The 281,499-nt window shown below is 43.2% G+C and overlaps 5 protein-coding genes, 1 long non-coding RNA gene and 1 pseudogene across 7 annotated transcripts; 3 read left to right on the forward strand and 4 right to left on the reverse strand.

Annotated features, from left to right (window-relative positions):
- Nucleotides 1-2,675: 2,675 nt before the first annotated feature.
- Nucleotides 2,676-11,407, reverse strand: LOC129831565 (matrix metalloproteinase-14-like; annotated as a pseudogene).
- A 32,867-nt stretch (nucleotides 11,408-44,274) lies between these two features.
- LOC129831889 (patatin-like phospholipase domain-containing protein 2) lies at nucleotides 44,275-62,503 on the forward strand. Its single transcript, XM_055895444.1, has 8 exons — nucleotides 44,275-45,206; nucleotides 46,902-46,967; nucleotides 47,242-47,454; nucleotides 59,513-59,573; nucleotides 60,423-60,788; nucleotides 60,924-61,038; nucleotides 61,306-61,407; nucleotides 61,930-62,503. Exons 1-8 carry the CDS (start codon nucleotides 44,898-44,900, stop codon nucleotides 61,946-61,948), a joined length of 1,251 nt encoding a protein of 416 aa, XP_055751419.1. The 5' UTR covers nucleotides 44,275-44,897; the 3' UTR covers nucleotides 61,949-62,503.
- A 23,181-nt stretch (nucleotides 62,504-85,684) lies between these two features.
- LOC129831890 (collagenase 3-like) lies at nucleotides 85,685-89,695 on the forward strand. Its single transcript, XM_055895445.1, has 10 exons — nucleotides 85,685-86,315; nucleotides 86,676-86,920; nucleotides 87,132-87,280; nucleotides 87,540-87,665; nucleotides 87,753-87,908; nucleotides 88,026-88,143; nucleotides 88,242-88,375; nucleotides 88,540-88,699; nucleotides 88,919-89,022; nucleotides 89,135-89,695. Exons 1-10 carry the CDS (start codon nucleotides 86,217-86,219, stop codon nucleotides 89,233-89,235), a joined length of 1,392 nt encoding a protein of 463 aa, XP_055751420.1. The 5' UTR covers nucleotides 85,685-86,216; the 3' UTR covers nucleotides 89,236-89,695.
- A 26,025-nt stretch (nucleotides 89,696-115,720) lies between these two features.
- LOC129831891 (tsukushi-like) lies at nucleotides 115,721-136,500 on the reverse strand. The gene is made up of 2 exons (XM_055895446.1): nucleotides 136,256-136,500; nucleotides 115,721-118,874 (listed from the first exon to the last, which is right to left on the reverse strand). The coding sequence occupies exons 1-2, from the start codon at nucleotides 136,262-136,264 to the stop codon at nucleotides 117,816-117,818; spliced, it is 1,068 nt and encodes a 355-aa protein (XP_055751421.1). The 5' UTR covers nucleotides 136,265-136,500; the 3' UTR covers nucleotides 115,721-117,815.
- A 2,149-nt stretch (nucleotides 136,501-138,649) lies between these two features.
- On the reverse strand, nucleotides 138,650-223,669 carry LOC129831892 (serine/threonine-protein kinase ULK2-like). Of its 2 annotated transcripts, XM_055895448.1 has the most exons (26): nucleotides 222,323-223,668; nucleotides 206,470-206,562; nucleotides 206,226-206,267; nucleotides 171,394-171,426; nucleotides 169,443-169,479; nucleotides 161,526-161,699; nucleotides 160,961-161,034; nucleotides 160,708-160,809; nucleotides 160,355-160,413; nucleotides 160,168-160,250; nucleotides 160,002-160,052; nucleotides 159,772-159,860; nucleotides 159,106-159,274; nucleotides 157,950-158,004; nucleotides 151,935-152,081; nucleotides 149,965-150,113; nucleotides 149,746-149,829; nucleotides 148,804-149,075; nucleotides 148,493-148,674; nucleotides 144,166-144,275; nucleotides 143,693-143,836; nucleotides 143,034-143,248; nucleotides 142,674-142,852; nucleotides 142,328-142,446; nucleotides 141,839-142,132; nucleotides 138,650-141,400 (listed from the first exon to the last, which is right to left on the reverse strand). In XM_055895448.1, exons 1-26 carry the CDS (start codon nucleotides 222,410-222,412, stop codon nucleotides 141,336-141,338), a joined length of 3,111 nt encoding a protein of 1,036 aa, XP_055751423.1. In that variant the 5' UTR covers nucleotides 222,413-223,668; the 3' UTR covers nucleotides 138,650-141,335. The 2 variants fall into 2 exon arrangements, with proteins under 2 accessions (XP_055751423.1, XP_055751424.1); XM_055895449.1 differs by lacking the exon at nucleotides 143,693-143,836 and having other exon boundaries at nucleotides 222,323-223,669.
- Nucleotides 223,670-229,615: 5,946 nt separating this feature from the next.
- LOC129831893 (uncharacterized) lies at nucleotides 229,616-231,718 on the reverse strand. Its single transcript, XR_008755829.1, has 2 exons — nucleotides 231,437-231,718; nucleotides 229,616-231,060 (listed from the first exon to the last, which is right to left on the reverse strand). It is a non-coding gene; the product is annotated as an uncharacterized LOC129831893 (long non-coding RNA).
- A 39,460-nt stretch (nucleotides 231,719-271,178) lies between these two features.
- Nucleotides 271,179-275,616, forward strand: LOC129831894 (E3 ubiquitin-protein ligase TRIM39-like). Its single transcript, XM_055895450.1, has 2 exons — nucleotides 271,179-271,279; nucleotides 273,114-275,616. The coding sequence occupies exon 2, from the start codon at nucleotides 273,116-273,118 to the stop codon at nucleotides 274,796-274,798; it is 1,683 nt and encodes a 560-aa protein (XP_055751425.1). The 5' UTR covers nucleotides 271,179-271,279; nucleotides 273,114-273,115; the 3' UTR covers nucleotides 274,799-275,616.
- Nucleotides 275,617-281,499: the final 5,883 nt, after the last annotated feature.

Raw genomic sequence — 281,499 nt, forward strand, 5'->3', positions numbered from 1 at the left:
CCTTTGTATAATTGCTGTTTAGCGCTACAGAGCTTTACGTTCGTTTGTATTTTGTTGTTTTGTCTGTGTTTCAGTATTAAATATCATGAACACTTTCCACGCTGCGCTTTGGTCTCATTCAATTGAAGACGGACGTAACAGGTTAGTGTGATTGGATGTTAATTATTTGACTAGGCTACCTGTATTTGACATTTTGTTGTTATTTCGCTGAACACTAGATGGTTAAATTTTATTTTTGGCACTGAAACGAGGCTACTCAGGCGAGAAAAAAAGATCACCCAAATGCATTGACCCGTTGGAAAATATAAATGGACTGTTTGAAAATGTGAAGAATTTTGTATTTAAAAGAAAATTATAACCCGGCAGTTATCTATTATATCCAACAGTTATTTGAACATAATTTGTTATAAACCAAGGACAGCAATTACTTACAAATCAAAGACAGTAATCACTTATTTACTGTCACGTTCCTGACCTGTTTTCTGTTGTTTTGTATGTGTTTAGTTGGTCAGGATGTGAGCTGGGTGGGAATTCTATGTTGTGTGTCTAGTTTGTCTGTTTCTATTTTAGCCTAGTGTGGGTTCTCAATCAGAGACAGATGGTAGTCGTTGTCTCTGATTGAGACTCATATATAGGAGGCTTGTTTTGTGTTGGGATTTTGTGGGTGTTTGTTACCTATCTCTGTGTTTGTGTTCTGCACCAGATAGGTCTGTATCGGTTTTGCACATTTGATATTTTGTATGTTGTTTGTAGTGTTTCACTTGTTCTTGTATTAAACATGTTGAACACTAGCCGCGCTGCACTTTGGTCCTCTCCTTCACCCCTGGAAGAAAACCTTTACATTTACAGTATTTAACTATTATTGAGTTGTGCTGAGACCAAGGTCTATTTTAGAGATGAGCTCATACACATCAATATATTACTATTTTTTTATATATATATTAATATTTGGAGACATACTGTCACGCTGGCATGCATGATTCGGGAGACAGGCGCAATATTTTTTTTAATTAAACCCCAAATTACGGCGCGCCATGTAAGGGCCCGGGGACGAAGACCAAACAAACACGTAACAAAAACACAGGGTTGAATCCCAAAACGAAGAGTGAGGAGTACCTCGTATAAATACCCATGCACACAATGATTAACGCATGGGACGAGACCCGTAATGATCTGCGCAATCCACAAGGGCATGAAGGCCCAAAACACACAGCACAGGTACTCACACGCACCAATGGACATTGTAACAATAATGGACAGCACCATGGTGAACAAAGGGCACATATATACAAATACTAATCAGTGGGAATAGGGGACAGGTGTGCGTGATGAAAGGTCCGGAGGGATCCGTGACACATACACACACTCTATAACCGCTTTATCTTCGTTTGTAGTGATAGACAAGCAAGAAACACAGTAGTAGGACTACAACAGTTCCGAAATTTTTTACAGAGATAGAAAATTTGCGAAATACTGCAGTTTGTAATTTTTTTGTGGGAACATATAGAACTAAATCGTATTATCAATGTGCAGCTGGTAGCCTATTGGTTAGAGCGTTGCGCCAGTATCCGAAAGGTTGCTAGATTGAATCCTTGAGCTGACAAGCTAAAAATCTGTAGTTCTGCCCCTGAACAAGGAAGTTAACCCACAATTCCTAGGCTGTCATTGTAAATAAGTATTTGTTCTTAACTGACTTGCTTAATTAAATAGTAGTAGTATCTTAGCAGCAATCCAGCCAGCCGTAGTTCAGGAGAACATGTATGACCCAATAGTACTCACTCTGCCTTGGACCATCTGAGAAGTAAAGGTTTCCTATAGGAAAATAAAATGGCTTTATCAGTAAAAAAAGTTGTGCTGAATGCTTTATAAACTCATGTATGTAATAAAAATGAATATTTTTTTACAGTATATATTGGGTTTTTTTGTTTTTTTAAATGTGAATCACAAGCTTATTTGGCTTACCCCAGACGGCATTGAGCTACCGCTGGTGGTAAGCGTACCCCAGGTTGGGAATACCTGCTCCAAGCTCATCATTAAGCTTGAGGCCCTGGGTCTCAACCCTGCCTTGTGCAATTCGGTCCTCGACTTTCTGACGGGCCACTCCCAGGTGGTGAAGGTAGGAAACAACATCTCCACGTAGCTGATCCTCAACACTGGGGCACCACAAGGGTGCGTGCTCAGCCCCCTCCTGTACTCCCTGTTCACCCATGACTGCGTGGCCATGCACGCCTCCAATTCAATAGTCAGGAAAACAACCTCTCAGTCAACGTCAACAAAACAAAGGAGATGATCGTGGACTTCAGGAAACAGCAGAGGGAGCACCCCCCTATCCAAATCAACAGTAAAGTAGTGGAGAACTTGGGAAGTTAAGTTCCTCGGCATACACACATCACAGACAAACTGAAATGGTCCACCCACACAGACAGTGTGGTGAAGAAGGTAACAGCGCCTCTTCAACCTCAGGAGGCTGAAAAGTTTGGCTTGTCATGTAAAACCATGACAAACTTTTATAGATGCACAATTGAGACATCCTTTCGGGCTGTATCACCACCTGGTACTTCAACTGCACCGCCCTCAACCGCAAGGCTCTCCAGAGGGTCACCTAAAGGATAAAAAATTGGATTCATCAGTAAAAAAAGTTGTGCTGAATGCTTTATTAACTCATGTATGTAATACTAATAAATATAGTTTTACAGTAAATTATCATCAAAGTTCTGAAAGACAGCGTCCACTTTGGAGTCAATGCCTGGAAAATCCTGAGTTATGGATTGGGGATATCAATAGTGCATTTGGCATCTTTCCTTGTCAAAGCTGAAACATAATATCAATCAAATTATAATTTTTTAAATAAATCTAAAGATGCATATTATCATACAGAAAAATGCATGACATATCAATTATTGGCGTCTAATTAAACCATGTTCCAAACACCTCCAGTATTTGTTGCCCACAAATAAGGTTTTCCCTTAGTCACTGATGAGTGGAAGCCCAAGTTGGAGATTGACTTTGGATAGCCAGGGAGGATTGTCTTTGCATAAGTCCTTATTCCCCAGTATTTGTCACCTGTGGAAATATGAGGCAAAGTAAATACTGTTTGTACGAGAGAGAGGTTGAGAGTGGGAGTGCACAAATCATTAGCTGTTATGTTTTGTGCTTTTGACGTTCCTGACATTGCTGTACCTTAAAACAGATACACAACATCTTTAGCTGAGAGTTCATAGGCAGCATCGACATAGTTCATCTGAGCCCATCTCGAGCTCACTTGTCAGTCTAATTCATTGGACAGCCGTGCTCTTCTGCCAATAGTACCTATAATGACAGAGAATCAGTTCTTACAAAATAATGATCAAAAGGCTCCAACTCACCCACAGGTCCTCACTGATGGAGGAGGCTGCGTCAAACACCAGGTCCCGGTTGCACTGCTTGTCTTCTGCGTTGGGTCTGGGGTCTCGCATGGGATCCGGTTTGGGATCCAACTTGGGGTTCTCTGTTGGCTCCTCGTGTTCTGGTTTGGGTTCTGGCTTGGGTGTAGCTTGGGATCAGGTGTACAGATACCTTTAAGATAACACACATCGCATAAACATATCAATTGGATTCCATAAAGATGGTAATAAAAAACACATACAGTGAACAGAATTATTCTATAGAAATGCTGTCAATGTGTTTGATGACCATTTAGGGCTTGGACCCCATGTCTGTCATCATCAGGCAGTGTGTATCCATTGGTGTTGACATATTGATAGGTGGGGAACATCAGAGCTCTCCGGTCCCTGGAGTGGTTCAGCCCCAGAGGATGACCAAACTCATGGGCCGCCACCAACAGCAGATTCACTCCTGAGGACAACAATACATGTGAGTGTGTTGAATCAGTGAATCGGGCTACACTATATCTTAAATAGTGTTGTGTGTTCAGATGGTCACCCCTCTGGATCAGTGTCCAGGTTTCATCGTCATCAGAGTGTGTGTCCCCACCTTGGTTCTGTCCAGGGGAGTTGGAATGGGCTAAGACAGCATTTGGCCCATCAAAAGGATAGAAGTCTGTATGATCTGTGTTTAGACAAGCCAGATTTAAGACGTTCATCAGTAGTGTATGGTGATGGTATTGAGTCAATACCATTGTCATAGTCCATACTCACATCCACCTTTGAAGAGGATCATGATGTAGGCAGTGTCAGTGTAGATCTGTTTGAAGTCCAGAGGGATTACATCACCGTAGATCTATAAGTCCTGGGCTATAGTTGCATCTACGTACATCATTGCCTCGGGTCTGGTGTGTACTGAGTGATTTTGTCAAACACAAGTCATTCAGCACTCACTCATTGACATTACCTGACAAGTAAAAGGGACCCATTTTACTCCTGCAGTGTAGGCATTGCACAATGACCCAGGCTGGGCAACAACGGATTTGACATTGTTAGCAGATGATCAACAATGAACCATGAATACCATATTATTTTCCTTGATTATAGCTGTCAAACTTAATGCATTTCAAAAGCAGTCAAAGTGCTCGTCTACATTCAGAGCTTTCACTATACCTGTAGGTAACAGTGTTCTTCTCCCATTTTGGTTTCCTGTGGAGTGTCCATATCTGCTGATGTCAGACACTCCACACCTGGACTCCTTCATCACCTCCAGAGTGTTTTTGTCCAGAACCCCAGTGACCTCCAGGCCAAAAAGTGCCTGCATGGCCTCCAGGCTCTTGTTGAAGTCAAGCTTGATAATACTTTGGGAAGTTGAGTTTGTCAACCCCACATCTGTGTAGTATTGAGACAGATAGTCCTGGTGTTGGAGGAGGATTAGAGACAACATTTTAAACACGCTGTTTTCTCATCCCTATTAGGAATCTCATGCGAAACAGTACAAGCATAACAAGTAGGCTAACAAGTATTTTCCCACCGTATTCTGAGATACGATACGGGTAGCAACATACTGAGCCATGTGATGCAATTATTCAGATAAATTACCCCAGTGACTGTCTTGTCGTCCTCTGGTGATGTTTGGAGCTCTGGAGCGCTGGCGGGGGCAGCCTGACAGACCCAAACAGGCCAGAAACAGGACTGCGGAACACGTATAAAGACAATTTACAAACCTGTGGCAATGCAGAGGGGAGACTCCCTCTCTTTCTCTATCACTCTGCCCTGTCCACATTCTCTTTTGAATGATCCCTAACAGTCTTGGGGTGTACATGGTTCCATTCAGAACATAAGTAAGATGCCAAGGTAAGCTTTGTGCTCTTGAATATTCCTGTAAACTTTTGGACAAACTCCTATCCTCAAGGAAGAGGGATCGTTCTCCTGATAACATTGTTGGAGGTGGTGTGTAGAGTTTTGGGTGATTGTTAGAGTGAGGTTTAGGCATACTGTAGGTACACATAAGTTAACATTGTAAGGATAAAACGGTGGTTAGTTTGAATATCTTTGATCAATCAATGTAAGCACATTTATTAAAACTTATTTTGCCTGCAGGGCCAGTATTGAGTAGCTTGGAAGAAAAGGTGCCCAGAGGTGGCCAGAGTAGACTGCCTGCTCATCAGTCCCAGTTGCTAATATATGCATATTATTAGTAGTATTGGATAGAAAACACTCAGAAGTTTCTAAAACTGTTTGAATGATGTCTGTGAGTATAACAGAACTCATATGGCAGGCAAAAACCTGAGAAACAAATCCAACCAGGAAGTGGGAAATCTGAGTTTTGTAGGTTTTCAACTCATCGCCTATCGAATACACAGTGGGATATGGGTCAGTTTGCACTTGCTACGGCTTCCACTAGATGTCAACAGTCTTTAGAACTTTGTCGGATGCTTCACCTGTGAAGTGGGGCAGAATGAGAGTAGAATGAGTAAGGTCTGCCATGAGCTGACCATGCTCTGACCATGCGCTTTTTTTATGTGCTTTTGCCATAAAGCTTTTTTTTCATGTGAGAGCGAGCTCTGTTCTATCGCATTTCTGAAGACAAAGGAATTCTCCGGTTGGAACATTATTGAAGATTTATGTTAAAAACATCCTAAAGATTGATTCAATACATCGTTTGACATCTTTCTACTGACTGTTACGGAACTTTTTGACATTTCGTCTGCTTTTAGTGAACGCGCTTCGTGACTTTGGACTTGTTTACCAAACGCGCTAACAAAAGGAGCTATTTGGACATAAATTATGGACAATACTGAACAAAACGAACATTTCTTATGGAAGTGGGAGTCCTGGGAGTGCATTCCGACAAAGATCAGCAAAGGTAAGTGAAGAATGATAATGCTATTTATGACTTTTGCTGACTCCACAATTTAGCGGGTAACTGTATGGCTTGCTTTTGTGGCTGAATGCTGTTCTCAGATTATTGAATATTGTGGTTTTGCCGTAAAGCTTTTCTGAAATCTGACACAGCGCTTGCATTAAGAACAAGTTTATCTATGTAAAACATGTATCTTTCTTCAAAGTTTATGATGAGTATTTCTGTTATTTGATGTGGCTCTCTGCAATTTCTCCGGATATTCTGAAGGTATTTCTGAACATGGCGCCAATGTAAATGGAGGTTTTTGGATATAAATATGAACTTTATCGAACAAAACATATATGTATTGTGTAACATGAAGTCCTATGAGTGTCATCTGATGAAGATCATCAAAGGTTAGTGATTCATTTTATCTCTATTTCTGCTTTTTGTGACTCATGTCTTTGGCTTGAAAAATGGCTTTGTTTTTCTGTGATTTGGTGGTGACCTAACATAATCGTTTGTGGTGCTTTCGCTGTAAAGCTTTTTTGAAATCGGACACTGTGGTGGGATTAACAAGAAGTGTATCTTTAAAATGATGTGAAATTCTTGTATGCTTAATGAATTTTAATTATGAGATTTCTGTTTGAATTTGGAGCCCTGCACTTTCACTGGCTGTTGTCATATCGATCCCGTTAACGGGATTGCAGCCCTAAGAAGGGATTGCAGCCCTAAGAAGTTTTAACAATCAAACTTCAAAATATTGTTTTATTACAATACATTTCAAAGCATAACATGTTACTACATTATAATACAATTAATCCATTTGTATTTTATGTTCTGTACCCATACAGTAAGATACCACAAAGATTTAAGTGAAATGGCCTTGAAGATGGTTGCTTGATGATGCAATTTCACTTCTTGCAACACTGTTATCAACATTCAGCTGGTGAGTCATCTTGGTTCATGCTAGGTGAGGTAGCCCTGAGGTACTTATATACTGCACATTAATCTTACTCAATACAAGATTCAATTAATCCGATTTAAAAAATCTAATAAATAAACTACTTTGAACAGCAATTCTTGATATTTGCATCAAAGCTACAAAAGACGTGTTTGTGCAGGGACAATAAACCGATTGCTACGTATAAAATCTGGCATACTCATATGCCTAAGGTATACTTCAGGATATGTTCAATTGATTGAGCAGGTACACTCTTGTCAGATGTTCTTTCAAAGTTGGGCTAGGTCGGTAACAAGCTTTGTAACAGAGACAGGTAGCCTAGCGGTTAGAGCGTTAGGCCAGATACCAAAAGGTCGCTGGTTCATAGCCCCGACCCAAATTGGTGAAACAGATCTGTCGATGTGCCCTTGAGCAATGTACTTAAATCAAATTGCTTATGTAAGTTGCTCTGTATAAGAGTGTCTGTAGGTAGGGTCACATCTAGTGTCTTTGACAGATATGTTAGCAGCCCAGCCATGCATTGGCTAGGATTCGATTCAGCACCCGGTTCTGTCTGTAGTCATAGTTATATGCCTTTGATCCACTGAAGAGATATATAGTACCTGTTGATGAGAAAATATGATCATGTTTTGTTAAAGTGGGCATGGTAATCAAGATAACACAAACGTGTCATGATATTAAAATGTATGCAATTTAAGGCAAGGTGACATGGTGAAGTGTTTTATAGGCTACCTTGAAACTCAAATGCAGCATCAACCCTCCTCCCAATACCTGGCCAGTCTGTTTGGATGTTTCTTGGAAATCCTGGATCCATCCTACGTCTGTGTTCATCGTATCTGTACAATAGATAACAAATAAACATTGAACTTACAAATAAATGACGGATAGCTTATGAGCAGTTCCTTTCTGACAAATGTCTCATTGTTAAACACTAGATGGCAGGCTTTGCCTCTCAGGAGCTGGAATGCCTATTCATCAAAACATTGATACAGTGAAAACATACTGCTCTTACCTAAACAGTGGACTTGGGAACAGTATATTTTCTGCAACAGTATATTGTATTATACTGTAATAACCGTTCACTTTATGTTTATCATTTACCAAAAAACATTTTGTTTGAGGCTGTTTACCTGTAGTAATCGTGTCCTATGAAGAAGAAGGTTTTTCCATATTCACTGATATGAACAGCAGCGTCAATGTTCCTTACTCTGGCTGGGAATCCATAGTCATATATGGAGCCAAAGTGGCTTTTCATCTTAAGCTGTCGAACCACCCAGTACTTAGGACCTGAAACACAGAGCACCGCCACTGCCTTTGGAACCCTATGAAAACATACAACAAGAACTGCCAGATGCCAATGAGCTTTGTGAGTTTCTTGCATACAGTGCGACAATTTTGACGCAGGGCTATAATTTAGGTCCAGTGGTTCTAAATTATAGCGTTCTGTTTCAAATCTAGCCCTGTCATGCTGCGAAGCCTAAGTGAGGCCTTTGAGACGATCAGACTGCACATTACCAGTGAAGACATATGCCACGCCTTTGGCAGGGATGTCATAGGCCGCGTCCACAGCAGAGTAGATGCTGGGGAGGTATGTGCTGCTGGGGCCCTCGCTCAGACGGTTCCAGTATGTCGTCCATGTTGTCCTCAACCACATGTACCTGGAGGGAAACAAACCACTGTGTTGGGGCAAATAAGAACCTATACTGTAAAAATTATATTGCATAATTCAAAATTCCTTTACCTGTTTTTAAAGAACACAATTTCCTTCCCGAACACTGCCACTGCATCAACAGAGAAGTTGGGATCACACTTCTTAGGAAGGTTTAGTGGATCCTGTTTTCTGACTGGCTTGCCTTGGAAATAAAAGCAAAGTCTCCAATGTTCAGATGGAAATCCACCCAAAAATGTACCTTGTGATAATTATGTTATTGCGGATTTCTACTTACCATACAGCGTCTGGATTCCCAGTGCGTCATCTCGTGGCAGTGTGTACTGTGCTCCATTGTAATAATTGTAGTTGGGGTACATGAGAGATGAGGGGTCTTTGGAATGGGAGAGGCCCAGGGAGTGGCCTAACTCATGGGCCGCAACAGTGAACAGGCTGTAACCTAAAACAGCATCCCATAAGAAAATGTTTGTCTACAACCATATTTTGAATCCTAATTCTTTTTGTTTTATAAAATAAATTCTGATCATGTTATGCTTGTAACAGTGGCCCTACCTAGCTTGGAATGCCCCATCGTCCAGATTTCGTCCTCGTCAAAGTGCACATCTCCCCCCATGTCCTCCCCTGGCGCAAAGGCGTGGGCCAGAACACCCTTGGGGCCGTCAAAGGGAAAGAAGTCTCCGTGAGCTGTGATGGATGGATGGAGAGAGATGGATTATCAGTCATGTACCTGGAAACTGGCTCCAGTAAGTATATAATTATAGCACAGTTAAAACCTCACATGCAGCCAAATACATTCTCTACCATCTCTATTAGAATATACGCAGAACTGAACGGAGAATGATTCAGGGTCAGAATACTTTTTTTTGCGAAAGAGAGGATGATGTCTGCCTTGTCGTGGTTGACCTTGATGAACTTCAGTGGGGCCGCGTCACTCCAGATCTTCAGGGCCAAACGGAATGAGGTATCCACCTCCTCCTGTGTAAGGTCAGGGGTGTACTGATCAATCCTGCAGGTCATTGGCACACAGACAACACAGAAAAACATGAAGCAGCCTGAAAGAAAGCATTAAAAACAGGGCTAGTTATATCCAGTGAGCTGGTAATCTATTGGCAGATGTCTGGTTTTAAAAGGGAAAGGGAAAGGGGGATACCTAGTCAGTTGAACAACTGAATGCATTCAACTGAAATGTGTCTTCCACATTTAACCCCTCTAAATCATAGAGATGCAGGGGGCAGCCATAATCGACATCGACGTCTTCGGCGCCTGGGGAACAGTGGGTTAACTGCCTTGCTCAGGGGCAGAACGACAGATTTTTACCTTGCCAGCTCGGGGATTCGATCCAGCAACCTTTTGGTTACTGGCCCAACGCTTGAACCACTATACAATTCAGTGATGAAACAAAACTGTGAGGTTATGATGAAAACATGGTTAATTTTGGGGATTATGTCATTCCTTTTATACACAGTGTACAAAACAGGAATACCTTCCTAATATTGAGTTGTACCCCATTTTCCCTCAGAACAGCCTCAAATCATTGGGGTGTGGACTCTACAAGGTGTCGAAAGCGTTTTTCCAGGGATGCTGGCCCATGTTGACTCCAAATTTTCCCACAGTTGTGTCAAGTTGGCTGGATGTCCTTTGGGTGGTGGACCATTCTTGATACACATGGGAAACTGTTGAGCATAATCCAGAAGCGTTGCAGTTCTTGAAACACTCAAACTGGTGCGCGTGGCACCTACACATTTCTTTTTTCTAGAACAAATTGTTATTTACAATGACGGCCTGGCTAGATGCAAAAGGCATCCTGTGTGGCAGGGGATAAAAAAATGGTACAACAAGATGGATAACACAGATGGAAGACATTTGTGACCGACAACCGATACTAGACAGATAACAGATAATAATATGCACCTGTATGTGATGGTGTGATTCTTCCACTTGATCTGGTCAGGGTAAAAGCTGTAGTTTTCCACGTCAGGCACTCCACACCTATGCTTCCTCATCACAGAGAGTGTCTGTAGATCCAGTCTGCCAGTCTGCTTCAGACTAAAGAAACCCTGCATCTCCCTGATCTTTTCCCCCAGGGCTGAGGTGGCTGTGGCCCTCCTATTACGGGGCCGGGGGCCACTGCTGGGGCTCATGTGGTAGAACCTCCTCAGGTAACCCTATCATACAGCTGGTTACTAACCAAACTTCCACTGATAGCAGGTCACTTCTCTTATAAGGACAAATAAGTCTTATTTGTCCTAAAGTAGGCACAACTTTAAGTTGTTCTAAAGTGCACCTAATAAATGTACTCAACATTTACCATTGAAAAACAGACAATAACTAGAATTGCAATACCTGGGCAAATAGTCAAAACACAATCAATGTATTCCAATACAGTTTTTTTTTCTAGAGATAGGATCTTCCACAACATTTTCTAAATAGTGGATGAAGACACAAACCTCAGCCAGTTCCATGTCCTCAAGGCTTGGCCATTGTTCCTTAGAGATGGGTAAAGTCCACAACAGGTCTGTGAGCACTAGAAAGCACAGCACTTGGATCCAGGGCCAGAGCCACTCCATCGTTAAATGAACAAGCTCTTTACAGCTCATGGCTTTATAGATAAGAGCATGCTTGAGGTCTGTGGTGAATCACATGTTTTCCAAGCCCTCAATCCTGCAGTTGCAGCAGTTCTACCTGCAGCTATTACCATGAGGTGTGTGGTAAGAATAATTACTCTATGGAAACCCTGAACTATATCTTGTTTACCCCAATCCAGGTCTTAAGACTGTGAAACAAGATAAAGGGATGTCCTATAGCCCTACCTGTCAACACTGGGCTTGTTCCTTTGGTTACCAAGTATATTGTTTCCTGCACGCAGGCTAGACTTTTGCACGTCAATCGTCTTTCTAATATTTCCGAAATGTCCAAATGACATATGGCCTTATTTTGGCCATGATTTTTAAACAACAATTGGATTAGACTAGAGTTATTTGGACTAACTGTACTGGAGTTATTTGGCTGACCTGTTGAATTGCACGTGTCAAATAGGCAGTGTTGTCCTCGCTTAGTCGTAATGTGTCAATTGGCACACAGCTCCAATAACATAGATACTCTCGGTCTGGTTTGATATCTTCATTACAATCTCAACCGTACTTGTAGATGTCCGAACTGAAATATGTGATTTAGGAAATGTTTATGAAATTAGCCATAGAAACTCACCCACTAATTTCTGCCTGATGTGCTGGGAGCATGTTGGTATTATGTAACACATTCCTTTCTCCCGGTATTGATTCATGAACCTTCAAATATTTCCAAAATGTTTTCCTTACAGGCAACCCAATACATTGGACTGAACTCAACATGTTAGAATTATGCAAACAGTTTTATACAGCTTTGCATAGCCTTTATTGCATTTTGGACACGAACATTTCATTTCCCATTAAATGTTTTTGGTCACTTCATATCAAAATCCTTCAGCATCCGAGCTAGGTATTTGCTTTCTCAGTTCCAACAACTTGTTTCTGGGTATAATCGTACTTATAAACTTGTGGTCCAACAAAGAAGTAGATGAAGTCTAGGATAAACAAAAATGTAACAATTAAAAGGAGTTTAACGAAATTAAATGTTCAAATTGAGCTGGCCTTTGTTGGTCTTTGTTGTTGTGATATAATAGTAGCTTACCATCTTTGTAGACAGCTGCATCGATAGTAGTATTGTCACGTCCTGACCATAGAGAGTCCTTATTTTCTATGGTAGAGTAGGTCAGGCCGTGACTGAGGGGTTAGTCTAGTTTATTATTTCTATGTGGGGTTGTCACGCCCTGACCATAGAGAGCCTTGTTATTCTCTCTTTTGGTTAGGTCAGCGTGTGACTAGGGAAGGTGTTCCTATCTAGGTTAATATTTTCTATGTTGGCCTGGTATGGTGTTGCGGTACAAGTTGTGCCGGTTCGACGCACCAGGTCTCCAGTGCGCCTCCACAGCCCAGTACATCCTGTGCCTCCTCCTCGCACTCTCCCTGAAGTGCGTGTCCCCAGTCCGTTACGTCCTGTGCCTGCTCGTCGCACTCTCCCTCAAGTGCGCCTTCCCAGTTAGGTACGTCATGTGCCTGCTCCCCGCACTTGCCCTGAAGTGCGTGTTACCAGTCCGGTGTCACCTGTGCCGGCCCCACGCATCAGGCCTCCAGTGCGCCTCCCCAGTCCAGAGCTTCAGGCAACGGTCCCCAGTCCAGAGCTTCAGGCGACGGTCCCCAGTCCAGAGCTTCAGGCGACGGTCCCCAGTCCAGAGCTTCACGCGACGGTCTAGACGTTCCCCAGTATAGAGCTTCAGGCGACGAGTCCCAGTCCAGAGCTTCCGTCGACGGTCCCCAGTCCAGAGCTTCAGGCGACGGTCCCCAGTCTAGAGCTTCAGGCGACGAGTCCGAGTCCAGAGCTTCCGGCGACAGTCCCCAGTCTAGAGCTTCAGGCGACGGTCCCCAATCTAGAGCTTCAGGCGACGGTCCCCAGTCTAGAGATTCAGGCGACGAGTCCCAGTCCAGAGCTTCCGGCGACGGTCCCCAGTCTACATTTACATTTAAGTAATTTAGCAGACGCTCTTATCCAGAGCGACTTACAAATTGGTGCATTCACCTTATGACCTCCAGTGGAACAGCCACTTTACAATAGTGCATCTAAATCTTTCTAAGGGGGGGGGGGGGGTGTCAGAAGGATTGCTTTATCCTATCCTAGGTATTCCTTAAAGAGGTGGGGTTTCAGGTGTCTCCGGAAGGTGGTGATTGACTCCGCTGTCCTGGCGTCGTGAGGGAGTTTGTTCCACCATTGGGGTGCCAGAGCAGCGAACAGTTTTGACTGGGCTGAGCGGGAACTGTACCTCCTCAGTGGTAGGGAGGCGAGCAGGCCAGAGGTGGATGAACGCAGTGCCCTTGTTTGGGTGTAGGGCCTGATCAGAGCCTGAAGGTACTGAGGTGCCGTTCCCCTCACAGCTCCGTAGGCGAGCACCATGGTCTTGTAGCGGATGCGAGCTTCAACTGGAAGCCAGTGGAGAGAGCGGAGGAGCGGGGTGACGTGAGAGAACTTGGGAAGGTTGAACACCAGACGGGCTGCGGCGTTCTGGATGAGTTGTAGGGGTTTAATGGCACAGGCAGGGAGCCCAGCCAACAGCGAGTTGCAGTAATCCAGACGGGAGATGACAAGTGCCTGGATTAGGACCTGCGCCGCTTCCTGTGTGAGGCAGGGTCGTACTCTGCGGATGTTGTAGAGCATGAACCTACAGGAACGGGCCACCGCCTTGATGTTAGTTGAGAACGACAGGGTGTTGTCCAGGATCACGCCAAGGTTCTTAGCGCTCTGGGAGGAGGACACAATGGAGTTGTCAACCGTGATGGCGAGATCATGGAACGGGCAGTCCTTCCCCGGGAGGAAGAGCAGCTCCGTCTTGCCGAGGTTCAGCTTGAGGTGGTGATCCGTCATCCACACTGATATGTCTGCCAGACATGCAGAGATGCGATTCGCCACCTGGTCATCAGAAGGGGGAAAGGAGAAGATTAATTGTGTGTCGTCTGCATAACAATGATAGGAGAGACCATGTGAGGTTATGACAGAGCCAAGTGACTTGGTGTATAGCGAGAATAGGAGAGGGCCTAGAACAGAGCTCTGGGGGACACCAGTGGTGAGAGCGCGTGGTGAGGAGACAGATTCTCGCCACGCCACCTGGTAGGAGCGACCTGTCAGGTAGGACGCAATCCAAGCGTGGGCCGCGCCGGAGATGCCCAACTCGGAGAGGGTGGAGAGGAGGATCTGATGGTTCACAGTATCGAAGGCAGCCGATAGGTCTAGAAGGATGAGAGCAGAGGAGAGAGAGTTGGCTTTAGCAGTGCGGAGCGACTCCGTGATACAGAGAAGAGCAGTCTCAGTTGAATGACTAGTCTTGAAACCTGACTGATTTGGATCAAGAAGGTCATTCTGAGAGAGATAGCAGGAGAGCTGGCCAAGGACGGCACGTTCAAGAGTTTTGGAGAGAAAAGAAAGAAGGGATACTGGTCTGTAGTTGTTGACATCGGAGGGATCGAGTGTAGGTTTTTTCAGAAGGGGTGCAACTCTCGCTGTCTTGAAGACGGAAGGGACGTAGCCAGCGGTCAAGGATGAGTTGATGAGCGAGGTGAGGTAAGGGAGAAGGTCTCCGGAAATGGTCTGGAGAAGAGAGGAGGGGATAGGGTCAAGCGGGCAGGTTGTTGGGCGGCTGGCCGTCACAAGACGCAAGATTTCATCTGGAGAGAGAGGGGAGAAAGAGGTCAGAGCACAGGGTAGGGCAGTGTGAGCAGAACCAGCGGTGTCGTTTGACCTTCTTTTCGAAATGGTTGACGAAGTCGTCTGCAGAGAGGGAGGAGGGGGGGGGGGGGATTCAGGAGGGAGGAGAAGATGGCAAAGAGCTTCCTAGGGTTAGAGGCAGATGCTTGGAATTAAGAGTGGTAGAAAGTAGCTTTAGCAGCAGAGACAGAAGAGGAAAATGTAGAGAGGAGGGAGTGAAAGGATGCCAGGTCCGCAGGGAGGCGAGTTTTCCTCCATTTCCGCTCGGCTGCCCGGAGCCCTGTTCTGTGAGCTCGCAATGAGTCGTCGAGCCACGGAGCGGGAGGGGAGGACCGAGCCGGCCTGGAGGATAGGGGACATAGAGAGTCAAAGGATGCAGAAAGGGAGGAGAGGAGGGTTGAGGAGGCAGAATCAGGAGATAGGTTGGAGAAGGTTTGAGCAGAGGGAAGAGATGATAGGATGGAAGAGGAGAGAGTAGCGGGGGAGAGAGAGCGAAGGTTGGGACGGCGCGATACCATCCGAGTAGGGGCAGTGTGGGAAGTGTTGGATGAGAGCGAGAGGGAAAAGGATACAAGGTTGTGGTTGGAGACTTGGAGGGGAGTTGCAATGAGGTTAGTGGAAGAACAGCATCTAGTAAAGATGAGGTCAAGCGTATTGCCTGCCTTGTGAGTAGGGGGGGAAGGTGAGAGGGTGAGGTCAAAAGAGGAGAGGAGTGGAAAGAAGGAGGCAGAGAGGAATGAGTCAAAGGTAGACGTGGGGAGGTTAAAGTCACCCAGAACTGTGAGGTGAGCCGTCCTCAGGAAAGGAGCTTATCAAGGCATCAAGCTCATTGATGAACTCTCCGAGGGAACCTGGAGGGCGATAAATGATAAGGATGTTAAGCTTGAAAGGGCTGGTAACTGTGACAGCATGGAATTCAAAGGAGGCGATAGACAGATGGGTCAGGGGAGAAAGAGAGAATGTCCACTTGGGAGAGATGAGGATCCCAGTGCCACCACCCCGCTGACCAGAAGCTCTCGGGGTGTGCGAGAACACGTGGGCAGACGAAGAGAGAGCAGTAGGAGTAGCAGTGTTATCTGTGGTGAGCCATGTTTCCGTCAGTGCCAAGAAGTCGAGGGACTGGAGGGAAGCATAGGCTGAGATGAACTCTGCCTTGTTGGCCGCAGATCGGCAGTTCCAGAGGCTACCGGAGACCTGGAACTCCACGTGGGTCGTGCGGGCTGGGACCACCAGGTTAGGGTGGCCGCGGGCGTGACAGTCTAGAGCTTCAGGCGACGGTCCCCAGTCTAGAGCTTCAGGCAACGGTCCCCAGTCTAGAGCTTCAGGCGACGGTCCCCAGTCCAGAGCTTCAGGCGACGGTCCCCAGTCCAGAGCTTCAGGCGACGGTCTCCAGTCCAGAGCTTCAGGCGACGGTCTCCAGTCCAGAGCTTCAGGCGACGGTCCCCAGTCCAGAGCTTCAGGCGACAAACCTCCTGAGACGGTCCACGGTCCCGAACCTCCTGAGACGGTCCACGGTCCCGAACCTCCTGAGACGGTCCACGGTCCCGAACCTCCTGAGACGGTCCACGGTCCCGAACCTCCTGAGACGGTCCACGGTCCCGAACCTCCTGAGACGGTCCACGGTCCCGAACCTCCTGAGACGGTCCACGGACCGGAACCTCCTGAGACGGTCCACGGTCCGGAACCTCCTGAGACGGTCCACGGTCCGGAACCTCCTGAGACGGTCCACGGTCCGGAACCTCCTGCGACGGTCCACGGTCCGGAACCTCCTGCGACGGTCCACGGTCCAGAACCTCCAGCTCCAGGGCAGGAATCTTCCTCTGCGCCGATGCCCAGTCCGAGCATGGCGTCCAGTCCAGCTCCATGGCAGGAGCCTTCATCTGCGCCGATGTCCAGTCCAGGCATGGCGTCAAGTCCCACTCCATGGCAGGAGCCTTCCTCTGCGCCGGTGCCCAGTCCGGGTGCCGGCGTACCTCCCAGCTCCATCGCCGGACCCGTGGTCTGGGCGGGGGCAAAGACCCGCACCGGAGCTGCCACTGACAGTTGGTTTCAGGTTTTGCGGCCGGAGTCCGCACCTTTGGGGGGGTACTGTCACGCCCTGACCATAGAGAGCCTTGTTATTCTCTCTTCAGGTTAGGTCGGGTTGTAACTAGGGGGGGGTGTCCCTATCTAGGTTAATATTTTCTATGTTGGCCTGGTATGGTTCCCAATCAGAGGCAGCTGTTTATCATTGTCTCTGATTGGGGATCATATTTAGGCAGCCATTTCACCACTGGTTTTTGTGGGATCTTGTTTCTGTGTAGTTGCCTGTGAGCATGCTTGAGCTTCACGTATCGTTTATTCTTCTTTGTTGTTTTTGTGAGTTTCATTTTAATAAACATGTGGAACTCTATGTACGCTGCGCCTTGGTCCGAGTATATGTCCAACGACAATCATGACAGGGGTTCTAGGTTTGTTTTTCTATGTTGGTGATTGTGTATGATTAACAATTAGAGGCAGCTGGTTATCGTTGTCTCTAATTGGGGATCATATTTAGGTAGCATTTTTCCAGCTGTGTTTATGGGATATTGTTTTGAGTTAGTGCACGTAGCATCTCTGTAGTCACGGTTCGTTGTTCGTTTGTTTGTTTGTTTTTGTCTTTGCTAAGTTTCACTTTAATAATTAAATTATGTGGAACTCAACATAGGCTGTGCCTTGGTCCGATATTTATTCTAACGAACGTGACAAGTATTGTGCCATCAGTCATCACTGATGTACCGTGGGTATCCAGCATCCATAACTCTTCCTTTTCCATTATAACTGAAAATAAAGATATATAAATACAGTACTATATAAATACAATATATACACCTACTCATTCCAGGGTTTTTATATATTTTGACTATATTCTACGTTGTACAATAATAGTGAAGACATCGAAACTATGAAATAACACATATGGAATCATGTAGTAAGCAAAAATGTGTTAAACAAATCAAAATATATTTATATTTGAGATTCTTCAAAGTAGCCACCCTTTGCCTTAAGCCTAAAGAAAGACCAAACTCATGGGCTGCCACTAGATATAACTTGAACCCTGAAATCATATAAACAGGAACATGCATGAACAGTTTATTTGGTAATATTCTATTGTTTAAAAACAAAAACAAAATACTGATCAATAAATATATTTTAAAAATCTAATGATTCTGTAAAATTAAAATGGATACCTTTTGACCCTGCAATCCAAGTTTCATCATCGTCAAAGTGGGCATCCCCTCCAATTCCCTCTCCAGGGCCCAAAGCATGTTCCAGCGGTTAACTCGGTTGTTGTGACTGTAGAGACCCCACAGCGAGGGGTCCTCATCACCTCCAGGGTCTCAGAGTCCAGACTACCTGTGGTGTCGAGGCCAAAGAAGCTCTGCATGTCCTTCACCTTGGAGGTGAACGAGGGCAGGTACCTCTTGCTCCGACCCAAAGGTTGCTCTTTCTTCAGGTTGTAATAATGCCGGAGGTACTCCTGAGAACAGATGAAAGCTTCTGTAGTGTCTCACTATCATATAATGTAACATCATAAATCAATATTATGCTGACTGAGCAATGACTCAATCACTTTGTTACAACTTCTTTTTGGAAACACTAGACAGGTGGATACTCTGTATAAATTATTAATTTGATAGGAAATTGGAGGCAAAGGGTTCATAACATTTTGCCCATTCTAACTTCTTTCTAGTGTCTGTGATTCCATCACAACTGGTGCTCACAGAGACATAAGAGTGTGAGACTTGGCATACCAGAACCATTCATGTTCAAGCATAATTTACATCTGTGGTTCACAAATAATGCATTGTTTGCTCAAATTCACAAATAATTATAAGGTGTGTTCAGACGCAACATTGAAATAATCACAATTATCCTACAGCATGGTCCAAAAGTGCATATCACATTTACAGCCCAAATGTTTAAAATATTTTTAGGAGCCTTGCCTTGACATAAACTTGGAACATATACTGTATTTGATTGTGAGGGAACATACATTCTGAGGTAATTGTGTTTACCTCCAACCCCTGCCCACGACGATAAAAAGAGATGAACTCAATATCTCACACAGTGCAGTTACAGTACACAGCTTGATAGCAAGCACCCTTTTTTGATTACTCTACGTTGTTTCGCATCCGCAGTCATTAGTTCAGAAAAACGTAACATGTTATTTAAAATGAGCATTTTTATGTACTGTAAACAATGTAACATGCAGTCACTGTCAATTGTCTATACTTTTGTAATTGAACTAATTCAGTACACTTACAGTGGCCAGTTTCAGATCATTGTTGGTCGGTCTTGTGAGGAATGCAGTAACCTCTTCTTCAGGAATAGCTGTAGGAGCTGTAGAACATGGAGCAGTTAGAACCAAGACCAGAACACAGGTCCAACAAAACAGAAGATGTATTTCTAATACTAACCATACAGGGTTGAAGTGGGGCTAGGTTGCATAGTCCTGGTTAATGGGAAAGCTGGTTAATAAACTGGTTATTTTTAGTTGGAGTAAAGGGAGAAAAAAAAAGCATAAAAAATTAAGGCAAATGCAATATTTCATTGAAATATGTATATTATATAATCATAAGTTATATTTTCCCCTTGGGCCTTTGAAATTGATATAAATGGGAGTGTTTTTCATTAACTTTGACCACATGATTGGGCCTTGAGGAAAATCTCTGTCATGACTGTGCTGAAGTTGTGATGTGGATAAGTCCCTATGACCAACATTTATGTCAACAGTTTGTGAAATAAATTGCTAACCCAGAGATAACCCCAGAGAAATTATGAAACTGCTGCATTAGTGAACAAAACAGATGTTTTCACAATAAGCCTATGATCTGCTGAATGTATTTGCCAGTAGACAGAAAATGAAATTCTTCCACAATCAAATTATGAACCTTCATAGCTGTACTATAATAGCTGTACTGTCCACCAACGAAGTCCAGTGTCTCCTGAAACACATATTAAAGTGAATTGTTGTCCTGATTTAGCAAATCTATGTAACTCTTTTCCATGAAAGAGCATCTAAAAAGGAATTAAAACTGCCTGTAATTGTAACTGTTGCAGCTGTTGCAGCCTACCAGAATGCCTGCAGTAGGTTGAGTGGTGCCATGGCAAATTCAGGCTACAATTAGGCTTGATTGGGTCCATCTGAGCTGAGCTTTATAGCATCAGCAACACTCCACTGCTAGGCAACATCCTCGTTCTACCTACATGGATTTTTCTTTGCCCTCTGTGGCCAACCTGATCTCAAAGCATTTTGCATTATTCTGTATGTAAATCTGAGACACTCCATTTAGTATGATATGTTATGTTTCGTATAGTATGTATTAATTTGTGGACGTCCATCACCCATTTCGTATTATATGTTACGAAATTTGCAAAATGTACAATATGTTAAGATTTTGCAAAAAGTACAATAAGTTAAACATTTGCAACGTATGATATGTTACGGATTATAGCTAGGTGGCTAAAGATAGCTAGCTGGCTAACGTTAGCTATGCTAGGGGTTAGGGTTAGGGGTTAGGATTAAGTTTAGGAGTTAGATTACAGGTTTATGGTTAGAGTTAGGAGAAGGCTTAGCTAAAAGGGTTAAGGTTAGGGTTAGGGGAAGGGTTAGCTAACATGCTAAGTAACTGCAAAGTAGCCAAAATGTATTAAGTAGTTGAAATGTTGCTAATTAGCTAAAATCCTAAAGTTGTCTGTGATGAGATTTGAACTCGCAGCCTTTGGGTTGACAGACACTCACATTATACGCCCACCCACCCTACTTTTAATCATCTGTCTTATGTAAACATACCAAACGAATTGCCATTTACTATGTTACGTCTGGTCTATGTGACCAGGCTGCCATGGCAGGACTGCAGAATGCATAAGTGCATGATTTCTGTATTGATTGGGTTGTATATTTAAAAAACATACACTTTAAAATAACTACATGACCAAAAGTATGTGGACACCTACTCATCAAACATCTAATTCCAAAAATCATGGGCATTAATATAGAGTTGGTCCCCCATTGCACCTACTGTAGAACACGGCTACTGAGTGGCGCAGCGGTGTAAGGCACTACATCTCAGTGCTAGAGGTGTCACTACAAACACCCTGGTTCGAAACAAGGCTGGTTCGAAACCAGGCTGTGAGTGGGGGTCCCATAGTGCGGCGCACAATTGGCCCTGCGTGGTCCGTGTTTGGCCGGTGTAGGCTGTCATTGCAAATACGAATTTGTTCTTTAACTGACTTGCCTAGTTAAATAAAGGTTAAATGAAATAACAGCTTCCACTCTTCTGGGAAGGCTTTCCTCTAGATGTTGGAACATTGCTGCGAAGACTTGCTTACTTTCAGCCACAAGAGCATTAGTGAGGTTGGGCGACTATACCTGGCTCACAGTTGGAGTAATAATTCATCCAAAAGTGTTCAATGGGGTTGAGGTCAAGGCTATGTTCAGGCCAGTTAAGCCATTCCACACCAATCTCGACAAGCCATTTCTTTATGGACCTCGATTTGTGCACGGGGCATTGTCATGCTGAAACAGCAAAGGGCTTTCCCCAAAGTTGGAACCACAGAATCATCTACAATGCCATTGTATGCTGTAGCATTAAAACTTCCCTACACTGGAACTAATGGGCCTAGCCCGAACCATGAAAAACAGCCCCAGACCATTATTCCTCTTCAACCAAACTTTACAGTTAGCACTATGCATTCGGGCAGATAGCGTTGTCCTGGCATCCGCCAAACCAAGATTCGTCCGCCGGACTGCCAGATGGTGAAGTGTGATTCATCATTCCAAAGAACGCATTTCCACTGTTCCAGAGTCCAATGGTGGTGTACACCACTCCAGCCATCGTTTGGCATTGAGAATGGTGATCTTAGGCTTGTGTGCGGCTGCTTGGCCATGAAAACCCATTTCATGAAGCTTCCGATGAACAGTTTTTGTGCTGACATTACTTCCAGAGGCAGGTTGGACCTCGGAAGTGTGTTGCAAACGAGGACAGACAATTTTTACGCGCTCCACGCTTCAGCTCTCGGTGGTCCCGTTCTGTGAGCTTGTGTTGCCTACCACTTCGCAGTTGAGCCGTTGTTGCTCCTAGATGTTTCCATTTCACAGCACTTACAGTTGACCGTGGCAGCTCTAGCAGGGCAGCAAGTTTACGAAATGACTTGTTGGAAGGTGGCATCCTACGACGGTGCCACGTTGAATGTTGAAAGTCACTGAGCTCTTCATTAAGACCATTCTACTGCCAATATCTGTCTACGGAGATTGCATGGCTGTGTGCTCGATTTTATATACCTGTCAGCAATGGGTGATGCTGAAATAGCCGAATCCACTAATTTGAAGGGTTGTCCACATACCTTTGTATATATAGTGTGTGTATATATATCTTTTTTTGTTATGGTAATGTGAGGCGTTACAGGTTAGTCAATGTAATTTGTAAAGTGACTATGCATAGATAATACACAGCGAGTAGCAGCAGTGTAAATTGTCCGGGTGGTCATTTGATTAATTGTTCAGCAGAATTATGGCTTGTTGGTAGAAGCTGTTAAGAAACCTTTTGTTCCAAGACTTGGCACCCCAGTACCATTTGCCGTGTGGTAGGAGAGAGAACAGTCTATGACTTGGGTGACTGGAGTCATTGACAATTTTTTGGGCCTTCCTCTGACACCGCCAAGTATATACAGTACCAGTCAAAAGTTTGGACACACATTCTCATTCAATTTTTCTTTATTTTGACTATTTCCTATATTGTAGAATAATAGTGAAGACATCAAAACTATGAAATAACATATATGGAATAATTTAGTAAACAAAAACGTGTTAAACAAATCAAAATGTATTTTCTATTTGAGATTCTTGAAAGTAGCCACCCTTTGCCTTGATGACAGCTTTGCACACCCTTGGCATTCTCTCAACCAGCTTCATGAGCTAGTCACCTGGAATTACTTTCAATTAATAGGTGTGCCTTGTGGAATTCATATCAATCTTAATGCGTTTGAGCCAATCAGTTGTGTTGTGACAAGGTAGGTGTGGTATACAGAAGATAGCCCTATTTGTTAAAATACCAAGTCCATATTAATGGCAAGAACAACTCAAATAAGCAAAGAGAAATGACAGTCCATCATTACTTTAAGACATGAAGGTCAGTCAATCTGGAACATTTCAAGAACTTTGAAAGTTTCTTCAAGTGCAGTTGCAAAAACCATCAAGCGCTATGATGAAACTATCTCTCTTGAGGACCGCCACAGGAAAGGAGACCCAGAGTTACCTCTGCTGCAGAGGATAAGTTCATTAGAGTTACCAGCCTCAGAAATTGCAGCCCAAATAAATGATTCACAGAGTTCAAGTATCAAACACATCTCAACATCAACTGTTCAGAGGAGAATGCGTGAATTAAACCTTCATGGTCGAACTGCTGCAAAGAAACCACTACTAAAGGACACCAATAAGAAGAAGATACTTGCTTGGGCCAAGAAACAGGAGTAATGGACATTAGACCGGTGGAAATCTGTCTGATGAGTCTACATTTTAGATTTTTGGATCAAACCACCGTGTCTTTGTGAGACGCAGAATAGGTGAACGGATGAAGCTTGGAGGACGAGGTGTGATGGTGCCAGGTCTCTGACCTCCTCCCTATAAGCTGTCTCATCGTTGTCGGTGATCAGGCCTACCACTGTTGTGTTGACTGCAAACTTAATGACGGTGTTGGAGTCGTGCTTGGCCACGCAGTCATGGGTGAACAGGAAGTACAGGATGGGACTAATCACGCCCCCCTGAGTGGCCCCAGTGTTGAGGGTCAGCGTGGCAGATGTGTTGTTGCCTACCCTTACCACCTGGGGGTAGCTTGTCAGAAAGTCCAGGATTCAGTTGCAGAGGAAGGTGTTTCGTCCCAGTGTCCTTAGCTTAGTGATGAGCTTTGTGGGCACTATGGTGTTGAAAGCTAAGCTATAATCAATGAACAACATTCTCACATAGGTGTTCCTTTTGTCCAGGTGGGAAAGGGCATTGTGGAGTGCGATTGAGATTGCGTCATCCGTGGATATGTTGGGGGGGGGTATGTGAATATCAATGGGTCTAGCATTTCCGGCATGATGGTGTTGATGTGAGCCATGGCCAGCTTTTCAAAGCACTTCATGGCTACCGACGTGAAGTTTAAAATGTCAGTGAAGACACTTGCCAGTTAGTCCGCGCATGCTTTGAGTACACGTCCTGGCAATCCATCTGGCCCCGCGGCTTCGTGAATTTTGACCTGTTTAAAGGGCTTGCTCACATTGGCTACGGAGAGCGTGATCTCACAGTCGTCCGGATCAACTGGTGCTCTCATGCATGCTTCAGTGTTGCTTGCCTCGAAGCGAGCATACATGGTTGGTAGGCTCGCGTCACTGGGCAGCTCGAAGTTGGGTTTCCCTTTGTAGTCCATACTATTTTTCAAGCCCTGCTACATCCGACGAGCATCAGAGTAGTAGGATTCAATCTTAGTCCTGTATTGACGGTTTTCCTGTTTGATATTTTGTCTGAGGGTATAGCGGGCTTCTTATAAGCGTCCGGATAGGTTTCTGGCTCCTTGAAAGCGACAGCTCTAGCTTTTAGCTCTGTGCGGATATTGCCTGTAATCCATGGCTTCTGTTTGGGAAATGTATGTACGGTCACTGTGGGGACAACGTCATCGATGCACTTATTGATGAAGCCGGTGACTGAGGTGGTATACTCCTCAATGCCATTGGATGAATCCCAGAACATATTCCAGTCTGTATCATTGCAAAACAGTCCTGTAGCGTAGCATTCGTGTCATCTGACCACTTCCGTATTGAGCGAGTCACTGGTACTTCCTAGTTTAGTTTTTGCTTGTAAGCAGGAATCAGGAGGATAGATTTATGGTCAGATTTGCCAAGTGGAGTGCGAGGGAGAACTTTGTATGTGTCCCTGTGTGTGGTGTAAAGGTGATCTGGGGTTTTTTATCCTCTGGTTGCACATGTGACAATATGGATTATTAAAATCCACGGCCACTAGGAGCCCCGCTTCTGGATTAGCATTTTCTTGTTTGCTTATGGCCTTATACAGCTCGTTGAGTGCCTTAGTGCCAGCATCGGTTTGTGGTGGTAAATAGATGGCTACGAATGATATATACGAGAACTCTCTTTGTAGATAGTGTTGTCTATAGCTTATCATTAAGTTTTCTACCTCAGTCAAGTAATACTTTGAGACTTCTTTAATATTAGACATTGCGCACCAGCAGTTATTGACAAATAGACACACACCCCCGCCCCTCTTCTTAGCAAACGTAGCTGCTCTGTCCTGCAGATGCACAGAGAAGCCAGCCAGCTCTTTATTATCTGTGTCGTCGTTCAGCCACGTCTCGGAGATTTGTAAGATATTACAGTCTTTAATGCCCCATTGCTAGGATAGTCTCAATCGTAGATCGTCCAGTTTGTTTTCCAATGATTGTATGTTGGCCAATAATACGGAGGGTAGTGGTGGTTTATCTACTTGTCTGCAAATTCTTACAAGGCAACCCGCACTCCTCCCACTTTTCCTCCATCTTTTATTCACGCTGTTGACTGCGATTTGGGCCTTGTAGTCACACCAGCCTTTGCTTTGAATCCCCCTCGTGTCCATCTCAGGCGTTCAGCGTCGCCGGCCTTCTAGCTGCTGCTGCACCTGCTGCTGGCAAACTCCCTTCAATCATCAACCCCGGACTTGTCTCGTCTTCATTACACACACCTGGTTCCAATCCCCACTCTATCACTGTATATATATATATATTCCCTCTGTCATTTGTCTTTGTAAATGTTGCTAGTTTTCCTGAGAGGAATCTCTCCTACAATTTTCCTGAGTACTTTATTGTTATTATTTTGCACTTTGGGTTTTGTCCCACTTTTTATTTATATATATATATATCCTATATATATCCTATATCCGGACTCATTTAAAGAAAAAATCGTTGTCCAGTTTTAGGTGATTAATCTCTGTTCTGATGTCCAATAGCTCTTTTCAGTCATAAGAGACGTTAGCAGCAACATTATGTGCACAATTTGTTATAAACAATGCGAAAAATCAAGCAAAATAGCACAGTTGGTTAAGAGCCAATAAAACGTTAGCCATCCCCTCCGGTGCCTGTATTGAATCCTGGTTCTTAGCGAAGTTGAGTCCTCTTAGGTAGGAAATCTATTCCTAGGGGTAGAAGTTCTCTCATGGTCTGTCAGAGGTGGCGGATATAAAATTACTGTGTTTATACATTCAGTTTCATAGGCGTTTCATTGACCTTAAACTGTAGTGCACGTGTAGTGCTTATGTGTAATAACTAAGAACAAAGCCCACAGTCGTGCCTCTGATGTCTTCACAATCAGAATGTTTTCTGCCACTAAGGGCTTTCACAATCCAGGGCCTAAAGCAGATGAGCCAGAGTGTGTATGCAAACACCCTAAGCACACAGCTTACATTGCACAAACCAAATTCACAGGAGCTTGCTTTTAACCACTTGCCACCTAAATAAAAATGTCAACACATTAAACTACACCACTGGAACAAAATGTCACCACTTTATCAAAATACTATTAACTAACAAACCATTCTCAGTAGCTTCATAGCCACATCCATAGCAGATATACAATGTTTACTGTTGGGGATTTTAATCTGACATCTTAAAACCACATGATACATATCGTGTGCAACCTGGTCTTGGTCCACTGTGTTTTATGTCTAATCCAAATAAAACCTGATCATGACTGATATTTCATATGATGTTCTGTGACACAAAAAACATGTGACTCACCTGTCACCTCACAAATTCTGTTTATGCACAGGATCAGGAACATGGCTCAGACAGTGTTGCCATTATTCTGCAAAGCTGCCCTTTGCTGGTGCCTCTCTATCTCTCTGCGTCCTGTTCCTGCCTCCAATGGGAAGGCCTACTGGTACATCAGAATACTGTTATGTTGTGTGCTCAGCTGCTCCATTGAAATTAGAAGATTGTGTTAAAGAACATCATCATCACCTGCTTCAAATACAGGTAAATGCCACCAAAAAGTTGTATATTATTATATGCGTTTTTGTGTGTTGTTTGTGTTCATGTTAATTGGCTACTTTAGCATGATATTGGCCTACAGTAGTTAGTAGATCACCGGGGAACCTCTTCACAATGTTTAATAATCTAAGCAGCAGGTGTATCAGTGATTGTCACGCCCTGACCTTAAAGATCCTTTTAATTCTCTATATGGTTAGGTCAGGGTGTGACTAGGGTGGGCAATCTATGTTTTCTATTTCTTTGTTGGCCTGGTATGGTTCCCAATCAGAGGCAGCTGTCTATCGTTGTCTCTGATTGGGGATCATATTTAGGCAGCCTTTTCCCACCTGTTGTTTGTGGGATCTTGTTTTTGGTACTGTGCAGTTTAGCCCTACTAGACGTTACGGTTCGTATTTGTTGTTTTTTCGGTGTTCATTTAATAAATACAAATGTACGCCTACCACGCTGCACCTTGGTCCACTCATTCCACCAACGAGCGTAACAGTGATGCAGGATGTCTGTGTCAACTTAATTGGGGAGCACAGGCTCATGGTAATGGCTGGTGTGGAATGGTATCAAATACTTCAAACACATGGTTTCCAGGTGTTTGATGCCATTACATGTGCTCCTTTCCAGACATTATTATGAGCTGTGCTCCCCTCAGCAGCCTCCACTTGTGTAGTTTACAGTAAATGTGATAATCAAGCCTATACTCTATGGTCTGATTTCCATACTGTCACGATCTTGTGGAGGATTTACGGACCAAAATGCAGCAGTTGGAAAATAAGCCATCTTCTTTTATTAAACAACACGAAGATGAACACGACACAAAACACTTTAACAAAACAACAAAACGACCGTGAAGCTACAAACATTGTGCACATACATAAAGGCTACAAACGTTCTACATAGACAATTACCCACAATCAATGAGAGCCTATGGCTATCCTAAATAAGGCTCTCATTGATTGTGGGTAATTGTCTATGTAGAACGTTTGTAGCCTTTATGTATGTGCACAACGTTTGTAGCTTCACGGTCGTTTTGTTGTTTTGTTAAAGTGTTTTGTGTCGTGTTCATCTTCGTGTTGTTTAATAAAAGAAGATGGCTTATTTTCCAACTGCTGCATTTTGGTCCGTAAATCCTCCACAAGATCGTGACAGAATTACCCACCATAGGACCAAGCAGCATGACCAGCGGCAACAGGAGCAATACAAGGATTTATGGACATGGGAGGAAATTTTAGACCGGGAGGTACCAGGAGAATATAACCGCCCCAAAGCTGAGCTGGAGGCAGCGAAAGCAGAGAGGCGGCGATATGAGGAGCTAGCTCGGAGGCAGGAAAAGGAACCTACAAAGGATCTGGGTTACACTACGTGGGAGGAGATCGACAGGTGGGCGATCAACCCAGGGAGAGTGCCGGAGCCCGCCTGGGATTCTCTGGCGCAGTGCGAGGAGGGATACCGGCGAATGGAGGCAGCACGACGAAGCGGTAGGAAGCCTGTGGGAAAACCCAAAAAATTTCTTTGGGGGGGGCTTAAAGGGAGAGTGGCGAAGTCAGGTAGGAAACCTGCGCCTACTCCCTGTAATTACCGTGGAGAGCGAGAGTACGGGCAGACACCGTGTTACGCAGTAGAGCGCACGGTGTCTCCTGTACGTGTGCATAGCCCGGTGCGGGTTATTCCACCTCCCCGCACTGGCAGGGCTAGATTGAGTATTGAGCCGGATGTCATGAAGCCGGCCCTACATATCTGGCCACCAGTGCGTCTCCTCGGGCCGGTTTACATGGCACCAGCCTTACGCATGGTGTCCCCGGTTCGCCTACATAGCCCGGTGCGGGTTATTCCACCTCCCCGCACTGGTCGGGCAACGGGGAGCATTCAACCAGGTAAGGTTGGTCAGGCTCAATGCTCAAGGGAGCCAATAAGCCTGCACGGTCCGGTATTTCCGGCGCCACCTCCCCGCCCCAGTTCAGTGCCACCAGTGCCTACACCACGTAACAGGCTTCCAGTGTGTCTCCAGAGCCCTGTTCCTCCTCCACGCACTCGTCCTATGGTGCGTGTCTCCAGCCCGGTATCACCAATTCCGGCACCACGCACTAAGCCTTTTGTGCGTCTCCAGAGTCCTGTGCATCCTGTTGCTGCTCCCCGCATTAGCCCTGAGATGCGTGTCCCCAGTCCGGTACCACCAGTTCCGGCCCCACGCACTAGGCCTAATGTGCGTCCCCAGGGTCCAGTATGCCCTGTTCCTGCTCCCCGCACTAGCCCTGAGATGCGTGTCCCCAGCCCGGTGCCACCAGTCCCGGCACCACGCACCAGGCCTACAGTGCGCCTCAGCCGGCAGGAGTCTGCCGTCTGCACAGCAATGACTGAACTGCCCGTCTCCCCAGCGCCATCTGAGCCATCCGTCTCCCCAGCGCCATCTGAGCCATCCGTCTCCCCAGCGCCATCTGAGCCATCCGTCTGCAATGAGCCTGCAAAGCCGCCCGTCTGCCATGAGCCTGCAAAGCCGCCCGTCTGCCATGAGCCCACTGAGCCGTCCGCCAGACAGGAGCCGCTAGAGCCGCCAGCCAGACAGGAGCCGCTAGAGCCGTCCGTCAGACAGGATCTGCCAGAGCCGCCAACCAGACAGGATCTGCCAGAGCCGCCAACCAGACAGGATCTGCCAGAGCCGCCAACCAGACAGGAGCAGCCAGATCAGTCAGCCAGCCATGAGCAGCCAGATCCGTCAGCTAGCCATGAGCAGCCAGATCCGTCAGCCAGCCATGAGCAGCCAGATCCGTCAGCCAGCCATGAGCAGCCAGATCCGTCAGCTAGCCATGAGCAGCCAGATCCGTCAGCTAGCCATGAGCAGCCAGATCCGTCAGCTAGCCATGAGCAGCCAGATCCGTCAGCTAGCCATGAGCAGCCAGATCCGTCAGCTAGCCATGAGCAGCCAGATCCGTCAGCCAGCCATGGGCCATCCCTCAGTCCGGAGCTGCAGTCCTTCAGTCCGGAGCTGCAGTCCCTCAGTCCGGAGCTGCCATTCTTCAGTCCGGAGCTGCCCCTTACCCTGGTGCTGCCCCTTACCCTGGTGCTGCCCCTTACCCTGGTACTGCCCCTGATCCTGGTACTGCCCCTTACCCTGGTACTGGACCTTAGTCCGGAGCTGTCCCTTAGTCCGGAACTGCCCCTTAATACAATGGGGTTAATGTGGAGGGGGGTCGTTTGGAGGAGGCCTAGGAGGTGGTTAGGTACTGTGGTGACGTGGGGACTACGACCAGAGCCGGAGCCGCCACCGTGGAGGGGAGCCCACCCAGACCCTCCCCTAGACTGTGTATGGTGCGCCCGGAGTTCGCGCCTCAAGGGGGGGGTTATGTCACGCCCTGGCCTTATTATTCTTTGTTTTCTTTATTATTTTAGTTAGGTCAGGGTGTGACATGGGGAATGTTTATGTTTTGTTGGTTTTGGGTGTTTATTTGGTAAAGGGGTTATGGGGTGTAGTAGATGGTTTTGTGTTGAGTGTATATGTCTAGAGTTGTCTATGTAGAACGTTTGTAGCCTTTATGTATGTGCACAACGTTTGTAGCTTCACGGTCGTTTTGTTGTTTTGTTAAAGTGTTTTGTGTCGTGTTCATCTTCGTGTTGTTTAATAAAAGAAGATGGCTTATTTTCCAACTGCTGCATTTTGGTCCGTAAATCCTCCACACGATCGTGACACATACAGTGAATAAGCCTAGTCCTGGACTAAGAATCTACCTCCATTAAAAGTGCATTTTAGTACAGGACTAGGCTTAATCTGGGGCCGGGAAACTGGCCCAACATATGATACAGTGCCTTACAAAAGTATTCATCCCCCGTGGCAATTTTCAGATTTTGTTGCATTGCAACCTGTAATTTAAATGGATTTTTATTTGGATTTCATGAAATGGACATACACAAAATAGTTAAATGAAAAAATAACTTGTTTCAAAGAATTAAAAAAAAATGTAATGGAAAAGTGGTGGGTGCATGTGCTATGAAGCCCCTAAATAAGATCTGGTGCAACCAATAACCTTCAGAGCTCACATAATATATATATATATACAGTGGGGCAAAAAAGTATTTAGTCAGCCACCAATTGTGCAAGTTCTCCCACTTAAAAAGATGAGAGAGGCCTGTAATTTTCATCATAGGTACACTTCAACTATGACAGACAAAATGAGGAAAACAAAATCCAGAAAATCACATTGTAGGATTTTTTATGAATTTATTTGCAAATTATGGTTTAAAATAAGTATTTTCAGAGGAAGAGAAAAAGGAGAAGAATAAGAAGGAGTCTGATGAAGACAAAGGTTTTGGTATCTTTGATAAGTTTTCTTTCTGATCTTTGTTAAAAAGAAAATCTACCTATATAGCTTTTCTACCTTTGTTTTTTTAACTAAACAAGGCAGTTAAGAACAAATTCTTCTTATTTACAATGACTGCCTACAACAGCCAAAACCAGACGACACTGGGCAAATTCTGCAGCACCCTATGGGACTCCCAATCACGGCTGGTTGTGATACAGCCTGGACTTGAACCAGGGTGTCTGTAGTGATGCCTCTAGCACTGAGATGTAATGCTTTAGACTGCTGCACCACTGGGGAGTTAGCTAGTGAATACAAACAAACCTTGTCCTTTATGCCATTATTAAGGAGTAAATCAAATTCAGTTTCTTAAATAAAGCTCCTGTGTCCTGTCTGCTGGACAATTTCAGAAAGTGTATTAAAGGGGTAATCGATTATTGGTACATCCACATTTCTCCAGCCCCATCCCTCAGCTGTTTACCAAAAAAAGTGGCAGGGTGTCCAGTTTGTTGTTTTTGAATCCCAGATTATCCTTTAATGCTTCAATTCAAATGTTTTGTTCTCAAATGATTTCATCTGTGATGTTCCTGAACCGGTGGTTGTGTATGACTGTAGTGTGTGTATGACTGTAGTCCATGACACTCTGTTATATCACTGAACTGAACAAGCAACACATGCAGTTGATGCAGAGTTGATCATTAAACCACACAATACACAGACTCCAGTCTTTGAGACCCTATGGGGGTGGGCACCCTTATCAGTGGTGTATGTATTAGTCAGACACTGTAGCAAAACATTTAAAAATGGATACGGTTTGTTTACTCCTAACGAAAGAAAAATTGCAATGAAATGTTTCTATTGGACGAATGAAGGTAGATCCTGCCCAGTTTCGTTCTGTTTGCTTCTGTTTGGTTTCTAGTGAATACACCCTTCTTATGCAGCAAGGCACCCTGGTTCAAGTTGTGAGGCAGTGAGGAAATCACATCAGTCTCAGTGGGGAGCTGAAACAGCATCAGATTGATGCTTTAGAACATCACATGGAGCCATGTTCACAAAGTGTCTCAGAGTAGGGGTGCTGATGTAGGATCACTTTTGCCTTTTAGATTATAATGAATAAAAGATCCTGATCCTAGATCAGCAGTAACTATCAGAGACGCTTTGTGAATAGGGCCCTGGGCTCTGATTACCATGGCTACATAGATCAGCTTCCTGTTCGTACAGTACAGAGAGACAGCAGAGCAGACTATTCATTCACAAAACAGCAGACAGACACATGCACACACTGGGATAGAAGAGACCTCCAACTGATTGTGTTTAATCTAATTTGATTGATAGTCTATGATGTGTAAAATTGAGGACGGCACATCTTTCACCTAGAGAGCCAGGGGCTGCTAATCACTGTCATCAGACTGAACTAGTGTGGACTGATACACTTACTATCTACTGGACTACTTAAAGAGCAACTCAAGTGGAGTATTTCGGTTCTACTCACTCTGTTCCACCTCCTTGTTTGGATTTACAGAACCTCAAACAAGTCTAGATAGACATTGATGTGAAGTTTGGAAAAGAACCACGCTAACGCTCTGCCTGCTAAAAGCTCAGATATTTTCCTGGTGAGAAGAAGACTGATACCCATAGAGGTTGAGAAGAAGACTAGCCAGACATCCTCTTCTCTCCTCTCCTCTCCTCGGACACCAAATACAGTCCGGTTGTTATTCCTGCAGCGTAAACATGTCTCCAGCAAAGTCCAGTGGTCAGTCTGATGCTGTTCAGTCTTTATCTAGTGGGAAGTCTGTTGCTAGTCAGTTCATTGCTAGTCAGTCTATGGAACCACTTCCCATGGGGCAGTCTGTGTCTGGTCATTCTGTGGATGGTCAGTCTCTCTCCACTGGGCAGTCTATGGAATCTCTCTCTACCGTTCAACAGGATTCGTCTGTTCCTTCTCTGTCCAGTCTGCTTATGGCTGGTCAGTCTGAGCCTGCTCCTCTGTCCATCTCCTTCTCTGCATCAGGGTTCCAAGCCACTTACCAGTTGGGTGTGGCCCAGAGCATGTTGGACCTGGCCCCGTTGGTGCTACAAGCAGCCCCTAAGGTAATGGGGGCCTCGGCCGGGTCCCTGGTAGCTGCTGCTTTGGTCTGTGGATCCAGCCTAGGTGAGAAGGTTTATTTGGTACATTACATTGTTCATGTTTTATTGTTGGCTGAAGGTACATGTAATAATACATTGGACTAATAGAGTGATTTTCAAGGACCCAAAGTCGCTTTACAATAAAACATTTTTTTTTTTTTAAGTATACAAAAATATCAGGAGTCAAAACAAAACATCAGACTAAACAAAACCTTATTTAAGAGAGGGGTGGGCTCCAAGAAGGGAAAGATTGAGATTGTGAAAGAGAAAGAGAGAGAAAGAGTGAGAAAGATTGTGATGTATGGGGAGGGTAGTGTTGGGTTGTGATTTGGATACAAACACGGTTTAGGGTAAGGCACGGCATTGGGGTTAGGAGACGAATCCGGTTTAGGGTAAGGCACGGCATTGGGGTTAGGATACGAATCCGGTTTAGGGTAAGGCACGGCATTGGGGTTAGGAGATGAATCCGGTTTAGGGTAAGGCACGGCATTGGGGTTAGGAGACGAATCCGGTTTAGGGTAAGGCACGGCATTGGGGTTAGGATACGAATCCGGTTTAGGGTAAGGCACGGCATTGGGGTTAGGAGATGAATCCGGTTTAGGGTAAGGCACGGCATTGGGGTTAGGAGACGAATCCGGTTTAGGGTAAGGCACGGCATTGGGGTTAGGATACGAATCTGGTTTAGGGTAAGGCACGGCATTGGGGTTAGGAGACGAATCCGGTTTAGGGTAAGGCACGGCATTGGGGTTAGGAGACGAATCCGGTTTAGGGTGAGGCACGGCATTGGGGTTAGGATACGAATCCGGTTTAGGGTAAGGCACGGCATTGGGGTTAGGATACGAATCCGGTTTAGGGTAAGGCACGGCATTGGGGTTAGGATACGAATCCGGTTTAGGGTAAGGCACGGCATTGGGGTTAGGATACGAATCCGGTTTAGGGTGAGGCACGGCATTGGGGTTAGGATACGAATCCGGTTTAGGGTAAGGCACGGCATTGGGGTTAGGATACGAATCCGGTTTAGGGTGAGGCACGGCATTGGGGTTAGGATACGAATCCGGTTTAGGGTAAGGCACGGCATTGGGATTAGGATACGAATCCGGTTTAGGGTAAGGCACGGCATTGGGGTTAGGATACGAATCCGGTTTAGGGTAAGGCACGGCATTGGGGTTAGGATACGAACCTGGTTTAGGGTAAGGCACGGCATTGGGGTTAGGAGACGAATCCGGTTTAGGGTAAGGCACGGCATTGGGGTTAGGATACGAATCCGGTTTAGGGTGAGGCACGGCATTGGGGTTAGGATACGAATCCGGTTTAGGGTGAGGCACGGCATTGGGGTTAGGATACGAATCCGGTTTAGGTTGAGGCACGGCATTGGGGTTAGGATACGAATCCGGTTTAGGGTAAGGCACGGCATTGGGGTTAGGATACGAATCCTGTTTAGGGTGAGGCACGGCATTGGGGTTAGGATACGAATCCGGTTTAGGGTAAGGCACGGCATTGGGTTTAGGATACAAATCCGGTTTATGGTAAGGCACGGCATTGGGGTTAGGATACGAATCCGGTTTAGGGTGAGGCACGGCATTGGGGTTAGGATACGAATCCGGTTTAGGGTAAGGCACGGCATTGGGGTTAGGATACGAATCCCGTTTAGGGTAAGGCACGGCATTGGGGTTAGGATACGAATCCGGTTTAGGGTGAGGCACGGCATTGGGGTTAGGATACGAATCCGGTTTAGGGTAAGGCACGGCATTGGGGTTAGGATACGAATCCGGTTTAGGTTGAGGCACGGCATTGGGGTTAGGATACGAATCCGGTTTAGGGTAAGGCACGGCATTGGGGTTAGGATACGAATCCGGTTTAGGGTGAGGCACGGCATTGGGGTTAGGATACGAATCCGGTTTAGGGTGAGGCACGGCATTGGGGTTAGGAAACGAATCCGGTTTAGGGTGAGGCACGGCATTGGGGTTAGGAGACGAATCCGGTTTAGGGTAAGGCACGGCATTGGGGTTAGGAGACGAATCCGGTTTAGGGTAAGGCACGGCATTGGGGTTAGGATACGAATCCGGTTTAGGGTAAGGCACGGCATTGGGGTTAGGAGACGAATCCGGTTTAGGGTGAGGCACGGCATTGGGGTTAGGATACGAATCCGGTTTAGGGTAAGGCACGGCATTGGGGTTAGGAGACTAATCCGGTTTAGGGTAAGGCACGGCATTGGGGTTAGGATACGAATCCGGTTTAGGGTAAGGCACGGCATTGGGGTTAGGATACGAATCCGGTTTAGGGTAAGGCACGGCATTGGGGTTAGGATACGAATCCGGTTTAGGGTAAGGCACGGCATTGGGGTTAGGATACGAATCCGGTTTAGGGTAAGGCACGGCATTGGGGTTAGGATACGAATCCGGTTTAGGGTAAGGCACGGCATTGGGGTTAGGATACGAATCCTGTTTAGGGTGAGGCACGGCATTGGGGTTAGGATACGAATCCGGTTTAGGGTAAGGCACGGCATTGGGTTTAGGATACAAATCCGGTTTATGGTAAGGCACGGCATTGGGGTTAGGATACGAATCCGGTTTAGGGTGAGGCACGGCATTGGGGTTAGGATACGAATCCGGTTTAGGGTAAGGCACGGCATTGGGGTTAGGATACGAATCCCGTTTAGGGTAAGGCACGGCATTGGGGTTAGGATACGAATCCGGTTTAGGGTGAGGCACGGCATTGGGGTTAGGATACGAATCCGGTTTAGGGTAAGGCACGGCATTGGGGTTAGGATACGAATCCGGTTTAGGTTGAGGCACGGCATTGGGGTTAGGATACGAATCCGGTTTAGGGTAAGGCACGGCATTGGGGTTAGGATACGAATCCGGTTTAGGGTGAGGCACGGCATTGGGGTTAGGATACGAATCCGGTTTAGGGTGAGGCACGGCATTGGGGTTAGGAAACGAATCCGGTTTAGGGTGAGGCACGGCATTGGGGTTAGGAGACGAATCCGGTTTAGGGTAAGGCACGGCATTGGGGTTAGGAGACGAATCCGGTTTAGGGTAAGGCACGGCATTGGGGTTAGGATACGAATCCGGTTTAGGGTAAGGCACGGCATTGGGGTTAGGAGACGAATCCGGTTTAGGGTGAGGCACGGCATTGGGGTTAGGATACGAATCCGGTTTAGGGTAAGGCACGGCATTGGGGTTAGGAGACTAATCCGGTTTAGGGTAAGGCACGGCATTGGGGTTAGGATACGAATCCGGTTTAGGGTAAGGCACGGCATTGGGGTTAGGATACGAATCCGGTTTAGGGTAAGGCACGGCATTGGGGTTAGGATACGAATCCGGTTTAGGGTAAGGCACGGCATTGGGGTTAGGATACGAATCCGGTTTAGGGTAAGGCACGGCATTGGGGTTAGGATACGAATCCGGTTTAGGGTGATGGGTATGGTAAGGGTTAGGTTTAGGTGCTGCTCAGTATGGTGAAAAGAGGAGTGTTTTTAGGTGGGGCTTTAGGATGGACTGAAAGATAGTGATGGCTGAAGGGAGGGAGTTTCAGGGAGCCAGCAGGAAAGAGGTGATGTGCTGCCAGGCTGTAGAGTTTTGAACCATTTCAAATCAAATGAAATGTATCAATAAAGCCCTTTTTACATCACCCAATGTCACAAAGTGCTATACAGATACCCAGCCTAAAACCCCAAACAGCAAGCAATGCAGATGTAGAAGCACACTGGCTAGGAAAAACTCCCTAGAAAGGCAGGAACCTAGGAAGAAACCTAGAGAGCAACCAAGGCAGTACATGGCCAAGATGTTCAAACGTTCATAGATGACCAGCAGGGTCAAATAATAATAATCACAGTGGTTGTAGATGGTGCAACATGTCAGCACCTCAGGAGTAAATGTCAGTTGGCTTTTCATAGCCGATCATTCAGAGTTAGAGACAGCAGGTGCGGTAGAGAGAGAGTCAAAAACAGCAGGTCCGAGACAAGGTAGCACGTCCAGTGAACAGGTCAGGGTTCCATAGCCGCACGAAGAACAGTTGAAACTGGAGCAGCAGCACGACCAGGTGGACTGAGGACAGCAAGGAGCTTATGGAGAAAGATTGAGTACCCGGAGAGTAGTGGGTTACAGTAGTCAAGATGGAGGAGATGAATACATGTATGGGGGGAGAGGGAGGACCAGACTTTGGCATTGTTGCGGAGGTCGAAGAATGAGGGTGGAGTCCAGGATTTGATTTGATTTATTAGGATCCCCATTAGCCAACGCCAATGGCAACAGCTAGTCTTACCGGGGACTGACACATAATGAAGAATACATTATAAACAAAAGACTCAACAATTTACATGACATTTAAAAACACTAACACATAGTGGTGTGTGTGTGTGTGTGTGTGTGTGTGTGTGTGTGTGTGTGTGTGTGTGTGTGTGTGTGTGTGTGTTAATGTGTGTGTGTGTGTGTGTTAATGTGTGTGTGTTAATGTGTGTGTGTTAATGTGTGTGTGTGTGTGCATTATTAGTTACACATACATGTCAGTACATTCACACAACAAGTAGGTCACATGGGGCAGAGGCATTATGCTGTGAGGTGTTACGTTATTAGTTTTTTTAAACCAGGTTTGCTATTCACTATAAGATAGAAGGGAGTTCCATGCACTCATGGCTGTTTCCTTGAATTTGTCCTGGACCTATGGACTGTGAAAAGACCCTGGTGGCATGTATGATGGGGTAAGTGTGTGTGTCAGTGCTGTGTGTAAATTGACTTTGCAAATCATTTGGAATCTCCAACACATTGTCTCTTATAGAAATAAGAAGTGATGCTTTCAGTCTTTCCTAAATTCTTAGCCAAGAGAGACTGGCATGCATAGTATTAATATTAGCCCTCTGATTACAATGAAGAGCAAGACCTGACGCTCTGTTCTGGGCCAGCTGCAGCTTAACTTGGTCTTTCCTTGTGGAGTGTGGTGTCAAAAAAGCAGAGAATCTCTTTATTACAGACAAACCTCTCCCAATCTTTACAACTATTGAATCTATAGGTTTTGACCATGATATTTTACAATCCAAGGTAACACCAAGTAATTTAGTATCCTTATTAACTTCTCTAGGGTATGTGGGACAGTAGTGTCCCACCTCTTCAACAGCCAGTGAAACTGCAGGGCGCCAAATTCAAAACAACAGAAATCCCATAAGTTAAATTCCTCAAACATACAAGTATTTTACGCCATTTTAAAGCTACACTTGTTGTAAATCCAGCCAAAGTGTCCGATTTCAAAAAGGTTTTACGACGAAAGCACACCAAACGATTATGTTAGGTATGAGCCAACTCACAGAAAAAGACAGCCATTTTTTCCAGCCAAAGAGAGCAGTAACAAAAAGCAGAAATAGAGATAAAATGAATCACTAACCTTTGATGATCTTCATCAGATGACACTCATAGGACATCATGTTACACAATACATGTATGTTTTGTTCGGTAAAGTTCATATTTATATTTAAAAAATCTGAGTTTAGACGGGACGCTACTGTCTCGCTTGGCAAAAAGCCAGAGAAATAGCAGAGCGCCAAATTAAAATTAATTACTATGAAAATTACTATAAAATCAAACTTTCATTAAATCACACATGAAAGATACCAAATTAAAGCTACACTGGTTGTGAATCGAGCCAACATGTCAATTCAAATAGGCTTTTCAGCGAAAGCATACGATGCTATTATCTGAGCATAGCACCATAGTAAACAAAAGAGAGAACACATTTCAACCCTGCAGGCGCGACACAAAATGCAGAAATAAAAATATAATTCATGCCTTACCTTTGACGAGCTTCTGTTGTTGGCACTCCAATATGTCCCATAAACATCACAAATGGTCCTTTTGTTTGATTATTTCCATCGATATATATCCAAATGTCCATTTATTTGGCGCGTTTGATCCAGAAAAACACAGGTTCAAACTTGCTCAAACGTGACGAGAAAATATCTCAAAGGTTACCTGTAAATTTTGCCAAAAATGTCAAACTACTTTTGTAATACAACTTTATGTATTTTTTAACGTTAATAATCGATAAAATTGAAGACAGGATGATCTGTGTTCAATACCGGAGGAAAACAATGTGTATGCATGCTTTCTGGTCTCACGCCTCTAACAAACAGGACACGTCGAGTGACTCTCGTTCAAGATGGCCGTACTTCTTCATTACACAAAGGAATAACCTCAACCAATTTCTCAGGACTGTTGACATCCAGTTGAAGCCGTAAGAACTGCAAGCAGGTCGCTTAGAAATCTGGTTTCTCTATGAAAATTCTTTGAAAAGAGAGTGACCTCAAAAAAATAATGTGGCCACACCGTCTCCCATGAGCTTCCCCAAGTTGTAACAAACGGACCAGTTCGTAGCTGGATTCTTCACCGATCTTTTATACTTTCTCCGGAACATGAAATTTGTTCGTACCTCAAGTTCTGTGAGGTGGAAGAAATTCCCTTGTTCTCTATGAAGATTTACTCTGCCTCTTATACTGTGTGGCCATGTGGCAGGGTCTTCTCCTCAGGAATTTACGACCTCTCTCTGACCACAGCAGCGTAGTTGTAGGGGACAGGGAGAGGCAGGGAGAGGCAGGGAGAGGGGGATGTGCCTTGCTGTACCCAAATAGGGCAACGTCATGACAACAACCATTCATTACCAGATTCAGTCTAGAACTTACTGTAGGGAATGATTTGTACCAAATACAATGCTCTTAGTTTGACAGATGTTCAGGATAAGTTTATTACTGGCCGACATTCCAAACCTCACTCTAACTTGTTGTTAAGGATTTCAGTGACTTCATTAGCTGTGGTTGCTGATGCGTATATGGTTGAATCATCAGCATACACGGACACACGTGCTTTGTTTCAAATCCAATCAAATGTTATTGGTCACATGCACATATTTAGCAGATGTTATTGCAGGTGTAGCGAAATGCTTGTGTTTCCTAGCACCAAAAGTGCAGTAGTGTCTAACAATTCACAACAATACACACAAATCTAAAAGAATGGAATTAAGAAATATATAAATATTAGTACTGTCACGACTCCCGCCGAAGTTGGTGCCTTTCCTTGATCGGGCGGCGCTCGGCGTCGCCGGTCTACTAGCCATCGCCGATCCACTTTTCTTTTTCCTTTGGTTTTGTCTTTGTTTTCACACACCTGTTTTCCATTTCACAATTATTTGTTCCTGTATTTAACTTCTCTAGGGTAGGGGGCAGCATTTTCACGTTTGGATGAAAAACATACCCATATTCAACTGCCAGTTACTCATCGCCAGGAGGTAAGATATGCGTATTATTAGTATATTTGGATAGAAAACACTCTGAAGTTTCTAAAACTGTTTGAATCATGTCTGTGGGTATAACAGAACTTATTTAGCAGGCGACACACCAGAATTCTAAGCAACTTGCTTGCAGTTCCTACGGCTTCCACTGGATGTCAACAGTCGTGAGAAATAGGTTGAGGTTATTCCTTTGTGTAATGAAGAAATACGGCCATCTTAAATTCGAGGCACTTCTGGTGTCCTAGACATGCGTTTCAATCAAACAGAAGGCATGCTACATATCGTTTTAATCCTGTATTGAACACATATCATCCCGTCGTCAATTTTATTGATTATTAACATTAAAAAATACCTAAAGTTGTATTACATAAGTATGTTGAAATTTTTTGGCAAAATTTACAGGTAACCTTTGAGATATTTTGTCGTTATGTTTGAGCAATTTGAAACCGGTGTTTTTCTGGATCAAACGCGCCAAATAAATGGACATTTTGGACATATATCGACGGAATTAATCGAACAAAAGGACCATTTGTGATGTTTATGGGACATATTGGAGTGCCAACAACAGAAGCTCGTCAAAGGTAAGGCATGAATTATATTTTTATTCTGCGTTTTGTGTCGCTCCTGCAGGGTTGAAATGTTTTCTCTCTTTTGTTTACAATGGTGCTATGCTCAGATAATAGCATCGTATGCTTTCGCTGAAAAGCCTATTTGAATTCTGACATGTTGGCTGGATTCACAACCAGTGTAGCTTTAATTTGATATCTTTCATGTGTGATTTAATGAAAGTTTGATTTTATAGTAATTTTCATAGTCATTCATTTTAATGTGGCGCTATGCATTTTCTCAGGCTTTTTGCCAAGTGATACAGTAGCATCTTGCCTAAACTCAGATTTTTTTATAGAAATATGAACTTTACCGAACATAAAATACATGTATTGTGTAACATGAAGTCCTATGAGTGTCATCTGATGAAGATTATCAAAGGTTAGTGATTAATTTTATCTCTATTTATGCTTTTTGTTAACCTGTCTAGGATGAGGGTGCCGCTAGCGGCACTCCCCCCCCACCCCCACTGAAAAGGCAGAGCCGCGAAATTCAAAAAAAAATTTTTTTTTAAATATTTAACTTTCACACATTAATTATCCTGTTGAGGCTGGGGGCGCTGTTGTCACTATTTATGCTAATCGTGTAATTTTTGAAACGGCTTCCCACAAAATTCTTGATCGTACAATATGCATATTATTATTATTGGATAGAAAACAGTCTATAGTTTCTATAGGAGTTGAAATTTTGTCTCTAAGTGGAACAGAACCCATTCTACAGCAATTTCCCTGACATGGAGTCAGATTTCAGAAATGTTGGCCCCTGATCTGGAGTCAGTTAAAAGGCCACAGTTATTGCTATGAGTATACGGACACTGCTTACTGCTTACTGCTTACTTACTACACTGCTTATTCACAAGATCTGTGTCTTTCATTAGCTGTATTGGACTTTAACCTGTCTAGGATCAGCGTGCCGCTAGCGGCACACCCCCCCCCCCCCCCCCCCCCACTGAAAAACCAGTGCCGCGAAATTCCAAAAAAATATTTTTTTTAAATATTTAACTTTCACACATTAAAGTCCAATACAGCTAATGAAAGACACAGATCTTGTGAATCCAGTCAACATGTCCGATTTTTAAAATGTTTTACAGGGAAGACACAATATGTAAAGATGTACATCTATTACCTAAAAACACATTAGCATAATCCACCATCTTTTATTTGTCCACCAACACCAGTAGCCATCACCAATTCGGCTAAACTAAGATATTTATAGCCCCTAACCAACAAAAAAACTCATCCGATGACAGTCTGATAACATATTTATGGTATGGGATAGGTTTTGTTAGAAAAAAGTGCATATTTCAGGTAGATGGCATAGGTTACAATTGCACCCACCGTCACAAATGGACTAGAAAAACTACATTGAGCAACGTGTTTACCTACTTACTAATCATCAAACATTTCGTAAAAATACACAGCATACACGAATCGAAAGACACAGATCCTGTGAATACAGACAATATTTCAGATTTTCTAAGTGTCTTACAGCGAAAACACAATAAATCGTTATATTAGCATAGCACATAGCACATAGCAGCCCAGCATTGATTCTAGCCAAAGTGAGCGATAACGTCAACATCGCCAAAAATATATTAATTTTTTCACTAACCTTCTCAGAATTCTTCAGATGACACTCCTGTAACATCATATTACACAATCCATATAGAGTTTGATCGAAAATGTTTATATTTAGCCACCAAAATCATGGTTAGACAATGTGAAATGTAGCTCAGCTGGTCAGAAAATGTCCTTGCGCCACTTAGACAGTGATCTACTCTTATACATAAATACTCATAAACGTGACTAAAAAATATAGGGTGGACAGGGATTGATAGACAATTTAATTCTTAATACAATTGCGGAATTACATTTTTTAATTTATCCTTACTTTTCAATACAGTTTGCGCCAAGCGAAGCTACGTCAAAAAACATGGCGTCCTAAGCCACTAAAATGTTTCGACAGAAACACGATTTATCATAATAAAAATGCCCTACTTTGAGCTGTTCTTCCATCAGTATCTTGGGCAAAGGATCCTTTCTTGGGAGTAATCGTCTTTTGGTGGAAAGCTGTCCTCTTGCCATGTGGAAATGCCAACTGCGTTCGGGATGAACTGAAAGCGTACCTAGCTATTCACAGCGTTAAAGAAATAAATGTCCCAAAATCGCACTAAACGGATATAAATTGCTATAAAACGCTTTAAATTAACTACCTTATGATGTTTTTAACTCCCATAACGAGTAGAAACATGACCCGAGTAATATTACCCCCTTCACTAATGCTTGGAACAGGTGCGGGCCGGTGTCCTCTAGGCGCATGACGCAGCTCCAAAAGAATGACTAGCCTCAGGGTTTTTTCATTTGTAGTGCCTGTGAACGCGCAATCGACCCCATTGAAATCGTCATCACGTAAAGGCATCCAGGGGAAGACGTAAGCAGTGTCTGTATAGTCATAGCAATAACAGTGCCCTTTTAACTGACTTCAGAACAGTGGCCAACATTTCTGAAATCTGACTCCATGTCAGGGAAATTGCTGTAGAATGGGCTCTGTTCCACTTAGAGACAAAATTTCAACTCCTATAGAAACTATAGACTGTTTTCTATCCAATAATAATAATAATATGCATATTGTACGATCAAGGATTTTGTGGGAAGCCGTTTCAAAAATTACCCAATTAGCATAAATAGTCTCAACAGCGCCCCCATCCTCAACAGGATAACTTCTTATGGCTGAGATCCCGTTAACGGGATCGACTTGACAACAGCCAGTGAAAGTGCAGGACGCCAAATTCAAACAACAGAAATCTCATAATAAACATTGATAAAATGTTAAGACATCATTCAAACAGTTTTCAGAGTGTTTTCTATCCAAATCTACCAATACTACGCATATCTTAGCTTCTGGGACTGAGTAGCAGGCAGTTTCCTCCATAAGATGTTTAAAAAGGATTTGTCAGAAGATTGTCGGCTTGATTCATGATGATGACTGCTAGATCAAATTTTGAAAGCATGATGTTGACATGATCACTACAATCAAAGCTACTGTAGATATAACGTGATTTGATGTCATTTTATCTGTGGCCAATGACCTTGAGCCTTCTTGGATGAGCACTTCTAATGTAACGCTATGGCAGCACCCAAGGGGCTTGAATATTCAAGCTCTACCCTAGACTTGGCGGTAACGTGGTGTCCCCATGGGTGACAGAACACTGAGCCAATCACGGCGAAACTAGAGAACATTACCAACTCCTGGCTGACCCACCACCACAGAAAGCACTGAGCTAAGCTGAAATACCTGAATTGGAATTTTGTGGGTCCCAGTATGTGAGGTATGATTGTAGCCAAGAGAGTGCATTGCCCTCAACACCCAGACCCTGATGGAATGTGAGATGCATTGATTCATGGTTTAATCACACTGCAAGTGTAGCTTACATCTGTGCCATGCAGACTGTATGTCATGCTGACTGTCTATGCCTGTCTCTCTGTGCCTCTGTCTGTGTGTGTGCTGTGTTGACTGTGTGTCATGCAGACATGATGCGTGATGAGATGCTGAGGTTTGCGCTGCAGAGGAGGGGGCCACTGCAACCGGCGGGGAACGTGTTTGTGTGGATAGAAGGTCTGTTGCGCCGCTCGCTACCAGACGACGCCCACATCCGGGCCAGTGGACGCCTCGCCGTCGTCATGACGCGCATCCCAGATGGACAGAATACTGTGGTGTCAGAGTTCACATCCCGAGAGGACGTTGTGCAGGTGTTTGGGCGGGGGTTAAGTGCGTGTGCTTTGCTATAGACTATGACATTAACCTCTCTAGGGTACGTGAGACGGTAGCGTTCCACCTCTTCAACAGCCAGTGAAACTGCAGGGCGCCAAATTCAAAACAACAGAAATCCCATAATTAAAATTCCTCAAACATACATGTATTTTACACCATTTTAAAGATACACTTGTTGTAAATCCAGACACAGTGTCCGATTTCAAAAAGGCTTTACGACGAAAGCACACCAAACGATTATGTTAGGTGAGTGCCTATTCACAGAATAACACAGCCATTTTTCCAGCCAAAGAGAGGATTCACAAAAAGCAGAAATATAGATAAAATGAATCACTAACCTTTGATGATCTTCATCAGATGACACTCATAGGACTTCATGTTACACAATACATGTATGTTTTGTTCGGTAAAGTTCATATTTATGTCCAAAAATCTGAGTTTACATTGGTGCCTTATGTTCAGAAGTTCCAAAATGTTCTTTGATTTTGTAGAGAGCCACATCAATTTTCAGGAATACTCATAATAAACATTGCTAAAAGATACTCATAATAAACATTGCTAAAAGATACAACTGTTATGCATGGCATTTTAGATGCACTTCTCCTTAATGCAACCGCTGTGTGAGATTTCAAAAAAGCTTTACGAAAAAAGCTAACCATGCAATAAACTGAGTCGGCGCTCAGAGCCCAAGCTCAAGCTCAAGACACAAATATAGCCGCCATATTATGCAGTCAACAGAAGTCAGAAGTAACATTATAAACATTCACTTACCTTTGATGATCTTCATCAGAATGCACTCCCAGGAATCCCAGTTACACAATAAATGTTTGTTTTGTTTGATAATGTCCGTCATTTATGTCCAAATTCCTTCTTGTTGTTCTAGCGTTCAGTACACTTTCCAAACTCACGAAGCGCGGGCAGTTCCAGCGGAAAGTACGGACGAAAACTTTAAAAAGTTGTATTACAGTCCATAAAAACATGACAAACGTATTGAAGTATTGAATCAATCTTTAGGATGTTTTTAACATAATTCTTCAATAATGTTCCAACCGGAGTATTCCATTGTCTTCAGAATTGCGATGGAACAGAGCTCGCTCTCACGTGAACGCGCATGGTCAGAGCATGGTCACCTCATGGCAGACCTGACTCATTCCTCTCTCCTTCGGCCCCACTAAACAGTAGAGGCATCAGACAAGGTTCTAACAACTGTTGACATCTAGTGGAAGCCTTAGGAAGTGCAACATTACCAATATCCCACTGTATCTTCAATAGGAGCTGAGTTGAAAATCGACCAACCTCAGATTTCCCACTTCCTGGTTGGATTTTCTCAGGTTTTTGCCTGCCTGATGAGTTCTGGTTTACTCACAGACATCATTCAAACAGTTTTAGAAACTTCAGAGTGTTTTCTATCCAAATATACTAATACTATGCATATTCTAGCTTTTATGGCTTTATAGCAGGCCATTTACTCTGGGCATGCTTTTCATCCGGACGTGAAAATACTGCCCCCTACCCCAAAGAAGTTAAGAAAGCTAATATTTTGTGTAAATCTCAGTTGACCCTTGTTCACCCTAAAGCATTTGATAGAAGAATCAACATGTGAAGAACTTGGTCATACTGTCTGTATATTAGGCAGTGATGTTTAACTGCATTCCTATTTTCCCTACATGGAGGCTCTGTTGTGCAGCTGCTTTATCCCTGGGTACCATGGTATACAGCCACCGTCTTACAAAGGAGTGGTGAGTGCTCACACTGCTCACTGTCTGTAGGCTAATAATAATCCTAATATACTTTCACTTAATGCACACCCTCAAACACTTTTACACCTGCATGCAAGACATACACACTCCAGTCAGGCTATCAACAAATGTTTTACAATTTTGTTGTAGCCCTGAACTAGCACATCTGATTCAAGTAGTCAAGGGATTGATGATTAGTTGAGAGGTTGAATCAGGTATGCTATCTCTGGAATAGAAAAATAATGCTAAAAAAGCTGTATGTGTTGTCTCACAGCATTATGTGGACGGTGGTTTGTCCAGTATCCAGCCAACTCACTCCTCTCCCTATGCACACACCCTCACTGTGTCACCATTCGCTGGAGAGGCGGACATCTGTCCACCAGACCCTGGCTCCATGTATGTCATCGTCATGAGCGGCATGCCCCTCAACTGCAGTGTGGCCAACGTTTACCGGATCCTTGAAGCCCTCTACCCCTACAACTGGGAGGTTGGACCCCAAAACAACTCTTACTCTCTCTACCCAGCCCTCTACCTCTCCACCCAGCCCTCTACCTCTCTACCCAGCCCTCTACCTCTCTACCCAGCCCTCTACCTCTATACCCAGGCCTCTACCTCTCCACCCAGGCCTCTACCTCTCTACCCAGCCCTCTACCTCTCCACCCAGGCCTCTACCTCTCTACCCAGCCCTCTACCTCTCTACCCAGGCCTCTACCTCTCTACCCAGCCCTCTACCTCTCTACCCAGCCCTCTACCTCTCTACCCAGGCCTCTACCTCTCCACCCAGGCCTCTACCTCTCTACCCAGCCCTCTACCTCTCCACCCAGGCCTCTACCTCTCCAGCAAGCCCTCTAACACTCCACCCAGCCCTCTACCTCTCCACCCAGCCCTCTACCTCTCCACCCAGGCCTCTATCTCTCCAGCAAGCCTTCTACCCCTCCACCAAGCCCTCTACCACTCCACCCAGCCCTTTACCTCTCCACCCAGCCCTCTACCCATTCACCCAGCACTCCACCGAGCCTTTTGCCCCTCCACCCAGGCCTCTACCTCTCCAGCAAGCCCTCTACCCCTCCACCAAGCCCTCTAACACTCCACCCAGCCCTCTACCACTCCACCCAGCCCTTTACCTCTCCACCCAGCCCTCTACCCATTCACCCAGACCTCCACCGAGCCTTCTGCCCCTCCACCCAGCCCTCTACCTCTCCACCCAGGCCTCTACCTCTCCAGCAAGCCCTCTACCCCTCCACCAAGCCATCTAACACTCCGCCCAGCCCTCTACCACTCCACCCAGCCCTTTACCTCTCCACCCAGCCCTCTACCCATTCACCCAGCCCTCCACGAGGCTTCTGCCCCTCCACCCAGCCCTCTACCTTTCCAACCAGCCCTCTACTCCTTCCCCTAGACCCCAAAACAACCTTGATACCGCTCCACCTAGCCCTCTACCTCGCCACCTAGCCTTCTACCTCTCCAACGAGCCTTCTACCTCTCCACCCAGCCCTCTACTCCTTCCCCTAGACCCCAAAACAACCCCTAACCTCCTTCCCCTAGACCCCAAAACAACCTCGATACCTCTAGACCCAGCCCTCTACTCTTACCCCCTTCCCCTAGACATGACAACAACCCCCTTCCCATAGACCTGACAACAACCCCCTTCCCATAGACATGAAAACAACACCCTTCCCCTAGACCTGACAACACCCCCCTTCCCGTAGACCTGACAACAACCCCCTTCCCATAGACCTGACAACAACCCCCTTCCCCTAGACCTGACAACAACCCCATTCCCATAGACCTGACATGAAAACAACCCCCTTCCCCTAGACCTGACAACAACCCCCTTCCCCTAGACCTGACAACAGCTCCCTTCCCATAAACCTGATAACAACCCCCTTCCCATAGACCTGACAACAACCCCCTTCCCATAGACCTGACAACAACCCCCTTCCCATGGACATGAAAACAACCCCCTTCCCCTAGACCTGACAACAACCCCCTTCCCGTAGACCTGACAACAACCCCCTTCCCATAGACCTGACAACAACCCCCTTCCCATGGACATGAAAACAACCCCCTTCCCCTAGACCTGACAACAACCCCCTTCCCCTAGACCTGACAACAACCCCCTTCCCAAAGACCTGAAAACGATCCCCTTCCCCTAGACATGACAACAACCCCGTTCCCATAGACCTGACAACAATCCCCTTCCCCTAGACCTGACATCAACTCCCTTCCCCTAGACCTGACAACAACCCCCTTCCCCTAGACCTGACAACAACCCCCTTCCCCTAGACCTGACAACAACCCCCTTCCCCTAGACCTGAAAACAACCCCCATCCCATAGACCTGACAACAACCCCCTTCCCCTAGACCTGAAAACAACCCCCTTCCCCTAGACCTGACAACAACCCCCATCCCATAGATCTGACAACAATCCCCTTCCTATAGACCTGACAATAACCCCCTTCGCCTAGACCTGACAACAACCCCCTTCCCATAGACCTGACAACAACCCCCTTCCCATGGACATGAAAACACCCCCCTTCCCCTAGACCTGAAAACAAACCCCATCCCATAGACCTGACAACAACCCCCTTCCCCTAGAACTGACAACAACCCCCTTCCCCTAGACCTGACAACAACCCCCTTCCCCTAGACCTGACAACAACCCCCTTCCCCTAGACCTGACAACAACCCCCTTCCCATAGACCTGACAACAACCCCCTTCCCCTAGAACTGACAACAACCCCCTTCCCCTAGACCTGACAACAACCCCCTTCCCCTAGACCTGACAACAATCCCCTTCCCCTAGACCTGAAAACAACCCCCTTCCCCTAGACCTGACAACAACCCCCTTCCCATAGACCTGACAACAACCCCCTTCCCCTAGACCTGACAACAGCCCCCTTCCCATAGACCTGACAACAACCCCCTTCCCCTAGACCTGACAACAACCCCCTTCCCATGGACATGAAAACAACCCCCTTCCCCTAGACCTGACAACAACCCCCTTCCCCTAGACCTGAAAACAACCCCCTTCCCATAGACCTGACAACAACCCCCTTCCCATGGACATGAAAACAACCCCCTTCCCCTAGACCTGACAACAACCCCCTTCCCGTAGACCTGACAACAACCCCCTTCCCAAAGACCTGAAAACGATCCCCTTCCCATAGACATGACAACAACCCCCTTCCCATAGACCTGACAACAATCCCCTTCCCCTAGACCTGACATCAACTCCCTTCCCCTAGACCTGACAACAACCCCCTTCCCCTAGACCTGACAACAACCCCCTTCCCCTAGACCTGACAACAACCCCCTTCCCCTAGACCTGACAACAACCCCCTTCCCCTAGACCTGACAACAACCCCCTTCCCCTAGACCTGAAAACAACCCCCATCCCATAGACCTGACAACAACCCCCTTCCCCTAGACCTGAAAACAACCCCCTTCCCCTAGACCTGACAACAACCCCCATCCCATAGATCTGACAACAATCCCCTTCCCATAGACCTGACAATAACCCCCTTCCCCTAGACCTGACAACAACCCCCTTCCCATAGACCTGACAACAACCCCCTTCCCATGGACATGAAAACACCCCCCTTCCCCTAGACCTGAAAACAAACCCCATCCCATAGACCTGACAACAACCCCCTTCCCATAGACCTGACAACAACCCCCTTCCCATAGACCTGACAACAACCCCCTTCCCCTAGAACTGACAACAACCCCCTTCCCCTAGACCTGACAACAACCCCCTTCCCCTAGACCTGACAACAACCTTGATACCGCTCCACCTAGCCCTCTACCTCGCCACCTAGCCTTCTACCTCTCCAACGAGCCTTCTACCTCTCCACCCAGCCCTCTACTCCTTCCCCTAGACCCCAAAACAACCCCTAACCTCCTTCCCCTAGACCCCAAAACAACCTCGATACCTCTAGACCCAGCCCTCTACTCTTACCCCCTTCCCCTAGACATGACAACAACCCCCTTCCCATAGACCTGACAACAACCCCCTTCCCATAGACATGAAAACAACACCCTTCCCCTAGACCTGACAACACCCCCCTTCCCGTAGACCTGACAACAACCCCCTTCCCATAGACCTGACAACAACCCCCTTCCCCTAGACCTGACAACAACCCCATTCCCATAGACCTGACATGAAAACAACCCCCTTCCCCTAGACCTGACAACAACCCCCTTCCCCTAGACCTGACAACAGCTCCCTTCCCATAAACCTGATAACAACCCCCTTCCCATAGACCTGACAACAACCCCCTTCCCATAGACCTGACAACAACCCCCTTCCCATGGACATGAAAACAACCCCCTTCCCCTAGACCTGACAACAACCCCCTTCCCGTAGACCTGACAACAACCCCCTTCCCATAGACCTGACAACAACCCCCTTCCCATGGACATGAAAACAACCCCCTTCCCCTAGACCTGACAACAACCCCCTTCCCCTAGACCTGACAACAACCCCCTTCCCAAAGACCTGAAAACGATCCCCTTCCCCTAGACATGACAACAACCCCCTTCCCATAGACCTGACAACAATCCCCTTCCCCTAGACCTGACATCAACTCCCTTCCCCTAGACCTGACAACAACCCCCTTCCCCTAGACCTGACAACAACCCCCTTCCCCTAGACCTGACAACAACCCCCTTCCCCTAGACCTGAAAACAACCCCCATCCCATAGACCTGACAACAACCCCCTTCCCCTAGACCTGAAAACAACCCCCTTCCCCTAGACCTGACAACAACCCCCATCCCATAGATCTGACAACAATCCCCTTCCCATAGACCTGAAAATAACCCCCTTCGCCTAGACCTGACAACAACCCCCTTCCCATAGACCTGACAACAACCCCCTTCCCATGGACATGAAAACACCCCCCTTCCCCTAGACCTGAAAACAAACCCCATCCCATAGACCTGACAACAACCCCCTTCCCCTAGAACTGACAACAACCCCCTTCCCCTAGACCTGACAACAACCCCCTTCCCCTAGACCTGACAACAACCCCCTTCCCCTAGACCTGACAACAACCCCCTTCCCATAGACCTGACAACAACCCCCTTCCCCTAGAACTGACAACAACCCCCTTCCCCTAGACCTGACAACAACCCCCTTCCCCTAGACCTGACAACAATCCCCTTCCCCTAGACCTAAAAACAACCCCCTTCCCCTAGACCTGACAACAACCCCCTTCCATAGACCTGACAACAACCCCCTTCCCCTAGACCTGACAACAACCCCCTTCCCATAGACCTGACAACAACCCCCTTCCCCTAGACCTGACAACAGCCCCCTTCCCATAGACCTGACAACAACCCCCTTCCCCTAGACCTGACAACAACCCCCTTCCCATGGACATGAAAACAACCCCCTTCCCCTAGACCTGACAACAACCCCCTTCCCGTAGACCTGACAACAACCCCCTTCCCATAGACCTGACAACAACCCCCTTCCCATGGACATGAAAACAACCCCCTTCCCCTAGACCTGACAACAACCCCCTTCCCGTAGACCTGACAACAACCCCCTTCCCAAAGACCTGAAAACGATCCCCTTCCCATAGACATGACAACAACCCCCTTCCCATAGACCTGACAACAATCCCCTTCCCCTAGACCTGACATCAACTCCCTTCCCCTAGACCTGACAACAACCCCCTTCCCCTAGACCTGACAACAACCCCCTTCCCCTAGACCTGACAACAACCCCCTTCCCCTAGACCTGACAACAACCCCCTTCCCCTAGACCTGACAACAACCCCCTTCCCCTAGACCTGAAAACAACCCCCATCCCATAGACCTGACAACAACCCCCTTCCCCTAGACCTGAAAACAACCCCCTTTCCCTAGACCTGACAACAACCCCCATCCCATAGATCTGACAACAATCCCCTTCCCATAGACCTGACAATAACCCCCTTCCCCTAGACCTGACAACAACCCCCTTCCCATAGACCTGACAACAACCCCCTTCCCATGGACATGAAAACACCCCCCTTCCCCTAGACCTGAAAACAAACCCCATCCCATAGACCTGACAACAACCCCCTTCCCATAGACCTGACAACAACCCCCTTCCCATAGACCTGAGAACCACCCCCTTCCCCTAGAACTGACAACAACCCCCTTCCCCTAGACCTGACAACAACCCCCTTCCCCTAGACCTGACAACAACCCCCATTCCCCTAGACCTGACAACAACCCCCTTCCCATAGACCTGACAACAAATCCCTTCCCCTAGAACTGACAACAACCCCCTTCCCCTAGACCTGACAACAACCCCCTTCCCATAGACCTGACAACAACCCCCTTCCCCTAGAACTGACAACAACCCCCTTCCCCTAGACCTGACAACAACCCCCTTCCCCTAGAACTGACAACAACCCCCTTCCCCTAGAACTGACAACAACCCCCTTCCCCTAGACCTGACAACAACCCCCTTCCCCTAGACCTGACAACAACCCCCTTCCCATAGACCTGACAACAACCCCCTTCCCCTAGACCTGACAACAATCCCCTTCCCCTAGACCTGAAAACAACCCCCTTCCCCTAGACCTGACAACAACCCCCTTCCATAGACCTGACAACAACCCCCTTCCCCTAGACCTGACAACAACCCCCTTCCCCTAACCCCGACAACAACCCCCTTCCCCTAGACCTGACAACAACCCCCTTCCCCTAGACCTGACAACAACCCCCTTCCCCTAAACCTGACAACAACCCCCTTCCCCTAGACCTGACAACAACCCCCTTCCCCTAGACCTGACAACAACCCCCTTCCCCTAGACCTGACAACAACCCCCTTCCCCTAGACCTGACAACAACCCCCTTCCCCTAGACCTGACAACAACCCCCTTCCCCTAGACCTGACAACAACCCCCTTCCCCTAGACCTGACAACAACCCCCATCCCATAGATCTGACAACAATCCCCTTCCCATAGACCTGACAATAACCCCCTTCCCCTAGACCTGACAACAACCCCCTTCCCATAGACCTGACAACAACCCCCTTCCCATGGACATGAAAACACCCCCCTTCCCCTAGACCTGAAAACAAACCCCATCCCATAGACCTGACAACAACCCCCTTCCCATAGACCTGACAACAACCCCCTTCCCATAGACCTGACAACAACCCCCTTCCCCTAGAACTGACAACAACCCCCTTCCCCTAGACCTGACAACAACCCCCTTCCCCTAGACCTGACAACAACCCCCTTCCCATAGACCTGACAACAACCCCCTTCCCCTAGAACTGACAACAACCCCCTTCCCCTAGACCTGACAACAACCCCCTTCCCATAGACCTGACAACAACCCCCTTCCCCTAGAACTGACAACAACCCCCTTCCCCTAGACCTGACAACAACCCCCTTCCCCTAGAACTGACAACAACCCCCTTCCCCTAGAACTGACAACAACCCCCTTCCCCTAGACCTGACAACAACCCCCTTCCCCTAGACCTGACAACAACCCCCTTCCCATAGACCTGACAACAACCCCCTTCCCCTAGACCTGACAACAATCCCCTTCCCCTAGACCTGAAAACAACCCCCTTCCCCTAGACCTGACAACAACCCCCTTCCATAGACCTGACAACAACCCCCTTCCCCTAGACCTGACAACAACCCCCTTCCCCTAACCCCGACAACAACCCCCTTCCCCTAGACCTGACAACAACCCCCTTCCCCTAGACCTGACAACAACCCCCTTCCCCTAAACCTGACAACAACCCCCTTCCCCTAGACCTGACAACAACCCCCTTCCCCTAGACCTGACAACAACCCCCTTCCCCTAGACCTGACAACAACCCCCTTCCCCTAGACCTGACAACAACCCCCTTCCCCTAGACCTGACAACAACCCCCTTCCCCTAGACCTGACAACAACCCCCTTCCCCTAGACCTGAAAACAACCCCCTTCCCCTAGACCTGACAACAACCCCCTTCCCCTAGACCTGACAACAACCCCCTTCCCCTAGACCTGACAACAACCCCCTTCCATAGACCTGACAACAACCCCCTTCCCCTAGACCTGACAACAACCCCCTTCCCCTAACCCCGACAACAACCCCCTTCCCCTAGACCTGACAACAACCCCCTTCCCCTAGACCTGACAACAACCCCCTTCCCCTAACCCTGACAACAACCCCCTTCCCCTAGACCTGACAACAACCCCCTTCCCCTAGACCTGACAACAACCCCCTTCCCCTAGACCTGACAACAACCCCCTTCCCCTAACCCTGACAACAACCCCCTTCCCCTAGACCTGACAACAACCCCCTTCCCCTAGACCTGACAACAACCCCCTTCCCCTAGACCTGACAACAACCCCCTTCCCATAGACCTGACAACAACCCCCTTCCCCTAGACCTGACAACAACCCCCTTCCCATAGACCTGACAACAACCCCCTTCCCCTAGACCTGACAACAACCCCCTTCCCATAGACCTGACAACAACCCCCTTCCCCTAGACCTGACAACAAACATGCAAACAATATATCTGCGCTGTGTCTTAGCTAGCCAGACAGTTTTAGAGGAATGATTCCATACATGTTTCAAGTTAACTACCAATATGCCAACATTTCATTCAAACAATGTAATCAATCCACAGCCATACACTGACTCAAATCAGTATATGATAGGACTTAGACAAGTTTTAAATTCAACAAGTTTCATATAATAGCGCTCACTGCTTTCCAAGAAAAGAAAAATCTGAGACATTTATGGTCTGTTTACATCTATTTTTGAGACTAAACTGGGTAAAAAAGGGTCCATATCAGGGGACAATACATTTTTTATATTCCGGAGTATACAGACCATTTCCAATGAATGTTTTGAGTTTCGTGGATATGAACCATATACTGACAAATTCTGAATCCCGATGTGTCTTTTCAACATACTGTGTATGATATTGGGATTACTCCTAATATCACACATGGACAATTCCTGTGGCTGCATATGTGTCATCCTATTTTCTCTCTTCATGTTGACAAATACTGACTGTATGCATCAGATATCTGTGTTTTCCCTGCAAATTCAAGATATGAAGCTTCTCTTAGCTGAGGTCCATATCCTGATCTTGATATGTTTTTTGATATGTTGAAAATAAGTAGTGTTGTAGTGCTACTTTTTTTTAGGTGAGGGAGCGCAAATGTCTTTTAAATGACGTTATCATTTCCTCAATCAAAGTTTGTACTGACAGATGTAGCCTATTGAATAGCCTTTCATTACAGGGCTCTCCAACCCTATTCCAACCCTATACCATCCTGTAAGGTTTCACTCAAACCCCAGTTGTAACTAACCTGATTCATCTTATAAACCAGCTAATTGTGAGCTATTAGGGTTGGAATGAAAACTTAAAGGATGATAGCTCTCCATGAACAAGGTTGTAGAGCCCTGTTAAAGAATACGCATAAAATGCATTCTCCAATTGCAACGTCTGCCTATGCTCACCAATAGCGGTGTGTGGTTAAATCATTGGAGAAGCCAATCCCTCCAAAAAGCCATATTACAACCTATGTGTTGTGATAAATTAGTTGTTTGCTCTATAACATGCCAGTTCATATGCCTTGCAATCGAGATTCTAGGCCTAAAGGCTCAGACAATAAATTCAACCACACCTTTGTTTCATCACAAAACCGGAGAGCAACCTCTTTCAGCTGTAGCCCACAAAGCATATGGCATGTAACCAACAGTTACATAACCTACAGCATGGTCAAGTAAATTAATGTTTCCGACATTTTCAGAATACTAAACAACTATTGATTTAGAACGACGGAGAGTTACCGAATGCACAGAGGTACTGTGACGAGATCCTTAGGTTCATCCGCTGCCATCAACTCATGTTTCAGCATGATAATGCACAGACCAATGTCGCAAGGGTCTGTACACAATTCCTGGAAGCTGAAAATGTCCCCGTTCTTCCATGGCCTGCATACTCACCAGACATATCATCCATGTTTTGGATGCTCTGGATCGAAGTGTATGACAGTGTGTTCCAGTTCCCACCAGTATCCAGCTACTTCGCACAGCCATTGAAAATGAGTGGGACAACATTCCACAGATCACAATCAACAGCCTGATCAACTCTATGCAAAGGAGATGTGTCAAGCTGCATGAGGCAATTGGTGAACTCACAAGATACTGACTGACTGGTTTTCTGATCCATACCCCTACCTTTTTTTGTGACCAACAGATGCATATCTATATTCAAAGTCATGTGTAATCCATAGATTAGGGCCTAATGAATTCATTTCAATTGACTGATATCCTTAAATGAACTGTAACTTAGTAAAATCTTTGAAATTGTTGTGTTTATATTTTTGTTCTGCATAATTTGGAGGACCTGCTCAATAATTTGACAAATATTAAATCCATATCATTATTTTAGACACTAGCTATAATTGTGTATTAACTCTTCATAAAGGTGGGCACAAACCACAAGTTAAAAGTGCTAACTGGTAGCCTAGCAACAAGAATCATATATTTTCTTCTGTGGAGTTACAAATGTCATTTTTCAATTTCTGATGCATCTCATGACTTTTATTTTCCTGCATAAGAAAAAGCAGGAAATGCATCACCTTCACCTCTACTGATATTCATTCCAATTAGAATAGTTTTGGATTAATCCCTGACCAAGATGGCTGCTATTTTCACCCCAAAATTGAACTTTGAGGATTTATGACATGGCCCCTCTAGAAATGTAATGGGATCTCTATGGGTGGAAGCTCATAAGCCTATCAGAAGGATAGGAGGAATGTAGAGCCATCCCTTGCAGTACAGTAAATGTCATAATGCTATATTTGTATTAACTTTTATTACAGTTTTTCCCAATTGTTAACACACGTTTGCTGAAGCTACATCTCAGGTACTCAACTCAAAGCACAAAACAGTGAGCCAATTTCCCCAAACCCCACAGACATCGTGCAAAAAGAAACACAGCAATCAACATAATGTACTCCCTGCTCAAAATGAAACTCATCATACAAATGAGACACACACATCAAATGAATCTAACTTAGTGACAACCCAGATCACACTGACATATTCAAAACACTACTATCAGAACTTATTTCAGTGTAAAGATTAAGATTTTTTGCGAAACTGTATATTGTTTACTCAAACTAGAAAGGACCACAAATGCAAAAAAGTAGGCTACCTGCACAGTTTGATGCACCATAATAATTCCATAATAATTGACTTTGCTGACACTCTGCATTGGACGGTATAGCCTACTGGCTTGGGCTACATTCATCCCTAATTTAGATCAGTTTCTGCTAATAATTTCCGACATTTGGTAGGCCATATTATAATTTCTGACTTTTGGTAGAACATTTGTCATCTATGGTTAGATACATGCAGATCCTCTCCTGTCATCCTGTCCTTCTAGTTCCTCTAGAAGACTAAATAAAGTAGTGCTCACCAGAATAATGTCTTACTTAGATAGAATGAATGCATTATAATCTAGCTAACGCCGGTAAAGTTACCTGGTTTGTTTAGGGACTGGGGAGAAAATGCAACAACTCAAACAGTGGAAAGATTCCTGTGCAAAATGTCTAAATGTCATCAGTTTGACAGGTTTTAAGGAAATAAAAAGCTGATAAAACTATAAAACATTTTTCTGATAAGACTTCAGTTCTTCTTAGGTGCGTATTTTATGTGGTTGAAATACTGTCTGCTCGCATAAGTGTAAAAGATGATACTTAAACACACATTCACATTTTATCAAGAGACGCTGAAAAAAAAATCATATTCCTCCACTCCTGTTCCAAAAAGATAAACTACAAGACAGCTATAAAAACATTACTTCAGATTATTACAACAAGTGATAATAAGTAACTGAGACAATGTCACACTTCAGTGAACTTATTTAACAAGTGTTTTAAACTGCCCTATCGGCAGCAAGGAAAGCAGGTGTAATTTGTTTTGTAAGGTATTCCATATATGTGGTTCATATCTTGCCAGCAGCATACCACCCTGTGTCCCTCTGCTGGCTTGCTTCTGATGCTAAGCAGAGTTGATCCTGGTCAGAGCCTGGATGGGAGACCAGATGCTGCTGTAAGTGGTGTTGGAGGGCCAGTATGAGGCACGAATTACCCTGTGTAGGGGTATGTTAAACAGGTCTCCTGCCTCACTAAAAGATCACATGGCACGTATTGTAAGAGTAGGGGTGTTAACCCTGGTGTCCTGGCTAAATTCCCAATCTTGCTCTCATACTGTTGTAGTCACCTAATCATCCCCAGCTCACAATTGGCTCATTCATCCCCTGTAACTGTTCCCTAGGTTGTTGCTCTAAATGAGAATGTGTCCTCAGTCAACTTACCTGGTAAGAGAAAAATTTACTTAAGGTGGATTTACCAATCATTGTGGAGATGAGTGGGACCTCGAGAGTTAACAACCTTGTGAATGGGTTTGGTATCTCATATTTTTCTATTTCAACAGGGAAATGAGGAATGTTGGATGTGGAGCAATGATTTTCCAGAGTGTTGTTTCTATGACCTTTATCCCTCTCCTCAGGCTTTGGACAAGGCCTACCACAGTGGATACAGCGATGGCCTTCACTTTCTACACACCAGTGGTGGGTCATGTCATGTGTTCTCTGTATAGATGAGTCTTTATGATGGTACAAGAAGATATTATATGACATATAGCTAGTGAGTCATAATCCAATTGTCTGTATCTTTCTATCCTTCACTCTCACTCTGTCTCTCTCTTTCTCTGTCTCTCTCCTCTTCACTGCTATTCTGCCTCTCTCTTTGTCTCTCTGTCTTACTTTCTCTTCACTTCTCCCGGCTTATATCTCTGCCTCTCTCTTTCTCTTCTATTATCTTATCTTCTGCCTCTCTCTCTCTTTCTAAATTGTTGTTGTTGGGGGGATGGGGTTGTATTAGGAATGGATATCAGTAAGAACACGAATCAAGGGTGGGGGGATGGGGTTGTATTAGGAATGGATATCAGTAAGAAAATAAGTAAATAACACAAAGAAATGTGCAGGTTGGTTTGTCTGTCAGACACTGTCCCTCATTTGATGGCAGGCAACAATGTAGCACAGTGACTGCATAGCCTTTATGCTATAGGGAGCCAGGTTTTCCTGTGTCTACCCTTCTCAATGGCAAGGCTGTGCTCACTGGCTGTCCTTTGTCAAGGTTTTGATCAGTAATCATGGTCAAATGGTTTGCCATGGTGTACTGTCAATTTCGGGCCAGATAGCAATGCATTTTGCTTTGTTTCCCAATAGGTGATCTAGTTTTGTGTGTGTCTCTCTCTCTCTCAATTCAATTCAAATCTATTCAAAGGGCTTTGTTGGCATGGGAAACATATATTTACATTGCCAAAGCAAATGAAAGATAATAATAATAATAATCTCTCCTCGCTCTCTCTCTCTCCTCGATCTCTCTCCTCGCACTCTCTCTCCTGTCGCTACCAGACCTGGTCCCATGTCTGCCTCTTCTGAACACTCCATCAGAGCATCAGTCCTCTCCTCCTGACGGTTGGACAGATCTGGAAACAGACTGGGAGGAGGCGAAGGATGTGGAAGAAGAGAAGGAACAAATAGAGACGAGGCAGGAAAAGATTAAGAGAGAGGAGAAAACGAAGGAGGAGAAGGAGGAAGAGGAGGAGGAAGGGGAAGATGAGGAGGAGGAAGAAGAGGAGGAGGAAGAGGAGTGGTCCTCCCTGACAGAGACCAGAGGTGATCAGAGAAATTACTCTCTTGAAGGGGGAGATCTACCCTGGAATCTGACAACCCCAGAGCTGGCCATGTATCTAGCCTTGCCCACCTGGATACACACAGGTACGGTACACACGCACACCGAGTGACATCATGCTAAATAAGTGATAATTCTTTTTTTTTCAGAATACTTGACAGACTGTTATTTTCATCTTAATAAATAAGTGTCATGTTACAAGGCTGTGATTGGTGTTTCAGCGTTGATATGCAACATCATGGGGTTGCTGTGGACCCACACCCCAATGCGTGGGATGTCATACATGCTCCTCCCCTTCACCCTGCCACTCAGCTTCATCCTTGGAAACGTGCATAGGTAACACGCACGCACACACAAACACACAAAGATCGGAAGCTCCCATTTTCTGACCTGATTCCTCTCTCTCGCTCTCTGTCTCTCACTCTCTCTGTGTCTCTCTTTCTCTCTCTCTCTGTCTCTCTCTCTGTCTCTCAATTTAATTCATTTCAAGGGGCTATGTTATGGAAACATATGTTAAGAAGTGCCTATTATTCTCATTGTCTGACCTGATTCCTCTCTCTCTCTGTCTCTCTCTCTCTGTGTGTCTGTGTTTGTGTGTGTCAGGCTGGTTGTACTAGGGTTCTGGATGTGGCAGGACCTACGACAGATCACCTTCTTTATCATCAACACCCTGGTCTCCAGCCTCCACAGAAACCTAGAAGACAGGTACACAGATAGACAGATACACACAGACAAATCAGATATTCATGTTTGTGTGTATCACAAACCGGTGTGCCTGGCGCCTACTACGATACCTTGTTCAAAGGCACTTAAATATTTTGTCTTGCCCATTCACCATCTTAATGGCACACACACAATCCATGTCTCAGTTATCTCAAGGATGAAAAATAGTTATTCATCTACACTGACTGAAGTAGATTTAACAAGTGACTAATGGATCATAGCTTTTACCTGGTCAGTCTATGTCATAATGTTCTGTACACTCAGTGTACATGCATACAGTATGTACTGTCTATATCTGGTGTGTGTGTCATCACCTTGTGTGTCATCACCTTGTATGTTATCACCTTGTGTGTCATCATTTGTGTGTCATCACCTTGTGTGTCATCACTTTGTATGTCATCACCTTGTATGTCATCACCTTATGTGTCAACAACTTGTGTCATCACCTTGTATGTCATCACCTTGTATGTTATCAGCTTGTATGTCATTAACATGCCTCCACAGAAACCTACAAGACAGATAGACAGACAGACCTGGACTACAGGAAAGGTGAGAGCTGGGCTGCGATCTACACAAAACAGTCTGTTCTACACAGTACATTTCTATCAGCATTTTCTTTGTGTTTCTGTGTGTCAGAACCACATGTATATGTTTATATGAAGTGTGTTTTCCTGTGTGTGTGATGTGTGAATGTTCTCAGGGTACTTCCTCCTCTCCTCCTCTGGCTCCTGCTGCTGTTGCTGATGATGATGATGATGATTGTCACACCCTGATCAGTTTCACCAGTCCTTGTTATTGTCTCCACCCCCCTCCAGGCGTCTCTTGTTTTCCCAGTGTATTTATCCCTGTGTTTCCTGTCTCTCTGGGCCAGTTCGTCTTGTATGTCCAATTCAACCAGTGTTTTTTCCCGTTCTCCTATTCTCCTTTGTCTAGTCCTCCCAGTTTTGACCCTTGCCTGTTTCTGGACTCTGTTCCTGCCTTTCCATACTGCCTACCACTCTGTACCTCCTGGACTCTGAACTGGTTTTGACCTTTTGCCTGTCCACGACCATTCTCTTGCCTACTTCTTTTTGGGTTATTAAACATCTAAGACTCCAACCATCTGCCTCCTGTGTCTGCATCTGGGTATCGCCTTGCGTTATGATAAATGTTGATGATGCGGGTGGAGAACGAGGGTCTGGGATAGACCCCAAGGACAGGAGTTCCACCCTCCGCTTCCACCTACACTCCATCTCCTCATCATCCCTCTCTCTTACCTCCTCACAGGACTCCAACCAGTACACGATCTTGCTCCGCTTGGATCTGGAGTGAAGGGATATAGAGAAGGTGGTGGTAAATGGGGGGGATGGAGGCAGAGAAGGATTGGAGACTATCCCCACTGTACCTCTCTGCCCTGGGCTGAAGGAGTGGATGAAGAAAAAGATCTTGGTTGACCCCCTCCCCCCCCCTCATAATAACAACCTTACTGTTGTACTTGTCCTTCATACACTAACACTCACACTTGTCTTGCAATGATTTTGATGACAGCAGCTTTTTTGAGGAAAGTCTATTACTTTTTATATATATATACAGTTGAAGTCGGAAGTTTACATACACCTTAGCCAAATACATTTAATCTCAGTTTTTCACAATTCCTGACATATAATCCTAGTAAAAATTCCCTGTCTTAGGTCAGTTAGGATCACCTCTTTATTTTAAGAATGTGAAATGTCAGAATAATAGTAGAGAGAATGATTTATTTCATCTTTTATTTCTATCATCACTTTCCCAGTGGGTTAGAAGTTTACATACAATCAATTAGTATTTGGTAGCATTGCCTTTATATTGTTTAACTTGGGTCAAACGTTTCAGGAAGCCTTCCACAATAAGTTGATTGAATTTTGGCCCATTCCTCCTGACAGAGCTGGTGTAACAGAGTCAAGTTTGTAGGACTTGTTGCTTCTACATGCTTTTTCAGTTTTGCCCACACATTTTATATGGGATTGAGGTTAGGGATTTGTTTTTAACCTTCATTTAACTAGGCAAGTCAGTTAAAACTTATCTTGGGTAGGGGGCAGCATTCGGAATTTTGGATGAAAAGCATGCCCAAATTAAACTACCAGCTACTCATCCCCAGAAGATAAGATATGCATATTATTAGTATTTGGATTTAGAAAGAAAACACTCAGAAGTTTCTAAAACTGTTTGAATGATGTCTGTGAGTATAACAGAACTTATTTAGCAGGCGAAACCCAGAGGACAAACCATTCCGATTTTTTTTTGTTTTGAGGTCACTCTCTTTTCAATGAGGTTTCATTGGGAAACCAGATTTCTAAGGGACCTTCTTGCAGTTCCTACCACTTCCACTGGATGTCAACAGTCTTTAGAAATTGGTTGAGGTTATTCCGTTGTGCAATGAAGAAGTACGGCCATCTTGAAGGAGGATCACTCGAAGTGTCCTGTTTGTTAGAAGAGCATGACCAGAAAGCTAGCTACAGTTGGATTTAATCCTGTATTGAACACAGATCATCCCGTCTTCAATTTGATCGATTATTTACACAAAAAAATACCTAAAGTTGTATTACAAAAGTAGTTTGAAATGTTTTGGCAAAGTTTACAGGTAACCTTTGAGATATTTTGTAGTCACGTTTCACAATTTGGAACCGGTGTTTTTCTGGATCAAATGCGCCAAATAAATGGACATTTTGGATATATATCGACATAATTAATCCGAACAAAAGGACCATTTGTGATGTTTATGGGACATATTGGAGTGCCAACAACAGAAGCTCGTCAAGGTAAGGCATGAATTATATTTTTATTTCTGCGTTTTGTGTCGCGCCTGCAAGGTTGAAATATGCTTCTCTCTCTTTGTTTACAATGGTGCTAACTCAGATAATAGCATTGTTTGCTTTTGCCGAAAAGCCTATTTGAATTCTGACATGTTGGCTGGATTCACAACCAGTGTAGCTTTAATTTGTTATCTTTCATGTGTGATTTAATGAAAGTTAGATTTTTATAGTAATATTTATAGTAATTAATTTGAATTTGGCGCTCTGTATTTTCTCTGTCTTTTTGCCAAGTGAGACAGTAGCGTTCCGCCTAAACTCAGATTTTTGGATATAAATATGAACTTTACCGAACAAAACATACATGTATTGTGTAACATGAAGCCCTATGAGTGTCATCTGATGAAGATCATCAAAGGTTAGTGATTAATTTTATCTCTATTTCTGCTTTTTGTTACTCCTCTCTTTGGCTGGAAAAATGACTGTCTTTTTCTGTGACTTGTCTCTAACCTAACATAATCGTTTGGTGTGCTTTCGTAGTAAAACCTTTTTGAAATCGGACACTTTGGCTGGATTTACAACAAGTGTATCTTTAAAATGGTGTAAAATTCTTGTATGTTTGAGGAATTTAAATTATGGGATTTCTGTTGTTTTGAATTTGGCACCCTGCAGTTTCACGGGCTGTTGACAAGGTGGGGCGCTACCGTCCCACATACCCTAGTGAGGTTAAGAACAAATTAATATTTTCAATGACAGCCTAGGAACAGTGGGTTTACTGCCTTGATCAGGGGCAGATTGACAGATTTTATACTTTCTCCGCTTGGGGATTTGAACTTGCAATCCTTCGGTTACTAGTTCAACACTCTAACCACTAGGGTACCTGCTGCTCCTTTGTGAAGGCAATGCCAATACATTGACTTTGTTGTCCTCCTCACAATGCCATCTATTTTGTGAAGTGCACCAGTCCCTCCTGCAGCAAAGCACCCCCATAACATGATGCTGCCACCCCCGTGCTTCACGGTTGGGATGGTGTTCTTCGGCTTGTAAGCTTCCCCCTTTTTCCTCCAAACATAAAGATAGCCAAACAGTTCTAATTTTGTTTCATCAGACCAGAGGACATTTCTCCAAACAGTACGATCTTTGTCCCCATGTGCAGTTGAAAACCGTAGTCTAGCTTTTTTATGGCAGTTTTGGAGCAGTGGCTTCTTCCTTGCTGAGCGGCCTTTCAGGTTGTCGATATAAGACTCGTTTTACTGTGGATATAGATACTTTTGTACCTGTTTCCTCCAGCATCTTCACAAGGTCCTTTGCTGTTGTTCTGGAATTGATTTGCACTTTTCGCACCAAAGTACATTCATCTCTAGGAGACAGAACGCATCTCCTTCCTGAGTGGTATGACGGCTGCGTGGTCCCATGGTGTTTACACTTGGTGACTGTTGTTTTTACAGATGAACAAGGTACCTTCAGGCATTTGGAAATTGCTCCCAAGGATGAACCAGACTTGTTGAGGTCTTGGCTGATTTCTTTTGATTTTCCCATGATGTCAAGCAAAGAGGCACTGTGTTTGAAGGTAGGCATTGAAATACATCCACAGGTACATAATTTTCTGGAATTTTCGAAACTGTTTAAAGGCACAGTCAACTTAGTGTATCTAAACTTCTGACCCACTGGAATTGTTATACAGTGAATTATAAGTGAAATATTCTGTCTGTAAACAATTGTTGGAAAAATGACTTGTGTCATGCACAAAGTAGATGTCCTAACTGATATGTATATGCACAGTGCCTTGCAAAAGTATTCACCCCCCTTGGGGTTTTTCCTATTTTGTTGCATTACAACCTGTAATTTAAATGGAGTTTTATTTGGATTTCATGTAATGGACATACACAAAATAGTCCAAATTGGTGAAGTGAAAAAAAAAAAAAAAAAGGAAACTGAAAAGTGGTGGGTGCACATGTATTCATCCCCATTGCACTTAAGAATAAGAATACCTTCAGAATTCACATAATTAGTTAAATAAAGTCCACCTGTGTGCAATCTAAGTGTCACATGATCTGTCACACTTTTTATCACACTTCTCGCTTGACCCGGATGTCAACCACACCAATGTTTAGGTAGAAACACCGTTAGACTGACGACCAGACTCAGCTTTCAGGCACCTGGCCCTGTCACAAGTAGTCACTAGAGCATGATGAGCCGAGGAAAGACACACCGGCCAAACCCTTCCCTGGGTTTGCAGTTTGCGCTGTCCTGTGGGGATCCCGGTCACAGCCGGTTGTGACACAGTCTAGTTTCAAACCTCAGGACTATTGTGCATTTGACCACTGAGCCACCCAGGAATGTTTACTTCTAATGACTAATTTGTGGTGGTTTTACCTACCTTATTGGAATGCATTGACTGGCTTTGTTTACACAGGCAGTCCAATACTGATATTTTTTCCCAATAATTGGTCTTTTGACAAGTAACAGATCTTTTCACATCTATTTCACTGCTGAGCTGATTGGTCAAAAGATCAATTAGTGGAAAAAATATCAGAATTGGGCTGCCTCTATAAACGCAGCCATTGTCACTGGATAAGAGTGTCTGCTAAATGATATAGAGGGGTAAGCTGGAAAACTGTGACATAATTGTGACATAATGCACATTTTTCTAACAAAACCTATCCTATACCATAAATATGTTATCAGACTGTCATCTGTTGAGGTTTTTTCTTGGTTAGTGGCTATCAATATCTTAGTTTAGCCGAATTGGTGATAGCTACTGGTGTTGAGAGAAAATGGTGGACAAGAAAAATGTTGATTTTTGCTAACGTGTTTAGCTAATAGATTTACATATTGTGTCTTCCCTGTAAAACATTTTAAAAATCTGAAATGGTGACTTTATTCACAAGATCTGTATCTTTCATTAGGTGTCTTGGACTTGTGATTTAATGATATTTAGATGCTACTATTTAATTGTGACGCTATGCTAGCGATGCTAATCAGTGTGGGGGGGGGTGCTCCCGGATCCGGGGTAGATACTCGTGAAAGGTTAATACAATCGCGGAATTACATTTTTTAAATTATCCTTACTTTTCAATACAGGTTGCGCCAAGCGAAGCTATAGCAAACAAAATGGCAGCATAAGCGTGTAACATATTTCGACAGAAACACGATTTATCATCATAAATTGTTCTTACTATGAGCTGTTCTCCCATCAGAATCTTGGGCAATGAATCCTTTCTTGGGTCTAATCTTCTTTTGGTCGAAAGATGTCCACTTGTCCGTCGAAATGCCCACTAACGTACGACCGGGACCCCGAAACGTGCCCGGAGCTTCAAAGTCGATTACAAAGCAATGCCTCAAAATCGCACTAAACGGATATAAATTGCTATAAAACGGTTTAAATTAACTACATTATGATGTTTCTAACACCTATAACGAGTAAAAACATGGCCGACGCTATATTACTGGCTAAACCAAGACTTGGAAAAAGGCCAGTCAGATATCCTTCTTGCGTTGAGCGCAGACTCCAAAGGAATCCTACTTCCGGTCTTTGGTCATTTATAGAGCCAATGATTGCGCAATCGACTCCATTCAAATTGTCACCACTTACTGACATCTAGTGGAAGGCGTGGGCAGTGTTTGTATCTCATAGGATTAACAGAGACTTTAAAAACTGATCTGGAACCAGAGGCCAAGATGTCTAAATCTCACACACTGGGAGGAAAAGTGCTGTAGAATGAGTTCTGTTCCACTCAGAGACATAATTCAAACGGTTATAGAAACTAGAGAGTGTTTTCTATCCAATAATAACAATAATATGCATATTGTACGAGCAAGAATTGAGTACTAGGCAGTTTAATCTGTAGAGTTAATTATGCTAATGCGAAATAGCACCCCCTATAGTTGCAAGAAGTTAATTTCTCTACCATAAGCTGCTGCTGGGTATTTCTTGTTTGTAATAAAGCCCTTATGTGGTGAAAAACTCATTCTGATTGGCCGGGCCTGGCTCCCCGGTGGGTGGGCCTGGCTCACAAGTAGGTGGGCCCTCCCAGTCCAACCCATGGCTGCGCCCCTTGCCCAGTCATGTGAAATGCATAGATTAGAGCCTAATTCATTCATTTAAATTGACTGATTTCCTTCTATGAACTGTACCTCAGTAAAATCTTTGAAATTGTTGCATGTTGCGTTTATATTTTTATTCAGTGTATATATATAGTTTTATGAAAGAAGTGTCCTTGCTGCTTATTAAACTATCTCTAATGATAGTGTGACTGATGTGTTCTAACTGATTAAATCAATGTTGTTTCCCTTTAGTTATACCCTGTGAGTCACAGAAAAGCATTTATTAAGACTTTTCTTATATTTTTAACCACAAATCATAGAAACGCAACTTTTTTACATGTGTAGACTCTGGTATAGTGTTGGAGAAAATTAATGTGAGGTTTAAAAGTGGCAGAATTGCCCTTAAATGTGACCTGGCCCAGAACCCAGTATGACCCAGTATAGATTATTATTACACTGGACCTTTTATTGTCCTGTCTCTCCTCCAACATTGATAACCATTCTGATCCTGTGGTACTGTGGTGCTGTGTGGCTCAGTTGGTAGAGCATGCTGTTTGCAATGGCAATTTTAGCATGTAAATCTTGGTGGGGCAAACTCAACAATTTGTATTTATTTTATGCATGCCAGCAAAGCCAATACACAACACAACACTAATCAATACATGAATTGCACTATTATAGTGACAAACGGTGCCCACAAACTGTTAGGGCCTACATAAAGCTGTCTCAGCAGCTTTCTTTCACCATGAAGTGAATCCTTACCACTACTACGCCTGGCTATCAGCGAAACAGTTCATTTAGCCTTATTTACTGCCTTTTTCTAACCTGTTTGGGCTGCAAGCCCGAAATCGGAACGAAAATGACAACAGCTGCAGGGCGCGAAATTCAAAATCTATTTTTTTTAAATATTTAACTTTTACACATTAACAAGTCCAATACAGCATTTGAAAGATAAACATCTTGTCAATCCAGCCAACATGTCCGATTTTTTAATGTTTTACAGAGAAAACACCACATATATTTATGTTAGCTCACCACCAAATACAAAAGTGGACAGACACGTATGGATATGATTATGATGTATGAATTATGATTCAAGTAGCATGCACAAGCCAACCGAAATAAACTAAAACCAACCTAAAGAACCCAGAAAAAACTACCTCAGATGACAGTCATATAACCTGTTACACAATAAATCTATGTTTTGTTCATAAAAAGTGCATATTTTAGCTATAAATCAGTTTTACATTGATGCTACCATAAATGCTAACACATAGCTAGAGTCTGAATCCAGACGGGAGTAGCCAGAGAAAATACATACACCAACGTCGGCTACTAATTACACCTCATAAAACATTTCAGAAAAACATATGGTGGATAGCTAATGAAAGACAGATATCGTGTGAATAAAGCCAACATTTCCGATTTTTGAAGTGTTTTACAGCGAAAACACAATATATCGTTATATTAGCTAACAACATAAGCTAGCATAAGGCAGCACTAGCATTGGTCAAGCGCTAGCTTAGCACAGTTAGCCCAGTTAGCACAGCACAGTTCGACAGATATATGAAAAAGCATCCCAAATTGGGTCCTTATCTTTGTTGATATTCCATCAGAATGTTGTAACGGGGTCCAATGTCCAGTAGAGTCTTTAGTTGGGTTCCAGAACGAATTATTTCCCTCTTTGGTTAGCAAGCACAATAGCATTGCGGCGCTACTCTGCCTTTCTTCAAAAAATTCTTCCGTCGTATCACATCTAAAGTCCAGAATAAATTGCAATAATATAATCAAAGTATATTGAAAAAACATACTTTAGGATGATTTTGTGACATGTATGAAATAATATCGTAGTCAGAGATCATATTCACCGTTATCGACCTTCTTCCAGAAGCCGAGACCAAATTATGCTTCGCGCCCGGAATTTTTTTTTAACTGCGCAGGTCTTACAAGAAGGTGTGTTATTCAGTCCATGGACGAGATATTCGACTGCTTTCAATTCTCACTTCCGCATTACAGCCTGATGAAGGCGTGTGACGTGTTTCTATGGTCCTAAGTCTAATGGCCTTTTATAGACAAGGTCTTAAAGAGACACATCGCATTTTGGAAATCTCAATTCGGCTGGGAAAATGGCTATAAAAATATTTCTGTTCGACTTAGAGAAACAATTCAAACCTTTTTAGAAACTATAGACTGTTATCTATCCAACAGTAGTAAATATATGCATATTGTAAAATAAAAAGTTTCTTAGGAGGCCGTTTGAAAATGTGCACATATTTTCCAGTTTTTTCAATATTCAGCTTGCAGCCCAAACAGTTAAACATGGCTGATATGGCTGACTTGCTAAAACACATTTTGTAGACTACTGACAATTGAGATGTACCAACTATGCCAAAAGGGAGTGCTGAGCGGATAAGAGGCAATTTGTAAATGATCGAGCTTAGACGGACCAAGTCAATATAACAATTTGTTCAGCACTTTTGAAATGTACAGCGACATAATTCAGAACATGGGCGGTTCTACAGTATTCTCCCTATCCACCAAGTCAGAACCATACGATAAATAAAGGGGGCATATAAGCAGACAAAGAAAGCTCTTATAACATTCAATGATGACATTTCACTAAAACAGGCTATGGGCTACATGTGTACCAGCAAGTCAAAACAGTAGGCGAAATTAAGAGGGGAAAATAGACAAAAAAAAAAAAATTATTAGTGTCACGTTCTGACCCTAGTTATTGTGTTAATCCTTTGTTTTGTTGGTCAGGACGTGAGCTGGGTGGGCATTTCTATGTGTTGTGATTCTATGTTGGTTTAAAGGGTTGCCTGGTATGGCTCTCAATTAGAGGCAGGTGTTTGGCATTTCCTCTGATTGAGAGTCATATTAAGGTAGGTTGTTCTCACTGTTTGTTTGTGGGTGATTGTCTCCTGTGTTTTTCGTGTCTGTGTATGTGCACCACACGGGACTGTTTTGGCTGTTCATTCGTTTGATGTAGTCTGTTCCTGTCCGTGAGTTCTACGTGTAGTTATGTAAGTTCATGTTCAGGTTTCGTCTACGTCGTTTTCTTATTTTGTAATTTTCCAAGTGTTTTCGTATTCGTCTTTGTATTTCAAATAAAGTAATTTATGTCTACTTACCTCGCTGCGTATTGGTCCACCGATCCTTCTCTCCTCTCCTCGTCCGAGGAAGAGGAAGACGACAGCCGTTACAATTAGGGTGAAGACCATGGGTGTCACACCAGCCTTCACTTTGACTCCCCCTCCTGCCCAACTCGGGCGTTCTGCGTCGCCAGCATTTATAGCTGCTGCCGAACCTACTGCTGGCAAACGTCCTACACTCATCAACCCCGGACTTGTCTCGTCATCATTACACACACCTGGTTCCAATGCCCACTCAATCACTGTATATATACTCCCTCTGCCATTTGACTTTGTCGTTCATTTAAAATGTTACTTGTTTTCTTGAGAGAAATCTGTCCTACTATTTCTTGAGGACTTTATATTTTGCACTTTGCGTTCGCCCTGTGCCTTTTTGTTCATGAAGATATATTTTGAGCACAACAGTGTTTGGGTTTCACCCAGCTTTGATCTATGGTGCTTAAATAACTTCAGTAGTTCTAAACCTGTGACTGCCTCCTGCATACTCCTCTCTACACCAGTGACAGAATGACTTACCCAAGAAAACCGGAAGCAGCAGGACATCCTGATCTCTCCCCTGCCTGGAGCACCTCGGGACTGCCATGGACGAGATGCTGTGGTCGTAGGCCAACTGCAGGCTACACCACCACCTTCCCAGCTCCCCGCAGTCATTCCAGCCACCCCACCACCATTTACATTACCTGGTCCGATCAACAACGTACACCTGCTCCTCCCGGGAGCAGTTTGGCGGCACCCCCGCTCATTGTAGGGGGGTTCTTCTGCAGTGTGACCCTAACCTGGCCTGTCATGCTGGGACTGCCTCCAAGAGGGACAATGTGGCCTTGGTGATCTCCGTGCTGACAGGCCGGGCTCTGGAGTGGGCGCATGCCGTCTGGGAGTGGGACGGACCAGAAATGCAGTCCTATGAGCCCATTACGCAACTTGTCTGCGCCATCTTCGACCACCCTACAGAGAGCCGAGAGGAGGTGAGCGTCTCCTCCGTCTACGCCAGGGGTCCAGGACAGAGTCGGAGTATGCTATGGATTTCCAGATGGTGGCTGCGATCACTGGCTGGAATGACCAGGCCCTGTTGACGGTTTTCCACAGCGGGCTACAGGCGAATGTCCAGACCAAGCTGGCCTGTCGCGATGAGGACCTCACGCTGGACCAGCTCATTGCCATGGCCATCCACCTGGAAAATCTCCTGTGTGCCCGTCGTTGCCCATCCCGGTGGTTCGGGACTCTCCCAGGAACTTCCAGTGAGACTGAGCCCATGGAGGAGGGCACAACACCCCTTCCCACTGAGGAACGTCATCTCCGACGTCAACAGGGTCTCTGCTCCTACTGCTGGGAGTCGGACCACCCCTGGAACCCCTGTATCGATTACCGGACACTGAATAAGGCTACTGTTAAATTCAGTTATCCCTGCCTCTCATACCCACTGTGATCAAACAGATACACTGTGCTAAGTACTTTACTAAATTGAATTTACGCAGTGCCTACAACCTGGTGCGCATTAGAGAGGGATGAAAAGAAGACCACCTTCAGCACCAGCACCGGGCACTACGAATACAGGGTAATGCCTGACAAATGCACCCTCAGTGTTTCAATCCTTCATTAACGAGGTGTTTAGAGACATGTTGGGTCGCTGTGTAGTGGTGTACATAGATAACATCTTGGTGTACTCCACTACACGCGAGCAACATGTCTCTCATGTCAGGTCCGTTTTGGAGAGGCTGATGGGGCGTCACCTGTACGCCAAGGCTGAGAAGTGCCTTATCTTTCAGTAAGCGGTCTTCTTCCAGAGCTATCAGATGTCCACCGTGGGAGGGGAGATGGAAGAGCAGAGGGTCAGTGCAGTACGGTCTATCCAACATCAAGACGGTGCAGCGCTTCTTTGGTTTTGCCAACTATTTCAGGTGCGTCATTACGGGTTTACGCGCAGTGGTGGCCCCTCTCACCTCCCTCCAGAAGAGAGGTCCTCAACAGGGTGGACAGCGATTGATAGACAATTTAATTCTTAATACAATCGCTGAATTACATTTTTTAAATTATCCTTACTTTTCAATACAGGTTGCGCCAAGCGAAGCTATACCAAACAAAATGGCGGCATAAGCGTTTAACATTTTTCGACAGAAACACGATTTATTATCATAAATTGTTCTTACTATGAGCTGTTCTTCCATCAGAATCTTGGGCAATGAATCCTTTCTTGGGTCTAATCGTCTTTTGGTCGAAAGCTGTCCTCTTGCCATGTGGAAATGACCACTAACGTTCGGCATGAACTGGAAACGTGCCCAGCGGTTCAAAGTGTCTCAGAAAGAAGTGCCTCAAAATCGCACTAAACGGATATAAATTGCTATAAAACGGTTTAAATTAACTACCTTATGGTGTATTTAACACCTATAACGAGTAAAAACATGACCGGAGAAATATTACTGGCTAAACAACAGGTTGGAAGGAGGCGAGTCCGACGTCCTTTGTGCGTCAGGCGCAGGCAGCAAAAGGAAGCTACTTCCTGGTATTTGTTGTTTTATACAGGCACTGATTGCGCAATCGACTCCATTCAAAGCGTCACCACGTACTGACACCCAGGGGAAGACGTAAGCAGTGTCTGTTTCTCCATTGCATTTACAGGGACCTTTAACCTGTCTAGGATCAGCGGCACACCCCCCCCCCCCCACTGAAAAACCAGTGCCGCGAAATTCAAAAAAAATATATTTTTTAAATATTTAACTTTCACACATTAAAGTCCAATACAGCTAATGAAAGACACAGATCTTGTGAATCCAGTCAACATGTCCGATTTTTAAAATGTTTTACAGGGAAGACACAATATGTAAAGATGTACATATATTACCAAAAACACATTAGCATAATCCACCATCTTTTATTTGTCCACCAACACCAGTAGCCATCACCAATTCGGCTAAACTAAGATATTTATAGCCCCTAACCAACAAAAAAACTCATTAGATGACAGTCTGATAACATATTTATGGTATGGGATAGGTTTTGTTAGAAAAAAGTGCATATTTCAGGTAGATGGCATAGGTTACAATTGCACCCACCGTCACAAATGGAATAGAAAAACTACTTAGAGCAACGTGTTTACCTACTTACTAATCATCAAACATTTCGTAAAAATACACAGCATACACGAATCGAAAGACACAGATCCTGTGAATACAGACAATATTTCAGATTTTCTAAGTGTCTTACAGCGAAAACACAATAAATCGTTATATTAGCATAGCACATAGCACATAGCAGCCCAGCATTGATTCTAGCCAAAGTGAGCTATAAAAGTCAACATCGCCAAAAGATATTAATTTTTTCACTAACCTTCTCAGAATTCTTCCGATGACACTCCTGTAACATCATATTACACAATCCATATAGAGTTTGATCGCAAATGTGCATATTTAGCCACCAAAATCATGGTTAGACAATGTGAAATGTAGACAAGCTGGTCAGAAAAATGTCCTTGCGCCACTTAGACAGTGATCTACTCTTATACATAAATACTCATAAACGTGACTAAAAAATATAGGGTGGACAGGGATTGATAGACAATTTAATTCTTAATACAATTGCGGAATTACATTTTTTAATTTATCCTTACTTTTCAATACAGTTTGCGCCAAGCGAAGCTACGTCAAAAAACATGGCGTCCTAAGCCACTAAAATGTTTCGACAGAAACACGATTTATCATAATAAAAATGTCCTACCTTGAGCTGTTCTTCCATCAGTATCTTGGGCAAAGGATCCTTTCTTGGGAGTAATCGTCTTTTGGTGGAAAGCTGTCCTCTTGCCATGTGGAAATGCCAACTGCGTTCGGGATGAACTGAAAAGCGTGCCCGGCTATTCACATCGTTTCAAAAATAAATGTCCCAAAATCGCACTAAACGGATATAAATTGCTATAAAACGCTTTAAATTAACTACCTTATGATGTTTTTAACTCCTATAACGAGTGAAAAGATGACCGGAGAAATATAACAGGCTAAACTAATGCTTGGAACAGGAGCGGGTCGGTGTCCAGCACGCGCGTTACGCACCAAGGAAAGACTTGCTAGCTACAGGGTTTTTTAATTTATAGGGCCTGTGAACGCGCAATCGACCCCATTGGAATCGTCATCATGTAAAGGCATCCAGGGGAAGACGTAAGAAGTGTCCGTATAGTCATAGCAATAACAGTGCCCTTTTAACTGACTTCAGAACAGTGGCCAACATTTCTCAAATCTGACTCCATGTCAGGGAAATTGCTGTAGAATGGGCTCTGTTCCACTTAGAGACAAAATTTCAACTCCTATAGAAACTATAGACTGTTTTCTATCCAATAATAATAATAATATGCATATTGTACGATCAAGGATTTTGTGGGAAGCCGTTTCAAAAATTACCCAATTAGCATAAATAGTCTAAACAGCGCCCCCATCCCCAACAGGTTAAACCGACCTCAGATCAGGGGCCAAGATGTCTGAAATCTGACTCCCTGTCACGAAAAGTGCTGTAGAAGGAGTTCTGTTTCACTCAGAGACAAAATTCCAACGGCTATAGAAACTAGAGAGTGTTTTCTATCCAATAATAACAATAATATGCATATTGTACGAGCAAGAATTGAGTACTAGGCAGTTTAATCTGTAGAGCAAATTATGCTAATGCGAAACAGCACCCCCTATATTGACAAGATTAAAGCTACGGTAGATATAACATGATTTGATGTGATTTTATCTGTGGCCCATGACCTTGAGCCTTCTTGGATCGGCACTTCTAATGTAAATCTAGGGCAGCACCCAAGGGGGCTTGAACATTCTAACTCTCCCTGTAGATTTTGGGGTGATGTAGTATCCCCATGAGTGACAGCACAATGAGCCAATCACGGCGCAACAAGAAAACATTACCAACTGCTACGCTCAGGATTTTCCGCTGGCTGACCATCCACCACAGAAAACACTGAGCTAGGCTGAAACGCCTACATTTTGGAGCTGCCTTAAGAAAGCAAAAAATAGACTGTTTGTACAGTATGTGACTTTATTAATAAATCAAAACATATTTTTTTACATTGTTTGCAAACTGATATGTGACAAGTATTAATGCCAAAAAATAACACACAAAACAGCAACAAAAAACAGGTGGGGCTCAAAACAGAAGGACCTCTGCCCCACCTGCCCTGAATGAAGAGTCGCCACTGGCCATTTGTAACACCAAGCATCCTGGGTTTGCTTCCTGCTGAGGCCACCCAGATAAAACATTTACGTATGCATGGCTGTGAGTTTCTTTGGATAAAAGCACATGCTAAATGGAATGTAGGCCTATATCACAAAATCTCATGTCTTATTGCTTTACTAGTCTAGAATGCAATACAACATTTCTCCAAATACCACAAATCCTAATTCCATAATTTGAGTGTCTTTTGTAGTTTCCCATAACAATTTCACATGAAGATAGCACTTGATTTACTCATGATGCATACTCTATATATACAAAAGTATGTGGACACCCCTTCAAATGAGTGGATTTGGCTATTTCAGAAACACCTGTTGCTGACATGGGTATAAAATCGAGCACATAGCCATGTAATCTCATCCCGTTCCCGCCCTCACCTGCAGATTTTCATATCCACCCGCCTGCTCCAGCTGACTTTCTGTCCAACTTCCACCCTCTCCCACAAGAACTGTTCCCCAAACCCAACCGCAGTCCTTTCAATGTTACTTTTTTTATACAAGGACATGCTGAACTTGGGTAATATGGATTTTTATTTTGTACACTAACGCAGTACAACTTTTCACAGCATTGCAACAACATTTGAAAAAATGTATGGATAATTTGACGTATTTTAATATTGTAGTTATAATTTATACCAGCATTTCTTCTGAAAGTTTGCACAAATACTGGTATGTTGAAAACTATTGTGTAGGCTATATTTAAAGAAATACACTTTTAATGAATACAAATATATGTTATTGGAATTGAGACTGCAAATATGAAGTTGGTCTGTTGTACTGGGCAACGGGTTAATATGCAGACTGCTGGTGACTACTTACTCCACCCACTCCATTCCCTGCAATGCAATTCACTAAACATGGGATGTTTTCTGCGTTGTAGAGCGAAAACATTTCTTCATGTCTCATATGAACTGGGTGGGAAATATTTGGGTATCTGCTAACTAGTTATCGAGGGCGACTGTGTTGCATGCCCTTCTGCTGACTTTTCACTCTGCCCCTCCCCCAATGCAATAAACTGTAATAGACTGAACATGGGATACATATTGACTTATAGAGAAAACGTTTCTACCTGCCTCAGCTGAAGTGGGATGGAAGATAGTCAGTAAGGTCTCTACTAACCAAATGTTCCGTTTTGGAGGGGGACTGTGTCATGCATATGCAGCAGCATTTTGTTCTCCAACCCCCCATAGCCCCCAATGCAATACACTGTATGGTAGGAATGTGGTAGGAAAGGGTTCAATAGGAAGCTCCCATGATGATACTCCACTGGACTACAAGATGGTCTTCATCAACATCAGCACAACCAACCACACAATGACAGGTACTGACCACAATAATCACCACATACTGCATCCTTCAGTGGCTTCCTACTCGTCCCTAGGGACCGATTCTGGAAATTATGCCTTTCTTACGCATGCCTTTACTACGCACTTCTCAGTAAGACTTCAGATGACATTGAAGGACTCCAAAGACCAGACCATTAGCAAGGCTGCACCTCCCCTACAAACTGGACGGAAATGGACATCATCCAAGGCTGTGCAGCAAGCAACATCAGCCCTGAGACACCAAGACATTGTGGGGAATATCCAGCATGGAAGAGGAGGCTTTAGCCTGGCAGCAAGCAAACCAACGTTCCATAAGGCAACAACATCTGAACGCAGGAAGCTGGTGGTCGAGGAGGTGCGCAGACAGGAGGAGACTGCAAGAAGTGCAAAGGCTGTCTCTCTTGCTAAACAAAGGCAATGGACGCGTTGGGAAAGCTTGGAGAGGAGAAAGATCAACTGGAGTGAGCTTTGGCAAATGGAGGCAAGCAACATCAGCTTCATCATAAGAGCTGTAAATGATGTGCTTCCATCACCAAAAAACCTACATCAATTGTATGGCTAGGACCCGTCCTGCCCCCTCTGCCCAGCTCCAGCGACTCTCAGGCATATAATGACAGGTTGCAAGACCAGCCTCTCACAAGGCCGCTACACCTGGAGGCACAATCAGGTCCTCAAGAGCCTGGCTGCAGCACTTGAGACCAAGAGGAGGGCAACCAATTCATTACCTCCAAAAACAAGCAATCCTGTCAAAACAACAACATTCATCCGGGAGGGACAGAAAAGGCCCAAGCATCCTCCTACAAAACCAGAAACTGGACACCTAGGCATGCCCGAGACTGGAAGATGCTTGTCGATATTGGCCAGCAACTCATTTTTCCACCTGAGATTGCTTCTACCAACCTTAGGCCAGACATGGTACTCTGGTCCCCTTCACGAAAGGCTGTGTACATCATAGAGCTCACAGTCCCATGGGAAAACTCTGTTGAAGAGGCCTACGAGCGTAAGAAACTGCGTTACACAGAGTTGGCAGCAGACGCAACTCAGCGTGGCTGGAATGCAAAAGTCTGGCCAGTTGAAGTGGGATGCAGAGGATTCGTGGCTTCTTCCACCATCAGGTTGCTGAAAGAACTTGGAATCCATGGACAGGCTCTGCGGCAGACCGTCAGAGCAGTTTCTCAAGCAGCTGAAAGAGGCAGCCAGTGGATCTGGATCAAACGGAAGGACCCTTGCTGGGCTATAACTTCTTGACCCCCCCACCCCCACCTGAGAACCCAATTCAGATCCCTCCAACTTGAGGAGGGCATATGAGGTATGCGGTCAGCTGTAGGGCTGGCTCAGGGAAGAGGACGCCCCTGCCTTGCATAGTCCCGTGGGAAATCTTAATTGGGCATGGGACACAAGCTAAAGCTTGATCACCCTTTAGCTGGCCACCTTTGATGAGGGTGTTTAGTGATTAAAGGCCGAAACACCCACTGATTCGAAGGCACACTACTGAGGATGTGTCCCAAAATTGACATCTTAACCCAGTCTAAGAAATAAACCTCCCATGCCACTCTGTCAACATCACGGCAAATCTCATGTGAGTGCATACCATCTATTGGCACAATGGACAGTTTTAACATCTCGTCCCGTGTTTTTTTGATTCAGTAGTTGTTATTCAGACTTACCTCATGAAGGTGCGTAACGTCTTTGCAGGCGTGGTTACCGTGTGCATGCTGAATAAATCAGGAATTCTGCAGGGTAGCTGTTTTGGCTTCTTGCTTTTTTCAATTTTTACTAACGACATGCCACTGACTTTGAGTAAAGCCAGAGTTTCTATGTATGCGGATGACTCAACACTATACACGTCAGCTACTACAGCAACTGAAATGACTGTAACACTCAACAAAGAGCTGCAGTTAGTTTCAGAGTGGGTGGCAAGAATTAAGTTAGACATAAATATTTCTAAAACTAAAAGCATTGTATTTGGAACAAAACAGTCACTAAACCCTAAACCTCAACTAAATCTTGTAATAAATAATGTGGCAATTGAGTAAGTTGAGATGACTAAACTGCTTGGAGTAACACTAGATTGTAAACTGTCATGGTCAAAACATATTGATGCAGTAGTAGCTAAGATGGGGAGAACTCTGTCTATAATAAAGCAATGCGCTGCCTTCTTAACAACACTATCAACAAGGCAGGTCCTACAGGCCCTGGTTTTGTCGCACCTTGACTACTGTTCAGTCGTGTGGTCAGGTGCCACAAAAAGGACTTAGGAAAATTGCAATTGGCTCAGAACAGGGCAGCACGGCTGGCCCTTGGATTTACCCAGAGAGCTTATATTAATAATATGCATGTCAATCTCTCCTGGTTGAAAGTGGAGGAGAGATTGACTTCATCACTACTTTTAGTTATTAGAGGTATTGACATGTTGAATACACCGAGCTGTCTGTCTAAACTACTGGCATACAGCTCGGACACCCATTCATACCCCACAAGACATGCCACAAGAGGTCTCTTCACAGTCCCCAAGTCCAGAACAGACTATGGAAGGCACACAGTACTACATAGAACTCTATTTCACATCAAGTAACTGACACAAGCAGTAAAATTAGATTTAAAAAACAGACAAAAAAACACCTTATGGAACAGAGAGGACTGTGAAGCAACACAAACATTGGCACAGACACACAGACACACACACACACACACACACACACACACACACACACACACACACACACACACACACACACACACACACACACACACACACACACACACACACACACACACACACACACACACACACACACACACACACACACACACACACATGATAACAGAAGCACTATACATACACATGGATTTAGTAATGTAGATATGTGGTAGTGGTGGTGTAGGGGCCTGGGGGCACACAGTGTGTTGTTAAATCTGTGAATGTATTGTAATGTTTTAAAATTGTATAAACTGCCTTCATTTTGCTGCCAAAGCAGCAGATACTCTTCCTGTAGTCCAGCAAAATTAAAGGGATCTAATGGGGATCCATAATAAATGCAAATACAAATACAAATGTAATTCAACTGCTGAACACCCTCCCACTTGCTGGAAGAAAAATACTTTCTCGTGGAGTTTTTATTCAATGGGATTTTCAGTACATTTATCTTAAGCCATCCCTTTAAATATGGTGTACCTTTTAGTATGAATTTTGTTAACAGGTGCAAAAGAATATAGAGAAAGAACAGGTTCAGATTATAAGGGATGAATTAACGAAAGCTATATAAATATAAGCATATTTGTCTCTGTTTCAGCACCAATTGATAGATTCCAAAACACTATGAATTATAAAAAACTGGTTTGAAGAGCCTTTACACATGAAAGAAATAAAATGGTGGTTCGACTAATTCTGAAAATTGCCACATTCAGTTCTTTAACCCATGGTAATGTTTTTGGAAGATTATTGTACATTCAATTACAACAGTAGGCTATGCCCTCATCTATTGACTGCACTAATCTTGAAACTGTGTGATGACACAACCAAATATTGCGTAATGCATCTGGTTCGAGCTTTTACGGTTTGGTCTGCTCTCTGCTCCATAACGATGTAATTAGCCTATATGTCTTTTTCAATTAGCCAAAAAAAAAATATTAGCTGTTACTTATGATCCTGAGCAACAACCACAAGGCAGTGACACGTTTACAGAGGGAGCAAATGAAGGTAACGAAACAATGTAATTAAATATAATGATAATATGGGCTAAACCAACAAAAGAGAACTAACAGTAAATTGGCAGTTGAATATGTATTGTTATTAGGCCTACTGATGCTCTATTCTGATGGTTACTAAAATTTAACATGATAGAAATAGGAAACAGAGAAAGTTGGGTAGCCTATAATTAATGCATTCAAGAGTGCCCATCCCTGCATGTCAAAAGGCCATACAATTTTATTTCTGCATAATGGCACAGCATTTTATAAACTTTACTGGGGGAAAGTTCATATGTTGGTATGTTTCAGTTTGCTGTCATATGACTGGTTTCACATTTGTCTCCAGTGATTACAAGGTAAATATATATAGTATCAGTCAAAAGTTTGGACACATCTACTCATTCAAGGGTTTTTCTTTATCTTTACTATTTTCTACTTTGTAGAATAATACTGAAGACATTAAAACTATGAAATAACACATATGGAATCATGTAGTAACCAAAAAAGTGTTTAACAAATCAAAATATATTTTGGATTTGAGATTCTTCATGGAAGCTCTTGGCATTCTCTCAACCAGCTTCATGAGGTAGTCACCTGGAATGCATTTCAATTAACAGGTGTAACTTGTTAAAAGTTCATTTGTAGAATTTCTTTCCTTCTTAATGTGTTTGAGCCAATCAGTTGTGTTGTGACATGGTAGGGATGGTATACAGAAGATAGCCCTATTTGGTAAAAGACCAAGTCCATATTATTGCAAGAACAACTCAAATAAGCAAAGAAAAACGACAGTCCATAATTACTTGAAGACATGAAGGTCAGTCAATACGGAATACTTCAAGAACTTTGACGTGTATTCAAGTGCAGTCGCAAAAATGATCAAGCACTATGATGAAATTGGCTCTCATGAGGACCGCCACAGGAAATTAAAACCCAGAGTTACCTCTGCTGCAGAGGACAAGTTCATTTGAGTTACCAGCCTCAGAAATTGCAGCCCAAAAAATGCTTCACAGAGTTCAATTAACAGACACATCTCAATGTCAACTGTTCAGAGGAGACTGCGTGAATCAGGCCTTCATGGTTGAAATGCAGCAAAGAAACCACTACTAAAGGAGACCAATAATAAGAAGAGGCTTGCTTGGGCCAAGAAACATGAGCAATAGACATTAGACGGGTGGAAATCTGTCCTTTGGTCTGAATAGTCCAAATTGGAGATTTTTGGTTCCAACCACCTTGTCTTTGTGAGATGCAGAGTAGGTGAACAGATTATCTCTCCATGTGTGGTTCCCACCGTGAAGCATGGAGGAGGAGGAGGTGTGATGGTGCTTTGCTGGTGACACTGCTGGTGATTTATTTAGAAATCAAGGCACACTTAACCAGCATGGTTACCACAGCATTCTGCAGCAATATGCCATCCCATCTGGTTTGCGTTTGGGGGACTTTCATTTGTTTTTCAACAGGACAATGACCCAAAGCACAACTCCAGACTGTGTAAGGGCTATCTGACCAAGAAGGAGAGTGATGCAGTGCTGCATCAGATAACCTGGATTACAATCACCCGACCTCAACCCAATTGAAATGGTTTGGGATGAGTTGGACCGCAGAGTGAAGGAAAAGCAGCCAACGAGTGCTCAGCATATGTGGAAACTCCAAGACTGTCGGAAAAACATTCCAGGTGAAGCTGGTTGAGAGAATGAAAAGGTGTCATCAAGGCAAAGGGTGGCTACTTTCAAGAATCTCAAATAGAAAATATAATTTTATGTTTAACACTTTCTTGGTTACTATAATATTCTATATGTGTGATTGTATTGTTTTGATGTCTTCACTATTTTTCTACAATTTAGAAAATAGTAAGAATAAAGAAAACCCTTGAATGACTTGGTTTGTCTTTTGACTGGTACCCTATATATAAAATAAGTGTAACGGACTTCGTCTGGAGAAGGAGAGGAGGACCAAGGTGCAGCGTGGTAAGGGTTCATTATTTTAATAAAACAACTGAACACTGAACAAAACAACAAACAAACAGTCCTGTAAGGTGACAAAAAACACTAAACAGAAAATAATCACCCACAACTCAAAGTGGGAAAACAGGCTACCTAAATATGGTTCTCAATCAGAGACAACGATAGACAGCTGCCTCTGATTGAGAACCACACACGGCCAAACACGAAGAAATAGACAACATAGAATACCAGACATAGAATGCACACCCACATCACACCCTGACCAAACAAAAAATAGAAACATACAAAGCAATCTATGGTCAGGGCGTGACAATAAGTGTCATTTATATTTACAATTCCCTTATTCAAATGGATTACTCATTTACCTAGCTCTTATCAATAGCTCGTATCAAGTTGTAAATTACATTGTTATTTAAAGACCCCAATGTTCCCCTCTAACCAATAAATAAGCATTTTTAAAGGCAAATATCTTATGTATCATTCTACCATCAGTGATATAAACGTATTATTGGATACGTTAATGTTTTAATTGGATGTATTATTTATGTTCTAGTTAGTTGTGTTTGTGAATGTGGGTGACCATCTTAGTTAGTTGCAAAAATCCCCCAGCCAACTTCCCCTCAATATGACTCAGCTCAGTGGTTCTGTTGCCACAGTCTAAAACAGTTTGGCTAATGCTCTCTCAACATAGCCATATGTATCTGTGATAAAACAGTGATATGGGTATAATAGCATTAGCCAATGTTCATAAATACCAATATTAGACTTTAACAGCATCTCCAAGAGGTGCACTGTGTATGTTTGGCAAGCTTTTAACCCCAATGAACTCTGTCACAAACGTAGGGTTAATTGCAGTTAAGGTTGTTCTTTACATGCCGGTTGTAAGGCTGCTTAATTGTCATGTTATTTGTGAATTGCCATAAAATACCCCTCTTGGCTCAGAGTCTGGATTCAGGAATTCCTTCGTTACAGCAGACATACAAGTGACAGGGCATACGGCATGCCTTAACCTGCCCTGCCCCAGTACTTGAACTCTGCTTCTACAAAACACAGGCTAGCCTTATCCAATATAATCTAATATATAAAGTAATATCAGTGACCAAATGTGAAATACGTATCCTGTTCTAGGTACGTACATTCTGTCCTGCCAAGTTAGCAGCAAGTGGAAAATTAGGTTGGGTTGTATTTCGAGTAGATTATCCCTTTAACTGATTTCTCTATCATTTACATTACATTAAAGTCATTTAGCAGACGCTCTTATCCAGAGCGACTTACAAATTGGTGCATTCACCTTATGATATCCAGTGGAACAACCACTTTACAATAGTGCATCTAAATCTTTTAAGGGGGGGGGGGGTTAGAAGGATTACTTTATCCTATCCTAGGTATTCCTTAAAGAGGTGGGGTTTCAGGTGTCTCCGGAAGGTGGTGATTGACTCCGCTGACCTGGCGTCATGAGGGAGTTTGTTCCACCATTGGGGTGCCAGAGCAGCGAACAGTTTTGACTGGGCTTAGCGGGAACTGTACTTCCTCAGAGGTAGGGAGGCGAGCAGGCCAGAGGTGGATGAACGCAGTGCCCTTGTTTGGGTGTAGGGCCTGATCAGAGCCTGAAGGTACGGAGGTGCCGTTCCCCTCACAGCTCCGTTGGCAAGCACCATGGTCTTGTAGCGGAAGCGAGCTTCACCTGGAAGCCAGTGGAGAGAGCGGAGGAGCGGGGTGACGTGAGAGAACTTGGGAAGGTTGAACACCAGACGGGCTGCGGCGTTCTGGATGAGTTGTAGGGGTTTAATGGCACAGGCAGGGAGCCCAGCCAACAGCGAGTTGCAGTAATAGAGACGGAAGATGACAAGTGCCTGGATTAGGACCTGCGCCGCTTCCTGTGTGAGGCAGGGTCGTACTCTGCGGATGTTGTAGAGCATGAACCTACAGGAACGGGCCACCGCCTTGATGTTAGTTGAGAACGACAGGGTGTTGTCCAGGATCATGCCAAGGTTCTTAGCGCTCTGGGAGGAGGACACAATGAAGTTGTCAACCGTGATGGCGAGATCATGAAACGGGCAGTCCTTCCCCGGGAGGAAGAGCAGCTCCGTCTTGCCGAGGTTCAGCTTCTATCGCCACCAACTGTCATCCTCTGTCTTGCTCAAAATAACATGGAAGTGTATCACAGTCATGGGTGTCTGAAAGTTGAATGTGTACTCATCAAGATGTATGTACTTTACCAATTAAGATCAAATATTTCATTCACTTTCTTCTGTAAGGCCAAATATACTTTTTTTAGTTATACAGACATTTAGAAGTATTTCTCTTTTGAAGAACATAAAATAGTATCACAAAAGTTACGAGACTGGTAACTTGCCGTATGTTATCATGACAAAAATAAATTGTCATGAACATTTGGCAAAAAAATGTGACATCACTGCATATTCAGGTGTGTTCAAAGCAGTTTACTAAACCACAAGCACCCAATTTTCTGACCTACCAGCAGTTTCAGACAGTCTTTGAGGAGGAAGTGGCTAGGTACTTTTACATGAATCACACACACTTAGAAAAAACACTCAAACACACAGTATAAATACAGTCTTGGCTCCTGGACCCCAGTCAGTCACTGAGCTGGACGCCACCAAGACAAGACAAGATGGAAATCACAGGTTTACTGCTCCTTGTGGTGGTTGCTCAGTCATTTGCTATGCCTCTGTCATCGCTGGAGGAGACTGATAAGAGGCTATTAGCCGAGGTAAGAAAATTAAAGCTGTGGGTCTGATGTCCTTTTGTTTATCAATATCTGTTTGGTTCACTGAATATGGATGTTTTTATTATTGATTTAACAGTTATCCTTATACTCTAAGTAAGGATGAATGCAATCATTTATAGTATAAATTATCATTGCTTTATTTAAACAAAATTGTTAATTGCAGACAATGCCAGAAGATGTTGAAATACTATAACCTCTCAAATTGAATACTTTTAACCTGTTTCATTTGTGAATTTGCTCCATACATTGCCACTTGTTTTTATTACATCCATTCCATATGACTATGCTTAAACAGCTACATATCATGAAGGTGTTAACTTATGCTATTGCTTTCCTCTTCAGAAATACCTCCGCAGGTTCTACAACCTTCAAGCTGGACTTCAGGGAACAAAGACCCACAGGTCTTCAGACGCCATGCAGGCTAAGATCAGGGAGATGCAGTCCTTCTTCAACCTCCAGGTGACGGGGAGCCTGGACGCTAACACCCTGGAGCTGATGAGCATGGCCAGGTGTGGTGTCCCTGATGTGGGGGAATACAATCACTTCCCCCGACACCTCAAATGGCAGAACACCAATGTGACCTTCAGGTGAGGCTTCTCAAACACTCTGAGTTATATAGTGTCTCATAACCCTAATTTGTTCATTATTTATGGTATTGGTGTAATAATGTTAATGTAATCCACATACACCACATGACCTTGGATTCAATGGATATGATCAGCTTTCATTTCTTTAAATAAAACTTGTCAAGTCTCTTTTGAATTAAGATATGGTTCCTCTCATTGAATGGTCAATCAGAATAGTGAATTATACTCCTGATCTGAAGAAGGCTGATGTGGACAGAGCCATCCGTAACGCCTTCAACATCTGGGCTGACGTCACTCCTCTGACCTTCAAGAAACTGCATGAGGGGAAGGCTGACATCATGATTTCATTTGGGACAAAAGGTAGACCCATTTCTTTATTCTGGCCTACAGTTGATACATTTTTGTCAGTAAGACTATACATACAGAATATATGGAGAATATCTTGATTAGTTTGATCATCTTACTGTATTTTTGTTAAACATTCAGTGATCCTTGTTTAGAGTTGTGCAAGACCTCGTCATAGAAGAAAATAACTGAATGCTGGCATGCTGGGAACACTTGAACTGAACTGAAACCATCCTCAAACATAATTTTCTCCCTGCCCTTTCCTTGTCTTTAGAACATGGAGACTTCAACCCCTTTGACGGCCCTGACGGTCTCTTAGCCCATGCCTATCCCCCTGGCAGAGACATTGGAGGAGACACACACTTTGATGAAGATGAACATTGGTCAAAAGACTCAGACGGTAAATATGTTGTACATTTATGTGGGGATCAAGTAAATGTATGACATGTAATCACTGATTATTTAATAACATATTGCCCACCTGTAGCCTACAACCTTTTCCTGGTGGCCACCCATGAGTTTGGCCATGCCCTTGGCTTGTCCCATTCTACTGATCCTGGGGCTCTGATGTACCCAGTCTACTCCTACAGCCAGGGTTACCCACTGTCTGAAGATGATATCACTGGCATTCAAGCTCTTTATGGTCAGTGTTCCAGTTATTAACCCAAACAGAAGTAGAGACAGAAAATGAAATAATTAATATAATTCCATACACTTGTGTCATATTGTAAAATGTTCATTGTGTCGTTCAATCCTATAGGCCCGAACCCCACCAGGAAAGTGAAGCCCAAGCCAGATGCCCCAAACAAATGTGACCCCATGTTGAGTTTTGATGCTGTTACTGAGCTCAGAGGAGAAACAATCATCTTCAAAGACAGGTAGGGAGTGTGTCCATTCATGAAAAAACATTCTGCAAAAACTATTAGCTTATAATGGACAAAATGAATGTGTGTTGATGTATTCTATTTGATGGCAGGTTCTACTGGCGTCTCCATCCTCAGTTTGCAGAGCCTGAGCAAACCCTGATCAAATCCACCTGGCCCTCCCTCCCCAACAAAGTGGATGCTGCCTATGAGTACCCTGAGAAAGACATGGTCTTCATATTCAGTGGTAAATTGAAAGCTGGCAACACTGTTCTAACATAGTCCTCTGTCATCCTGAATATACAACTACAATTCTGCTTTGCTCATTTATGTCATGTATACAGTAGATATCTAATAAAGTTGATGTCGGTATAGAGGCATAGGTTAATATTGTTGTTCATATTTTTCCAGGTATTAGAATGTGGGCCCTGAATGGCTATAACCTGGTGGAGGGCTACCCCAAATACATCCATAAACTAGGACTCCCCAGGACCGTGCGGACGGTGGATGCTGCTGTGTACATCCCAGACACCGGCAAGACCCTTCTGTTCTCTGAGGAGCATTACTGGAGGTAGGACGGTATGGTCTACTCTGGACTGGTCTAGGATGGGTCTAGTCTGGTCTGGACTGGTCCTGCTTGGTCTAGTCTGTTCTGGACTGGACTGGTCTAGCTTGGTCTGGACTGGTCTGGTCTTGTCTGGTCTGGTCTAGCCTGATCTGGTTGAGAGATGTTATCTGCAAACATAACTGTTCATTACAGGTTATAGTCTTGGTTGTGTCTTATTGACAGTTATGATGAGAAGACTAACACAATGGACAGCGGCTTCCCAAGATCCATTGAGATGGATTTCCCTGGAATGGCAGAGGAGGTGGATGCTGCCGTATATCAATATGGTATATCAAAATCATACATTTTAATATTAGTTGTATTATGTGGTTTCAATTGCATTTGCTTTGAATATATAATAAATAGCTCTAACAAATTCACCCTTCTCTCTCCTTGCAGGATATTTGCATTTCTTCCATGAGCATACACAGTTTGAATACAGTTACAGTGCAAGGAAGGTCATTCAGATTGTTAGGACAAACTCTTTTCTCAACTGCTGATCCACTGGTGGAGAACTACTGTTATTTTATGGGAAACGTAGCCCATAGGTCATTTGTGCTGGACACCTGCTTGTCATTGTTATTTCTAACTCATCTCAAAGGATGCTGGAAAATGTTATGTAAAATGGTTAGCTTATGCATCGAACGAATGCAGAAACCATTATACAGGGTCTTGATTTATGGTAGCACAATATTCACATCATTTGTTGTAATATTGAAATAGAAATCACTCTGTTATACTGTATAATACTGTAATTGCATCTCTCTCTAGATATAAATGATACTTGGGGAGGTTACAGTAATATTGATTCCAGCAAATTAAATTGGATTGTTGTGTTGCAGATCCACCAACAGGTGGCAGTCAAGGAAACAAAATCTCGAGTAAGAGCTAATGTATTTTATAGACAATGTTTTTACTACTTAATTTAATGACACATTTTCATTAATAAAATAATGAGTACAAATGGTATTGTCTGAGTTTTTGTGATTTACAAACATTGTAAGATTTATGCGTAGGGCTACATCATGCTCAAAATAAGATTTTTCTGTAACAAGACAAAATACAGCTGTTGATATTTCCCAGTTTGGAAAAAAAATGGTGAGAGAGGTGGGAAGCGATGGTAAATTTGGTAAGAGATGGAGGGAAATGGAGACAGGGATGGGAAGAGATGGCGGTTTTGGGACCACATTCTACACTGGGTGCTTATTTTGGCAGGCATGGTCATGCTACCACAGAGTATGTTGATCTTGGATCATCTAAGGTCATTGTGTTCAGGAAGTCAACAAGATATATAGAGCAGACCACATAAAAGACTGCTTACGAATCACAAGTACACACAAACCACCTACACAGCACCAGCCACAGCCGCCAAAGTGCTACAAAATAGTCCCTCTTTGTCATCAATACTGTAACAGGGATGACTTGGCAGCTTAATTAGCATAGCTCTGCCATTCTGGTGTATGTTATGACTTTCTGTGCCCTTCCTGCTTGTTTTTACATGGATAGATCCTTGTATTGTCGTTGGCCAGACAGCAGCTCTATGTTTACACCACAAGAGGGCGGTACGTCAACGCGGTTTATGTGAGCTCAGTCTAAATGGTGGTTTACTGTGAGCTCAGTCTGAATCAGAGGAGGCTCGTGGGAGGAGTTATAGGAGGACGGGCTCATTCCAGCCATTACAATGAGCCTGTCCTCCTATAACTCCTCCCACCAGCCTCCTCTGGTCTGAATGGTGGTTTACTGTGAGCTCAGTCTCAATGGTGGTTTACTTAGAGCTCCGTCCCCCAGACAATAATGGGATACTCTGAGTAACATGTGTCACTCATTAAATGCTGTGATTCTTACAAGAAAAGCTCTGTGTTGAGACCCACATTCTATGCCTCTTACCTCAACTATGGGGATATAGACAACCCTATCAGTGCCATACTTTAGCAGCCTATGTTGCTCACCTGTTGTAGTTACTTCTGTCAAGCCATCCATAGCCTACACCTATAGTAAAAAGTATAATATCAAGTCTATTGATACAAATATATATGTTAGAGTGAGCAAAGAGTGATTCAATCGAGTAGGTATATTCTTAGTACATGTTCTTGAGCTGAACTGATCAGAAGGGATTCTTTACATAATGGGTATCTGTGATGCATCAGTGAATCAGCATGAGGCTTCTGAGGCCCAGACAGGCTCCAAGACTTGAAACAAAAATAGTAATGAAGCTCATGAGCTTAAAAAGCTTAATCTTTGGGCTCGACCATGTGGATGCAATTACAGAGAAGGCCCCTTGTCTTCTCATTTCCTCGTTAGCTGCGTCATTGATTTCTCTGAGACAGGCGCTGTTGTTGGCCGGTGGAACCTCCCTCTGCGGAGTCATTACAGGTCTCATAACCATAGCTCAGAAGATATAGGAAAACATCCACAAGGCCTCAGATACAAAACTAGTCCGGTCATGTTTCATATTGTTGCCTTCCTGATTCTGACTGGTATCGGCCATTTGCTGTCTGTCAGTGAACCCAATGTACTGTGGAATTGGAAATGTAACATGTAGCGCAATAACACAATGAAACACCTAAAGAAAATTACTTTAAAATGCTAATGAGAGAATGAGTTGTGTTAAGAAAACACTTCAGGCAGAGTAACGACCAAGCAACGACCAGGGTTGACTGCATGAAGGTGCTCTATTGTGTCTTGCTGGAAGTAGCTCCAGTCTTGGCACCTCTGATGGAAACCAGATGTGAGGAAAAGAGAGAGAGAGGCAATACAATCTCAGGATATGTCCCTTTTCCTGAGAGTGTCACAAGCCCTTTAAAGTCCAGGCCTTCCAAACAGCACAGTTAGTGGATCTGATTATTTTGAGAGTGAATACGCATCAGGCCTGCTGGATTAGATAGGGTTTGGAAAGAGGGTTTGGCTAAGTGTGAGGAATTCCTATATGACAAACCAACTTAACAAACACATAATAACATAACTCTCTTGTGTAATCAGTTTGTCTGAACTATTAAATTACCCCCTCTTAACAAAAACATGTTTTGTTCATGTTTCTGTCTTTTATGTAGTTAAACGTTTTGTATGTACCAATCTGTCACCACACATCACGTTCCCTATCAGGAAATAAAATATACTGAACAAAAACTATAAATTTGAAATGTAAAGTGTTGGTCCCATGTTTCATGAGCTGAAATAAAAGATTCCCAAATTTTTCCATATGCACAAAAAGCTTATTTTTCTCAAATGTTGTGCACGAATTTGTTTCCATCCCTTTTAGTGAGCATTTCTCCTCTGCCAAGATAATCCATCCACCTAACAGGTGTGGCATATCAAAAAACAGATTAATCAGCATAATCATTACACAGGTGCACCTTGTGCTGGGGACAATAAAATGGCACTTTAAAACGTGCAGTTATGTCACACAACACAATGCCACAGATGTGTCAAGTTTTGAGGGAGCGTGCAATTGGCATGGTGACTGCAGGAATGTCCCCCCGAGCAGTTGCGATAAAATTGAATGTTCATTTCTGTACCTTAAGCCGTTTTATGGAATTTGGCAGTACGTCCAACTGGCCTCACAACCGCAGAACACCTCCACATCCGTCTTTTTCTCCTGTGGGATCGTCTGAGACCAGTCACCCAGAAAGCTGATGAAACTGAGGAGTATTTCTCTCTGTAATAAAGCCCTTTTAAGCTGAAAAACAAATCTTGCTTGGCTGGGCCTGGCTTCCCAGTGGGCAGTGGCGCAGCCATGGGTGGGCCTGGGAGGGCATAGGCCCATCCACTTAGGAGCCAGTCCCACCCATGGCTGCGCCACTGCCCAGTCATGTGAAATCCATAGATTAGGGCCTAATTAATTTATTTCAATTGGCTGTTTTCTTTATATGAAAAGGAAAATGTTTGAAATTATTGCATGCTACGTTTATATTTTTGTTCAGTATAGATTTGAATAAAGATGGCTGGATTAGAAGTACAAACATTTATGCATGCATTACTTTAAATTGCTCTGGATAAGAGCATCTGCTGGATTACTAAAATGTAAATGTAAATGTAAATTGAATGAGATTATAATCTGATGTATTCTCCAATACACATACCTGCTGGTGAACTGAATAAAATGCCATTCTAAAAAAGTATTATTTTACACATAGTTCATTCTAATATGATGCTGACAGAGCCAATAGCTCTCTTTCCCATCAGGCCCAGCCCAGCCAGCTGGACAGGTCATGGTCTCTGAGTCAGACGGAAAGTTGGAGGGAAATTCTAACCACAATTTGAAACGCTGTGCCTGAATAAGACCCATAGAGAAGTGCCAGAAAAGAGACATTGTGAGTACATTACATTTCTTTCCCAAAAATAGGGCTTTGACTTTTGACTTGAACTGAAGAGGGTGTTACAGACGTCTCAGTCACAGAGGCAAAGCGGATTACCTTATAACATTAGCATTATCAGTTCTGCTTTGTCATGCACAAATACATTATTCTTTGATCACAGGCAGTAATGAGTCACTTGTGTAACAAACTCAGAGAGTCATGAGGAACATTGCCTATGTTCAAAGTCCTAATACTACTGACATTGTCATGCAAATGATAATATCCTGCAGAACACGTTCGTCACCATACCCAAACAGTCTACAGACAATACTTTTTGTGCATCCCCGTTTGAAGGCTACAGCTTGGTTCAGTCTACTGATGTGACTGCTGTTGATAAAGAAAACCTTCAGTGAAGGGAGAATTGCTGGCATAAAACTCACAGACACATTCTTCGACGTTCTTTGCATGTTCGCCGCAGACACATCAATCAGAGAATATCCTGAACAGACGGTTAACAAAGTGGTGAGTCTCATTGGCTCAGTTCCTCAAACCAGAGGGATATTCATAGGCTATTGAACAATAGTTATTGTAGCACTTTTACTACAATGGCAAATTGAGTTTAAACTATACAAAGGAAGTACCTTGCATGGGGATATGTGGTTGAAATCCCTGTGAACTGCTCTTCAGCCTTCAGCTAAGAATTTGGAAGGCAAATTCTCATCCGCATACAGGTGCAGAGTTAAGAGCCCAACGAAGAAGATTTAGGTCTCAGTTTTTATAAGAAAAAGTACAACCCCCCTTTTGGGTGGACAGAATAATAGCCGTGAGGAAACACTGGTTGATTTTGAATTTTTATTTTTCGAACAAAACATTTATTGATTGATTTATTGTATAACATGTTATAAGACTGTCATCTGATGAAGTTGTTTCTTGGTTAGTTTGGTTGGTTCTTGGTTAGTTAGGTTGGCTTTGTGCATGCTACCTGTGCTGTGAAAAATGTCTGTCCTTTTTTGTATTTGGTGGTGAGCTAACATAAATATACGTGCTGTTTTCGCTGTAAAACATTTTAAAAAATCGGACATGTTGGCTGGATTCACAAGATGTGTACCTTTCATATGCTGTATTGGACTTGTTAATGTGTGAAAGTTAAATATTTTTAAAAAACTATCTTTTGAATTTCGCGCCCTGCACTTGAGCTGGCTGTGGTCATAAGTGTACCGACACCGGGCTGCAGCCATAAGAAGTTAATGAAATCGCCGTGTTAGAATTCTAAAAATAACTTCATTACGACATCCAGCTTAGGTATAGCGAGAGAGTACCCAAAATCTGGGCGCAAACGGCTATTTCACATGTTCGACAGATATATGAAATAGCATCATAAAATGGGTCCCACTTTTGATGATCTTTCATCAGAATGTTGTACAAGGGGTCCTTTGTCAGGAACAATCGTTGTTTGGATTTAGAATGTCCTCTTCTCCAGTCAATTAGCACGGAAAGCTAGCAAAGTGGTGCGAAGCTCTCCTTCCTGAACAAAGGCACACAACGCAACACGCCTAACGTCCCGAAAAAAATGTAATAATCTAATAAAACTATATTGAAAAAACATACTTTACGATGATATTGTCACATGTATCAAATAAAATCAAAGCCGGAGATATTAGTCGTCTATAATGACAGCTTATCAGAAGGCAAAACCAGGTCCCTTCACGCGCTCTCCAGAAAACAGGAAACTGGTGACACGTCATGCCGAGAGCTTTTATTCGACCCCAGATCAAGTTATACACTCAATTTCTTCTCTCACTGCCTGTCGACATCTAGTGGAAGACGTATGAAGTGCATGTATTCTAATAAATATCAAGGACATTTATAGGCAGGCCCTAGAACAGAGCATCGATTTCAGATTTTCCACTTCCTGTCAGGAAGTTTGCTGCAAAATGAGTTCTGTTTTACTCACAGATATAAGTCAACCGGTTTAAGAAACTTGAGAGTGTTTTCTATCCAATAGTAATAATAATATGCATATTGTACGAGCAAGAATTGAGTATGAGGCCGTTTGAAATGGGCACCTTTTATCCAAGCTACTCAATACTGCCCCTGCAGCCATAAGAAGTTAAATGATGTAAGATACATGTATTTACAAGACTGTTTAATACAACGAATGGTGTATTTAAAATGTTAGCTCTCTGCAGTTTCACCGGATGTTGGCCTGGTGGGATGTTAGCATCTCACCTACCCTAGTGAAGTTTTTTTTTTTTTTTTTTTTTTTTTTTCCCCTTTTTTCCCCAATTTTCGTGGTATCCAATCGCTAGTAATTACTATCTTGTCTCATCACTACAACTCCCGTACGGGCTCGGGAGAGACGAAGGTCGAAAGCCATGCGTCCTCCGAGGCACAACCCAACCAAGCCGCACTGCTTCTTTAACACAGCGCGCCTCCAACCCGGAAGCCAGCCGCACCAATGTGTCGGAGGAAACACCGTGCACCTGGCCCCCTTGGTTAGCGCGCACTGCGCCCAGCCCGCCACAGGAGTCGCTGGAGCGCGATGAGACAAGGAATTCCCTACCGGCCAAACCCTCCCTAACCCGGACGACGCTAGCCCAATTGTGCGTCGCCCCACGGACCTCCCGGTCGCGGCCGGCTGCGACAGAGCCTGGGGGCGAACCCAGAGACTCTGGTGGCGCAGTTAGCACTGCGATGCAGTGCCCTAGACCACTGCGCCACCCGGGAGGCCCTACCCTAGAGAAGTTAACGTAAATAATCAATAAAATTGAAGACGGGATGATCTGTGTTCACTACAGGATTAAAACAAACTGTAGCTAGCTTTATGATCACGCTTCTCTAACAAACAGGACACTTACATTTACATTTTAGTCATTTAGCAGACGCTCTTATCCAGAGTGCATACATTTTTATTACATTTTACATACTGAGACAAGGATATCCCTACCGGCCAAACCCTCCCTAACCCGGACGACGCTATGCCAATTGTGCGTCGCCCCACGGACCTCCCGGTTGCGCAGCTAGCAGCTAGCACTGCGTGGCGCAGCTAGTGGTGGCGCAGCTAGCACTGCGATGCAGTGCCCTAGACCACTGCGCCACCCGGGAGGTCACTTCAAGTTACCCTCATTCAAGATGTCCGTACTTCTTCATTACACAAAGGAAAAAACCTCAACCAATTTCTAAAGACTGTAGACATCCAGTGGAAGCGGTAGGAGCTGCAAGAAGGTCCCTTAGAAATCTGGATTCCGAATGAAAACCCATTGAAAGAGAGTGACCTCAAAAAGAAAATCTGAATGGTTTGTCCTCGGGGTTTTGCCTGCTAAATAAGTTCTGTTATACTCACAGACATGATTCAAACAGCTTTAGAAACTTCAGAGTGTTTTCTATCCAGATCTACTAAAAATATGCATATCTTATCTTCTGAGGATGAGTAGCTGGCAGTTTCATTTGGGCATGCTTTTCATCCAAAATTCCGAATGCTGCCCCCTACCCTAGAGAAGTTAATGCAACCGCTGTGTCAGATTTCAAAAAAGCTTTACGGAAAAAGCACACCATGCAATAAGTACAGCGCTCAGACACAAAAATAAGCCATACAGATACCCGCCATGTTGTGGAGTCAACAGAAGTCAGAAATAGCATTATAAATATTCACTTACCTTTGATGATCTTCATCAGAATGCACTACCAGGAATCCCAGTTCCACAATAAATGTTTGTTTTGTTCGATAAAGTCCATAATTTATGTCCAAATACCTCCTTTTTGTTTGCACGTTTAGTTCACAAATCCAAATTCACACGGCGCAGGCACTTAGTTCAAACGACAGTTCCATTACAGTTCGTAGAAACATGCCAAACGATGTATAGAATCAATCTTTATGTTTTTATCATAAATCTTCAATAATATTCCAACCGGACAATTCCTTTGTCTTTAGAAAGAAAAGGAACGCAGCTAACTCTCACAGGCGCGCACCTGACTGAGCTCATGGCATTCTTCCAGACACCTGACTCAATCAGCTCTTATTCTCTCCCCCTTCACAGTAGAAGCCTGAAACAAGGTTCTAAAGACTGTTGACATCTAGTGGAAGCCTTAGGAAGTGCAATTGGACCAAATGGTTCACCGTATATTGTATAGGCAAAGACTTGAAAACCTACAAACCTCAGATTTCCCACTTTCTGGTTGGATTTTTCTCAGGTTTTTGCCTGCCATATGAGTTCTGTTATACTCACAAATATCATTCAATCAGTTTTAGAAACTTCAGAGTGTTTTGTATCCAAATCTACTAATAATATGCATATCTTAGCTTCTGGGCATGAGTAGCAGGCAGTTTACTCTGGGCACCTTATTCATCCAAGCTACTCAATACTGCCCCCCAGCCATAAGAAGGTAATAATTGTTTAAGATTCTCACGTGCTTTCAAACGCTCTGGTGTTCACCGTATCTTGTCATTCATTGTCATCTTGTGGTCATGAATGAGATCACAGAGTGGTTGAGTGATTTCAGCACAATCAGGTAGCCAGGCTCTGGAAAGCTTGCCATTCCTAAAGTGACAACATGTCTTCAACAGTTCATCATTATGCAATCATTAATTCACAATCATTCTGTTATTGTGTTTCCACACATTAATTCATGGGGTACCCTTTCCTTATTTGCTTAGTTCTTTAACGGTATGTACATTTCTTAACGGTAGTCAACTCTCAAATCAATCAGTTAACTATTGCCTATTTTAAATAAAATTTGGTTCACTTAAATTCAATTCCAAAGATCAGTCACCTCAATTCTTACTATTTATCAAATCAAATCAAATTGTATTGGTCACATACACATGGCTAGCAGATGTCAATGCGATTGTAGCGAAATGCTTGTGCTTCTAGTTCCGACCGTGCAGTAATATCTAACAAGTAATCTAACAATTTCACAACAACTACCTTATACACACAAGTGTAAAGAAATTAATAAGAGTATGTACATATAAATATATGGATGAGCGTTGGCCATGCTGTCAGGATTTGGCCAGGATTGTTCAGGTTTTGGTCACTAGATGCCCCCATTGCGCCTTTTTTTTAACCTTTTGTTTTTTCCTTGTTCTAATTATTATTTGCACCTGTGTGTCATTTCCTTGTAGATATTTAAACCCTGTGTGTTCCTCAGTTCTTTGCTCAGTGTTTGTATGTTAGCACCCAGCCCCAGCCTTGCTGTGAACATATATTTCTCTTGTTGGATTTTCCAGAGGTTCTCTGGTTTTGTTCTTGTTTATTTTTTATTAGTCTTTTGAGGTTTGTTTTCCCTGCTGTTCTTACCACTTTGTGGATTTTCTTTGTATTTTGGAGGATATCAATTTTTCCTCTTGGCTTTATTTTTGACGTTGTGGATTTATATTTTTTGCCTGAAGATATTTTTATTTTATTAAACCACCATCTCTAGTACTGCTGTGTCTGCCTCATCTTCTGGGTTCTGCTGACTATTAGTGACTGTTTCTCACACCGGGTCCTGACACATGCGGCATAGGCAAGATGCAGTAGATGGTATAGAGTACAGTATATACATATGAGATGAGTAATGTAGGGTATGTAAACATTATATAGAGTGGCATTGTTTAAAGTGAGTAGTGATACATTTATTACATCCATTTTTTTATTATTAAGTGGCTAGAGATTTGAGTCAGTTTGTTGGCAGCAGCCACTCAATGTTAGTGATGGCTGTTTACCAGTCTGATGGCCTTGAGATATAAGCTGTTTTTCAATCTCTCGTTCCCAATTTTTAGGGCCTTACTCTGACACTGCCTGGTGTAGAGGTCCTGGATGGCAGGCAGCTTAGCCCCAGTGATGTACTGGGCCGTACGCACTACCCTCTATAGTGCATTGCGGTCAGAGGCCGAGCAATTGCCGTACCAGGCAGTGATGCAACCAGTCAGGATGCTCTCGATGTTGCAGCTATAGAACCTTTTGAGGATCTCAGGACCCATGCCAAATCTTTTTAGTTTCCTGAGGGGGAATAGGCTTTGTCATGCCCTCTTCATGACTGTCTTGGTGTGTTTGGACCATTCTAGTTTGTTGTTGATGTGGACACCAAGGAACTTGAAGCTCTCAACCTGCTCCACTACATCCCCGTCGATGAGAATGGGAGCGTGCTCGGTCCTCCTTTTCCTGTAGTCCACAAGGAAAAGGAGGACATGCAACAGAATAGCCCAAATAATGATATCTTAGGCAAATCCATACTGTCTTCATTATTTTCTCGTTCCGTGCGTTCCACCCTCAGAGTCGTTTTAGATTTCTTTAAGGCGCAATGTATGTCAGTACTTGATACTTTTAGAATCTCCTTAAACCAAATTCCACGTACCATCAATGTCATTCTTTTTGTCCAGTAGTCTTCAGGCTTCGTGTTCTAGGAGTTCAGTTATCCTTCCCCTTTCCTTACAGACATTATTTTAGTATATTTCTACAACTGAAAAGTTGGCGTCTTTTCTTGTCTAACTTACTACGACGTTCTTCCATTCTTACTCAGTTCCTTTACAATCATTCCATTTATTAAATTTTTTGAACAATTTTGTTCAAACCTATTTTAACGTCTTACTTAAATCCTATCTACTTTCTTCTATGAAACAAAATACTCCACTCAGTCACCAGCCTATCTCATTTTACACATAATTATCACATTTATTTACTGACTGCACCTTTTGAGTGATTGTCAACCGCTCCATAATTGCAATTCTTATAATAAAATAAGTTATTTTGAAGAATCTAGTCTCTTCCTTTCTGATTAGAAATTCCACAACAAATCTTCAAGACGAGGGATGGCTAAATCCGTTTGTTGATTATTCCCAGGGACACCAAGTTTAAATGCACGCAGGGGCTGCATTTGATGTGGCTTGGGGAGCCCACACTCCGCCTGAGTGGAGCAGAAGGGACCCGCCTCGGACCCGCCACGGAGCGTCAGTGGACAGATACGCCATTCCGAACAATAAAATTAAGGGTGAGACTGACTTTCCTTAGGTCAACCAAAGTGCACATTCAAATATAGATATTTTCCTAGTGACAGAATTTTGGTGGTCAATGTGTCATGAACAATGGAGAAGAAGAGTACAGTCCCTTGCAAAAGTATCCACCCCCTTTGGCGGTTTTCCTATTTTGTTGCATTACAACCTGTAATTTAAATTGATTTTTATTTGGATTTCATGTAATGGACATGCACAATATAGTCCAAATTTGTGAGGTGAAATTAAAAAAATTAAAAACTGAAAAGTGGTGCGTGCATATGTATTCACCCCAAGTGGCACCACCAAGCAAGCGGCACTATGAAGACTAAGGAGCTCTCCAAACAGGTCAGAAACAAAGTTGTGGAAAAGTACAGTTCGGGGTTGGGTTATAAAAAAATATCCGAAACTTTGAACATCCCACGGAGCAACATTAAATCACTTTTTAAAAAATGGAAAGAATATGGCACCACAACAAATCTGCCAAGAGAGGGCAGCCCACCAAGACTCACGCACCAGGCAAGGAGGGCATTAATCAGAGAGGCAACAAAGAGACCAAAGATAACCCTGAAGGAGCTGCAAAGCTCCCCAGCGGAGATTGGAGTATCTGTCCATAGGACCACTTTAAGCCGTACGCTCCACAGAGCTGGGCTTTATGGAAGAGTGTCCAGAAAAAAAGCCATTGCTTAAAGAAAAAAAGAAGCAAACACGTTTGGTGTTCGCCAAAAGCATGTGGGAGACTCCCCAAACATAGGGAAGAAGGTACTCTGGTCAGATGAGACTAAAATTGAGCTTTTTGGCCATCAAGGAAAACACTACGTCTGGCTCAAACCCAACACCTCTCATCACCCCGAGAATACCATCCACACAGTGAAACATGGTGGTGGCAGCATCATGCTGTGGGGATGTTTTTCATCGTCAGGGACTGGGAAACTGGTCAGAATTGAAGGAATGATGGATGGCGCTAAATACAGGGAAATTCTTGAGGGAAACCTGTTTCAGTCTTCCAGAGATTTGAGACTGGGACGGAGGTTCACCTTCCAGCAGGACAATGACCCTAAGCATACTGCTAAAGCAACACTCAAGTGGTTTATGGGGAAATATTTAAATGTCTTAGAATGGCCTAGTCAAAGCCCAGACCTCAATCGAATTGAGAATCTGTGGTATGACTTAAAGATTGCTGTACACCAGAATGGGCAGAAATCTCCATGGCAAGATGTGGCAAGCTTATAGAGTTATACCCCAAGAGACTTGCAGCTGTAATTGCTGCAAAAGGTGTCTCTACAAAGTATTGACTTTGGGGGGGTGAATAGTTATGCACTCTCAAGTTCAGTTTTTTTGTGTAATTTCTGGGTTTCTTTCACAAGAAAAAATATTTTGCATCTTCAGGGCATGTTGTGTAAATCAAATGATACAAACCCCCCAAAAATCAATTTCATTTCCAGGTTGTAAGGCAACAAAAGAGGGAAAATGCCAAGGGGGGTGAATACTTTTGCAAGCCACTGTAGTGGGCTATTTAAAAAATAAAACATTTCACCTTTATTTAACCAGGTAGGCCAGTTGAGTACAAGTTCTCATTTACAATTGCGACCTGGACAAGATAAAGAAAAGCAGTGCAACAAAAAACAACAACACAGAGTTACATGTGGAAAAAACAAAAGTACAGTCAGTAACACAATAGAAAAATCGACCGTTGAAGTCGGAAGTTAACATGCACTTAGGTTGCAGTCATTAAAATTCGTTTATCAACCACTCCACAAATTTTTTTGTGAACAAACTATAGTTTTGGCAAGTCGGTTAGGACATCTACTTTGTGCATGACACAAAGCCACTCCTTGGGCAACAATACCTATTTTGCCAATTGGCCTGGACCCCTTTTATTGCTGATACGGAGCCCTTCCCATCCTTCACGACTGGACTCCCGACGTAATCTGCTCAAGGTTTTTTTTCAACTGGCTCCCCCATCGCGACGTCCCCTGAATGCCCATCTGCTAGCCTGCTAGCCGCGGCCCAGTAGTTGTCTAAAGCACACCGGACTGTTAGCTGAAGATGTCAATCACCCAATTTTTGGGGGGTACTATACCTATTTTGCCAATTTACTACACGGAGCCCTGCTGATCCATCATTACTGATCTGCCGACGTAACCGCACGAAGGGGCTACAACTGACGTCTTCTAAAGCCCTTCTGCTAGCCTGCTAGCCCCGGCCCAATAGCTGTCTGAATCACTGTGTCTCCAGCTCGCACAGCTACTCACTGGACCCAATGATCACTCGGCTATACATGCCTCTCCCTAATGTCAATATGCCTAGTCCATTGCTGTTTTGGTTAGTAAATTATTGCCTTATTTCATTGTAGAGCCTCTAGCCCTGCTCAATACGCCTTAGCTAACCCTTTAGTTCCACCTCCCAGACATGCGGTGACCTCACCTGGTTTAAGTGATGTTTCTAGAGACAATACATCTCTCATTGTCACTCAATGCATAGGTTTACCTCCACTGTATTCACATCCTACCATACCTTTGTCTGTACATTATGCCTTGCATCTATTCTACCGTGCCCAGAAACCTGCTCCTTTTACTCTCTGTTCTGAATGTACTAGATGACCAGTTCTTATAGCCTTTAGCCGTACCCTTATCCTACTCCTCCTCTGTTCCTCTGGTGATAGGCCCTGCAGTGCCTAGCTCCACTCCCATTCCCCAGGCGCTCTCATTTGTTGACTTCTGTAACCGTAAAAGCCTTGATTTCATTCATGTTAACATTAGAAGCCTCCTCCCTAAGTTTGTTTTATTCACTGCTTTAGCACACTCTGCCAACCCGGATGTCCTAGCCATGTCTGAATCCTGGCTTAGGAAGACCACCAAAAATCCTTACATTTCCATCCCTACCTATAACATTTTTCTGACAAGATAGAACTGCCAAAGGGGGCGCAGTTGCAATCTACAGCAGAGATAGCCTGCGGAGTTCTATCTTACTTTACAGGTCTGTGCCCAAACAATTTGAGCTACTACTTTTAAAAATCCACCTTTCCAGAAACAAGTCTATCTTTGTTGCTGCTTGCTATAGACCACCTTCTGCCCCCAGCTGTGACCCTCATCACTGTCAAACGCTCCCTAAAACACTTCAGCGAGCAGGCCTTTCTAATCGACCTGGCCCGGGTATCCTGGAAGTATATTGACCTCATTCCGACAGTAGAGGATGCCTAGTTATTCTTTAAAAGTGCTTTCCTCACCATCTTAACCTGTTTGGGCTGCAGGGGCAGTATTGAGTAGCCGGATAAAAGGTGCCCATTTCAAACGGCCTCGTACTCAATTCTTGCTCGTACAATATGCATATTATTATTACTATTGGATAGGAAACACTCTCTAGTTTCTAAAACCGTTTGAATTATATCTGTGACTAAAACAGAACTCATTTTGCAGCAAACTTCCTGACAGGAAGTGGAAAATCTGAAATCGATGCTCTGTTCTAGGGCCTGCCTATAAAGGTCCTTGATAATTATTAGAATACATGCACTTCATACGTCTTCCGCGTGAAAGTCGTAGGGACCTGGTTTTGCCTTCTGATAAGCTGTCGTTATAGACGACAAATATCTCCGGCTTTGATTTTATTTGATACATGTGACAATATCTTCGTAAAGTATGTTTTTTAAATATAGTTTTATTAGATTATTGAAATTTTTTCGGGACGTTAGGCGTGTTGCGTTGTCTACGTTTGTTCACGAAGGAGAGCTTAGCGCCACTTTGCTAGCTTTCCGTGCTAATTGACTGGAGAAGAGGACATTCTAAATCCAAACAACGATTGTTCCCGACAAAGGACCCCTTGTCCAACATTCTGATGAAAGATCATCAAAAGTAGGACCCATTTTATGATGTTATTTCATATATCTGTCGAACATGTTGTACTAGTAGGTTGCGGCCAGGTTTTGGGCACGCTCTCGCCATAACGTAAACTGCATATCGTAATGAAGTTATTTTTAGAATTCTAACACGGCGATTGCATTAAGAACTCGTGTATCTATCATTTCCTATACAACATGTATTTTTTAGTTATGTTTATGAATAGTTATTTTGTCAGAATATGTGAGTGCCAGAAAAATATCCGGACGTTGTGGGAAAAAGATGCTACGTTAGCACAATGTATAACCACTGATTTCAGCTCTAAATATGCACATTTTCGAACAAAACATAAGTGTATGTATAACCTGATGTTATAGGACTGTCATCTGATGAAGCTTATTAAGGTTAGTCAAAAATTATATATCTTTTGCTGGTTTGTTACGATCGCTAACTTTTGCTTCTGGGGAATGGCTTGTGTTTCTGGCTATTGTGGTAAGCTAATATAATGCTATATTGTGTTTTCGCTGTAAAACACTTAAGAAATCGGAAATATTGGCTGGAATCACAAGATGCCTGTCTTTCATTTGCTGTACACCATGTATTTTTCAGAAATGTTTTATGATGAGTATTTAAGTATTTGACGTTGGTGTCTGTAATTACTCTGGCTGCTTCGGTGCCATTTCTGACGGTAGCTGTGATGGTAGCTGCAATGTAAAACTGATTTATAGCTCAAATATGCAAATTTTTTGAACAAAACATAGATTTATTGAATAACATGTTATAAGACTGTCATCTGATGAAGTTGTTTCTTGGTTAGTTTGGTTGGTTCTTGGTTAGTTAGGTTGGCTTTGTGCATGCTACCTGTGCTGTGAAAAATGTCTGTCCTTATTTGTATTTGGTGGTGAGCTAACATAAATATACGTGGTGTTTTCGCTGTAAAACATTTTAAACATCGGACATGTTGGCTGGATTCACAAGATGTTTATGTTTCAAATGCTGTATTGGACTTGTTAAAACCTCTTTGGGCTCAAGGGGCAGTATTGAGTAGCCAGATAAAAGGTGCCCATTTCAAAAAGACCTCGTACTCAATTCTTGCTCGTACAATATGCATATTATTATTACTATTGGATAGAAAACACTCTCTAGTTTCTAAAACCGTTTGAATTATATCTGTGGGTGAAACAGAACTGGACTTAGAGCAATCTTCCTATGTGTATGTCAGAATGCAGAATTTTGCTGGCTGTTCTGAGACCTGTGTATTAATTTGCCTGTCCTCTATTGGTTGAGATGCACTGCATACGCCTTCCACTGGGTGTCAGCGAATAGGGAGAGCTGAAATGGAGTTTCTACGTAGGTCCCAAAGGTTATAAATTGCTTGGAACCGAAGTGTCCCATCTTTCCACTCTTCGCTCTGACGCAGGGAGGGTCTTGGCATGTCATTTTAGAAGCTCCCGTATTAGCTCCTAGATATATCCGGCTCTGTTTTTATTCGATATAGGTGTTGAAGACATCGTAATGTTGTTATTTTAAACCGAATTATTTCAGTTTATGTCAGTATATTGCGATTTTCGGGTATTTATTTTCGTGACGTTTTAGGAAGTTGGGTATCTCTGGCCCACATGGCTATTGTTTACTGCTAATTGCAACGTTGAAGACGACGTTCTCCAACCTAGCAACGATTCTTTTGGACAAAGGACACATTTCCCAAGATTCTGATGGGAGTTCATCGAGAAGTAAGAACTATTTATGCTGATAATTCATTGTTCTGTTGAAAAATGTCAAATGCATAAGACGCCATTTCCTGCAGTGTAGCCTTGCGTTATCGCAGCCTGTATTGCGCAGTAAGGTTCATTTTAAAAATGTAATTCAGCGATTGCATTAAGAACTAATTTGTCTTTCAATTGCTGTCCAACCTGTATTTTTTAAGTCAAGTTTATGAATATTTTTCGATAAGAAAAGGTGCCTTTACAAGATGGCGCCGGACAGATTGCTTGACGTTATGGACACTATTCTCATTGTATAAGCACGATTTGTGACGCTAAATATGCACATTTTCGAACAAACTCTATATGCATTGTGTAATATGATGTTACAGGACTGTCATCTGAAGAATTCTGAGAAGGTTAGTGAAACAATTAATATATTTTGGTGGTTTATACGTTATAGCTATTTTTGCCTTGAATCAATGCTGTTGTTATGTTTGCTATTGTGCTAAGCTAATATAACGCTATATTGTGTTTTCGCTGTGAAACACTTGATAAATTGGAAATATTGTCTGGAATCACAAGATGCCTGTCTTTCAATTGCTGTACACTCTGTATTTTTCAGAAATGTTTTATGATGAGTATTTAGTTATTTGGCGTTGGTGTCTGTAATTTTTCTGTCTGCTTTCGGTGCAATTTCTGACTGTAGCTGCAATGTAAACTATGATTTATAACTGAAATATGCACATATTTCTAACAAAACATATGCTATACAATAAATATGTTATCAGACTGTCATCTGATGAAGTTGTTTCTTGGTTAGTGGCTATTTATATCTTTATTTGGTCGAATTTGTGATAGCTACTGATGTAGTAAAAAACTGATGGAGTAAAAATAGTGGTGTCTTTTGCTAACGTGGTTAGCTAATAGATTTACATATTGTGTCTTCCCTGTAAAACATTTTAAAAATCGGACATGTTGGCTTGATTCACAAGATGTGTACCTTTCATCTGGTGTCTTGGACTTGTTAATGTGTGAAAGTTAAATATTAGAAAAATATATATTTTGAATTTCGCACCCTGCACTTTGAGCTGGCTGTTGTCATAAGTGTACCGACGTCGGGATTGCACGCCAAACAGGTTAATGTGTGAAAGTTAAATATTTCTAAAAAATATATTTTGAATTTCGCGCCCTGCACTTGAAGTGGCTGTTGTCATATTGTGCCCGGCTTCGGGCTTGCAGCCATAAGATGTTAACCTCTCTTTCATATTGTCTGAGATCCCCAAAGGTTGGAAAGCTGCCGCGGTCATCCCCATCTTCAAAGGGGGAGACCCCCAATACTTAAATTGCTCCAGACCTATATCTATCCTACCCTGCCTTTTTAAGGACTTCGAAAGCCAAGTAAACAAACAGATCACCGACCATTTCAAATCCAACCATACCTTCTCCGCTATAAAATTTGGTTTCCGAGCTGGTCATGGGTGAACCTCAGCTACGCTTAAGGTCCTAAAGATATCATAACCGCCATCGATAAGAGACAATACTGTGCAGCTGTATTCATCAATATGGCCAAGGCTTACGACTCTGTCAATCACCACATAATTATCGGCAGACAACAGCCTTGGTTTCTCAAATGACTGCCTCGCCTAGTTCACCAACTACTTCTGTGACAGAGTTCAGTGTGTCAAATCGGTGGGCCTGTTGTCCGGACCTCTGACAGTCTCTATGGGGGTGCCACAGGGTTTGATTCTCGGGCCGACTCTTTTCTCTGTATAATGATGTCACTCTTGCTGCTGGTGATTCTCTGATCCACCTCTATGCAGACGACACCATTTGTATACTTCTGGCCCTTCTTTGGACACTGTTTTAACAAACCTCCAGATGAGCTTCAATGCTACAGCTCTCCTTCCGTGGCCTCCAACTGCACTGAAATGCAAGTAAAACTAAATGCATGCTCTTTAACCGATCGCTGCCCACACCTGCCCGCCCGTCCAGCATCACTACTCTGGACGGTTCTGTCTTCGAATATGTGGACGCTACAAATACCTAGGTGTCTGGTTAGACTGTAAACTATCCTCCCAGACCCACATTAAGCATCTCCAATCCAAAATATAAATCTAGAATTCGGCTTGTGCTGCTATGGTGACCAGCGAGCTGAGATAAGGCGGAGCTTTACCTAGCAAAGACCTGGAGCCAGTGGGTCTGGCGACGAATATGTAGCGAGGACCAGCCAACGAGAGCATACAGGTCACAGTGGTGGGTGGTATATGGGTCTTTGCTGACCAAACGGATGGCACTGTGATAGACTGCATCCAGTTTGCTGAGTAGAGTGTTGGAGGCTATTTTGTAAATGACATCGCCGAAGTTGAGGATCGGTAGGATAGTCGGTTTTACGAGGGTATGTTTGGCAGCGTGAGTGAAAGAGGCTTTGTTGAGAAATAGGAAGCCGATTCTAGATTTAATTTTGGATTGGAGATGCTTAATATATGGACGAGCTTCAATGCCATACAACTCTCCTTCCGTGGCCTCCAACTGCTCTTAAATAGAAGTAAAACTAAATGCATGCTCTTCAACCGATCGCTGCCTGCACCTGCCCGCCCGTCCAGCATCACTACTCTGGACGGTTCTGACTTAGAATATGTGGACAACTACAAATACCTAGGTGTCTGGTTAGACTGTAAACTCTCCTTCAAGACTCACATCAAACAGCTCCAATCCAAAGTTAAATCTAGAATTGGCTTCCTATTTTGCAACAAAGCATCCTTCACTCATGCTCTCAAACATACCCTCGTAAAACTGACCATCCTACCGATCCTCGACTTCGGCGATGTCATTTACAAAATAGCCTCCAATAACCTACTCAATAAATTGGATGCAGTCTATCACAGTGCCATCCGTTTTGTCATCAAAGCCCCATATTCTACCCACCACTGCGACCTGTACGCTCTCGTTGGCTGGCCCTCGCTTCATACTCGTCGCCAAACCCACTGGCTCCAGGTCATCTACAAGACCCTGCTAGGTAAAGTCCCCCCTTATCTCAGCTCGCTGGTCACCATAGCAGCACCCACCTGTAGCACGCGCTCCAGCAGGTATATCTCTCTGGTCACCCCCAAAGCCAATTCCTCCTTTGGCCGCCTTTCCTTCCAGTTCTCTGCTGCCAATGACTGGAACGAACTACAAAAATCTCTGAAATTGGAAAAACTTATCTCCCTCACTAGCTTTAAGCACCAGCTGTCAGAGCAGCTCACACATTACTGCAACTGTACATAGCCCATCTATAATTTAGCCCAAACAACTACCCCTTCCCCTACTGTATATATTTATTTATTTTGCGCCTTTGCACCCCATTATTTATATTTCTACTTTGCACATTCTTCCACTGCAAATCTACCATTCCAGTGTTTTACTTGCTACATTGTATTTACTTCGCCACCATGGCCTTTTTTTGCCTTTACCTCCCTTATCTCACCTCATTTGCTCACATTGTATATAAACTTATTTTTCTACTGTGTTATTGACTATGTTTGTTTTACTCGATGTGTAACTCTGTTTGGTTGTATGTGTCGAACTGCTTTGCTTTATCTTGGCCAGGTCCCAATTGTAAATGAGAACTTGTTCTCAACTTGCCTACCTGGTTAAATAAAGGTGACATTAAAAATGTAAAAATATGAGTCTGGAAGGAGAGTTTACAGTCTAACCAAACACCTAGGTATTTGTAGTTGTCCACATATTCTAAGTCAGAACCGTCCAGAGTAGTGATGCTAGGCGGGCGAGCGGGTGCGGGCAGCGATCGGTTGAAAAGCATGCATTTAGTTTTACTAGCGTTTAAGAGCAGTTGGAAGCCACAGTTGGAGGCTGTGATTGGAGTGTAGGTGGATATTGGTATAAGACATTTATAATGGTCTGTGTAAGGGGAACCCCTATATGGGAACAAAACCCTGTGTTACATAAACAAGTAAAAATATATTTTTCAGAACAAGAACTGTCTATTTTTTTATATAACAATTAACCAATTCTAAGAAAATGAAGACCCAGACACCGGTGAAGGTTGCAGAGAGGTCTACGTGGGTACATGCCAACAAGGTAGACGATCCAGCCCCTGGCATAACAGTAATGGGGCAGCAGGGCACACTGGGAGAAGTAGCCTCACTGAAAACATCTGGTATCAGTTCACCAAGTTTATGTTTGACAATAGTTTTCACAGGAATGTGTCATGTTTTGTTTGTGCTGAAATTCCACATGCATCCACAAAACCATATACCAGTATTCCTGTAGCCTTGCCAGATGAGAAACTTTCATGCAGAATGATAGCATTAAGAGCTTTGGCTAAGCATTGTGATGGTGCAAGTAGTGTTGAGCGCTGTGTGAATGCTACCCAAGCCCTCGAGGATACAGGCGTAGAAGCTAATGATACAAGCAGTGAGGGAGAAAGTTTAAACTGTACAACCATGTGTTACAATCTGTTTTCAGGTGTAACCACCCGAAAGGGCTCTCACCCAGCGCTGCTAACTGTTGAACAACCATCCTGGCTTCATGCACAGTGCGTGTGTCATAATATTACTGATACACCATACCTTTGGTGGTTGGTCAGTCTTGCTGTCAAAATTATTGCAATTGGTCTAACCCTGTGGATGTTATTGCCTATAATATTACCATGAGAATTGGGCAGGTTAAGTCAAGCCGTTCCCCATTAGTGCCGGGTCCATTAGGTTCAACGGCCTTAATGAACACATTTTGGCACTGCGGAACAAATATGTGGCCTAGTCTTCCTCCTGGTTGGTCAGGATGCTGCACCCTAGTGAGACTAAACACCTTCCTTATGATTATTCCAACGCAGCAACCAAACCGGTCTCAAAGGTGAAGAAGTTTGAGCAAACCCAACTCAGTTCCCCTAGGCCATAGGCGATCAACCCCTTGGGAAAATTCTGGAGACGACTTGTGCCCTGGTATAGGGCCACTGAGAATGCTCATGAAATAGGTAGGCTGGGTTATGTTCTTGAAGGGTATATCAATGCAACCATGCTTGGGTTTAGAGCTGCCTCCGCGGAAATGAAACAGAATAGGTTAATGACTTTGAAAAATAGGGCAGCCTTGGATTATCTGTATGTGCTCTATAACTTCATGTTATACTTTCATTCCAGACTCTACTGAAAATATCTCCACTGCCATAGAACAATTAGACAAGCTAAGGGGGCGCATTAATAGAAGGAGTAGCTGGACAAGGCAGTAGACCTTTTGCATGGCTGACTTCCCTGTTTGGGTCTTGAGGAGCAACATTTTTCCATTGGCTCATCTATGGCCTAGTAATCATTTTTGCTGTACTACTTATCATTGCTCGTGTTAAGAAACTATGTAGCAAAGCGGTTGACACTGTCCTCACTATGCCATTACTTACCATTGAAGATGAGGCATCAGAGCCTTATCCCCCAGACTTGTTTCCCATGCCTGATTACATGTCTGATGAAGACGATGCTAATCAAGAGTATCGGGATGACAACGTCGAGCTGATGGTGCACCAGGTCTGTAGGACATGCCTACAGTGAGGCTTTTGTAATTGGTGCTCTAAGGAGGTTCATGTGGGTTATTTTCACCATGCTGAGCCTTACCAGTGTGGACAGTGTCAACGTGATGATTGTCCTCTTCTGACAGACAAAGAGTGTACTCCTTGTAACTGTTTAAATGATTTGCAACAGTTTAAATTATTCCCTTAAGAATTTTTTGCAACATGAGAAGGTTGAAAGCTCAGTGGCTCTATGGAAGCCATTTACAAAGATAATGTACTGGTGTGAGAAAGCCCTCTCCTACAATGCTTTTTATTTTGCTTGGTTGAAGTTTTGCTTAGATTATGACATATTTGTCTTACATTATGAATTATTACTTACATGTTTACTCGTAATTTTGTATCAGGTTGAGATTAGTCTCAAAGGGGAGGAATATGGTGGAAAATAACAAACTCTTTTATGTACATGCACATGAGCCTTAAACCTGTACATTTACACTGCCTGTGTGAAGGTCTTGTAAAAAGAAGCTGGCATTTTTCCACTCTGCCTATGTTCATTCAACTTAGTCACACGGGCAAAGAAAAAGGGCCGTCTGAGAGTGACCAGTTTTTGGTCCATCCTGTTCTTTTCATATCTTTCAAGGGCACAGCTGTGTGGAGATATGAAGAGAACAGAGGCTGGCTTGAGCATCAGCGACAATTATATCAGCAGAAACGAGTAACACAACTGGCGCTATCACTTGTTTTTTGCCCTATGTTCCCATCATGATATAACACCTGCTAAACTGCCATGTAGACAAAGGTTATAAAAGCTCAGACCCAACTTTCGTTCATTGGGCTCTTGACTGCACCTTTTGAGTGATTGTCAACCGCTCCAGAATTGCAATTCTTATAATAAATTAAGTTTTGAAGAATCTACAGTCTCTTCCTTTCTGATTAGATTTTCCACGACACAGATCAGAGGCAGTAGGGATGACCATGGATGTTCTCTTGATAAATGTGTGAATGGACCATTTTCCTATCATGCTAAGCATTCAAAATATAACGAGTACTTTTGGGCATCAGGGAAAATGTATGGAGAAACAAATACATTATTGTCTTTATGAATGTAGTGAAGTAAAATTTGTCAAAAATATAAATAGTAAAGTACAGATACACCAAAAAACTAAAGCATAGATAAACCAAAGAAATGCTCTCCTGTAAGACAGAGTAAGAGTAAGACGGGGGTTACTTCAGAATGTCATGCTGTGTTTTTGATGAGGTAAACCTATTTCTCTGTTGACACAGAATATGAACAAAGTCCCACCACCATACAGTGTCATTACAGTAGGGCTAAGAGGAGGTTAAAAAAGTGGGTCATCCATCAACACATGGGCTAAAGCGAAACAAAGAAGGCACTTCATGTGTGATTATTATTAGGCCAGCTCCTTGGATCTGATCTACCCCTGGGTTTAACAATATCACATTTCCTACTCACATGACATTAGAGACAGAAGAGGATGCGAGATCTCATTTGCTCCTTTTTTATCTGATTCATATACAATCAATGAACTAAGCAGACCAGACCCAGCTGCTAATGCATTGGAGCAACCCCTAAAGCAGACTGGATCTGTGACCAATTTAAAAAAAAAAGGTAAATGGCCTGAGTGGGACATCTTCATGTATCCACAATCTTTGGGAATCCTTCACTGTCTCTCTTGCTGACATACCCTAAAAACACACCACTTGGATACAGCTACCACTGGAAGTTACTTTTCATAGCAGGTTAGCAGAATTAGGTTAAGGTTAGGAAAAGAGTTATGGTTAGCGAAAACTCACTTCCAGTTGTAGCTGTATCGAAGTGGCATGTTTTTAGAGAGCCCCTCTATGCTGGCATTATTAGAGGTATAACTTCCTCCTCTTAGGGAACCGGCCAATCAAAATCCTCAAGCCAGATCCAAAGGCAAAGGGATTCTGTAGATAACAGGGCTATTGATAAGGGTGCTGCAGAGGTCTTTAAAATATTTTTGATAAAACATGACGCTAGTTCAATGCAATACAAATGGCAATACGATATATTGTATGTATGCAGATAGCTACTGTACATTAGCAACCACTCTTAGACATCCAGGTTACAGTATGACAATTTTCTGTGAATTCCACGTGATGTGTTATTCTTTCTGTCAGATGAAGACACTTTGTCATAAAAAGTGTAATGAAAATCTTTACATTTACTGAGAAGCATAGATTTTTCTCAGCTAGTGAATTCATAATGCATGGAGCCCATGGCCAGCTGTGTGTGTGTGTGTGTGTGTGTGTGTGTGTGTGTGTGTGTGTGTGTGTGTGTGTGTGTGTGTGTGTGTGTGTGTGTGTGTGTGTAATGAACACTATCTTATAATCCATTATGAAGTGGCCTGGGGATGTTAATCATGTCTCCAGAGGGTGGTAAGCAAACCACTGCTGCATTAAAACAACTCAGGAGAGTTGAGCCTTTGGCTCACTGCTATGTGTTCTCATGGGCTACCTTGATACAGTATCTCTGAGAGTGTCATGACCCCTCATATACCTGAACCTTTTATATTTCCCTGGAGAGACGTGTGGATATCAGTCTAAAACCACAGATAAAGTAACAACCATAGTGCACAGCAGATTGAGTCACTGGATTACAAACAGGTAAATAAATAGTAAAGAAAAGTTAAAATCCTTGCGACTCTCTTATGATTCTCATTTATGTTATTATGCTGATTACTTGTATTTGGATTGCAAATGTTTTGTTTTGTAATTTAACACCATTCAGGTTGATCCTGTCAGGCTGACCTGAAGGAGGTAGTTGTGATTGACAACCCTCCTGCCTCCCCGCCTCCAAATTCCTGCTCTCCAGAAGATGGACAATGGCCCAAACATCTGGAACTGGTTTACTAATGGGGCCATCCGCAAAGGGTCAAACTCTCAGAAAATCACTTTTGCGCTTCTCTCTCTTTATCACTCTCTCTCACACACAACCTCTTTTGCTCCTATGTTGGCTAAAATATATCTAAAAGAGTATAAACTGAAGCAAAATCACTAAGGAAATATACTGTCTAGTTGATCCTAGCAAGCCATACTTTTCCTGAGCAGGATGTTGTAATATAGATGTAATCTGGAGGAAACCTTTTGTGGAGTCAGAATTTTTTTGGTACACGGGTCTCTTAGAATTTCAAAGAACTGTGCTTTGGCAACCACTGCAAGGGGCTGAGTGGGCACCTGGATGCTATCTGTGTCTCTGAGGAGGAGCACACAATGGAACACTCTCAGAGCAGAGATCTGTGGAGTTACAGCCAGCCGCCATTACACAAAGTCAGGCTGCTCTCCTCCTTCTCCCCTTCTCTTTCCCTCTCATCAGCTTCAGATATCAGTCCACAGTTGCATGGCTCCCTGCCTGGAACTAGTGTATCTGACCGCTTGTGTTTAAGGACCTCTCGAGACCACTAGTGTGTGTTTGTGTGCGTTTACAGGCAGAGTTCAAAGTAAATAAAGGAAGGAAGTTAGGCAGCATGTGAAAGTAAATAAAGTGATGCACTAGGCACTGAGGAAGACATAAGTGCTATTATTACAGGACACATCCTATGAGTCAGTACAGCAAACAAAATGAAATCACATGAATCCAGCTCTATGAAATACAGGGAATTCTGGAAAATGGTGAAACCCTGTTGGAGTGACGACAGTGGGCTTTAAGTGTGGTGTGTGTTGAAACCCAGACAATGGACACTACCGTTCAAAGGTTTGGGGTCGCTAAGCAATGTCCTTGTTTTGAAAGAAAATATACTTTTTTCTATATTAAAATAACATGAAATTGATCAGAAATACAGTGTAGACATTGTTAATGTTGTAAATGACTATTGTAGCTGGAAATGGCTGATTTTAATGGAATATCTACATAGGTGTACAGCGGCCCATTATCAGCAACCGTCACTCCTGTGTTCCAATGTCATGTTGTGTTAGCTAATCCAAGTTTATTATTTAAAAGGCTAATTGCTCATTAGAAAACCTTTTTGCAATTATGTTAGCACAGCTGAAAATGGTTGTTCTGATTAATGAAGCAATAAAACTGGCCTTCTTTAGACTAGTTGAGTATCTGGAGCATCAGCATTTGTGGGTTTGATTACAGGCTCAAAATGGCCAGGAACAAAGAACTTTCTTCTGAAACTCGTCAGTCTATTCTTGTTCTGACAAATGCAGGCTATTCCATGCGAGAAATTGCCAAGAAACTGAAGATCTCGTACAACGCTGTGTACTACTGCTTTCACAGAACAGCGCAAACTGGCTCTAACCAGAATAGAAAGAGTGGGAGGCCCCGGTGCACAACTGAGCAAGAGGACAAGTACATTAGAGTGTCTAGTTTGAGAAACAGATGCCTCACAAGTCATCAACTGGCAGCTTCATCAAATAGTACCCGCAAAACACCAGTCTCAACGTCAACAATGAAGAGGCGATTCCGGGATGCTGGCCTTCTAGGCAGAGTTCCTCTGTCCAGTGTCTCTGTTCTTTTGCCCCCATCTTAATCTTATTTTTTTTATTGGTCAGTCTGAGATACGGCTCTTTCTTTGCAACTCTGCTTAGAAGGCCAGCATCCCGAAGTCACCTCTTCACTGTTGAGACTGGTGTTTTGCGGGTACTAACTTGCGTATTCATTGCACAGACATTACAAAACTATTTGGACAGCTGTCAGTGCGAGAATAATCAATTTATTTTACATTTATAAAAAGTTATAACTGAGTGTACAAAACATTAAGAACACCTGCTCTTTCCACGACAGACTGACCAGGTGAATCCAGGTGAAAGCTATGATCCCTTATTGATGTCACTTGTTAAATCTACTTCAAATCAGTGTAGATGAAGGGGAGGACACAGGTTAAAGAAGGATTTTTAAGCCTTGAGACATTAATTGTGTACATGTGCCATTTAGAGGGTGAATGGGCAAGACAAAATATTTAAGTGCCTGTGACCGGTGTTTGGTAGTACGTGCCAGGGGCACCTGCTTGTGTCAAGAACTGCAACGCTGCTGAGTTTTTCACCCTCAACAGTTTTCTGTGTGTATCAAGAATGTTCAACCACCCAAAGGACATCCAGCCAACTTTATACAACTGTAGGATGCACTGGAGTCATCATGGGCCAGAATCCCTGTGGAACGTTTGACACCTTGTAGAGTTCATGCCCCGACAAACTGAGGCTGTTCTGAGGGCAAGAAGAAGGGGGGTCAGGGGTGCAACTGAATATTAGGAAGATGTTCTTAATGTTTTGTACACTATCAATAAGAAATATACAATCTTTACGCAGAAGTTTAACATCCGAACCAGCTCATGTGCAGTTATGAGGCTGATTGTCTCTTTCGGTCCATATTATACCACAGGGATAGCAACCAAGGCAGGTGTTCAAACATGCAGTTGTTGTTGGACAGAATATCTGAAGGATTTTGGCCAATGTAGATCCAAAGTCGATGCTGTAGAATAGCTACGACATATACAATATTTCAAAGTAGGGTGAATAATACAATGTATCAAATGACATGTGGTATAGTGTTTCAGTTAAAACACACTTCTCTGTCAGAAGAGATATGAAAATACAGGACAAAACATGTCTGTGTCTAATACAAGTACAAGGAGACCGTTTTATGTTTTGAAATGAATGGTCAGGGTCATGAGAAACTGATTCAATAACGGAGCAGCGAAAACCCCTGGGTGACATTCAGAAATGTGTTTATGCATTGATTTGTTCAGACCACATTTCAACCTCAGTTTCAACCTCAACTGCTCTTTGAAACAGAACAGACAATGTTGGCTTCTAGGTCTTAGACCATGTAAACATGACTGAGCAAGATAGCAGGAGAATGCGTCGACTTAATAAAACTAGACATCAGAGGAGGCTGGTGGAAGGAGCTATAGGAGGATGTGCCCATTGTAACAGCTGGAATGGAATAAATGGAACAGTCAAATGTGGTTTCCAATCTTCACCCGGCACAGCCAGAAGAGGACTGGCCACACCTCAGAGCCTGGTTCCTCTCTAGGTTTCTTCCTAGGTTCCTGTCTTTCTAGGGAGTTTTTCCTAGCCACTGTGCTTCTACATCGGCATTGCTTCCTGTTTGGGGGTTTAGGCTGGGTTTCTGTATAGCACTTTGTGACATCTGCTGATGTAAAAAGGGATTTAAAAATACATTTGATTAAATTGATTGATACCGTTGATTAAATTGATTGAAACGGTATCAAAAATGAAATTGATTGATACGGTTTCATTTATTCCATTCCAGCCATTAAAATGAGCCCGTCCTCCTATAGCTCCTCCCACCAGCTTCCTATGATAGACATACTTAACTATATACTCTACATAAGACCTTTCGTTCTGAAATAAGAGTGGTCCTTGCATAGTAATGTGTATACTTCAATGATCTGATGATTGTTATGGAATATAACAGTATTTTCCCAAGTGGCTGAGGTCTGTTTCTATTTCCAGATCCTAAAAACGAAATGGTTTTAATATAATATCCATCAATGCTATTGCTAGCTTGTTACTGTAGTTGAAAGACATGCTTTATGCATAGCAAGCATGACATGATAGTACAGTGGATTTATATAAATACCTCAGGCCTTTGGAATAAAAGCAAAATACACATTTTTGAATTTAAACAAAAACTGTTCAAATAGTAATTATCCTGATTGGCGGCAATAACAAAAAGTGTTCTTTGCATATAGTGATATAAGGCACAGTTTTAGCACTAATGTGTTAGCTAGATGTCCATACTGAAGGCAACGATCCGAACACAATCACGAGATAACCCCTTCAACGTCACAGGTTAGCACCTCATGTTTCTGTTCCTGTCCGAGCTGCCTGTGAAACTGGCCCTGCTTTTGAGCCCTCCAACAATGGATATTCTGGCCCAGGGTAATACTCTTGATGATTGGCAAGTGACTTAGCATGTTATTTGGCAATGACGTTACTCCAGAGTTGGACAGATTGAGCTCCTGTAGAGACACAAGTTCACTGAACACAGCTGGGCTCAGTGTTTTTAGCTTGGCATTGTTGGACAGGTCCAAGAGCTGAAGGTTCTGTAGGCCTCTGAAACAGTTGGGCTGGATGTTAAAGAGCTCAGGAAGCCCACTGAGGGACAGGTAAACAAGGTCCTTGAGGTCCTCAAAAGCACCCTCCTCAATGCGGGAGATACTGTTCCCATCCAGGCTTAGGTCCCTCAGCAGGATGCCTTTTAGCTTGGGCACGGCCCTCAGCTGGTTGGCTGCTAGAGTCAGGCTCTGGACATGTAGTAAGGGGCTCCTAGAAGAACTCCAGGAGACCACTGTCAGCCGGTTGTGGGACAGATCCACGCTGATTGGCTCTCCGTGATCTTTAGTGATGAACATGTCCAGATCAAACTCTCGGAAGTGGTTGTGGCTGAGGTCCACCTCGGCCAGGGGGAGGCCAGAGAAGCAGCCCTCGTCCAGGCCCTCCAACGAGTTGTGGCTGAGGTCCAGAGACTCCAGGTAGCGCAGCCTGGACAAGGCCTTGGGACTGACCATGGAGATAAGGTTGTTGCTGAGGTCCAGGCTGACCAAGGTGGTATAGCCAGGCCCAGAGAGCATGTTGTCGGTCAGCAGGGACATGGAGTTGGAGGACAGGTCCAGGTGGGCCGTGTCCAGGGGGATGGAGATGGGGTTGGTGCTAGGGCCCACTCCCCTGCAGTCCACCCTGGTCAGGCTGAAGCTGTCGAACAGGCCGAAGCTCTCCACCTCACAGTGGCAACCCGGGTGGCAGTTCTTCACGGCTCCGGCCTGGCCATGGACAGCCAGGAGCATCCACAGACTAACACACAGGAGAAACGCCATCATGCTCTGAGGGGACACAAAAATAAAACAAAGATGTTACTTTTAGTGTATCTGAATACATTTGACGTATGTGGACACCTCTTCAAATGAGTAGATTTGGCTATTTCAGCTACACCCGTTGCTGACAGGTGTATAAAATCGAGCACACAGCCATGCAATCTCCATAGACAAACATTGGCAGTAGAATGGCCTTACTGAAGAGCTCAGTGACTTTCAACGTGGCACCGTCATAGGATGCCACCCTTCCAGCAAGTCAGTTTGTCAAATTTCTGCCCTGCTAGAGCTTCCCCCGGTCAACCGAAAGTGGAAACGTCTAGGGGCAACAACGGCTCAGCCACGAAGTGGTAGGCGACAGAATGGGACCGCTGAGTGCTGAAGCTTGTAAAAATCGTCTGTCCTCAGTTGCAACAATCAATACCGAGTTCCAAACTGCCTAGGGAAGCAACGTCAGCACAACAACTGTTCGTCGGGAGCTTCATGAAAAGGGTTTCCATGGCCGAGCAGCCACACACACAAGCCTAAGATCACCATGCGCGATGCCAAGCGTCGGCTGGAGTGGTGTAAAGCGCTCCGCCTTTGGACTCTGGAGCAGTGGAAATGTGTTTTCTGGAGTAATGAATCCCGCTTCACCATCTGGCAGTCCAATGGACGAATCTAGGTTTGGCGGCCCTTAGGAGAACACTACTTGCCCCAATGCTTAGTGCCAACTGTAATGTTTGGTGGACGAGAAATATTGGTCTGAGTCTGTTTTACATGGTTCGGGCTAGGCCCCTTAGTTCCAGTGAAGGGAAATCTTTACGCCACAGCATACAATGACATTGTAGACAATTCTGTGCTTCCAAGTTTGTGGCAACAGTTTGGGGAAGACCCTTTCCTGTTTCAGCATGACAATACCCCCATGCACAAAGCAAGGTCCATACAGAAATGGTTTGTCGAGATCGGTGTGGAAGAACTTGACTGGCCTGCACAGAGCCCTGACCTCAACCCCATCGAACACCTTTGGGATGAATTGGAATGCAGACTGTGAGCCAGACCTAATTGCCCAACATCAGTGCCTCGACCTCACTAATGCTCTTGTGGCTGAATGGAAACAAGTCCCTGCAGAAATGTTGCAACATCTAGTGGAAAGCCTTCCCAGAAGAGTGGAGGCTGTCATAGCAGAAAATGGGGAACCAACTACATTTTAATGCCCATGATTTTGTAATGAGATGTTCGATGAGCAGGTGTCCACATACGTTTGGTCATGTAGTATATCTAAGAAAAGGTAAACGGAAAGATACATGGAATAGTAATAATCTTATTGCTTCCCTTTTTTCAAATATAAAAAAGGTACAGCTAATTGGATATAATTTTCAGTGACCCAAAATAAACACACAGTATATGGGCCATTAACAACACTCTGCATCATCCGGTGAACAGAGCAACATCCTGATAAATTAAGCGGAGATCGGGGCTCCATAGACACTACAGGCAGTAAATAAGCTGTGAGTCACATTGATATGCACTCCATTACGGAGATATAAATACATACAGCTAGCGTTAAACACATAATGCATAAACATAATCTCCACATAAACATGAAACTAAATAAATATGACAAATGTGTTAACGGCCATAATTTAGTTTTTTGATTTTTATAATATTTATTTAGCAGACGCATGTTAGTAGTTCATGTTTTTAAACTCTATTTCTTCCCTCAAGCCACTTATCTGAACAACATAACATTGAAGATTACACTCGGAACAGACAGTAAATTTAGTTATAGAATTCAAATAAAGAGTTGTTCCTTTCAAATTGCCACCGTAGCCATCTTTGTTACTCTTGTTTCTGGATACAATTCAAACTTTCCTTGCAACACACACCAACAGCCCGAATTTCCCTTTCCTTTGGGCCCCCAATGGATTTGACCTCATGTTCTTTATCAAAATGTATCACAAATGTTTTCTTAGTTTACAACACAAACTATTCATGGTTGTGATGATGCAAGCGGAGACATCGTCACTGAAGGTCCTTATAATATCTGTGTCTAATCTGTCTAATGTGTCTTTAGGAAAGTCCTCATCGGTCTCCTCCAAGCCGACAGTTATGTATAAAGATGTCCGAGACACCATTAGAAAGTTCGCATTCACATATTAAGTATTGTGTGGCAAAAGGTACGCATTGATGACTACCGTATCACAAATAACAATGGAATGCCATTGGCAGAACAGTTAAATGATGCCTTCAGAAACCTTGAAAACATATAAATAAGTTTAATAACCAAGCAATAACTTAAAATGAAAATGCACTTCATACCACTATTTTCTGTTGTTGTTGATAGTTTCTTGTTCACTGCACAGCTCTAGATATCTAACTGAGAAGGCTAGGGGTTCACAGGACTTTAGTTCCTGAACACACCTAACCCGCGTCCTTTGTGCAGGAAAAATGATCTGCTTCTAAACCTCTTTGTGCACTTGGCAGCAACACTGCCATAATGAGCAGAGCACAGAGTACCCACAAGCAACACATGGAAATTGGACAAAGGTTAAAGGGGCAATCAGCAGTTGCTACATTCATTTAATTTGTACTTATAAATTAATGATATGTACCCATTGAGTATTTAAAGAATATAACTTATAAATGCCTCATGAGTTTAGTTAAACTGTCATACCCCATCAGAACACAAAATATAAGCTTGTTTTCCACCAATGTTTGTAAACAAAGTAAATGAAAAACAATCACTGTATTGCCTAAAAACATGGTTAAAACTATCATTTTGATATCATGGATGGTCTGTCCTTGCATCTAAAGCTCTGTCTTTTGAGAGTAGTAACATTTCTCTAGCCCCATCCCAACCGCGTTTTACCAAAACAGTGGTGGGGAGGGCTTTAGTGTTGTTTCAATTGCTGATTGCTGCTTTAACAGTTGTAGTTGTATAACAACTGGATAAGCGTTCAGGAGGTGTATACCCAAGCATGACCCAGCAGAAAAGCCATTGAAGGATTGATCATTAATTTGTGTAGTGGGCCAAAGCTAGGTATAGTCTGTGGAAGGTTATCACATCAAGCTTTCCTGTAGTCAAATGACCAAATTGACCTCTACTGGCCTCATGGGTGGAATGTTATTAATATCTTTTATAATTTCGTAATTAATAAACATAATGTTTTTAAACAGAAGAAAATCCGGTGTTTATGTCAAGGGGTTTTGTTATATTTCAGTCTTCAGTGATGTATATAAAGTGTAATATTGGGATGCAAACTCAAAATGAGATACATACTTTATCCGGCATGGTACAGGTGTCTTCTTTTTTGAACAACTTGACCATGTGTGTGAGGTGTATACTTTAGTTTCAAAGTAGATTTGTTTAAGACTACCAAGAAACACTCTGCGTGGCCCTAATTTAGTCCACTGAAGTAAAAGGTTTGAAAAGTTCCAAAGGCTACAGAATGTTCTTATGTAACAGGGGATGTTGGATAATCAAAAAGGACATCTGGAATACTTGAGATTCAACATGAAGGCTGATTATGTGTTAAGCTTCCCAGAAACTCTGATTTACTCAACTGGAGTTGTTCCTTTTGTGTGGTGGTTGAGACCGTTTATTCTATTAATCTGAAGGTTAAAAAAAAGCCCAGTAATACTGGTTCTGATGTTTAATCAGGCAAATGTATACCGAATTTGAGTAATGTCGCAAAATGTTAGTTAAAAAATATAATTCTGCAAAGATCTATCAGATTTGCACATAAATAAGTCACAGTTTCCCTGTATCCAGTTGAGCAACTGTGTGTGTGTTTGTGAGAACATGTGTCACGCCCTGACCTTAGAGAGCCTTTTATTCTCTAATTCGGTTAGGCCGATTGTGACTAGGGTGGGTACTCTAGTTTTTGTATTTCTATGTTGGCCTGGTATGGTTCCCAATCAGAGGCAGCTGTCTATTGGTGTCTCTGATTGGGGATCATATTTAGGCAGTTTTTTCCCCACTGGGTTTTTGTGGGATCTTGTTTATGTATTGTTGCTTGTGAGCACTGCATAGCTTCACGCTCGTTTTGTTCTGTATTTGTTTTGGTGAGTTTCATTTATTAAACATGTGGAACTCTACGCACGCTGCGCCTTGGTCCATTTATTCTAACAACGATCGGGACAACATTTGTTTTCTTTGTTGACTCAAAGCCTAAGTCCCCCCTACCATACAAGATAGACAAAATAAGTAAAAGAGATATGCCCTATCAAATGATGGTCAGTAAATATTTCCCTATTAAACAAGATCAAGAGATGTATTATGCTTATGTTTTTTCCTTCACTGACTTCTAGGGATGCACAATATATCGGTGAACATATCGGAATGGGACGATATTAGCTAAAAATGCCAACATCGGTATCGGCCCGATGTCTAGTTTAACGCAGATGTTAAAAAACAAAAACCGATGTCAAAGCTACTGTGCAATGACGCCATGTAAAGTTTTGCACTACACGTGTAACACAGCATTCCTAACTTAGCTCACACAATGTCTGCTGTTTGGATCGAGCAGTCAACAAGTCGAGCAGTCATTTGAAAGAGTAAGAAAATTTCAGCGAGACAACTCAAAGGCGAAATCCATTAAAGCCAAAATAATTGAATTCCTTGCCCTTGACAAACAACCGTTCTCTGTCGTGGGTGATGTTGGCTTCGCCGACTGGTCGAGAACAGGTACACATTAACAAGTGCGCTATTTTTCAGACGTTGCACTACCGGAGTTACACAGTAATACACACTGCTATTAGCTTCACGACATGCATGCTATGGAACGCCGTTTGGGTCTTTGTGTGTCAAAAAAGATACAATAGCACGGTCAAAGCTGTAAAAAAAAGTCTGCAAACAAACAAACACCGGCCACAAACAATGTGTTAACAATACCGAGTTGGTAATAAAGCATAATTTATTCGACTGCAACATCTGGGGTAACTAGCTTTAGCTTGGTACCTAGCTTGCACTAATACAACGAGCCTGAAAACAATGACCAGTAGAAACTGCAGTCCTTTTCATTATTCTTAGTAATGATTTAGGAATATTTGTGAGTAAGTATTAGCTAGGTTGCCACTTCTTGTTCGCCTATTGAAATTGAACTTCAGTTCATGAAAATAAATTGCTAGTATTGTTTTTTTCCCAGAACATATGTGGCAATTATTTATTTCAGAAGGAGCCAGCACAACTAGTGCACTCTATATGTGCTCTTGGTCATTAGACACCATTAGACACGCACCTGTCTGGGCTGTGGACACGACTGGTTATTCCTGTAAGTGGTATAGCCTGATATGTACTGTTGCTATGGTTACACATGCATGCACCTTTCTTAGTCGAGAACATGTCTGTCTTTTTTAACTATTGCTGATGCTCTACAGCAGCCTTTCTATAAGTATGGGTCACGACCCGGACCTGTTAACCTCTAACGCCTACCAAACCCGGATCCGGGAGCCCCCCCATCACAAAAGCTGACTAGCATAGCCTAGCCTAAAGCCACAGGGATATCATATAATAAAATGTTCATGAAATCACAAGTCCAAGACACCAAATGAAAGATACAGATCTTGTGAATAAAGCCATCATTTCTGATTTTTAAAATGTTTTACAGGGAAGACAAAATATGTAAATCTATTAGCTAACCACGTTAGCAAAAGACGACTTTTTTTTTACTCCACCATTTTCTTACTGCATCAGTAGCTATCACAAATTCGGCCAAGATATAAATAGCCACTAACCAAGAAACAACCTCATCAGATGACAGTCTGATAACATATTTATTGTATAGCATATGTTTTGTTATAAGAATGTGCATATTTCAGGTATAAATCATAGTTTACCATTGCAGCCACCATCACAAATCGACTAGAATAACTAGAGAGAGCAACGTGTATTACCTAATTACTCATCATAAAACATTTCTTAAAAATACACAGTGTACAGCAATTGAAAGACACAGATCTTGTGAATCCAGACAATATTTCAGATGTTCTAAGTGTTTTACAGCGAAAACACAATATAACGTTATATTAGCTTAGCACAGTAGCAAACCAAACAACAGCATTGATTCCAGCTAAACATAGCGATAACGTATTCACCACCAAAATAATAATTTTTTCACTAACCTTCTCAGAATTCTTCAGATGACAGTCCTGTAACATCATATTACACAATGCATATAGAGTTTGTTCGAAAATGTCCATATTTAGCGGCACAAATAGTGCTTATACAATGAGAAAACAATCGTCTTTTGGCTGAAAGATGTCCTCTTGTCCAGTCGAATTAGCCGCTAAACGTTAGCCACCCACTGGAGAAGTGCCCAACAAATGGAAGCGCGTCACAAAGAAATCCCAGAAAATCGCAATAAACTGCTATAAGTCGGTTTAAATTAACTACCTTATGATGTCTTTAACACCTATAACGAATAAAAACATGACCGGAGATATAGAAATACTAAAACGAAAGCGTTTGCAGGACGCTATTCTGATGTCTTCATGCGCCAAGCGCACTGTTGAAATGAACGGTACTTCCTGTTCCACGGTCTAATATAAGGTCCCAGATTGCGCAATCGACTCCATTCAAAGTCTCACCGCTTACTGACATCTAGAGGAAGGCGTATGCAGTGCATGTACCCTCATAGCTTGCATGGGGACTTATAAACTGATCTCAGAACAGGGACCTGGATTTCTGAAATCTCACTCCCTGACAGGAAAAGTGCTACAGAATGAGTTCTGTTTCACTCAGAGAAATAATTCAAACGGTTTTAGAAACTAGAGAGTGTTTTCTATCCAATAGTAATAATAATATGCATATTGTAAGAGCAAGAATTGAGTATGAGGCAGTTTAATTTGGCCACTATTTTTTCCACTGGTGAAACAGCGCCCCCATATTGACAAGAAGTTAATGGTGGGTCACGACGTGTCAGAATAAATTAATCCTTATTTAATTAATTGATTTGGCCAAGTGCAACTGCAGTCTCTTTTCAGTGCGCTCTCTGCTTAGAGCGGTCTCTGCTCAGTTTGGCAGCTACGCAAGTGGGAGATGCCCGTGTGCTTTGCGGTTTACCAGATCTTTTTTCTGGAGTTTTCTTGAAGATCACTCCGTGACACACGCTGCAGCGCTGTCGTTCAACAGCAGATGATGCGCTGTAAGCCATTGATTTGTCATTCCCACTCGCCAAATGGTCTCATGCTTGCAACAAGTTCTGACTGAGCTCAATCGTCATGAAAAGCCAATACACCGATAAGATTCTCTTTCATACAAACTTTGAGAATTAACGAGGAGCTCCCTCAATGTGTTTTGTGCGGGGAAGTGCTTAGTAATGAGTCAATTAAAACGAACAAATTCTTATAATGACACGTCCTGACCAAACATCCACAGCATGATGGAATACCCAGGGAATTCTTTCAGAACAGGACAGAATGCTTCAGGAAACAGTGCTTCGACAGTGGAAAAGTAAGTCAGCTAGCAAGGCATTGATGTCATTATATAAATGGCGATGAAAAACAGAAATAAGGGAGTACTATCTCATAGTAGTATACAGTTGAAGTCGGAAGTTTTAAAAAACTTTTTCAACCACTCCACAAATTTCTTGTTAACAAACTATAGTTATGGCAAGTCGGTTCAGACATCTACTTTGTGCATGACACAAGTAATTTTTACAACAATTGTTTTCAGACAGATTAATTCACTTATAAGTCACTATATCACAATTCCAGTGGGTCAGAAGTTTACATACACTAAGTTGACTGTGCCTTTAAACAGCTTGGAAAATTCCAGAAAATGATGTCATGGTTTAGAAGCTTCTGATAGGCTAATTTACATAATTTGAGTCAACTGGAGGTATACCTGTGGATGTATTTGAAGGCCTACCTTCAAACTCAGTGCCTCTTTGCTTGACATCATAGGAAAATCAAAAGAAATCAGCCAAAACCTCAGAAAAAAAATTGTAGACCTCCACAAGCCTGGTTTGTCCTTGGGAGCGATTTTCAAATGACTGAAGGTACCACGTTCATCTGTACAAACAATAGTACGCAAGTATAAACACCCTGGGACCTCGCAGCCGTCATACCGCTCAGGAAGGAGACGTGTTCTGTCTCCTGTAGATGAACCTACTTTGGTGCGAAAAGTGCAAATCAATCCCAGAACAGCAGCAAAGGACCGTGTGAAGATGCTGGAGGAAACGGGTACAAAAGTATCTATATCCACAGTAAAACGAGTCCTATATCGACATAACCTGAAAGGCCGCTCAGCAAGGAAGAAGCCACTGCTTCAAACCCGCCATAAAACAGACAGACTACGGTTTGCAACTGCACCTGGGGACAAAGATCGTACTTTTTGGAGAAATGTCCTCTGGTTTGATGAAACAAAAATAAAACTGTTTGGCCATAATGACCATTGTTATGTTTGGAGGAAAAAGTGGGAGGCTTGCAAGCCGAAGAACACCATCCCAACCGTGAAGCACGAGGGTGGCAGAATCATGTTGTAGGGGTGCTTTCCTGCAGGAGGGACTGGTGCACTTCACAAAATAGATGGCATCATGAGATAGGAAAATGATGTGTATATATTGAAGCAACATCTCAAGACATCAGTCAGGAAGTTAAAGCTTGGTCGCAAATGGGTCTTCAAAATGGACAATGACCCTGTTCTGTTTTGCTGTTCTGACCCTGTTCTGTGTGATGTGATCAATCAGTTTGTTCCAGTTCAGAATGAAAATGTATTGAATTTTAACAGCAACAGTTCCAACCTAGACAGATATGTAAGAGTTTTTAAAAATGGGGGAAATAAACATGACTAGCTATTTATATGGCTATTTCATTTCATTGTTATTTGTTTTTGTCTATATTGCATTTGTTTTAGGCATAAGGGCAATGAAATGTACCACTATTTACATATAGTTGCACATGTTCCTAAGCTTGGGTCCCAGGAAAACACAGAATTTCTCATTTGGGTTGAAAAAGTTTAAGAAACCCTGCTCTACAATTTCCAAGCCCTAATGTGAAACCAAATAAAAGTTAGTGCAAGGCAAAAAGATAACGGTGGCTAAATGCCAGAGGGGAAGACGTAAGGAGGAAAAATGTATAAGAAGTATGTGTCAAGACAGGAAAGGGAGTTGCTTCACGAACCAGCTCGGCTTTTGTTATATTGTAATAAAAGTCTAATTGAACTCATAGGCTCCGGTATTTGAGAAATATGATTGACTGTTTACTTCCACGACACTAGCCAGCTACTTAACCCTGTTGCCCAAAGCTAACGTTATAAGCACCCAGCTAGCATCATCTGGCTAGTGAGGCTCGACTGGACCGGGGTATGTTTTGTGAAGCTAGCCACACTAAGGATTAGGTACAATAGTGGAATTTGCGGTTTTCCTTCTAAATAAAAGTATGGCATTGACAGTGATGCAAATTGTAGAATTATGCAAAACTTTTATTTTGAAGGCTAACCGCAAAGTCCACAGTTGTAGCCTAATCCTTATTGTGGCTAGCTTCACATAGATGGGTCCAACCACATTTAAGATTAACCACCGTTAATCTAATAGAAATGTATAAATTAGGGTTATTTTAGATGACACCTAGCTAAATAGTTAGCTAGCTAACTATGCTAATGAAACAGATGATGTCGTTATGCTATGTTATTGGGGAAGAACATTGTTTGCATCCATGAGCTAGCTAGCTTTTTGTTATGACCTGCACTGTAGGTGCGCGAGACAACTTTACCAGCATAATAGCATACGTATCGATGAATCGTTGTGACATATGAAATACGAGTGATAGTGTAATCAATGTGTAATAACTACGTAAATAAATGTATGAGCGTGTTAAATTATTATGTGAAGTGCAGTCATATTCAGGTCCTGATTGGTCAACAAGCTTATTTGACACGTCAAATCGTTTTTTTTGACACGCAAAGTCCCAAATGGCGTTCCATAGAAATCCTGGTTAAGAATGAAACGACTGATCAAATGAACGACGAAACAGCACAGCAAGTAAGTGAAAGAAATAGGTTTTGATTACATTTTACTGGTAATGGGGACATATGTAACTGGAAACAAAATAACTTTTTGGTCAGTGTATGAGTGTAACCTTTATTTAACTAAGGAAGACAGCTAAGAACAAATACATATTTACAATGACGGCCCGGACGACGATGGGCCAATTGTGCGCGACCCTATGGGACACCCAATCACGGCTGGATGTGATACAGCCTGGATTCGAACCAGGGACTGTAGTGACCACTCTTTCACTGAGATGCAGTGCCTTAGACCGCTGTGTCCATGTGTGTGTGTTAACTATTTAACTGTGCTAGAATGCTTAAAAAGGCCACAAAATATTTTTATATCGGTATCGTTTTTTTTGGCAAGGAAAATATTGGATATCGGTATCGGCAACAAATGGCATATCAGTGCATCACTACTGACTTCACACAAATCCAAGATAAGGTATATATCTTTCATGAGGTTGTGTTTTCATAATACTGGATGAACTTTTACTACCCATGTTTTCCTTTTAATAAAAACAATTATTTTAACAGGAAATCATCATCCTCCATCCTCCCCAGACACCGACTACACCCTGAGTGAATGGTTTTATTAAAAAACAGATGAGGGGGCAGTCTAAAGCCATGCAGTGGGAATCTGTGGCTAAAACGAAGTGCTCATTTAGTTTAGAAGTCTAGTCTACTACATTGGTGCTAGCTAGTGTCTTTCCCTTTCTCTTCATTGTCCATGTATGTTATCCATGAATACATCTGCTGCTCTTTTACTGGGGGCCGTGAACATTTCCACACCAGGTGTTTCTCATCCTTCCACCAATAAATTACAGCAAATGACCGTTAGCCCAGACTTCAAATCAGCCCAACATTTACCACTATAATTACTTGACAACTATGGCTGTCCGCACCTCAACTCTCCTTACGGGAAATTATAGGCTAAACACATCTCACTTTTAGGATCTTATCTTTCAACACTCTTCTATCCTCGTAATAAACCATATAAAGTGCATTTGGAAAGAATGCAGACCCCTTACCTTCTTCCACATGATGTTACGTTACAGCCTTATTCTATAGTTGATTAAATCTATTTTTATCTCTCCTCATCAATCTACACACAATACCCCGTAATGACGAAGCAAAAATAGTTTTTTTATTTTTATATAACATTTACATAAGTATTCAGACCCTTTACTCAGTACTTTGTTGAAGCACCTTTGGCAGCGATTACAGCCTGGAGTCGTCTTGTGTATGACGCTACAAGCTTGACACACCTGTATTTGGGGATTTTCTCCGATTCTTCTCTCCAGATCCTCTCAAGCTCTGTCAGTGTCACACCAGCTCCCACTCTTCCCCGCGCCAGGCTCCCCAGCATTGCGCACTCCTGCCACCATCATTACGCACACTTGCCTTTCCTCCGTCACGCGCATCAGCGATAATGGACTCACCTGGACTCAATCACCTGTTTATTACCTACCCTATATTTGTCAGTTCCCAACTGTTGCATTGATTGTTGTTTGTCATTGTGTATCCGTGTGCTGACGCTGATTCTGTCTTGCTCTTTGTCTGTTCCTAATTAAATGTCAATACCCTGTACCTGCTTCTCGTCTCCGGCGTTGGTCCTTACAGTCAGTTTCGATGGGGAGCGTCGCTGCACAGCCATTTTCAGGTCTCTCCAGAGATGTTTGATCGGGTTCACGTCTGGGCTCTGGCTGGGGCACTCAAGGACATTCAGAGACTTGTCCAGAAGCCACTCCTACGTTGTCTTGGCTGTGTGCTTACCCATGCCCAAACTGGACTCGTGCGTGCATCCGTGTGCACCATTGTGTGCAAATTGATTTTGTCCCCCCACACCAAACACGATCATGACACGCAGGTTGAAATATCAAAACAAACATTGAACCAATTATATTAATTTGGGTGACAGGTCCAAAAGCATTAAACATTTATGGCAATTTAGCTAGCTAGCAGTTGCTAGCCAATTTGTCTTATTTAGCTAGCTAGCTTGCTGTTACTAGCTAATTTGTCCTGGGATATAAACATTGAGTTGCTATTTTACCTGACATGCACAAAGTCCTCTACTTCGACAATTAATCCACACATAAAGCAGTCAACCGAATCGTTTCTAGTCATCTCTCCTCCTTCCAGGCTTTTCTTCTTTGGACTTTATATGGCAATTGGCAACTAACTTTCATAATAAGGTGAATTACCACAACCGACCTCAGTTCATCTTTCAATCACCCATGTGGGTATAACCAATGAGGAGACAGCACGTGGGTATATGCTTCTAAAAAGCCAATGAGGAGATGGGAGAAGCAGGACTTGCATCGCATTCTGTGTCACGAATAGAACTGACTTAAATTTTAGCACTTTGCAAAGCAGACGCTCGTTGGTGCGCACGAGCAGTGTGGGGGCAATGATTGAATAACATGTACAGTTGAAGTTGGAAGTATACATACACCTTAGCCAAATAAATTTAAAACTCAGTTTTTCACAATTCCTGTGATTTAATCCTAGTAAAAATTCCCTGACTAGGTAAAGTTAGGATCACCACTTTATTTTAAGAATGTGAAATGTCAGAACATTAGTAGAGAATTATTTATTTCAGCTTTTATTTATTTAATCACATTCCCAGTGGTTCAGAAGTTTACATACACTCAATTAGTATTTGGTAGCATTGCCTTTAAATTGTTTAACTTGGGTCAAACGTTTTGGGTAGCCTTCCACAAGCTTCCAACAATAAATTGGGTGAATTTTGTCCCATTCCACCTGACAGAGCTGGTGTAACTGAGTCAGGTTTGTATGCCTCCTTGCTCGCACACGCTTTTTCAGTTCTGCCCACAAATTTTAGGACTGAGGTCAGGCTTTGTGATGGCCACTTCAATACCTTGACTTTGTTGTCCTTTAGCCATTTGCCACAACTTTGGAAGTATGCTTGGGGTCATTGTCCATTTGGAAGACCCATTTGCGACAAAGCTTTAACTTCCTGACGGATGTCTTGAGATGTTGCTTCAATATATCCACATAATTTCCCCTCCTAATGATGCCATCTTTTTGTGAAGTGTACCATTCCCTCCTGCAGCAAAGCACCCCCACAACATGATGCTGCCACCCCCGTGCTTCACGGTTGGGATGGTGTTCTTCTGCTTGCAAGCCTCCCCTTTTTCCTCCAAACATAGCGATGGTCATTATGGCCAAACAGTTCTATTTTTGTTTCATCAGACCAGAGGATATTTCTCCAAAAAGTACGAAATTTGTCCCTATATGCAGTTGCAAACCGTAGTATGGTAGTAGAGATACTCTTAATGATCGGCTATGAAAAGCCAACTGACATTTACTCCTGAGGTGGTGACTTGCTGCACCCTCGACAACTACTGTGATTATTATTATTTGACCATGCTGGTCATTTATGAACATTTGAACATCTTGGCCATGTTCTGTTATAATCTCCACCCGGCTCAGCCAGAAGAGGACTGGCCACCCTCATAGCCTGGTTCCTCTAGGTTTCTTCCTAGGTTTTGGCCTTTCTAGGGAGTTTTTCCTAGCCACCGTGCTTCTACACCTGCATTGCTTGCTGTTTGGGGTTTTAGGCTGGGTTTCTGTACAGCACTTTGAGATATCAGCTGATGTACGAAGGGCTATATAAATACATTTGATTTGATATATGGCGGTTTTGGAGCAGTGGCTTCTTCCTTGCTGAGCGGCCTTTCAGGTTATGTCGATATAGAACTCGTTTTACTGTGGATATAGATACTATTGTACCGGTTTCCTCCAGCATCTTCACAAGGTCCTTTGCTGCTGTTCTGGGATTGATTTGAAGTTCACACCACAGTAGACAGAACGCGTCTCCTTCCTGAGCGGTATGACAGCTGCGAGGTCCCATGGTGTTTATACTTGAGTACTATTGTTTGTACAGATGAAAGTGGTACCTTCAGCCGTTTGGAAATTGCTCCCAAGGATGAACCAGACTTGTGGAGGTCTACAATTTTTTTTCTGAGGTCTTGGCTGATTTCTTTTGATTTTCCTATGATGTCAAGCACAGAGGCACTGAGTTTGAAGGTAGGCCTTGAAATACATCCACAGGTACACCTCCAACTGACTCAAATTATGTCAATTAGCCTATCAGAAGCTTCTAAAGCCATGACATAATTTCCTGGAATTTTTCAAGATGGTTAAAGGAACAGTCAACTTAGTGTATGTAAACTTCTGACCTACTGGAATTGTGATATAGTGACTTTTAAGTGAAATAATCTGTCTGAAAACAATTGTTGTAAAAATGACTTGTGTCAAGCACAAAGTAGATGTCCTAACCGACTTACCAAAACTATAGTTTGTTTACAAGAAATTTGTGGAGTGGTTGAAAAACAAGTTAATGACTCCAACCTAAGTGTATGTCAATTTCCGACTTCAACTGTATGTGTATTATTATTATGATTATGATTATTTTGCACAGCTCGCGCACGCGACGTGTCCGGTGTTGTCAGCGTGTTAAACAGGGTCGTTGTCCAATTGGAAGGTGAACCTTCACCCCAGATTGAGGTCCTTAGCACTCTGGAGCAGGTTTTCATCAAAGATCTCTTATAACTTTCCTCCATTCATCTTTCCCTCGATCCTGACCAGTCTCCCAGTCCCTGCCGCTCAAAAACATCCCAAGAGCATGATGCTGCCACCACCATGCTCCACCGTAGGGATGGTATTGGCCAGGCGATGAGCGGTGCCTGGTTTCCTCCAGACGTGACGCTTGGAATTCAGGCCAAAGAGTTCAATCTTGGTTTCATTAGACCAGAGAATCTTGTTTCTCATGGTCTGAGTCCTTTAGGTGCCTTTTGACAAACTCCAAGCAGGCTGTAGTGTGCCTTTCACTGAGGAGTGACTGCCGTCTGGCCACTCTACCATAAAGGCCTGGTTGATGGAGTGCTTCAGAGATGGTTGTCCTTCTGGAAGGTTCTCCCATCCCCACAGAGGAACTCTGGAGCTCTGTCAGAGTGACCATCGGGTTCTTGGTCACCTCCCTGACCAAGGCCCTTCTGACCCGGATACTCAGTTTGGCCGTGCGGCCAGCTCTAGGAAGAGTCTTGGTGGTTCCAAACTTCTTCCATTTAAGAATGATGGAAGCCACTGTTCTTGGAGACCTTTAATGCAGCAGCCATTTTTTGGTACCCTTTCCCAGATCTGTGCCTCAAAACAATCCTCAGAGCTCTACAGACAATTCTTTCGTCCTCATGGCTTGGTTTTTGCTCTGACATGCACTGTCAACTTTGGGACCTTATATAGACAGGTGTGTGCCTTTCCAAACCATGTCCAGTCGATTGAATTTACCACAGGTGGACTCCAATCAAGTTGTAGAAACATCTCAATGGAAACAGGATGCACCCAAGCTCAATTTTGAGTCTCATAGCAAAGGGTCTGAATACTTATGTACTGTACATAAGCTATTTCTACTTTAAATTTTTTATCCATTAGCAAAAATGTCTAAATACCTGTTTCGCTTTGTCATTATGGCTATTGTGTGTAGTTGAATCCAAATAATTGAATACATTTTAGAACAAGGCTGTAACGTAACAAAATGTGGAAAAGGTGAAGGGGTCTGAATACTTTCCGAATGCACGGTACATTTCATCTGACTTTGGTTATTCTTTAACTCTCAACATGTGAGTAATAAAAAGCTAAGCTATGTGGGAACTGGGAAGGATGTCTTAATGCATTTTCAGCTATTGTTCAGTCTAATTTGATGTCCCGGCATCTAAGGGTGGGTTGAGCCTCATTAGTATAGGCCTACGTAGGCCTTTGCAATGTAACGCATACCTGATCTCTGCTGCTCATTCAGCAGGTCTATCAGAGTTCAGAAGCATCCTCCATGTGGTGGAGTCCACTCTTAGAAAAAAAGGTTCCAAAAGGGTTATTCGGCTGTCCCCATAGGAGAACCCTTTTTGATTTTAGGTAAAACCCTTTTTGATTTTAGGTAAAACCCTTTTTGATTTTAGGTAAAACCCTTTTTGATTTTAGGTAAAACCCTTTTTGATTTTAGGTAAAACCCTTTTTGATTTTAGGTAAAACCCTCTGTGGAAAGAGTTCTACCTGGAAATAAAAAAGGGTTCTAAATTGAACCATTGAAAGGGTTCTCTTATGGGGCCAGCCGAAGAAGCCTTTTAGGTTCTAGATAGAACCTATTCTTTCTAGAGTGTATTTTACCAGCCTAATCCCAAAGTCAAAGCATACAAACAATGTAATTAGGAGATAGATGGTGTGGGCACGCTAATCCATTTAAGCCAAATTAATGCATGACATTAAGAAGAGCCACGTTTAATGTGAACTAGAAGTAGTACAGAAAACAGTATAGGCTAGGCTCATCAGGGCAACAACAAGTAACTCCTCATTTTCCATGATTCATATGGTTGAACTATTGCACTGATAGCACTGTCCATCTGTCTGTGCTGTCAGTGTATGGTTAGAGTTTACATAGCGTGTTAAGACGTCATAAGTGGTCTTAAAATGAGTTTTACACCATCTGTTTTGAATATCTAGCTACCTGACTCAATCCCAAATTAATGGAAACAATGGGCACTAATTTCATAATTTCAGACACCTCATGTCATAGTTCAGATGGTACCTATCTTTCACATTCATTTGGAATTGAGGAATACACAACATGGTGCATGGGTGCGTCCCCCGTGGATGGTGGTTGTGATTTAGCTTTACCCATATTCTATAGACATGGCATGCCATTATCTCAACATTAGATTTTAGAGTGACGTTTCTCGTGTTTGCCATAATAATCGTAAAGCCATGGCAATGTCTTCCTTGCATTCTTTAGATAAAGTCTGACTCAAAGCCCTATGCATGCATATCCACATAGGCTGCCTACATGACACTTTCAAGAAAAAATGATTTAGTACTTAAGCGTAATATGAAATGGAGGAGTAATACGACTATAAGGCTAGCAAATTAACTTCGTTTTCCGCTGGAAATCACATGTCCTGTAGCCGTGGCAAACCTAGCCTTACCTTGCAGCCTACCGACTTTTCTGAGACTGTCAAGCTCATCCGTGTGGTACCTGAGAAATGAATCAAATCTCATATCTACCAGACTACTACCAAGTCCTGCCACCTTTCTCTGTCAATCATCACTCGATTTGTCACTTTCTCTGAAGCACATCACCCAACCACGTTTACGCATTTGGCCTGTGAATAAGTAATGCTTTTCAGGGGTTTAAAATATAAAGTAGCTATATGATTATAGTTGTAATGAAATAATATGTACAATTTGAGCCTAATAGCCTATGAGGAGCAACGTTTTTCTGAGAAATCAGAAATATGATCTGACCTCCGTCGTTCCGAGGCTTGAAAACCTTGAAATCCAAAGAAAACTCTAAAATACCGTTGATAATAAGGGTTATTCTAACTTGCTCACACATTTTCAGACATACCTTGACCATCAAATAGGAATTTAGATAGTTGGCTCGCCTGGACAATCCAGTTTACTTCACAGCGCCAAGGAATCCTGCAAGAGACTCAACCTCCGCTCCCATTTTTATTAGTCCCATATCATTGTGTGCATCAGGCAAGCTAGAGAGATGTCTTGCGGTTTTATATTAACTGTCAGTGCTGCGACTAGCTATTCTGATTGGAGGTCGAGACGAGACTCCCCCCAACTTCTTCGCAGAGCACTGAAGACCGGATAGGTTTCCGCTAGCACCCCTGTCTTTTTCTAATCACTTTTGATGTGGGACACGAACGGTGCGCGCTCTAGTGGCGAGACTGGTGCGAGGACCGACATTAAATTATTCCATTGTTACAGATATACAGAATGTTATGCAATAGAGCCCCACAGTGGAAGTGTCATAATACCCACAGAACCTAGCGGTCAAACACGGAAATGGTTCCAATTGTTCACCCACCATTCATTTTTCACATTGGGTATTAAAATAAAGGCTATGTTTCGTGTAGGCTTTGATAACCATGTAAATCTCTCTCGGACAAGGTGACTTATATCAATATATTTGGCTTCATTTACTCTCAGATTCGAAAATGCTAATTCGTATCAAAGTAGACATAATGCAAACTCTACAAATCCCTGCAAGCTCCTGCACATCATCTCTAGCTGGCACCTTTGCTAACAGGTATTATGTCAATTTTAAACTTGCACAAGACTTCACAGAATTGTAAATTTATAGAAATGTAGACATTTCTTAAATACTACATTTAGCTAACATTAGATAGTTAATTCAGAGAGAGTTATCTTTACCTTGATTCACCAGTCTCATCCAGATCATCATGGCATTTGTAGTTCTTTGTGATAGCCACATTATCAAATAATTAGCGTTTCCTTTTTGGTGGGGGAAATACAGGCATATATTTTGATAAGTCACCTTCTTCTAGAGAGATTTACACGGTTATCAAAACTTCACGCCAGGGTAAGCCTACATGAAACAACCCTTATTTGAAGTGCTTCTAAAATCCCCTATGGGAAAAATGAATGGCGGAAAAACAATTGGAACCATTTCCCTGTTTGACGCTAGTTTTTATGGGTATTATGACTCATACTGTGGTATTCTATATGACATCTGTTTTTACTCAACATGATGGGGTTCTACTTTAGGAAACATAGCCCTTTGGGCTAAAGGAAATTTTGAATATTTTTGCGCTTGCACACCTTAGGGAAAATGTGGCTGTTGATGAAATGTGAAACCCCAAATAGCCTACTGTATCTATTATTTATCTAGAAACACTAGAATGCCTAAGGGAATGCCTAACAGAATTTAACAATGTTACGTAGCCTAACTCTCAAGATGGCATTTAGGAAATCTAAGTAATAAAAGGCAACATATTTAGTTTGGTGAATGGCAAATGTCCACAATAAATGCAGACTAATGGATTCCATGCTTTTAGTTCTTTATATCTACTGCAGCCTCAATGTGGTGATGAAGGCCATTCATAGCAACTAACAAATGGTTGATGTAGACATTAACAGCAACAGGGGGACTGGGTGTTAACAAAGCTTTAAGAGGAAGAGAAGGCCAATATTGCTGCACAATATTGGGCGTGACACTGTTCATCTGTGGGTTCTGGGCTACATTAACTGTTTTCACAGTATGACAGAGAGTGGGCCCCAACACACACACGCACACAGATGAAGAGGCAGGTATGAAAAACACTGAAGTGGAGAGAGAAAACAATACAATGTCTTTTCAACTGTGGGCTTCCCTCTCTTTCTTTTTCACAGAAGTGGTCCTCTTGTCAACAGCTCAAGTCGAGATTAGAAGGTTGCCACAAACAGTTTGTGTACTAGATCAATTTGTATGCAGAATTTAATAAAAAGGATGAATAATTTGCTGACTGTGTCCTCAGAAAACAGGCAGTAACAGTCCTAAAATATCCCTTCCTCCCCATCTGTCACCTTCTATTTGGCAGTAAATGACTGGACAAGTTAGAATAGTTCTATAGAGAACCGTGTGATTTTGGAATCCTGTTAATTTATTAGGTGATATTCAGAGAATGAGCCCCTTGTGTAGCTATTATGTTATCAGAATCTGTATGGATGGGGATTCTTGTTACAGATGATAAAAAGTTACTCCAGCTGAGGAATGGGGCTGGAGAAATGTAACCACCACCAGAACTATGGACTGATGGTTGATGAAATTGACATGATGGTTTGAAACATACTTTGAAGCTGTATATTGATGTTGTGCAAAAAAATAAGGATTTTGGCTCAATCTATTGAATGTTTGAGTCAAAATGACTGCTCATTGGCTCAAATGGGGTCCCTCGAGGACCCACAAATGTTATATTAGTATTTTCCATGAAGTAAGACAGACCATGCATGTAGTTCCAACTTTTCTTTTTAATTAACAAAGGCTGCATTTGTAGAGTTCCATAAAGAAAGATGCCCTTTAACACATATCAAGTAAAACATTAACATTTCTCAGTGAAAAATAGGTGTGTGGAAATTCAGTTGCATTTTCATGGTCGGTTCAGGTGGGTGGGTGGGGGGGGGGGGGGGGGGGGGTTGACCATCACAAGAGTTGGTATGCATTCAGCTTCAGGTGCAAATGACAGGGAGGGTAAATACATTCACTCTACGGGATATAACATGTGCTTAGTACCAATGGTTTGTCTCTAAAACAGTCCATCGTTAGTACTCTATTCTTCATAAACTACTGCTAGAGAGGGAGTGTGGCCTAAAACCACAGCGCTATAAATAGATGCATGTATTAGGTCAATTCAGACAGACTATTGTTTTAACTGTATTTCTCCCTCAACTCAGTGTGCAGAAAAGGCTTTTTGTGGTGCAGAGTGCTCACCAGCAGGGGAGAGGGCACAAGAAGAACAAAAACAAAATAAATCACAGAAACTTGGATATGTCTATTAAAAAAGAACAGTACATCATAAGAAAAAACTAGTGGCCACCAGTTGCAAGTTTATGCATTACACACTATTCACACTTGTACATAGAAAATCAAAGGAGTCTGCCCACTTTTCAAACAGGTTTATGAGGCAGCTATTCTTCTGTAATGGACTTTCTATGATCACTGGCCTTTTGCATACCTGACGTGTGCAGACTCACTAACACTATTGTATTGCGAGCACAGCAGATGCTTGGGGAGAGAGCAGACTTGAATGGTTACTAGGCACTGCCTTTCTTTACTTCCAATACACCGTAGATTTGATCTCTCCACACAGAATTCTCATATCCAGTATAGTATATGAACAGTCCTAGTATAAAGAGGAAGTTGTGTGAAGATCTTCTGAGCAGCTGCCGTGTGGACGGCACCTTCCTCTGTGCCAGGGACCTCCAATGGAGGTAGGTTGACTGAACCCGTGGATAAAAGGGCATATCAAATCTCTATGTACATAAAAATGGTTGTGCTCTTTGAGAGGCAGGGCATCCAATGGTGTTGTCTCGCTGACTGACCCCCTCACACTCTCACTGTGCTCTCACACACACTTAGGTAAACAAAATAACAAAATCACATGCACAACATACACATTTTTTACACTCTTGCAAACATCAATTTACAAGGAAATTAGCTACAGTTATTCATGTATGAACATAAAAAAGCTTGTTTCTGTATTATTTAGCGAAAATGAAACTTAAGGTAACTACTCAAGTAATTTGACTGTCTTGATTCACCCTGGAGAGGGGGGTGCCCCCTTGGTTAACAGATCCGGAACCCCTCCTCCCCAAATGCCAATGCTGGTCACCGCTAAAAGTTCCAGAGGCAAAGAAAACATCAATTTTAGTCTGATTCTCTGTCACCCACAGGCTTCTTCTTACCATAGTATTCTAAAAGCCCACCAGTGGTGTGGAGATGTGTAGACTGGATGTGTCATACGACCCCTCACCCTATTTCCACAGCAACACTTATTCAGAGAGCATGCGAGCAGGTTGCCCAGTAATGAGGGAGAGCTGTGGCAGGGCGAGTGGTGTTGCAGGCTGAGGAGAGTGTGAGACCCCCCCCCATCCCTTTAACCCACTTGAGCTACAGCTCGCAGCCTTCACACTTCTCTTACCTAAAGTGTCCCCCCCCCACTTTTCACAATAAAGTGCTTCAGCTAACAAATGAACAAAAATATCTAATTACAAATCTACAGATTCCTTTGCTCTTCAGGATTCCTTCCATGTGTGTAACAACGGTGTGTGTGTGTATTCTTGTATTGTAAAGTGTGTGTTTGGGTGTTTGAGTGTGTGTGTATTTGTTACAGTGTTGGCCAGACTGCCTGCCTTTAAGTTGACTAATCTCATATACTCCTTCCTTCCACTTCAATACTAAAGACGATGTCAGACGGCATCACATCATCCTTCTTCTTCTATCCCAAACCAATAAATAATCACAACAGCATTAATAACACAGAGTAAAAACCTTTACATTATTATAATAACTGTGATTTGCATTAAAAAGTTGTCTTTTTCATCGGTGTATAAGTCTCTGGGTTGTCATTGTCCTCATGTCAATCTCTCTCTTCTGGTACAAAATAATTAAAAAATCCTGCAAGTCAGAAACAAAAAGCTGGGTAGTTTGTTTGATCTGGTGGTGTGTGTCCTCATCCCACTCTCTTCAAGGAGTCGGTTGACAGACAGCATGCGAGAAGATGCCTGCGTCTTGTTCATGTCCTGTGAATGTCTCAGTTGCAGGATCATTGGATCATCTTTGGTAGTGAATGTGTGCATCATCTCTCGTGCACTTCAGCGGTCAGTCTGCGATGCCAAAGAAGGTTTAATACTATCTGTCGTGTTGCTGTTTGCTTAAACTCAGAAAAAGATAAAGAATCTGAAAGGTGCTTGGACTGCTACGTGAGTGAACATTGGGGTTCTGTACTTGTTCTCAAGGTTCTATGGTTAGGTTAGAGAGTGGTCCCTCTGGGCAGAGAAGGAGGGCAGGGAGGTCACAGCTGCCCCTGGTGTGTGTGTGTATGTGTGTGTGTGTGTGTGTGTGTGTGTGTGTGTGTGTGTGTGTGTGTGTGTGTGTGTGTGTGTGTGTGTGTGTGTGTGTGTGTGTGTGTGGTCTGCTACTCGTACAGTGTGACGGTGCAGTAGCAGAGGGCAGAGATTCTCCGGTCCACACTGGCCTTGTCTGTTGAGGAGACACAAACACAGTCAGATCACAGTCACTGGAGCGGCTGTTCCATGTCACACACTGTTAAAGCACCATAGTGCACTCTAAACATAATCTGATTGAAGCCTCATCTGAATGCAGCTCAGAGATAGACTAAGTGGTTGAAGCAAACCTGTGAGTGCCGGTTACCATTATGATAAGAGGTCAAAGGGATTGTTCTCAAGAGACTCTAGTTAACACACTTGACTGTCCATATTAATATCCATGTCCACTACACCAGAGTCTCTGATACACTACAATGTGATAAGCTAGTCTGGTCTCTGACAGAGCCTGTTGGGGGAGTCTAGCCTGGTTGTCAGATGGATTTGTGCCTGTGGCCATACATGACATATCAATGGTGTGGCAGAAACAGACTGGTATCCAATCTATAGTTGAGGACGATGGGTGGATACTTACACTTGGCCACATTTTCAATGTCTGCAGGGTCCTGGAGGATCTTAGAGAGGCCATCTAGCAGCATGGCAGCCTTGTTATAGCGGTAGGCTATGTCCTCCGTCTGCTGAAACATCTCATCCAGAGCTGCAGACTGCACCGTTTCTACAGCGTGGTTATAGATGAGTTTCTCTGCGGTCACGCTGTTGATCTCGTCTACAAAGCGCTGCTTGTCGGAGAAGAAGTGGTTCAGCTTGTCTGTGAGCCGCCGACACAGGGAGATGCAGCTCTTGTAACGCTCGTTCAGACTCTTCACCACTGAGGAAGGGGAGGGAGGGGGAGAGAAAGCTAGTTATGCTCAAAATAAACTAAAATAATAATATCTAAGTATTATACATGCATCTGGATACTATTGATATTTTAAGTTAGTATGCCGTTTAAAAAAATAAAATAATCTTCCGTAAATACTATAGTGTAATGGCACTGTTACCGGTCTGGGGACTTCTGTCTTACCCTGCTTGACTGCGCTGGAGGGGTTGAGCTTGGCTGATTTAATCTGGGCCTTGGCCAGTTGGAGGGAGGAGGCCAGGAGCTGGGCAGCCTTCATGTACAGCACCAGCTGCTCCACCTGCCTGTAGAGGGCAGTACAGCACACATTACTAACCTATACATCTTACTTCTTTCCATGGCTTTTCTTTCTAAAAACAAATCATTTTCTTTCACATTTAAAAAAATTGTGATGAAACAACAATGTTTTTTGTGCATCACTATGACGAAATGCAACAGGTTTGGGTCCGAACTAAAACCAAAATACATTCAGTTAAACTGACCCTCCCCGCATATTTGATCTCTCCCTTACCCCCACTCCTTGCTGAGCTGGCTGATCTGGTCCACTACCACACTCTCCTGAGGGGGGTAGAGGGAGGCAGCCGATATACCCAAGTCTGCCCCTCCTGCTCGCACCGCTGCGATATCCAGGACACAGTCAGTGAAGGACAGCATCATCCGTAGGTGCATCAGAGTGTCTGTGTGCTCTCGCTGTAGTCACAAACACATGATACAGTTCAGATGTTACATAAAGACGTGTGCAAATAGAAATGACACACACACACACACACACACACACACACACACACACACACACACACACACACACACACACACACACACACACACACACACACACACACGCACGCACACAGAAGGTCCCCTCTTTCACCTCCATGAGTGTCTCCTCAGGCAGCTCTGGGGCCTCAAAGGTGATGAATCCATCCAGGCTGGGGGGAGAGGTACCGTAGGGGACATAGCGTAGGCTGCTGGGACCTGCCTCTGCCCCCCCTTGGGGAGGGGTCCCAATTGCCATGCCTGGAGGAGAGCCCACATACACTCGCCCACTGGTGGAGCACAGGGAGCCTGCCGAACTGTTGGAGCCCACTGAGAGAGAGGGAAGGCGAGAGGGATATAACTTTATTGTTCATGTGAGTCATTATGTAGACCTATCACTTTGGCATCATTTGATTGCTCTTTTCATTCGTTAAATTTGAATTCTAGAGAATTTCAGATTTGAAGATTTTTTTTTTTTTTTAATTCCCAGAACAATGTTCAGTCCACGGAGACAGACTATTATTGAATGTACCCACTAAGATGGACAGCACAAGGAGAGGGAGAGAGATTGCCCACTAAATTGCAGTTATGTACCTCAGGGGACTGGCATTGGAACCACTACCCCTGAGTGAGCGCTTCACTCCAGGTAAACAACATTGAGTGGTCATAGAAATTAGCGTTAGCAGGTTAGCTAGGAGGGTGTAGCCTTGGGAAGTGGGGTTTAGCAAATGGTTAGCCTAGCAGGTTAGCCGCTGACGCAATGAGCGGTCTCACCTGAGGTGGTGCGCGGCCGGGTGCCCAGGTGGCTGCAGGTAGGGGGGGTGCTGCTGTTGGGGGGCGAGCCCACGGTGAAGAGAACGGTCCGGGGACTCGCCGCCCCGCCCTGAAGCTGAGCCAGCCCAAACGGTCCTGCCGGGGCTAGGGAGGGAGGGGGCGGTCATTCACACTAAGCCAATCAAGCTCTCACAGGAAGTGCCTGTCAGAGCAGCCAATCCAAGCAGTTCATGCAGGGCGAGAAGCCATGAAGCAAAAAGACTGGTGAGTCTTTGTATTTGTGTTGTTCTTTGGGACGGACAATGACAAATGTCATCTACTAAACCATTGTTGTACAGGTCAGTCTACTAGCTAGGTTATTTCTTACTAAACTCCAGCTGTTTTCTAATTAACGGTACAAACATCTGTTCCATTAATTATACCAGTGAGGACAAACTCGGACAGTGTGTGTGTGTCAGTGTGTGTTTATTTACCTGTATCCATGGGCCGCTCTGTGTTGAGGCTGTCCGTGCTTCCCTGGTAGGGCTGTCCCCCTAGAGTGATTCTGATTGGCTGTTCAGACAGACGGCCAGTACTGACAGACCTGGGGAGAGAAATACATGCAGAACACATTGAGATGAGCAAGAGATACACTATATATACAAAAGTGTGTGGACACCGCTTCAAATTAGTGTATTCGGCTATTTCAGCCACACCCGTTGCTGAAAGGTTTATAAAATCGAGTACACAGCCATGCAATCTCCATAGCCAAACATTGGCCGTAGAATGGCCTTGCTGAAGAGCTCAGTGACTTTCGATGTGGCACCGTCATAGGATGCCACCTTTCCAACAAGTCAGTTTGTCAAATTCCTGCCCTGCTAGAGCTCCCCCGGTCAACTGTAAGTTCTGTAATTGTGAAGTGGAAATGTCTGGGAGCAACAAGGCTCAGCTGCGAAGTGGTAGGCCACACAAGCTCACAGAATGGGACCGCCGAGTGCTGAAGCTCGTAAAAATTGTCTATCCTTGGTTGCAACACTCACTACAGAGTTCAAAACTGCCTCTGGAAGCAACGTCAGCATTATAACTGTTTGTCGGGAGCTTCATGAAATGGGTTTCCATGGCCAAGTAGCTGCACACAAGCATAAGATCACCATGCACAATGCCAAGAGTTGGCTGTAGTGGTGTAAAGCTCGCTGTCATTGGCCTCTGGAGCAGTGGAAACGCGTTCTCTGGAGTGATGAATCACGCCTCACCATCTGGCAGTCGGACGGACTAATAATAGTCTGGGGCTGTTTTTCATGGTTTGGGCTAGGCCCCTTAGTTCCAGTGAAGGGAAATCTTAACACTACAGCATACAATGACATTCTAGACAATTCTGTGCTTCCAACTTTGTGGCAACAGTTTGGGGAAGGCCCTTTCCTGTTTCAGCATGACAATGGCCTCGTGCACAAAGCGAGGTCCATACAGAAATGGTTTGTCAAGATCGGTGTGGAAGAACTTGACTGGCCTGCACAGAGCCCTGACCTCAACCCCATCGAACACCTTTGGGATGAATTGGAATGCCGACTGCGAGCCAGGCCTAATCGCCCAATATCAGTGCCCCTTACTAATGCTTGTGGCTGAATGGAAGCAAGTCCCCACAGCAATATTCCAACTAGAGGTCGACTTAATTGGTCGATTAACCGATTTCAAGTTTTCATAAATCGGTATTCGGCATTTTTGGACGCCGATTATGGCCGATTAAATTGCATTCCATGAGGGAATTGCCTGGCAGGCTGACCACCTGTTACGCGAGTGCAGCAAGGAGCCAAGGTAAGTTGCTAGCTAGCGTTAAACTGATCTTTAAAAAAACAATCAATCTTCACATAATCACTAGTTAACTACACATGGTTGATGATTTTACTAGGTTAACTTTTTAGGGATAGGGGGCAGCATTTTCACTTTGGATGAATAGCGTGCCCAGAGTGAACTGCCTCCTACTCTGTCCCAGATGCTAATATATGCATATTATTATTACTATTGGATATAAAACACTCTGAAGTTTCTAAAACTGTTTGAATGATGTCTGTGAGTAAAACAGAACTCATATGTCAGGCAAAAACCTGAGAAAAAATCCAAACAGGAAGTGAGAATTCTGAGGCTGGTCAATTTTCAACTCATTGCCTATTGAAATCCCAGTGGGATATGGATTTGTTTGCACTTCCTACGCCTTCCACTCGATGTCAACAGTCTGTAGAACGTTGAATGAAGCTTCTACTGTGATGTTGAGCCGGATGGGAGCTGTTTGAGTCAGTGGTCTGGCAGAGTGCCAGGTCCTGGTCACGCGCATTCCACAAGATATCGACTTGCGTTCCATTACTTCTATAGACACAAAGAAATGCTCCGGTTGGAACGTTATTGGATATATATGATAACAACATCCTGAAGATTGATTCTCTACTAAGTTTGACCAGTTTATTCGACTTGTAATATAACTTTTTGAAGTTTTCATCCAACGTTCGCCTGGATCTGTGCGAGCGTTTGGATATGTGTACTAAACGTGCTAACGAAAGTAGCTACTTGGACATAAATAATAGACATTATCAAACAAAACAACAATTTATTGTTGAACTAGGATTCCTGGGAGTGCATTCTGATGAATGTAAGGGAATATTTATGATGTCATTTCCTATTTCTGTTGACTCCAACATGGCGGAGAAATGTTATTTCTATCTGAGCGCCGTCTCAGATTATTGTATGGTGTGCTTTTTTCCCAAGTTTTTGGAAATCTATATCTTTCATCAAAGTTTATGATGAGTATTTCTGTTATTTGACGTGGCTCTCTGTAATTACTCCGGATATTTTGGAGGCATTTCTGAACATGGCGCCAATGTAAACCGAGATTTGTGGATATAAATATGCACATTATCGAACAAAACATAAATGTATTGTGTAACATGATGTCCTATGAGTGTCATCTGATGAAGATTATCAAAGGTTAGTGATTCATTTTATCTCTATTTCTGCTTTTGTGTGACTATCTTTGGCTGGGAAAAATGGCTGTGTGTTTTTTGGATTTGGTGGTGATCTAACATAAATATATGTTGTGTTTTCGCTGTAAAACATTTATTTTAAAATCGGACACGATGGGTAGATTAACAAGATGTTTATCTTTCATTTGCTGTATCGGACTTGTAAATGTGTGAAAGTTACATATTTATTAAATATTTTTGAATTTCGCGCGCTGCCTTTTAAGCGGAATGTTGGGGGGGGGGGGGGGGGGGGTTTCCGCTAGCGGAACGTGTGTCCTAGAAAGGTTAATGTGTGAAAGTTACATATTTCTAAAAAATATTTTTGAATTTCCCGCGCTGCCTTTTAAGCGGAATGTTGTCAGGGGTTCCGCTAGCGGAACGCGTGTCCTAGAAAGGTTAACTAGCCCTTTCCTGCGTTGCATATAATCAATGCGGTGCCGGTTAATTTATCATCGAATCACAGCCTACTTCACCAAACGGGGGATGATTTAACAAAAGCGCATTCGCGAAAAAAAGCACAATCGTTGCTTGAATGTACCTAACCATAAAAATCAATGTCTTTCTTAAAATCAATACACAGAAGTATATTTTTTAAGCCTGCATATTTAGTTAAAAGAAATTCATGTTGGCAGGCAATATTAAGTAGGAAAATTGTGCCACTTCGCTTGCGTTCATTGCACGCAGAGTCAGGGTATATGCAACAGTTTGGGCCGCCTGGCTCGTTGCAAACTAATTTGCCAGAATTTTACATAATTATGACATAACATTGAAGGTTGTGCAATGTAACAGAAATATTTAGACTTAGGGTTGCCACCCGGTCGATAAAATACGGAAAGGTTCCGTATTTCACTGAAAGAATAAACGTTTTGTTTTTGAAATTATAGTTTCCGGATTTGACCATATTAATGACCAAAGGCTCCTATTTCTGTGTTTATTATATTATAATTAAGTCTGTGATTTGATATTTGATAGAGCAGTCTGACTGAGCGGTTGTAGGCGGAAGCAGGCTCGTAAGCATTCATTCAAACTACTGCGTTTGCCAGCAGCTCAGAGCAATGCTTGATTCACACGCTGTTTATGACTTCAAACCTATCAACTCCCGAGATTAGGCTGGCAGTACTAAAGTGCCTATTAGAACATCTAATAGTCAAAGGTATATGAAATACAAATGGTATAGAGAGAAATAGTCGCCGCGTCATAATTCCTATAATAACTACAACCTAAAACTTCTTAACTGGGAATATTGAAGAACTGGGAATATTGAACCACCAGCTTTCATATGTTCTCATGTTCTGAGCAAGAAACTTAAACGTTAGCTTTTTTACATGGCACATATTGCACTTTTACTTTCTTCTCCAACACTTTGTTTTTGCATTATTTAAACCAAATTGAGCATGTTTCATTATTTATTTGAGACTAAATAGATTTTATGTATGTATTATTTTATTTTCATTGTTCATTCAGTATTGTTGTAATTGTCATTATTACAAATATATATATATATATATATATATATATATATATATATATATATAAAAATTGGCCGATTTATCGGTATCGGCTTATTTTGGTTCTCCAATAATCGTTATCGGCATTGAAAAATCATAATCGGTCAACCTCTAATTCCAACATCTAGTGTAAAGCCTTCTCAGAAGAGGGTAGGCTGTTATAGCAGCAAAGGGGGGAGCAACTCCATATTAACGCCCATGATTTTGGAATGAGATGTTCAACGAGCAGGTGTCCACATACATTTGGTCATGTAGTGTATATTACCCACACAGAAAGAGAAAGACCATAGTGGTCACATTACCTGCCAAAGGTGGTCCTACTGGCCTCAGGGGCAGACTGGCGCCCACTGGGATAGGGGGTGCAGTGGTGGGCACAGATGTCCCGTGCGTCCGCCAGGGTCTTAGTGGGTGTGGGACTGTCTGCCAGGGCCATCAGATTACAGGACGCCTGCGTCTTAGGGATCTTGAATGGGGCCGAGATGGGCTGAACAGGGACATTGAGGTCAACAGTTACTGGGAATACTCACTCCAAGGTTGTGGTAAGTAGGACTGTAGCAAAACAGAATTGGGCTTATCATTATAATATGCCAAAATGGTTATCAACTTAACCGACCTTGGTGGGGGAGCCAATGATGGTGGGCAGCGGTGACTTTGTCAGCCAATCAGAGGAGCGGGGAGAGGAGCCCAGGTGTTTGGTGGGGGAGGTGCCCAGATTGCCAGGGCGACCCAGATGAGGGGAGTGGCTGGGGGGGTAGTTGGAGGTGGAGGGCTGGATGGGGTCTGACAGCTGCTTGTGGAGTTTCTGTCTGGTCTGGTAGACCTCGGTCAGGGTGGGGGCACTCTGAAGGCGAGCCCCCAGTAACTGGGACGACGGCACTGGAGAACCTAAAGGAGACACAGTCATTCATACAAGTAATTTATCACTTAATGTAAAAGTTTAAGTTTCATCAGTTACATTAGTGTTAGTATAGTGTCAGTGGAGTTGGCCCATAGTGATCTAGAGAAGATGTACAATTCACCACTAGATGGCTCTACAGTTTTGAAATTTGTATTTTTCCACTGTAACCAAGTCAAAAATAGCAGCATTGAAGGGCCACTAGGTTAATGTTTTTATGAGCCTCTTGTTCATTCACAGAATTGCTGCTGAGAAGTTCAAAAAGATCCCGGAAACTTCTGGTTTCTTCTTTAGCAGGTCATCAAGTCTGTATTGGTTTCTTCTTTAGCAGATCATCAAGTCTGTATTGGTTTCTTCTTTAGCAGATCATCAAGTCTGTATTGTATTCAGAGTGTTAATGGAATACCTGTTATTTAAAATAAAACCTGACTCATGGCTTTTGTCAATCATAAACATCCACCTCAGGGGAGGGGAGAGAGGGAAGAACATGTAAACACTTCTGTAGCTGCCCTTGTCTGTCGCTCTTTAAGTCATCCTATGCTGGGTTTCCCAAGAGCACTAAGATCATATTTTGTCCATTTATGAATGAAGATCTTAGTGCTACGATGTTTTTGGGAAACCCAACCTTGTTCTATCGGTCTGTCTGTCTACTGAACTCACCTCCTGAGGAGCTGCGGCTGCGGGACTCGTGGCCCTTAGTGTGTCCACAGCAACAGTGACCCAGCTGCTCTGGGATTGTGCCCACTTGAAGAGAAACACACACAGACATATTAATGCAGTGTTGCATTAGATGTCAACAGAAGGTTTCAATGTAAAAGGATTATGATGCCAGGCCTGTTGAATGATATGAGATGGGGACATGTTGGGGCATGTTCTTACCCAGAGGTGAAGGCGAGTATGGGCGGGAGCTGCCTATAGAGAGACGTCTGCCTGTCATCTGAGGGCTGCAGTCTGCAGAGCTGGCGGACCCAGAGCCAACCTTAGGGAAACCCATGGGACTGGTGTTGGACCGCCTCACTGTACCAGACCTGCATAGACAACAAGCACAAACAATGGAGCTTTAGATATCACAAATATACAATACATACATAACAAAAATGTTATACACATTCATTATTAGTCCACCAGAACCAAAACCACCTACAGTTCATGAACCCCCTTTTAAGTTACAGCGATGGTCTAGTTTCCAACCACTATCCTTCATGTTATCATCAAATAACACTTGAATAACCTTTCTAAAACATCTGAAAACATGAACTTTTGGCAATAAGCTTAGCTAGATTCTATTCCCTCAGCTCAGTGTCTAACAGTTGCCTTTTTTCACTTGGCTCTAATTTCAATTTCCGGAGTTTTCAATTTCAATTTCGCAAAAAAACAAGCATGTCGGAACATTGGTTAAGCAACTGTTGTGCTGACAGCGAGTACTCTTCCACTCTCTCTCTTTCTGCCTCACTTCCTCTCTTGAGCTTTCTGGAGTTTCAAAAGAAATATGTCTGACAGAGAAAAAGTAGGCAGCAGGCGGGCACATATGGTAGCCAGTCTTCCCCTGAGATGTCTGCAGTGTCTGTCTGCTAGCCTGCTGTGCTAGCTGTCTGCATTCATCTCTTCTTGAACTTAAAGAACCGGCGCTAAACGCTAACTGGTTAACTAGCCAGAAACGGTCAACGACAGGGTAGTCGGTCTATGACAGAGAGCTTAATCCTCCTTGGAGTACACAGAGTAAGACCCAGGGCCAAGGGAAAAGGGGCAGCAGTCGGGGGAGGCTGGCTACTCCGTACCCACTGCCCAGGCTTTGGGGCCCTGTGGTGAGGGTAGGTAGGGGGCGGAGGGTTCACTGTGGAGCTAGGCTACTCCAGTACCGCATTCCCATTGTGGATTTACCCCAGTGTTTTTCCCAAAAGTCTAACTTTTCTGTTTCCTTCTATGCGGGCCAGCACCCATGTCTCATTGGGCTCCGGTGGACTTGCTCTAACTTGTAGCCAAGGCAAGGCCCTGGGTACTTTTCAGCTTGAATTTACATAACAATGGCTAACTTTGAACGTTAACACCTTCTCGCAAAGCAACAGTCTTGATGATGTTGTTGATTCTGCTTGCCACAAGTCTTTAGTGTCACAGTCCTGATGGAAACACAATAATAGTAGAGCCTACATTAACATAAAACCCTGGCTGCTTGGAAAAGCACCACAGGAACACTATACTAATCCCTGTGGCAATGTTCTTATCTCACAACAGTCAAGAAGCACAACAACAAAACTAATTTGCCTCTAAAGGAGATTCAAAACCTCCTCCTATTCCCTCCCTTTCTATGTCTTGAAACACTCCCCCCATCACACCACAATATAACAAGCAATATCCACTGACTAAGCTGATGAAACTTAGTGAAACTTTACCTGATGCAATAACTGACAGTTGTAGGTGAATTTTCCTGTTCCCACCCAAAGGTTAGTCATTAGAAATCCAACAACATGAAAGACTAGTCTCTGATCAGCCAGGTGTGAGGACTGTATGCACCCACAAGACAAAAAATGTCTAAACCATGACAGTTGTACTTCGAGAACCACCCAGGACATGGGCACCTCAAAACGCTATACAGCTGCACCATTGAGAGCATCTTGACTGGCTGCATCACCGCTTGGTAAGGCAAATACTAGGTATTCGACTGCAAGGCTCTACAGAGTGTAGTGCGTATGGACCAGTACATCACTGAGGCCCAGCTCCTTGCCATCCAGGACCTCTATACCAGGCAGTGTCAGAGGAAGGCCCTAAAGCTGCCCAAACCATTGACTGTTCTCTCTGCTACCGGACGGCAAATTGTACCGATGCCCTTTTCTCCAGACAGTGTCTCTTACCTGGGGGAGCTGTAAAGCGTAGTGGTGGGGCTGTTGGAGAGGTTCTGCTTGATGCGCTGGTAGTTCCGCACCTGGGTGGGCACAGGGATGGGGGTGGTCTCTGCCCGGGGGGACACCATGGGGGTCTGTCCGGTGGTCTGCGGCTGCCTGGAAGGGTGAAGTGGGAAGAGCAGGCCCGTTAGCCAGTCTGTCTGCTAGTTCTGCCAAAACTGCACCATCTGTTCAGGAATGTCAACACCCACAGAACTCTATGTTAAAAAATACTTCAGTCCTACCGAGACGACATTTGTATAAATAGAACGTGGAGAGCGCAACAGTTGGACTAAATGAAACTCTAGGCTGACTCAAAGTTTCTAACTAGGCTATGTCTCTTGAGTTCTTTGTTTACTTCTACACATATGGCATTTTCAACTGAGGCTGGATGAGGAACTAAACTTCAGTCCTGCTGTAAGGGGGCTGGCCCAACCCAGAGGGGGCAGGGCTGTTGTGTAAACCCACGCGTATCTGCCCAATCAGTCGGGAGCCGTCTGTGCCAAGAGGAGGAGTTATGGGCGGGCCTGAAGAAACTGTGGTTTGTGGGCTCAGCCAATAGCACGTGCTGAGCCCTCCTCCTTTCTATCAGACACAGAGGGACAGGAGGGGAAAAAAGCCAGGCAAATTTGCATTCCTTTGTTATTCGATTGGTACAAAATGTTCCCTGAACAACCGTCATACACGGGTCAACCATAGGGGGTTCACTTGGGTTTAGAATGAAAAGGGGAAAGAGAGGAAGGGGGGAGGAATATAAATGTTATAGAACAGGACAGATTCAGCCTAGCAGCATTATGTAATAAGATGATTAACGGGGGAGGGTGTAGACCAGAGACATGGGAATAGACTGAGGGATCCACGTGAGGCACGCGACCACCCGTCTGTCCTGTACAGCAGCAACACACAGACAAAGACACTGAGGGGTTCCTTTGTTTGCTTTCCACTCCGAGAAGCAAATAAACACATTTTACAACAAGACATACATTGAGATAGCTTCGATTAGACACAATCGCCCTTCAAGTTCCAACAATGAGTCAGCATATAGGGAGGTCAGAGACCAGGCAGTGGTGCCTGGACAACAACCTCTCCCTCACCAACAAACTTTCATGGCCCAAACACACCAAGACAGTCGTGAAGAGGGCACGACAACACCTATTTAGGAGACTGAAAAGATTTGACATTGTCCCCAGATCCTCAAAAAGTTCCACAGCTGCACCATTGAGAGCATCCTGACCAGTTGCATCACTGCCTGGTATGGCAATTGTTCTGCATCCGAGCGCAAGGCACTACAGAGGGTAGTGCGTATGGCCCAGTACATCACTGGGGCCAAGCTTCCTGCCATCCAGGACCTCTATACCAGGCGGTGTCAGAGGAAGGCCCAAATAATTGTCAAAGACGCCAGTCACCATAGACTGTTCTCTCTGCTACCGCACGGCAAGCGGTACCGGAGCGCCAAGTCTATGTCCAAAAGGCTTCTTAACAGCTTCTACCCCCAAGCCATAAGACTCCTGAACAATTAATCAAATGGCTACCCTGACTATTTAAATTGACCCCCTGCCCTTTTATTTTTTTTTACACTGCTTCTACTCTGTTATTATCTATGCATTGTCACTTTACCTGTGCATAGTCACTCTATCCTGTACCGCCGCACATTGACAGTGTACCGGTACCCCGTGTACATAAGCTCGTTATTATGATTCTATTGTGTTACTTTTTATTACTTTAGTTAATTTAGTAAATATTTTTTCTTAGAACTGCATTGTTGGTTAAGGGCTTGTAAGTACGCATTTCACTGTAAGGTTGTATTCAGTGCATGTGACAAATAAAATTGGATTTCAACCAAAACTAAAAAGGGCCATAAAATGTTAATCAGTGGCATTTAGAAAGGGAAAACAAACCAACTATTCCTGTGGTTTATTCTCTAACCTCAGTACACTGTTTTACCCCATGCAGTCATTCAGTTTAACACATTCATTTATCCCCAGAGCAGGTCGTTAAAATCTGTTGTGTTCTAACAGAAGCTAATTGGGACATTGGAGCTACACAGGGTGCTCTCCCTAACAAAAAGCAGTTTGTAAGTCAGTGTTGCTTTACTGTTGACCCGTTTGTCTTTACTGCATCTACCCAGAGGGGAATGGAAACACAGCACTGTCTTTTCCCTCTCCTCCTCTGTGTGCACCCTCTCACTCTAAATACTCTCCCCTTTTTCTATTTGCTTTGTGTCTGCTCGTTGCTCTCTCCTAATTCATCTTGGGCAGCTGTTCTCTCTTTCTACTTACCTCCCTCCCTTCTTTCTTTTCTCCATATTCATCCTTAGTAATGGCTCTGTCTCTCTGCACTCCCATCTCCCTCCCTCCCCCTCTCATTCCCTGGCTCAGGAATCGATTAAGGACAGACAGAGCACAGGGGAAAAACAATTGACAGTGGGAGGTGAGCTGACTGAGGGGTGGGATCCTCCAGGAATAGAGAATGACTCTCTGGCACTCAGACTAGCTCCTCACCTTACCTCATCCACAATAGAGAGTGGTCACAGAGGGGCAGGCTGAGTATTAACCACCTTGCAGCACAACCAGGGAAACAAGGGAAAGAGAACAAAGAGGGGAATAATGGGGGCAAGGGACAGGACGAGAGAGAGTTAAAGATGCAGCCCGGGATCTTAAGTACTTAAAAAGTATTAACATATTTTACAAATTGCAATTTGTAACCTTTGTAACCCAATTTGTAACCTTTGGAGCATCACTTCAAGAGACAGGGTAAAGAGGGGGAGAGAAAAACCATCACCCCAAAGATGAAAATGGAGAGATGGTGAGAAAGGAGGAAAACAGCTATTTGTTTGAGGAGAGCATGAGGGGAAACAAACTAAGGAATAGATGAGGGTGACTACAAAACTGTGAGAGGGAATGGAAACAGTGATAGAAAACAGTATTACTGGAGGCTGTTTACAAAGAGAGAAACTGAGTGCTAGAAAACAGTATTACTGGAGGCCGTTAACAAAGAGAGAAACTGCGTGAAAGAAAACAGTATTACTGGAGGCTGTTTACAAAGAGAGAAACTGAGTGCTAGAAAACAGTATTACTGGAGGCCGTTTACAAAGAGAGAAACTGAGTGATAGAAAACAGTATTACTGGAGGCCGTTTACAAAGAGAGAAACTGAGTGATAGAAAACAGTATTACTGGAGGCTGTTTACAAAGAGAGAAACTGAGTGATAGAAAACAGTATTACTGGAGGCTGTTTACAAAGAGAGAAACTGAGTGATAGAAAACAGTATTACTGGAGGCCGTTTACAAAGAGAGAAACTGAGTGATAGAAAACAGTATTACTGGAGGCTGTTTACAAAGAGAGAAACTGAGTGATAGAAAACAGTATTACTGGAGGCTGTTTACAAAGAGAGAAACTGAGTGATAGAAAACAGTATTACTGGAGGCCGTTTACAAAGAGAGAAACTGAGTGATAGAAAACAGTATTACTGGAGGCCGTTTACAAAGAGAGAAACTGAGTGATAGAAAACAGTATTACTGGAGGCTGTTTACAAAGAGAGAAACTGAGTGATAGAAAACAGTATTACTGGAGGCTGTTTACAAAGAGAGAAACTGAGTGCTAGAAAACAGTATTACTGGAGGCTGTTTACAAAGAGAGAAACTGAGTGATAGAAAACAGTATTACTGGAGGCCGTTTACAAAGAGAGAAACTGAGTGATAGAAAACAGTATTACTGGAGGCCGTTTACAAAGAGAGAAACTGAGTGAAAGAAAACAGTATTACTGGAGGCCGTTTACAAAGAGAGAAACTGAGTGAAAGAAAACAGTATTACTGGAGGTCGTTTACAAAGAGAGAAACTGAGTGATAGAAAACAGTATTACTGGAGGCCGTTTACAAAGAGAGAAACTGAGTGATAGAAAACAGTATTACTGGAGGCTGTTTACAAAGAGAGAAACTGAGTGATAGAAAACAGTATTACTGGAGGCCGTTTACAAAGAGAGAAACTGAGTGAAAGAAAACAGTATTACTGGAGGCCGTTTACAAAGAGAGAAACTGAGTGATAGAAAACAGTATTACTGGAGGCTGTTTACAAAGAGAGAAACTGAGTGATAGAAAACAGTATTACTGGAGGCCGTTTACAAAGAGAGAAACTGAGTGATAGAAAACAGTATTACTGGAGGCTGTTTACAAAGAGAGAAACTGAGTGATAGAAAACAGTATTACTGGAGGCTGTTTACAAAGAGAGAAACTGAGTGCTAGAAAACAGTATTACTGGAGGCTGTTTACAAAGAGAGAAACTGAGTGATAGAAAACAGTATTACTGGAGGCCGTTTACAAAGAGAGAAACTGAGTGCTAGAAAACAGTATTACTGGAGGCCGTTTACAAAGAGAGAAACTGAGTGAAAGAAAACAGTATTACTGGAGGCTGTTTACAAAGAGAGAAACTGAGTGATAGAAAACAGTATTACTGGAGGCCGTTTACAAAGAGAGAAACTGAGTGATAGAAAACAGTATTACTGGAGGCCGTTTACAAAGAGAGAAACTGAGTGATAGAAAACAGTATTACTGGAGGCTGTTTACAAAGAGAGAAACTGAGTGATAGAAAACAGTATTACTGGAGGCTGTTTACAAAGAGAGAAACAGGGAGAGGAACATGGGGAGTGAAAATAAAAATAAAGTTATAGATGACAGTGGAGAGCATTGTCTTGCTGCAGGCTATTTACAAACACAGAGAGAGTGTGGGAGTCACATGAGACAAGGAAGTGGTGTTTGTGCCTCTGCTTTCAGTGTGTGTGTGTGTGTGTGTGATATATATATGTGTGTGTGTGTGTGTGTGTGTGTGTGTGTGTGTGTGTGTGTGTGTGTGTGTGTGTGTGTGTGTGTGTGTGTGTGTGTGTGTGTGTGTGTGTGTGTGTGTGTGTGTGTGTGTGTGTGTGTGTGTGTGTGTGTGTGTGTGTGTGTGTGTGTGTGTGTGTGTGAGTGACAGTCATTTAAGATGCCGCGACAACAACAGTCACATTTGCCCAAAGCGATTTCCTGTGTGTGTGTAAGAGATCTATTCTCATACAACAGGCCTGCCTCGTCTGGGTGGTTCAGGATATAACTGACCTATACACAGTAGCCGTTTATCTGAGACGTCTACACAATTTTGACATGAACAAAATGCCTTATTTAGGCATTGACATAGCTTCATAGAAATGGAAGACTGATATATTGCTTTCAGAGCCAAATAGCATGTCATTTATGACTAAGGAGTATAAAACACTGCTGCTGTGCACACTGACAGACACACTGAGATGTAGAGTGTTTTATGTAGCATTCTACATAGACATGTCTATATGGAGTAGACAGAATGACTTACTCATGCAGAGCTCATTCACAACACACACACACACACACACACACACACACACACACACACACACACACACACACACACACACACACACACACACACACACACACACACACACACACACACACACACACACACACACACACACACACACACACATACACAATATCTGGGGCTGAAATAGCAGCATGCACATCAGACTGGTTAATTGTTTTTAACGTTGATCATTTCACCACACATATGTTTTGTGTCAACCATTATTAGATCTGTCCAATGTGCTATAATTCAAATTGATCTAATACATAAATAGTCGGACAGTGGAAATATCCTGAAATATCCCAGTTTAGGGACACAAACAGACTGTTTGTTAATCCTCTCTGAGTTTAGGTTACATTTCTATGATGCAACAAGTCAACAGTGAACAAATGATCGATTTCCATGGAGCAACACGGTCAAGCCCAGGGGAGTCAACAGAGGAACCAGGTCAGGTCATCTAGATATTGTGCTCCTGGGAGTTCTTTTGTGTTCTGGTATTCTCTAGTATGTAGAGGAAGTGCAGGGACAAGGTTTATGTTCCTTTCTGATGGTGGCCGGCCCAAATCAGACAACAACGATATGTTTAGAGCTGAAGTTGATGACGTTACACTCACCCTCCACACCACTCTGCAGATGCCCGACGCCCCACTGCTCCCATTGGCTGGTCATCTGAGGAAGAGGAGAGAGAGGGAAGTGAGCGAATCCAGACAAGAATAGAAACCATGCCACATTAGTGAATTAACTGACTACCCATACCGCCACTCAAAATGTGTCTATTTGGTCAACTGTCTGTGTCAAGTGTGAGCAGGTGCTTAGTGTGTGTGTTTTATAGCAGGTGCTCAGTGTGTGTGTTTTATAGCAGGTACTCAGTGTGTGTGTTTTATAGCAGGTGCTTAGTGTGTGTGTTTTATAGCAGGTGCTTAGTGTGTGTGTTTTATAGCAGGTGCTTAGTGTGTGTGTTTTATAGCAGGTGCTTAGTGTGTGTGTTTTATAGCAGGTGCTCAGTGTGTGTGTTTTATAGCAGGTGCTTAGTGTGTGTGTTTTATAGCAGGTGCTTAGTGTGTGTGTTTTATAGCAGGTGCTCAGTGTGTGTGTTTTATAGCAGGTGCTCAGTGTGTGTGTTTTATAGCAGGTGCTCAGTGTGTGTGTTTTATAGCAGGTGCTCAGTGTGTGTGTTTTATAGCAGGTGCTTAGTGTGTGTGTTTTATAGCAGGTGCTTAGTGTGTGTGTTTTATAGCAGGTGCTTAGTGTGTGTGTTTTATAGCATGTGCTTAGTGTGTGTGTGTGTTTTATAGCAGGTGCTTAGTGTGTGTGTTTTATAGCAGGTGCTTAGTGTGTGTGTTTTATAGCAGGTGCTCAGTATATGTGTTTTATAGCAGGTGCTTAGTGTGTGTGTTTTATAGCAGGTGCTCAGTGTGTGTGTTTTATAGCAGGTGCTTAGTGTGTGTGTTTTATAGCAGGTGCTTAGTGTGTGTGTTTTATAGCAGGTGCTTAGTGTGTGTGTTTTATAGCAGGTGCTCAGTGTGTGTGTTTTATAGCAGGTGCTCAGTGTGTGTGTTTTATAGCAGGTGCTCAGTGTGTGTTTTATAGCAGGTGCTTAGTGTGTGTGTTTTATAGCAGGTGCTTAGTGTGTGTTTTATAGCAGGTGCTCAGTGTGTGTGTTTTATAGCAGGTGCTTGGTGTAAGAGAAGTGCTGTCAGTAGGCCTAATTAGTGTAATAAGGAGTAGCAAGTCTTCAGTGTGTGTGTGTGTGTGTTCCTGCAGACTCACAAGACTCTGTGGAGAGGTGTGGCACCAAGACAAAGTCGTCCGTGTCGCTGGAAGAGTTCTTGCTGCTGGTGCTTCCTCCAGACTCCTTAGACAGCTGCAGGTAGTTTGGAGGGCCCAGGGGGGGCGATGACAGACAGTCCTCAGGTAACGTCTGCATGTCTGGGAGAGACTGAAGAAGGGAAGGGGTATGTGTGTGTTGTAGTGAGCAAAAGGTGTGTGTATGTTTGTGGGGGTAGGTGGTGTGTGTGTGCGTACGACCGTGTGTGTGTGTGTGTGTGTGTGTGTGTGTGTGTGTGTGTGTGTGTGTGTGTGTGTGTGTGTGTGTGTGTGTGTGTGTGTGTGTGTTTGTGTGAATGTGAGGAGCGTAGGGCAAGAGAAAGAAAGCAAGAGGATTAATCTCAGTGAGAGAGAGGGCTTGGGCTGTACAATTCAATTAGAGCCAGACTGGGCTATCTAGACTGTCAGAATAATGCAATCACAGTGGACAGAGAGAAAAAGTACATCCCTGGGAAACTCAGTTTGTCCGTTTTCCCACAGAGCTACTGTACAAAGTCTGGATTCTTCAGTGCTCAGTGTTGAGGTGTGGTGCTATGCCTTGAGGTACAGATAAACCCACTTGTTGTGGAATGAAACTATGAGGTGTATAGGCAGTCAGGATTAACTTACGGCAGGGGAGTTGTAGCGAACAGAGGGCGAGCTGCCACAGGTGATGTCGGTCACAGCGCTAGGGCAGTTGGGTACTGGAACAGGACATGCTGGAGAAAAAACATACAAATACATGTTTTCACACAAGACGTAAGTGTTCTCAACATCAACGCCATCTCACAATACAGCTATGATACCACAACATGTATTTCCCTGTTATTGATGAAGGAAGTTTTCATCTATCTACTCACATTTTTTGATGGCAGACAGTGGATCTAAGAAAGGATGGCTGAAAAATGCATCTGAAACAACAAGACAGAAGTGTGAATGTTAGAGAAGTAATATCCAATTGATTGATAAGAAACATTATGTTTTAAATCATTTCCATTCTAGAAGGGAAGTGGCGTCAGAACTGACCGAAGTCCATCCTATCCTTCTGGTTCCTCTGCAGCAGGCCTAGCAACAGGTTGCCAAGGGGAGGAGACGTCTCCCTCGGGATGCTGGGTAATAGAGGCACAGACAACACCTTCCGGTTAAAAACACGACTTTTCAGCCCAAATGGCCTCGATCAGATAGTTAATCATTCTTAAATCCTATCACCTACATGGGCAGCAGCGACTTGTTCTTCTCATAGAACATCCTCAGGTCCTGGGGACTGTTGGCCTAGAGAGAGCGAGAGAGAGCGAGAGCGAGAGAGAGAGCGAGAGCGAGAGCGAGAGCGAGAGAGAGAGAGAGAGAGAGAGAGAGAGAGAGAGAGAGAGAGAGAAAAGAAAAGAAAGAAAGGAGAGATCGAGATCGAGATCAGAGTGACAGGGGGTTTGTATACTACTTCTATAAATGCACACCATGGGTGACATTTTTCTTGCAGAGGCATGTGCTATTTTCTTCGCACAGTTTCATTCTGCTTTGTGTGATGAAAAAAAGATGCCCCATATCAACTCCCTCTCTCCATCCTACCTGGAAAGGTGGCTTCCCTACGAGACACTGGTAGACGACCGTCCCAATGCTCCACATGTCTGCCTTGGCGTCATAGTTCTGAGACATGATCACTTCCGGGGCCTGGTTAGAGGACAGAGGTTAGAGGTCATGCTCTGAAAGGACCGTTCCAGTTGCAGGTTTCTGAGTAAGCAGAGCTGTTGTCACAGGAGAACAAGAGACTTAGACACAACACCCTTACACACACAACAAACACTAACCCGCATCCACTCACCATGTACATTGGGGAGCCACACAGCGTGGCAGCCATCATGTTGCTCTGGAGATATCGTGCGAAGCCAAAGTCAGCTGAAAGAGAGAAGTCCATCAGTCAGTCAGTCTGTCTACCTGTGTCTGTCTGTCTTATTAATAACAACTATTGATCGCAGTGTCACGACTCCTATTCCCAAGCCTCTCAGACACTAGACAATTGGGCACTCAACACACAACATGAGTCACCACACCTTCTGGGAATAGCATTGTGCAAACTAAATATAGCTGTGAGGTTCAAAACAACTAACCATGACCTTAGCTAGCGATCATTGTGGTGCATCTTGATACATGATATATGACACTTGTGTGACACAATAAGACAAATCATACGATGGCTAACAGTTCATAGATAGGCCATCTCTATATTTACAGTATAAACAGTATTTATATCGTATAAACATTATGAAGTTGTGTATATACAGAAATAACACTATATACAGAATTAAAGGGATAGTTGTCTTTTTGAAGGTTTAGCTTAGTTTTAGCTGAGTGTGTGTTGTGTTTGAGGGGATGGGTTGTTCAGTCACCTATTTTGATGCGGATGCCGTTGATACTGGATCTCTTGCGGCTGGTGTATGACAGCAGGATGTTCTGTGGTTTCAGGTCTCGGTGGATGATGCCTTTACTGTTGAGGATCCTCATTGCTGCTGCTATCTGCTGTAGGAACACCCTCAGAGTGTCTTCTCTTAGTGTCCCCTTGGCTGAGGAGAGGAGAGGAGGGGAAACTACTTACCCACAATCCTTCATTATACAGCACAAATGTATTGGCACATAATGTATGAAGACGAGGGATGCAGTGGTAAAAGAATACTACACCCACACTGGCTATTAGCATATTTTATCTATACAAAACTACATTACCCATACTACACTGAAATCTCTATAAATGACATTACCCATCCACTATGCACTAGCCTAGAGGCCACAGATACAACTTTTTACAACCATTTTACACACTAACGTTTCACCCACACTGATCATTAACATGCATTTACATTTTTATATTTCCATTTTAGTAATTTAGCAGACGCTCTTATCTAGAGCGACTTACAGTAGTGAGTGCATCCATTTTCATACTTTTCCCCTGTGGGAAACGAAGCCCACAACTCCGACTTTGCAAGCGCCACGTTCGACCAACTAAGCCACATGGGACTTATACAAAACATTTGCCAACAGTTATACGCACTCGAAACCTCCATCTCTCTTAATGACTGATTACCTTGGCTTACATTTAAGCAGGGGCGTTTTAGAAGGGGGGGGGGCATACAGTTGAAGTCGGAAGTTTACATACACCTTAGCCAAATACATTTAAACTCAGTTTTTCACATTTCCTGACATTTAATCCGAGTAGAAATTCCCTGTTTTAGCTCAGTTAGGATCACCACTTTATTTTAAGAATGTGAAATGTCAGAAAAATAGTAGAGAGAATTATTTATTTCAGCCTTTATTTCTTTCATCACATTCCCAGTGGGTCAGAAGTTTACATACAGTCAATTAGTATTTGGTAGCATTGCCTTTAAATTGTGTCAAACGTTTCCGATAGCCTTCCACAAGCTTCCCACAATGAGTTAGGTGAATTTTTGCCCATTCCTCCAGACAGAGCTGGTGTAACTGAGTCAGGTTTGTAGGCCTCCTTGCTCGCACACGCTTTTTCAGATCTGTCAACAAAATGTCTATAGGATTGAGGTCAGGGCTTTGTGATGGCCACTCCAATAACTTGACTTTGTTGTCTTTAAGCCATTTTACACAACTTTGGAAGTATGCTTGGGGTCATTGTCCATTTGAAAAACCCATTTGTGACCAACCTTTAACTTCCTGACTGAGATGTTGCTTCAATATATCTACATAATTTTCCAACCTCATGATGCCATCTATTTTGTGAAGTGCACCTGCACCTCCTGCAGCAAAGCACCCCCACAACATGATGCTGCCACCCCCGTGCTTCACGGTTGGGATGGTGTTCTTCGGCTTGCAAGCCTCCCCCTTTTTCCTCCAAACATAACGATGGTCATTATGGCTAAACAGTTTTATTTTTGTTTCATCAGACCAGAGGACATTTCTCCAAAAAGTACGATCTTTGTCCCCGTGTGCAGTTGCAAACCGTAGTCTGGCTTTTTTTATGGCGGTTTTGGAGCAGTGGCTTTTTCCTTGCTCAGCGGCCTTTCAGGTTATGTCAATATAGGACTCGTTTTACTGTGGATATAGATACTTTTGTACCCGTTTCTTCCAGCATCTTCACAAGGTCCTTTGCTGTTGTTCTGGGATTGATTTGCACTTTTCGCACCAAAGTACGTTCATCTCTAGGAGACAGAACGCGTCTCCTTCCTGAGCGGTATGACGGCTGTGTGGTCTCATGGTGTTTATATTTGCGTACTATTGTTTGTATAGATGAACTTGGTACCTTTGAGCGTTTAGAAATTGCTCCCAAGGATGAACCAGACTTGTGGAGGTCTACAAATTCTTCTCTGAGGTCTTGGCTGGATTCTTTTGATTTTCCCTTGATGTCAAGAAAAGAGGCACTGAGTTTGAAGGTAGGCCTTGAAATACATCCACAGGTACACCTCCAATTGACTCAAATTATGTCAATTAGCCTATCAGAAGCTTCTAAAGCCATAACATAATTTTCTGGAATTTTCCAAGCTGTTTAAAGGCACAGTCAACTTAGTGTATGGACACTTCTGTCCCACTGGAATTGTGATACAGTGAATTATAAGCCAGCCAATCTGTCTGTAAACAATTGTTGGAAAAATGACTTGTGTCATGCACAGAGTAGATGTCCTAACCGATTTGCCAAAACTATAGTTTGTTAACAAGACATTTTTGGAGTGGTTGAAAAAACAAGTTTTAATGAATCCAACCTAAGTGTATGTAAACTTCCGACTTCAACTGTGTATATATATATATATATATATATTTTTTTTTTATCCTGTCAGATAGACGCTCCAAACAGCCTACCCGACTGCTAGGAGGGTCCTAAATGGACCACATGGTCCTAAAGCACACTGTTGCCTAGTTTTGTATCACATTCCAATGATAAAACTGGGGGGAACAAAAATGCAGAATGTGTGTGTGTGTGGGGGGGGGGGTGAAAGTTGCACCCCTTCAACTGCACCCTGAATCCAAGGGAAAGCAACCTGCACAAAATGCTTATTCTGCAAGTAGTCTACATCTTTTATGCAAGCACAACTGATTAGGGTAGTAATTGTTTGAACATTAGCAGCCTAAGTAATACAAGTATTAACAGTGAATGTTAGCTAGCATACGAGGTCAGGCAGTGGAGTGTGTCTGGTCCCTGCCTGTACTGGTTGCAGTGAAACAACAACATTAGCTAATCCAGTGAGCTGCTAGCTAAGAGGATTCCTGGGTAAACGAAACCATTATGGTCACAATGGATCTTATCAAATCAAATCAAATTTGATTTGTCACATACACATGGTTGGCAGATGTTATTGCGAGTGTAGCGAAATGCTTGTGCTTCTAGTTCCGACCATGCAGTAATATCTAACAAGTAATCTAACCTAACAATTCCACAACAACTACTTTATACACACAAGTGTAAAGGAATGAATAAGAATATGTACATAAAGAAATATATGAATGAGTGATGGTACATAACGGCATAGGCAAGATGCAGTAGATGGTATAGAGTACAGTATATACATATGAGATGAGTAATGTAGGGTATGTAAACATATAAAAGTGGCATTGTTTAAAGTGGCTAGTGATACATTTATTACATCAATTTTTCCATTATTAAATCTAACCGTGCATACACACATTAAATCAGGGATTTAACAACATTCTCTCTAAAGTACAACAGTGGCAACTTCTTCTAACACAGCAAAGTTGTGCAATTAGAGAAATAACATAACATGGTTGTGTGATGCTATTATACAAGGGTTTATAAGGGAGGGAGAAAGAGAAACAGCGAAAAGAGAGGGCGAAAACGACAGAGAGAGAGAGAGAGAGAGAGAGAGAGAGAGAGAGAGAGAGAGAGAGAGAGAGAGAGAGAGAGAGAGAGAGAGAGTGCACATGACAGAAAGGGGGTGTGTGACAGTGCGTGCTAGAAGAGAGAGGTACAGACACTGTACCATGCCCTGAATTGACGTGAAAGCGTGCGACAGTACAACATAAAAAATAAAATAAAAACAGTTCCCCTAATAACAAGTGAATCAGAACAACATGAGGACCAGAGTCCACAACACTGCTTTCCTCACTACACCAGTATTTACACTAAACCTGCTGCACTGGGACGTTCTGTTCCTCTGTCCATCTTAAGACTCCCCATTGACCTCTTGTTATGGTGTCTATTTCATGATGACCTCTCTCCAGCTCTTTCTCTGTTCCTCAACTGTAGCTCTGCTGGGATTAACACATAACTACCTGATGTTGATGTAGACATACAGTACCAGTCAAAAGTTTGGACTGACCTACTCATTCAAGGGGTTTTCTTTATTTTATTTTCTACAATTTTCTACATTGTTTAATAATAGTGAAGACATCAAAACTATGAAATCACACATATGGAATCATGTAGTAACCAAAAAGTGTCAAAATATATTTTATATTTGAGATTCTTCAAAGTAGCCACCCTTTGCCTTGATGACTGCTTTGCACACTCTTGGCATTCTCTCAAGAAGCTTGACCTGGAATGCTTTCCAACAGTCTTGAAGGAGTTCACACATATGCTGAGCACTTGTTGGCTGCTTTTCCTTCACTCTGTCTATCTCATCCCAAACCATTTAAATTGGGTTGGGGTTGGGTGATTGTGGAGGCCAGGTCATCTGATGCAGCACTCCATCACTCTCCTTCTTGGTGAAATAGCCCTTACACAGCCTGGAGGTGTATTTTGGGTAATTGTCCTGTTGATAAACAAATGATAGTCCCACTAAGAGCAAACCAGATGGGTGGCGTATCGCTACAGAATGCTGACGTAGCCATGCTGGTTAAGTATGCCTTGAATTCTAAATACATCACAGACAGTCTCTCCAGCAAAGCACCATCACACCTCCTCCTCCATGCTTCATGGTGGGAACCACACATACGGAAATCATCCGTTCACCTACTCTGTGTTCCACAAAGACACGGCGGTTGGAACGAAAAATATACAATTTGGACAGATTTCCACCGGTCTAATATCCATTGCTCATGTTTCTTAGCCCAAGCAAGTCTCGTCTTCTTATCGGTGTTCTTTAGTAGTGGTTTCTTTGCAGCAATTCTACAATGAAGGCCTGCTTAACGCAGTCTCCTCTGAACAGTGGATGTTGAGATGTGTCTGTTACTTGAACTCTGTGAAGCATTTATATGAGCTGCAATCTGAGGTGAAGTTAACTCTAATGAACTTATCCACTGCAACTGAGGTAACGCTGGGTCTTCCTTTCCTGTGGCGGTCCTCATGAGAGCCAGTTTCATCATAACACTTGACGGCTTTTGCGACTGCACTTGAAGAAACTTTAAAAGTTCTTGAAATTTTCCGTATTGACTGACCTTTACGTCTTAAAATAATGACAGACTGTTCCTTCTGTTTGCTTATTTGAGCTGTTTTTGCCATAATATGGACTCTTTTACCAAATAGAGCTATCTTCTGTATACCACCTCTACCTTGTAACAACACAACTGATTGGATCAAATGCATTAAGGAAAGAAATTCCACAAATTAACTTTTAACAAGTTAAATGAAATGGATTGCAGGTGACTTCCTCATGAAGCTGGTTGAGAGAATGCCCAGAGTAAGCAAAGCTGTCATCAAGGCAAAGGGTGTCTACTTTGAAGTCACTCAAATATAAAATATATTTTGATTTGTTTACTACATGATTCCATGTGGTATTTCAAAGTTGTGATCTCTACAATATAGAAAATAGTAAAAATAAAGAAAACCCTGGAATGAGTAGGTACTGTACATATGCAAACATGATCCATGACTGAGTTCATCAGGAAGTGTATAGGAGATGTTGTACACACTGTGACAATTAAAACCAACTCTATCCAGGAACCGTGGATAGATGGCAGCATTCGCGCAAAACTGAAAGCGCGAACCATCGCATTTAACCATGGCAAGGTGACTGGGAATATGGCTGAATATAAACAGTGTAGTTATTCCCTTCGTAAGGCAATCAAACAGGCAAAACGTTATTACAGAGACAAAGTGGAGTCGCAATTCAACGGCTCAGACACGAGACGAATGTGGCAGGGTCTACAGACAATCACGGACTACAAAGAGAAAACCAGCCACGTCCCGGACACTGACGTCTTGCTTCCGGACAAGCAAAACAACTTCTTCGCCCACTTTGAGGATAACACAGTGCCACCGACGTTGCCTGCCACCAAGGACTGTGGGCTCTCCTTCTCTGTGGCCGATGTGAGTAAGACATTTAAATGTGTTAACCCTCGCAAGGTTGCCGGCCCAGACAGCATCCCTAGCCGCGTCTTCAGAGCATGCACAGACCAGCTGGCTGGAGTGTTTACGGACATATTCAATCTCTCCCTATCCCAGTCTGCTGTCCTCACCTGCTTCAACATGTCCACCACTGTTGCTGTACCCAAGACAGCAAAAGTAACAGAACTAAATGACTCTCGCCCCGTAGCACTCACTTCTGAGAGACAAGTCAAGGATAATATCACCTCTACCTCACCTGACACCCTAGACCCACTTCAATTTGCTTACCGCACCAATAGATCCACAGACGATGCAATCGCCATCGCACTGCACACTGCCGTATCCCATCTGGACAAGAGGAATACCTATGCAAGAATGCTGTTCATTGACTATAGCTCAGCATTCAACACCATAGTACCCTCCAAGCTCATCATTAAGTTTGAGGCCCTGGGTTTGAACCCCGCTCTGTGCAACTGGGTCCTGGACTTCCTGACGGGCCGCCCCCAGGTAGTGAAGATAGGAAACAACATCTTTACTTCGCTGATCCTCAACACGGGCCCCACAACGATGCATGCTCAGCCCCATCCTGTACTCCCTGTTCACCCACGACTGCGTGGCCACACACGCCTCCAACTCAATCATCAAGTTTGCAGACAACACAACAGTAGTAGGCCTGATTACCAACAATGATGAGACAGCCTACAGGGAGGAGGTGGGGGCTCTGGAAGTGTGGTGCCAGGAGAATAACCTCTCACTCTACCTCAACAAAACTAAGGAGATCATCGTGGACTTCAGGAAACAGCAGAGGGAGCACCCCCCTATCCACATCAATGGGAACGCAGTGGAGAAGGATGAAAGCTTCAAGTTCCTTGGCGTACACATCACGGACAAACTGAAATGGTCCACGCACACAGACAGTGTGGTGAAGAAGTTGAAACAGCGCCTCTTCAACCTCAGGAGATTGAAGAAATTTGGCTTGGCACCTAAAACCCTCACAAAACTTCTACAGACGCACAATAGAGAGCTTCCTGTCGGGCTGTATTGGCAACTGCACCGCCCGCAACTGCAGGGCTCTACAGAGGGTGGTGCGGTCTGCCCAACGCAGCACCGGGGGCAAACTACTTACCCTTCAGGACACCTACAGTACCCGATGTCACAGGAAGGCCAAAAAGATCATCAAGGACAACAACCAACCGAGCCACTGCCTGTTCACCCCGCTATCATCCAGAAGGCGAGGTCAGTACAGGTGCATCAAAGGTGGAAACGAGAGACTGAAAAACAGCTTCTATCTCAAGGTCATCATACTGTTAAATAGCCAACACTAGCACATTAGAGGCTGCTGCCCTATATACATAGACTTGAAATCACTGGCCACTTTAATAATTATAACACAAATCACTTTAACAATGTTTATATATTTTGCATTACTCATCTTATGTATATACTGTATTCTATCCTATTCTACTGTATCTTAGTCTATGCCGCTCTGACATTGCTCGTCCAAACATTTATATATTCTTAATTCCATTCTTTTACTTTAGATTGTGTGTATTGTTCTATATTACTTGTTAGATATTACTGCACTGTTGGAGGTAGAAACATAATCATTTCGCTACACCCACAATAACATCTGCTAAACACGTGTATGTGACACATTTCTGTTGCTGTTGATATCAACAGGGAGACAGGTGTGTGTGTTATGCAATTCACAGCTATGAACTGCTATATCATTAAAGTCAATGACATACCACGTAGATCTCCACAAGCAGAATCCTATTAAGACATACAGTGCTTGGTGCTTTCTTGGGAAGCATTATGAGAGATGAGTGACCTTTGAGATGGCACATTTCTAGACTTGCGTCAGAGCTGTGCTGACCTCGGTGCTAAAGAAAGAACCCATTGTGTCATAACACTGTGGTGGCTCCTACACACAGCACTCCCTTGCATGGGAACACACACACACAACACACACACACACACACACACACACACCCCCTCCTCTCCACCGCTAGTTACTTTGTTTTGATGAATAATACCCAGTGTGTATTGAGATTAGTGCGATGCTTACCTTGCAGATAGTCAGCCAGATCGCCACCGTTGCAGTACTGTGGGGAGGAACAAGACAAACAAAACCATTCTATTAGCAGGCTGTGTAAGAACAACATGGATTAACAGTATCAAGCTCTGTGTGTGTGTGTGTGTGTGTGTGTGTGTGTGTGTGTGTGTGTGTGTGTGTGTGTGTGTGTGTGTGTGTGTGTGTGTGTGTGTGTGTGTGTGTGTGTGTGTGTGTGTGTGTGTGTGTGTGTGTGTGTGTGTGTGTGTTGTATGTGACCACAAAGCCCAGATAACGATGGGTCTCATCAATTAATCTGATGAATGGCTGTGCTGTTATCAGTACTGACAGTCTCTGTTAATCTTTAGTCAACACAGAGAATGGAAAGGAGAGTAGTCCAAGAAAGACAGAGAGAGTTAGTGAGCGAGTTAGAGAAAAGGTATGAGGGAGAAGGGGAAAGAAAGTGGAGGAGAAAGAGGACAGCTAGGTGGTAGGAACATTTAAGATAGCATCTACCCCATGTCTGTCCACCATTTCCAGTTCTGTCAGTTGAACCACCAATTAAATCCTGTTGGTTACCAGAGCTTCCTCTGATCAAAGCATTGGTTTGATCTGGCCTTAAAGAGCCTCTGCCTTATCAGTGACCGATAGGATCTGACTCCAGTTCAGTTTATTACCACACCATGTTGTTTAGCCTTTGTACAGGGAAATCAATTACAGCTCAGATCCTTATATTGACACATGGATGGAGTGAGAGACATGCTCTGTGTGCATTCCAATCAGTTTACTGCAAGCAGCAGAGGCATTGAGCAGAGTTTAAATAAGACATTCTTAGGGTTCCACCATAACCACATAATGCTAAGGTAATATTCATATATTTAACTCTTATGGGGGTGCCCACGTTGATTGCTGTAAGGTTATGGGCCGCCATGATTTGTTTTCAGTGTGAGGAGAATAATTTATGAGGCACATACTGCATATTAATAATGTTCGCTCAAAAAAAGAGATTGCTTTGTTTCATACAGAGAGTCAATTTTGCAGCTAAAACGGCAGTGTTTCCCCTAAAACAGTTTCCTTTTCGATGTGTTCCTACCGGTGCCAAAATGCTGGAGTATGAGCCCTGAGCACTGACTGCTTAATAAGTCATAATTAATCTGATCCCTCCTCTAACCTGAGTAAGACAAGCCTTTCTTACTAGGCAAAACAAGCAGTCTGGCAAACACCAGCCAGATTAGCACCCATGCTAGCCTACTGTCGATGCTATCTATGCTCATCTCTCTGGTAGGGGTATACATTGATTAAGCAGCCTGCTAACTAGAAGACCAAAGCCAGATGTATGTCTGTTTCTTCTCCTGTGCCAGAGACCCCACCTCCTTAGTGTCAGTGTGGCTCTCAGAACACAGCGGTATCTACAACAAGCTAGAACACCCCAGGCAGGCCAAGGTAACAGGTACCAGGGTCCCATGACACCTTGCACAGCCAGTTAGCTTAACAACAGCAAGAATATGAGAAGGGGCAGAATAAGTATCGCAGGGCTAAATATAAAGCAAATGAACAATGTTTTGCAAATGAACAACAGTATTCCTGGAAAGCGGGGTGTGGGTGTACAGGTATATTTTTAAAGGGCTACTTAAGGTGTCATATAGTTAGTTTCTTTCCTTCAGGCGGTTTGTGGAATTTTTTGGTCTTGAGCAATGAGAGGGAGAGAGGAGAGAGAGAAAGAAGAAGGGGGATGGGAGAGGCAGAGTGAGGACAGGCGCACACTGGGTTTGCAGCCTCTCATAGGACTGAGGAAATGACCATGGGCATGTGGAGAGAGAGCATGGGGGAGGGGCGGGTAATTAAGCAGAGTAAGACAGACAGAGAGAGAGAGGGGAGAGGTATCCACATAAAGGCAGAGACCCTGGCAGCCTACAGGCAGCTCGGTAGAAGAGGTTGCGTGCTGATAGTGTGACACTCCACCTACCTCCATGACCAGGAACACAGAGTTGGGAGTTTCCTGGAAGACAGGAGAGAAACAACATGGGTTAGAGTGATCATCTCTCTCACAACACCTGTCACATCCACTACATAGAGGAACAGCTTCGTCACACAGACTGACATGTATATATGGTGGAGACAGATATAGCCTACATATACTGTATAGATGGATCATATGTGTAGAGTACAGACAATAGGATTCCTTTGCCACCCAGCATGAACTGAAGCCCATAGCATAACTGATTCACTGATCTGGATTGGATCCGTACAGTACAATACCTTGCTCCAATCTAGACACATTGACACCCTCATCCTCCATCTCATACTGTGCGACCTACATGGGGTTTTAAGATCAAATTGGCGCCCCTCAAGAAACCATGCCGTCCTTAGCGAACCTCTCGCCTCCAAGCTGTGTCCTGCTACAGTCTACATTTTTGAGGGGAGAGGAATGGAGTTTATTATACAACAGGTCCAAGTGGAGGTTGTTGGGGTGTGTGTGTGTGTGTGTGTGTTCGGGATATTTGGTTCAAGGGAACTGGGCAAGGTGACAGATATAGGAGCCACCTTGTCAACATGGTGATGCAGGAGCAAAGAAGATGCTGGACAGGAGCCAAAGTAACCCAAGCAGGCCTCCAGGTTAAGCTCACATGTATTTGGGGGAGTGTTTGGGTGTGTGTTTGCGCATGTGTGTGGTGTCAGGTTGAGGGTACTGCAGCATATGGCAGATCAAGCATCTTGGCATGTGCATCAAGTTCTCATCAACAACACAATTGTCGTCACACATTTTCCAATCCCTTCAGTGCCATTCTAAGTAGGCTATCTATGATTAGATCCAGAAGTGTATCTTGTGACATGGGCAAAAAAACATTTCCAAATTTACGAGAAACAGCCTGCCACATGAAAGGCTTCTTTCCTTTCTAAAGGAGCGTATGAGTTCAAATACATTTGATGGCATTATTTTCTGTGTACTGTACTAACAAATCAATGCGTCTCAAAATCAATTCCTTGACTACCAACTACCATACTAGTCAGTTACTGGACTGCATTACTCTCTGGTTCTAATGGTCTCTCAGCCAAGGTTTCCAGATAGAGAGCAACCACAACAGCCACCCATTAATTCCACTTCAGCTCCTTCCTATCTGCTGACCTGTCAGACTGCACCAGGCTTATTGGCTGGGCCCCCCTCCTCCCTGGCCAATTCCATTGGCTCGTTGCTGTGGATACTAGGATAATGGGATTCTGGTCGGTGTGTGTTTGTGGTGGCTGGTCTTGGCCTGGGCAAGATTACATAACAAGCTGTTTTCAGCCCCTGCTCTATACTGGTTGATAGGGACTGGGAGAGGAAGAATAGGAGGAGAGGAAAGAAGGGTGTTGGCCAGGCTGGACACTGTCCTGGAGGGTAATTGATACGTAAGAGGTACAAATACAGGACAGCCTCACCCCCTTTAACCTCCAGCCCTCAGTAGGTTGACAATGTACAATGAACTGTCTATGCCACCATAAAATCAATCCTACAAGAGAGTCCAAAACCTCTTCCATGGTCCAAATCTAGACTAAGTGGCATTCAGTATTTTCTAAGGCAGTGGTTGGTTACAGCTATTATTATCAACACATTTACCACAAAAGAGGAGACACCAAATGAGTCAGAATGTACTGTGACACAAAACACTATCTGTTAAAGAATTGATGGACCTTGGACAGACACACAAGACCAACTGCCAACAGGGTTATTCTACATAACCCTCCTTCCTCAAAGGAATACACCACAACTAAAAACAGAAGCATAAACAATTCTGCTTCCTGCTATCCAACATCAGCAGCCCCTCACGCAAGCAGACATATTCCACTTATAAAAGCATTTCACAATCCTTCTAAAAACACTGAGTCACGAGGCGATCCAGTCAGAGTTATGCCACAAACAAGCTTTGAGAGCGATGCTCTTCCAGAAAACACTAGAAGGAACAGTACTACATCAGCTCGAAGAAATGTTGTCTTGAGGGAAACTCAAAACATCCCCCAACCATTTTCCACCGCTTCAGCCCTCCACCTCACAGAAATGTTCAGAATGCCAACACAACTCTAGAGCCGGGCCAAAACAACAACGTATTCTTAGTGTGTCTGTCCTGTTTGTTGCGTCACGGTAGACTGAGTCCTGGGCTACATAAGAACGAAGGGGGGAAGGTAACAGCGGGAGAAGAGAGGGGGCCGGCTGGGCTCAGTTTAAAATTGTTGAGGACATTAGAGAATAGGGTTCTATATGTGGACTGGGAATCCACTCAGCACACATCTGTTACGCAAATTCAGAGTAATCCTTAGCATTCTGAGAACCAAGAATCTATCCTAGTCTAATATTACTGCACGCTAGATACATAGCTGTGTCACACACTACGAGACACACTGTGGTGATTAATTAAGCAATAAGGTAAAAGGGGGTGTGGTATATGGCCAATATACCACAGCTCAGGGCTGTCTTGCTCAGGGCTGTTCTTATGCACGACACAACGAAGAGTGCCTGGACACAGCCCTTAGCCGTGGTATATTGGCCATATATCACAAACCCCTGAGGTGCCTTATTGCTATTATAAACTGGTTACCAACGTAATTAGAGCAGTAAAAAGTTATGTTTTGTCATACCCGTGGTATACGGTCTGATATACCATGTCTTTCAGTCAATCAGCATTCAGGGCTCAAACCACTCAGTTTATAATATGATGTGTGTTATGATGATTACAGGGTGCTGAGAGAGCGTTGTTCTGTTAATGTGTTTCAAAGGCAGGGTGAACCCTTCGAGCAGCAGGGGACATACAGTGTTGTTAGTGGTGGCACGGGACCCGTTGGTGTTTTCATCAAACGTGTGCGCAATACACACACACACACAGTGGTGATCTACTTGCAGTTGAAGGGCACAGGCTGTCCCTATGGGAGAACCTAATGTCCTGCAAAGGCATCACATCAGAGACAGCCTGGCACTGTCCCTCTATGAGCTCATGGTTTAGGTCACGAGTGTCCAGAAATTAGGCCAACTAAGAAGAGGTATCCCTCTCCTTAGACCAAGACAAGACAGACCTGTACAATAAAGAATGTTAGAAAACTGTTGTCAGAAAAGCATAATGAAATTAGATGTCTCTAGCATAAATCTTTCTCCTTGCTTGGTACATATGGAAAGTTAAAATCCTATAACCAAATATACTTGAGTGTGTGGGTGTTTGTCAAAAAACACAAAGCTAAATCATTTTCCCTCTCTCGGGGCAAACAAAGCGCACACAAACTACCCCCAGCTGTTCTAAGACCTACAGTACTATACTTTACCATCCCGTCAGCTATTCTAAGACCTACAGTATTATACTTTACTATCCCGTCAGCTGTTCTAAGACCTACAGTACTATACTTTACCATCCCGTCAGCTATTCTAAGACCTACAGTATTATACTTTACCATCCCGTCAGCTGTTCTAAGACCTACAGTATTATACTTTACCATCCCGTCAGCTGTTCTAAGACCTACAGTATTATACTTTACCATCCCGTCAGCTATTCTAAGACCTACAGTATTATACTTTACCATCCCGTCAGCTATTCTAAGACCTACAGTATTATACTTTACCATCCCGTCAGCTATTCTAAGACCTACAGTATTATACTTTACCATCCCGTCAGCTATTCTAAGACCTACAGTATTATACTTTACCATCCCGTCAGCTGTTCTAAGACCTACAGTACTATACTTTACCATCCCGTCAGCTATTCTAAGACCTACAGTATTATACTTTACCATCCCGTCAGCTGTTCTAAGACCTACAGTACTATACTTTACCATCCCGTCAGCTGTTCTAAGACCTACAGTATTATACTTTACCATCCCGTCAGCTGTTCTAAGACCTACAGTACTATACTTTACCATCCCGTCAGCTGTTCTAAGACCTACAGTATTATACTTTACCATCCCGTCAGCTGTTCTAAGACCTACAGTATTATACTTTACCATCCCGTCAGCTGTTCTAAGACCTACAGTATTATACTTTACCATCCCGTCAGCTATTCTAAGACCTACAGTATTATACTTTACCATCCCGTCAGCTATTCTAAGACCTACAGTATTATACTTTACCATCCCGTCAGCTATTCTAAGACCTACAGTATTATACTTTACCATCCCGTCAGCTGTTCTAAGACCTACAGTATTATACTTTACCATCCCGTCAGCTGTTCTAAGACCTACAGTATTATACTTTACCATCCCGTCAGCTGTTCTAAGACCTACAGTATTATACTTTACCATCCCGTCAGCTGTTCTAAGACCTACAGTATTATACTTTACCATCCCGTCAGCTGTTCTAAGACCTACAGTATTATACTTTACCATCCCGTCAGCTATTCTAAGACCTACAGTATTATACTTTACCATCCCGTCAGCTGTTCTAAGACCTACAGTATTATACTTTACCATCCCGTCAGCTGTTCTAAGACCTACAGTATTATACTTTACCATCCCGTCAGCTGTTCTAAGACCTACAGTATTATACTTTACCATCCCGTCAGCTGTTCTAAGACCTACAGTATTATACTTTACCATCCCGTCAGCTGTTCTAAGACCTACAGTATTATACTTTACCATCCCGTCAGCTGTTCTAAGACCTACAGTATTATACTTTACCATCCCGTCAGCTATTCTAAGACCTACAGTACTATACTTTACCATCCCGTCAGCTGTTCTAAGACCTACAGTATTATACTTTACCATCCCGTCAGCTGTTCTAAGACCTACAGTACTATACTTTATCATCCCGTCAGCTTTTTTCCACCTTTTCTTTATATATGAAAAGGTATTTGTCGGTATCAAAACCTAAACTTTTATTTACGCCAAATGACCTAGTCGCTGTAAATGAGAATGTATTCTCAGTCAACTTACCTGGTAAAATAAAAGGGTTAAATAACATAAATAAATAACAATTATTTCAATAAAGTTCTGCCTATGGCTTAGTATGAAACATAGCCGTAATGCTGAGGGCGGCATTGGCACACATTACGCTCTTAAACTCTTGCAAGGGTGGGGGCTCATCTTGATGAATCAATCTGTCAGATTGAATATTGGTTAGACTACAATTAGGCTGGGGAAATGTTAGCTAAATTGAGGTGAGTGATGCTCATGATCATCGTCTAGTTGGCTCATTTATTACAACATTTTGCCATGTTATGTAGTTTAACAAGTGGATTATTTTGCTCTTCACTTGCAGTCGCTTAGTAGCCTAGGCCAACTCCCAACCAAAATCCTGCAACTCCACTGGCTTGTCTGATAATCAATCAATGTGATTTTGTTTAACTGAATCTCTGTCTGTATAGGCTATTTGGTTAATTGGTTTCTGTCTGGGCAAATACTGTAAGTGGAGGTGGTAAAACAAATCTATTTGTTTGCTAATCTATCACTGATCAGATACATTTAGCATGCAATAACATAGCCTAAATCAACAGTAAGCTTATTATTTTGCTCACTTTTGCCCAAAAGCCTGCATAGGTTTTGAAATATATACACCAGACTCAAGTGCTTTTGAAAATAGGTTTGCTATTAATTTCTATCGGTATCATGACGAAGAACCTACATATGCTCCTTAACAAAGTGTAAGGATTTGCTTTGAATAAAAATATAAACACAATATGTAAAGTGTTGGTTCCATGTTTCATTAGCTGAAATAAAAGATCCCAGAAATGTTCCATATGCACAAAATGCTTATTTCTAAAGAAGCTGATTAAACAGCATGATCATTACACGGGTGCACCTTGTGCTGGGGACAATAAAAGGCCACTAAAATGTGCAGTTTTGTCACACAACACAATGCCACAGATGTCTCAAGTTTTGAGGGAGCGTACATTAGCATGCTGACTGCAGGAATGTCCCCAGAGCGGTTGCCAAAGAATTGAATGTTCATTTGTCTGCCATATGCCGCCTCCAATGTTGTTTTAGAGAATTTGGCAATATGTCCAACTGACCTCACAACCGCAGGCCACATGTATGGTGCCATGTGGGCGAGCAGTTTGCTGATGTAAACGTTGTAAACAGAGTGCCCCATGGCAGCGGTGGGGTTTTGATATGGGCAGGCATTACATACGGACAACGAACACAATTGCATTTTATCGATGGCAATTTGAATGCACAGAGATACCGTGACGAGATCCTGAGGCCCATTGTCGTCCATTCATTCCCTGCCATCACCTCATGTTTCAGCATGATAATGCACAGACTATGTTGCAAGGATCTGTACACAATTCCTGGAAGCTGAAAATGTCCCAGTTCTTCAATAACCTGCATACTCACTCATTGAGCATGTGTGGGATGCTCTGGGACGATGTGTACAACAGCGTGTTTCAGTTCCCACAACAGCGTGTTTCAGTTCCCGCCAATAACCACCAACTTTGTAAAGCCATTGAAGAGGAGTGGGACAACATTCCACAGGCCACAATCAACAGCCTGATCAACTCTATGCAAAGGAGATGTGTCGCACCGCATGAGACAAATGGTGGTCACACCAGATACTGACTGGTTTTCTGATCCACTCCTCGACTATTTAAAATATTTTTTATAAGGTATCTGTGACCAACAGATGCATATCTGTATTCCCAGTCATGTGAAATTCATAGATAGATTTATTTCAAGACCTTTGAAATTGTTGCATGTTACGTATATACAATGCTCAAAAAAATTAAGGGAACACTAAAATAACACATCCTAGATCTGAATGAATGAAATATTCTTATTAAATACTTTTTTCTTTACATAGTTGAATGTGCTGACAACAAAATCACACAAAAATTATCAATGGAAATCAAATTTATCAACCCATGGAGGTCTGGATTTGGAGTCACACTCAAAATTAAAGTGGAAAACCACACTACAGGCTGATCAAACTTTGATGTAACGTCCTTAAAACAAGTCAAAATGAGGCTCAGTAGTGTGTGTGGCCTCCACGTGCCTGTATGACCTCGCTACAACGCCTGGGCATGCTCCTGATGAGGTGGCGGATGGTCTCCTGAGGGATCTCCTCCCAGACCTGGACTAAAGCATCCGCCAACTCCTGGACAGTCTGTGGTGCAACGTGGCGTTGGTGGATGGAGCGAGACATGATGTCCCAGATGTGCTCAATTGGATTCAGGTCTGGGGAACGGGCGGGCCAGTCCATAGCATCAATGCCTTCCTCTTGCAGGAACTGCTGACACACTCCAGCCACCTGAGGTCTAGCATTGTCTTGCATTAGGAGGAACCCAGGGCCAACGGCACCAGCATATGGTCTCACAAGGGGTCTGAGGATCTCATCTCGGTACCTAATGGCAGTCAGGCTACCTCTGGCGAGCACATGGAGGGCTGTGCGGCCCCCAAAAGAAATGCCACCCCACACCATGACTGACCCACCGCCAAACCGGTCATGTTGGAGGATGTTGCAGGCAGCAGAACATTCTCCACGGCGTCTCCAGACTCTGTCACGTCTGTCACATGTGCTCAGTGTGAACCTGCTTTCATCTGTGAAGAGCACAGGGCGCCAGTGGCGAATTTGCCAATCTTGGTGTTCTCTGGCAAATGCCAAACGTCCTGCACGGTGTTGGGCAGTAAGCACAACCCCCACCTGTGGACGTCGGGCCCTCATACCACCCGCATGGAGTCTGTTTCTGACCGTTTGAGCAGACACATGCACATTTGTGGCCTGCTGGAGGTCATTTTGCAGGGCTCTGGCAGTGCTCCTCCTGCTCCTCCTTGCACAAAGGCGGAGGTAGCGGTCCTGCTGCTGGGTTGTTGCCCTCCTACGGCCTCCTCCACGTCTCCTGATGTACTGGCCTGTCTCCTGGTAGCGCCTTCATGCTCTGGACACTACGCTGACAAACACAGCAAACCTTCTTGCCACAGCTCGCATTGATGTGACATCCTGGATGAGCTGCACTACCTGAGCCACTTGTGTGGGTTGTAGACTCCGTCTCATGCTACCACTAGAGTGAAAGCACCGCCAGCATTCAAAAGTGACCAAAACATCAGCCAGGAAGCATAGGAACTGAGAAGTGGTCTGTGGTCACCACCTGCAGAACCACTCCTTTATTGGGGGTGTCTTGCTAATTGCCTATAATTTCCACCTGTTGTCTATTCCATTTGCACAACAGCATGTGAAATTTATTGTCAATCAGTGTTGCTTCCTAAGTGGACAGTTTGATTTCACAGAAGTGTGATTGACTTGGAGTTACATTGTGTTGTTTAAGTGTTCCCTTTATTTTTTGAGCAGTGTATTTTTGATGATGTATATTCTCAATGGATTTATTAAAATACACCCCCACACCACCAACACTCGTCCCCGGCATGTACATGAGAGGTATAAAAGGTGTATGCAGGCAAAAATGTGGTAAAAATGGGCCTAGTTGTAAGGGGAGTCAAATAAATATTGCCCACATTATTATTATTATTTTTTAACAAGCAAAATACCTTAAATCCAATGTGAAAGCAGTATGTGTGTGCGTGGGAGATTTGAGTGTGAGTTTCTAACTCATTGGAGGCTGCTGAGGGGAGAATGGCTCATATTAATGGCTGGAACGGAGCAAATGGAATGGCATAAAAACACATGGAAATCATGTGTTTGATGTACAGTGCATTCGGAAAGTATTCAGACCGCTTTACTTTTCCCACATTTTGTTAGTGGGTGCTCCTTTAAAAGCTGTGTCATACTGCAGCGCATTCTGTGGCACATGATCTAATTGTCAGCCATTTTTCTGTTAATGCAAGTTAGTGCTAGTTTAACCACCAGAGGCCATCTTTGAGAAGTTCTTGATAGTCTTCCATTGCTTAATTCATTTGATTAATATTATGGTGTTTCTATACCATAAAAACCGAAAAACCCTCTGGGTAAATTCAGACCGTTTCGCTCTCGGTGCCCACACCGGACGTTCAGGCCGAGTAGTAGGGTTGAATTGAGCGTTCTGACCTTACAACGGCAGTCAAGCACCCAAGCTAACATTGGCTAGCATGCTAGCTACTTCCAGACACAAATGAGACCACTCTGACCATTTTACTCACCCTAGCAGAGCTGGTTAGGCAGTTTTCGTGTTAACCAGAGTGTTGGTGACTGTAACTGTGTTGCTGGAAACACTTTAATTACGCTTTTTTGCCGATGTTTACTGACACCGGCCATATTCAATGGGTGTTGAGCGCTCGTAAATTCATTATTCTGCGCTCTGGTACACTCAGATGAGAGTGCTAGATAGCCAGAGCGAATTTACGAAAGCACCCGAATGTCCATTAAGAACGAACAACGACTATACCATTTACCTAAGCTAAGAATGACGGGAATAATCATGTCAATAAACGTTGGGTAGTTAGATAGCATATAGTTAATATACTGTCAAGTTTGATGTATAACTACTAACGTTAGGTAGATAACGAACATACCGGTACATACTATGTTGTTCCTAAATACAGCGTAGCTAACAAATTGTCAGCCAGCATAACGTGTAAGGTAACTTATTTGAAAAAGTAATTACTTTATTACATTGAGTAGCAAGCTACCGTGAGGACGCGCTCTATCGACTCTGCGACTTGAGCATGCTTTTGGTGCACAGTCGATAGCTCGCTGGACTTTGGGCCAGAAGGTTGGGTTCGAAACCTGCTCCCTGCTTGTTTCATTTGAAGTCGTGCACAATTATCAGTTTATTATTTGGTTTATATTGCCACACAGTAGTGCATTGGGACCCAAAAGCATAAATCAGTGCTCTAACTCCCCCTTGGTCGATTGGGCAAATCTGGTCTGTGATAGGACGGGGTTTTTTCACACCTAGCTCGGCTATTAAACTATTCTCTAGTAAAGGTTAAATAGTCTATTGTTCAGCTATTAGCCCTCATCCCCAACTTGCAACAAATGGATGTATTTTTGTCAAGAGCAAAACTTTATTTAATTTCGCTATCAATCACACTCCCTTTTGGCAATTTTTGGAGTGTCAGTTTGGCTACAACCAATACTGTTCAGCCTTTCTTTCCGACACAAAGGAAGTCATAGCGGACACCTACGAAGGACTGTGTGATGATGGCATCTCAGGTAAGCAGCACTGGCCGTTCTCCCGTCCAACTTCCACATAGCTAGTAGTTAGCTCCTACGATTCAGTGTCGGTTCATAACGTTCTACTATATTACATACATACCGTAGAATGATAAATCATACAATTATTCTTCTCAAGCTAACCAAACACATTTAGCTACGAGCGCCTGTTCTCACCATTTTCAGTTGAATTCATCTAACTTTCTTTCATGGCAACTCATAAGCAGGCCATGTCCTATTTGTTTCATAGTTAATATATAATCATATTTCATGACAGTGTAACGGTTAGCTTTTTTACAGAAGGATGAAAGATCACAATATGTCTGTCAGGGAATGCTATTCTGATATGTCAGATGAAGTGTTAGACCAGAAAGTTAGGGCCATTAAGGCAAGGATGCCCCATGCAGGCTTAATAATGGTCAAAGGAAATCTCCAAGCAATGTGCCATCGTGTACAATGGCGAAGAGTTAGGGAGTCTTTACAGCGTGTAGATGGTGCCGGTATCATTGCCAGAATGATCCATCTTTGTTGCATTGCTCAGCAAAAATACTCTGTCCCTGCTCCCCAGTCTCTCATCCACACTGATACAAATCATAAATTGACAAAGGTACAAAGATGTATAATGTCTCCATCAAATCTAAGAGGTAATTTTTACTTTTTATTATTACTTATTTGAAGACACATTTCAATGATGTATGAAACTGGAGATGTTCATCAACTGGTGATACATAAATAATGAAGCGGGAATAATAGGTTAAACATTTCACTTTTAATTCCAATGCTTTTTTTCAAGAGACAACATTTGTCATCTTTGGCAGTATAGATGGATTTTCAAGGAAGGTACAGTTGAAGTTGGAAGATTACATACACCATAGCCAAATACATTTAAACTCAATTCCTGACATTTAATCATAGTCAAAATTCCAACTTAGGTCAGTTAGGATCACCACGTTATTTTAAGAATGTGAAATGTCAGAATAATAGTAGAGAGAATGATTTATTTCAGCTTTTATTTATTTCATCACATTCCCAATGGGTCAGAAGTTTACATACACTCAATTAGTACTTGGTAGCATTGCCTTTAAATTGTTTAACTTGGGTCAAACGTTTTGGGTAGCCTTCAACAAGCTTCCCACAATAAGTTGGGTGAATTTTGGCCCATTCCTCCTGACAGAGCTGGTGTAATTGAGTCAGGTTTGTAGGCCTCCTTACTCGCACATGCTTTTTCAGGTCTGCTCACAAATTTTCTATAGGGTTGAGGTCAGGGTTTGTGATGGCCACTCCAATACCTTGACTTTGTTGCCCTTAAAACCTCTTGGCAATAGGGGGTGCTATTTGCACTTTGTAATAATTTCGTTCCCAAATTAAACTGCCTCGTACTCAATTCTTGCTAGTACAATATGCATATTATTATTACTATTGGATAGAAAACACTCTCTAGTTTCTAAAACCGTTTGAATTATTTCTCTGAGTGAAACAGAACTCATTCTGCAGCACATTTCCTGTCAGGAAGTGAGATTTCTGAAATCGAGGTCCCTGTTCTGAGGTCAGTTTATAAGTCCCCATGTAAGCTATGGGGCTACATGCACTGCATACGACTTCCTCTAGATGTCAGTAAGCGGTGAGAATTTGAATGGAGTGGATTGCACCATCTGGGGGACTATAAAAGCTCATGGAACGGAAGTACCGTTCTTTTCAAGGGGGCGCCTGGCGCAAGAGGGACATCACAATGGCGTCCTGCAAAAGCTTTCGTTTTAGCAGTTCTATATCTCCGGTCATGTTTTTATTCGTTATAGGTGTTAAAGACATCATAAGGTAGTTAATTTAAACCGACTTATAGCAGTTTATATCAGTTTATTGCGATTTTCTGGGATTTCTTTGTGACGCGCTTTCACGAGTTGGACACCTCTCCAGTGGGTGCCTATCGTTAGCTGCTATTTCTACAGGAGAAGAGGACATCTTTCAACCAAAAGACGATTGTTCTGGAGAAAGGACACCTTGCCCAAGATTCTGATGGAAGCTCAGCAAATAGTAAGCAGTCTTTATGCTGTTAATTCGTATTTATGTTGATAAATGTCAAATAATAATTCCGCCATGAATTTCGGTGCGGTTTCGCTTTAGCGCACACTGTATTGCGCAGTAACGTTAATTTTAAAAATCTAACACAGCGGTTGCATTAAGAACTAATGTATCTTTCATTTGCTGTCCAACCTGTATTTTTTTTGTCAAGTTTATGATTACTTATCGATTAGAATAGGTGCCTCTCCAAGATGGCGCCGGACAGATTGCTTGAAGTTTTGGCCACTAATCACATTGTATAACCACGAATTGTGCCGCTAAATATGTACATTTTCGAAAAAACCCTATATGCATTGTGTAATATGATGTTACAGGACTGTCATCTGATGAAGAATATAAAGGTTAGTCAAATTATATATCTTTGCCTGTTTGTTACAATCGCTAACCTTTGCTGCTGGTAAATGGTGTTGTGTTTCTGGCTATTGTGGTAAGCTAATATAATGCTATATTGTGTTTGCTGTAAAACACTTAGAAAATCTGAAATATTTGCTGGATTCACAAGATCTGTGTCTTTCATTTGCTGTACGCTGTGTATTTCTAAGAAATGTTTTATGATGAGTAATTAGGTAATACACGATGGTCTCTGTAGTTATTCTAGTTGCTTTGGTGAGAGTTGTGATGGTGGCTGCAATGGTAAACTATGATTTATACCTGAAATATGCACATTTTTCTAACAAAACATATGCTATACAATATATATGTTATCAGACTGTCATCTGATGAAGTTGTTTCTTGGTTAGTGGCTATTTATATCTTTATTTGGTCGAATTTGTGATAGCTACTGATGAAGTAAAAAAATGGTGGAGTAAAAAAGTGGTGTCTTTTGCTAACGTGGTTAGCTAATAGATTTACATATTTTGTCTTCCCTGTAAAACATTTTAAAAATCAGAAATGATGGCTGGATTCACAAGATGTGTATCTTTCATCTGGTGTCTTGGACTTGTGATTTAATGATATTTAGATGCAAGTATTTACTTGTGACGCTATGCTAGGCTATGCTAGTCAGCTTTTTTACTGATGGGGGTGCTCCCGGATCCAGGTTTGGGAGGAATTAGAGGTTAAGCCATTTTGCCACAACTTTGAAAGTATGCTTGGGGTCATTGTCCATTTAAGGGACCCATTTGCGACCAAGCTTTAACTTCCTGACTGATGTCTTGAGATGCTGCTTCAATATATCCACATAATTTCCCCTCATGATGCAATCTATTTTGTGAGGTGCACCAGTCTCTCCTGCAGCAAAGCAACCCCACAACATGATGCTGCCACCCCCGTACTTCACGGTTGGGATGGTGTTCTTTGGCTTGCAAGACTCCCCGTTTATCCTCCAAACATAACAATGGTCATTATGGCCAAACAGTTCTATTTTTGTTTCATCAGACCAGAGAACATTTCTCATAAAATTACGATTTTTGTCCCCATGTGCAGTTGCAAACTGTAGTCTGGCTTTTTTATGGACATTTTGGAGCAGTGGCTTCTTCCTTGATGAGCGGCCTTTCAGGTTATGTCGGTATAGGACTCGTTTTACTGTGGATATAGATACTTTTGTACCCATTTCCTCCAGCATCTTCACAAGGTTCTTTGCTGTTGTTCTGGGATTGATTTGCATTTTTCGCACCACAGTACGTTCATCTCTAGGAGACAGAACGCGTCTCCTTCCTGAGCGGTATGACGGCTGTGTGGTCCCATGGTGTTTATACTTGCGTACTATTGTTTGTACAGATGAAAGTGGTACCTTCAGGCGTTTGGAAATTGCTTCCAAGGATGAACCAGACTTGTGGAGGTCTACAATTTCTTATCTGAGGTCTTGGCTGATTTCTTTTGATATTTCTATGATGTCAAGCAAAGAGGCACTAAGTTTGAAGGTAGGCCTTGAAATACATCCACAGGTACACCTCCAATTGACTCAAACGATGTCAATAAGCCTATCAGAACTTCTAAAGCCATGACATCATTATCTGGAATTGTCCAAGCTGTTTAAAGGCACAGTCAATTTAGTGCATGTAAACTTCTGACCCACTGGAATTGTGATACAGTGAATTATAAGTTAAGTAATCTGTGTGTAAACAATTGTTGGAAAAATTACTTTTGGTCAGGCACAAAGTAATGTCCTAACCGACTTGCCAAAACTATTCTTTGTTAACAAGAAATTTGTGGAGTGGTTGAAAAACGAGTTTTAATGACTCCAACCTAAGTGTATGTAAACTTCCGACTTCAACTGTAAATTATTTGTCTGCATATTGCATATTTCCCATCACCTAATGAACAACCACAATACCATTCTGGTGTTAAGCTGACACTGCTCTATTGACGTATCCTGAAAATGACATCTGTTGCTTTAGATTGAATGTTCATATCTCTGTTATTGTTTTAATATCTACAAAAAATAAGCTATTTTCTTTACTTTCAGAGTGCGAGCTGATCAAGGGGTCGGAAATGTGGATATTGCCAGATGTATCTTCACTGTCCGAGGAACAGGCCGTAGAAGCCTTATTTTTGGCAAAAGTGTCCATAACCAGAGGTAAGTAAACGGTTCTGTGTTCTTTTTCTCTCTTCATGTCTGCCTGTCTTGTTGTACATGGAACCTGTCTCACATGCATTAATGAAAAAACGTTTAAGATGTCAGCTGCTAATTTTCAGATTTACACCACAAACACTCAGACATTTTCACTGGACTATCAAGCCCATTGCTGCCAAATTTATATCATCACTAATACAGATTTGTTTCTTTTGAGCATTCCAGATTCAGCACATGGAGGACCTACTTTATCAGGAGGATAATCTGGAAACACTAACAATGGGGTCAATGTTCCTGACATCCCATGCCCCCTGTCTGAGAATCTTGCTGTGCTGCAACGTCAAGTGAACCCTACCAACGACTCATCTTTTAGTCAGGACATATACATGCATGCTCTTCGATTAGTTATGAGTCTCCAGCCTATTTAGGTGCAGTCCTCCCACACTATATAGGATATTGTTTTAGCCCCAGTGCCACTCTTGATAATGGCAAACATTTGTATTTTTTGGAGGAGGGTGAAAGAATAGCAGGCCCAGCTGTCAAAGTGAGAGGGGAGGATATTTTGGATAGAGCAGGTATTGTGTGTAGTCTATTTCTTGTGAGCTTTTCTGTTCTCAGTTACAGAGAGCTGTGAAAGCCTGTCTGCAGATTAAGAGGTCCCAATGAAGAGCAGCGGTTCTCAGTCCTGGCCCCTGGGGACTCAACATGTTTTTGTGCCTTAGCACTACACAGCTGATTCAAATGATCAAGTCATCATCAAGCTTCAAATTATATTTATGTATTCATTTGTGACGCTATCCTTGATATTTGTGACGCTATCCTTGCTATTGTCACATGCTACACATGCATCTATCCAATGTTATGATATTTTGTAAGGGATATTATACAGGAAGTATTATTAAAGAGATGCTTTAGATTGAAATACAAATAGAGAAGTAGTAGTCCCAGAGTTAATGATCCAAGGTAAGTTTTGCATTTCACCTCCTGATGATTATGATGACTGACCGTGTTAGAATAAAAAAAACTAAGCTAAATCATGCTCTCTCTCTATCCATCTGTCTCTCGTCTGCAGGTATGTTTTGATGTGAGAGAGGAAGACAATCCCGTCATCGCCGCCTCACCCACTATTAACTTCTTGTGGCTGCAGGGGTGGTATTGAGTAGCTTGGATGAAAGGTGCACAGAGGTGCCCAAAGTAAACAGCCTGCTCCTCAGTAATAGTTGCTAATATATGCATAATATTATTAGTATTGGATAGAAAACACTCTGAAGTGTTTGAATTATGTCTGTGAGTATAACAGAACTCATATGGAAGGAAAAAACCTGAGATAAAAACAGGAAGTGGAAATTCTGAGGCTGGTGGATTTTCAACCAAGATCCCATTGAAATCCCAGCGAGATATGAATGAGTATTCACTTCCTACGGCTTCCACTAGATGTCAACAGTCTGTAGAACTTCGTCTGATGACTCTACTGTGAAGGTGGGCCGGATGAGAGGAGAATTAGTCACCACTGCCATGAGGTGACCATGCGCATTCACTTGAGGACCTCCGTTCCACCGCTCATCCGAAGTCAATGTAATTCTCCGGTTGGGACGTTATTCAAGATTTATTTTCACAACATTCTAAAGATTGATTCAGTACATCGTATGACATGTATCTACTGACTGTTACGGAACTTTTGGACATTGTCAGGTTTTAGTGAACGCGCTTCGTGACTTTGGAATTGTTTACCAAACGCGCTAACCAAAGTAGCTAATTGGACATAAATAACGGACATTATCGAACAAATCAAGCATTTATTGTGGACCTGGGATTCCTGGGAGTGCATTCTGATGAAGATCATCAAATGTAAGGGAATATTTATCATGTAAATTTCTGGTTTCTGTTGACTCCAACATGGCGGCTAATTTGACTAGTTCTGAGCGCCGTCTCAGATTATTGCATGGTTTGCTTTTTCCGTAAAGTTTTTTAGAAATCTGACACAGCGGTTGCATTAAGGTATATCTATAATTCCATGTGTATAACTTGTATTATCATCTACATTTATGAGTATTTCCGTTGAATAGATGTGGCTATAAACTATCACTGGATGTTCTTGGAACTAGTGAACGTAACACGCCAATGTAAACTTAGATTGTTTTGTTTAAATATGAACTTTATCAAACAAAACATACATGTATTGTGTAACATGAAGTCCTATGAGTGTCATCTGATGAAGATCAAAGGTTAGTGATTAATTTTATCTCTATTTGTGCTTTTTGTCACTGCTATCTTTGGCTGGAAAAATGGCTGTGCTTATTCTGTGGCTTGGTGGTGACCTAACAATCGTTTGTGGTGTTTTCGCTGAAAAGCATTGAAATCAGACACTTTGGTGGGATTAACAACAAGATTACCTTTAAAATGGTATTGCAGCCATAAGAAATTAAGATAATCTTTGGGCCGACTGGGAGTCCAAGGCTGGTTAGAAGACACCGCTAGAGACACTAATTGTGATGAACTGAGAGAATATTAGGGTGGCACTAATTCATTAATCATATGCTGCCTTCCCTGCTCCTCTGTTTTACCTCTCTCCCCACCTCTTTGTATTTATAATATTACAATTATAAATACATAATACATTTATTATAACACCTGGATAATGAACTTTCAATAAAGCGTTTCACATTCTCCACTGGTTGAAATTAAGTATCTCATTAAGATACTACACCTATCCTGTGTCCTCAGATTAATGCAGATGAAGGGAGTTAGATTTGCATATGTGTATTTCTGTATATATGAATTACAAATCAGCCTTTACTTAAATCATCTAATCTTTTGCATAGTTACAATGTGTAATCATTGATATCCCAGGAGCGGTAAAGACTGTTGAGGTGCATAATTGTAATACATACATGCAGACACAGCATCATTCAAAGAATGGAGTTTGATACACCTGGTATTGGATATGACTGAAAAAGAATGTCTCACAGAGATTCATACCTGAACCACACCTTTATTTGCCAAGGAAGAGTACATGATCAGTGAATATATTCAATGTACAGGCTACAATGTGTGGATCTCATGCGTGGTAATAACTACTGTACATGTATATAGGACTTGCATTCTTGGCACAATAAAGTTATTATATTCTACTCAGTCCATAGGCTTCATTAATGCCATTCAGACTTGACGATACAACTATGATAGCTGAGGTTCATAGATAGGTTCTGAACTAATATTCATACCAAAAGTTTTAGAGTCCATACACCGATCGGCTACATACTGTAGCTTGTTACACATCCAAAAGGCATACAGTTATTTTTATCCTCCAATACACAATAAGCAAATAAATAGTTAGCTAGCTATGTTACTTCAGTTGTATTGCATGGCAAATATAAGGCAAGCTAACACAATTTGCAGTAAATGCTTTAGCTAGCTAGAATATTTACATCCACTGTTTCACAAAAAGACAGTCTGGTTTTCTCAGTAGTCCCTAAAATATTAAACAAGAATTACAAATTCATACTCATGTCATAACACTAGCTAGCTAGTCAGCTAACTTGCTAAATAGCCATTTTCAGCAGGAATTAACTTTATGACAAAAAAATATGCAAACGTTTGTCTCTACATTAACTAACATATTCCTCTCAATTGTACATTTTTGCTTGACTCGTCATGAAGTTATAACTACTTACCGTAATGTTTTGTCAGCCATCTTTGCTGGATGGGTGGCTCGCGTCAAATTCGTCATTGGAACCACTCGATATGAATGGTAATTTAAAAACCTTGGGACCCAAATGCATAATGAGTGCTCTAACTCCCCCTTGGTATGACGATAAAAGCTTGGCACACCTGTTTTGGGAGTTTATCCTATTCTTCTCTGCAGATCCTCTCAAGCTCTGTCAGGTTGGATGGGGAAGATGGCTGCACAGCTATTTTCAGTTCTCTCCAGAGAGGTTAGATTGGGTTCAAGTTCAGGCTCTGGCTGGGACACTCAAGGGCATTCAGCGACTTGTTCCGAAGCCACTTCTGCGTTGTTTTGGCAGTGTGCTTAGGGTCATTGTCCTGTTGGAAGGTGAACCGTCGCCCAAGTTTGAGGTCCTGAGTGCTCAGGTTTTCAATGACCTCTGTAATTTCCTCTGTTCATCTTTCCTTTGTTAATCTTTCCTTCGATCCTCATTTTTCCTTCAAGAGTTCAATCTTGGTTTCATCAGACAGGAGAATTTTGTTTCTCATGGTCTGAGAGTCCATTAGATGCCTTTTCGCAAACTCCAAGCAGGCTGTCATGTGCCTTTCACTGAGGAGTGGCTTCCGTCTGGCCACGCTACCATAAAGGCCTAATTGCTGGAGTGCTGCAGAGATAGTTGTCCTTCTGGAAAGTTCTACCATCTCTACAGAGGAACTCTGGAGCTCTGTCAGAGAGACCATCGGGTTCTTGGTCACCTCCCTGACCAAGGCCCTTCTCCTCCGATAGCCAGCTCTAAGAAGGGTCTTGGTGATTCCAAACTTCTTCCATTTAAGAATGATGGAGGCCAATGTGTTCTTGGGGACCTTCAACGCTGCAGAAATATTTTGGTACCCTTCCCCAGATCTGTGCCCATACACAATTTTGTCTCAGAGCTCTACGGACAATTCTTTATACCTCATGGCTTGGTTTTTGCTGTGACATGCACTGTCAACTGTGGGACCTTATATAGACAGGTGTGTGCCTTTCCAAATCATGTCCAGTCAATTGAATTTACCACACGTGGACTCCAATCAAGTTGTAGAAACATCAAGAATTATCAATGGAAACAGAATGCACCTGAGCTCAATTTCAAGTCTCGTATCAAATGGTCTGATATTCCTTTTTTCCTTCTAAAAACCTGTTTTCGCTTTGTCATTGTGGCGTATTGTGTTTAGATTGATGAGGAACATTTTTTATTTAATCAATTTTAGAATAAGACTAACGTAACAAAATGTGGAAACGGTAAAGGAGTCTGATTACTTTCCAAATGCACTGTATTTGATAGCATTCCACGTACTCTGCTCCAGTCATTACCACAAGCCCCTTCTCCCCAATTAAAGGTGCCACCAACCTGCTGTGTGCTAAACCAGAAACCGTGGATTGATGGCAGCATTCGCGTGAAACTGAAAGCGCGAACCACTGCTTTTAACCAGGGCAAGGTGACCGAATACAAACAATGTAGCTATTCCCTCCGCAAGGCAATCAAACAAGCTCATTTTATTTATTTATTTTTATTTTACCGTTATTTTACCAGGTAAGTTGACTGAGAACACGTTCTCATTTGCAGCAACGACTTGGGGAATAGTTACAGGGGAGAGGAGGGGGATGAATGAGCCAATTGTAAACTGGGGAATATTAGGTGACCATGATGGTTTGAGGGCCAGATTGGGAATTTAGCCAGGACACCGGGGTTAACACCCCTACTCTTACGATAAGTGCCATGGGATCTTTAGTGACCTCAGAGAGTCAGGACACCCGTTTAACGTCCCATCCGAAAGACGGGCACCCTACACAGGGCAGTGTCCCCAATCACTGCCCTGGGGCATTGGGATATTTTTTAGACCAGAGGAAAGAGTGCCTCCTACTGGCCCTCCAACACCACTTCCAGCAGCATCTGGTCTCCCATCCAGGGACTGACCAGGACCAACCCTGCTTAGCTTCAGAAGCAAGCCAGCAGTGGTATGCAGGGTGGTATGCTGCTGGCACTATAGAGTGCCAGTATAGAGACAAAGTAGAGTCGCAATTCAACAGCTCAGACACAAGAGGTATGTGGCAGGGTCTACAGTCAATCACGGATTACAAAAAGAAAACCAGCCCGTCTCGGACGAGGATGTCTTGCTCCAAGACAGATTAAATAACTTTTTTTGCTCGCTCTGAGGACAATACAGTGCCACTGACACGGCCCGCTACCAAAACCTGCGGGCTCTCCTTCACTGCAGCCGAGGTGAGTAAAACATTTAAACGTGTTAACCCTCGCAAGGCTGCAGGCCCAGACGGCATTCCCAGCCGCGTCCTCAGAGCATGCGCAGACCAGCTGGCTGGTGTGTTTAAGGACATATTCAATCAATCAATCCTTATCCCAGTCTGCTGTTCCCACATGCTTCAAGAGGGCCACCATTGTTCCTGTTCCCAAGAAAGCTAAGGTAACTGAGCTAAACGACTACCGCCCCGTAGCACTCACTTCCGTCATCATGAAGTGCTTTGAGAGACTAGTCAAGGACCATATCACCTCCACCCTACCTGACACCCTAGACCCACTCCAATTTGCTTACCAACCCAATCGGTCCACAGACGACGCAATCGCAACCACACTGCCCTAACCCATCTGGACAAGAGGAATACCTATGTGAGAATGCTGTTCATCGACTACAGCTCAGCATTTAACACCATAGTACCCTCCAAACTCATCATCAAGCTCGAGACCCTGGGTCTCGACCCCGCCCTGTGCAACTGGGTCCTGGACTTCCTGACGGGCCGCCCCCAGGTGGTGAGGGTAGGTAACAACATCTCCACCCCGCTAATCCTCAACACTGGGGCCCCACAAGGGTGCGTTCTGAGCCCTCTCCTGTACTCCCTGTTCACCCACGACTGCGTGGCCATGCACGCCTCCAACTCAATCATCAAGTTTGCGGACGAGACTACAGTGGTAGGCTTGATTACCAACAACGACGAGACGGCCTACAGGGAGGAGGTGAGGGCCCCCGGAGTGCGGTGTCAGGAAAATAACCTCTCACTCAACGTCAACAAAACAAAGGAGATGATTGTGGACTTCAGGAAACAGCAGAGGGAGCACCCCCCTATCCACATCGACGGGACAGTAGTGGAGAAGGTGGAAAGTTTTAAGTTCCCCGGTGTACACATCACGGACAAACTGAATTGGTCCACCCACACAGACAGCGTTGTGAAGAAGGCGCAGCAGCGCCTCTTCAACCTCACGAAGCTGAAGAAATGTGGCTTGTCACCAAAAGCGCTCACAAACTTCTACAGATGCACAATCGAGAGCATCCTGTCGGGCTGTATCACCGCCTGGTACGGCAACTGCTCCACCCACAACCGTAAGGCTCTCCAGAGGGTAGTGAGGTCTGCACAACGCATCACCGGGGACAAACTACCTGCCCTCCAGGACACCTACACCAACCGATGTCACAGGAAGGCCATAAAGATCATCAAGGGCAACAACCACCCGAGCCACTGCCTGTTCACCCCGCTATCATCCAGAAGGCGAGGTCAGTACAGGTGCATCAAAGCAGGGACCGAGAGACTGAAAAACAGCTTCTATCTCAAGGCCATCAGACTGTTAAACAGCCCCCACTAACATTTAGTGGCCGCTGCCAACATACTGACACAACTCCAGCCACTTTAATAATGGCAATTGATGGAAATGATGTAAAAATGTATCACTAGCCACTTTAAACAATGCCACTTAATATAATGTTTACATACCCTACATTACTCATCTCATATGTATATGTATATACTGTACTCTATATCATCTACTGCATCTTGCCATCTTTATGTAATACATGTATCACTAGCCACTTTAAACTATGCCACTTTGTTTACATACCCTACATTACTCATCTCTATGTATAGACTGTACTCTATACCATCTACTGCATCTTGCCTATGCCGTTCTGTACCATCACTCATTCATATTTCTTTATGTACATATTCTTTATCCCTTTACACTTGTGTGTATAAGGTAGTAGTTGTGGAATTGTTAGGTTAGATTACTTGTTGGTTATTACTGCATTGTCGGAACTAGAAGCACAAGCATTTCGCTACACTCGCATTAACATCTGCTAACCATGTGTATTTGACAAATAAATTTGATTTGATTTGCTGCTGTATGGAGATTACTCTTGGTTGTGTTCTAACCCGTTTAATGGGGTGTAAAGAAAAGCCTGATGATTGAATGCATAGATGGGCAGGCAGTTCGTTTTCTAAGAAAACCGACAGGATTCCTGAAATCTCCCATGTGCACCAAGAACAAGTTCTACTGCCAAGAGCCCATCTTTTATCAAGTCAGTTTCATGTCTGTTGAATCAGTGTGGGCTGTGTACCAGGCTAGTGTCAAAGTATTGTCCATCTTGAATTGGCACCTATGTATCTCGAATCCATTAAAATGCTTTGAGGAATTCTGATCTACCCCTTAGACACTCACTCTCTCTGCAGTAAACCTTAAATGAAATAGCGGGGATGTACCGAGCTATGCTGTGCAGCGCGGGCAGTGTCAGCCTGCATATATATATATATATATATATGAGAGAGCGAGCGAGAGAGCGAAAGAGAAGGAAAGAGAGAAACACTCCACCATGTGATTACTATTCTCTGCATCACACTGCTGCATCCCTCTTCCGCTTAACGCTAAACAGCTCCATAAAGAAGTGCAGGGACAGACGTAGCCTAGCGCCTAGCTAATGTAGCGCAGGCCTGTTATTATGATATACGCCTAATGAGCAGCACAGCTCAGGATCTGAATAAGCGCTGTAACCTTCCCGTCATCCAGCCCTAATCCCAACTGGCTTTATAAACAAGACTCCTTTATGAAAACATTAAAAATAATTAGTTACAGTACATTCAGAAAGTATTCAAACCCCATGACTTTTTCCACATTGTTACGTTACATCCTTATTCTAAAATTGATTAAATTGTCCCCCCCCATCAATCTACACACAATAGCCCATAATGACAAAGCAAAAACAGGTTATAAGAAACATTTGCAAACAAAAACAAGCAAATGAAATATCAGTTACATAAGTATTCAGACCCTTTACTCAGTACTTTGTTGAAGAATCTTAGGCAGCAATTATAGCCTCAAGTCTTCTTGGGTATGACGCTACAAGCTTGGCACACCTGTATTTGTAGGGTTTCTCCCATTCTTCTCTGCAGATCTTCTGGGGAGAGTCTCTGCACAGCTACTTTCATGTCTCTCCAGGGATGTTCGATCGGGATCAAGTCCGGACTCTGGCTGGGCCACTCAAGGACATTCATAGACTTGTCCTGAAGCCACTCCTGTGTTGTCTTGGTTGTGTGCTTAGGGTCGTTGTACTGTTGGATGGTGAACCTTCACCCCAGTCGGAGTTCCTGAGCTCTCTGGAGCAAGTTTTCATCAAGGATCTCTCTGTACTTTTCTCCGTTCATCTTTCCCTTGATCCTGACTAGTCTCCAAGTCCCTGCCGCTGAAAAACATGCATACAGCATGATTCTGACACCACCATGCTTCACAGTAGGGATGGTGCCAGTTTTCCGCCAGACGTGACGCTTGGCATTCAGGCCAAGGAGTTCAATCTTGGTTCTCATGGTCTGAGAGTTCTTTAGGTCCCTTTTGGCAAACTCCAAGCAGGCTGTCATGTGCCTTTTACTGAGGAGTGACTTCCGTCTGGCCACTCCACCAAAGGCCTAATTGGTGGAGTGATGTAGAGATGGTTGTCCTTCTGGAAGATTCCACCATCTTCACAGAGGAGCAATGTTAGAGTGACCATTGGGTTCTTGGTCACCTCTCTGATCATGGCCTGACATAATCCTGTCACGGAGCTCTACAGGCAATTCCTTCGACCTCATGGTTTGGTTTTTGCTCTGACATGCACTGTCAACTGTGGGACCTTATATAGACAGGACTGTGCCTTTCCAAATCATGTCCAAACAATTAAATTTACTACAGGTGGACTCCAATCAAGTTGAAGAAACATGAAGGATGATCAATGGAAAATGATGCACCTGAGCTCAATTTCGAGTCTCATAGCAAAGGGTCTGTTTTTTATCTTTAATAAATTAGCAAGTTTTTGCTTTGTCATTAAGGGGTATTGCATGTAGATTGATGAGGGAAAAATGAATTGAATCCATTTTAGAATAAGGCTGTAATACAACAAAATGTGGAAAAAGTCAAGGGGTCTGAACACACTGTATATTGAGTCTTTGGTTTGGTTTCCACAGCGACTTGAAATACATGGAGAAGGAGGTAGAAACAGTCAGAAATCTCACACACACACACACACACACACACACACACACACACACACACACACACACACACACACACACACACACACACACACACACACACACACACACACACACACACGTGTTCACAAAGAATATGTGTGAAACTACTAAGTGCTTGGTTAGAGACCACATTCACAGACCAGGAATAGCCACAGTGTGATCGTATGAGAGCGCGTGTGTGTGCATGATTGATATAATAGTTGTGAGTGTGTGTGCCAATGTGTATGTACTAGTGATTGCTCTGTGTGTGTGTGTGTGTGTGTGTGTGTGTGTGTGTGTGTGTGTGTGTGTGTGTGTGTGTGTGTGTGTGTGTGTGTGTGTGTGTGTGTGTGTGTGTGTGTGTGTGTGTGTGTTGAGCCATGACAGATTAATTAGTTTGAGTGTGCATTCTGTGTGTGCATGACACCGTACCCAAACCTTCCACCCGCGTGCGCCATTGTGTGCAAATCAAGTTTGTCCCCCACACCAAACGCGATCACGACACGCAGGTTGAAATATCAAAACAAACTTCGAACCAATTATATTAATTTGGGTGACAGGTCCAAAAGCATTAAACATGTATGGCAATTTTGCTAGCTAGCTTGCTGTTGCTAGCTAATTTGTCCTGGCATATAAACATTGATTTGTTATTTTACCTGAAATGCACAAGGTCCTCTACTTCGACAATTAATCCACACATAAAGCGGTCAACCAAATCCTTTCTAGTCATCTCTCCTCCTTCCAGGCTTTTTCTTCTTAGGACTTTATATGGTGATTGGCATCTAACTTTCATAATAAGGTGAATTACCACAACCGACCTCAGTTCAACCTTCAATCACCCACGTGGGTATAACCAATGAGGAGACAGCACGTGGGTATATGCTTCTAAAAAGCCAATGAGGAGATGGGAGAAGCAGGACTTGCATCGCATTCTGTGTCACAAATAGAACTGACTTAAATTTTAGCACTTGGCAACGCAGACGCTCGTTGGCTCGCACGAGCAGTGTGGGTGCAATAATTGAATAACATGTACAATACCGTTCAAAAGTTTGGGGTCACTTGGAAATGTCCTTGTTTTTGAAAGAAAAGCACATCTCGTACAAAGCTGTGTATTACTCCCTTCACAGACAGCGCAAAGTGTCTCTAACCAGAATAAAAAGAGGAGTGGGAGGGGTCAACAGTGAAGAGGCGACTCCGGGATGCTGGCCTTCTAGCCAGAGTTGCGAAGAAAAAGCCATATCTCAGATTAGCCAATAAAAAGTAAAGATTAAGATGGGAAAAACACAGACAGTGGACAGAGGACCTTATTCTTTGCAACTCTGTCTAGAAGGCCAGCATTCCGGAGTCGCCTCTTCACTGTTGACGTTGAGACTGGTGTTTTGCGGGTACTATTTAATAAAGCTGCCAATTGAGGACTTGTGAGGCATCTGTTTCTCAAACTAGACACTCTAATGTACTTGTTCTCTTGCTCAGTTGTGCACCGGGGCCTCCCACTCCTCTTTCTATTCTGGTTAGAGTCAGTTTGCGCTCTTCTGTGAAGGGAGTAGTATACAGCGTTGTACGAGATCTTCAGTTTCTTGGCAATTTCTCACAAGGAATAGCATTCATTTCTCAGAATAAGAATAGACTGACCAGTTTCAGAATAAAGTTCTTTGTTCTTTGGTTCTGGACATTTTGAGCCTGTAATCGAACCCACAAATGCTGATGCTCCAGATACTCAACCAGTCTAAATGGCAGTTGTATTGCTTCTTTTATCAGCATAACAGTTTTCAACTGTGTTAACATAATTGCAAAAGGGTTTTCTTATGATTAATTAGCCTTTTAAAATGATAAACTTGGATTAGCTAACACAACGTGCCATTGGAACACAGGAGTGATGGTTGCTGATAATGGGCCTCTGTACGCCTATGTAGATATTCCATTAAAAAAATTACCCCAAACTTTTGAACGGTAGTGTATGTTTTAATTTATTTTGCAAAGCTTGCGCACACGACGCGGGTGGTATGGTCAGCATGTGAGTGGAAGTCTCTATGTATAGCCCTCAGAGTGTGTACTGTATACTACACATGAATGACTGATATTGTGTCTATAGGCTAGGCTTTATGTTTTGCCCGCATTGAGATCTAAAGGAGCCCTCACAGTGCAGCGGGCCTTTCAAAGGTCAATGTGCCCCAGCAGCGTTCTCTAACGAGGCACCACCTCACACTCCTACAAACACCCAGCGACAGTGCTCCTACCCTCAGCTAATGACCGTCGACTGTAAACAGACCACACTTTCTTAATTGGTCTTTCAGCGGTGTGGCATCGATAACCACCAGACACCCTCCACCTCAACTGAGATTGAAGAGTATGACCAGGGATAAGCTAATATCTAAGCCTATATCTGAATTCAGATGCTAGGCCAGGGGTCTTGTTTTTTTTAGACAAAAAAAGTCTAAAATCAACAGGAATTCTGCAAAAAAATATATAATTTTGGAAATCTGTTCACAAGTATTCCCAGAGGGGGAAAAAAAATAATAATAATTACATTAAATAAATAAATATATAAATAAATATTTAAATATGATCGTGTCAACATTATCAAGGTATGAAATTATTGTTATTTTAAAATACAATCTCTTTTGGGCTTAGTTGTTTGTGGTCAATTTGCAGTGTACAAATCACTATAATTATGTTCAGCCCGCAGCTGAATCTGGCTGCCTACCCCTGCGCTAGGCCTTACTAACGTTAAAGCTACAATATGTTACTTTTTGGGTGACCCGACCAAATTCACAAAGAAATGTGAGTTATAGATCTGTCATTCTAATTAAAAGCAAGTCTAAGAAGCGGTAGATCAGTTTTCTGTGCCATTTTGATGCTTCCCATTCTTAAGTTTCATTTTTGTGTCTTTTACTTTCGGTTTTGTACATCATCTTCAAAACAGCTAAAAATACATTACTTGTAGATATTGAAAATATATTTGATAGCGGTTTAGATACAATAGGTCAATAATTAGCTACACTAAGTGCGCACACACCAAGCGATAGACAGAGAGCGAGCGAGAGACTGCGACAGACCGAGCGAGCGAGCAACTGTGACAGAGAGAGCGAGCGAGCGACAGACAGACAGAGAGCGACAGACAGACAGAGCGAGCTACAGACAGAGCGAGCGACAGACAGAGCAGAGCGACAGACAGAGCAGAGCAGGGTGAGCGACAGAGAGCGAGCGACAGAGCAAGCGACAGAGCAAGCGACAGAGCGAGCGAGCGACAGACAGACAGAGGGAGCGAGCAAGCGAGCGAGCGGCAGACAGAGCGAGCGGCAGCTAAAAATAGATTACTTGTAGATATTGAAAATATATTTCATAGCGGTTTAGATACAATAGGTCAATAATTAGCTACACTCTAAGTGCGGACACACCGAGCGAGAGACAGAGAGAGCGAGCGAGAGACTGCGACAGACCGAGCGAGCGAACAACTGCGACAGAGAGAGCGAGCGAGCGAGCGACAGACAGAGCGAGCGAGCGACAGACAGAGCGAGCGAGCGAGCGACAGACAGAGCGAGCGAGCGAGCGACAGACAGAGCGAGCGAGCGAGCGACAGACAGAGCGAGCGAGCGAGCGGCAGGCAGAGCGAGCGAGCGGCAGGCAGAGCGAGCGAGCGGCAGGCAGAGCGAGCGAGCGGCAGGCAGAGCGAGCGAGCGGCAGGCAGAGCGAGCGAGCGGCAGGCAGAGCGAGCGAGCGGCAGGCAGAGCGAGCGAGCGGCAGGCAGAGCGAGCGAGCGGCAGGCAGAGCGAGCGAGCGGCAGGCAGAGCGAGCGAGCGGCAGGCAGAGCGAGCGAGCGGCAGGCAGAGCGAGCGAGCGGCAGGCAGAGCGAGCGAGCGAGCGGCAGGCAGAGCGAGCGAGCGAGCGGCAGGCAGAGCGAGCGAGCGGCAGGCAGAGCGAGCGAGCGGCAGGCAGAGCGAGCGAGCGGCAGGCAGAGCGAGCGAGCGGCAGGCAGAGCGAGCGAGCGGCAGGCAGAGCGAGCGAGCGGCAGGCAGAGCGAGCGAGCGGCAGACCGAGCGAGCGAGCGGCAGACCGAGCGAGCGAGCGGCAGACCGAGCGAGCGAGCGGCAGACCGAGCGAGCGAGCGGCAGACCGAGCGAGCGAGCGGCAGACCGAGCGAGCGAGCGGCAGACCGAGCGAGCGAGCGGCAGACCGAGCGAGCGAGCGGCAGACCGAGCGAGCGAGCGGCAGACCGAGCGAGCGGCAGACCGAGCGAGCGGCAGACCGAGCGAGCGGCAGACCGAGCGAGCGGCAGACCGAGCGAGCGGCAGACCGAGCGAGCGGCAGACAGAGCGAGCGGCAGACAGAGCGAGCGGCAGACAGAGCGAGCGGCAGACAGAGCGAGCGGCAGACAGAGCGAGCGGCAGACAGAGCGAGCTGCAGACAGAGCGAGCTGCAGACAGAGCGAGCTGCAGACAGACAGACAGAGCGAGCTGCAGACAGACAGACAGAGCGAGCGGCGGACAGAGCGAGCGGCGGACAGAGCGAGCGGCGGACAGAGCGAGCGGCGGACAGAGCGAGCGGCGGACAGAGCGAGCGACGGACAGAGCGAGCGACGGACAGAGCGAGCGACGGACAGAGCGAGCGACAGACAGAGCGAGCGACAGACAGAGCGAGCGACAGACAGAGCGAGCGACAGACAGAGAGCGAGCGACAGACAGAGAGCAAGCGAGCGAGCGACAACCATATCTTAAGGCAAAAAAAAGAGCTTCTGGATATCAGGACAGCGATCACTCACCTCGGATTAGACAAGTTTTTTTCTTCAACAAACAAGACGCACAAGACATTCTCCAAACACCCGACAGGGCCGACATCTACGTTATTTGCAAGAGGAAGCAACGCAAGTACAGAGGACAAAGAGCCGGATGCCTGGTCAGGACCCGGAAAAGGCGGATGGGAAAGCTGCCGTTACCATCAATACTACTCGCCAACGTGCAATCATTGGACAATAAACTAGACAAGGTACGATCACGAATATCCTACCAAATGAGACATCAAAAAGTGTAATATCCTATGTTTCACGGAATTGTGGCTGAATGACGACATGGATATTCAGCTAGGGGGACACACGCTGCACCGGCAAGATAGAACAGCACACTCCGGTAGACGATGGGGGGGGGGGGGGGGGGGGGGGGGGGGGGTCTGTGCATATTTGTAAACAACAGTTGGTGCACGAAATCTAAGCAAGTATCTAGATTTTGCTCGCCTGAAGTAGAGTATATTGTGATAAATTGCAGGCCACACTACTTGCCTAGAGACTTTTCAGCTATACTTTTTGTGGCTGTTTATTTACCACCACAGACAGATGCTGGCATTTAGACAGCACACGGTCAGCTGTATAAGGAAATAAGCAGACAGGAAACCAGTCACCCAGAGGCTGCGCTCCTAGTGACCAGAGACTTTAAGGCAGGGCACCTTAAATCAGTTCTACCAAATTTCCATCAACATGTTAAATGTGCAACCAGAGGGAAAACAATTCTAGATCAACTGTACTCCACACACAGAGACACGTACAAAGCTCTCCCTCGCCCTCCATTCGGTAAATCCGACCACAACTCTATCCTCCTGATTCCTGCTTACAAGCAACAATTAAAGCAGGAAGCACCAGTGACTCGGTCTATAAAAAAAGGGGTCAGATGAAGCAGATGCTAAACTACAGGACTGTTTTGCTATCACAGACTGAACCATGTTCCAGGATTCTTCCGATGGCATTGAGGAGTACACCACATCAGTCACTGGATTTATCAATAAGTGCATCGAGGGCGTCGTCCCCAGTGACTGTACGTACATACCCCAACCAAAAGCCATGGATTACAGTCAACATTCGCACTGAGCTAAAGGGTAGCGCTGCCACTTTCAAGGTGCGGGAATCTAACCCTGAAGCTTACAAGAAATCCTGCTATGCCCTGCGACGAACCATCAAACAGGCAAAGCATCAATACAGGGCTAAGATTGAATCATACTACACCAGCTCCGACGCTCGTCTTATGTGGCAGGGCTTGCAAACTATTACGGACTACAAAGGGAAGCACAGCCGCGAGCTGCCCAGTGACACGAGCCAACTAGATGAGTTAAATCATTTCTATGCTCGCTTTGAGGCAAGCAACACTGAGGCATGCATGAGAGCATCAGCTGTTCCGGACAAATGTGTGATCATGCTCTCCGTAGCCGACGTGAGTAAGACCTTTAAACAGGTGAACATACACAAGGCTGCGGGGCCAGACTGATTACCAGGACGTGTGCTCCGGGCATGTGCTGACCAACTGGCAGGTGTCTTCAATGACATTTTCAACATGTTTCAAGCAGACCACCATAGTCCCTGTGCCCAAGAACACAAAGGCAACCTGCCTAAATGACTACAGACCCGTAGTACTCATGTCCGTAGTCATTAAGCGCTTTGAAAGGTTGGTAATGGCTCAAATCAACACCATTATCCCAGAAACCCTAGACCCACTCCAATTTGCATACCGCCCAAACAGATCCACAGATGATGCAACCTCTATTGCACTCCACACTGCCCTTTCCCACCTGGACAAAAGGAACACTTAAGTGAGAATGCTATTCATTGACTACAGCTCAGCGTTCAACACCATAGGCCCCTCAAAACTCATCACTAAGCTAAGGATCCTGGGACTAAACACCTCCCTCTGCAACTGGATCCTGGACTTCCTGATGGGCTGCCCCCAGGTGGTGAGGGTAGGTAGCAACACATCTGCCATGCTGATCCTCAATACTGGCGCTCCCCAGGGGTGCGTGCTCAGTCCCCTCCTGTACTCCCTGTTCACCCACGACTCCATGGCCAGGCATGACTCCAACACCATCATTAAGTTTGCAGACGACACAACAGTGGTAAGCCTGATCACCAACAATGACGAGACAGCCTATAGGGAGGAAGTCAGAGACCTGGCCGGGTGGTGCCAGAACAACAACCTATCCCTCAACATAACCAAGACTAAGGAGATGATTGTGGACTACATGAAAAGGAGGACCGAGCACGCCCCCATTCTCATCAACGGGGCTGTAGTGGAGCAGGTTGAGAGCTTCAAGTTCCTTGGTGTCCACATCAGCAACAAACTAGAATGGTCCAAAAACACCAAGACAGTCGTGAAGAGGGAACGACAAAGCCTATTCCCCCTCAGGAAACTAAAAAGATTTGACATGGGTCCTGAGATCCTCAAAAGGTTCTACAGCTGCAACATCGAGAGCATCCTGACTGGTTGCATCACTGCCTGGTACGGCAATTGCTCAGCCTCTGACCGCAATGCACTACAGAGGGTAGTGCGTACGGCCCAGTACATCACTGGGGCTAAGCTGCCTGCCATCCAGGACCTCTACACCAGGCGGTGTCAGAGGAAGGCCCTAAAAATTGTCAAAGACCCCAGCCACCCCAGTCATAGACTGTTCTCTCTACTACCGCATGGCAAGCGGTACCGGACTGCCAAGTCTAGGACAAAAAGGCTTCTCAACAGTTTTACCCCCAAGCCATAAGACTCCTGAACAGGTAATCAAATGGCTACCCGGACTATTTGCACAGAGAGAGCGCGAGAGAGCGTGAGAGAGAGACAGAGAGAGACAGAGAGAGAGACAGAGAGAGAGACAGAGAGAGCGAGAGAGAGACAACTAAATAAACAAAGACTGTGGGAAGAAACAATGAGAAATGAGAGTGCAATAGAAAGAGAGAGTGAAAAGAAAGCCTACAAAGAGAGGACGCTTGGAGGCCTAACACCCATCTCTAACACTGCAACACTATCTTTGTCTCCCTCTAAACGCCGAAGCCGCAGTCTCTTCTCTCTTTCCTTTCAGACGGCATCTCTAAGCCCCACTGCCTGTGTGCCAAAGGCGACAGCTGCAGAGGCGAGAGATGGCCCAGGGAGAGTACAGCTCTGCCAATGGGAGGAGAGGGGGGAGCGAGAGACTGACTAAGACACGCTACACACAAAGCCCAAACTGGTGTCTTCAGTTATGGGGAGTGTTCTGTGGCAATCCTATTCACTTCCAGGTAGAAGTTGCCCCTCCCCCTAACCCCATATCTAGGATCAGATTCCCTGACCCCCAATCCAAATCTTAATCATAAGGGGTATGAAAAGATAAATCGGCACTTAGTGGATTTAACCTATTTCCACTCATCCAGTCTGTTCGGCATTGACAAGGGACTTTTCAAACACATTTTACATCACACACTACATTAGCATAACAGAAATGTCTGACTCTATAAGTGGTGATTACATCAGGGGCGTGGCCGGAGGGATGAAGGGAGGCGGGCCGGATGGGTAGAGCAGCAGGGTCCCGGTGGGAGGCTTACATAAACACAGGAAGTGCCTCACCGTGTGGGCAGCGCTGCTTGATCATCACTTCAATAGCTCTCTCTCTAATACCACTCTTTCAATCTCTCCCAATTGGGTGGAGCCCTACCGGAAAGGCTTTTTATAGCAAGAGAACGCAGAGAGACTCATAGCGGTACCTGCTAACCATGGAGTGAACAATGAAGCCCACACACAGAGAGAGCTCATGAACTGAGGAGGGCTGAGCTGGTGTTTCAAAAGCTGTTCCCTGTTCTTTAATAGAAGGCTCTTCTATTAAATTTGATTGATTGATTTCCATGCTGACCCAAAGCTACAGGTCTACTAGTCACCATGAAGTAAGGTCATGATGAGCTCGACTAACACCTGACCTTTGGTGGCGGCCATTTTGTCCCCCACCTTGGACGACCCTGCCCCTGAACACATCACTGAGGACAGTCGGTGGTGAGTTCTGATTGGCGACCAGGGAGATGATGGGCCGTACAACGCAAGCTGCTGGTATAACCATGGCCAGTCATGAGAAGCTCCCAGGCTCCACCAGTCAGTCAGTGGTCACAGCCTTGGCCCACCAGTCAGTGATCTGTCAGAGTTAATGGTTTAGACATCATGACCACTGACTTTACACACAGACTTCTGCTCTGGACATATGCAGTCAGCTCCACCTGGACCGGACAAACACAGAAAAGGTCTACTCAGGAGCTTGGCAACCCATTCTAATGTGTTTGTCTGGCTCACTGGTCAGCTAGTGATTGAGAGTGTTCTGCCTGTATGCTGCTGCATTGCCCTGCCCCTGCACTGTCCCATTTTGCTAGTTATAATGACTCAAACAATTTGCTTCTAGCCATTTAGGTTTAATTGAGCAGTGTTGTTGAGAATGGCTAGATGAAACGAAGAGCGGTCAGTATAAAAAGCCCCTGAGTGAACTGGAGCCTCCTAGTTTTAGTGACGCTAGGCTAACTCTGCTTTAGTAGTGACGCTAGGCTAACTCTGCTTTAGTAGTGACGCTAGGCTAACTCTGCTTTAGTAGTGACGCTAGGCTAACTCTGCTTTAGTAGTGACGCTAGGCTAACTCTGCTTTAGTAGTGACGCTAGGCTAACTCTGCTTTAGTAGTGACGCTAGGCTAACTCTGCTTTAGTAGTGACGCTAGGCTAACTCTGCTTTAGTAGTGACGCTAGGCTAACTCTGCTTTAGTAGTGACGCTAGGCTAACTCTGCTTTAGTAGTGACGCTAGGCTAACTCTGCTTTAGTAGTGACGCTAGGCTAACTCTGCTTTAGTAGTGACGCTAGGCTAACTCTGCTTTAGTAGTGACGCTAGGCTAACTCTGCTTTAGTAGTGACGCTAGGCTAACTCTGCTTTAGTAGTGACGCTAGGCTAGCTCTGCTTTAGTAGTGACGCTAGGCTAGCTCTGCTTTAGTAGTGACGTTAGGCTAACTCTGCTTTAGTAGTGACGCTAGGCTAACTCTGCTTTAGTAGTGACGCTAGGCTAACTCTGCTTTAGTAGTGACGCTAGGCTAACTCTGCTTTAGTAGTGACGCTAGGCTAACTCTGCTTTAGTAGTGACGCTAGGCTAACTCTGCTTTAGTAGTGACGCTAGGCTAACTCTGCTTTAGTAGTGACGCTAGGCTAACTCTGCTTTAGTAGTGACGCTAGGCTAACTCTGCTTTAGTAGTGACGCTAGGCTAACTCTGCTTTAGTAGTGACGCTAGGCTAACTCTGCTTTAGTAGTGACGCTAGGCTAACTCTGCTTTAGTAGTGACGCTAGGCTAACTCTGCTTTAGTAGTGACGCTAGGCTAACACAGTAGACACACTCGGTCTACCTGCAATCAACTGAGCTCTACCTTACTTCAAATGGGAAAACAAGATAAGGACTTACCTGGACATCATAAAGCGCCACAATGTTCTCATGTTGAAGTTCCTGGAAAAAGTAATGAAGAAAACAAGTACATTAGCGATGCATTGGCTACTGTACCTTTGACGTGACAACTGGCTTCTATTTAGATTTATAAGTCATGGCCTTACAGTCAAACATGATGACTAATGGAAGATAGATGTCAACTCATTCTTTAAATACGTTTCCAAGATAAGTGAGAAGGAATTAGGTTAAGCATACTACTCACCTTGAGGATTTTGATTTCCTTGCCAAGCAGGATCTGGGACTTGGAGAGGTTCTTCTTGGTAATGCTCTTGACGGCCACCTCCCAATCAGTCTTCTGCAGTCGGAGGAAAAAGTGAAATAAAGGAACAACTAGTTAAAATCCCTTTAAACATGTTCAGTTCCTCCATCACTTACACTAATGCCAAGGGAAGCTTGTGTGTGTGTGTGTGTAAAGCTCAGGCCAACTGGCCTTTAATTGCTTTGCGTGCACTGTGTATCATCGTTTGTGAGAGAGATGCGGGGGAAGAGAGGACATCTTGGACAATAAACCAACAGGTTTTTTGGGTTTCAATCAGATAGACCTCAGACTGAATGAAGAAACAGTCAAATGAATACTAGAACACAGTTATCTAGTTATCTAGCTTGATGGTTTTTGCAACTGCACTTGAAGAAACTTCCAATTTCCGGATTGACCGACCTTAATGTCTTAATGGACTGTCGTTTCTCTTTGCTTATTTGAGCTGTTCTTGCCATAATATTGATTTGGTATTTTACCAAATAGGGCTATCTTGTTTGGTCTCCCGAGTGGCGCAACAGTCTAAGGCAACGGTCTAAGGCACTGCATCACGGCCGATGATTGCGAGTCACACAGGGCGGTGCACAATTGGCCCAGCATTGTCCGGGTTTGGCCGGACAATGGGTTTGGCCGGGGTAGGCCGTCATTGTAAATAAGAATTTGTTTGTAAATGAGAGCAAAACATTCTTATGGTGACAATAACATTTGTTGGCACCTTCAATTCTTGCCCACTCATAAAAAGTACATTTCAACACTCAACAGTTCAGGCAAATTTGATGAACTACTAAACTTGGAACCAAATCAGAACTCCTGTACATACCCCTCGTGATGAAGGTAGCAAATGGCCTTCTAGAGGCGAAAGAAACGCACACCTATTTAGGCGAGGTGCTGGCTAACGGAGTGGAACACTTAAAAAAATAAAAGGAGAGCCGCACACTCGGAGCTCAGTTAGCCTTCGCCTATCTACGATAACACAGCCTCTTGTGAAAACGAGAACTGCTGTCTGATGAAGAGGAACAGACATAGCTAGCTAGCTCCCCGACTGAAATAAAATAAATCGATTTTGAGTGCACTTGAAATATGCAGCATGAAAGAGGAAATGTCTTGATCATATGAAGAGGTAACTCCATTCACCCTTTCGTCAATTTATTGCAAGACAGCCAATGTCACAGACCAGCCTAGCCAGCTACTGTAAATGTCCATTTCGATTTCATTAGCCAGCTCTGTCATGTTTTGGCATGATTATGTGTCACATTTCAAAGAATTAGCACCAGGATTAAGAAACATGAAATCATATGCTTTGCATAGAAACTCAAATAAAAGCATGCAGAGAGATAGGTGTGTGTATGTGTGTCATGTATGCCAGAATGGAGGTTTAAAAAACAACATGGCATAACTATGGCATAACCTAAACATACAGTAGTAAAAAGTTGACACCTATTCATTCAAGGTTTTTTCTTTATTTTTACTATTTTCTACATTGAAGAATAATAGTGAAGACATCAAAACTATGAAATAACATATATGGAATCATGTAGTAACCAATAAAAGTGTTAAACAAATCAAAATATGTTTTATATTTGAGATTCTTCAAAGTAGCTCTTGGCATTCTCTCAACCAGCTTCATGAGGTAGTCACCTGTAATGCATTTCAATTAACAGGTGTGCCTTGTTAAAAGTAAATGTAATGCGTTTGAGCCAATCAGTTGTGTTGTGACAAGGTAGGTGTGGTATACAGAAGAAAACCTTATTTGGTAAAAGACCAAGTCCATTTTATGGCAAGAACAGCTCAAATCAAACTTTATTTGTCATATACGCCAAATACAACAAGTGTAGATCTTACTGAGAAATGCTTATTAAACCTGTCTAGGATCAGCGTGGCGCTAGCGGCACACCCCCCCCCCCCCACTGAAAAACCAGTGCCGCGAAATTCAAAAAAAATATTTTTTTAAAATATTTAACTTTCACACATTAAAGTCCAATACAGCTAATGAAAGACACAGATCTTGTGAATCCAGTCAACATTTCCGATTTTTAAAATGTTTTACAGGGAAGACACAATATGTAAAGATGTACATCTATTACCTAAAAACACATTAGCATAATCCACCATCTTTTATTTGTCCACCAACACCAGTAGCCATCACCAATTCGGCTAAACTAAGATATTTATAGCCCCTAACCAACAAAAAAACTCATTAGATGACAGTCTGATAACATATTTATGGTATGGGATAGGTTTTGTTAGAAAAAAGTGCATATTTCAGGTATATGGCATAGTTTACAATTGCACCCACCATCACAAATGGACTAGAATAATTACAATGAGCAACGTGTTTACCTAACTACTAATCATCAAACATTTCGTAAAAATACACAGCATACACGAATCGAAAGACACAGATCCTGTGAATACAGACAATATTTCAGATTTTCTAAGTGTCTTACAGCGAAAACACAATAAATCGTTATATTAGCTTAGCACATAGCAATTAGCAGCCCAGCATTGATTCTAGCCAAAGTGAGCGATAAAAGTCAACATCGCCAAAAGATATTAATTTTTTCACTAACCTTCTCAGAATTCTTCCGATGACACTCCTGTAACATCACATTACAACATGCATATACAGTTTGATCGAAAATGTTTATATTTAGCCACCAAAATCATGGTTAGACAATGTGAAATGTAGCTCAGCTGGTCAGAAAATGTCCTTGCGCCACTTAGACAGTGATCTACTCTTATACATAAATACTCATAAACGTGACTAAAAAATATAGGGTGGACAGGGATTGATAGACAATTTAATTCTTAATACAATTGCGTTATTACATTTTTTAATTTATCCTTACTTTTCAATACAGTTTGCGCCAAGCGAAGCTACGTCAAAAAACATGGCGTCCTAAGCCACTAAAATGTTTCGACAGAAACACGATTTATCATAATAAAAATGTCCTACCTTGAGCTGTTCTTCCATCAGTATCTTGGGCAAAGGATCCTTTCTTGGGAGAAATCGTCTTTTGGTGGAAAGCTGTCCTCTTGCCATGTGGAAATGTCAACTGAGTTCGGGATGAACTGAAAAGCATGCCCAACTTTTCACATCGTTGCAAAAATAAATGTCCCAAAATCGCACTAAACGGATATAAATTGCTATAAAACGCTTTAAATTAACTACCTTATGATGTTTTTAACTCCTATAACGAGTGAAAAGATGACCGGAGAAATATAACAGGCTAAACTAACGCTTGGAACAGGAGAGGGTCGGTGTCTTCCACGCGCGTTACGCAGCAAGAAAAGACTTGCTAGCTAAAGGTTTTTTTCATTTGTAGGGCCTGTGAACGAGCAATCGACCCCGTTGGAATCGTCATCACGTAAAGGCATCCAGGGGAAGACGTAAGAAGTGTCCGTATAGTCATAGCAACGACAGTGCCCTTTTAACTGACTTCAGAAAAGTGGCCAACATTTCTCAAATCTGACTCCATGTCAGGGAAATTGCTGTAGAATGGGCTCTGTTCCACTTAGAGACAAAATTTCAACTCCTATAGAAACTATAGACTGTTTTCTATCCAATAATAATAATAATATGCATATTGTACGATCAAGGATTTTGTGGGAAGCCGTTTAAAAAATTAGCCACATTAGCATAAATAGTCTAAACAGCGCCCCCATCCCCAACAGGTTAACAAGCCCTTAACTCTTCTTGAACTGTTGGTTAAGAAAATATTTACCAAGTAGACTAAAATAAAAAGTAATAATAAAAAAGTAACACAATAACAATAATGAGGTTATATACAGGGGACACCTGTACCGAGTCAGTGTGCAGGGGTACAGGTTAGTTGAGGTAATTTGTACTTGTAGGTGACAGGTGAAGTGACTATGCATATATAAACAGCGACTAGCAGTGTACAAAAGGGAGTGGGGGAGGGGGTAAATGTAAATTGTCCGGTGGTGATTTTATTAACTGTTCAGGAGTCTTATGGCTTGGGGGTAGAAGCTGTTGAGGAGCCTTTTGGTCCTAGACTTGGCGCTCCGGTAACACTTGCCGTGCGGTAGCAGAGAAAACATGTCCTGGATGGCAGGAAGCTTAGCCCCAGTGATGTACTGGGCCGTTCGCACTACCCTCTGTAGCACATTACAGTCAGATGCCATACCAGGGGGTGATACAACCGGTCAGGATACTCTCGATGGTGCAGCTGTAGAACTTAGGATCTGGGGACCTATGCCAAATCTTTTCAGTCTCCTAAGGGGGAAAAGGTTTTGTCGTGCCCTTTTCACGACTGTCTTGATATGTTTGGACCATGATAGTTCGTTGATGATGTGGACACCAAGGAACTTGAAACTCTCGACCCGCTCCACTACAGCCCCGGTGATGTTAATGGGGGCCAGTTCGGCACACCTTTTCATGTAGTCCACAATTAGCTCCTTAGTCTTGCTCACATTGAGGGAGAGGTTGTTGTCTTGGCACCACACTGCCAGTCCTCTGACCTTCTCCCTATAGGCTGTCTCATTGTTGTCGGTGATCAGGCCTACCACTGTTGTGTCGTCAGCAAACTTAATGATGGTGTTGGAGTGGTGTTTGGCCACGCAGTCGTGGGTGAACAGGGAATACAGGAGGGGTCTAAGTACACATTCCTGAGGGGCCCCCGTGTTGAGGATCAGCGTGGTAGATGTGTTGTTACCTACCCTTACCACCTGGGGGCAGCCTGTCAGGAAGTCCAGGATCCAGTTGCAGAGGGAGGTGTTTAGTCCCAGAGTCTTTAGGTTAGTAATGAGCTTCGTGGGCACTATGGTGTTGAACGCTGAGCTGTAGTCAATGAACAGCATTCTCACATAGGCCAGTCTAGAGTAAGATTGAGATTGCATCATCTGTGGATCTGTTGGGGCGGTATGCAAATTGGAGGGGGTCTAGGGTCTCCGGGAGGATGCTGTTGATGTGAGCCATGACCAGCCTTTCAAGCACTTCATGGCTACCGACGTGAGTGGCACAGGGCGGTAATCATTTAGGCAAGTTACCTTCGCTTCCTTGGGAACGGGGATTATGGTGGTCTGCTTGAAACATGTAGGTATTACAGACTCGGTCAGGGAGAGGTTGAAAACGTCAGTGAAGACACTTGCCAGTTGGTTCGCGCATGCTTTGAGTACACGTCCTGGTAATCTGTCTGGCCCAGCGGCTTTGTGAATGTTGACCTGTTTAAAAGTTTTGTTCACATTGGCTACCGAGAGTGTTATCACACAGTCGTCCAGAACAGCTGGTGCTCTCGTGCATGCTTCAGTGTTGCTTGCCTCGAAGCGAGCATAAAAGGCATTTATTGTCTGGTAGGCTCACATCACTGGGCAGCACGCGTCTGGGTTTCCCTTTGTAGTCCGTAATAGTTTTCAAGCCCTGCCACATCCGACGAGCGTCAGAGACGGTGTAATAGGATTCAATCTTAATCCTGTCTTGACGCTTTGTTTGTTTGATGGTTCGTCTGAGGGCATAACGGGATTTCTTATAATTTCCCTGTTAGTCTCCCGCTCCTTGAGTGGCAGCTCTAGCCTTCAGCTCGATGCGGACGTTGCCTGTAATCCAAGACTTCTGGTTGGGATATGTACGTACAGTCACTGTGGGGACGACGTCATCGATGCACGTATTGATGAAGCGAATGACTGCGGTGGTGTACTCCTCAATGCCATTGTATGAATCCCGGAACATATTCCAGTCTGTGCTAGCAAAACAGTCGTGTAGTGTAGTTTCATCTGACCACTTCCGTATTGAGCGAGTCACTGGTACGTCCTGCTTTAGTTTTTGCTTGTAAGCGGGAATCAGGAGGATAGAATTATGGTCAGATTTGCCAAATGGAGGGCGGGGGTAAGCTTTGTATGCATCTCTGTGTGTGGAGTAAAGATGGTCTAGGATTTTTTTTCTCTCTGGTTGCACATGATATGCTGGTAAAAAAATCAGTTTTACCAAATTAAGTTTGCCTGGATTAAAGTCCCCGGCCAATAAGAGAGCCCCTTCTGGGTGTGCATTTTCTTCTTTGCTTATGGCCTTATAGAGTTGGTTGAGAGCGGCCTTAGTGCCAGCTTCGTTCTGTGGTGGTAAACAAACAGCTACGAATAATATAGATGAGAACTCTTAGTAGATAGTGTGGTCTACAGCTTATCATAAGGTACTCTACCTTAAGCGAGCAATACCTCAAGACTTCTTTAAAATTAGACATCGCACACCAGCTGTTATTGACAAAGACACACACCCCCACCCCTCGTCTTAGCAGAGGTATTCTGCAGGTGCATGGAAAATCGTGCTAGCTTTATATTGTCCGTATCGTCGTTCAGCCATGTCTCGGTGAAAAATAAGAAGTTTGTTTTTAATGTCCTGTTGGTAGGATAATCTTAATCGTAGGTCATCAATTTTATTATCCAAAGATTGCACGTTAGCAAGAAGAACGGATGGCAGTTGGAGTTTACTCGCTCTCCTACGGAACTTCAAAAGGATGCCTGGGCCGCGGCCCCTTTTCCTGCGTCATTTCTTCACGCAAAACGCGAGGATCTGGGCATCTTCCAGTGAAAGCAGGATATCCTTCTCGTCGGACACGTTAAAAGGAAACATTTTCTTCCAGTCCGCGGTGAGTAATCGCTGTTCTGATGTCCAGAAGTTCTTTCGGTCTTAAGAGACGGTAGCAGCAACAATACATACACAATAAGTTAAAAAAATAAGTTAAAGTAAATGCAAAAAAACTAAAATGGCACAATGTGTTGGGAGAATGTAAAACATCAGCCATGTTTTTTGGCACCATCTTATAAGGAAAAGAGAAAGACAGTCCATCATTACTTCAAAAGACATGAAGGTCAGTCAATACGGAACATTAACAACCTTGAAAGTTTCTTCAAGTGCAGTCGCAAAAACCATCAGGCGACATGATGAAACTGGCTCTCATGAGGAACGCCACAGGAAAGGAAGACTCAGACTTGCCTCTGCTGCAGAGGATAAGTTGCAGTTAACTGCACCTAAGATTGCAGCCCAAATAAATGCTTCACAGAGTTCAAGTAACAGACACATTTCAACATCAACTGTTCAGAGGAGACCGCGTGAAATCAGGCCTTTGTGGTTGAATTGCTGCAAAGGAACCACTATTAAAAGAACACCAGTAAGAAGAAGAGACTTGCTTGGCCAAGGACCATGAGCAATGGACATTACACCGGTGGAAATCTGTCATTTTGTCTGATGAGTCCAAATTTGAGATGTTTGGTTCCAACCGCCATGTCTTTGTGAGATCCTGAGCAGGTGAACAGATGATCTCCGCATGTGTGGTTCCAACCGTGAAGTATGGAGGAGGAGGTGTAATGGTGTGGGGTTGCAGGTGACACTGTCAATGATTTATTTAGAATTTAATGGCACACTTAACCAGCATGGCTACCACAGTATTCCCATCTGGATTGCGCTCAGTGAAACTATCATTTGTTTTTCAAAAGGACAATAACCTAAAACACACCTCCAGGCTGTGCAAGGGTTATTTAACCAAGAAGAAGAGTGATGAGTGCTGCATCAGATGACCTGGCCTCCACAATCACCCGACTTCAACACAATTGAGATGGTTTGGGATGAGTTGGACCACAGAGTGAAGAAAAAGCACCCAACAATTGCTCAGCATATGTGGGAACTCTTTCAACTGTTGGAAAAGCATTCCAGGTGACTACCCCATGAAGCTGGTTGAGAGTAGAGGTCGAACGATTATGATTTTTCAACGCCGATACCGGTTATTTTTATTTATTTGTAATAATGACAATTACAACAATACTGAATGAACACTTATTTTAACTTAATATAATACATCAATAAAATCAATTTAGCCTCAAATAAATAATGAAACATGTTCAATTTGGTTTAAAAAATGCAAAAACAAAGTGTTGGAGAAGAACGTAAAAGTGCAATATGTGCCATGTAAGAAAGCTAACGTTTAAGTTCCTTGCTCAGAACATGAGAACATATGAAAGCTGGTGGTTCCTTTTAACATGAGTCTTCAATATTCCCAGGTAAGAAGTTTTAGGTTGTAGTTATTATAGGAATTATAGGACTATTTCTCTCTATACCATTTGTATTTCATTAACCTTTTACTATTGGATGTTCTTATAGGCACTTTAGTATTGCCAGTGTAACAGTATAGCTTCCGTCCCTCTCCTCGCTCCTCCCTGGGCTCGAACCAGGAACACAACGACAACAGCCACTCTCGAAGCATCGTTACCCATGCAGAGCATGGGGAACAACCACTCCAAGTCTCAGAGCGAGTGACGTTTGAAACGCTATTAGCACGCACCCCGCTAACTAGCTAGCCATTTCACATCGGATACACGAGCCTAATCTCGGGAGTTGATAGGCTTGAAGTCATAAACAGCGCAATGCTTGACGCACAACAAAGAGCTGCTGGTAAAGCGCACAAAAGTGCTGTTTGAATGAATGCTTACGAGCCTGCTGCTGCCTACCACCGCTCAGTCAGACTGCTCTATCAAATCATAGACTTAGTTATAACATAATAACACACAGATATACGAGCGGAATCCGGAAACGATCATCTCGAAAACAAAACGTTTATTCTTTCAGTGAAATACGTAACCGTTCCGTATTTGATCTATAATCCATTAGTCTAAATATTCCTGTTACATTACACAGCCTTCAATGTTATGTCATAGTTACGTAAAATTCTGGCAAATTAGGCAGCCCAAACTGTTGCATATACACTGACTCTGCGTGCAATGAACGCAAGAGAAGTGACACAATTTCACCTGGTTAATATTGCCTGCTAACCTGGATATATTTTAGCTAAATATGCAGGTTTAAAAATATATACTTCTGTGTATTGATTTTAAGAAAGGCATTGATGTTCATGATTAGGTACACATTGGAGCAACGATACGCACCGCATCGATTATATGCAACTCAGGACACGCTAGATAAACTAGTAATATCATCAACCATGTGTAGTTAACTAGTGATTATGATTGATTGATTGTTTTTTTATGAGATAAGTTTAATGCTAGCTAGCAACTTACCTTGGCTTACTGCATTTGCGTAACAGGCAGTCTCCTTGTGGAGTGCAATGAGAGGCAGGTGGTTAGAGCAGTGGACTAGTTAACTGTAAGGTTGCAAGATTGAATCCACCGAGCTGACAAGGTGAAAATCTGTCGTTCTGCCCCTGAACGAGGCAGTTAACCCACCGGTCCAAGGCCATCATTGAAAATAAGAATGTGTTCTTAACTGCCTTGCCTAGTTAAATCAAGATTAATTAAAGGTGTAAAAAAAAAAAAAAGGGGAAAAAAGCATTTAATTAAAAGGATCGGCCAAATCGGTGTCCAAAAATACAGATTTCCAATTGTTATAAAAACTTGAAATCGGCCCTAATTAAATCGGCCATTCCGATTAAATCGGTCGACCTCTAGTTGAGAGAATGCCAAAAGTGGGCAAAGCTGTCAAGGCAAATGGTGGCTACTTTGAAGAATCAAAAATATTTGTTTAACACCTTTTTGGTTACCACATGATTGCATGTGTGTTAATTCATAGTTTTGATGTCTTCACCATTATTCTACAATGTTGAAACTAGCAAAAATAAAGAAAAACCATTGAATGAGTAGGTATGTCTGAACTTTTGACTGGTACTGTATTGCTTCCCTTGCAATACAACTTTCAATCAAAATAGTTGTACAATGTGCTGAGCAATACAATAAAGTTTGGTGGGCATGCATAATGTTGATGCATTGGAATAGAAGGTATGAAGAATGTTAAAGAGCCTGTAGGATTATAAAAAAAGCATTTGGGAAAAGTATATTTGAGTTTCAAATACAACATGTTCAGTGAATGTGAGTATATTTAAGTGGTTTAAATGATTCACTTCCCTACTAACCTTCTAAAATCGCCAAAATCGTATTCTACCAAAAATGACTGAGTGCGAGACATGTTCTCCATAATGTACATTTAATGCATGCGAACAAAGAGTTTCACAGTTTATTGAGCACAGAGACAAAAATCAGGTGTCTCAGGCAGTATTTGTGTAACCTACCAATCAATGTACAGTGCATTCTGAAAGTATTCAGACCCTTTGACTTTTTCCACATTTTGTTGTTACAGCCTTATTCCAAAATGTACTAAATAGTTGTCTCAATCTACACACAATACCACATAATGACAAAGCAAAAACAGATTTGAAATTGTAGCAAATTTATAAATGAAAAACCCCCGGAAATATCAGATTTACATGTATTCAGACCCTTTACTCAGTACTTTGTTGAAGCACCTTTGGCAGTGATTACAGCCTTGAGTGTTCTTAGTTATGACGCTACAAGCTTGGCACACCTGTATTTGGGGAATTTCTCCCACTTTTCTCTGCAGATCCTCTCAAGCTCCGTCAGGATGGATGGGGAGCTTCACTGCACAGCTATTTTCAGGTCTCTTCAGAAATGTTCGATCGGGTTCAAGTACAGGCTCTGGCTGGACCACTCAAGGACATTTAGAAAATTGTCCCGAAGCCACTCCAGCATTCTCTTGGCTGTGTGCTTAGGGTCGATGTTCTGTTTGAAGGTGAACCTTTGTCCCAGTCTGAGGTCCTGAGCGCTCTGGAGCAGGTTTTCATCAAGGATCTCTCTGTACTTTGCTCTGTTCATCTTTCTCTCGATCCTAACTAGTCTCCCAGTCCCTGCAGCTGAAAAACATCCCCATAGCATGATGATGCCACCATCGTGCTTCACCATAGGGATGGTGCCAGGTTTCCTCCAGATGTGATGCTTGGCATTTAGGCCAAAGAGTTAAAAATATTGGTTTCATCAGAACAGACTATACTGTTTACCATGGTCTGAGAGTCCTTTGGGTTTCTTTTGGAAAACTACAAGTGGGTTGTCATGTGCCTTTTACCAAGGAGTGGCTTCCTTCTGGCCACACTACCATTAAGACCTGATTGCTGGAGTGCTGCAGATATGGTTGTTCTTCTGGAATGTTCTCCCATATCCACAGAGGAACTCTGTAGCTCTGTCAGAGTGATCATCGGGTTCTTGATAACCTCCCTGACCAAAGCTCTTCTTTCCCGATTGATCCGTTTGGCCGGGCGGCCAGCTCTGATTTCACTGTCTTCTTGGGGACCTTCAATGCTGCAGAATTTTTTGGTACCCTTCCCCAGATCGGTGCCTCGACACAATCCTGTCATGGAGCTCTAAAGACAATTCCTTCCACCTTGGTTTTTTCTCTGACATGCACTGTCAACTGTTGAACCATATATAGACAGATGTGTGCTTTTCCAAATCATGTCCAATCAATTGAATTGACCACACATGGACTCCAAGTTGTAAAAACATCAAGGATGAACAATGGAAACAGGATGCCCCTGAACTCTGAATAAATAAGGTATTACTCATAAATAAGGTATTTCTGTTTTAATTTTTTGTAAATAAGCAAAAGACTGTTTTTACTTTGTCATTATGGGGTATTGTGTGATAAAATATTGATAATTGATTAAAAAAAATGTTTTGTCAACTTTAGAATAAGGCTGTAACGTAACAAAATCTGGAATCAAGGGGTATGAATACTTTCCGAATGCACTGTATAGCAAGTGCAATGGAGGGCACAATTTTACAATGCTGCAGTCCAGAAATGCCAAAATCCTGGGCCTCTGATAGAGACTGTCATCAACACATGCTTCTCTTTAGGAGCATTTGTGTGTCCAGTGCCCATAGGCTACCTCAATAACCTTGTGCCCCTGCACATTGAATCTGTACCAGTATAGCCTCGCTACTGTTATTTTTAATGTTTCAGTTTAATTACTATATATTTTTTTTTACATCAGTTGATTTTAGTAAATACTTTCTTAAAAAACATGAGCTAGCGCACACCCAGAAACATTATTTTGTGTTGAGGTGCTGACTAATGGCTAATAAACAATTTTTTAATTTAAAAGAAAATGTAAAGGAGTCGCACACTCCATATATAAACTCCCAGTAATTTATTGGGTAAATCACCTTTATTGGGGGTGCGACGATTTTTTATGGTTTATAGTAAATACTTTAACACTTTTATTCCTAAAACTGCATTGTTGGTTAACTTCTTTATGATAGGGGGCAGCATTTTCACTTTTGGATGAATTACGTGCCCATAGTGAACTGCCTCCTACTCTGTCCCAGATGCTAATATATGCATATTATTATTACTATTGGATATAAAACACTCTGAAGTTTCTAAAACTGTTTGAATGATGTCTGTGAGTATAACAGAACTCATATGGCAGGCAAAAACCTGAGAAAAAATCCAAACAGGAAGTGAGAACTCTGAGACTGGTCAATGTTCAACTCATCGCCGATTCAATTCCCTGTAAGATATGGATCTGTTTGCACTTCCTACGCCTTCCACTAGATGTCAACAGTCTGTAGAACGTGGAATGAAGTTTATGCTGTGTTGTGGGGCCGGATGGGAGGGGAATGAGTCAGTGGTCTGGCAGATTGCCAGTTCCTGGTCATGCGCTTTCCTCATGATATCACCTTGCGTTCCATAACTTCTACAGACATGAAGGAATGCTCCGGTTGGAACGTTATTGGATGTATATGATAACAACATCCTGAAGATTGATTCTCTACTTAGTTTGACCAGTTTATTCGACCTGTTATATAACTTGTTGAAGTTGTCCGAGTTCGCCTGCATTTGCGCGAGCGTTTGGACATGTGCACTAAACATGCTAGCAAAAGTAGCTACTTAGACATACTGTAAGTAATGGACATTATCGAAGAAAACAACGATTTATTGTGGAACTAGGATTCCTGGGAGTGCATTCTGATGAAGATGATCAAAGGTACGGGAATATTTATGATGTAATTTCGTATTTCTGTTGACTCCAACATGGCGGAGAAATGTTGTTATATCTGAGCGCCGTCTCAGATTATTGCATGGTGTGCTTTTTCCGTAAGTTTTTTTAAAAATCTGACACAGCGGTTATATTAAGAACAAGTGTATCTTTAATTATATGTAAAACATGTATCTTTCATCAAAGTTTATGATGAGTATTTCTGTTATTTGACGTGGCTCTCTGCAATTTCTCCGGATATTTTGGAGGCATTTCTGAATGGCGCCAATGTAAACCGAGATTTGTGGATATAAATATGCACATTATCGAACAAAACATAAATGTATTGTATAACATGATGTCCTATGAGTGTTATCTGATGAAGATCAAAGGTTAGTGATTCATTTCATCTCTATTTCTGCTTTTTGTGACTACTATCTTTTGCTGGGAAAATGGCTGTTTTTCTGTGGCTATGTACTGAGCTAACAATCGTTTGGTGTGCTTTCGCCGTAAATCCTTTTTTAAATCAGACATGTTGGCTGGATTCACAACACGTGTAGCTTGCATTTGGTGTCTTTCATGTGTGATTTCATGAAAGATAGACTTTTGTAGTAATATATTTGAATTTGGCGCGCTACATTTTTTCTGGCTTTTGGCCAAGTGGGACGTAACCGTCCCTCATATCCCAGAGAAGTTAAGGGCTTGTAAGTAAGCATTTCACTGTAAGGTCTACACATGTTGTATTCGGCGGATGTGACAATTGTTTTATTTGAACTGTTGGAATCATAGAAATAGAATGATTCTTCTAATTCTATAGTTAGAATATAATAGTGGGTACTGACAACTAATGAAAATGCCAGGGAGGAGTTATTGTGACAGGGTAGGAAGCAAAGTGTTGACAAGTGTTTCCTAGGGGACACTATAATCTTGGACTACATTGAATGTTTTCTCTTAGCTACTTCATGTAGCTAACATATTCATCCTTTGCACATTCCTCTTTGCTTTAGAAGATACTTTTGCACAAGCATGATTTAAGTCTATAACATCACTGGAACTGTATTATCAGCTAGCTAGCTAACTAGCGATTAGCGGCTAACAAGATTTAGGCCCAACTTGCTAAGAAAATACATCTGCAAACAGCTAGTTTGTATCGTAAGAAACAAACTAATAGTGTAACTATAGCACGCTAGTGGAGTTATACTAAGAAGCAAAGTGAAAACAGCATCATTGTCATCAACATTGTTGCATGTGCTGCATTGACCATGCAGACTGAATGCAAGTGCCTCATGGTCGAGGAACAACAAATGCACTCCTTGAGTGACAGGGGGCGGGGTTAGGTCTGTGTGGAAAGCGGCATGGAGAGAGAGCAGAAAGAGATGACTCAATTAGCGAAGCAAACTATAAGAATGGACGTTACACACGGCCTATCCTGTTTAACAAAATATTAAAATACCATATAGAAGTAAAAACCCAAACAGCTCCATACATCAATCAGTATATCGTAAAATACAGGTATACCGCCCAGCCCTAGATCCCCACCCTGGTCACCAATGTAGCGAGAGAAATTTACATTTTAGTAATTTAGCTCTTATCCAGAGTGTAAGACAGAACTAGACTGTGTAAGACAAAATCCAGAATAGAAATGACAACAGGCAAATGCAGACGAGGTCCCACTGTCTAAATCAGGGATGGGCAACTGGCAGCCCGTGGGCCGCATGAAGGCCCTCTGATCAATTTCCAGTTTCAATTTAGGAACTATTTCTGAGTCTCAATTTACTGTTGTGAGGTAGAATACACAAGGTGCAATTTTGAAATTTGGTTGTGCATTAACAGTTTTCCTCTTGTTATGTAAGACACTGACAGTCAGACATTTAGTCCATATCAGCTAAACTATTTTAGATTGCTAAGTTAGTTTTGCAGACAGCTATACAAACCTGTTATTAGCGTAGAATTACCTGCTGGGGGGCCCCCATTGATTTTGTTAGGTCAGTCTCTCTCCACCCTATGGCAAAATGTGTAGAACTGCACGAAATTAACTAAAATGTTCATTTAAAAAAAGTCTCTCCATTGTTAAGAGGGAAGACACAAATGCTTTGCTGACAATGTGTGGGGGAATGGATACACAGACTCGCGAGCAACTGTGGCAATAAGGTAGCATGGTGACATAATCCCTGGAAGCATCACACAGTGAGATAGATGTGGAGCAGGCTCAGACTTAAGTAACATTCGCTCCTCTCTGATCGTCCTTCAGCTGTGCCTTGATCGACAGGCCTGGATCAACAGAACAGTTTGGTCCACATCCCCATCATGGACAGTCACCACAGTCCAGTCAGTCAGTCAAGATGCTTTGTTATCACTGGTGTGTGACCAATCAAGCTAATAGAACGAATGTATCATCACTAGACTATCATCTCATTTGTCATATAAAAAAAAAATGTCAGGATTGCATTGATGTGTAGACTATTATAATGGCTCATATCATCACTGAAGATGGAGAAAGAAGACATGCTCTTTTCTCTCCACCTTGTCTAGGCTGGCTGGCTACGTCAGCGAGCTATTCACTGCTGTTTGAGTCATCCGTTTCATGAATGAACGGCTGGCATCTCAATGCACCCCAGTGTCAGACCATAACGCAAGATTGCACAACATCGCATGATCGAGGCTTATGAAACAATAACATGCATGATCAAACATGTAAATAACCTTGTTATATTTGAATAAGGTGAAGCCTGTAAATTGATATAATTGTATTTCATTGCAATACTTGCATCACTATCGTAACAAATATTTAAACATCTAGTTAGTTGAAGGAAAACTAAACAAAATGATGCCAAATGACAGTTAATTTACTGCAGTGCAATGCCATTGACCCAGATTTATATAAACGTCACCACTCTCACATAACCTCGGAGAAAAATAGAGGAGAGGGAAGGTAGGGAAGAAGTAGGGAGGAGGCAAGCAATGCAATGGGAAAGATGGAGATGCAGACCTTTAATGGTCCAGATATTTACCTTTCTGTGCCTTCCTTTGAACACCACAGCAAAAGCACCATGTCCCACCAGGTCCTTTCTGCTGTATTCAAAGTCTCCAACAGTCTCCATTGTCAACGTAACTGTCCAATTTAGGTCAGGTGTCAAAAGGTTCTTTCTTCAGTAATGCACTTTGAAGGATGCTCTCTTTTGATAGTGGAACCTTAATTTAGCTGTCAAGCAAACTAGTGCTTGTGGCGTTAACACAATACAAGTCAGTTTTACAATGACAAGCATGCATTCCAGTCCACCTTTGATATTGCCTGAGAAACAGTCAGGTGATGATGCAACTATTCACGTTTAAAATGGGAAGCAAAACTGGAGCTAGTGTCAAATTCTTCCCCGTCAGTAGCCAATTACAACAGATTATATAAGGCTTTACCTTGAACTATTTCCACAATCAGACACTGCAGTCAGCTTTATCCATGGCTGGCCACAATCCCAAGGTACACAATGTCAGTCCCTACTGCCAGCTGTCATTTTCTGACCCAGATTGCTAGCGTTGCAAACTGGCTAGTTAGCTAGTTATATATGCATTTAGATGGCAAAAAAATTAGCTCAAAAACTGCTTTGCCAGACATTCTACATGATGTCAAGTGTTCTGGATAAATAGATTGCAAGCTTCAAACACCCACAAACACTTCAACTATATAACCAGAGTGACATGCTATGCCGACAAGCGTCATGTTGTCCATGCATTGTTGCTGGCAAGCAACCATGCTAACAACATTTTATATAGTTAGCTAGCTAGCTACCTTTAACGTTAGCTTCATGCTAACTAAACAGAATATCAATTGAATTGACGGACATCAATTGTAATTATCAGATTATCGCAATAAAATACAAAATACAGGCCTGACGTTATATATTTGCCTGAAAAACTATGAAATGCAACACCAATGAGTTTGAATAGAATTTGTGTAAGTCACAGCCAGCTAACGTTAGCCGTCATAATAGTCCTCTTGTGGCGAGATGTTTAAACCAGGTGACGTCTCTCCTCTTCGAAAACATTGATGTTCTTGCGATTCTCTTCAATGTAATCCAAATTGCATCTATTGAAATTCCTTGATTTTCATCATGGTCATCACATCTCAGTCACAGGGCGAAAATAATTGTGTAAGCAAGAAAATGGCAACCGATTCAAGTTAACCTTTACAGTACGACAAGTAAAACCATTGAACGTATGTCCCTTACTACCCTTCAACTGAAAAATAGTTTGGGTTTCGTCTTGTCCCTTCCCATCACATTGACCAGGTACAGCGTTGTCTGCTGACACGCTACCAATGTCAATACAGAGCAAATTGCGAAAAGAGTACTGTGACACATATTTTACACCATATCACTCCGCGGACTACGTCAATGCGCAATATACCCTCCGCCACGAATGATAGTTCCATGGTGTCATAGGTCATCGTGGTAAACCCAGAACTAAAATCTCGCTTTGTAGCAGATTTAATTTGAATAACAACATATTACATCCTTCATTGTAAATACATGGATCGTATTAATGAAATTAAATATCGTAGCGACCCGCACAGACAGCTGTGTGTTACGTTTTAGGCTGGTAGGTGGTTGTGTTGTACTTACCAGTACCCAGTGTTCGCGGGTTCCGACATGCCAATCAACCTGCTATCTGCCAATCACGGGAATGCCTGGAATGTTCTGATGCCGGGCATCCTGGCTGTTGGCGGAGTGGCGTGGAGGGGGGTTGGGCAGGGGGATGGAGCATTGGAAGTTAAAACCAGGTTTAGCCTTTGTTCTCTCTCTTATGTCTGGCCTTCACAAGAGAAGGTCACGGTTGGCTTGTGGTTATCTTTCATTTATTTGGCCTGGGCTACGGTCAAACAGTAGCCTGGGTAAAGTTGGGTTAATAAACCGTCAATTCGTAAACTAAAACCTCTGTCTGGACAATTGTTCCTTTATGATCTAGTCAGGTCATTACATTGGTGTCAGAAGTAAAAAAAAAAAAAAAAAAAAAGTTGATAAAAGTTAGCCAGCTAGCTGACTTCTGTGGCTAGCTACCGTATGTGAGAACGGGGTTGAAAATGCTTCGAGGGAATCCGAAAGTGAAGGTGGAGGTAGGGGACGATTATGGCCAAGGAGGTGCATGGACGTCGGAGGATCTTGCTGAGGAGATCGCCAGGGCGTTGGAGCCCAGAGGCCGCTTGAGGGAGGACGTTAGCGTGATGGCCGCTGAAGCGGGCATGATTCCTTCGTCGACTGTCCTTCGCGCGGAATCTGGTGGGCGGACCGAAGGGGTGACGTCGACGCGGCGGGACGAGGAATCTGGGGCTCAGGATGTAAACAAACATGGCGGCGCCCAGTTCCCGGCTGCGTCCGTATCTGTTAAGACCCCGAAGTATTCCGGTAAGGCAGATTGGGAAGCTTTTCATGCTCAGTTTGAACTGTTATCTGATTTTAGGGGGTGGTCGAATGAAGATGGGGCACTGCAGTTGGCTTTATGCCTCACGGATGATGCTCTGGCCTGTTTGATATTGATTAGCCCCGAGGACAGACGTGATTATGGTGCTTTAGTGGGAGCACTGAGGAGGCGCTATGGACAGTGTGTACAGCCCGGGCTACTGCGCTCCGAACTGAGTAATAGACGCAGGCAGCCTGGAGAGCCTCTACGGGTGCAGGCTAATGACATTGAGAGCCTCTCTCGGCGGGCATATGCTCACATGCCCCCCTCCGTGCAGATTGAGCTAGCACGGGACCAGTTCATACAGGCGCTCTCTCCTACGGAGCTGCGCATACAGACCCAGCTGGCTCATCCTGAGTCATTGCAGATAGCCTTGGAGATGGTTTTGGAGAGGGAGCTGGTGTGGGCTGGGGCTTTGGTGGGGGTGCAGAAGAGACAGACCCTCTGTGCGAGCTGGGGGGCAGAGCAGCCGGAGCCGGACAAGCCTGCATGGGTGGCTGAAATGACAGAACTCATTCGTGCTGTGTCGCTACAGGCGGCACGAAACACACACCCTGGTCCCAGGGTCTGCTGGGGTTGTGGCCAGCCAGGCCATCTGCGCCGGAATTGCCCCATGTCCCCCAGAGCTCAGGGAAACGGCTCGGGGTCCGCATACACCGGGTAGTGTGGACCCCTGGTTTTCTATCCCAACCACCTTCTTCTTCAGGAGGAGCCCACCGGCACAGACGTGGAAGCAAGGCTCCACTTCCCCCAGAAGCAGACGAGGGCAAGCGGATGGAGCCTGTTGTTGTGGTGGGCCGGACCTGTGTTGGGGACTTTTATCATGTCCCTGTCACTGTGGAGGGGGTGCCCTGCTCCGCCCTGGTGGACACTGGGTCCACAGTAACCCTGGTGAGGCCAGATATTGTGCCAGGTTGGACTCAGTGTGAGCCTACCACTGCGCAGCTCCGCACAGTCACAGGTGAGCTGGCACCCACAACAGGGAAGGGAATAATGACTCTGACAGTAGGGGGCAGGACTGTGCGTCATCCTGTGTAGGTGGCGGCTGTGCAGGACCATTGTATCCTGGGGTTGGACTTTCTTAGGAGCACAGGCTGCCAGTTAGACCTAAATAGGGGCACACTGAGCTTCCAGGGAGGGCCGGAAGTCACCATGGCCCCCCTAATGTCACATTCACTCAACCAAACAAACCCTTTACTCCAACAGTTAAAGCAGCAGGGACTCATGGCTTCCCCCCCTCCCCCACATCTGTGTGACTTTTCCCCAGCCCCCCTGTCACCTACGGCGGTGTGTTACATTCCCCCAGCTACCTCCACGACACAGCCCTTTGTGAGCCCGTGCCGCACCCCCCCAGCCCAGCTACCCCAGATGGGAGAGGAGAGGACACTGTCTGCAGTGAGGGAGATATGGGGAGGAACTGTGTTGGTCTTGACCCCAAGCAGCAGGAACGGTTGTGGCAGTTGCTGTTTGAATTCAGAGACAGCTTTGCGCTGAGTGAGGAAGAGGTGGGTCAGACTCATCTGGTGCAGCATGAGATCGACACAGGTGATGCTCGACCCATCAACATGCGTCCCCGTCGTATCCCGCTGGCACGCCAGGAGGCGGCAGACAAGGCTGTGTTGGAGATGCAGTGAGCAGACTTCATTGAGCCCTCAGACAGCCCCTGGGCGACGCCAGTCGTCATGGTTCCGAAGAAGGGGGGCAAGCTGAGGTTCTGTGCGGACTACAGGCGGCTGAATGAGGTAACCAGGAAGGACTCATACCCCATACCACGTATCGATGAGTCGCTGGACCTGGTTAGGGGGTCCTCCTGGTTCTCCTCACTAGACCTCCGCAGTGGCTACTGGCAGGTGCCCCTCTCCCCAGAGGCCAGAACCAAAACTACGTTCTCCACTAACAGAGGACGCTGGCAGTTCAAGGTCCTGTGCTTTGGCCTGTGCAACGCTCCAGCTACTTCTGAGCGTTTGATGGACAGGGTGCTGGATGGCATCCCCCGACAGCAGTGTCTGGTATACCTCGACGACATCCTGGCCCATGGCAGCTCCTTCCAGTCAGCCCTGGGGGCGCTACGGCGTGTGCTGGAGAGGGTGGCTGCCGCAGGTCTGAAGCTCCACCCCGAGAAGTGCCACTTCATGAGGAGAGAGGTGTCCTTCTTGGGCCACCGAGTGGGGAAGGAGGGGATCAGCACCATGGAGGACAAGGTAGGGGCAGTCAGAGACTGGCCCACCCCCACCGACCAGCGTCAGCTGAAGAGCTTCCTGGGCCTGGCCTCGTACTACAGGAGGTTTGTACGGGGCTTCTTAAGCGTCGCTGCTCCCCTGAACCGCCTGCTGCCGAAGGACAAGGCTTTCACTTGTACAGTGGAGTGTGAGGAGGCGTTCAACACCCTCAAACGTGCACTGATCGAGGCCCCCGTGCTCGCCCCCCCTGACCTCACCTTGCCCTTTATCCTGGACACAGACGCGAGCAATGTGGGCATGGGTGGGGTGCTGGCCCAGGTGGAGCTAGAGAGGGAGAGAGTGGTGGCATACTTCAGTAAAACATTTGACAAACATGAGCGCTGCTGTATCACCCGGCGGGAGCTCTTGGCTGTTGTGGCTTCCGTCAAACACTTCAAGTACTACCTGGGTGGCCTGCCCTTTACTGTAAGGACTGACCACTCTGCTCTCCAGTGGCTCATGTCTTTCAGAGAGCCAGAGGGGCAGGTGGCACGCTGGTTGGAGGAGCTTCAGCCGTATGACTTCATAGTGGTGCACAGGGCAGGGCACGCCACGCCACTCAACTGTGTCACCGCGTGGTTCCCCAGAGCCACGGACTGTATTACCCGTTCCCGCTTCCTTGTCCCCCATATCCCTGCCTTCATCCCCTGGTTCCCAGAGGGGCACTCTGCGACCATCACGGCCACGCAGGCAAGGGAGACCTCCGGGTCGCTTCAGAGACTTTGTTTGTTCCCTCGGGGACGAGGGACTTTGTGGTGGGGGGGCTGTGTAGCGACCCGCACAGACAGCTGTGGGTTATGTGTTTGGCTGGTAGATGGTTGTGTTGTACTTACCAGTACCCAGTGTTCGCGGGGTCCGACATGCCAATCAACCTGCTATCTGCCAATCACGGGAATGCCTGGAATGTTCTGATGCCGGGCATCCTGGCGGTTGGCGGAGTGGCGTGGAGGGGGGTTGGGCAGGGGGATGGAGCATTGGAAGTTAAGACCAGGTTTAGCCTTTGTTCTCTCTCTTATGTCTGGCCTTCACAAGAGAAGGTCACGGTTGGCTTGTGGTCATCTTTCATTTATTTGGCGTGGGCTACGGTCAAACAGTAGCCTGTGTAAAGTTGGGTTAATAAACCGTCAATTCGTAAACTAAAACCTCTGTCTGGACAATTGTTCCTTTATAATCTAGTCAGGTCATTACAATATGTAATTACTTAGCTCGCTCCAAAATAACTTTACAGTCACACTTATAAACTGTGTATAAAAGTTTCCCCTACTTCTACTGAATTAATTGTTAATTTCTTCATTCTCTATGGTACATTTTACTTACACAAAATCAAATATCAGTCCCCAAATGCAATATTTTTTTAAACATGAAATCCAATATTTAATAAAATATCTAGAATTAGTCAATGACAAAAAACAATATGTATTCTTACAACTCTACCTTAGGTTTATACAATTGTAACCCCTAACCTTTTTCTTTGTATTTGATTGGAGGTACTTTCACTTTAATGAAACTGTTGTCACTGGCAAATTCATGTAGTGATTTCATCATTTTTATTTTATTTCATAAGAATATATGTTTGTAGTTATGTCCTATGTTGATTAGTAATTGTATTGTAATTTCAATAATACAAAGGAAAAAAAATAACAAGTCTTGTGTAATTGGTCAGATGCTCGATCCACGAGAGATTACTCATCTTTTGCTGTTCATTTAACTGGTATGGATCTACCAGAAGCAAGGTATGTTTGATTTTTTTTTTAAACATACAATTGTTTGGCTGACACCCATAAGATAAATGCCGCATTCATGTGCTTGTTGGAACTAGGAAACTCAAATGTCCGATTTACTGATTCGTTGACTGACTAGGTAAAAAATATGCATATGTGCACTTGAGCAAGGCACTTAACACTAATTGCTCCTGCAAGTCACTCTAGATAAGAGCGTCTGCTAAATGACAAACGTACTGTATCATTAACAAATTTAGCCTATCGACTGTCATCACGTGTACAGTAATTTGATATCCTTATCTCACTATGTCTTGAGATGATATTTCAAAGCCAAGGTACCCAAGGATGTATATGTACCCCATGCCATGGTCAGCCCCTTCAAGTGTTCTAGAGGCAGTGATAGGCTACCCGAGATTTGCATTATCATTCGAGCATGTTTGTAGCTCCAGACTGGTCCTTCATGCCTTTGCTTTGTATGTTGCCCCCTTTTGGATTTATTCAGGTATGACATATCCCTTGAACACGTTTCAAAATAAAAACTGTTTACATTTAAGTCATTTAGCAGACGCTCTTATCCAGAGCGACTTACAAATTGGAAAGTTCATACATTTTCATCCTGGTCCCCCCGTGGGAATTGAACCCACAACCCTGGCGTTGCAAGCGCCATGCTCTACCAACTGAGCCACACGGGACCAGAGGTACTTGTCACTTAGTGTCACTTAGTGTCCTGGATCCTTTATTAATCAATTTTATTAATTTGTGCATGAACTAAGTAGACCTATAGTTTATTAGTGTGACTTTCTGTTCTTCATGGAGATTAATTTGCATTACATTTTTTTGAGTGTATTATGCTAATTAGATTTCCGTGCAGGCATGAACATGGACTTAACAGGAAAATGAAAACAGAAAAGCCTTATATGCAATTATATTTAATCAATTGGTCAATACAATAGTTGGGTTACTTGCTCTATGAGGAGCATTTGAATGGTTTGGATAAGCCTTTGGTTATGGCGTATCCTGACAAAAAGAGGACGTTTGGAAGGTTTCTCCTGTTGAAAGGTGGAGCGAAGGTCCTCTGGGAGTCCAGACGTGGCAGCATATGTCACTATGTTGGGTGCTTTTTGAGCATCTACAGGTCCTCAAAAAGTTCTACAGCTGCACCATCAAGAGCAACTGCTCAACATCTGACCGCAAAGGTGCTACAGAGGGTAGTGTGTACGGCCCAGTACATCACTGGGGCCAAGCTTCCTGCCATCCGGGACCTCTATACCAGGCCATGTCAGAGGAATGTCCAACAAATTGTTAAAGACTCCAGCCACCCAAGTCTTAGACTGTTCTCTCTGCTACCGCATGGTAGTCCTCAGCAACTCTGGGACCAAAACGATCCTTAACAGCTTCTACCCCTAAGCCATAAGACTGTTGAACAGTTAATCAAATTGCTACCCAGACTATTTGCATTGTCCCCCTTATTTTATTATGATTAAGAATCATTTTCTGTACTGACTCTCTTGCACAGGCTCGATATACCCTCACCGGACTCTAACCACACACACATGCATATTGACAACACCCACACTCACATTCCTTCACACATGCTGCTGCTATTCTGTTTTATCTATGCACAGTCACTTTACCCCTACCTACATGTACATATTCCCTCAATTACACTACATAATCAAAAGTATGTGGACACGTGCTCGTTGAACATCTCATTCTAAATTCATTGGCATTAATATTGAGTTGGTCCCCCCCTTTTTTGTTGTTGCTATAACAGCCTCCTGTCTTCTGGGATGGATTTCCACTCGATGTTGGAACATTGCTGCAGTGACTTGCTTCCATTCAGCCACAATACCATTAGTGAGGCCGGGCACTGATGTTGGGCGATTAGGCCTGGCTTGCAGACCTTGTTCCAATTCATTCAAAAGGGGTTCGATGGGGTTGAGGTCAGGGCTCTGTGCAGGCCAGTCAAGTGCTTTCACACCGATCTTGACAAACTATTTCTGTATGGACTTTGATTTGTGCATGGGGCCTTGTCATGCTGAAACTGGAAAGAGCCTTCCCCAAACTGTTACCAGAAAGTTGGAAGCACAGAATCGTCTAGAATGTCATTGTATGCTGTAGCGTTAAGGTTTCCCATTCAATGGAACTAACGGGCCTAGCCTGAACCATGAAAAACAGCCCCAGCCTCCTCCACCAAACATTACAGTTGGCATTACGCATTCGGGCAGGTAGCGTTCTCCTTGTATCCGCCAAGCCCAGACTACTGACTGCCAGATGGTGAAGCGTGATCCATCACTCCAAAGAATGGCTTCCACTGTGAGCTTGTGTGGCCTACACGTGGTAGTAATAACCTTCAATCTGGATAACAACACAAAACAAATCATAAGACTAGAGAAATTTATCGACAAATACAAACATGACGGAGAGTAAGACAGGGGAACCTATTTCAAAATGAAAACGTGACTTCTACAGACGATTTAATATTTTCACCACCGGGATTGGTAAAGTTCGAAACCGATCTGTTAAAATCAATAAATGACAAACTGGGTATACTTGAACTAGTCAGTAAGGATATAAAAGAGTTGAAGGCAAGCCTCAAGATGAGTGACGAAAAAGCTGCGACAGTGGAGAAAGACACAAACAAGCTAAAAGGGATAGTCAATAAGATTGAAACCGAAGTTAATGCCTTACTTGACATACAGACTAGATCCATGAGAGAGAATCTGGTACTTACAAGAATCTAAGAGAAATAAGGAGAAGTTCCTGAATGTGTAGCTAGTGAGTTCCTCCTTACAGCGCTTCAGATCACACACGAAGCTATCGACAAAATCCAACTCGAACATGTACACCGCTTCGGACAGAGGCATGAACGCCCAATCGTTGCCAAATTTGCTTCCTTTAAAGATAAAATAATGTTTAAAAGACTTGCTGGACGGAAATAGGCATGAATGACCAGTTCCCGAAGGGAATTGCAGAACGACGTAAAGTTCTGTATCCAATTTTCAAGGAAAATAGATTGAAAGGGAAACGCGTAGCTCTCGTGGTCGATAAAATGTATATTAAAAACCAGTTGTTCAGAGACACAAAGACTACTCCATGGCTATTTAAAAAATTACAAAGTTCTCATAGAGGAGGAAAATAATGAAACACATGATTCTAGCCCAGTTATTGATTGTAATAATACAACAAAAAAATATAGCTTTTCTATCTGTCTTTAAATATAACTAATTGGAACACAAAAGTACTAATTCAACATGGTGGAGATAAAACACAGCAAACAGAAGGCACAGTATGTGTGGATGGTGTGGTGTGTGTTTTTTAGTGTTTCAGAAAGTGGCGTTGAGTGAGAAAGGAAATGGTTGCATATCCCAGAACCAACGTATTTCTGTTAGCAGGGGTTGTGAGAGAGCTTTCAATGTTGTGCAGATGAGGGATATACATTTTATAATGAATTATACATCTTATTTATTTATTGTCCTATCATGGTGGAACAGTGTTTTAAAATAAATTCTACATCTAATTGTTTTTATTGTCCCATCATGGGGAAGAACATTTTTCAAATAAATTCTACATCTAATTTATTTAGTTATGGTCCTATATTGATGGAACGATCCACAACCCTATACTCTAGACACCCACCTGAACGACCCAGATACTAAGGAGAAGTCCCTATCTGTTTTATGGGCCTGCTGTAAGTGGCCTGTATGTAGCCAAAATGTGGTCAGAGACATAGAGCAGCACTGCCCCCTCAAGATTCTGAGCCTGCCTGGCAGGGTTGGTCCTACAGAGCCAAAGCCCCCTGATGGGAGAGAATAATATACAAGGAAATTCTCAAAGCTGTTAATGAGAACCTTGACAACCTTGTACCTAGCCGGTGGGGATTCCGGTGGGGTGGCACTAGCTGCAGTTACCCATGGGGAGGGGGTCACACTCAGACATTCAGAGAGGGGCATATTATTGTGGCCCTGGTGGCACAAAATCAAAGGTCTGACTGCACGGTTGGGAATATGGTTACTACGGGGGACCATGTTGTGGGTGTTTCAGGGGAAGGAGGTATATCTGACCTCCATCATCTAGGACGTGACTATGGTTAATCAAATCTCCCCATTTCTGCCCATTTTTTTGCGCAGTTTTGCAGGCCTTCTGATACAGCTGTAACTGTATATGCATTCGTAAATCAAGACCTTTCTTGAGTTGGGCTCTGGGATAGTGCAACTGTTGAGAATCGGAGTCTATGGTTGTTGTGGGGGAAAGGGGTTGAGTGTGTATGAGTGTGTGGGTGTGTGTGTGTCCCACAACTGTTGCGAGGGAGTAAAAGATGTTTGGACAATATAGGATGATTCACAACAATTGTTTGCTAATATAATAATTGTTTTCCATAATGTAATTTTGGTAATGGCGAGACTAGAGAGAGGTAAAAATCCTTTGCATAAATTGCCTACATTGTTACAAATATTAATAGCTAATTATGGAAAATAAGATAAACAGGATTAAAAAATATATATATATATATCGATTTGGCAGTTGATCTGCTTCTCTTCTGTGGGTGGCACTGTGTGCTCTTTTCGAAGGATGGGTCCCGGTCTCTCTGGGGCTATGGGATCCAGGGGGGTCGGGGGTGGTCTGCCGGGCATTGGGATGACAACCCAACTCGGGATGAGGAGGGCTTTTAGCGGGTGGAATAGTGGGGACCAACTGGAGGTTTACTTAGTAGAAATGCAAATATCATGGTACAGCTATATGGACACTCAATCATCATGTTACTTTTTAATGGTACGTTTTCAAACATATATGTTGATCAATAAAATGTAAACTCGTTTTGGTAAGTGGTGAAATAAATATAGCCAGTTATAATTGTAATGGCTCAGCAGATAATAAAAAAGACTATCAGTATTTACCTGGTTAAAAGAGAAAGAATATAATATCTATTGTTTACAGGAAACTCATTCAACAATTTTAGATGAAGTTTTGTGGAAAAAGGACTGAAAGAAATTCAAAAGGGGTGATGATATTAATTAACAGTAATTTTGATCCAAATTTGCATATTGTCCAAACAGATCATCAAGGTAGATGGATTATTTTAAATATGTATTTGACAATAAACAGATATGGCTTATTAACCTATATGGTCCTAATAATGATGATTCAAACTTCTTTGAAAATATATGTAAGAATTTATCAACTCTACAACCAACACTAGACTCTATTATTATGGTGGGAGATTATAATACGGTTTTAAATACCTCTATGCATCATAAAGGAAATCACACTACAAACTATTACCCTCAGGCACTTAAGGAAATCATTAATGTCATGGATATATTGGAATTAGTGGATATATGGGGGCTTAAATTCCCTGACCTTGTGAGATATACATGGCGGAGGCTTAATCAAGCCAGTCGTCTTGATTACTTTCTTATACCATTCTCTCTGGCACCAAAAGTTTTGATAGTGGACAGAATGCAGTCGGATCATCACATAATTGGCAAATATATTACTCTTACAGAATTTCCACGTGAGCGAGGATATTGGAAATTTAATCAAAGCCTACTTAGATGATAAATTGTTTAGAACTAGGACAGAAGAATTTATAACTGACTTTTACCCGACATAATATAGGTACAGCAGATCCCCTTATTGTATGGGACACTTTCAAATGTGCCTTTATAGGCCATGCAATTCAGTACTCATCTATAAAACAAAAGCAATTTAGATCAAAAGAGTCCATATTAATAAAGGAAATTGAAGGACTAACAGTACAGTTAGATACCACTAAAAACTGTACCATAGAGGCACAGAATAAGTTAGAGGAAAAACAAAAAGAAATTGAGGAACTTATTCAAGAAAGATCCAGTGTAATATACACTGCTCAAAAAAATAAAGGGAACACTTAAACAACACAATGTAACTCCAAGTCAATCACACTTCTGTGAAATCAAACTGTCCACTTAGGAAGCAACACTGATTGACAATAAATTTCACATGCTGTTGTGCAAATGAAATAGACAAAAGGTGGAAATTATAGGCAATTAGCAAGCCACCCCCAAAAAAGGAGTGATTCTGCAAGTGGTGACCACAGACCACTTCTCAGTTCCTATGCTTCCTGGCTGATGTTTTGGTCACTTTTGAATGCTGGCGGTGCTCGCACTCTAGTGGTAGCATGAGACGGAGTCTACAACCCACACAAGTGGCTCAGGTAGTGCAGTTCATCCAGAATGGCACATCAATGCGAGCTGTGGCAAAAAGGTTTGCTGTGTCTGTCAGCATAGTGTCCAGAGCATGGAGGCGCTACCAGGAGACAGGCCAGTACATCAGGAGACGTGGAGGAGGCCGTAGGAGGGCAACAACCCAGCAGCAGGACCGCTACCTCCGCCTTTGTGCAAGGAGGAGCAGGAGGAGCACTGCCAGAGCCCTGCAAAATGACCTCCAGCAGGCCACAAATGTGCATGTGTCTGCTCAAACGGTCAGAAACAGACTCCATGAGGGTGGTATGAGGGCCCGACGTCCACAGGTGGGGGTTGTGCTTACAGCCCAACACCGTGCAGGACGTTTGGCATTTGCCAGAGAACACCAAGATTGGCAAATTCGCCACTGGCGCCCTGGGCTCTTCACAGATGAAAGCAGGTTCACACTGAGCACATGTGACTGACGTGACAGAGTCGGGAGACCCCGTGGAGAATGTTCTGCTGCCTGCAACATCCTCCATCATGACCGGTTTGGCGGTGGGTCAGTCATGGTGTGGGGTGGCATTTCTTTTGGGGGCCGCACAGCCCTCCATGTGCTCGCCAGAGGTAGCCTGACTGCCATTAGGTAACGAGATGAGATCTTCAGACCCCTTGTGAGACCATATGCTGGTGCGGTTGGCCCTGGGTTCCTCCTAATGCAAGACAATGCTAGACCTCATGTGGCTGGAGTGTGTCAGCAGTTCCTGCAAGAGGAAGGCATTGATGCTATGGACTGGCCCGCCCGTTCCCCAGACCTGAATCCAATTGAGCACATCTGGGACATCATGTCTCGCTCCATCCACCAATGCCACATTGCACCACAGGAGTTGGCGGATGCTTTAGTCCAGGTCTGGGAGGAGATCCCTCAGGAGACCATCCGCCACCTCATCAGGAGCATGCCCAGGCGTTGTAGCGAGGTCATACAGGAACGTGGAGGCCACACACACTACTGAGCCTCATTTTGACTTGTTTTAAGGACATTACATCAAAGTTGGATCAGCCTGTAGTGTGGTTTTCCACTTTAATTTTGAGTGTGACTCCAAATCCAGACCTCCATGGGTTGATAAATTTGATTTCCTTTGATAATTTTTGTGTGATTTTGTTGTCAGCACATTCAACTATGTGAAGAAAAAAGTATTTAATAAGAATAGTTCATTCATTCAGATCTAGGATGTGTTATTTTAGTGTTCCCTTTATTTTTTTGAGCGGTGTATATAAATTATATATATGTTTTCCAATATATTTTCCTTTATTATTTTCCCCTAACCCTACCTTCCCTCCCCTAATTGGAGTAAACTAATGGACAACAACACTTAGGCTTCTACTTCCAGCTTATAAATGCTATATGCATTTGATGGACACAGTATATTTTACAATAGTTATCTTTCGTTTGTTCTCTGAACACCATCCAGTTTTGATTTATTTTTGCCATGTATTTTTCAACTGTGCAGTGAGCAGCCTGACCATGCACAGGAGGCAGCCCAAACTTTGGGGATCAGGTCTTGTGATGTGCGTGTGACGTCAACTGCGTACAGATCCATTTGGGATTTTTGACAGAAGTCCCTCCACTAACATGCTGATGAGACTATCACTGCCTAAATTATTAGAGGAAGGGTCTGAAAGCGAGACATCTTTGACAACATCCAGGCTGGTTGACATCTGATCACAAACAGTGCTCTAACCTACGCCAGAACAACTGGTGGTATCCATTTCCTCAGCATCTTTGTTGGCCTCAAAGCCTCGTGCAGCATTGGAGGTCTCACTTTTTGCCATGCTGATGGTTGAGAAAGGTGGCAAAGGGGAAGATTTACCACTCAGTAGACTTCCAATATGAGTTACAGTTCTTGTTGGAGATGACACTCTGCATTGTGCATCAGAAACCACAGAGTCCATGACTTGGCTTACCATTACTTTGGTAAACAGACTGACTGTGTCACTAAATGCTGATGTACCAGAAAAGCATGAAATCCTATCTTTGGATACGCTAGCCGTCACACTGACTCCCTGAGCAAAACTCATTGAAGCTAAAGAGGGCACAAGGCTAGGAAGCAAGAGGCGCTTCACAGACCCTTCTGAAAACAGCTGAACCAGCTCATAAGCTGTAGGCTTCTCCAACTTCTTTTCATTCATATTCAGCTTAGTAAGGACTGTATCAGATGCACTCTTTCCACCGCCACGGTCAGAAGCAGAGGGGTCAAGTGGCTCTCAGAAATTATGCGCTTGATTTGATCAGGGTGGGATGCAAACCTCCCTTCTTTCTGTGTATATACTGTACCTCCTTTATGATGATATCCACTATTGCAGACATTTCCTCATCTATGTCTTCACATTGTGGTAAATAATCTTTGCAATTGTCCAAATCTTCTTCTTAGACACTTCCACAGCAGACGGGTGCACCTTCGGATGCTGCCTCAGTGTACTCTAAGCTTTCCTCATTGCTATGTTGAAGCATAAAGTCTGCCTGCCATAGAGATTTATTATAAGTCGTTGGTGGGAAAAGGCTCTTTATGTCTTTGATAACTGATCCAATGATAACAAAAGCAGTTGAATCGGTATGCCTCACAGAAATTGTTGATGTTGGTGACACCTGAGAATCTGGCTGGCTGGAACGAACTTTCCTGGGAAAGCTACTGACTGATTTTATCAGTATTTTTTGCACTTTGTTGGTAGTGTTCATCTTGAACTCTTCACTGGAGAGCTTCTTAATCACTGAGGCTGGAATATCTCTTAACATCTCTTGGGTAGGGGGCAGTATTTTCATGTCCGGATGAAAAGCATGCCCAGAGTAAACTACCTGCTACTCAAGCCCAGATCCTAGGATATGCATATTATTAGTAGATTTGGATATAAAACACTCTGAAGTCTCTAAAACTGTTTGAATGATGTCTGCGAGTATAATAGAACTCATATGGCAGGCAAAAACCTGAGAAAAAATCCAACCAGGAAGTGGGAAATCTGAGGTTGTAGTTTTTGAACTCTTTGCTTTTCCAAGATACAGTGGAAATGGGGTCATGTTGCACTTCCAAAGGCTTCCACTAGATGTCAACAGTCTTTAGAACCTTGTTTGAGGCTTCTACTGTGAAGTGGGGGCGAATGAGAGGGGATTGAGTAAGGTCTCTCCCAGAGTGCCATTGCATTTCTGAAGACAAAGGAATTCTCTGGTTGGAACATTATTGAAGATTTATGTTAAAGAAATCCTAAAGATTGGTTCTATACATCGTTTGACATGTTTCTACGGACTGTAACGGAACTTTTTGACTTTTCGTCTGCACCTAGTGATCGCGCGTCATGAATTTTGATTACTGGGCTAAACGCGCTAACAAAAAGGAGTTATTTGGACATTAAATGATGGACTTCATCGAACAAAACAAACATTTATTGTGGAACTGGGATTCCTGGGAGTGCATTCTGATGAAGATCATTAAAGGTAAGTGAATATTTATAATGCTATTCTGAGATCTGTTGACTACACAACATGGCGGATATCTCTTTGGGTTGTGTTGGTCTCTGTGCGCTTTACTCAGATTATTGCATGGTGTGCTTTTTCCGTAAAGTTTTTTTGAAATCTGACACAGCGGTTGCATTAAGGAGAAGTGGATCTTAAATTACATGCAAAACAGTTGTATCTTTTAGCAATGTTTATTATGAGTATTTCTGTAAATTGATGTGGCTCTCTGCAAAATCACTGGATGTTTTGGAACTACTGAACATAACGCCCCAATGTAAACTGAGATTTTTTTGCATGACCTCTTATACACTATATTAGGCCTAGCCTTTGGAACTTTGGTTTTCCTAAATATGGCTACTATATTGTGATCACTACATCTGATGGATCTGGATACTGCTTTCAAGCACATTTCTGCAGCATTAGTAAAGATGTGATCAAGACATGTTGATGATTTCATTCCTGTGCTGTGTGTAACTACCGTGTTAGGTTGACTGATAACCTGAACCAGATTGTAGGCACTGGTTACAGTTTAAAGCTTCTTCTTGAGTTGGCAGCTTGATAAAAGCCAGTCATTATATAAATCACCCAGAAAATATACCTCTCTGTTGATATCACAAACATTATCAAGCATTTCACATATTATCCAGATTCGAACTGTTAGGACTTGGTGGTCTATAGCAGCTTCCCACAAGAATGGGCCTTAGGTAAGGCAGATGAACCTGTAGCCATATTACTTCAGCAGTATTTAACATGAGATCCTCTCTAATCTTTACAGAAATGTGGTTCTGAATATAAACAGCAACATCTCCACCACTGGCATGTCTGTCTTTCTGTCAATGTTATAACCTTGTATTGCTACCACTGTATCATCACATGTATTGTCTAAGTTTCAGAGATAGTCAGAATATGAATATCATCTGTTACTAGCAAGATTTTAATTTCATGAACTTCATTGAAAAAGCTAGAAAACAAGTTTGGTATTTATGTTTAACAAAGATTGGTTATATTTAGTTAAAATAACAAACCGAGTGTTTCCAGTATACAGTTTTCAGGTGCGCACTCTGATGACTGAACTCTGAAGTCTGCGTACACTCTAAAAATAAAAGGTTTGTGGATTATCCTTTAGGGGTTCTTCATATTAATACTGTGGGGGAACCCATATAAGTTCTTCAAAGAACCCCTTTTAATGGATCCTCGAAAAACCTTTTGAGGTACATTTTTGAACTACCCCCCCCCCACCCCTGTTGTTATGATTATTACTATTATTAATAATAATAATAATATGCATAACAATAACAACAATTACACAATATTTTAGTTCTCAGTGTTTATTATTATTTTAGTGGCAAAGCAGAATGAAAAAATCTAAATATGAGGTAAACTCCCAGCAGAGCCCCAAGTCCAATGGGTATACCTTCTGGTGTGGTAATGTTAACGTGTTGATGTTCTCTGTATCCATAGGCAGAATGATTTTTGCAGTGCATGGTGATCGAACAGGTTTCCTGTTATATTCATCATAGGTGTAGGGAGGGTGAAGTCTGTGAATCCAAAAAAGAGTCATTTTATAGATTATTAACAAAACATTCACATGACAGTATTCATACCTTGGTTTTTGTAGTGAATGTGAATTTAAAAAACAGTTTTGATAATGGTTTTCATACATATACGTTGTCCATAATGTAGATGCCTATGGTATGTTCATTGACCAAGTAAGGAAGGAGGATGGTATATGTGATCTTTATAACATACCAATACCAATTGAAATACTTTTGTATGCCTCCTTGTCTGTATACCTGCAGAAACAGCCACAAAAGTGAGCAGTTCAGTCATCTGCACCCATTAAAGCTGGCCATCAACATATTCTTATAGCCTACATAGTCTTACATTTTTGTTGATTGATATCCATTGAATTCTGTCCATTTTCTGTTTTAGAAAGACTTGCAAAAATATGAAAATATAAATGGTATAATCATAAAATAATATACATTTCGATCATACAAGGGACAAACCTTACCTTAAATTGAGGAGATCTTTACATTTGTCAGTTAAGTGCCTACACCTGCTGTCCTTTCAAATTCAAACCGAAGTGTTTCAGTCGGGCTGTTAGGCAGCAAGAACCCCCACCAACTAAGGAGGTTCCTCGATGAACCCCACCTATGAGGTTATTGGAAAAACCTCTTGGGGGCCATTTTCAGTGCCAAGAACCCTAAGGTTCTTTGAAGAACTTTAAGGATATTAGAAGAACCCTTGTGTAGCCCCTAATTATTTGAGTGTACCAGAAGCAATAGGGGAGGACCGTCCTGAAATGATTTTGCTGATGGTCACAGAGAGGGCTGAGTTAAGCTGTTTGACCACCTCCTTGATAAGACCAACAGTCAGCTCAGGTGGGCAGGAGGCCAAATCTCATTGTCATAAAGTTACTTGTGGACACTTCTGATACTGTCCTCTGGCATTCCCAGGTGGACTTTCACTGAGGTCTGGGAACTATAAAAGGAACAAGCAAAGCATGATAATTCCTGTCTGAAGTTGGCAAATCGACCTCTTTACTGCAAACAAGTCTAACAAGCACTGTAATTCTACTATTATAATACAATTGACACGTGTCCTTTTGATCTCTTTCAATGCTCATTAATTCAAATCTGCTCAAAGGTTGATACTTTACATTATGTACTTAGCTAGAAAGCGTAAATGCATTGGCTTGCAAATGGAGATAGATGTGAATTTTAATGGAGAAATGATTGCTCATCCGTTTATGAGGTTAGGGATATCCATATGTTAAAACCAGAGGAGGCTAGTGGGAGGAGCTATAGGAGGACTGGCTCATTATAATGGCTGGAATGGAATAAATGGAACTGTATCAAACACATCAAACATTTGGAAAAAACGTTCGACTCCGTTCCATTTGTAACCTTAACAGCTTTAACAGCTTTTGTCTACTGAAGCTCAATTACAGAACCTCTGTCCAGGTGTTGATTCCTGGAGACTAAAGATGTGAGTGCTTTAGAGGAGGTAGAAAGAAAATTGAAGAAAAATCTGAAATGTAACAATATATGCTCGGATAGAATTGCTTGTGTGCTTTTACAATAGGCCCAGTTGTGATTTTAGCATGTAAATCTTGGTTGGGCAAACTTCCCCCAATTTCTTTTGAGGCAAGCCAGAAAAGCCATTACACTACACAACACAACACTGAACAATACATTAGTTGCACTAAAACGGTGTCAAACAGGGCCCACAAACTGTTAGGGCCTACATAAAGCTGTACCAACAGCAGAGTCCCAACAGCAGTCCCAACACTTTACCACTGCTACACTTGGCTATCAGCGGAGCCTTGTCTGGCAGAGAAACAGTTCATTCAGCCTCATTTACTGACTTTAAAAAAACATAGCTGATATGGCTGATTTGCTTAAATGAATGTGATTTCTACTGACAATTGCGATGTACATACTATGGGGGACGATGAGCGGATAAGAGGCAATCCATAATTTCGATTAATAAATTAGGGAGCGAGCTATGACGGATGTAGTCAATATAACTATTTGTTCAGCACTTTTGAAATTGACAGTGTCAGAATTCAGAACATGGGCCATTCTTACAGTATTCTACCTGTACACCAAGTCGGAGCCGTAGGATAAATAAAGGGGGCATATAAGCAGACAATGAAAGCTCTTACAATATTTGATGATGGCATTTCTCTAAAACAGGCTATAGGCTAAATGTGCACCACCAAGTCAGAACAGTAGACTAAGTTATGAGGGGGAAAGGGACCAGCTAATTAGGGTGAGGCACAAGGGCTAATAACAGCTTACTATACAACATACACTTTATATTACTTTCTTAGCTACAGTATATATATCTCCCTGGCATATTACATAATTTTTTCAGCAGCATACAATACATTTTTGGACTCACCTTGTTGTGCTGTGCTCACTTGAACAGGAAGGTGCCGCGGCGGTCCTTCGTGGGATAATTTTGTCATCAAATTCTGTCATTCTCTGCATTTATGGTGCTTTCAAGACAACTGCGAACTCTGAAAAAAATAAGGTTGAATCATGACGTAAGTGATCTTCAGGTCGGCGCTCTAGAAAGAGGCCCGAGTTCTCGACTAGGATTTGCCAGTAGATTGTCAATTTGATTCATGATGATGACTGCTAGCTTTTTAGTATGAAAAGTATGATATTGACATGATCAGTCCAATCAACGCTATGGTAAATATAACGTGAATTGATGTCATTTTATCTGTGGCCAATGACCTTGAGCCTTCTTGGATGAGCACTTCTACTGAAACTGGCAGCACCCAAGGGGCTTGAATTTTCAAGCTCTTCCAATAGATTTTGTGGTGACATAGTATTCCCATGAGTGACAGAACACTGAGCCAATCACGGCACAACTAGAGAACATTACCAAGCCCTACGCTCCATATTTTCTGCTGGCTGCCCCACCACCACAGAAAGCACTGAGCTAGGCTGAAACACCTGCATTTAGGAGCTGCTTTACTCAAGAAAGCAAAGAGACCAGGTTTGTATGCGGCTTTATTAACTCAATTATGTATTTATTTGTACATAGTTTGCAAACTGATATGTGACACATATTAATGCTAAAATAACATGCAAAACTGGCAAGCCCCACCTGCCCTGAATGACGGGTTGCCACTGGATAGGCCTATTTGAACAAAACTATATATGTAACCTTTCTTACTGACTATATTTCAACTACAGTTTGACAGACATGTAACCCAGTGGTCCTTCCTCTGCTATGTAAATGCCGCCCTCTTGTGGATAAAATTTGGTACAACATGTATTGTGTATGGTCCAGTTGATTGAACCAGTAAATCTGGCCTCTCCTAGTCATCAAAAACCGAGTACAGTGCGAACCCTAAAACTCAGACGTTAGACTACACCTGATGGATTTTTGTGTGTGAATATCATTCTCTTATTTGCAGTGGTGACCCGTCATTCAGGGCAGGTGGGGCAATAATACGTGTCATTTATCAGTTTGCAAACAATGTAAAGAAAAACATATATATGATTGAGTTAATAAAGCCACATTCCAACATGGTCTATTTTTTGCCTTCTTGAGTAAGGCAGCTCCATAATGCAGGTGTTTCAGCCTAGCTCAGTGCTTTCCGTGGTGGGGCAGCCAGCAGAAAATATGGAGCGTAGGGGTTGGTAATGTTCTCTAGTTGCACCGTGATTGGCTCAGTTTTCTGTCACTCATGGGGACACTACGTCCTGCCAAGTCTAAGGGTAGAGCTCGAAAATGCAAGCCCCTTGGGTGCTGTCATAGAGTTACATTAGAAGTGCCCATCCAAGAAGGCTCAAGGTCATTAGCCACAGATAAAATTACATCAAATCACTTTATATCTACAGTAGCTTTGATTGGACTGACCATGACCAAATCATACTTTCAAAATCTTAGCTACCAGTCATCATCATGAATCAAATCGATGACTACTGGCAAATTCTTTTTAATCCTTGTCATATGAAGAGAAATAATGAAGTGAAATTCTAGATAAAATCTATCGGTGTTCATCGGCCATTGGACATTAACTTACGTAGCTTAGGTATAGGGGGAGACATTTTCACTTTTGGATGAATTTGTGCCCAAATTAAACGGCCTCGTACTCTGTCCTAGATCATATGATATGCATATTATTATTACTATTGGATAGAAAACACTCTGAAGTTTCTAAAACTGTTTGAATTATATCTGTGAGTAAAACAGAACTCATATGGCAGGCAAACTTCCAAACAGGAAGTGAAAATTCTGAAATGGGTCGCTGTGAAAGGCATCGCCTATTCAATTGCCTTATATTTATGGATCTGTATGCACTTCTACTGCCTGTTGACATCTAGTGGAATCTAATTCAAACAGTTTTAGAAACTTCAGAGTGTTTTCTATCCAATAGTAATAATAATATGCATATCATATGATCTAGGACAGAGTACGAGGCCGTTTAATTTGGGCACAAATTCATGGGCCAGCATCCCTGTGGAATGCTTTTGACACCTTTTAGAGTCCATGGCCTGACAAATTGAGGCTGCTCTGACGGCAAATAAGGGGGGGTGCAACTCAATTTTAGGAAGGTGTTCTTAATGTTTTGTGCAACATAATGTCATATTGCAATGAGAACATAGTATTTTACAAACTACTTAATATCTCTATAAGGGAATACCCAAATAAAGTGCCATAAGGGATGGATGCAGATTAACACAAATGTTCTTTACTTAGTTTATATCCAATGACGTTACACTAGCCGGATAAACAGCGCATGAGTGAAGTATTTTTCTGAAATAAAGCAAGTTTTTAAGTACCATCGTGCTTAATACTCAATATGTTGATGTGTTAAACCAATATACAACGAATGAAGGGTGGTTTGCATACAAAATATCTAAAACTTCCCAACTTCCTCTTTCGTTTTTCTTTTCAGCAAGAAGGTGACCGTTGACACCAACTAACACAAACGTTTCGTTGTCCACCTTCTTCAGCATATGTCTGGTTTCAGACATCAGTTATCTAGAGTGAGACACAGGCGTGAATGATAGTAATCAACAGGACCAACTTTTTCAAAACTTTTCTAATCAGATTTCGGCAATCGGATTGGATTAAATGTTAGAATTGGGTATTTCAAAAATATACATTTTAAATTCTAATCCTTGATACAGGTGTATATGATAGTAAACAACAGTTGATTAACAGTTGGTTGGCGTTCTCACATGTTTTTGGCGTGGATCATGTACTCACCTATAACAAAGACACTAAAAAGCTATCAAATCTATAGTGAGCGAATATTGGCTGAAGTTGTATTTATTTTTTTGGTGCGAACCACCCTTAAATTTGTTAAATTGCCATTCAAATGAATGAACAATCGATTCTCAAATGACATTTTTGTTGTAATACCTTAAGCATCAGGAGAGGGCCAGAATCTCTGTCTACAGTTATAGACCTGTGTTTGTCATTTTAGCCTTTTTATTTTTCCCAGAAATACAGTGGCATCACTAGTAATTCAAATTCCTATGGTGTATGTAGATTTTCAATGATGTATGCATATAGCCAGTGGTATTTCAACCACATTATTTTACTGTACCTGGTCGTACACAGGCTTTTGTGGTCATACGTGGTTATTGAAAATTAGTAGCCAGAAAAATTTCTACAAGGCTCCAGTCACATTTGTAATCAAATTATTTGAAACATTGCAAATACTGTTGTATATGTCATTTGTAATTTTGTACATTTGTAATTGTATGGTAATGAAATATGACATTTGTTTTCACCACAAAAGTCTATTACTTACGAATAGTATGCATGGTTTTCAGTATTGGCTTGTGAGTCAGCCAACCAGGAGGAGGCAGCTGAGGAAGGGCCTGTGGTGATGGAGGAGGTAGAGAAGGTGACTGTGGTCACCATAGAGGAGGCAGCTGAGGAAGGGCCCGTGGTGATGGAGGAGGTAGAGAAGGTGACTGTGGTCACCATAGAGGAGGCAGCTGAGGAAGGGCCTGTGGTGATGGAGGAGGTAGAGAAGGTGACTGTGGTCACCATAGAGGAGGCAGCTGAGGAGGGGCCCGTGGTGATGGAGGAGGTAGAGAAGGTGACCGTTGACACCATAGAGGAGGCAGCTGAGGAAGGGCCTGTGGTGATGGAGGAGGTAGAGAAGGTGACCGTTGACACCATAGAGGAGGCAGCTGAGGTAGGGCCCATGGTGATGGCGGAGCAGATGACCATCATCACCATGGAGGAGGTCGTTGAGGAGGGGCCCATGGGGATAGAGGAGGCAGAGAAGGTGACCGGGGTGTGGTTGGTAATTTCTTTAATGTCAAATGAGGAGACAAACTTATCACACAAGTCAGAGTTATACATTAACTACATTTTTAATCACTTATTAATAAGGGAGCAGGTCAATACAACGCAACCATATAAAGTGAATCGATTGAGTGCTCTACGATAATGATGGCTTGTCATGGCTTGTCATGGCTGGTCTACGATTCACGTTCAGATGATTGGTTGAGAGCCCCGAGACAAAAGTCTTAAGGTCTTTATAGCCAAGATACACCCTTTCAACCTACATGACGAACAACAGATAGATAGAACGGGTCACAAGGTTAAGATCTGTATGAAAGATACCTATAATACATAGCAGACAGTATTTGCTGTGTCAACAGTTTTCATTGTGTAGAGACCTGTGTCTGGCCCTCAGACTACAAACTAGAACCATCTCTCCCTGGCACCGTATAGAACAGAATCATTAACTCTTTAGGTTTTATCACCCAAAAGACATTGTAAATCTCCTATCAGTGTTATCTCCCCGAGGCCCATCCTCAGTAGAACACACACACAATAGTTAATAAAATACTCTATTCTGTTGCATAAACAACCATTTGATGCAATAAAAGTATTATTACATAGTCTTGCAATTTTCCACCATAAGGGTCACCATGGAGGCCGTTGAGGGGGGGCCGTGATGATGGAGGAGGTGGAGAAGGTGACTGTGGTCACATTGGAGGACACAGTCAAGTTTATAAATGTAGAATAACGTGGCATTCATACATTGCTTCATAAGCACTAGTCTATACATAATGTTGGCTTGCAATTACACTTATTTACACTAAAGAGACACTTTCTAAATTAACTTCACAAGCGTGTTGACATTTATTGTCATCGCGCTTGTCCTGGAGGCAGAACTGAGCGATTTCCCCTTAGATAGGCCAGCTGGCTATATTGTAAAAATTCATGACAACAACAATTAACTTTTTGGTATTAATTTAGGGTTACGGTCAGGCATTAGGGTTAGCAGTGTGGTTAGGTTTAAAATCTGATTTTATGACTTTGTGGCTGTAACTAGGCCAACTAGTGACCACTTCGCAGAGCTGCCTCCAGAACAAGATTCATGACGAAAAATGCTAACCTGCACTTCACAATTCCAGACTCGGTAACAATGCATGAATTGTCTATTTTCAGAGAATGTACCAGCTCGTTTTACAAGCATTGCGCCGTGAGAAAAATAGCTTTCTAATTTGGCTTTCTATATACTTATGATGCCATTGACATGCCATTAGCCTGCCACCCACGCAACACAGGTGGAAAAAGGCTACCTAAGTATGATTCTCAATCAGAGACAACTAACGACACCTGCCTCTGATTGAGAATCATATCAGGCCAAACGAAAAAACCAACATAGAAAAACAAACATAGATAACCCACCCAACTCACGCCCTGACCATAAAACAAAGAAACAACAAAAGAACTAAGGTCAGAACGTGACACAATGACAGTGAAAGTCGACTTCAAAAACATGTATTGCTATGTTTGAGGCAACGACTAAAATACATTACATTAATACATTGTATTATTACTTTTTGATAGTATTCATAAATTACTGTAGCTGCATCTGTCTTGAATTTGAATCACATTGACGTTTGCTTATGTAATATCCGTTTATTCTGAAATAATTTATGTAAAAATAATGACACATTTTCTTCCCTAAACCGGATAAGTTGTGAATTAAAAATATGGCGACATTTTGTAGTTTATTTTTCTAACCCTGATTGGATTCGTATCAATATATTCTTCAATATCATTATGATATGCCTGTAAATGTATATGTACCTTCATTAAAATCTACATAACGTTACATAACACTTTTAAAAGTGTGTTTTTCAGTTCTTCAGATTTAAACCTGAAATGTGGGAGCCTCATGATTTAATTAGGGTCCCTTAGTAAACCTACATGTCAAATAATGTTAGGATAGGTTCATCTGTTTTTGACTTACGAGTCATTCCAGTTTGGAGAAATTGAACCTTTGGGGGGTGCTACTGAGCACCCTATGGCCACCAGGGATATGGGATTGCATAAATATGTCTGATTCACCCCAAATATATGTTGTGCCAAGCCACAAGTCAGAGCTACAAAAAACACACCTTTGGGGATTCCATGACCAGATATGGTTTGTTAAAATATGTTTTCTAGGGTGTATAGAGCTTCATGGAAGAAAACAAGTGTATTTAAGTAAATGTTCATAAAAAATGTTTTATATTGATATTGGATCCTTGAGAATCTGGGAAATATACTATTTAAACATTCTACACCCTTTGTGGCCATTGAACCCCTAAACCCATTATTTGCATAATGGCCAAAATGGCACCTATTTTGCCATGGTTTTCGGCACAGCATATTTCTGATAAGCAAGACAATTATGCACAGAATTCTCACTTCCTATCCAAATAGAGCAGCTTTGCCATGATTTGGGTTTCACCTTCATATCCCTCTGTTAAGTAGCATCCCTCTGTTAACCCAAGAAGATAAATGCACCTGTTGCAAATGATGCAGTGGTAGCCTACAGAAAGAATGCACGTAAGGTAATAAACATAATAGCATGGTAGGCTATATATACAGCATATAAGCTATGATGATATACAAGTAGGCCTATATGTATTTTAATCTATAGCTACACTTAACCTATTATAGGCCTGTAATTTACTGTTCTATGAAGATGGCCTTATTATCGCATAGGCCTATAATAGCCACGTATTGCGTAGCCTATTTGAAGTTCAGTTTGCAATATAATAAGCTATAACCCAATAAGTTGTTCCCTGTTAAAAATGGTAACAGGAGCCTTGCGTGACCTAAATAGTGAAACACTGTAACAGCCCTTTCAAAACGCTCTAATTCTTCATGACACCCCTCAAGCAGGTCCACTGATGTGGGAACTTGCCTACATATTCAATCTAAGTATTTGATTTTCAAAATGCAATATTCCTATCACTTTTGATGGTTGATTTCTCATTACTCACAAAAAAATCACTAGGGCTACTAAAGTTGTTCAGACCAATCCACTGCTCATAACCTATATCAACCAGCATTGTGCCAGGTGCCTATCTTAGTAGGCTATAGTTTGTGAACTGTATACTGTAACATTCTACACTTTTTTATACCATGAATATATCAACTGACATCAATTAATTTAGGTAAAATGACTATTAAATCATTAGCTGCTGTAAATAGGCATACTACGTTATTGTCCTTCATCAGGCAGTAAGCTTTAACAGGACACATGTCCTACCATTTGAAATGATGGTGTAGGGTACAATGCACTGCTGAAGTATATGGGTTGGGCAACAGTACATTCCACTCAACATCAGATTAGAAAGACCATGTTGTACTTAGAATGTTGCAAGGGGCAGCAATGGCTTACAGCATGCTGCAGCAACAATTTTTATTATATCAAAATAATGAATTCATACTATGTAAACGATTGAAACACACACTCAGAGCTGTTAGTGCTTAATGCATTCATTTATTGAGACAGTTATTTTTTTTAGCAGTCCTATTGAGACCAAGGACTCTTTTGCAACTCACAATTACACAAAAATCCCAATCAAGGCAGCATAGAAAATTCAAAAACATTATTTTTAAATCATGAAGAACAACCACATTCCACAGTAAAGAGGTTCTTAATTACCAGACTGAGTTGCTGATGATGTCGCCATAGTCTAGGATCGGAAGAAACGGAGGTGAGGAGAGGAAACATGGCAACAAATGCGCTGAAATGACACATTCCTTCTCCACTAGCGCATCATCAGGCAAATTACATTTCCCTGGATGGGTTCAGAAGGTGAGGGGTCAGGGGTCAATGTCAGGAGACCAGGCTGCTCCCAAGGGAGGTGGTGGCGGCCTTCTCCCTCTCCTTCATGAGAGAGAGAGTCCGAGAGAAAGAGGCAGAAGTTGTGTATGATTTCAGAAAGCATAGCAGTCATCATCTGAGCTCTCAGCAATAGGACTTCTATCTTCATCTGAGTTTTAATTTACATCAGAGTCATCAAAAATAGCCCCTTCTCCCAGAATCAGCTTGTGGTAGGTGTTCCTGGTGTTGTCTTGGTCTTGTGTCGGTTCACTCAATCTTCTCTTCAGGAGGAAGAGAAGGCCATTCCTCCCTCTGACAACTCCACTGCATTGCCTAAAAGTCACATGTAAAGCAGTAAATTATTAACAATTCCATTACACAAAATAGTATGAAGGATATTTGTAAAGCAAGACAAAGTTCAGTCCAAAAAATAGTATAAACATCAACTTACTCTGATCTTGCAGCTGTAGGGACAGTGCCTCCAGAGTTCCCGCTGCTCTTTGTAGGCTCCCCAGTGCCTTTTCATCTCCTGCACCAGGATCCTCTCTTCCTCCTGCAGTCTGTTCACCAACATCAGTCTGTCCAAGATTGCCGTTTTGATGGCAAGATGGCTGTTGTCTGTGAGATGTAAGCTCACAGAGGTGTATAACAGAACAACAGCAATGACTGCAGCCTACACTGAAGGTAAACATTCAATCACAATAGATACCTTCTGTAATCATATACTTATACTTACTGGTGCCAAGTCTCTCCCATTGCCACACAAAGTTGTCAGTATTGAGCAGCGCATCCATTGTGGGGAGCCTAAACTCTGCCTGGTGCTCGTGAGGTTGAACAATGGCAGCTGTCAAGGCTGCTTTGTCCTCAACAATTTTTATCAGAATCTGATGCCCCCTCTTGTTGCCGTCTGAATAAAAAAGGGTGATAAGATGGACTGTATATTCAGATATATTACATGACTATAAGTTATAGAGCTACTATAGAGGCACAAACAAAGAGAGTACAAAGCAATCAACTAATTTCGAAAACATTTGTTGTCATGCAGTTATAACATCATACAAGGCATGTAGAGTTGTGGCTTACAAGATACTCTGCTGTTTGTGGTCACATGATTTCTCAGTTCTCTCAGTTCTCTCACTTCTCTTCCGTAAAGCCCAGCTCTGTGGAGTGTATAGCTTAAAGTGGTCCTATGGACAGATACTCAAATCTCCACTGTGGAGCTTTGCAGCTGGTCTGTGGGTTATGGTGGGCGGCCCTCTCTTGGCAGGTTTGTTGTGGTGACATATTCTTTCCATTTTTTTATAATGGATTTAATGGTGCTCTGTTGGATGTTCAACATTTCTGATATTTTTTTATAACCCAACCCTGATCTCTACTTCTCCACAACTTTGTCCATGATCTGTTTAGAAAGCTCCTTGGTCTTCATAGTGCTGCTTGCTTGGTGGTGCCCCTTGCATAGTGGTGTTTCAGACTCTGGGGCCTTTCAGAACAACATATACTGAGATCATGTGACAGGTCATGTGACACTTAGATTGCACACAAGTGGACTTTATTTAACTAATTATGTGACTTCTGAAGGTAATTGTTTGCACCAGATCTTATTTAGAGGCTTCATAGCAAAGGGGGTGAATACATATGCACCCACAACTTTTCAGTTAAATTTAAGTAATTTTTTAAATTTCACTTCACCAATTTGGACTATTTTGTGTATGTCCATTACATGAAATCCAAATAAAAATCCATTTAAATTACAGGTTGTAATGCAACAAAATAGGAAAAACGCCAAGGGGGTGAATGCTTTTGCAAGGCACTGTAACATCATCGTAGCATCATCAGTTAAGCCCAAAAAGTAAATGTCCTTCACTGTCAGCTTCTCCCTTCAGCAGTAACATGTGTCCAAGTAAATGTCCTGCATTGGGGCAGTTTATTTGGTTTCGTCAATGTTTCAGTTTTTTCCGGGGTGGGGTAGTTAGCCCCACACCCAACCCCCAACATCGAGGACCATGGACTGCTTTGTCTTCATCCTACCCTTCGACCTAGCCGGCTTGGTTGCACCTGCCGGGAGTATAAACCCCCTCCGGCTTAGCACTCAGGGTCATTGGAGTACGCAAGCCTCTCCAACGTGGCAAGGTGACAGTCCAGGAGAGGGGCTATTAGGTTTATCTTATTAATTGAAGTGTGCTGGAGCCCAAATATAAAGAACCACTTAATAGTTAGACATTATTAATGGAATTGTGTAGCAATCATAAATCTTCTTCAGCATTAGTTATGTTATCATAATACACTTACTATAATACACTGAGTACAACATATGTTTGTTGTTGAACCCTGTTTAACGCCGAAAGCTGAACGAGAGACTTGGGCTTATTGTTTTTGTAAAGCTGACATTGTTTTATATACTTTTATTTTATTTTGGATCCTGCCACTCTGTTGGGCTTAGTTTCTGTGAGCGCTGCTGTCTGTCCCGGGATCTCTCCACATTCCACAGAGGAGGAGAGACACGGAAGCCCAGCTAGCCTAGCTGGTACGGCGCTCTCAAATGGAGGATACTATTGAACGTTTACAGCTCTGCAGCAGCTGTTTTTACTTTGCTTTGTTCCAGAACAATATGGGCCCCGCTGACTTTCAATGTAGCAACTTTTTGCTTGAGTAGGACTACATGGGCGAAGTGGCTACTCTTAGCAAGCAAGTAGCAAACCTACACAAGCTACTGGGGAATCCACGCCCGCCCGCCTCTCCACAGCCGACTGGCCAATGCCCAGCATGGATCCATCCCCGAAGGGGTCTCCCCCTTCCCTGGAGAACGGAGCCAACCAACCAGCCATGGAGATACGTCACTCGCCGTGGAAGTCGAAGACAGATTCCTCTGGCAACAGGGGTCTCCTTGGAGATGTTGAGTCCGAACCTGACACAGACCAGAAACAGCTCTTTCACCCTGGATCCAGAGGCTCCAGCGCCTTCCCATTCAAGATCGGATCCGGAGGTACCTGCGTCTTTGTCCTCTGTTCTGTCTCCCTCTCCGGTGGCTTCCACCTCGGGTTCAGATCCTCGGCACTCCCACCCACCCTCAACAGACCGTGAGGTTTCCTGAGAGACCGGCTCATTTAACATCACCAGCTCCATTCATTGGCAGCTCTATGGTGAGAAACATCTCGGTTCCCAAGGCAAAAACCTTGTGCTACCCAAGAGCATGAGTATAGGACATCACAAGGCTGCTTCCGACTGTTCTACGACAGATGCTGGGAGCTGACACTGTCGTAGTCCATGTGGGGTCAAATGACATCAGGAGGGCTAGCTTGGAACATCAGAAAATGTATTTTAATGAACTGATTTAGCATTAAAAGATTCCAAAAAAACAGCCAATAATTTCAGGTCCAGTACCATCGTTGGGCCGCGGGTGTGAAAGATTCAGCAGGCTACTAGTCTTACACACCTGGCATAATATATTATTGTAGCTCTGCTGGAGTCACTTTTAGAGATAACTTTGACACCTTCTGGAAACAGAAGATACTCTACAGCAATGACGGAGTCCATCCAAATCATCTTGGCACCTGGACTCTGTCCACACATTTCAAGGCTACATTGAAACAATGATTTATCAATGAACCAAGACCAGCTCAGTTAATCCCTACCATTGTGACAATGAGTCGTTATAATGCTGCATTGAATGTCCTAGGGGCGTTGGCAGACACAATACAAGTAACTTAATTTATGTCCCCCTAATTGCCATGAATACCTTTGTTAATCCTACAGATATTGGATGCAGTAATCATGAGCCTATGAACCATAGTTATACTGATAGCACTGAGCTGGTAGGCCCTAGTAGGAAAATAACTTTGTGTAGCTCACCCTGCGCTATCAAGTCAACTTCTGATAAGCTTCCCAGTAAAGCATTAAAAACAATCAAGCAACAAAGGAAGTGCTAAAAATAGCCAATATTTACATATGCAGCCTGAGAAACAAGGTCCATGAAGTCAATAACTTGCTTGTAACAGATGACATTCATATTCTGACTATCTCTGAAACTCACTTAGATAATACCTTTGATGATACAGTGGTAGCAATACAAGGTTATAACATCTACCGAAAAGACAGAAATGTCAACGGGGGCGGTGTTGCGGTCCATATAAAGAACCACATTCCTGTAAAGCTTAGAGACAATCTAATGTTAATTAAATACTGTTGAAGTAACATGGCTACAGGTTCATCTGCCTCACCTGAAGCCCATTCTTGTGGGAAGCTGCTATAGACCACCAAGTGCTAACAGTCAGTATCTCAAAAATATGTGTGAAATGCTTGATAATGTTTGTGATATCAACAGAGAAGTTTATTTTCTGGGTGGGTGATTTAAATATTGACTGGCTCTCATCAAGCTGCCCCCAAAAATGTCTAACTGTAACCAGTGCCTGCAACCTGGTTCAGGTTGTCAGTCAACCTACCACGGTATTTATAAACAGCACAGGAATGAAATCATCAACATGTATTGATCACATCTTTACTAATGCTGCAGAAATTTGCTTTAAAGCAGTATTCAAATCCATAGGATGTAGTGATCACAATATAATTGCCATATCTAGGAAAACCAAAGTTCCAAAGGCTGGGCCTAATATAGTGTATAAGAGGTCATACAATAAGTTTTGTAGTGATTCCTATGTTGTTGATGTGAAGAATATTTGCTGGTGTGTAATGAGGAGCAACCAGACGCTGCACTCGACACGTTTATAAAATTGCTTATTCCAGTTACTAATAAGCACGCACCCATTAAGAAAATGACCGTAAAAACTGTTAAATCCCCTTGGAATGATGAGGAATTGAGAAGGATGAGGCAAAAGGTATGGCAAGTAAGTCTGGCAGCTCAAATGTTTGGCAAACGTTCTGCAAATTAAGAAATCATGTGACTAAGCTAAATAAAAAAATAAAATAAATGATACTATGAAACAAAGATAAATTATATAAAGAATGATAATAAAGAGCTTTGGTGCACCTTAAATTACATTTTGGGGAAAAAGGCCAACTCGGCTCCTTCATTTATTGAATCAGATGGCTCATTCATCACAAAACCCACTGCTATTGCTAACTACTTTAATTACTTTTTCATTGGCAAGATAAACAAACTTAGGGATGACATGCCAGCAACAAACGCTGACACTACACATCCAAGTATATCTGACCAAATTTATGAAAGACAAGAATTGTACTTTTGAATTCTATAAAGTGAGTGTGGAAGAGGTGAAAAAAGTATTATTGTCTATCAACAATGACAAGCCACTGGGGTCTGACAATCTGGATGGAAAATTATTGAGGATAATAGCGGAAGATATTGCCACTCCTATTTGCCACATCTTCAATTTAAGCCTACTAGAAAGTGAGTGACCTCAGACCTGGAGGGAGGCTAAAGACATTCCGCTACCCAAGAATAGTAAAGCCACCTTTACTGGCTGAAATAGTCGACCAATCAGCCTGTTACCAACCCGTAATAAACATCTGGGGAAAATTGTGTTTGACAAGGTACAATGCTATTTAACAGTAAACAAATTGACAACAGACTTTAAGCGTGCATATAGGGAAGGACACTCAACAAGCACGGCACTTACACAAATAGCTGATGATTGGCTGAGAGAAATTGACGATAAAATTATTGTGGGGGCTGTCTTGTTAGACTTCATTGCAGCTTTTGACATTATATATAGTCTGCTGCTGGAAAAACATGTGTTATGGCTTTACACCCCCTGCTATAATGTGGATAAAGAGTTACTTGACTAACATTAATCACAGAGGGTGTTCTTTAATGGAAGCCTCTCAAACATAATCCAGGTAGAAGCAGGAATTCCTCAGGGTAGCTGTTTAGGCCCTTTGCTTTTTTCAATCTTTACTCACGACATGCCACTATCTTTGAGTAAGGCCATTGTGTCTATGTATGCGGATGACTCAACACTATACATGTCAGCTACTACAGCAACTGAAATGACTGCAACACTTAACAAAGAGCTGCAGTTTGTTTCGGAATGGGCATCAAGGAATAAGTTAGTCCTAAATATTTCCAAAACTAAAAGCACTGTATTTGGGACAAATCATTCACTAAACCCAAAACATCAACTACATCTCGTAATGAATAATGTGGAAATTGAGCAAGTTGAGGTGACTAAACTGCTTGGAGTAACCCTGCATTGTAAACTATCATGGTCAAAACATACTGATACAACAGTAGCTAAGATGGGGAGAGGTCTGTCCATAAAAAAGTGCTGCTCTGCCTTCTTAACAACACTATCAATAAGGCAGGTCCAACAGGCCCTGGTTTTGTCGCACCTGGACTACTGTTCAGTCATGTGGTCAGGTGCCACAAAGAGGGACTTGGGAAAATTGCAGTTGGCTCAGAACAGGGCAGCACGGCTGGCCCTTAAAAGTACACCGAGAGCTAATATTAATGACATGCATGTCATTCTCTCATGGCTCAAAGTGGAAGAGAGATTGACTTCCTCATTACTTGTTTTTGTAAGAGGTGTTGATAAGCTGAAGGTACCGAGCTGTCTGTTTTCAAATACTAGCACATAGCTCGGACACCCATGCATACCCCACAAGACATGCCACCAGAGGTCTCTTCACAGTCCTCAAGTCCAGAACAGACTATGGGAGGCGCAAAGTACTACATAGAGCCATGACTACATGGAACTATTCCACATCAGGTAACTGATGCAAGCAAGTAGAATCAGATTAAAAAAGCAGGTAAAGATACAATTTATGGAACAGAGGGGACTGTGAAGTAACACAAACATAGGCACAAACACATGCAATCACACACATGATAACACACGCACTATATACACACGTACTGTACATTTGGATTTTGCGTTGTAGATATGTGGTAGTGTAGTATAGGCCCGAGGGCACACACTTAGTGTGTTGTGAATTCTGTAATGAATGTACTGTAATGTTTTTAAAATTGTATAACTCCCTTAATTTTGCCAGACTCCAGGAAGAGTAGATGGTGCCTTGGTAGCAGCTAATGGGGATCCATAAGAAATACAAATACAAATACTTACCAGCTTTGGATATGTACTTTGTTGTGATAGCAGCTCCGGATATAAAATATTCACCTGCTAGACTTCATCTCCGGTTGTATTGCCGGCACCAGGTTGATTGCAGCCTCCCCATTTGCGTCATAATTAACAAATACAAAAATAATGTAATAATGCATTATTTCTATTATTTATAAAAGCATTACAATATCCTTTCTGCATAACACAAAAACAGTCAAGAAGGAAAACAATTACCTTACAAGACCATTCATGTGCCTTCGCATGCATAACAGAGAGGAGAGGGCACATTTTTAGAAGCTCCTCTAACTCTGGGAAAACCTGCACAACTTTCTGCAAATATGGACAGTATTTGCATGCGACAGCGCAGCAGAAAAAGCCCACCGTGCCAGGAGAAGACAGCTCCTTCTGCAAGTACATTGCGTAGGTATATATCTTGCCTCTGTACATGTTGAGGGCATTGAGGAGCACGCCGTGTCGGCAAACTGCAATCTCAATGCCCTCCTCATCTACTTTGGCAGATTATTTTCCTGATGTTTCTTTGGCCGCTGTCCAGTCTGACGTGCCACACACTCCTTTGCCTGGCGTATACAACATGAAAATCACAGTGAAGTGTGCCGAGATTAACTGAAAAGAAACTTGTTTTAAACTGGGTGACATTAAAGCTATGTTATAGAAACTGTGAGAATAATTGCATGATTGGTCTATGTATGGACATGTTTGATGAAGGGTGACATCATCGTCTTTCTCCAGGAAGACACCATCATAGAAGCCCTTCTCAACACTAAATAGTGTGGAAAGACCACCAGAGGGCAGGCTGGGCTCACGGATGGTAGCCCAACAAGGCATGGGAGACAAGTGAACCAGAGGCAATTAAGCACAGCTGACACTACTAATGAGATATTCTCCTTCCCCTATAAGAGAGAGTATGGAACCAGCAAGAAGGGGAACTATCTCTGGAAGATGGCCACCGAGACAGAGGAGCTATCTAGGAAGAACCATTAAGACGGTGACAATGTTGTGACTTTTTGTTGTAATTTAAAGACAATCGTATTGTGTTCCTGTTTTGCTCTGGAGAAGAAGATATATGTTTTATTCCTTTGGAGAGTTTCATTGATTCTGTTGGAGTGTTTGTGTTGTCCAAATGCCCTCAATATAGAACTTTGTTCAATCAAGAAAACCTACTCCTGACTCGTTTGTTCCACCTTCCCGCTTTAGAGTGACGCCCAATTACTTGGTCCGCTCGCATTGGTGGAGAATGTGGGCATTAGGTGGACGAGTGACACAAGGATAAGTGAGTAAATCAAGATTCTTCCAGTAGACCAGGAGGAACCATTCAAGAACGATGGATAACGCCCTACTACAACAATTGATCACGGCACAGCATACAACCATAGAACTCCTGCAACAACAGCTGAGCCGGCGAGAAGAACCTAGAGTTAAGCCAAGAGCTGCTGCTCACGCCATCTTACCTCGTCTCTCCAAGGAGGATGATATTGAGGCCTTCCTCATGACCTTCGAAAGGACGGCCACCTTGGAAGAGTGGCCGCCCACAGAATGGGCGAGCGCATTAGCCCCTCTTTTGACCGGGGTGGCTCAGGAAGCCTATTTTGACCTGGATGCCCGCGAAGCTGCAGACTATGGGCGACTAAAAACCGAGATCCTATCCCGGTACCAGCTGACTGCCAGAGATAGGGCCGTAAAGTTCCATCAATGGACCTACACAGCTGACAAACCCGTCTGTTCCCAGATTTTTGCATTAATACGACTGACGAAACAGTGGCTAGAACCTGAAAAGGGAGTAGGACAGGTGATAGAGACTCTTGTAGTGGACAAGATATTGAGGGAATTACCCAGTGACTTAAAAAGGGTTGTGGGGCAAGCCAACCCGTTGTCAGCCGACGACATAGCACAGGCGGTGGAAACATATCGGTCTACAGGGGAGTTGTTAAAAAGTGACAAGGAGGAACGGAAGGATTCTTCCGATCCCGTACCCCGACTCACGCCGGCGCGTCCGCCACCGAAACGTCCAAACCCCCTCCGGAGGTGGGAGAAATCATCCCCCACACAGCAGGGTCGGTGTTATAAATGTCAGTCTCCCAACCATTATGCCCCACAATGTCCTAGCAAGGACGAGCCCATGGTCACAGAGTCATCACTGCCCACCCCCACACCTCTCGGTTTGAGGGGGCAGGGTCAACACTGTTGGTTAGCAGAAATAGCTCCAGCCCCAGAGATTCCAGTTCAAGTCGAAGGACAAGATGTGGTAGCCATTCTCGACTCGGGAAGTATGGTTACGTTAGTAGAGGAGCGGCTGGTGACCTCCGCAACACTGCTACCAGACAAAGTAGCCGTATCCTGTATCCATGGAGACACCCACTATTACCCCACTGTGAATCTGCCGATTCTCACTCCAAAAGGAAGGTGTACAGTCAGGGCAGGGAAAGTGCCCCAGCTGAAGGTACCATTATTGATCGGGAGAGACTGTCCCTTATATAAGGAGCTTCGGCAGATGACGTTATGCGTGGAAAGAAGGGGGACAGGAAAGAAGAGAAAATCCAAGCCCGAGGTAGTAGTCCTACAAGGAGACGTAGCTACGTCCTCGTCCTCTGCAGCAGAGGAAGAAATAGCAACCCAACGTTTACGACAGATATTCCAGGAAACCACCGATGAAGACACTTGTGAAGGGTTATACACTACACAGGAAGGAAGGAGCAACCAGACGCTAAGGGATATATTTGAAGCTCCATCCGAGGAGGGAACCTGGAAGGGGTTCTCATCGGTCACCCCTGAGGGGGATGGGGAACATCCTCCACATCCCTCTACCGAGGTTGATCTGCCCCAGGAATTAAAGGGACAGTTCGGCACCTCGCAGCATAGAGACCCAGACCTAAGGGAGGCCATGAGGAAGGTGAAGGTGATCGACGGGAGGAACGTCGACGGATCAGGTGAGCCCCCTCTTCCTTACTATGCAATCAGGCGGGGTCTCTTATACTGGGTCGTACGACGAAGGGGGGAAAACCTGGAATTACTAATGGTGCCTAGACCATACAGGGATACAGTTCTACAGTTAGCCCATTCCCACGTCCTAGGAGGACACCTGGCACGAGACAAGACTATTGACAGAATCATGCAGAGATTCTATTGGCCCCGGGTCACCCGGGATGTGGCCAGGTATTGTAGGACGTGTGATCAATGTCAACGTACAGCTCCACGGCCACACCTGCGTAACCCTTTGATTCCTCTCCCCATCATAGAGACTCCCTTTGAACGCATAGCTATGGACCTCGTAGGACCCCTCCCAAAATCTGCCAGAGGACACGAGTACATCCTAGTGGTCATAGATTACGCTACCAAGTTCCCGGAGGCCATACCCCTGCGTAACATGTCGTCAAAGGGAATTGCCAAGGAATTATTCATGATGTTCTCTCGGGTGGGCCTCCCCAAGACGATCTTAACTGATCAGGGAACCCCATTCATGTCGCGGTTGATGAAGGACTTGTGTCGGTTGTATCAGGTTCAACAGATACGTACAAGCATATTCCACCCTCAAACAGACGGGTTGTGTGAACGCTTGAACAAAACGATTAAAAGCATGTTGAGAAGAGTGGTGTCCCGAGACGGGAAAAACTGGGACATGCTTCTCCCACACTTAATGTTTGCCCTGCGAGAAGTACCCCAAGCATCCACTGGATTCTCTCCGTTTGAATTGTTCTATGGCAGACCCTGTCGAGGGATCCTCGACTTAGCCAAGGAGACCTGGGAGACCCAACCATGCCCCTTTCGATCCACAATAGAACATATTACCCTGATGAGAGACCGCCTGTCAGCAGTGTGGCCCATAGTCAAGGAGCATATGGAGAAGGCACAAAGGACCCAAGGCCGGGCCTATGATAAGTCCGCGACCCCCCGTGAGTTCACCGTGGGAGAGAAAGTGATGGTGCTCGTGCCCACGGCCGAACATCGCTTCCTGGCACAGTGGAGGGGACCCTACGAGGTAATGAAAAGGGTCTCACCGGTCAATTACCTCATCAAGCAACCTGATAGAAGGAAGAAGGTCCAACTCTATCACATAAACCTGTTAAAGCCGTACCATGGAAGAGAGGAGGAGGTGGCTTTGATGGCTATGGAGGGAAAAGGAAAAGAGGAGGCTCTACCACCGGTGCGCCGTGGTCAAACTCTCCTGCCGGAGCAGTCAAGACAGCTAGACAAGCTGATTATGAACTTCGGTCGAATATTCTCTCCATTCCCAGGACAAACAGATGTCCTGTTCCACCATATCCACACTGAACCCGGCCAGAAGGTGCATATCCGCCCTTACAGGATTCCTGAGGCTCGCCGAGTCATCGCTAAGAACGAGGTAAGGGAGATGTTGAGGATGGGTGTGATCGAGCCACCGACGAGTGAGTGGTCCAGTCCCATAGTCCTGGTCCCCAAATCCGATGGTAGTATGAGACTCTGCAACGATTTTAGGGCCGTGAATGCCATCTCTACATTCGATGCGTATCCCATGCCCCGCGTGGATGAACTCTTGGAGCGCTTAGGAAAGGCCAAGTTCATCACCACCCTGGATTTGACGAAGGGATATTGGCAAGTGCCGGTGGCTCCGGAGGATCGCCCAAAGACTGCCTTCGCCACACCAGAGGGGCTTTTCCAGTATGTGAGGATGCCCTTCGGACTGCATGATGCCGCTGCAACTTTCCAACGCCTCATGGATGCCATTCTACGGCCCCATCAAGAGTATGCAGCGGCGTACATAGACGATGTGGTTATCCACAGCGAGGACTGGGATAGTCACCTCCTGCGATTACGGGCGGTGCTCGTGAGTTTGGAAGCCACAGGGTTGACGGCCAATCCAAATAAATGCTGCCTGGGTCTGTCCGAAGCGGAATACCTGGGGTACACCGTGGGGAATGGGAAAATACGCCCACAGGCAGAGAAGACCAGGGCAATTCGAGACTGGCCGCGACCCCGGACCAAGCGGGACGTTCGGGCCTTCTTAGGGATAACGGGATATTATTGCCGTTTTATCCCGGGATATGCAACCATTGCCAATCCCCTCACAAACCTCATCAAGAAAAACTTGCCAAACCAGGTAGAGTGGAACGACGAGACGGAAGAGGCCTTTCAATCGCTAAAAGATGGCCTGTGTTCTGATCCCGTCCTACAGGCTCCGGACTTCTCACAAGAGTTCATTGTGCAGGTCGACGCCTCGGATACAGGGCTCGGGGCCGTACTAGCTCAGGGTAAAGGCGAAGCAGAGAAGCCGATTCTCTTCATAAGTAGGAAGCTCAGCGATCGGGAACAGAGGTATGCTACCGTAGAGAAAGAGGCCTTAGCCATTAAGTGGGCCCTCGATTATCTCCGGTACTACCTACTGGGTCGGAGGTTTGCTTTAGTTACGGACCATGCGCCCCTCACGTGGATGGCTGGTAAGAGGAACAATAACAACAGAATAGCCAGATGGTTTTTGTCTTTACAGCCGTTCTCTTTCCATGTCATCCACAGGGCCGGATCGAGGAACGGGAATGCAGACGCGCTGTCCCGACGCGACCAAGACGGTGCGTCTGGCGCCCGACCCTCCGGTTCGGTCCTGAGGGGGAAGGTATGTGGAAGGACCACCAGAGGGCAGGCTGGGCTCACGGATGGTAGCCCAACAAGGCATGGGAGACAAGTGAACGAGGCAATTAAGCACAGCTGACACTACTAATGAGATATTCTCCTTCCCCTATAAGAGAGAGTATGGAACCAGCAAGAAGGGGAACTATCTCTGGAAGATGGCCACCGAGACAGAGGAGCTATCTAGGAAGAACCATTAAGACGGTGACAATGTTGTGACTTTTTGTTGTAATTTAAAGACAATCGTATTGTGTTCCTGTTTTGCTCTGGAGAAGAAGATATATGTTTTATTCCTTTGGAGAGTTTCATTGATTCTGTTGGAGTGTTTGTGTTGTCCAAATGCCCTCAATATAGAACTTTGTTCAATCAAGAAAACCTACTCCTGACTCGTTTGTTCCACCTTCCCGCTTTAGAGTGACGCCCAATTACTTGGTCCGCTCACAATAGAGAGTCAGACTGCAAGATTACATCACCAAATTATACATCATCCCAAACCACCGAGGTGTGGCAAGTTACCTAGAGGTTAGAGAGGTGGGTTGCTGGTTCAAATCCCAGACATCTGACCATGTTTCTTCAATCTCTCTCTCTCTGTGTGTGTGTGTGTGTGTGTGTGTGTGTGTGTGTGTGTGTGTGTGTGTGTGTGTGTGTGTGTGTGTGTGTGTGTGTGTGTGTGTGTGTGTGTGTGTGTGTGTGTGTGTGTGTGTGTGTGTGTGTGTGTGTATCTCGGAGGGGATTGGATAAAGCAAAAAGACAAATCACTGTCCCACAATTGCTAGTTTACAATTAATGTTCTTCTAAAAAGAAGACCAACTGCAATATAATATCACAAAAATATACTTCATAACAAAAAGAAGACCAGCATGAACTTTAATAGGAAGGTTTAATTATAACCTGAACAAACCATCAACACATAAGAAGGTAGTACAAACCCTGAAGCTTTATGGAAGCAGTATTGCTTGTTTTTGTGTCTGAGCGCCGTACTCAGATTATTGCATGGTGTGCTTTTTCCGTAAAGATTTTTTTAAATCTGACACAGCGGTTGCATTAAGGAGAAGTTAATCTAAAGTTCCATGTATAACACTTGTATATTTTATCAATGTTTATTATGAGTATTTCTGTAAACTGATGTGGCTCTCTGCAAAATCACTGGATGTTTTGGAGGCAAAACATTACTGAACATAACGCGCCAATGTAAACTAAGATTTCTGGATATAAATATGAACCTTATCGAACAAAACATACATGTATTGTGTAACATGAAGTCCTATGAGTGTCATCTGATGAAGATCATCAAAGGTTAGTGATTCATTTTATCTCTATTTCTGCTTTTTGTGACTCCTCTCTTTGGCTGGAAAAATGGCTGTGTTTTTCTGTGACTAGGTATTGACCTAACATAATCATATGGTGTGCTTTCGTCATAAAGCCTTTTTGAAATCGGACACTGTGGTGGGATTAACAACAAGTTTATCTTTAAAATGGTGTAAAATACTTGTATGTTTGAGGAATTTTAATTATGAGATTTCTGTTGCTTGAATTTGGTGCCCTGCACTTTCACTGGCTGTTGTCCAGTCGGTCCCGTTAACGGGATCTCAGCCGTAAGAAGTTAAATATATTTATATACAGTATATACATACAGTTGAAGTCGGAAGTTTACATACACTTAGGTTAGAGTCATTAAAACTTGTTTTTCAACCACTCCACAAATTTCTTGTAAACAAACTATAGTTTTGGCAATCCGGTTAGGACATCTACTTTGTGCATGACACAAGTCATTTTTTCAACAATTGTTTACAGACAGATTACATCACTTATAATTCACTGAATCACAATTCCAAAGGGTGAGAAGTTTACATACGCTAAGTTGACTGTGCCTCTAAACAGCTTGGAAAATTACAGAAAATGATGTCATGGTATTTAGAAGCTTCTGTTAGGCTAATTGACATCATTTGAGTCCATTGGAGGTGTACCTGTGGATGTATTTTAAGGCCTACCTTCAAACTCAGTGCCTCTTAGCTTGACATCATGGGAAATTCAAAAGAAATCAGCCAAGACCTTTGTAGACCAAAACAAAACAACATAGACAAAACATTGTAGACCTCCAAAAGTCTTGCTCATCCTTGGGAGCAATTTCCAAACGCTTGAAGGTACCACGTTCATCTGTACAAACAATAGTACGCACCATGAGACCACGCAGCCGTCATATCGATCAGGAAGGAGACGCTTTCTGTCTCCTAGAGATTAACGTGCTTTGGTGCGAAAAGTGTAAATAAATCCCAGAACAACAGCAAAGGACCTTGTGAAGATGCTGGAGGAAGCAGGTACAAAATGATCTATAACCACAGTAAAACGAGACCTACATCGACATAACCTGAAAGGCCGCTCAGCAAGGAAGAAACCATTGCTCAAAACATCCATAAAAAAAGCCAGACTACGGTTTGCAACTGCACATGGGGACAAAGATCGTACTTTTTGGAGAAATGTCCTCTGTTCTGATGAAACAAAAATAGAACTGTTTGGCCATAATGACCATAGTTATGTTTGGAGGAGAAAGGGGGATGCTTATAAGCCGAAGAACACCATCCCAACTGTGAAGCACGGGGGTGGCAGCATCATGTTGTGGGGCTGCTTTGCTGCAGGAGTGACTGGTGCACTTCACAAAATAGATGGCATCATGAGAATGGAACATTTTGTGGATATATTGAAGCAACATCTCAAGACATCAGTCAGGAAGTTAAAGCTTGGTCGCAAATGGGTCTTCCAAATGGACGATGACCACAAGCAAACTACCAAAGTTGTGGCAAAATGGCTTAAGGACAACAAAGTCAAGGTATTGGAGTGGCCATCACAAAGCCCTGACCTCAATCCCGTAGAAGAATTGTGGGCAGAACTGAAAAAGTGGGTGTGAGCAAGGAGGGCGGAATGGGCCAAAATTCCCTCCACTTGCTTGTGGAAGGCTACCCGAAATGTTTGACCCAAGTTAAACAATTTAAAGGCAATGCTACGAACTACTAATTAAGTGTATGTAAACTTCTGACCCACTGGGCCAATTTGAAGAAATAAATAAAAGCTGAAATAAATAATTATCTCTACTATTATTCTGACATTTCACATTCTTAAAATAAAGTGGTGATCTGAACTGACCTAAAACAGGGAATTTTTCCTGGGATTAAATTTCAGGAATTGTGTTAAACTGAGTTGAAATGTATTTGGCTAAGGTATATGTAAACTCCCGACTTCAACTGTACATACTTAGTGAGAGACTGGGTTGCAACTGCAAGCATTGAAAAGCAATCTCTAGCCTGCTATTCAGTGGAGTGACTGTGTGTCCCAAGTCTGAGATTAAGGGTCTCTTTTCCAAATGTAACCCTTCTGTTGAGTTCGTTTCATGTTAATTAATTCTGTGTTCCCGGTACAAAATGACCGCTCCCATTATAGCTACTTATAAATCAATAATATTGCATATATTATCACCTAATATTGTTTTAGATCTTTTTATCAACTTAAGTTCTTGTGAACATTACACGATTTGAACTTCTATTTGCTATTTATGGCCTGTATGCCTCATTGACCTGAGCTCATACAACTTGTTTTTGATTTTTTTTAAGCATAATGTATGGCTTATAGATTTTATCTATAACAAATACTCAGATGAAACATATTGTGCTATTTATCACAGACTGCTTTGTGTCAAAGTTAAACAAGGACTCTCTCCTCCTCACCAGTGTCATGATCAGAGATATGATCAAGAGTCACACATACAGTATATCGTTTGGTCATTGTGCTGCCACAGAATGAATTGTGAGCAAGGCCTCAAAAAAGTTTTATATACCAGAGCTGCGAGAAAAGTTCTATATATTATTGAAACAATGTTTGTGAGAATGCCAACAAGTGTGGTTCCCATGGGGGAAAGATTCTATTGGTTAAAGGTTCTTGTAGGGGTTGCCATGGAAGCCAAGAAGGGGAGTGAGGTGTGTGTGTGCTCAAACACACATCCATGTGGGGGTCTGGGAGAGGAAGTGTGTCCATCTGATGAATGGGCATGTGCCTGTTAAGGGAATTATGTTCCCAAGGTTCATAAACTGAACTTCAATTAAATACTCTGTCTGTAGCCCAGAGTTTGTAAGGTTCTGGTTGAAATGAAACAGACAGAGGCCAGTCACAATAGTCAGAATGTTTATTCCCGAGAGCTCTGCCCATCATTTCATGTACATTGGTTTATATACCACTCATTTCGTCATAAATGTCCCTCCTCCTCTCAGACAATGACAATGCTGTTTTACAAGTCTTCTCCTATGCCTACATTGCTTATCATATGCTACAACATGTTACACAATCTACTGCAAGCCCAACGGTTTCTCCCCTCCCTGGATGGGGACGAGACATCTTTTCTGTTGTTAGTGTCACAGTGGTCACAAGTTGTCTGTTAACACTTCCTCTTTGCCTATGTATAAACATTCTTCATCAGACAGGGTAGAATTCTGTTAGTTACAGTCCTATCATTACTTTTCAATATATACAGCATTTAGTCATTATACATACAATTCATAACAGTGCCTGAATTCAATTTTATACACTAATTGTAGTCTCACCCATTCATTTCTAATGACTGGTCATTTTTGACCGGGAATACCACAGGTGTACAAAAGTTAAATAAAACACCCAAAATGTAATGAAAATCATCAGAATGTATTTTGTGTGTTCAGATGCCCTGTGTGGACAAAGTTATGGAACCTTATGACAATCAGATTAAATGAACTACATTTTTCAGAGAGAAAACCTCTAAATCGGTCCATTTCGACCGGAACACAGCAGGAGGGTTAAAATGATAAACATTCAACATTGCCATGCTGTCAATGAAACAACTGTTGAACTCGGAACTGCGAAATCTGACTTCAGTGAGTTCAAGAACACTGGGAACTTGCAAAAAAAACAAGCTCCAACTGGGAAAATGCGTTTTGAAAGGTCATCCAACTCGGAATTGCAAATCCGGAACTCGGGCCTCTTTCTAGAGCTACACCTGAAGATCACTGATGTCATCATGATTCGACATTTGTTAGTTTCCCCAGTTGTCTTGAAAGCACAGTAAATCCAGAGAATGCCAGACTTTGATGACAAAGTTTGATGACAAAATGTCCCTACGAAGCACCGCTACGCCACCGTCCTGTTCAAGTGAGCACAGCACAACAAGCTGAGTCCAAAAATGTATTTTATGCTGCTGTATAAATGATGTAATATGCCAGTGAGATATGTATACTGTAGCTAAAAAAGTAATACTAAGTGTATGTTGTGAAGTAAGCTGTTCGTAGCCCATGTGCCTCACCCTAGTAAGTTGGTCTATTTACCCCTCTTAAGTTCACCTACTGTTCTGACTTGGTAGTGCACATGTAGCCTATAACCTGTTTTAGAGAAATATAATCATCTAATATTGTAAGAGCTTTCATTGTCTGCTTATATTCCCTCTTTATTTATCCTATGGCTCTGACTTGGTGTAAGAACACTGTAAGAACGGCCCATGTTCTGAATTCTGTTGCTGTACATTTCAAAAGTGCTGAACAAATAGTTATATTGACTACGTCTGTCCTTGCTTGCTCATTAATGTATTTTTCAAAATTACAGATTGCCTCTTATCTGCTTGTCATCCCCGTATGCCATAGTTTGTACATATCAACTGTCAGTAGAAACCACATTTGTTTAATCAAGTCAGCCATATCAGCTATGTTTTTTTAAAGTCAGTAAATGAGGCTGAATTAACTGTTTCTCTGCCAGACAAGGCTCCGCTGATAGCCAGGTGTAGCAGTGGTAAGGTGTTGGGCCTGCTGTTGGGACTCTGCTGTTGGGACACCTTTATGTAGGCCCTAACAGTACCGTTTGTCACCGTTATTGTGCAATTAATGTATTGTTTAGTGTTGTGCTGTGTAGTGGTTTTGCTGGCATGCACCCCATATTTTGTTTTACCCCACCAAGATTGACATGCTAAAATCACCACTGACAATGAATAAGAGTGAATATGCAGAGTGCACACTCACCTGGGATAATGACCTGGGATATTGCTGATGTTCTCTGCTGGTGCCAATAAGGTTGGCTACACTGTTGTTCCTTCAATGAAGTTGAGAAAATGTATAACTAAATGACAGATTCGAGTCTTTTCATTGTCTTCTCTTTCCAGCAACCATTTGTTTTCCCGCAATTGTATTTTGAAATATTGTGAGATGCCTGGCTGGGCCTCTACTTCTAACTGACAGTTGCAACTCAGAAATAATGTATTTGGTATTTTCTGCACCCGCTGCCCAAGTTGTGCATGCTGCCTTTCCTTCTGACTGTAGGCAATGTGATTTAAAACAATCCAAGCTATTGATCCTTTGTGGCCAAATCACGCTTTAGTAGCCTGTTTTGAATGCTTTTATTTATTTTTGGATAGACAGGAGTAGTCTAATAGGTGTATCATTTTGTCAATATAATTCAATTTACATTAGGGAAGGCTTCCCCTAGCCTTATGGACGCGTCACCTATGATCTTAACTTTCAGGGATTTTATGTTTGCATAAGAGGTAAATTGAGTCATTGTTGCTTCTGAAAATCTTATGCTGTTCAGCCTACATTGTTGTCATCTACATCGATCACCTGTGTGCATCCGTTCATAGTGAAATGAGCTATAATGATTGCACAGCTACAATCCACAGATTTTAAGTGTTTCTGTTGCCTATGTCATCACAAAACTGCATTGGGATCTCCTTAAATTTGGGACAGATTTTCTTAATTTTGTGCTCGAGAAGCACCGTCGTCCTGGTACAGTACATGCCACTGGCCACTTGAAATATGGACGTTTTTTTAATGCTCTGGAATTGAGATTATTAGCAAAATATTCAGAGACGAAAAGGCTGAACAGATACACATTTCTTAGTAGGGGGGAATTACATTAAATCTTTTATTTTTATTTTTATTTTATTTTACCGTTATTTTACCAGGTAAGTTGACTGAGAACACGTTCTCATTTGCAGCAACGACCTGGGGAATAGTTACAGGGGAGAGGAGGGGGATGAATGAGCCAATTGTAAACTGGGGATTATTAGGTGACCATGATGGTTTGAGGGCCAGATTGGGAATTTAGCCAGGACACCGGGGTTAACACCCCTACTCTTACGATAAGTGCCATGGGATCTTTAATGACCTCAGAGAGTCAGGACACCCGTTTTACGTCCCATCCGAAAGACGGCACCCTACACAGGGCAGTATCCCCAATCACTGCCCTGGGGTATTGGGATATTTTATTAGACCAGAGGAAAGAGTGCCTCCTACTGGCCCTCCAATACCACTTCCAGCAGCATCTGGTCTCCCATCCAAGGACTGACCAGGACCAACCCTGCTTAGCTTCAGAAGCAAGCCAGCAGTGGTATGCAGGGTGGTAAATCTAATGATTATTCCAATGATTTACTGCACATAAGGGTGGGGTGCCACTACTAGCCTACTTTGTAAATCACTTTGACCAAATTAAACTTCCATGAAATGTTTGATATTAACATTGGATTGTACATTTCCAATACAGCTGATAACGTTGCACCGGCTATATACCGTAGATGACCACACCATTACTTTCTCCTCTTTCATCCTCAGAATGTTCAATGATTTTCTAGATGCTGTTGTGCTCGCACATGTTCACAGGGAGAGAGGCAGCAGAGTATATGTTACTGGCCTGTCCTCCTCTGCTCCTCCTGGTACTATGACTGGGGCCAGGAGTTAACCCTTGTCAGGTCCTGTAGAAAATGTTCTGGTCTGACTCATAAATATGTCCACTGACTGGCATGTGAGTTAAGCTTTTGAGCTGCTTAATATGAGGTTATGTGATATCATTATAATTGCTTTCCATTATCTTTGAAGGTGTTGGATTCTGGGGTAAACTTTGAACATTGTTATACTCAGAGTATAGGAACATTAGTTACAAAGGAGACGTGCGGGGTGCCAAAATAAAGCTTGGGAGGGGCTGAGTGCAGAGAAAACAATCGCATGTGACAATACTGATAAGGGGAGAAACCGTTGAAGGCTCATATCACTTAGTTCCCTGCTTAGCAAGAATGATGTAATGTTTAGAGATAAGGAGGAGACTCCACCCAAAGTGGGGTATGAACACCACCACGGGGGAAGCCATCTATTGGTCTGAATTACAGCTGTAACGACCCTCTCGGAAGAATTAAACTTGGTTAAGCTTCTCTAGTGTCCGTGAGTTATTTACTCTGGAAAATTAAAACCTAACAAAGGATATACATAGGTTTAATAACAGTTTTGAAATACTCCTATCATTCTAGTATTGTAAAGATTAAAGCTGTTTGAGGGCCCAGCTCTGTGTAAAGATGAATACTGCTCGTTTAAGAACAACAGTAGGAAGGGCAGGCACACACACGCACACACGCACACGCACACGCACACGCACATACAGTATTCATAGAGGATGGGGAGTGGCTGTGTAACCTGAGTGATTTCCTGTAACCTGATTTCACCTCGGTGAAATTAAACTACATCAGACCAAAGGATCTGATACAGAAAGCCCAGCTCTTCAGAGATCTCTCGACACACAACTAAGCTACGTCTCTTTTTGTTCTTCAAAAAAAGATCTAGGGACAGGATCGAGTTAACAACACACACAAGTGAGTAATTGATGGAGGGATTATATTTTCTTGCTTTCTCTCCCTATAGTGGCCAAGAAAGGCCAAGAAGAAAAAATATCTTAAATATATAGTTTACTCAAAAACGATCTATTAGTGTTTTGTTCATTAGACAATTGTTAACACGATCCAAAAAGGTTTTGCATGTCAGCAGTTACATTTTGAAGATAAAGCACTTTCAGAATAGAGCAAAAACTGTGATGACACGGGCAATTAAATGCACACTAAATGTTTATTTAAAAGTTTTTTGTAAAATATCCCTTTAAGCTTAATGCATGCACATACACTACCGTCAAAAGTTTTAGAACACCTACTCATTCAAGGGTTTTTCATTATTTTTACTATTTTCTACATGGTAAAATTATAGTTAATAACTTTTTATGTTCAAAACTGTGCACTCTCTTCAAACAATAGCATGGTATTCGTTCACTGTAATAGCTACTGTAAATTAGACAATGCAGTTAGATTAGCAAGAATTTAAGCTTTCTGTCAACATCAGATATGTCTATATCCTGGGAAATGTTCTTGTCACTTACAACCTCATGCTAATCACATTAGCTGACATTAGCTCAACTGTCCCGCAGGGGACCCACCAATCCTGAAGAAGTTGCGTTTGAGCCAATCATTTTTGTTGTTACAAGGTAGGGGGGTATACACAAGATAGCCCTATTTGGTAAAATACCAAGTCCATATTATGGCTAGAACAGCTCAAATAAGCAAAGAGAAAAGACAGTCCATAATTTCTTTAAGACATGAAGGTCAGTCAATACGGTCAGTCAAAAGTTTAAAGAGCAGTCGCAAAAACCATCAAGCGCTATGATGAAACTGTCTCTCATGAGGACCGCCACAGGAAAGGAAGACCCAGAGTTACCTCTGGTGCAGAAGATAAGTTCATTAGAGTTACCAGCCTCAGGAATTACAGCCCAAATAAATGCTTCACAGAGTTCAGGAATTTATAGCACGGCTTTTGATGATCCTTGGTTGGTGTCTGAGCAGATTATTTGTTGTGATTGCAAACGTAATAAAATGGTGGTCCGATAGTCCAGGATTATGAGGAAAAACATTAAGATCCACAACATTTATTCCACGGGACAAAATTAGGTCCAGAGTATGACTGTGGCAGTGAGTAGGTCCGGAGACATGTTGACCCACAGACCCACTGAGTCGATGATGGCTCCGAAAGCCTTTTGGAGTGGGTCTGTGGACTTTTCCATGTGATATATTAAAGTCACCAAAAATTTGAATATTATCTGCCATGACTACAAGGTCCGATAGGAATTCAGGGAACTCAGTGAGGAACGCTGTATATGGCCCAGGAGGCCTGTAAACAGTAGCTATAAAAAGTGATTGAGTAGGCTGCATAGATTCCATGACTAGAAGCTCAAAAGACAAAAACATCAGTTTTTTTTTGTAAATAAAAATTTGCTATCATAAATGATTGCAACACCTCCGCCTTTGCGGGATGCGCGGGGGATATGGTCACTAGTGTAACGAGGATGTGAGGCCTCATTTAACACAATAAAATATATAAATAAATATAAAATATATTTTTTGGTTACTACATGATTTTGGTTACCATATGTGTTATTTCATAGTTATGATGTCTTCACTATTATTCTACAATGTAGAAAATAGTAAAAATAAAGAAAAACCCTTGAATGAGTAGGTCTTCTAAAACTTTTGACCGATAGTGTATGTATACAGATTTGTTGGTATTAGCACATACAAAACCATCCATGACACTCTTCGTGTCACTTTTTTTTGTTTATTCCTAATGTCTTGCTAGTTGCCAGTTATGTTTGGTCTGTCTGTCTAGATATGGCTACCTCCAGCTGTCCCCAGTCTGAAGATCAGTTCTTGTGCTCTATCTGTCTGGATGTGTTTACTAAGCCAGTCACAACTCCATGTGGACACAACTTCTGCATGGCCTGTGTCAGTGGATACTGGGATACCACTGACCACTGCCTGTGTCCACTGTGTAAACGAAGGTTTTATAGGAAACCAGAACTCTTTGTCAATACTTTCATTGCTGACATGGCTGATCAATTCAAGCATGCAGTTCAAGAGAAATCTCCCGTCAGCCAAGCACAACGTCCTACCAAACCTGGAGAAACGGCCTGTGACGTCTGCACTGGGACAAAGCTCAAGGCCTGCAAGTCCTGCCTGGTGTGTCTGACCTCTTTCTGTGAGACTCACCTGCAGCCTCATCAGATAGCCCCAGCCCTAAAGAGACACACACTGATTGACCCTGTGGACAACCTGGAAGAAGACAGGACGTGTAAGAAGCACAACAAATTCCTGGAGCTGTTCTGTAGGACTGACCAGATGTGTGTCTGCCAGTTCTGCACTGAGACAGACCACAAAGATCACCACACTGTCCCTATAGAGGAAGAGTGTGAAGAGAGGAAGGCTCAGCTGGGGAAGACAGAGGCACAAGTGCAGCATCTGATCCAGGAGCGACTGCAGAAGATTCAGGAGATGAAACACTCAGTAGATCTCAGAAACAAATACACACAAAGAGATAAAGCAAAAACCATTCAACTCTTCACTGATCTGGTGCAAAGCTTTCAGAAAAGCCAGACTGACTACATGGAGGTGGTTGAGGAGGAGAAGAAAGCAGAAGAGAGGTGGGCTGAAAGGCTCATTTGGGAGCTGGAGCAGGAAATGGCAGGGTTACAGAGGAGACGCACTGAGCTGGAGAAGCTCTCAAACACTGAAGACCACCTCCACCTTCTCCAGAGCTCTGCATCCCTCTGCAGTTTTCCTCCCACCATGGACTTGTCTCAGATCAGTATTCACACTAAGCTGTGTGTAGGAAACTTGAGGAGAGCTCTGTGTCAGCTTGCAGAGACTCTGAGAATCATGCCCCAGCTGTTGGATACAGTGAAGACTTTACATAAGTCATTGTGTGATTCTGAGCACCAGAGGATGCAGCAGTATGCAGTGGATGTGACTCTGGACCCTGATACGGCAAACTGCAAACTTGTCCTGTCTGAAGACGGTAAACAAGTAAGACTTGGAGATATAAAACAACATCTTCCTGACAAACTAGCAAGGTTTGATACTACTCTTTGTGTCCTGGGAAAGGAGGGTTTCTCTTCAGGGAGATTCTACTATGAGTTGGAGGTTAAGGGGAAGACTGACTGGTCTATAGGAGTGGCCAGAGAGTCCATCAACAGGAAGGGAAGGATTACACTGAGCCCTGAGAATGGATACTGGATTCTGTCACTGAGGAATGGAGATGAGTACACCGCTGGTGCTTCCCCATTTTGCTCCCTCTCCCTGAGAGAGAAGCCTCAGAAGGTGGGAGTGTTTGTGGATTATGAAGAGGGTCAGGTCTCCTTCTATGATGTGGAGGCCAAGTCTCCTATCCACACTTTCATTGACTACACCTTCACTGAGAAACTCTATCCATACTTCTGCCCTGGTAAACGTAGTGGAAACTCTGCCCCTCTGATCATCTCTACTATTGATGAAATTGAACTTTTTCAGGTCAGCTGATTGTCATTCCTTATTGGGGTTGTGCAACGAGAGGGAACATTCCCAGAAAGTACCAATAATCAAGAATTTGGGGATTCTTCAATAAAATGTAAGATGAAGAAAAATGGTGAAGATATAAACTATGTTTTTAATATTTTTGTAATTTTAGCAGATGCTCTTATCCAGAAGTGCCTTCCTCAAGGACACATCGACAAGATTTTTCACCTAGTCGGCTCTGGGATTTCAGATTACTGGTCCAACGCTCTTAACTGCTAGGCTACCTGCCACCTTTATATGAAAAATCGAATCCCAAAACGGTAAAATATGAACCTAAATTTAACTTAACAATTTAGTGAATATCGTCGCTGCTTATTATGAAGATTTCAACATGGAATATCCTTTATATTCTTAACTTTCTTTATCTTTTATATATCTTTGTTGTATTTTGTGGGGGCCGAAGTGGTGTCAGTTGTCTATCTCAATAGTTAAATTCTTTCAGATTTCCTTTCAAATGCCATCATTGTTGATAAGATGTTTGTTTAATGAATAAGGCTGTTTTCTCCTGAACCATGTGGTCTATCCACTAGAAATGCATGGAAAATATGGGCACAGTCATAAAGAATCAGAAAAATATGTATCATTTAAAATAATCAAGTGTAAATTCTCAAAGTTTCCATTTCCAAAATTACCTGTTAATTAATTATAATGTATTTCTGAAAAATTCCAGTAACTTTGGTAAATTTCCAGAACTTTTGCAACTAATTTGTTAAAGAGGAGATTGCAGTATGTAATGAAATGCCACAAATGACTGATCTTTGTTTCTCATATCAAGGAAAAATAAAACTAAACGTATCAACTTTTCATTTGAGTTCTGTATGTATTCTGTACCATCAAATGGCAAGTCTCTTTAGGGCTGGGGCTATCTGATGAGGTGAGGTGTGTGAGTCTCACAGTAAGAGGTCAGACAAACCAGGCAGGACTTGCAGGCCTTGAATTACGTAAAGAATTCAGACCCCTTGACTTTTTTCACATTTTGTTACGTTACAGCCTTATTCCAAAATGTATTACATCGTTTTTCCCCCTCCTCAATCTACACATAATACCCCATAATGACAAAGCAAAAACTGTTTTTTAGAAATGTTTGCAAATGTCAAAAAAAAGTATTCAGACCCTTTACGCAGTACTTTGCTGAAGCACCTTTGGTATTGATTACAGCCTTGCATCTTCTTGGGTATGACGCTACAAGCTTGGCACACCTGTATTTGGGGAGTTGCTCCCATTCTTCTCTGCAGATTCTCTCAAGCTCTGTCAGGTTGGATGGAGACCGTCGACGCACAGGTATTTTCAGGTATCGCCAGAGATGTTCGATTGGGTTCAAGTACGAGCTCTGGCTGGGCCACTCAAGGACATTCAGAGATTTGTCCTGAAGCCACTCCTGCGTTGTCTTGGCTGTGTGCTTAGGGTCGTTGTCCTGTTGGAAGGTGAACCTTTCCCCCAATCTGAGGTCCTGAGCGCTCTTGAGAAGGTTTTCATCAAAGATCTCTCTGTACATTGCTCTGTTCATCTTTCCCTCAATCCTGACAAGTCTCACAGTCCCCGACACTAAAAAACATTCCCACAGCATGATGCTGCCACCACCATGCTTCTCCGTAGGGATGGTGCCAGGTTTCCTACAGACGTAACGCTTGGCATTCAGGCCAAAGAGTTCAATCTTGGTTTCATCAGACCAGAGAATCTTGTTTCTCATGGTTTGAGAGTCCTTTAGATTTTTGGGGGCAAACTCCATGTGGGCTATCATGTGCCTTTTACTGAGGAGTGGCTTCTGTCTTGCCACTCTACCAGAAATGCCTGATTGGTGGAGTGCTGCAGAAACGGTTGTCCTACTGGAAGGTTCTCCCATCTCCACAGAGGAACTCTGGAGCTCTGTCAGAGTGACTATCAGGTTCTTGGTCACCTCCCTGACCAAGGCCCTTCTCCCCCAATTGCACAGTTTGGCCGGGCAGCCAGCTCTAGGAAGAGTCTTGATGTTTCCAAACTTCTTACATTCAAAAATGATGGAGGCCACTGTTCTTGGGGACCTTCAATACTGTAGACAATTTTTGGTATCCTTCCCCAGATCTGTGCCTTGACACAATCCTGTCTCGGCGCTCTACGGACAATTCCTTCAACCTCATGGCTTGGTTTTTGCTCTGACATGCAATGTCAATTGTAGGACCTTTTATAGACAGGTGTGTGCTTTTCCAAATCATGTCCAATCAATTGAATTTTCCACAGCTGGCCGCCAATCAAATTGTAGAAACATCTCAAGGATAGTCAATGGAAACAGGATGGACCTGTTCTCAATTTCGCGTCTCATAGCAAAGGGTCTGAATGCTTATGTAAATAAGTTATTTGTGTTTTTATTTTTTGTAAATTAGCAAACATTTCTGAAAACCTTTTTCACATTGTCATTATGGGGTATTGTGTTTAGATTGATGAGTTTTAAAATAAAATGTAATCCATTTTAGAATAAGGCTGTGATTTAACAAAATGTGGAAAAAGTCAAGGGTTCTGAATACTTTTCGAATGCACAGTACACTATAATGAAGATCACATGCAAGGGTATCATCATTGTCTGTGGTGCTGAATCTCAGATTGCCTCTATTGACACTATTTGCTTTTTTGTTTACTTATAATGTTGCTATCGTACACAAACACGCACACGCACACGCACACGCACACGCACACGCACACACACACACACACACACACACACACACACACACACACACACACACACACACACACACACACACACACACACACACACACACACACACACACACACACACACACACACACACACACACACACACACACACACACACACACACACACACACAAACCATCCCCTGATTCCTGACCTACAGCATAGAATTACATATTATACATCTAATTTCATAGCATCTCCATGGCCTACAGGCGATTATCCATCCTGCACCATGGTTTATGCATCTTTATGTAGGTGACCCATCCTTCCATCTGTCCTCCTCAACTGTTGCCTAGAAACCAGCAGTGGGTTGGAGCTGGAACATGGACGATACAGTACGTCATCACAATCAGATGCACCCAACCCACGGGATACAGCCATGACACTTCTCCCCATGGTGGCATGACTTTGCTTTATAGGTCACCATCTTCGACTGCTCTTCTTTCTCAGTGTCTCAGAAAGCAAGATGTGTCCTATTACACTTTTGATCCATTATTTTGTGTTACGGACAAAGAGCCTTATGGCTCGCATCAGTCCCGATCAGCCGCCAGGGCTGCATCCCACCTGGTTTGGTAATAAAATGCTGCAGGATTAGGTGGAAATGCCAGTGAGAATTATGGTGATCCTAACACTCAGTGATGTAATAGCATCTTGAAAATAGGCACGTAATCTGGGGATTAGCCACATTAACATGCTTGAAGTGAAGTAAACCTAATTTCCATAGTGCCACCCGACAACCACTGTTTCAGAGGTGGTAGATAGCCAATGTCTGCTTCTGCTCACATTATGTCATATAGGCCTATAATGTGGATACAATGAAGGCTGCTGAGGGCAGGATGGCTCATAGTAATGGCTGGAATGATGTCAATGGAATGGCATCAAACACATCAAACACGTGGTTGATACCATTCTTTTTCACACATATAGTTATACGGATGTGTTTTCATTGTAGGAAAAATAATTGACAGAAACCTTGTTGAGTAATGTGGAGATTCAATTCAGTGATTTCAGAGTAGTGTTGGTTCTTCCTAGTGTAACAGGTGGTTGCCTATATGACCGCATGCTTTCTTATGACTAGGTGACTCCTTTCCAAAATAGCAACAGTGGAGAAACAAGTGCAGATCTTGAGCTCTACTCTTAACCCGAACACTCAGTTACATCATAAAGTTTAGTCCTTATTCAGCACAATGGTCAGCTCCCTCTCCACAGACTACAGATCACAGACCACAGAACATGAACTACAGACCACAGAGACCATACGACAGAGCAAAAGCTTTTAGCTATAGCTGTGAAGAAAGTGACTACATTGCCAATACGACATCTCCCACTGGGTACACCCTGGTTGAATCAAGGTTGTTTCCTCATCATTTCAATGAAATTACGTTGAACAACGTGGAATAGATGTTGAATTGAAGACTGTTCCCAGTGGGCCGTTTGCAATTCAGTGAAACATACTTAGCCACTCCCTCTGGAAACAGCAACCATTCTACATGAGATGGTGTTGTGTAATTACTCTCCATTTGATCCGGGAAATTATTCAAACTCAATGAGACGGAAAGAATCCCACAGTCTATCAAAGGCAGTCACATTGTTAATTTCCTACTTGCATATCACTCTTTCCCTCTATCTCTCTCTGTGTGTGTGTGTGTGTGTGTGTGTGTGTGTGTGTGTGTGTGTGTGTGTGTGTGTGTGTGTGTGTGTGTGTGTGCGTGTGCGTGCGTGTTCGTGTGTTTGTGCGTGTGTGTGTTGAGTCTGTGTGTGTGTGGCTGTCAGTCTGACTGTAGTTAAAATAGAGGGTTTCTTCAGATTGAAGTTGCTCCTACTATGTACTTGGCAACAGAGTGGATAGCCCTATTCAACTCAACAGGAGTATGTAGTGACGTGGAGGAGAAATCAATTTGTTGCACTCCAGTATTTGTGTACGTAGGCATGCATATTCAAATAAATAAAGAGGTGTATTTTGTAACAGAATGGGTTATACTCAACATCACACAAGAGTTTGGAAGGACTTTATTGAAGGCAAAAACAATGTATCTCTATGGAGAAAGCAGATGTATGTTTTCCAAGGTAATGAAGTGGTTCCTCAGACTGAAGTTATGTCCCTCAGGACATGCACATTTTTGTTGTAGCTCAGCACTAACCTACTTGATTCCACTAACAAATGGTTTGGTGACTGGTTGATTAGCTAGTGAGGTGTGTTATAGCAGGGCTATCTCAAACATTTCCACTCAATGGTGTCCCCTATGAATGATTTCAGAAAAACTTGTTTGGTAACGGTACCGTCGTTGGTTTGCAGTTATGCAGTACCTGTATTTGACCAAATGATGGCAGTGTGACTCAGCTGCTCAAAGTAACGTCACTGCTTCTTCCTTTGTTCTCCTGCCAATATTTGTGCGATTCAGCTTTTTCCTATAATACCTATTAAAGAAAAAAAATACGCATCCTCGTGTTAAAATAAATAGCCTTTCACAGTTAATTTAATTTAATTGACTTTTTTGGTAAATAATCAAGGTAATTCTGTCTAAAGCAAACAGGAATAGCAAACAGGAATAGTTTGTTCGATTGGTTGCTAAGGAAAGCAAACACTTACTGACAAACTACTGCTTTAGTTAGTGACACCTGTTTTCATGAACATTTGTATAACTTTGTCAGTAGCACTTTATTTAACGGTACCGTTTACTCTATTTCCTGGTAGGAAATTATGTGGTAACAATGGGTACATTCTGCTACTTATTTAAATATTATATACTATAAATATAACAATATATCAAAGAAATACAATTGTAACTACCTGGTACAGAACAGGTGCAAGTTTTGATGAATTCCAAGGATAGCAAGTCACTAATAAGTTATTATTATGTCATATATTTTCACCATGTGTTAGTGTTATCTCGATGTATTTTCTTCATGTCAGTACTGTGTATGGAGTAGTTGGGCAGAGAAGGCAGTGGGAATTGAGGTCACAGCTGGACTTCGGTCCCCTTATTGAGGTAACTTCTTAATCATCCTGTCCCCACCCCTTGTTTGTGTGTGTGTGTGTGTGTGTGTGTGTGTGTGTGTGTGTGTGTGTGTGTGTGTGTGTGTGTGTGTGTGTGTGTGTGTGTGTGTGTGTGTGTGTGTGTGTGTGTGTGTGTGTGTGTGTGTGTGTGTTTGTGTGCCTGGTCTGTCCAAGGCGCTGCTGTCTTCACCCCCGGCAGGTGTGGTAGGTTACCCCACGCTGACGTGTTTAATTGTGTGCAAGTCCCATGGCTCGCTGGCGACTGTGTCCTCCTGCTGGGCCAAGGAGGACAAGGGGGACACAGGGCCAAGGAGGACACGGGGGACACAGGGCCCAGACGTGTTTGGCTACGTAAAGTTTTAAAGTTTTGATCAATATTACCTTCTTCCTTGTCCTATTAACAAATTAATGACAACAGGTCCCATCCATAGCCAAAACAGGCCTCACTGCCTCAGCCCAGGCCAGCTGAACTGTCTCTCTAGGTGGTGGGGCCTGTGAAGTAAAGCTGGCTGACTATGCCTACCCATTCTCCTCCCCGTTGTCCTCCATCTCTTCCTCTCTCCCTCCCTCTCTCTCCCACTTTCTCTCTCTCCCTTCCTCCATCCTCCTCACCCGTCTGGGCTGGTAAATAAGTCCGGGTGTGTGAGAATCTCATTACCGCGACACAAAGCAGCATTTCCTCTGAGGATTCAGTATGTGTATCAGAGTGTGCCGTGTGTGTGTCTTGTGTGTGTATCATGTGTGTGCCGTGTGTGCGTCTGTGCCGTGTGTGTGTTAGCCAGGTTCAATCACCACTTTGCTGATGGGGAGGGAGAGAGAGGCAGCTGGGGCCTCCCTTGCCCAGGCCTTCAATTTCCCTCCCAGTCCAGCCACTGGAGTGTGTAATTACTATGGGGGGCTGGCGTGGAGGTGCGATCACTTCGCCTGGTAACACCACCCCCTGCACCCCACCGGCCCCCCCTCTTCCTCCATACA

Source organism: Salvelinus fontinalis, chromosome 33, assembly GCF_029448725.1.
Source record: "Salvelinus fontinalis isolate EN_2023a chromosome 33, ASM2944872v1, whole genome shotgun sequence".
NCBI lineage: Eukaryota > Metazoa > Chordata > Actinopteri > Salmoniformes > Salmonidae > Salvelinus > Salvelinus fontinalis.

Excerpts from the sequence above, each read along its gene's own strand:
- LOC129831889 (XM_055895444.1), top strand. The coding sequence starts at position 44,898 with ATGCAGACTGTATGTCATGCTGACTGTCTATGCCTGTCTCTCTGTGCC. Across the intron at positions 59,574-60,422 it reads TCACTTTCTACACACCAGTG|ACCTGGTCCCATGTCTGCCT; the intron begins GTGGGTCATGTC and ends TGTCGCTACCAG. Across the intron at positions 61,039-61,305 it reads ATCCTTGGAAACGTGCATAG|GCTGGTTGTACTAGGGTTCT; the intron begins GTAACACGCACG and ends TGTGTGTGTCAG.
- LOC129831890 (XM_055895445.1), top strand. The coding sequence starts at position 86,217 with ATGGAAATCACAGGTTTACTGCTCCTTGTGGTGGTTGCTCAGTCATTT. Across the intron at positions 87,909-88,025 it reads TGGCATTCAAGCTCTTTATG|GCCCGAACCCCACCAGGAAA; the intron begins GTCAGTGTTCCA and ends TCAATCCTATAG. Across the intron at positions 88,376-88,539 it reads CATGGTCTTCATATTCAGTG|GTATTAGAATGTGGGCCCTG; the intron begins GTAAATTGAAAG and ends ATATTTTTCCAG.
- LOC129831892 (XM_055895448.1), bottom strand. The coding sequence starts at position 222,412 with ATGGAGACTGTTGGAGACTTTGAATACAGCAGAAAGGACCTGGTGGGA. Across the intron at positions 171,427-206,225 it reads TGGCGCTTTATGATGTCCAG|GAAACTCCCAACTCTGTGTT; the intron begins GTAAGTCCTTAT and ends CCTGTCTTCCAG. Across the intron at positions 169,480-171,393 it reads CTGTGTTCCTGGTCATGGAG|TACTGCAACGGTGGCGATCT; the intron begins GTAGGTGGAGTG and ends TCCTCCCCACAG.
- LOC129831894 (XM_055895450.1), top strand. The coding sequence starts at position 273,116 with ATGGCTACCTCCAGCTGTCCCCAGTCTGAAGATCAGTTCTTGTGCTCT.